Source organism: Oryctolagus cuniculus, chromosome 12, assembly GCF_964237555.1.
Source record: "Oryctolagus cuniculus chromosome 12, mOryCun1.1, whole genome shotgun sequence".
NCBI classification, from domain to species: domain Eukaryota; kingdom Metazoa; phylum Chordata; class Mammalia; order Lagomorpha; family Leporidae; genus Oryctolagus; species Oryctolagus cuniculus.
In genome coordinates this window covers 78,698,567-78,986,924 of record NC_091443.1, presented here as the reverse complement: position 1 = coordinate 78,986,924, position 288,358 = coordinate 78,698,567, and the positions used below count along the sequence as shown (strand labels likewise).

General features: G+C 40.2%; 1 protein-coding gene, 2 long non-coding RNA genes and 2 pseudogenes across 10 annotated transcripts in view; 4 read left to right on the top strand and 1 right to left on the bottom strand.

Moving 5' to 3' along the window:
• Positions 1-13,649: 13,649 nt before the first annotated feature.
• LOC108178372 (U6 snRNA-associated Sm-like protein LSm5 pseudogene) lies at positions 13,650-14,069 on the top strand (annotated as a pseudogene).
• A 38,836-nt stretch (positions 14,070-52,905) lies between these two features.
• Positions 52,906-78,780, bottom strand: LOC138844690 (uncharacterized). 3 transcript variants are annotated; one of them, XR_011380915.1, is made up of 4 exons: positions 78,321-78,778; positions 70,882-71,113; positions 70,256-70,384; positions 52,906-53,509 (listed from the first exon to the last, which is right to left on the bottom strand). It is a non-coding gene; the product is annotated as an uncharacterized lncRNA (long non-coding RNA). The 3 variants fall into 3 exon arrangements; XR_011380916.1 differs by lacking the exon at positions 52,906-53,509 and adding an exon at positions 64,557-64,791 and having other exon boundaries at positions 78,321-78,780; XR_011380914.1 differs by lacking the exon at positions 52,906-53,509 and having other exon boundaries at positions 64,557-70,384; positions 78,321-78,775.
• RFX7 (regulatory factor X7) lies at positions 77,800-226,698 on the top strand. 6 transcript variants are annotated; one of them, XM_070054229.1, is made up of 10 exons: positions 77,800-77,934; positions 79,429-79,594; positions 151,019-151,052; positions 177,729-177,811; positions 179,256-179,378; positions 211,221-211,337; positions 212,651-212,735; positions 213,340-213,547; positions 217,980-218,275; positions 220,547-226,698. In XM_070054229.1, exons 1-10 carry the CDS (start codon positions 77,811-77,813, stop codon positions 223,823-223,825), a joined length of 4,515 nt encoding a protein of 1,504 aa, XP_069910330.1. In that variant the 5' UTR covers positions 77,800-77,810; the 3' UTR covers positions 223,826-226,698. The 6 variants fall into 6 exon arrangements, with proteins under 6 accessions (XP_069910330.1, XP_069910329.1, XP_017203489.2 ...); XM_070054228.1 differs by having other exon boundaries at positions 211,221-211,341; positions 212,655-212,735; XM_070054231.1 differs by lacking the exon at positions 77,800-77,934 and adding an exon at positions 174,540-174,668 and having other exon boundaries at positions 79,494-79,594; positions 211,221-211,341; positions 212,655-212,735.
• Positions 79,494-144,162, top strand: LOC138844689 (nucleolysin TIAR pseudogene; annotated as a pseudogene).
• A 49,519-nt stretch (positions 226,699-276,217) lies between the features above and the next one.
• LOC127483693 (uncharacterized) overlaps positions 276,218-288,358 on the top strand; it is a 21,486-nt gene continuing 9,345 nt past the window's right edge. The window contains exons 1-2 of the long non-coding RNA XR_007910191.2: positions 276,218-278,696; positions 279,272-279,357. This is a non-coding gene — a long non-coding RNA (uncharacterized lncRNA). The remainder of the gene's footprint in view (positions 278,697-279,271; positions 279,358-288,358) is intronic.

The following is a 288,358-nucleotide window of genomic DNA, read 5'->3' as shown; positions in this document are numbered from 1 at the left end:
AGCTTTAGCTCTCTTCAGCCTTATGGATGTTCTAAGCAAATAGATGCTCCCAGCCTCACAAATCATGCTGGTGCTGTTTTGTCCTAGACCCCCCTACTTCACATTTAACACATCTACACTTCACACTGGGTGCATCCATCCTCATCTGACCACTGCCTTCAACACTGATTCTCCAGTTCCCCCTCACCTCAAAGGTCACATTTTCTTGGCTCTAACGCTGGCTCATACAAACTAAGCTTCTGCTTCTCCACCCTAGGAATTTATCTTAAGTCCAATTTGGACTGTGCTCATAGTTTCTGACTTTTTTACTTAGTACCGCCATGTTTCTGGGTTTTTGCTCAGACCCATTCAAGTCAGGCCTTTAGAAAGGGAAAGAGTTCAACGGGAAGAAAATGAAGTTTCAACTAAAAACTGAAAACAACATTCAAACCTGAGGAGCAGTAAAAGCAAATGTGAGAAACTTGAAAGGGCACCTTTCTGTTCTAGGAATATGAGCAGTGTGATGACTGAAATTATTGCATAATTTGTACTCTATGTTCTGGAATCTGTATCCAGAGCATCAGAAGTAGTTGGTATGTTGACAGTGGTGTGTGAATACCACTGATACAGCTGTGTCTGATACAGCTAAGATTCTTGATCTGTTGACCCAGTTAGTAAGAGTCTTCCACTTGAATATAATAAAAAGTATTTAAAAACACTTTGATATCTGAACCAGTTAGCAACAGTCGTATTAGCTAGAACTACGACTGACCCATACAAAGGATCAACAAGAACTTTTGAAAGGGCTTATTGTGGCCATCACAAAAAGTTTTTCCTGTCATTTGATCAAAGAAATTCTCAGATTTATAGCATTAACAAGATGATACAGCTTGGTGAAGTAAATTTTCATTTCATTGGTGAAACTTTCTCACTGAGCAGTGATTACTGGGATTTTTAAATACTTCTTTAAGCAATAAAATAATTTTATTTTATGTTTTATTACTGGGCAATATATAGACAGCGAAAGACCTTAATACAGCATATAGTTGGAGACCTTATGTTACTAGGATACAATAGTATAGAGCTCTTGAATCTCATTTGTTAAATAGCTTCTTAGTAACTGAATGCATTATTTATATGTAGTTGTGCTGATGGTTTTATAATGTATTGAGATAACATTAGTACAATAATAGCACAAAGAGGCAGCAGAGAATGGAGCTATATCAGAGTGAAATTTTTGTATACTATTAAAATTAAGTTAATATTAATCTGAACTTAATTGCTTAAGTCAAGGTGTTAATTGCAATCTCCAAAATAAGTCATTAAGAATGTTACTCGGGATCGGCATTGTGGTGTAGCAGGTAAAGCCATTGCTTGCAACACAGGCATCCCATGTAAGCACTGTTCTGCGTCCCAGCTGCTCCACTTCCAATCCAGCTCCCTACTAAGGCACCTGGGAAAGAAGCAGGAGATGGCTCAAGTCCTTGGGTCCCTGTATCCATGTGGGAGACCGGGAAGAAACTCCTAGCTCTTGGCTTCAGCTTTGCCAGTCCTGGCTATTGTGGCCATTTGGGGAAGTGAGCCAGTGGATGGAAGATCTCTCCCTCTTTGTTTCTCTCTCTATGGCTTTCAAATAAACATATAAATCTTTTTGAAAAAAAAAAAAGAATATTACTCAGGATCGGCACTGTGGCTGAGTGGGTAAAGCTGCCGCCTGCTGTACCAGCATCCCATATGGATGCTGGTCGAGTCCCAGCTGCTCCACTTCTGATCCAGCTCTCTGCTATGGCCTGGGAAGGCAGTGGAAGACAACCCAAGTCCTTGGGCCCCTGAATGCACATGGGAGACCTGGAGGAAGCTCATGGCTCCTGGCTTCGGATGAGCACAGCTCTGGGAGTTGCGGCCATTGGGGGAGTGAACCATTGGATAGAAGACCTCTCTCTCTCTCTGCCTCTGCTTCTCTGTAACTCTGCCTTTCAAATAAAATTTTAAAATCTTTTTAAAAAGAATATTACTCAAAAAAATCAAAAGAAACAAGGGTATTAAAATGTTATACTAGAAACTACTTAACACAAAAAGGAAATAATAAAGGAATAGAGAAACAACAAATAAGATATGTACAAACACGGAACATGGCAGGCAAAATCCTAATTCCTCAGTAAGCATATTAAATGTAAACTAAGCACTGATCAAATTTAGAACAAAACACTCCAATAAAAAGGCAGAGATTTAGAGAATGGCTAGTAAACACAATACAGCTATATGATACCTGCAGAAGAAACACTAGAGTCAGACACAAATATATTGACAGTAAAAAAGATGGTACACTAAACAAAAGACAGCTTGACTGGCTATACTGATATCAGATTAAGGAGGCTTTTTTTTTTTAAGTAGAGATTAGTGTTGTGGCCCAGCAGGCTAACCTGCCTCTTGGGATGCCTGTATATCATATCTGAGTGATAGTTTTGCGTCCCAGCCACTCTGCTTCTGACCCAGGTTCCTGCAAATGAAATCCTGGAAGCAGAAGAGGATTGCTCAAGTGCTCAGATCTCTGCCACCTGCCATGTGGGAGAGCCAGAGGGAGTTCAAGGCACCTTCTGGCCTGGCTGAGCCCAGGCTGTTGCAGGCATTTAGGGAGTAAAACAACAGATGGAAGATCTCTCTCTCTATCTCTCTTTCTCTCTCTCTCTCTGCCTTTCAGGAATATGAAAATAAATATTTCAAAAAATGTACTAGAGAAAAAAGTGGGCATCTGGCATCTTTTCATTACATTAGGAACACAAACAAAAAGATAAATTTAACAAAAACACAACAAGTATCAATACAAGCACCTAATAATAGACTCACAAAATAAATGAAACAAAAATTGAAGACAGAAATCAACACTCGACAATAGTAGTTGTAGATTTCAATAACACAACTTCAATACGATAGAACCAATAGTAAAAAGACAAAAAAAGATATAAAAGTGCTACAAACTAACTGGACCTAGCAGACATTTATGGAAGACTGTACACAAAACAACTGTATGCACACTCTTCTCAAGTGTACATGGAGTATTCTCCAGGAAACATCATTTGTTGAGCCATAAAATAAGGCTTAATAAATGTAAAAGAATTGAATAACCTAAAACATGTCCTTCAACAAAAATAGAACAGAATCAGAAATGAACAGCAGAAGAAAATCTGGAAAACTCTAATATGGAAATTGGAAACCACACTGGGAAATACTCAATCACAGCAGAAAACATGAGCAACATTGGAAAATACCTTGATATGAACCAAAATTAAAACACAACATACTAAAATTTATGGAAAACAACTAAAGCTCTATTTAGAAGTATGCACACAGTGGATAATATCTTTATTAAAAAGAAGAAAGACGGGCCAGCGCTACGGCTCAACAGGCTAATCCTCCGCCTGTGGCACTGGCACACCGGGTTCTAGTCCCAGTCAGGGCGCCAGATTCTGTCCTGGTTGCTCCTCTTCCAGTCCAGCTCTCTGCTATGGCCCGGGAGTGAGTGGAGGATGTCCCAGGTCCTTGGGCCCTGCACCCCATGGGAGACCAGGGAGAAGTGCCTGGCTGCTGGCATTGGATTGGCACATCGCGCTAGCCGCAACGTGCCGGCCATAGTGGCCAGTTGGGGGGTGAACCAACGGAGAAAGAAAGACCTTTCTCTCTCTCTCTCTCTCTCTCTCTCTCTTTCACTGTCTAACTCTGCCTGTCAAAAAAAAGAAAGAAAGACTTAAAATTGAAATCCAAATCATCTGCCTTAATAAGCAAAAAAAAAAAAAAAAAAAAAAAAAAAAAAAAAAAAAAAGGAAGAAGCTAAATTCAAAGCAACCAGAAACAGGGCAATAATAAAGAATATTGTGGAGAAATGAGTGAGGTTCCAAGATGGCAGAATAAGGAGGGGGCTCACTGATAGTCCAGGAAAAGATAGTTTAATAAAAGGAGATAGTGTAGTCTCAGGGAAGAGGTAGGGAAAAACAGCAGAAGAAACTCTTCTGAAATTAGAGGGACATGGTAGATCTACATGGAGGACATGGGCGCCCACAGCTCTAGATCCCATCTGCCAAGAGTCTGTACACCAGTGCTGGAAAGAGAAGTGAGACGAAACCGCAGTAGCCTGAGACACTGGCAGAAAAGTGGCAGGAAGAGCCTAGAGGGAACAAGACTTGAAGTCCCATGGGGGAAAGTACACCAGCCTAACTAGAGGAGAGAAAAAATAAAAGGGACAGTACGGACAGGATTCTTTCTCTTCACTCACCTTACAAAGGCATGTGAGCCAATAGAGCAGGTGCTATTTTGGACATACATAACAGCTGCATCAGCTTGGGGCTGCACTTGCCCTCAGCTGAGCAGAAAAACCTGACTCTGGTGGGGAGTAATAACAGGATACTAAGACCTAGTGAATGTGTGGAGGAGCTTCTGAACTGGGACTGTGAAAAAAAAAACTGAGGGTGTGTGGGAGAACTCACGGTGTGGCTGAGATGTGAGTAGTCTCAACGGGAGAAGCCACAAGCTTGGGTGGCACTGGCTACCCAGTGAGAGACATTGCAGGGGAATCTGAGCTTACACTAAGGATTATACAGATCCTTTGTGTGGTCCTTGGGACAGAGCAGACAAATATTATACCCACTGGGGCTAGTTCTCAGGCACTGATTGCCATCGAGGAGAGGAACTCAGCTGAGCGGAATAACTTCCATTCTTATTACAGAGAGAGAGAGAGAGAGAGAGAGAGAGAGAAAGAGAGAGAGATTTACCATGCCAAACCTAGGTGTCTCACATTAGGCACACCCTTAACCCTGAAGAACTGAACAGAGCTCTCTGGCCACACAAACCTCTAGACATTCACCAAAAACAGACAGTCCACTTAATCTAGAGTCATAGTATAATGAAAAAAGACACCACAGTGTAAAAAAAGAGAAGAAACCAAAGAATGTCTACACAATGCCAAACAACAAACGCAAAAACTGAGGAAACAAGAACAAGGAAGATGACATGATGCTCCCAAAAGAACATGACATTCCAATAAAAGATTATGAAGACAATGAGATAGAAGAAATGCAAGAAATGGAACTCAAAAAATTTATGATAAAAATATTTAGAAGTAATCAAAAACAAATGCATATACTACTGAAGTCCATGCAAGACATGCCAGAAAATCACTCTCATGAAAATTAAATCTTAAGGAGGAATTAAAATGAAATGCAGAAACTTGTAGAACATGAAATTGAGATATTGAAGAGAAATCAAAATGAAATGAAGAATTCAATAGAACAAATAAAAGACAAACTTGTGAGCCTTAAAAACAGAATCACTGAGGCAGAATACAGAATATCAGACTTAGAAGACAGAGCACAGAAAAGTATACAGTCAAACCAAAGAAAAAAAGAAGAAATTAGAAATCCAAAGAATATTGCTGGGAATCTACAGGATACTATTAAAAACCCCAAAATTCAGGTTCTATGAGTTCCTGCAGGCATGGAAAGAGAAAAAGGATTAGAAGGCCTTTTTAGTGAGATACTAGCAGAAAACTTCCTGGGTTTGGAGAAAGAAAGAGACATCCTAGTTCAGGAAGCACATAGAACCCCGAATAAACATGACCAAAAGAGATCCTCACCAAGACACATTTTAATCAAACTCACCACATTGAAACATAAAGAACAGATTCGAAAATGTGCAAGACAGAAACATCAGATTACTCTCAGAGGATCTCCAATTAGACTCATAGAAGACTTTTCATCAGAAACCCTACAGGCTAGGAGGGAATGGTGAGATATACCCCAAGTACTAAGAGAAAAAACTGCCATCCCATAATATTATATCCTGCAAAGCTCTCATTTGTGAATGAAGGTGAAATAAACCTTTAATAGCAAACAGAAACTGAAAGAAATCCCTGCAAAAGATGCTTAAAGATGTGTTACACACAGAACACAAAAACATGGCCATCAATACGAAAGAAAGTAAAGGAAGAAAATTTCTCAGTAAAAGATCACAGGAAGTACAAAGCATATATTGGAAATATCTTTGGAAAAATGGCAGGACAAAGTCATTACTTATCAATAGTAACATTGAATGGAAAGGGCCTCAGCTCTCCAGTTAAAAGGCATAGACTGGCTGAATGGATTAAAAAACAAAAACCATCTATTTGCTGCTTACAAGAAACACATCTTTACAACAAAGGTGTATGCAGACTGAAAGTGAAATGTTGGCAAAAGATATTCCATGCCAACAGAAACCAGAAAAGAGCTGGTGTAGCCATCTTAATATCAGACAAAATAAACTTTAACACAAAAACTGTTCAGAGAGACAAAGAGGTGCACTATATAACGATTAAGGGATCAATTCAACAGGAAGATGTAACTATTTAAAACATATATGCACCTAATCACAGGACACCAGTTTATTTAAACTGCATGTTAAGGAACTTAAAGGGAGACTTAGACTCCAATACAATAGTCTTGGTAGTCTTCAATACTCCACTTTCAGCAATGGACAAATCAACTAGACAGAAGATCAACAAGGAAACAGCAGATTTAATCAATACTATAGCCCAAATGGATCTAACAGATATCTACAGAACTTTTCATCCTACACTTGAAGAATACACATTCTTCTCAGCAGTAAATGGAAGTTACCCTAGGATAGACCAGAAACTAGGCCATAAAGCAAGTCTCAGCAAATGCAAAAGAATCGATATCATACATTGCATCTTCTCAGATCACAATGGAATGAAGTTGGAAATTAGCAACTCAGGAATCTCTAGAGCATATTCAAACACATGGATACTGAACATCATGCTCCTGAATGAACAGTGGATCATACAAGAAATCAAAAACTTTCTGGAAGTAAATGAGGATAACAACACAACATATCAAAACTTATGGGATACAGCAAAAACAGTGTAAAGAGGAAAGTTTATAGCAATAGGTGCCTACATCAAGAAATTGGAAAGGCACCAAATAAATGAGCTATGAATGCATTTCAAGAATCTAGAAAAACTTCAGCAAACCAGATCCAAAACTAGTAGGGGAAGAGAAATAATTAAAATTAGAGAAGAAAGCCACAGAATTGAAACAAAAAAAAATTACAAAAAATCAGCAAAAAGAAGAGGTGGTTGTTTGAAAAAGTAAACAAAATTGACACACCATCGGCCCAACTAACTAAAAAAGGAGAGGAAAGACCCAAATCAATGAAATCAGAGATGAAAAAGGGAATGTAACAGCAGACACCACAGGAATAAAAGGAGTCATCATAAATTACTACAAAGAGTTGTAGGCCAACGAACAGGGAAACCTATCAGAAATGGATAGATTCCTGGACACCGAAATTGAACCATGAAGTCATAGAAAACCTAAACAGACACATAACCAAGTCAGAAATTGAATCAGTACTAAAGGCCCTCACAACAAAAAAAGTCCAGGACTGGATGCATTCACTGCTAAATTCTACCAGACATTTAAAGAACTAACTCCAATTCTTCTCAAACTATTCAGAACAATTCAAAGAGAGGGAATCCTCCCAAATTCTTTCTATGAAGTCAGCATCACCTTAATTCCTAAACCTGAAAAAGATGCAGCAGAGATAGAGAATTACAGACCAATTTCCCTGATGAACATAGACACAAAAATCTTCAGCAAAATTCTGGCCAATAGAATGCAACAACACATCAGAAAGATCATCCACCCAGACCAAGTGGGATTTATCCCTGGTATGCAAGTATGGTTCAACATTCACAAGCCAATCAATGTGATACACCACATTAACACACTGCAGAAGAAAAACCATATGATTATCTCAATAGATGCAGAGAAAGAATTTGATAAAATACAACACCCTTTCATGATGAAAACTCTAAGCAAATTGGGTATAGAAGGAACATCCCTCAATATAATCAAAGCAATTTATGAAAACCCATGGCCAGCATCCTATTGAATGGAGAAAAGTTGGAAGCATTTCCACTGAGATCTGGTACCAGACAGGGATGCCCACTCTCACCACTGCTATTCAATATTGTACTGCAATCTTTATCCAGAGCCATTAGGCAAGAAAAAAAAATTAAAGGGATACAAATTTGGGAAGGAAGAAGTCGAACTGTCCCTCTTTGCAGATGATATGATTCTTTATGCAGGGGATCCAAAGAACTCTACTAAGAGACTATTGGAACTCATAGAAGAGTTTGGCAAAGTAGCAGGATATAAAATCAATGCACAAAAATCAACAGCCTTTGTATACACAGGCAATGCCACAGCTGAGAAAAAACTGCTAAGATCAATGCCATTCACAATAGCCACAAAATAATTAAATACCTTGGAATAAACTTAACCAAGGACATCAAAGATCTCTACGATTAGAATTTACAAAACCTTGGCCAGCACCGCAGCTCAATAGGGTAATCCTCTGCCTGGGTGCCGGCACACAGGGTTCTAGTCCTGGTTGGGGCGCCGGATTCTGTCCCAGTTGCTCTTCTACCAGTCTAGCTCTCTACTATGGCCCAGGAGTGCAGTGCAGGATGGACCAAGTCCTTGGGCCCTGGACTCGCATGGGAGACCAGGAGAAGCACCTGGCTCCTGGCTTCAGATCAGCGCGGTGCACCACTGCAGCGCACTGGCTGCAGTGGCCATTGGGGAGTGAATCAATGGAAAAGGAAGACCATCTCTCTGTCTTTCTCTCCCACTGTCCACTCTGCCTGTCAAAAAAAAAAAAGAATTACAAAACCTTAAAGAAAGAAATATTAGAGGATACCAAAAAATGGAAAAATTGTCCATGCTCATGGATTGGAAGAATCAGTATCATCAAAATGTCCAATCTCCCAAAAGCAATTTATAGATTCAATGTGATACCAATCAAAATACCAAAGACATCTTCTCAGATCTGGAAAAAATGATGCTGAAATTCATGTGGAGGCACAGGAGACCTCGAATAGCTAAAGCAATCTTGTACAACAAAAACAAAGCAAGAGGCATCACAATACCAGGTTTCAGGACATACTACAGGGCAGTTGTTATCAAAACAGCATGGTACTGGTACAGAAACAGATGGATAGACCAATGGAACAGAATTGAAACACCAGAAATCAATCCAAACATCTACAGCCAACTCATATTTGATCAAGGATCCAAAACCAATTCCTGGAGTAAGGACAGTCTATTCAATAAATGGTGCTGGGAAAATTGGATTTCCACATGCAGAAGCGTGAAGCAAGACCCCTACCTTACACCTTACACAAAAATCCACTCAACATGGATTAAAGATCTAAATCTATGACCCTACACCATCAAATTATTAGAGAACATCGGAGAAACCCTGAAAGATACAGGCACAGGCAAAGATTTCTTGGAAAGACCCCAGAGGCACAGGCAGTCAGAGCAAAATTAATAATCAGGATTGCATCAAATTGAGAAGTTTCTGTACTGCAAAAGAAACAGTCAGGAAAGTAAAGAGGCAACCAACAGAATGGGAGAAAATATTTGCAAATTATGCAGCCAATAAAGGATTAATAACCAGAATCTACAAAGAGATAAGAAACTCCAAAACAACAAAACAAACAACCCAGTTAAGAGATGGGCCAAAGACCTAAATAGACATTTTTCAAAAGAGGAAGTCCAAATGGTCAACAGGCACATAAAAAAATGTTCAGGATCACTAGCCATCAGAGAAATGCAAAGCAAAAACCACAATGAGGTTTCACCTTAACATGGTTAGAATGGCTTACATACTGAAATCTACCAACAACAGATGCTGGCGAGGATGTGGGGGAAAAGGCACACTAATCCACTGTTGGTGAGAATGCAAACTGGTAAAGCCACTATGTAAGACAGTTTGGAGATTCCTCAGAAACCTGAATATAGCCCTACCACATGACCCAGCCATCCCACTCCTTGGGATCTACCCCAAAGGAAATTTAATTGGCAAATAAAAGAGCTGTCTGCATCTCAATGTTTATTGCAGCTCAATTCACAATAGCTCAGACATGGAATCAATCTAAAACCCATCAGCAGAAGACTGGATAAAGAAATTGTGGGATACGTACTCTATAGAATACTATACAGCAGTAAAAACAATGAAATCCAGTCATTTGCAACAAAATGGAGGAATCTGGAAAACATCTTGCTGAGTGAAATAAGCCAATCCAAAAGGGACAAATATAATATGTTCTCCCTGATCAATGTCAACTGAGTACCTAAAAGGAAACCTGTTGAGGTGAAATGGACATGAGAAACAATGACTTGATCAGCCCTTGTCCTGACTGTCAAGGAACAACTTACTACTTTATTCCTTTTAGTATTTTTTGTTCTACTTAATACTATTGGTTGAACTCTTTAATTAACACACAATTATTCTTAGGTGTTTAAATTTAACTGAAAAGTGATCCCTGTTAAATATAAGAGTGGGAATAAGAGAGGGAGAAGATGTACAATTTGGCACATGCTCACTCTGACTTACCCCTAATGGTAGAGCTAGAAACATGCCAGGAGATTCCAATTCAATCTCATCAAGGTGGCATGTACCAATGCCATCTTGCTAGTCACAGTGATCAGTTTAAGTTCATAATTGATCATAATGATAGGAATAAGTGTCAAAGGAATCACATAAAAAAGACTAGTATCTGCTAATACTGATAGAATTAAAAAGGAGAGAATGATCTAACATGGGAAGCGGGATACATAGCAGACTCGTAAAATGGCAAATGCCCTAAGCAGCACTCTGGCCTCAGAATCAGCCCTTAAGGCATTTGGATCCAGCTAAAAAACCCGTGCATGGAAAGTCAAGACTCTGTGGCAAAAAAAAAAAAAAAAAAAGAAAGACCTAAATGAATGATGTCTATGAGTGAGATCCCAGCGGAAAGAACAGGCCATCAAAGAAGGAGGTACCTTTCTCTGAAGGGAGGAGAGAATTTCCACTTTGACTATGACCTTGTCTAAATAAGATCGGAGTTGGTGAACTCAAGAGGCTTCCATAGCCTTGGCAACTCATAACAAGAGCCTCGGGTGATTACTGACGTCATAAATAAGAGTGTCAATTGTTAAATCAACAACGAGAGTCACTGTGCACCTACTCCCCATGTAGGATCTCTGTCTTTAATGTGTTGTACTATGGGAATTAACAATAAAACTGCTACTCAAACAGTACTTTTTACTTTGTGTATCTGTGTGGGTGCAAACTGTTGAAATCTTTACTTAGTATATGCTAAGTTGATATTCTGTATTTAAAGATAATTAAAAATGAATCTTGATGAAGAATGGGATGGGAGAGGGAGTGGGAGATGGGAATGGTTGCGGGTGGGAGAGAGGTTATGGGGACAAAAGCTACTATAATCCAAAAGTTGTACTTTGGAAATTTATATTTATTAAATAAAAGTTGAAAGAAAAGAATACTGTGAATACAAGCTAAACAGAAAATCAGAATCCAGTAGAGAAAAACAGCAAAACAAGACATTGGTAAGATCAACAAAATCTCCAAACTGTTAGCTATAGTGCAAAATAAAGAGACAAAAATTATTAACATTAGGAATAATAAGGTGATGTCTCTCTACCTTACAGAAAATAAAAGGACTAGAAAGAAATGAAGAATTGTTTGCCAATAATTGCAGCTGCCTAGATGAAATGTCTATATCCTTAGAAATATAAATGATAAAAACTGACTCATGAATAAATAGAAAACCTGAATAGAACCATAACAAGTAAAGATATTTATTAGTTTTAAAAACTCCTTATGGGCCTGTGTTGTGGTATAGCAGGTAAAGCTGCCACTTGAGGTACCGACATTCCATATCAGCACCGGTTCCTGTCCCAGCTGCTCCACTTCTCGTGCAACTCCCTGCTAATGGCCTGGGAAAAACAGTGGAACATGGCCCAAGTGTTTGGGTCCCTGCCACCCACATGGGATACCTAGATGAAGCTCCTGAATGAGGTTTCATCCTGGTCTAGCTTTGGTCATTGTGGCCATCTGGGGAGTGAACCAGCAGAAGATTCTCTGACTTTAAAATAACTAAGTAATTTTTTTAAAATAATTCTCACAGAAAAAGCTCAGGACCAGATGCTTCATCAGTGAATTCCACTCAACTTTTAAAGAAGAATCAATATCAATTCTTCACAAACTCTTGTTTAAAAATAGAAGAGGAGGGAAATTTCCTTGTAATTCTACAGGTCCAGTATTAACCTCATGTGAAGTATTAACCTCATTTACAGACAGATATCAGAGAAGCAAACTACAGACCAATATTCGCTATGAATATAGATGTTAAAACCCTCAATAAAATACCACATAGGTGAAATCCAGCAATATAATAACAGGATTACACACCATGACCAAGACATATCTCAGGAATGCAAGATCAGATTAATATCCAAAAATCAAGTACTAATAAGTGTGTGTAATGAATGTAATTTATTTTAATCTGTTGATAGCACAAAAATAATGACACACAAAATCTGACATATTTAACATCCTTTCTTAATAAAAATACTCAATAAACTAGAATAACAAAAGAGAATTTCCTCAGTGACAAAGATCATCCATGAAAAGCTCACAGCTACCATCATACTTACTGGTGAAACTGTTAATACTGTTTTGATGGCAATATTCTTCAAAGATCTACAGATTAACAAAATTGATATAAAAGTCCCAGTTAGCTTTTTTGTGCAGAAATTTTTTTTAAATTTTTTTATTGCTTTATTTTTTGCCAGGCAGAGTTAGACAGTGAGAGAGAGAGAGAGAGAGAGAGAGAGAGAGAGAGACATAGAGAAAGGTCTTCCTTCCATTGGCTCACTCCCCTAATGGCCACCACAGCCGGCTCTGCACTGATCCGGAGCCAGGAGCCAGGTGCTTTCTCCCGGTCTCCCATGCAGGTGCAGGGCCCAAGCACTTGGGCCATCCTCCACTGCCCTCCGGGGCCACATCAGAGAACTAGACTGGAAGAGGAGCAACCAGGACTAGTACCCGGTGCCCCAACCAGTACTAGAACCCGGGGTGCCAGCGCCACAGATAGAGGATTAGCCAAGTGAGCCATGGCGCTGGCCTTGTGCAGAAATTACCAAAATTATCCTAAAATTCATATGGAAATATAAGAAATCCTGCATCATCAAAACACTCTCTAAAAAGAACAAAGTTGAAGGACTCGCATTTCCTGATTTCAAAATTTATCACAAAGCCATCAAAATGGTACAATATTGACATATGGATATATAGAAAGATCATGGTATAGAATTGAAAGCTTAGGAAAAAATTCTTCTATCTGAGATCAATTAATTTTGACAAGAGTGCAATACAACTCAATGGAAAAGGATAATCAATGAACAAATGGTGCTGGAACCACTGAATATATGCACACAAAAGAGTAAGTTTAGCTCCTCCCTCACACAATATACAAAAGTTAACTGAAAATAGATCATAGACCTAAATGTAAGAAATCAACCTATAAAAATATTGGGTGAAAATATAGGCATGAATCTTCATGCCTCTGAATTAGGCAATTATTTCTGTTATAGGATATAAAAAACACAAGAAACAAAAGTAAAAAGTAAACTAGATATCAACAAAATGAAAAGCTTTCGTCCTTCAAGGATACCATCAAAACTGAAAATACAATGCACAGAATGGGAGAAAATATTTGTAAATCAAATAGCTGATAAAGATCTAGTATCAAGAATATATTAAAAGAATTCATAATCCAACAATAAAAAAGAAATAACCCAATTAGTGAATGGGCAAAAGATCTAAATAGAAATTCCAGCATAGCCATGGTGGCTAATGCTACTACCAGCCCATCACAGCTGCTGCTGCTACAGCTTGTGGATAAATGTATAGGATCCAGAATTCACATTGTGATGAAGAGTGATAAGAAAATTGTTGGCACTCTTCTTCTTGGCTTCAATGACTTTGTCAATTTGGTATTGGAAATGTCACTGAATTTGAAATCACAGCAGAAGGAAAAAGGATCACTAAATTAGATCAGAGTTTGCTAAATGGAAATAATATAACAATGCTGGCCCCAGGAGGAGAAGGGCCTGATGTGTGAGCAGATTTCCTTGACTTACGCTAGATTCTGTGTTGTCTTCTGGTGGCAACAACACAGGTTTTTTTTTTTTTTTTACTTTTTAATGTTTAAATCCCATAAAGCTAAGTTTCCCATTAAAAGGAAATGCTTTGAAGATATATTGTATACCCATTTTATAAGTTAATCATTATTATTTTGGAAAAAGAAGAAAAGAGTTTGTTTTTTTGTAAACTAAAACAATAAAGATTTCTTTGGTTAAAAAAAAAAAAGATCTAAATAAAAATTTCTCCAAGGAAGACCAACAAATTTACAAAAAGCATATGGAAACATGTTCAATATTATTCATCAGCAAATCAAATCAAAAGAACATTAAGATACTATTTCACACCCAATAAGTAATCATAATAAAAATAATGAAAAATAATAAGTGTTGGCAAAAAAAGAGAAATTAAGAATTCAAATAAACTACTGGAAAAATGCAAATGATGCAGCTTTGTTGCAAAACAAGTTGGAAAGTTCCTCAAAAATTAAACATATTGAGGCCTGCATTGTGGCGCAGCAGGTTATGCTGCTGCTCCCTACGCCAGCATTGCATAGTAGAGTGCCAGTTCAAGTCCCAGCTGCTCCATTTCTAATCCAGCTTCCTGCTAATATGCCTAGGAAGGCAGCAAAACATATTCCAAGTATTTGGGCCCCTACCGTCCATGTGGCAGACCTGGGTAGATATACTGGCTCAGCCATCTGGGGAGTGAACAAGCAGCTGGAACATATCTCTCTCACTCTCTTGCTCTTGCTGTCTTGCTCTCCATCTCTCTGTCTCTCTGTCTGTCTCTCTCTGCTTTTCTCTCTCTTGGTCATTCTGCCTTTCAAATAAATAAATCTTAAAAAAATAATAGCTGAAAGAGAGGAGCTGAGTGATTACAAACACAAAGAATGAGTAGAATAGGTTTTTGCTTGTTTGTTTGTTCGTTTTGCAACAGTGTCTTGGCTTTCCATGCCTAAAATACTCTCATGGGCTCTTCAGCCAGATCTGAATGCCTTAAGGGCTGATTCTGAGGCCAGAGTGCTATTTAGGACATCTGCCATTCTATGAGTCTGCTGTGTATCCCGCTTCCCATGTTGGATCGTTCTCTCCCTTTTTTATTCTAAAAAAAAAAACCTACATGAAAGATCTCTGTGAGTGAGATCCCAGTGGAAAGAACAGGTCATCAAAGAAGGAGGTACCTTTCTCTGAAGGGAGGAGAGAACTTCCACTTTGACTATGGCCTTGTCTAAATAAGATTGAAGTCGGCGAACTCAAAAGGCCTCCATAGCCTTGGCAGCTCATGACAAGAGCCTAGGGTGATTACTGACACCATAAACAAGAGTGTCAATTTGTTAAATCAATAACAGGAGTCACTGTGCACTTACTCCTCATGTAGGATCTCTGTCCTAAATGTGCTGTACATTGTGATTTAATGCTATACCTAGTACTCAAACAGTATTTTATACTTTGTGTTTCTATGTGGGTGCAAACTGCTGAAATCTTTACTTAATATATACTAAATTGATCTTCTGTATATAAAGATAATTGAAAATGAATCTTGATGTGAATGGAAGGGGAGAGAGAGCAGGAAAGGGGAGGGTAGCGGGTGGGAGGGAAGTTATGGGGGGGAAAAGCCATTATAATTCATGAGCTGTACTTTGGAAATTTATATTCATTAAATAAAAGTTAAAAAAAAGAATGAGTAGGATAAGGCTTGGTTGTATGGCTTGATTGGTTTATGCTATTTTGAAATATTGTACTGTACCCCATAAAAACTTATAAGTATTGCATGTTAATAAAAAACTTTAAATAGAAAAAAATTAAATATAATCATCATTTTCACTCCTAGATATACACTGAAAAGAATTGAAAATTAAGTCCACAGAAACCCTTGTACACAAATGTTCATAGCAGTATTATATATAAAAATTAAAATTTCTTATCAACTAATAAACAGATAAATAAAATCCAATCCATTAAATGGAATATTACTAAGCTATACGACTAAATGAAGTACTGATACAAACTACAACATGGATGAACATTGAAAATATTAAGTTTAGGGGCCGGCGCTGTGGCGCAGCGGGTTAACGCCCTGGCCTGGAGCACCGGCATCCCACATGGGCGCTGGTTCTAGTCCTGGCTGCTCCTCTTCTGATCCAGCTCTCTGCGGTGGCCTGGGAAAGCAGTAGAAGATGGCCCAAGTCCTTGGGCCCCTGCACCTGCGTGGGAGACCCGGAAGGAGCTCCTGGTTCCTGGCTTTGGATCGGCGCAGCTCCGGCCGTTGCGGCCAATTGGGTAGTGAACCATCGGATGGAAGACCTTTCTCTCACTCTGCCTCTCTTCTCTCTGTGTAACTCTGGCTTTCAAATAAAATAAATCTTTAAAAAAAAAAAAAGAAAATATTAAGTTTAAAAGGCCAGACACAATAGGCTATATACAACCGCATTTATATGAAATGTCTAGAACAGACAAATCCATAGAGACAGAAAGTATATTGGTAGTTTCCAGGGACTTAGGAGAGGGAAGAATGGAGAGAATGAATGCTAATGAGTATGAGATTTACTCTTAGAGTGATGAAAATATCCTAAAGTTAGATAAGAGGTTTGATTATAAAACTCCTCAAATTAAAAAAAAAAAAAACTACACAAACCAATTAAAAACCATTGAACAGACTCTAAAAGGGTAAGTTTTATGGTATGTGATTTTGTTTTTCGAAAGGCAGTGAGACACACACAGATAGAATTTCCTTCTGATGGTTCACAGCCAAAAACCCGCACAACAGCAAGGGCTGGGCCAACACAAAAGTAGGAGCTGGAACTCAATCCAGGTCTCCACACAGGTGGCAGGGACTCAAATACTTGAGCCATCACCTATTGCCTCCCAGGTGTGCATTAGCAGGAAGCTGGAACAGCAAGCAGAGGTGGGACTTCAGACCAGGCACTCCAACATGGAATCTGGGCACCACAGGCTGGGTCTTATCACTGTGCCAAACACCTGCCCTTGCTATGTGATTTCTGTTTCAAAGCTGTTATTTTGAAAGTGTCTGGCATACAGTAGGCCTTTAAAAATATCGGTTGGCTTCATTGCCATCAGCCTAAATACAGATAACAGAGCTGAAGCTATTTCCTGACCAAGGCTTAACATCTTTTGTGCCATCAGCCCAGGCAGTGGCCAGGTGGGACCATTTTGGGAATTGCCAGTAGGGGAAATTGGACACAGCTGTCCAGGTCAGTGGGCTGGGACACAGAGCTAGGCAAAGAATGGGGAATGCAGAATCAGAGAATCGATACAGACTCTCACCAGGGAATGTTACAGACGATGAACTTGGGGAAAGGGCAGTGGATAAAGTTGAGACATGACTAATTTCATGTGATCTCAAGGCTCCTTAATTCAGGTCCTAGCTTCTTATGTCCCTGAGTTTCATTTGGCTGCCAGCCTGATTTCTTATAGAGCAGGGAAATTGTCCTACTTTAGTGTACTCAGACTATCTAGTCATTTGCCTGCCAGAAAACTGTATTTTGGATGAATGGTTATGTTACTGAGCATGGCCAGGAAGAACAACAAATGAAAGTTAAAATTCTAAAATACCCTACATGTGAGTGAAAATCTTCAAAGAGAATGCTGAAATTGCTTGTGCCATATTAGCAACAGATAAACCAGATGTAACCATTAGTAAAAATCAGTCTAACTTTCAATTATGATGCAATCATTTATACAGATAAAGACTTTATTCATTTAATCAATAATTATAAACAAATGCTTGGGGGAACAAAGCATTAAACTAAATGAAGAGTTGATTGATTGCTGGACACTGTGTTAAGGATGTTAGCAAAGGAGTTCCAGAAACATAAGCCCAGAAGAGAGCCTAATCTTAGGATTGGACAACAGTGACCTTTGAAAAGCAGTTTTGTTAGAGAGGTGAACCAGAGTGGAGAGGACTAAAGAGTGAGTGGGCAGTGGAAAAAGTGACAGCCATGTATTTGGGCTGCTTTTTCAAGTTCAGCAGTAAAAGAAAGGATAGATGAGACACCTTGAGAAAGCAGCAGGGCAAAAAGGTACAACGCATTTTTCTAATTGTATCATAAGGATCCAATGTAGATATTTTGAAATAATAAAGAAGCATAAAGAAAAAACTAGAATTGGGTATGTGTAGCACAGCAATTAGGATGCTTAGACTATACTGGAGTACCTTGGACTTGATTACCAACTATGGGCCCTGACAGCAACATCCTGCCACGGCAGACCCTTGGAGGCAGCAGTGATGAGTGGAGTAATTGTGTTCCTGCCAGCCACACGGAAAACTTGGATTGAGTTCTCAGCTCCTGACTTCTGCCCTGTCACCTCACCCCTTGCCACCCAGCCACTACAGGCATTCGGGAAGGGAACACACAGATGCAATCAATTCTCTCTCTCTCTTTTGAAGGAAGTGATTTATGAGCCTCAAAATGTATATATAAAGATATATACATTTTCTGCATAAGTGCACATCAAAGAAACCTGGATACTGAATTACTTAGAAACTAGTATGCCATTTATATTTGTAACCAATTAAAGTATATTTCTATTAAGGATAATGGAAGGAGGGGAGGTACAAAAATGACCCTTCTTTTAAGGGAGATGTTTATTTGAAGTAATAATGTGGGAGTAGCTAAAGCCACCAGACACTACTCAAATTATTTCCCTTATTAAATAACAAACTTTTGTTGACAGATGTGGCACAGTCATTAATGTAATTTTGAGATCATCTCAAACACTTTTTGGTAAAGGAGATGCAGCATAAATAAAATAAATAACAATTGTCATGACTATTACATGCAGATGACACAACAAGAAAGAAACCATTTGGAGGGGCATTAAAATGTCCAAAACGATCAGATCACTACGTTATTATTTGGGGGCATCCAGAGTATGCATGTTTTCATCATTCACGCCTTCATTCATTGAAAAGAATGCACCTCCTATGTACAAAGTATTATTCCTAGAGACTGTCAAAGGACTATAATGACAGCAATTGGCCTTAAGGCATGTATAGTCCAGACGGAGAAGGAAACAAAATATAACCAACTGCTGCCTTACATTGAGAAGTTTTGTGGGGAACTAAGCTTGCTGGGTAGAGTGTTAAGCATTAATTACGAAAAGAAACATTTGCTGTTACTGTCAAATTGCATTATTTTAATTTCAAGGTATCTATTTTTTTGCTTGCTGCTGTTGAGTAATGAATGAAAGTGTACATGAGAAACTATTCTGAAATGATGCAAAAGAGCATTTGTTTTTTAAAATATATTCGCGTTCCTGACATATCAGGACCCCAAAGATGCCCTAATTTTCAAAGACACTAGTTTTCATTTCATGGTTTTCCCCATTTTACCTGGATCCCCATAGCCTACAATGCAGAGGTATATTCTAAGCTAACATAATGCTTGGCCAGTTGTCCCTCAATGTTCCTTTTACAAATTTTCTACAGTATTTTTACATGATATAATCTACCTGTTCATTTCTTTCCTGAATTTCTTCAGTGGTTGTTATTTGATAGCTTATCCACATAACCCAATACAGATCTAAGAATCCTTATTTCAACAAGTTCTAAAATCTGCTATTCTTCGCAGACTCAGGATTTAACATCTTGGTTCAATACTTTAATATACCAAAGAGGTATGAAGTTCAACTTCATTTGTTCCCTTCAACCTAGGAGAACAACTCAAAGCAAAAACAAAAAGAACAAAAAAGAAAAAGTAATACAAATAGGAAGAAGAAACAGAATAATGGAACTCATTAGCTCCCTGATTTGAGATCTTTATAATATGGCTTCATTATTTTGACATGAATTCCCTTGATATCAGACTCACTCATATTCTAACTCAAAGGCAAAAGCATCCCAAAGACAAGCATAAATTACTTTTGAATTGCTTAATCTGTACTTCTTCCAATACCGACAATAGCACTGACATCACACTTTACACAGTGGAAAGTGATACCTTCAGCTAGCAATTAACTTTTTATAGAACTTTGAGGTACTGTAGCCCAAAGAGATAAAATACAGACATATTAATAATTCTTTTTTAATGTTACATTTAAAAATAACTTTAAAATTAGGTCATAATGAGTGATTCTTGAAAAATCCCAGCTAATTTTAAGGCCCTAGTTTGAAATAATGCTGATACACAATGGCTTCATCTTTAAAATTTGACAACCAAATTGATACTAATTAAAGCAACTTGAGCAATTTCCTAGGGCTCTAAAATAAAATGGAATTTGAAACTCAGTAACAAACTAGAATGATTGTCACAAAATTAGATAATTAGAAGATTTTAAAAGAAGCACATACATAATACAGTAGGCAGCAAATAGTTCCATAGGGTATTACACGGAATATAATTTATGTGAATTTTTAAAGAGATATAATACCTGGATGAATTTAGTAGTGTTGATGATTGTATGACCTTGGTCTTAGCATATACTGGGACCTGAATCCAGGTGGGATGGGAGGAGGAATGGATCCAGTTACAGAGTTGGGTCATGGAGTAATAAATTAATGTTCAAATGAAAAACTCACTACTGATTCAGACTGGCATTGAAATTTGGCCAATTCAAGTGGGGAGGGGTACGGAGGTAGAAAATACAAAATCAGAAGAGGTAGCAGCCTGGGATTTCAGCGGCGGAAGTGGAACAAACTCTTGGGATTGGAGAGCATAGGATCCAGCCCCCATCTTAGCCTCCCCAACCCCCACCAGAAAAGGCTGTTAGAATCCTTTTCACAGAGATTTGGTTAAATGCCACTGCCCAATGTGGAACTTGAATTCTGAAGAGCTAACTGGGGCAGAAACTCACTCAAATATTTAACGATAATCCAAACGAACAAGAAGGCCACCTTAGCTTTACGATGCATGAGAAGCTAGGGCTCTACCCCAGGCACATAAAACCCTGGTTTAAAGCAGTAGAATTAATCCCACACAAATGGCTCTGGTTTGAATCTGGTGCAAACGTAAAAGCGATGGCTGAAAGATGGAGAGGAACCAAGTGAGGCTAAGGGTCAGGTTGAGGGTGCCAATAGAGGGGCAGGGCCAGTGAAAGCAGAAACCAGTAGGCAGCCCAATCCTCAAGAAGGTACTAACAATACAGAAACAGTGGACTCAAAATAGAATGATTTCTACTTGGACACCAAGGAAGCTAAGTTCAGAGAAGTACAGTAAATGGTCCCCAGGCACTTGGTTAACAAGGTACAGAATGGTGTCCAGGCACTATATTTGTTCCACCAAGGCAGAGATGAAAGAGGTACAACTTACGTTGGAATAAAATATATACAATTTGTTACTAGTTAAGCAAAAAAAACGATATGTATTTACACAGATAGTTAAGCCACTTTAATACACAGCAAGATGAAGTGAAAGTACATGCTCACTACTACACTGTTCTAATGGTAACTTGCCCTTTCTCACTCAGCTATTATTGAAATCTTTAGATAACATCCACCCTTGTCAATCTCTGCCTTAGTCTCTTACTCCCCCAAGAGGAGCATGTATTGCCCAGTTCCTAAAGTAATCCTCTGTGAAACAAAATCTGTGTTTGCTATCGGCCTGTATTCAATTTCCCACTTACATTTCCTTTGAATGTTTGGGTCGCGCCCACACATTTCCCTGGGTTCGTTCCCTCTAAGCTACTCTCAACACCTGGCATCAACCAACACCTGATGGCAGGGAAAGCTACAAAATCAGGATAATGAAAAGCTAGATGACAATCACCAAAGACTCCTTTAGATAGTAAAGAAGTTGCTATGGATGCCAAACTTCTATTAACAAAGACTCTTTGAAAAGGAGCATGTTCACATGAAAAGCCCAGTGGCCAGAGATAAAAATAGTGCAGAAGATGTAAATATGCGTACCAGTTAAGAAGCCTGAAGTACTAATACATCACCAAGTTCCAAGTAAAATAATATCAGTTGTGAAAATAAACAAAAATGCATGCACTGGGCATTTGAAGGAAGGGGGATCAAGTTTAGGCGTGCTCCTCCTTAATGATGGAAAAGAGGAAAAGAAGCAGACTTCTCTAAAATTTGTATCTTGTTTATTTTAATTTTATTTGAAAAGCACAGAGACGGAGAGATCTTCCATCTGATATTTCACTTTCCAAACACTGGAAGTAGCCAGAGTGTGCTAGGTTGAAGCCAGGAGCCTGAAACTCTGTCCAGGTCTCCCACGTGGGTAGCAGGAATCCAAGTACTTGAGCATCATCTGATGTCTCCCTGGCTGTAGATTAGGTGGAGGCTGGATCAGAAGCAGAGGAGCCAGGACTTAAACAGGGACTCCAATATAGAATATGGTTGTCCCAAGGGGTGGCTTTACTGTTGTGCCAAATCCCTGCCTTGAAATCTCTTATATATTTTGAACCATATTCCTTTGTAGACAGGCTGGCTCTCATACCATAACTCATTTCTCTGTGTTTAAAAGAAAACATATCTCTGGCCGGCGCCGTGGCTCAACAGGCTAATCCTCTGCCTTGCGGCACCGGCACATCAGGTTCTAGTCCCGGTCGGGGCGCCGGATTCTGTCCCGGTTGCCCCTCTTCCAGGCCAGCTCTCTGCTATGGCCTGCGAAGGCAGTGGAGGATGGCCCAAGTGCTTGGGCCCTGCACCCGCATGGGAGACCAGGAGAAGCACCTGGCTCCTGCCTTAGGACCAGCGCAATGCGCCGGCCGTAGCGGCCATTGGAGGGTGAACCAACGGCAAAAGGAAGACCTTTCTCTCTGTCTCTCTCATTGTCCACTCTGCCTGTCAAAAAAAAAAAAAAAAAGTAAAATAAAATAAAAAAATAAAGAAAACATATCTCTGATTTGGACAATCACATTTAGGATTCCAAAGCCAGACCAATCAAGATCCTGGTCTCTCTATTCAGAGAATCCAATCTCAAATTATCTCTCAGGCCTTTGTTAGTCAAATTTAAATGTGACATAGTAGAACTTCCAGTTGCTATTATTGTATTACCTACCTAAACAGAAAAAATTTTCTTAGAGTTGGCATGTATATTCAGAAATCTATTTCTTTTCAAAAGATTCTGCAAAAAAAAAAATCAGAACTTAAGTTATCTGAACCTCTAACATTAATTTAAGATTGTGGTTGTCTTTATGTTTTTCACATGGAATCATTCAATCCCTAGAAATCTCATCTCCTTTAAAGCCGTATACTCTTTTTCAAAGAAGAGTTTCTTTTTTCCAGAAGTTTCACAACATTCTGTAATCAAATAACGGAAAATTCCAACCTGATCTTAATAATGTAGAAGGTCAGAGGTAGGAGAAACAAGAAAGAACATGGCTTTGTAGTGGATGATTAAATCATGTTTAGGTTATAACTTTGCCATGATTGAGGGTAGAAAAAGGAAACATTTCAAGAAAACAGCAAGGACTAGCGAAACACAAAATGTGTGCACAGCACAAGAGAACCAGTTTGTCTTGGTGGGCTTGGAGAATGAACTGAAAGATTTAAGTCTAGAATGAGAATGTGGAGGGTTTACAGGCCAAGATAAACATTAGAATATTACTCTGGAATTAAAGGGAAGGCCTAGATGGTGTTTAGAGAGTGAATCAATATAAGCTTTATTTTAAGAAGATGTGCGGTGACAATAAGTAGAACTATTGGAAGGAGGACTGGAGGCAGTGAGGACATTTCAAAGTCATCCTTGCATGACAGCATCAACAGGAAGCCCTTTTCAAAACATGGAGCATGTTTGGCAGTTCTCCAAAAAGTTAAAGAGAGCAACGCTATGACTCAGCAATTCCATTCCTAGGTATATACTCAAAAGAATGGAAAGCAGGTGCTCAAACCAAAACTTGTACAACCATGTTCATAACATCACTATCATGATAGCTAAAAGATGGAAATAATCCAAATGCCCACCTTATGAATAGATGAACAAAATACTATAAATCCATACAATGGAATGTTAGTTATCCGTTAAAAGGAAAGGAGTGATACACCAAGTGAAATAGGTCAGCTACCAAAGGACAAACACTTGTGTTGTATGATTCCATTTATTTGAAATATCCAGGGGCCAGCAGTGTGATGTAGCAGGTAAAGCTGCCACCTACAGTGCTGGCATCCCATATGGGCACCAGTTTGTGTCTCGGCTGCTCCACTCCTGATCCACTTCTCTGCTATGGCCTGGGAAAGCAGTAGAGGATGGCCCAAGTCCTTGGGCCCCTGTACATGCATGGGGTCACGGAAGAAGCTTCTGGCTCCTGGCTTCGGATTGGCACGGCTCCGGCTATTGTGGCCAGTTAGGGGAGTGAATCAGCAGATGAACGATATCTCTCTTTCTCTCTCTCTCTCTCTCTAACTCTCCTTCCCTCTGTGTGTGTAACTCTGACTTTCAAATAAATCAGTAAATCTTAAAAAAAAAGAAATATCCATACTAAGCAAATTCATAGGACAGAAAGCAGATTACTGGTTGCCAAAGACTAGGGGAAGTGGGTGATGGGGAGAAATGACTTAAGGGGTACGAAGTTTTTTAAAAAATGTGAAACTAGATAGTGGTGATATTGTCACACCATGTGTGTGACTGAATTATACACTTTTTTTTTTTTTTGGACAGGCAGAGTGGATAGAGAGAGAGAGAGAGAGAAACAGAGAGAAAGGTCTTCCTTTTGCCATTGGTTCACCCTCCAATGGCCACCACGGCTGGCACGCTGCGGCTGGCACACTGCGCTGATCCGAAGGCAGGAGCCAGGTCCTGGTCTCCCATGGGGTGCAGGGCCCAAGCACTTGGGCCATCCTCCACTGCACTCCCGGGCCACAGCAGAGAGCTGGCCTGGAAGAGGGGCAACTGGGACAGAATCCGGCGCCCCGACCGGGACTAGAACCCGGTGTGCCGGCGCCACTAGGTGGAGGATTAGCCTATTGAGCCACAGTGCCGGCCTAATTATACACTTTTAAATGGTTAAAATGGTCAGTTTAATGTTACTTGTACGCTATGGCCTAAATGTTTGTGTCCCCTCCCCTAAACTTTATACACTGAAACCTAATCTGCATTGTGATGCTATTTTTATACTGAGCCTTTGGGAGGTGATTAGGCCACGAGGTCTCCACACTTATAAATGGGATCAGTGCCCATGAGAGGCCTGAGGGATCTTGTTCATCTCTTCCACCATACAAGAATCCGAAGAAGGCACCACCCATGAAGCCGAGAGTCCTCACCCATCACTGAATCTGCTGGTGCCTTGATCTTAAACTTGACAGACTCCTGAGCTGTGAGCAACACATTTCTACTGTTTATAAATCATCCAGTCTAAGATAATTTATGATGGCAGCCTGAATGGACCGAGATAGTGTATTTTACCCTAAAACAAAACAAGAAATGCAAGGCTAGTTGCCAAGTGCTAATTGATTAGAAATGTTCAGGAGAAGATCATGATCAAGTGTGGTTAATCATGATACTAACAGTATCACTAATAGAAAGAAAGAAATTAATTAAATAACTTATTTAAAGGGAACCTATAAGGCAGTTTCTTCCTTTTGGCAAAAGGGAAGACACAGCAACCAATATTAGGTTTACTTTAGCTGCTTGTTTAATGTGGGTGGTTTAATTTGAAACCAAATAGTACATGATAAAGTAGAGCTAATGCCTATTGATAATCACGAGGAGGAGACATCTGCTTAATGTTTTGAGTACTGCCTTGCCCACTGTGAGGACACACTACACAGACCCCTTAGCAGAAGGACTTTTGCCCCAGCTGCTAGAAGTGCTGTCTATAGGTAGCTGTCCGCTGTGAGACCTTGTGGGTTCTGCCTCAGCTATAGAGAATGCTTATACCACGGTCATGCCCTTCCCAAAGCATCCCATAGCCAATGATTTGCTAACATCGGGTATAAATGCCCTGCCATTTGGGCTCAACACGGGAAAACTGGGACTGGCTATTTTCCTCTTTATGTTAGTTTTTCAATGCTTTGATTAACATGTAATATTTGTACACTAAAATGGAGCAGAGTGCAATGTTTCAACATATACCTACAATGTAAACTGATCAAATCAAACCATCAGCAACTGAACCTTTCCACCCTTCGCCCATGTTTGGTGCCTGCCAGCTCCTTTGCTCTGGATATATGCTACATGACTGTGAACTAGAATCATCCCACGGTGCTATGTAGCACTAGAACTCACTAATTCTAGATAACTGTGTTTTACTACATGCTATCCTGTCTGCCTTCCCCCTGCCCTTGCCAGCTTCCAGTAATCATTATTCTAATTTCAGATCAACATTTTATTTTAGTTTCTACATATGAGAGATAACATATGGTATTTCTCTTCCTGTGTCTGACTAATTTAACTTAACACAGTGATCTCCAGTTCTGTCCACTTTGCCGCAAATGTCAGGATTTCATTCTTTTCTGAAAATTTATTTTATTTTTAAAAAGATTTTATTTATTTATTTGAGAGGTAGAGTTACAGGCAGAGATAAGGAGAGAGAGAGAGAGAGAGAGAAAGAGAGAGAGAGGTCTTCCATCTGCTGGTTCACTCCCCAAATGGCCACAAGAGCTGGAGCCAGGAGCTTCTTCTGGGTCTCCTATGCAGGTGCATGGGCCCCGGCACTTGGGCCATCTTCTACAGCTTTCCCAGACCATAGCAGAGAGTTGGATCAGAAGAGCAGCAGCGGGACATGAACAGGCACCCATGTGGAATGCTGGTGCTGCAGGTAGAGGCTTAGCCTACTACACCACAGTACTGGCTCCAGGATTTCATTCTTTTTTAATGATTAAATAATATTCTGCTGTGTATATAAAACATCACTGTTTATTAATCTATCAATAGACATCTATGCTGATTTCATATTTCAGCTTTGTGAATAGTGCTGCAATGAACATGGGAGTACAGTTGACTCTTTGATAACAGATTTCACTTCCTTTGGATAAATAACCAGACGCAGATAACTGGGTGATATGGTAGACCTAGTTCTAGTTTTTTGAAAAATCTCCATTTCACTGTCAGTAATGGCTACAATAATTTACATTCCCACCAACAGTATGTAAGCGTTCTCTTTTCTCCACCTTCTCATAAGCATTTATTTTTGTGTCCTTTTTATAATGTCTATTCTACCTGGAATGAGAATTTCCTATTATAGCTTTGGTTTGCATTTCCTTGATGTGTAGGAATACTGAACATTTTTTTCATATATTTGATGGAATTTGTATTTCTTCTTTTGAGAAATGTCTATTCAGGTCCTTTGTCCATTTCTTAACTGAATTTTTTGTTTCTTATTGTTAAGGATTTTGAGTCCCCCAAATATTCTGGATGCTAATCATTTGTCAGACTTCATATTTTACAAATATTTTCTTCCATGCATCCAGTTGTCTCCTCACTCTGTTGACTGTTTGCTTCCTTTGCTGTGTGGAAGCTTCTTACTTTGATGTAATTCCTCTAGTCTTACTCATTTTGCATGTGATTTTGCAGTCATATCTAAAAAAATCATTGCATATACGCATATCTTGGAGAGTTTCCCCTGTTTTCTTCTAGTAGTTTCATATCTTTTTTTTTTTTTTTTTTGACAGGCAGAGTGGACAGTGAGAGAGAGAGACAGAGAGAAAGGTCTTCCTTTGCCGTTGGTTCACCCTCCAATGGCCGCTGCGGCCGGCGCACTGCGGCCGGCGCACTGCGCTGATCCGGTTGCAGGAGCCAGGAGCCAGGTGCTTTTCCTGGTCTCCCATCGGGTGCAGGGCCCAAGCACCTGGGCCATCCTCCACTGCACTCCCGGGCCACAGCAGAGAGCTGGCCTGGAAGAGGGGCAACCGGGACAGAATCTGGCGCCCCAACCGGGACTAGAACCCGGTGTGCCGGCGCCACTAGGTGGAGGATTAGCCTAGTGAGCCGCAGCGCCGGCCTAGTAGTTTCATATCTTACATATAGGCATTTGATCCATATTTAGTTGACTTTTGTGTAGAGTGAAAGAATTCAATATCCATCTTTTGCATATGGGTATCCACTTATCCTAACCTTATTTATTGAAGATACTGTCATTTATCCAGTATACAGTTTTATTGAGGATCAATTGGGTGTATATGCTTGGATTAATTTCTGGGGTCTCTATTCTGTTCTATTGGTCTGTGTGCCTGTTTTTTTTTGTCACTACCGTGCTTTTTTGGTTGACATAGCTCTATAGTGTGTCTTAAAATCAGGTATTGAAATGCTTCCAGTTTTGTGCTTTGGCTCAAGATTGCTGTGGCTATTCACAGACTCCTGTGCTTCCATACAAATTTTAAAACTGTTCATTTACTCTAGTTCTGTGAAAAATGTCATTGGTATTTGGATTTGCCCTGAACCTATAAAACACTTTGGGTAGGATGGACATTTTAAAAATATTAATTCTTCTAAACCGTGAACATGGCCTGTCTTTCCATTTTGTGTGTGTGTGCTCTTCAATTTTTTCATCACTATTTTGTAATTTCACTCTAGAGTACTTTCACATTCTTGGCTAAATTTAGTCCTTAGTTTTTGTGCACATTGTTAATGGGATTGCTTTTCAATTTCTTTTACAACAAGTTTGTTATCAGGGTATAAAAATGCTATTCAGATTTTTATGTTGATTTTTGTATCCTGTAACATTGACAAATTCATTTATCAAATCAAATAGTCTAGGGGCCAGCGCTGTGGTGTAGTGGGTGAGGCTGCTGCCTGAGGTGCCCTGCATCCCATATGGGTGCCAGTTCAGATCCTGGCTGCTCTATTTCCAATCAAGCTCTCTGCTATGGCCTGGGAAGGCAGTGGAGGATGACTCACATCCTTGGGCCCCTGCACCCACATGGGAGACCTGGAAGAGGCTCAGGGCTCCTGGCTTCAAATCCGCCCAGCTGTAGCCATTGCAACCATTTGGGGAGTGAACCAGTGGATGGAAGAGTGCTCTCTCTCTCTTTCTCTCTCTCTCTCTCTAACTCTGCCTTTCAAATAATAAATAAATAAATATTTTTAAAAATCTAATAGTCTTTTGGTGTAATCACTAGGTATTTTTTGAAAGATTTATTTATTCATTTGAAAGAGAGAGAAAGGGAGAGAGCACGTGCACGAGAGAAAGATCTTCCATCCACTGGTTCACTTCCCAAATGGCTGCAATGGCTGGGACTGGACCAGAATGAAGCCAGGAGCCAGGAGCCAGGAGCTTCCTCTGGGTCCCCCACATGGATGCAGGGGCCCAAGCACTTGGGCCATCTTCTGCTTCTTTCCCAGATGCAATAGCACAGAGCTAGATTGGGTGTGGAGCAGTTGGGACTCGAACCAGCACCCATATGGGATGCTGGTACTGCAGATGGTGGCATAACCCACTGTGCTACAGCACTGGCCCCTAGTCTCTAGGCATTTCTACACATAGAATCATGTCATCTGAAAACAGGTAATTTGACTTCCTTCTTTTTTATTTGTTATATACCTTTTCTTTCTCCTGTCCAATTGTTCTAAGATTTTCAATACAGTATTAGATACTGTATTGAATACAATATTGAATTAAAATATGTGAATACACACCCTTGTCTATTTCCAGACCTTTGAGGAAAAGCTTTCAGTCTTTTTCCACTCAGTATAACATCTGCAGTGGGTTGTTACAAATAGCTTGTATTATGTTGAGTTATGAACCTTCTCTATGTAATTTAATTAGCACTTAAGACATGAATGGACATTGAAACTTATAAAATGCTATGTATGCATTTATTGAGATGATATAATTTTACTTCATTTTGTTGATATGATGTATTGAATTTATTAATTTGCTGATGTTGAACCCTGCACCCTTTGAATAAATCCAAGGATGATCTTGTCAGGTGGGTTTTTTTTTTTTTTTACTCAGTTTGGGAGTATTTTGTTGAGAATGGCTGCTTCTATGTTAATCAAGAAGACAAGAAGATTGGTCTATAGTTTTCTTTCTTTCTTCTTTTTTTTTTTTTTTTTGATTGTGGTTTTGTCTGTTTTTGGTACCAGGTTAATCCTAGCCTCATAAAATGAGTTTGGAAAGGTTCCCTCTTTTCAACTTTTTGGAATAGTTAGACTTCTGAGATAACATCAGAAGAGCAAATATTTGACTCATCTAGGAGTCAAAGAAGGAAGATAGACAAAGGACTATAAAGATTGTTTAAATAAATAGTAACAGTTATCTTTCTAAATCTGGAGAAAGACAGAAATATCTAAGTACAAGGAGTCAATGGTCTTCAAATAAAATTCAACCCAAAAAGAAATATCATAATCAAATGATCAAAAATCAAAGCCAGGGACTAAATGGCTTTGTAGTTAAGATACTCACATCCCATACTGGAGTATACTGGGTTCAATTCCCAGCTCTGGCTCCTGAATCTAGCTTCCTGCCAAAGCAAATCCTGGGAGGCAACACTGATGGCTCAAGAAATTGGGTTACCTACTTGAGAGACCTGTATTGCAGTCCCAGCTCCTTGTCCAGCCCTGGCTATTACGGATATTTGGAGGCTAAGACAGGGAGTGGGAGCTCCTTTTTCTCTCTCCCTCTCTCTCTTCTCTGTCTTGCAATTAAGTAAGTAAAATAATTTAGGAAACCAAAGACAAAGGGAAGATTCTGACAACATCGAAAAGAAAAGAAGGGAGTTGCAATAAGGTTAGCAAATTCCTCAGCAGAAACATTATAGGCCAGGAAAGTAGAATACAAAAACATGTGAAAGTTAAAAGCTCATAGATAAAAGTAAGCATTCAATGAAGTTCAGAATACTTTAATGGTGATGTGTAAATCAGAAGTTAAAACATGAACGTATAAAAAAAAGCTAAAATAAAATTTTCAGGCACATGCAATATAAAAATGTAAATTGAGACATCAAAACATAAAATGAGGGATATGAAGGAAAAGTGTAGGGTTATTTTACGAAAAGTTAACTTGTTATCAGCTTTAAATAACCTGTTACAACTATAAGATGTTTTGTATAGGCCTCATGATAATCACGAAGCAGAAACCTATAGTAGATACACAAAAGATCAAAGTAAGGAATCAAAGCATGTAATTAGATAAAATCATCTAATGAAATCATCTAATAAAAAACGAAGAGATGATCAAGAGAGAAAGGAAGGAACAAAGGGTTTGCAAAACTACCAGAAGATGATTAACAAAATGCTACTAACAAGTCCTTGCCTATTAATAATTACCTTGTGGGGCCAGCGCTGTGGCGTAGCAGGTAAAACCACTGCCTACAGTGCCAATATCCCATGTGGATGCCAGTTCAAGACCCAGCTGTTCCATTTCCGATCCAGCTCTCTCCTAATGGCCTGGAAAAGCAGTAGAAGATGGCCAAGGTTGTTGGGCCCCTGCACCTGTGTGGGAGACCTGGAGGAAGATCCTGGCTCCTGGCTTCAGATCAGCACAGCTCCAGCCATTGCAGCTATTTGGGGAGTGAACAAGCGGATGGAAGACCTCTCTGTCTGTGTCTCTCCCTCTCTCTCGCTCTCACTCTCTGTATCTGCCTCTCTGTAAATCTGCCTTTCAAATAAATAAATGAATCTTGCAAAAAGTAATTACCTTGAATGTAAGTGGATGGAATTGTCCATTCAAAAGAGAGCAGCTGAATAGATTTTAAAAGCAAAGCAAAACAGGAGCCATATATATTCTGCTACAAGAGGCTCAACTCACCCCTAAGGACCCACACAGATTGAAAGTGAACATGCTGGCTGGTGCCGCGGCTCACTAGGCTAATCCTCCGCCTTGCGGCGCTGGCACACCGGGTTCTAGTCCCCGTTGGGGCGCCGGATTCTGTCCCGGTTGCCCCTCTTCCAGGCCAGCTCTCTGCTGTGGCCAGGGAGTGCAGTGGAGGATGGCCCAAGTGCTTGGGCCCTGCACCCCATGGGAGACCAGGAGAAGTACCTGGCTCCTGCCATCGGATCAGCGCGGTGCGCCAGCCGCGGCGGCCACTGGAGGGTGAACCAACGGCAAAGGAAGACCTTTCTCTCTGTCTCTCTCTCTCTCACTGTCCACTCTGCCTGTCAAAAAAAAAAAAGTGAACATGTTAATATATTAGAGTTCTTCAGAAACACCGAACCAAAGAGGGAGAGAGAGTAAGAGAAAGAATAGTAAGAGAGCGAGAGAGAAAGGGAGAAGGTGGAGGAGGACAGAGAATATTTATTAGGAGAATTGGCTCACATCATTCTGGAAGCTGAGACCTCCTGCAGTAAGGCTGCCTGCAAAATGAAGACTGCAAAATGCTGGTGCTGTGGCTCAATCCAAGTCCCAAAGCCTCAGGGAGGATGATGGTCTCATTCTCACTTTGCACCTGAGGACTACTGGTGCAAGTCCTAGAGTCAGTCCAAAGGCCTCAGAATCTGGAGTTCTAACACCCAAAGGCAAGCTAATGAAGGTGACTTTAGACACCTTTAGAAAAGAGAGCATATGAATTTGCTTTTCCTCTGCTTTGTTTCACATGGGCCCCCAGCCACCTGGATGATGTCCCCACATTAAGGGCAGACCTTCCCCACTCAATATACTCACATACGTACCAATATCCTCGGGAAACACCCTCACAGACATGTCCAGAAATAATGTTTCACCAGCCATATAGATATCCCTTAATCCAATCGAGTTAACATCTAAAATTAATCATTACAGGTGGTAAAAATTTTCCACACAAACAGGAATGAAAGGTGAGAAGGGAGAGCTGTATTTATATTGGATAAAATAGACCTTTTCAAAACCTGTAAAATGAGAACAAAAATGTCTTTATATAATGGTAAGGAAACCAATTCATCAAGAAAATATAATGAAACAATTAATTTCTTAAATATATGAAGCAAATATTAATAGATGCGAAAAAGAGATAGGTAGAAATACAAAAAATAGTAGAGAACCACAATATGCCACTCTCAACAATAGATAGATCACTCAGACAGGAAATTAACAAGGAATCACTGGACTTGAAATATATGTTTATATGCAATGGACCTAAAAGCCATATACAGAACATTCCATGTAAAAGCTACAGAATGCACATTCTTCTAAAATAAACATACATTTTCTAGGATAAATCATATGTTGTACCATACAAAAGTCTTAATAAATTTAAGAAAATTAAAATCATATAGAATATTTTTTCTGCCAAAATAGTGTGAAAACAAAAGTCAATAATAGGAAAAATTTTGGAAAACTCAAATGTATGGAAATTAAGCAACATGCTGCTAAACAACTAATGAATTAAAGAATAAGTTAAACTAAAAATTTAAAAATTCTTTAAGACAAAATATATTGGAAACACAACATGTCAAAACATATGAGATGGAACAAAAGAAGTTTCAAGAGTAAAATTTATAGCAATAAATGCCTACATCAAAAAAAAAAAAAAAAAAAACCAAGAAAAATGCCAGGGTTGTGATACAGTGGGTTAAACTGCCACCTCTAACACCGGTGAGCATCAGTTCAAATCCTGGCTGCTCCACTTCCAATCTAGCTCCCTGCTAATGTGCCTAAAAAAGAAGCAAAATGCCTTAAAACAAGAAATATTATAAATAGATACTCTAATGTTATACCTAAAGTAACCAGAAATTAAGAACAAACTAAGGCCAGCGCCATGGCTCACTAGGCTAATCCTCCACCTGTGGCGCCGGCACACCAGGTTCTAGTCCCGGATGGGGTGCCGGATTCTGTCCCGGTTGCTCTTCTTCCAGTCCAGCTCTCTGCTGTGGCCAGGGAGTGCAGTGGAGGATGGCCCAAGTGCTTGGGCCCTGCACCCGCATGGGAGAGCAGGAGAAGCACCTGGCTCCTGGCTTCGGATCAGCGCTGTGCGCCAGTTGTAGCGGCCATTTGGGGGGTGAACCAATGGAAGGAAGACCTTTCTCTCTGTCTCTCTCACTGTCTGCCTGTCCAAAAAAAAAAAAAAAAAAAAAAAAAAAAACATACACACTAAGCCCAGTGTAAGTACAAGAAAGGAAAATAACAGAGTAGAAATTAATGAATTATTTTTTAAAAGATATGCATGGCTGAAATACATGGCTGAAGCATGAAAAAACAAAATCTGAAAAGACTAATGTCAGTAAGGAGAGATTGAATCCGTAATAAGTCTCCTAACAAAGAAAATTCCAGGACTCGGTTAATTCTACCAAACATTTAAAGAAGAAACAACATAAATTTTCCTTAAGCTCTTAAAAAAATTAAAGAGATGGAAAAACTTTCAAACTCATTCTACAAAGGCCAGCACTTTCTTGGTACAAAGCCCGACAAGAACAATACAAGTTAAAAAAAAAAAAAAAGGCCAATATCCCTGATGATCATAGACAAAAAATCTTCAGCAAAATACTAATGAACTGTATTCAATAGCACATGAAACGGATAACTTTACCACTATCAACTAAAATTTATTCCTGAAATGTAGGATGGTTCAACATAAATAAATATATAAATTAATGTGATATGCCATGTTAACAGAATAAAGAACAAAAACCACAATTCATCTCAATAGATGCAGAAGAAGCATTTGACAAAGCTGAATATCCTTTCATTATAAAAACTCCCAACAAGTTGGTTACACAATGTACACCAACATAATAAAGGCTCTGTGTGACACACTCATAGCTAGCATCATAGTTGACCGTAGAGTAAAAAAGTTTTCCTTTGGGATCAAGGATAAAATGATGATGCCCAGTCTTGCCACTTTAATTCAGAATAGTACTGGAAGTACTAGCCAGAACAATTAAACAAGAGAAACAAATAAAGGGCATCCACATTAGAAAGGAAGAAGTTAGATTTTATCTGTTTGCAGATGGCATCTGTTATGTAGACAGAGCCCTAATCATTCCACTAAAACAACTGTTACAACTAACAAATGAATCCAATAAAGTTATAGGATACAAAATAAAAATAAAAATCCCCATAATTCCTATAAACAAGTAATGAATTATTTGAAAAATTAACTTAAGAAAATAACCCCATTTACAATTGTTTTAAAAATACTTGGGAATAAATTTTTTTTTTTTGTTTTTAAAGATTTATTTATTTATTTAAAAGGGAGAGTTAGAGACAGAGAAGGAGAGACACAGAGAGACAGAGACAGAGAGACAGAGAGAGAGAGGTCTTCCATCCGCTGGTTCACTCCCCAGATGGCCACAACAGCTGGAGCTGCGCTGATCCAAAGCCAGGAGCCAGGAGTTTCTTCCGGGTCTCCCACATGGGTGCAGGGGCCCAAGGACTTGGGCCATCTTCCACTGCTTTTTGGGAATAAATTAAACCCATGGGGTGAAAATCCTGTGCACTGAGAACTCTGAAACACTGATGAAAGAAACTGAAGACACAAATAAATGGAAAGTTATCCCATGTTCATGGTTTAGAAGAATTACTATTGTCAAAATAATACTACCCAAGGCGCTGGCGCTGTGGTGTAATAGGTAAAGCCGCCGCCTGCGGCAGTTTGAGTCCCGGCTGCTCCACTTCCAATCCAGCTCCCTGCTATGGCCAGGAAAGCAATAGAGGATGGCCCAATTGTTCAGGCCCCTGAGCCCATACTGGGGATCCAGAGGAAGCTCCTGGCTCCTGGGTTTGGTTCAGATCAGTGCAGCTCTGGCCATTGCAGCCATCTGGGGGATGAACCAGCGGATGGAGGACCTCTCTTTCTCTACTTCTGCTTCTCTGTAACTCTGTCTTTCAAATAAATAAATAAATCTTTTAAAAATAATAATACCCAAAATTATCTGCAGATTTAATGCATTCTGTATTTTAAAAATTCCAGTAACACTCCTCACCCCTAAAAACAATCCTGAAATTTGTGTAGAACCGTAAGAGACCCTGAACAGCTAAAGCAATCGTGAGGGGAACAAAAAAGTCAGAGGCACTGATTTGAAAATCTATTACAAAGTTTTATTAATCAAAACAGTATGGCACTAACATAAAAAACAGATATATAGGTAAGCAGAACAGAATAGAAAGCCCAGAAATAAAGCCAAGCATCTACAACCAAATAATTCTCAACAAAATGGCCAACACAGACCAAAGAGATGGTATCATCAAAAAACTGGTGCTGGGAAAACTGAATATCCACATGCAGAATAAATTACCCCCTTCCCATCTCACAGCATATAGAAACATCAACTGAAAGTGGATTAATAACTTTTGTGTAAGACCTGAAACTGTAAAACTACTAGAAGAAAGCAGAGGGGGAAAGCTGCATGACATTGGTCTTTGCAAAGGCTTTTGAATGTGACACCAAAAGCACAGATAATGAAAGCAAAAATAGATAAATGGGATTATCATGTTAAAGTCTCTATACAGAAATAGAAACAATCAGCATAGTTGAAGAGACAACCTATAGAACGAAAGACTGTATTTGCAAACCATTCATCTGATAAGGTGTTAATATTCAAAATATATAGGAACCTGAACAACTCAATAGCAAGAAAATAATCTGATTTTAAAAAACACTAAGGACCCGAGTAGACATTTTACAAAAGAAGACACACAAATGGCTAAAAGAGATATGATAAAATACTATATATCTCATAATCAGGAAAATGCAGATTAAAACCACAATGAGATGTTGCCTCACACCTGTCAGGATGGCCAGTATTCAAAGACAAAGGATAACAAGCATTGACAAAGCTGAGAAAAGGGAACTTTGACATACCAATGGTGGGAATGTAAATTAGTACAGCCATTATGGAAAACAGAATGAAGCTTCCCCAGAAAACTGAAAATAGAACTACCATACAACTCAGCAACACTACTACTAGGTATATATCCAAAGAATATGAAATCAGTGTGTTGAATAGATATCTACACTCCTATGTTCATTGAGTGTTATCCACCATTGCCACGATATGGAACCAACCTATGTGTCCATCAGTGAATAAATGCATAAAGAAATGGGTATTTATACAAGATGGAATCCTATACCATCTTTAAAATGATAGAAATCCTATCATTTGTCTCTGACCCAGGAATCTTGTATTTGTCAGCACCTCTGAAACTATGTTAACTTTTTAACATGCAAGTAATCAAATCTTAGATCCCATGGAAAGTTGCAAAATGAATAGTGGTAGACAGTTTCCACTCTAGCTAGGAATAGAATTCTTTTAAGAATTATAATAAAACATCCATCCAGTGTGAAGTTTAATTTTCTTTAACACAATCCTTCTATACAAAAGATTTCTATTCCACATTTCAATAAAGCTTTTACTGACTGCCAAATTAGGCACTGTGTTAAATGGACACAGAGCATCCTCTTTGATCTGGACTAAATTACAAAGCATTCTGACATTAAATACAATAAAGATCACTCTTCTTGAATTTATTTTCCTTATCACTGGCTTTCTCACGTGCCATAGGAAGGATAATATAGAGGTAATTATCTCTGCTGGCTCCACCTCAGCAAGATGTTAGCAGAATAGTCATAAATACACCAAATTTGAGGTTCCAGTAGAAAATGTAACTAGAACTTTCCAGGAAGCACTTGGAAGGAACTTGGGCAAGAAAGGAATGTTAGAACTAGAGATGAAGATGTGGTAATCTGAACATCTTTCACAAGCTTGGATAAGATACATCACTTATTTTATTTTTCTATATTTCAAATTACTTTCTGACCTTGAACCTCAATCCTACCAGGCTGATAGGAAATTGACCTCAGCCATTCTTGGGATTCTTTCCTCCCTGGATTTTGCTGTAATTTCAGAGTCACCCTGTGTCAGAACCAGGTGTGGGAGTCTATTTTTCTGCCCTTCAAACTGTCTGCTGATTTTATACCTCCATAGCACATGCAAATCTTTTTTAGACCACCTAGGTCCTATCTGCCTACTTGCTCCACAAGCCGTTTTTCTCTGGCTATTCTCCTTTGGCCTGCTGTCTTCCTGGTGGAACCACCTGATGTGCCAGTGTCTCAGCTCTGAACACCACAGAGCTCCTTTTCAGCTCCTACCCTTAGTCCAAGAGAATACCTTTTAATATCACAGTAGATCTTCCACCTCAATTTCTTTTGAAATCTGCCGTTTATACCTGGGAATTTTCTTTACATTTTTAATTTAAACTTCACTGTCAAGTGTCCCCAAGGGCTTATACTTCTGGAATGCAAAAGCCAAGAATTAGGGGTATTTCTACTTTTCATACTGCTCCTTACCTCCTCTGAGATGGTAACCACAGAACTACATGCTTGTGCAGGAAGGCAGGACTGGGACGTGCGGTCACAAAGACCCCATGAATTTGTATCTCAAAATAGTTTCAGACTATTCAAGAGTTAAATCCCAAACTGAATAAAGGTAAAATCATGAAAATTAATGAAGCTTTTTTTGCTCTAATACACCAAAATCCATTGATCTATCTAACATTTTATTTTTCACATTTCAAGTTGATCCATAAAATTTTACCTATTGATGGATTTCCATGTGATGTTTGGATACACATATACATTATATAATGCGCAAAGCAGGGGAAGTACATCTGTCTCCTTACATGTTTAGCGTTTGTTCGTGTTGAAAACATTCAAAATCCTTTCTTCTAGCTTTTTTGACTTACACATTATTTACAGTCACCCTACTGCACAATGAAAGAACAGAAGTTATTTCTCCTGTCTGGACATTAAATGGCACGCGACTTTTCAAACTGTTTCAACTCATGGCGATTTCATTTTATTCTCAACTGACAAGCACTAATTATCCCATTTTCTTTTTTAGTAATAATCACATGCTACTGCTGTGCTTTGAATATGATCTGGCCCCTGAACTCATGCAGGAGGCGAGTCCCCAAACTGTTAGGTTAATGGTACTGAGAGATGGAAACTTATTTTAGTATATGTGCTGCCGAAGTGAGCATGAAAGATGGAAACTTAATGCAGTTATGGTGTTTCGAGGTGGGGCCTTTGCAAAATGATTATATTGGATTAGATGACAGAAGTGGAGCCCCCGTGACTGAATCCTGGTGTTTTTATAAGGAGAGAGAGAAGGAAACCAGATACATAAATATAGACAGACATGTGTGCTCCCCGTCTCTTGTCCTGTGATGCTCTGTGCCAATGCAAGACTCTGCTGTCAGGAAAATAATCACCATAAAAGGCCCCTAGACAATGCATCTCTAGAACCATGAGCCAAAATAAACCCTTTTCTTTAGAAAGAAGCCTGCCTAAGGTACATGACTGTAGTAGTAAAAAACTGATTAATATAAATACCTTATATTCTTCATACAAATTATTTATGATGAATACATAATAGTTTCATAATTTGTTAGGGGATTTAATTTTGTGTCATGGTAGGCAATTTATTTGAACTGAAAACACCAAAAAATACTGAATAAAATATATGTTTCATTTCCTTAACGGCATCGAAGAACTGGTAAGATCGGAAGGAACTACTAAGCCAAAATACAAGGAACAGCTGAAACCCTAGAAAAAAGCCACGACACCAAAGCCTGTGTTAGCCTGAAAGTTTTTGTCATTCCTGAAAACTTGGATTTGCTTTTGACAAACCAAACAAACTGATGTCAAATCCCAAGTGAAAAGTGAATAGGGTATGAAAAAATTTTCTCAAACTTAATTGAAGCCCTAAATGTTACCCACTTCAGGTGCAGATAAAACAAGAAAATCTACTTAGAGAGACTGCATAGAACATTGCCTTGGTGTTGAAAAGGAAAAAAAAAAAAGGAGGAACTAAAATTTCCTGGAATAATTTGTGATCACACACTGTATCCCTACATGGATACACAGCAGATAGTATTTAGTGTGGTGCTCCAGAGAACCTCAAGCTAGGAACTTGTTTTGACGTGGTCCTAACTGAAGCCTGAGAGAAGCCAACACAAAGTCTCTCTGGAGGAGGTACTGTGATGGGCTGAGTAATATCCTACCACCAAAAAAGTGTTCATGTCCTAATCCCTAGTGCCTGCGAATAACCTACCTTACTTGGCAAAAGGGACATTGCAAGTGTGTTCAAATTACGAATATTGAGATGTGGTGATTATCCTGTATTATTCAGGTGGACCAAAGTATCCACAGGAGGCCTTCTGTGGAAGCGGCAGGAGAACCAGACACAGAAGGAGACGTGATGACGGAAGCACAGGTGGAGTGATACAAGAAGGGACTATGAGCCAAAGAAAGCTGGCAGCCTCCAAACACTGAAAAAGGCAGAGAAACAGATTCCCCCTTCAGTTTCCAGAAGGAACACAGTCCTGCCAACACCTTGACTGTAGATTTCAGAACAGTGACAGAATAAATTTGTATGATTTATGCTACTAAAATCATGACTTGTTATAGCAGCAATAGGCCTCAAAGAATCCACCCATTATAGGCCTCAAAGAATCCCCAGAAATAACTTTCACAATGAGCCATACATAGTTAAAATAGCAAGCACAGAAATACTCAAGGCACAAATTTAAAAGTCCTCTATGCCTAGTATGTTTAAAGAAATGCGAGATAAATTAAAATTTCCTGTTGAGAATAGGTATAAAATAGACCTGAAATAACCAACGAAAAACCTATAGAGACAAAAATGCATAATAAGCATAATTTTAACATACAACAGGATACATTTAGCAGCAGATTAGAACTAGCTGAAACCATAAATTAACTTAAAAAACTAGTTAGGAGAAATTATCCAGAAAGCAGATAGTTAGACGAAAAGACATAAAACATGAAAAAGAAGTTTAAAAAGCACAAAGATAGACAAGATCTAATAGGCACACACACACACATATACACACATACAAATATCATAATTCTAGGATAGTAAGCAGAGAATGGATAGACACAATATTTAAAGAAACAATAGTTAAGGATTCTCCAGAACTAATGAAAAACACCAATTAACAGATTCAAACAGAATGAGGTAGTATTTTTTTAAAAAAAGCAAATCACACAGACAAGTGTTTAGCTTAGTAGTTAAGAGGCCATTTAGAACATCCCACATGGGAGTGCCTTGATTTTAATTTCTGACTCCAGCTTACAACTAATGTGGTCCCTGAGAGGCAACAAGATGGTACAAGCACCTGGGTCCTTGCCAGACACATGGGAGACTAATGTAGTTCTAGGCTCCTGACTTGAGTCTGGCCCAGTTCTGGCCTTTGTGGGTATTTAGGGAGTGAACCAGTGGATAGGAGTTCTGTCTCTCAAATTAAAAAAAATAATAACAATCTAGGCATATCACTGTAAAAATACAAAACATCAAAGATAAAGTTTTGAAGGCAGCCAATTGTAAAATATCTTCAAAAGAACAACTGATAAACTTATAACTGATTTTTCAATAGTAACCGTGGAAGGCAGGAGACAGTAAAATATCTTCAATTGTTCCTAAAGGAAATAATTGACAACTCTGAACTCTGTACCAAGAGAAAACAATTTTGAGACTGAAAGCAAAGCAAAACCTTTCAGAAACACAAAAACCAAAAGAGTGCAACAAGCAGCTCTGCTCTAATGAAAATTCTAAAGAGCATCTTTCAGGCAAAAGGAATAAAGAATAAGAAAGGTGCATTTAAAAGGGTGACTCTAAATGAACAATGACTTACAAGAGAAATAAGTTCTCGTGAGATAAAGAAAATCGCAACACAGAATGAAAATACTGAACATGTGACAGGGCTTCAAAAGGTTCCTGGAAAGTATGCTTTAGCTTTATAAATTTCATTTTTTCCCTTTTTATGAAGTTTTTTTATGGAGCCAGTGCCACGGTGCAGTAGGTTAATCCTCCACCTGCGGCACCAGCATCCCATATGGGCGCTGGTTCTAGTCCCGACTGCTCCTCTTCCAATCCAGCTCTTTGCTTTGGACTGGGAAAGCAGTAGAAGATGGTCCAAGTGCTTGGGCCCCTGCACCCATGTGGGAGACCAGGAAGAAGCACCTGGCTCCTGGCTTCAGTTCGGAGCAGCTCCAGCCATTGCGGCCATTTGGGGAGTGAACCAAAAGAGGGAAGAACTTTCTCTCTCTCTTCCTCTCACTTTAACTCTGCCTCTCAAATAAATAAATCAAATATTTTCTTTAAAGATTTGATTTATTTATTTGAGAGGCAGAGTTACAAAGAGACAGAGAGAGAGAGACAAAGAAAGAGAGAGATCTTCCATCTACTGGTTCACTCCCCAAATGGCTACAATGGCAAGGGCTGGGCCAGGCTGAATCAAGGAGCCTATAACTCCATCCAGGTCTCCTACATGGGTGCCAGGCCCAAGCACCTGGACCATCTTCCACTGCTTTCCCAGGCACGTCAACAGGGAGCTGGATAGGAACTGGAGCAGCCAGGACTCAAAATTATTCATACGAGATGGTGGTGTCACAGGTACCAGCTTAACCCCGTTTGCCGCACACAGACCCTAACTCCATTTCTCCATTAATTTTTTTTTTTTTTTTGACAGGCAGAGTGGACAGTGAGAGAGAGAGATAGAGAGAAAGGTCTTCCTTTGCCGTTGGTTCACCCTCCAATGGCCGCCGCGGCCAGCGCACTGCGGCCGGCGCACCGCGCTGATCCGATGGCAGGAGCCAGGAGCCAGGTGCTTTTCCTGGTCTCCCATGGGGTGCAGGGCCCAAGCACCTGGGCCATCCTCCACTGCACTCCCGGGCCACAGCAGAGAGCTGGCCTGGAAGAGGGGCAACCGGGACAGAATCCGGTGCCCCAACTGGGACTAGAACCCGGTGTGCCGGCGCCGCTAGGCGGAGGATTAGCCTAGTGAGCCGCGGCGCCAGCCTCTCCATTAATTTTTTTAAAAGATTTATTTATTTACTTAAAAGTCAGAGTTAGATAGAGAGAGAAGAAGCAGAGACAGGTCCTCCACCCACTGGCTCACTCCCCAATTGGCTGCAATTTCTGGAGCTGCATTAATCCGAAGCCAGCAGCCAGGAGCTTCTTCCAGGTCTCCCACGAAGGGGCAAGGGCCCAAGGACTTGGACCATCTTTTACTGCTTTCCCAGGCCATAGCAAAGAGCTGGATCGGAAGTGAAGCAGCTGGGACTCGAACCAGCGCCCATATGGGATGTCGGCACTGCAGGCGGCAGCTTTACCTGATATGCCACAGTTTGGCCCCTCTCCATGAATATCTGAAGCCACCTAATATAAGTAAAAGTGAGGGAAGTGATCTTAATGTGTTGTAGGAAATTTGTATTATGCTGGAGGACAGTAAAGGTAGTAATTAACTTTACACTTTGATAAATTAGATGTAAATGCTTAAATACCCAGTGTCACCATTAAGAAAGGAGAAATTACAAAGAAGTGTGTTCCAAACTACAAAAGAAGTACATAAGATAATAAAAAGAATGTAAAAATATTCTTTAGGAGTTGATGTTTGGACTCATAGTTAAGACACCCACAGCCAATATTGTAGTGCCTGGGTTTGAGGTCTAGTTCTGGCTTCTGACTCCAGCTTCTTGCTAATACAGAACCTGGGACACAGTGGTGATGACTCAATTAACTGAATTTCTGCAATCCACATAGAAGGCCAAATTGATTTCCTGGATCCCATCTCTGGCTGGCCATTGTGGGCATTTGAGGAGTGAATAAGCAGATGGAAGTTCTCTGTTTCTCAGGTTAGAAAAAAAATTTTCAATAATTTTTTTAAATGTCAAAAGAAAGCAAGCTTGAATCAAAAGGAAGAAATAGAGAAAAAGTGGGTCAGATAGACATTATAAAATGAAATAATAGATTTAAACACCTGTATAGTGTAATTACATTTATCTGGATTCAACGCTATAGAGAAAAAACATAGATTCAAGCTGGGAAAAATAACAAAATTCTCAGGGCCAGTGTTGTGGCATCTTGGGTAAAGTCACTGCTTCCCACACCAGCATCCCACATGGACACTGGTTTGAGTCCTGGCTGCTCCACTTGAGATCCAGCTTCCTGCTGATGGCATGGGAAATCATCGGAGAATGAGCCAAATGCTTTGGCTCCTGCTACTCCTATGGGAGACCTGGAAGAATCTCCTGGCTCCTGGCTTTGGACCAGCCCAATTCCAACCATTGCTGCCATGTGTGGAGTGAAACAGCGGATGGAAGATCTCTCTCTCTCTCTCTCTAACTCTTTCAAATAAATAAATAAATAAATCTTTTAAAAACCTCCTATAACTATATAATGTTTACAGGAAACACACCTAAAATAATAAGAATAAAATAAAAGAATGGAAAAATGTGTAAGTTTCAGTAATAACCTAACCCCCTAAAAAGCTAGTGTGGCTGCAATATTACTATCAAACAAATAAATACAAAGGCAGAAGCACTATTAGAGACAAAGAGGATGATTTATTTATGAAAAAGCCAGGAAAACATAAGCACTTTAAATGTATATAACTCTAAGAACAGTCTTTTTTTTTTTTTGACAGGTAGAGTTACAGACAGTGAGAGACAAAGTTCTTCCTTCCATTGGTTCACTCCCCAAATGGCCGCTACGGCTGGAGCTACGCCAATCCGAAGCCAGGAGCCAGGAGCTTCCTCTCGGTCTCCCATGCGGGTGCATGGGCCCAAGTACTTGGGCCATCTTCTATTGCCCTCCCAGGCCATAGCAGAGAGCTGGACTAGAAGAGGAGCAGCCCGGACTAGAACCCAGTGCCCATATGGGATGCCAGTGCCGCAGGCGGAGGATCAACCTAGTGCGCCACCACACCGGCTCCTAAGAACAGTCTCAAAATGTGTAAAACAAATTTTGCTAAATCTACAAACATTGTGGGATGCTTTTAATATACTTTTCAAAAATTTATAACAGACCAAAAAAAAAAAGAGCAATGAGTATAAAAAAAGACTTGAATAAAACTAACAAGCTTGACCTAAATAAAGGAATACTGCAGAACACACATATTTTTTAGAGCACACATGGAACATTACAGAAAATTGGGCTATAAAGAAATCTTGACAAATTTAACATGATTATAATCAGATAGAAAATGTTCTCTTGCCAGAGGAAAAATTAAGCTGGAAAATCAGCAACAACAACCAAAAAGTGTGAAAACAGGGAGAGCAAGTGGGGTCGTCGCTTAACTTCCTGTGAGAGATTAGAACTTGTGAAATAAAAAGTCAAGCCAGCAGCAGTGAGGATGAGCGGAAAATAAGAAAGTTCTGTTTAGAAAGTGAAATAGGTACCAGAATGTTCATTCTTGAAACACAGCAGTCAGAGTAGCCTTCAGATGAAACTGGAAATACCGTAGCAGGCACCTATGGGGAGAAAATGGGTGTGGCTTGGCTGCAGGACCAGTCAAAATTCATATTTTTTCCATTTATTTCTTTATTGGACATAATAATAATTATATAACTTTATATAAATATAGTTTATATTCCTTTTGACTTAGTATTTTATAAAATGGGTACTTTTACATCTATCACATACTCCTGATAAAACGATAATGTAACTAATTCCATACAAATGATACCATATTTTACTTGGCCAGTCTTATATTGCTAGATTTTTTTTTTAAAGCATGATATTTTGGTGGGTAAAGCTTTCTTCATACCTAGGACGACTTCCTCAGTATAGGTTCAAGAAGAGTAATTACTAGAAAAAAGATATTCTATAATATAATATGTATTTTATCAATGCTTAATATTTTAGGGGACTTGACACATTAATAGAATGTCTTTTAAAATGTTTGTAATGATTTACATTTCCATTACCAATGAATGCAGGCACCTTAATACTAGCAATTTTTAAAAATCTGTTAAATTTATAAGTTAAAAATGGAAAGATGTTTTAATGTACGTTTTTCTGATTGTGAATAAGATTAGACATTCCCCAGGTATGTCTAAGACATGTGTTTTCTCTGTGTTTATTTCCTTTGTATATGAATTTAATTGTGATATCGTCCCTACTAGTTTATGTTTGTCTCTTAATTTTAATTGTGGTTTCTCTTTTAAAAATTTTACATATTTATTAGAAAAGCAGAGGGACAGGGAGAGAGAATCTTCCACCTAGTGGTTCACTCCCAAAATGCCTGCAACAGTTGGAGCTGGGACAGACCGAACACTCATTCTGGATCTCCCACATGGATAGCACAGATCCGAGCAGTTGGGCCAGCATCTACTGCCTTCCCAGGTGCATTAGCAGGGAGCTGGATTGGAAGTGGAGCAACAAGGACTCGAGCTGGCACTCAATATAGGACACCAGCATTGCAAGTGGTGACTTAACCCACTGCACCACAATGCTGGCCCCAATTGTGGTTTCTCTTCTCAAATGAGTAGTTTTGAATGTTTACATAGGTGAATACTTCCCTATTTGTTTTATTGCTTTTAAGCCATCTTCTTCCAAAATTTTGGTAAATATTCACTTTATTTTTCCTATGTTTTGACTTTTTTATATACTTAACTTCAACCATCTGAAATTTGTTTTGATGTTTGATGAGAGGTGAGAATCTACAGAATTTTTTTCAAACTGCTAAACAATCACTCCAACACAATTTATCAAATAATTCCCTTTCCCCATTGATTATAACATAGCTTTGCTTCCATTAGATTCATGTTATATTCATTTATTTCTGCATTCTCTTGTATCACTGATAGTCTCTCCCTGCCCCGGTTTTAAAAAGTTTAATATTAAAAGCCATAATATGCTTTTGACCAACTTGACTCTCACTGGGATTAAACATGACAATAGGTCTGATCTGATTTCATCATCATTTAAAAAAATCATCTATTATTTTTCACTTTGTGTTTCTGTGTGGGAGCAAACTGTTGAAATCCTTACTTAAGGTATACTAAGCTGATCTTCTGTATATTAAGATAATCGAAGGTGAATCTTGATGTGAATGGAAGGGGAGAGGGAGTGGGAAGGGGGAAGGTTGTGGGTGGGAGGGACGGTATGGGGGGGGAAGCCATTGTAACCCATGAGTCGTACTTTGGAAATTTATATTCATTAAATAAAAGATAAAAAAAGCCATAATATGCTTTTGTATCTAGAATTACCATTACTCACTAGATGATATTCAATAATATTTGGTGGAGGGTGGGGCTAGCATTGTGGTGCAGTGAGCTAAGCTGCTGCTTGCAACACCAGCGTCCATATCAGAGTGCTGATTCAAGCCCCAGCTGCCGTGCTTCTGATCCAGCTTCCTGCGAATGCACCTGTAAGGCAGTATATGTTGGCACCAGAGCTTGGGACCCTACCACACATGTGGGAACCCAAATGGAGTTCCTGTCTCCTCACTTCAGCCAGGCCCAATTCTGGCTGTTGCAACCATCTGGGGAGTAAACCAGCAGATGGAAGATCTCTCTCTCTCCCTCTTTCTTTGATGCTAACTAAATCTTTCAAATAAGTAAACCCCCTTTTTAAAAGAAAAGAAAATATCTTTGCTGTTTTTCTTCTAGAAATATCTCTAGTGAGGATTATTTGATGATTGCCTGTATTTTACAATACCAATACAAAAAACTTTAAATACTTACGACAATATAAGGTGGTCATGGAAATTATTCAAATGGTATTGAAGGATATAAAGTAAGAAGAACTATGTACCTTCAAACTCTCAATTCTTTCCCTTGGGCCCTACTGTTAACATTTTTATTGTATTCTTCCAGACTCTCTCTCTCTCTCTCTCTCTCTCTCTCTCTATATATATATATATATAAAACTATATATATATACACATATATACATACACACACATATATATAGATAATGTCTATTTCCACCCCCATTTATTTTAAACAATAATCATAATACATATTCAATTATCAGAGTTGTTTATTCCTTTCATTTTTCATAACAGTAGTTGATTCCTTATCCAGAAAGAATTTTTAAATAACTTGTGAAGTCCCAAAATATCCCACTGAATTCTTCTCATCATATCCTTCACAAACTAACAGCCATACAGAACAACCTTCACTCTTCGTAATCGACTCCCTCTTCTTGCTCCTAGGTCTTCCTTAAGGAATTCCCCACATCTACTTCAGTGCCCATCCCTCCCTTCTATCTCGCTGATACTTAACCAGATTAGAATTCCAGAAACATTTTTCTTGTATCTAGTGGCTAAATAAAATACAATTCTAATAGTTTTTGTAAATGCTAATAAAATTTCTTGATCTCTAAGAATGTAATTTGCCAGTGTTGTAATTTTGCAAATATTTGTGAGAGTTTATTTATGGTTCATATTTATTGCACTAACAGGAACTTTCTACACCATATTAAGTAATAATGGTAATAATGGACTCTCTAGTATTGAATCTACTGTTAATGAACATGGCTTTTGGGCTTTACTTTAAAGTATTACGTCTACTGGTGGTTTGAAATATTTACTCTTGGTGCTGGTGCTGTGGTGAAGTGGGTGAAGCTGCTGCCTGCAGTGCCAGCATCCCATATGGGCACTGGTTCAAATCCTAGCTGCTCCACTTCCCTGCTGATGTGCCTGGGAAAGCAGCAGAACATGGACCAAGTCCTTGGGTCCCTGTACCCACATGGGAGACCTGGAAGAAGTTCCAGGCTCCTGGCTTTGAATGGGCCCAGATCTAGCCCTTGTGGCCATTTAGGGAGTGAACCAGCAGATGGAAGACCTGTTTTTCTCTCTGCCTCTCTGTAACTCTGCCTTTCAAATAAATAAACCTTAGAAAAAGAAATATATATTCTCCATATAAAGGAAGTAACTGTTTACTAATATTCTTTTAGAGAATATAATTAGGAATTATTTGATTTTAGCAAATGCACTTTTAAAAGCTGTTGAGATGATTATGATATTTTATGTGACTTACATATATTGTATATCACCAAAAAAATAGTTCCTAACATTGAATTCTTGATTAATTCCTAGAATACAATCCCTTTGGTTATGATGAATTAAAAAATACACACTGTTTCTTTCTCACATTTTGTTTAAAAGGTTTACATGAATATTAATAAGAAGTGTTGCAAATATCTTCATTTTTATTTGAGATAAGTATAAGGAAAAATATCAACATTTTTTAAGGGTACACATTGTCTGCTAAGGTCAGAAACAGCTAATATTGTAAATGAAAACCAGTTGACATTGTGGTTAATGAAAACAGTATCTTGTGAATTTGATTAGCATGAACCCATATATCTCATCATTCCTGGGTGAACCAAGTTCTTCACCATTTGTATCTTAGGTGTGGATTACTACAGTAGGGTAGAGATCCAAAGTACAAAAGCCATGAAAACTGACTGTAAGTAGTCACCCAAACCAATTTTCACTACAAATCCTGCATAATCTAGCCTTTATTTGTAGCAACCACATTCATGTCATTTGGCTCATGTGATTTATTCCTTGTGCACAGATGTTATATCTATGATTACCCTCCTCTAATCTTTGCCTTTGGGCAATAGGTTCAAAAGATAGGAGGAGGGTTATCCCTCTGCTAAAATCACTTCTGCATATTTTTCAAGGCTTGCACAATGGGAGGGTTTAACAACAAAATAAGTAACATCCTTGTTTCCCTAACATTAAAGGCCCTTCCCACAAGACAGTTTAAATGGTCATCACAGAGCATGGAGAGGCAGCAGTGAGTCTGCAAACTGGCTCTCAGTCCTCATAGTCTTAACGTATTTCTTAATTTTCTGTATATAAATAATATTTTTGAGTAGTTTGCCTTACTGGGGTATAATTCTGCTAAGAGAAATTTCTGTATTTTGGAATAAAGCCAAAGGATGAGTGTGCACCCCCAAATGATTGTTTAGCAAACCCTGCCTAAGGACTGTTTAATTATTTAGATGGTTTTGTTTCAAAAATTCAAGCAATCCCCATCAAGATATTTTATAGGGAGCAGGTGTTTAAAAAGGTAATCTCAAATTCTTTTAAGGAAAATACTGAATGCTCCATAGTTCTTAGGCTAAGGAGACAATCTCTCAGTCCAAACCACGGGATTATGCCGCTGTGGCCTTCTGGGGAGTGAACCAGCAGATTGAAGACATCTCTCTGTCTCTCCCTCTCTCTGTCTGTAACTCTGTCTCTCAAATAAATTTAAAAAAAAAAGCCATGGACATGATATGAACTTTTACTCATTCATGAGCTCTTCTCCCTGGGGCTCACCAGGTATTCTCTAAAGGAGTGGAAATAAAGCAAGAGACATTGGAAACATCCATTGAAGATTATGGGCTCAGAAAGTGGTTGTGGTTAAGGTGTGGGAAAGCCACTATGATGGGCTTGATCCCTTGCTCCACGAAGAAGAAAACACTTTGGGTAGACATTTGGAGCAGAAGATAAGATGCTGTTTGGGATATCTGCATCCATAGTGTAGTGTTTGGGTTAGAACCCTGGCTCTACTTCCCTGAGAAACAGACTCAAGTGCTTTAGTCCCTGCCACCCATGTTCAAGATCTGGACTGAGTTCTGGGCTCCTGGTTTCAGCTTGGCCCATCCCTGTCTACTGGGGGAATTTGGGCAGTGAACCAGTGAATATAAAATCTCTCTCTCTCTCTCTCTGTCGTGTGTGTGTGTGTGTGTGTGTGTATGTGTGTCTGTGTCTGTGTTTGTGTGTGTCTGTGTGTGTCTGTCTTTCAAATAAATAAAATTTTTTAAAAGATGAAAGACTCAAGCTGGCGCCGCGGCTCACTAGTCTAATCCTCCCCCTTGCGGCGCCGGCACACCGGGTTCTAGTCCTGGTCGGGGTGCCGGATTCTGTCCCGGTTGCCCCTCTTCCAGGCCAGCTCTCTGCTGTGGCCAGGGAGTGCAGTGGAGGATGGCCCAAGTGCTTGGGCCCTGCACCCCATGGGAGACCAGGATAAGCACCTGGCTCCTGCCATCGGATCAGCGCGGTGCGCCGGCCGCAGCGCGCCAACCGCGGTGGCCATTGGAGGGTGAACCAACGGCAAAGGAAGACCTTTCTCTCTGTCTCTCTCTCTCTCACTGTCCACTCTGCCTGTCAAAAAAAAAAAAAAAAAAAAAAAAAAAAAGAAGATGAAAGACTTAACCATCCAGGGGGGAAACAGCAAATCATGTTACCCCTAGGATACAAGTAAACTGGGAGTAAGGAGAGGGAGGGAGGAAAAACTCCCAACCTCTGGAGGAGGAGCCAAAAACTCATCCTGGATCTATACCATTAGAGATATGTTCATTGCTGGTGGAGAGAAGGGATGACTGAGAAAACACAACCCTTACACACAGGGGCATGGGATCTTCTGAAGAATGGGCTAAACTAAAACAACAGAGAATTCCCCCGGCCTACGGACAGGGAACTCAAACACTAACTGCTTGCTGCTGATGCCATGGAGGGCGACCTTCTCTAAGGCTCAGAAAAACAGTGAAGGATTGAAACCTGAAGGTGGGCAGGAATGTTTTGAAAAACTGTCTGGAAAACTGACCCTCAACTTAAAGACAGGATAAACCAGAAGAATTTGAAAGCAGTGGTGCACTGAAGTCAAACATTGCAACAAGAAGTTAAGAAAACATGCTCCATTCTGGGGCCAGCACTGTGGCGTAGCGGGTAAAGCTGCCACCTGCAGTGCCAGCATCCCATATGGGTGCCAGTTCTAGTCCCGGCTGCTCCACTTCCAATCCAGCTCTCTGCTATGGGCTAGGAAAGCAGTAGAAGATGGCCCAAGTCCTTGGGCCCCTGCACCTGTGTGGGAGACCTGGAAGAAGCTCCTGGCTCCTGGCTTCAGATCAGCACAGCTCCCGCCATTGTGGCCAGTTGGGGAGTGAATCAGCAGATGGAGGACCTCTCTCTCTCTGTCTCTGCCTCTCCTCTCTCTGCATAACTCTGACTTTCAAATGAATAATAAAATCTTAAAAGAAAAAAGGAAACATGCTCTATCCTGACTCAACCCCCTCTCACAGAGAAACTAACAGTAGAATCAACAATAGGCCTGCCCAGTGCCAGACATAAATACCATTTTCACAAGTCTTACTGTTGTTCACATTGTCTGGAAATTAACAGAACATCAGGAGAGACAGGGAGCTTAAAATATCTATGATTAACACAGTTCTAGTGGGAAAAAATTGGCAGCATGGATGAAAAAGATATTTCAGCAGAGATAGAAATTATAAGAATTTGGGGGCTGGCACCTTGGCGCACTAGGTTAATCCTCTGCCTGCGGCACTGGCATCCCATATGGGTGCCCGGTTCTAGTCCCAGTTGCTCCTCTTCCAGTCCAGCTCTCTGCTGTGGCCTGGTATAGCAGTGGAGGATGGCCCAAGTCCTTGGCCCCTGTACCCGCATGGCAGACAGGGGAGAGGCACCTGGCTCCTGACTTCGGATTGGCGTGGTTCCAGCCGTTGCAGCCATTTGGAGATCAAACCAATGGAAGGAAGACCTTTCTCTCTGTCTCTCTCACTGTCTGTAAACTCTACCTGTCAAATAAATAAATAAATCTAAAAAAAGGAAAGCATAAGAATTTAATGGAAATACTAGAAATAAGAAAGTGGTAAGAAAGGTAAAGATTACTTTCAATGGACTCCAAACAGCAAAGGAAAGAATCATTGAGATTACATGTAAGACAACAGGGGCCACTGTTGTGCTATGGCTGGTTAAGCTGCCTCCTATAATGCCAGTTTTCTGTGTCAGAGCGCCATTTGGAGTCCTGCATGCGTGGCTTATGGCCTAACTCCTTGTTAATGGACCTGGAAGATGGCCCAAGGACATGGGCCCCTGCCATCCATGTGGGAGACCATCCTTGAGCTCCTGTCTTCTGGCTTCAGTCTGGCCCAGCCCAGTTGTTGCAGCCATTTGAAGAGTGAACCAGAAGATGGAAGACATATTTCTCTCTCTCCCTCTCCCTCTCTGTCATTCTTCCTTTTAAATACACAAAATAAATCTTTTTAAAAAGAATGTAGGAAAACAGAAACTATTCAAATTGAAAGACAAGAAGGAAAAACAATGAGGAAATGAAAACATCCAAGACCTGAGGAAAACGTCAATTGGTTTACCAGATGTGTAATAGTAGTTCCAGAAGGAGAAGGGTAGGGATAAAGAGAGGAAAAGGAAATCAAGAGGGAGTAGGACCAAAGAAATACTTGGAGAGCTAGTGGCTAATATTTTTCTAAAATAATGTAAGACATAAAACCACAGATCTGAGAAACTCAGAGAAGCCCAAGCAGGATAAAAAGAATAGCAAAAATAAAACCACCTGTATACATTATATTTTAATTGTTATAAAAGACCATCAACTGTTTAAAACAAAAAATATAAACATTGTACTTAAGGTTCATAGCACATGTAAATATGAAATATGCAAAAAAAAAACCAGAACAATAGATTGGAGGGAGGAACTGGGAGCATACCATCAAAAAGTTTGAACATTACAAATGAGGTGATATATTATTTTTTTAAGTGGGGGCTTTCTTTTCTTTCTTTTTTTATTTTTTTAAACGATTTATTTTATTTACTTGAAAGACAGAGTTACAGAAAGAGGTAAAGCCAGAAAGAGAGGTTTTCCATCCGCTGGTTCACTCCCAGATGGTTGCAGAGCTGCACCGATCTGAAGCCAGGAGCCAGGAGCTTCTTCCGGGTCTCCCACATGGTGCAGGGGCCCAAGGACTTGGGCCATCTTCTACTGCTTTCCCACGCCATAGTAGAGAGCTGGATCAGAAATGGAGCAACCAGGACTAGAACTGGCACCCATATGGAATGCAAGTGTAGCAGGCTGGGGCTTTAATCCACTGTGCCAGAGCATCGGCCCTGATTTATTATTTGTAAGCAGACTCTGATTAGCCAAGATGTATTAAGGTCAACCACTAAAAAAATTAAAAAGAAGTATAAATAAACCATAGGAGATATAAAATAGAATAACAAGAACTATTTGTTTAAATCAGAGAGCAAGCAGAAAAAAGAGGAAAAGGGAAATTAAACAAATAGCCAAACAACTAGCAAGATGGTAAATTTAAATACAATAATTTTTGTAATTTCATTTAATGTAAATTGTATAAACACACTAAACAAAAGATAAATATACTGTTATATATTTTGTTAACATCAAGGCCCACTGGGAATGTAAAGTGGTATAGCCAATATGAAAAAACGTTTAGAAGTTCCTCACAAAGTTAAAAATAGAGTTACCACATGATCCAGTTCTTCTGCCCCAAGCTATGTACCCAAGACAAGTAAAAACATATGTTCATAGAGAAAGTTGTACATGAATACTCATTGCAATGCTACTCATAACAGCAAGAAAGTGAAAACAACCCAGTGCCTATCACCTGATTAACACAGTATGTCCATACGATAGAAGGTTACTTGGCCATAAAAAGGAATGACATAGACGTGCTGAAACATACTACAACATGAGTGACACCTCAGAACATGCTAAGTGAAAGAGCACAGGCACAGTATGCTATTTATTGCATATTTCATTTATTTGAACTATCCAGAATAGGCAAATGCATAAGCCAAGAGAAGGTTTAGTGGCTTCCAGAGGGGTTGGAGGGAAGGGAAAACTGGGATCGACTGCTAGCAGATATGGCTTTTCTCTTTGGAGTGATGGACATGACCTGGGATTAATAGTTTTGATGACTGCACAATTCTATGAATAATCTAAAAACCACTAAATTATACATTTTAAAACATTTAAAATGGTGAGTTTTATATTAAATGAATTTTTATCAATTTCAATAAAAAGATCTCACTACATTCTGTGTACAGGTAATTTACTTTAAATGAAAGACATAAAAATATAAAGTAAATGGTAGAAAATCATATCCCATATAAAAACTAATAAAATGAAAGCTGGAGTGTGATTATTAGTATCAGAAAAGTGTGCTTCAGAACAAGAATATTTCCTGAGATAAAGAGGACAAGTATATAATGATAAAGGGATTGATTCACCAAGAACACTCAAAAAATCCTAAATATACATGTACCTAACAAAAAGTTTTCAGAATACAGGAAGAAAAAGTGATAGAATTTAGAAAGACACAGATCAATAAAATTACAGTTGGAGATATCAACACTTATCTCTTTGTAATTAACAAGGCAATTAGAATAAAACTCAATAAGAAATTAGAATGCCTGGCTTATATCAAAATTTTTGTTAATTGACATTCAGAAAATACTCCAAATACACAGTTGAATACTCATTCTTTTCAAGAAAAAAAATGTAAATTCACCAAGACAATTAATATTCTGTGCCATAAAATAAAAATAACATATTTAAAAACACCAAAATAATTCAAATTATCTTTTCAGGTCATAGAAAAATTAAAGTACAAACCAATATTTCTGGAAAAATTTGTAAATTTAAAATTTTTCCTCAGTGAGTCATATAATCAATGTGTCAAAAAAGAAAATAAAAGAAACCCAGAAATATTCAAAATTAAATGAAAGTGAGATACAGATAAAGCTGTACATAGTGGGAAATTTTTAGCATTAATGTTTATATTAGAAAAGTAAATAAATGATTTCGGGTTTTCTTTCTTTTTTAAAGGATTTATTTATTAACTTGAAAGTCAGAGTTGCCAAGTGAGAGAGACAGAGAGAGAGGGAGAGAGAACTTCCATTCGCTGGTTCACTCCCCAGATGGCCACAACAGCCAGGGCTAGGCCAGGCTGAAGCCAGGACCCAGGAGCTTCATCAGTGTCTCCCACATGGGTGCAGGGGTCCAAGCACTTGGGCCATCTTCCACTGCCTTCCCAGGCCATTAGCAAGGATCTGGATCAGAAGTGAAGCAGCCGGACCAAGACCTGGCACCCATATGGGATGCTAGTGTCACAAGTGGCTACATAACCCACTACAACACCATGCTCACCCCTCAGGTTTTCTTAAGACAGTTTAAAATTTATATGTAGGGGTCAGCACTGTGGCGAAGTAGGTAAAGCCACCACCTGCAGTTCCGGCATTCCATATGGGTGTCATTTCAACTCCCGGCTGCTCCACTTCCGGCCGGCGCCGCGGCTCACTAGGCTAATCCTCCGCCTTGTGGCACCAGCACACGAGGTTCTAGTCCGGTCGGGGCGCCGTTTTCTTTCCCGGGCCAGCTCTCTGCTGTGGCCAAGGAGTGCAGTGGAGGATGGTCCAAGTGCTTGGGTCCTGCACCCCATGGGAGACCAGGAGAAGCACCTGGCTCCTGCCATCGGATCAGCGCGGTGCGCTGGCTGCAGCGCGCCGGTTGCGGTGGCCATTGGAGGGTGAACGGCAAAGGAAGACCTTTCTCTCTGTCTCTCTCTCTCTCACTGTCCACTCTGCCTGTCAAAAAAAATTAAAAATATATATATATGTATATATGTTTATCATATGACACAGCCATCCAACTTCTGGGTATTTACCCACGAAAAATGAAAATGTATAGTCATACAAAAACCTGCACTTGAATACTTAGATCAAATCTATTCAAAATCACCAAAAACTGGTAACAAACCAATTGTACTATTCATCGCAGCTAACTAGCTGAAAAATGGCAAAGGTCTTTCAATTGGTGAAGGGATAAACAGATTAGTTCCTGTAATGATACATGACTCAATAATAAAAAAGAACAAATGATTAATACAGCACCATGAATGAACTAAAATGCACAGTGCAAAATAAATAAATAAATAAATAAAGCCTACCCGAACTGCTATGTACTGTATGATTCCACTTATATGACAATTTTTAAAAAGCTAAAACTAGAGAGACAGAAAACATACTGATGAATGTGGACATCCAGGTACACAGAGGACTGACTGCAAAGCAGCACAAGCAGATGTGGGGGGAATGAGGGAACTGTTCTATATCTTAACTGTGGTGGTGGTAGTGGTGGTGGTGGTAGTGGTTAAATAAATAGGTGTTTGTCAAAACTCTTAGAACTGACCGGCGCTGCGGCTCACTAGGCTAATCCTCTGCCTTGCGGCGCCAGCACACCAGGTTCTAGTCCCGGTCGGGGTGCCGGATTCTGTCCTGGTTGCCCCTCTTCCAGGCCAGCCCTCTGCTGTGGCCAGGGAGTGCAGTGGAGGATGGCCCAAGTCCTTGGGCCCTGCACCCCATGGGAGACCAGGAGAAGTACCTGGCTTCTGCCATCGGATCAGCGCAGTGCGCCGGCTGCAGCGGCCATTGGAGGGTGAACCAACAGCAAAAGGAAGACCTTTCTCTCTGTCTCTCTCTCTCACTGCCCACTCTGGCTGTAAAAAAAAAAAAAAAAAAAAAAAAAAAAAAAAACCTCTTAGAACTTTGAGGTAAAAATACTGTAAGAAAATTATATTTCAATGAGCCTGAATTTAAGGAAAACTAATAAAGGAAGTAACATGGAATAAAAAACTAATTCCAAGAAAGTTTGGAAAGAAGGAAAAAAACAAAAAAAATTTAAAAGATGAAAAGCTTAAATTATATGAGTAATTACATAAGTGCAAACGGATTCATCATTCCAATGAAAAGGCAAAGGCTTTCAGACTGGATCCCTTCTGGAGGGCCCACATTCCTTATTGGAGTGCCTGATTGGAGCTTTGGCTCCTCTTAAGTCCTGACTCCTCTGCTTCTGATACAGCTTCCTACAAATGCTCACCACGGGGCACAGCAGATGATGGCTCAGGTACTTGGTTCCCTATCACCTCTGTCAGAGACCTGAACTGAGTTTTGAACTGGGTTTGGCCTGGTCCAACCCTGGTTGTGTGGGCATTTAGGGGAGTTGTCCAGCAGATAGCCTATCTCTCTGTTTCTTTCTAAAAAAGGAAAACTAGCTTTTTCTCTCTTTCTTTCATTTGTTCTTTCTTTCTCTCTCTCTCTTTCTCTCTTTCTTTCTTTGAAATAAAATAAGATTTAAATAAAAAGTCATAAAAGCATATTAAGGCTTACTGTGCCCTTCTTTAAAAAAAGTTCATGGAAAAATGCATATTATGAAAAAATTATACACAAACTTCAAAATTTTTTGCACCAAAATAAATTTAGCCTTTAATTCCATTTTCCATAAAAATTCCTTTAAAATGTCTGTTTTATGTGAAAGACAGAGAGAAAGATAAACAGAGATCTCCCGTCCACTGATTCACTCTCCAAATGCCTTCATCTACCAGGGCTGTGCCAGACCAAAACCAGGAGCCAGGAACTCAATCTGAGTCTCCCAGTTACTTGAGCCATCACCTTCTGCCTCTTAGTGCACATTAGTAGGACACTGGAACCAAAAGTGAAGCTAGGACTGGAACCCAGGCACTCTGATACGGGATGCTGGCATTCCAAGTGGCATCTTAACCATTAAGCCAAATGTCTGCCTTCACAAACTTTTTGAGGCATCTGCATATTATCATACAAATGGTAACCTAAAGTATGTATGTGTGATTATTTATGTCACAAAAAGCAAAGTTCGAGAGAAGTATGAGAGATAAAAGATAGCATTTCACAAAGGTAAAAGGATCAATTCAATAGGAAGCTACAAACTTAAATTTCTATATCCAAAATAATATAGTTTCAAATTATATTAGGAAATATCAGTAGAAATAAAGTGAGAAGTAAAATACAATCATTGTTCCTCTTATTTGCCTGCTAACACACTATCTATAGTGTGTTAGACTCAAGAGAACAAGTAGATAACAAAAATCAAAAATTATATAGGATATTTGAACAAAATTATTAACCAATTTTTCCCTACTTAATACATATACAGAACACTATACCTAACCACTACAGTACAGTTCTTTACAAGTATACAAAACTTGTTTATCAAAACAGACTATATGCCAAGCATAAAACAAGACTAAACAAACTTCAAAAACCTGAAATCATCTAAGATGTATTCTCAGATCACAGGAGAATCATAGTAGAAATCAACTGATAGATGACTAGCAAAATCTGAAAATGGGAATGAAGCAAAGCTTTTCTAAGTAACATTGTTGTCAGGAAATCACAACAGAAATTAGATAACAAAAATGCAATGCAACAAAATGTATAGGATGTGGCTAAAGCACTATGTACTGGTTACTGACTTATTGGCTCTCCGTTCCAAATTCTTCTTGGTTCCTGCTCCATGAAAATAAGTTTTGGCCCTTTAAATATTTTTCCTTGCCAACTGGAAATTTGTCATTAGAGGGTACTGGAAATACTAGGCAGGAGGAAAAGGTTTTCGCTTCCTGGTTTCAGCGCGCTTGCTGGGCAAGCTCTCCAGGAAGCATGATGTTTCCCAGCACCAGGTTCCAGCAATGCCTGGTGGCCAGCAGCACCCAGCAGCCAGTAGCTTTCCCTGGCACCAACCCCAGGCAGTTCTGCAACCATGTGCCTCCAGTGAGGCATCTCTTCATGAATACCATTGCTGGCAGCCCAGAGGGTAGATTTCCAGGACATTTCACCAGAATGTCTCCAATAGCAACGTCTCTGCCAACCCCTGAGCCAGAGTAGGGCCCTCTACATGGTCTGGTTCTAGGCATGGGCAGTCTCTCTCCTGGGTACTTCTGCTCTAGAGGGAGTGGCTATTTCCTGTATCTACAAATCCTATATTCTTTAGAATTCTCTTTCCTTCTTGCTACATCATCCCTCATTACTCTGACACGCTGCTATAGGTAACAATTCTTTATATTGAAAAATGTAAGGATTAAATTACTGTGCGGGTTCTCTCTCCTAATTAGATGTATTGACTCACAGTGCTTTATGCACATATACCTGTATTAGAAAAAAACTAAAAATCAATTTTTAAGTTATCATCCCAAAAAGTTAGAAAAAAAACAGAGAAAAGAAGGAAATGAATAAAAATTGGGGAGGAAAGGCAACGTATGGAATACAAAGCTGACACAAAATAAATAACAGCAATGTCAAAAGCCTATTCTTTCAGAAGATCAGGAAATTTGATTCACTCCTAGCAAGACTGATTAAATGTAAAATATAAATTACTAATATTAGAATGAAAGAGAGATATTACTACAGAACCTACAGAGAAAGAATACAATATTATAAATAGTTTTAAATAAATAAATTTGATATCCTGCATAAAATGGATGACTTTCTTTAAAATAAGTGTCTCAATTGATACAAGAAAATCAAGGTTTCAATAGTTGTTAAATATTTTCATGTTATGATTTAAAATTTTCCCTCAAAGAAAATTTCAAACCTAGATGTCTTTACTGGTGAATTCTCTGAAATATTAAAGAAAATACGGCTGGCAATGTGGTGTACAGGTTAAGCTGCTGCCTGTGATGCCATAATCCCATATAGGCACCAATTTGAGCCCCAGCTACTTCACTTCTAATCCAGCTCCCTGTTAATGTGTCTGGGAAAGCAGTGGAAGATGATCCAAGTGCTTGGGCCAGTGCCAAACATGTAGAGGAAGTTCCAGGCTCCTGGCTTTGGCCTGGTCCAGCCCCAGCTGTGGGGCCATTTGGGGAGCAGAAGTTGTTTTTTTTTTTTTTTTTAAGATTTATTTATTTATTCAAAAGACAGAGTCACCAAGAGACAGAAAGAGAGAGAAAGAGAGAGGTCTTCCATCTGCTGGCTCAGTTCCCAAATGGCCACAATGGCCGGAGCTGAGCCTGGAGTTTCTTCGAGGTCTCCCACATGGTTGCAGGGGACCAAGGACTTGGGCCATCTTCTACTGCTTTTCCAGGCCATAGCAGAGGGCTGGATCCGAAGTGGAGCAACCGGGACTCTAACTGGTGCCCATATCGGATGCTGGCACTACAGGCAATGGCTTTACCTGCTACACCACAGCGCCGGCCCCAGAAGATCTTTTTGTCTCTCCCTGTAGCTCTGTAATTCTGCCTTTCAAATAAATAAAATAAAATCCTGAAAAAAACAGTACCAATCCTACACAAACTCTTTTAAGGAATAAGACAGGACACTTCCTTCTAATTATTGTATGAGACCAGCACAACCCTGGTACAAAAATAAGACAAGGATATTACAAGAAGAGAAATTTGCAGGCCAATACTTCTTATAAATGTAGGCATAAAATACAATGAAGTATTAGGTACTCAAATCTAGAAACTAATTAAAAGGACAACATAGTAATAAATTGGGTTATTCCAGGAATTTTTAAAGGTTGAATTAAATTCAGAAAGTTGGGGCAGGGATTGTGGTGTAGCATATTAAAGTCACTGCTTGGGATGCCCACTTGCATATCAAAGTGCCAGTTTGAATACCAGTTATTCCACTTAGAATCCAGCTTCTGGCTAAAGCACCATGGGAGGCAGCAGGTGATGGAGCAACTGCTTGGGCCCATCATCCAGGATGGAGTTCCAGGCTTCTGGCTTGAGCCTTGTCCTCGAGGAATGAACCAGAAAATAGAAGATAACCTACTCCCACCTGCTCCCACACCGTCATTCTGCCTTTCAAGTACATAAAAAGTTAACATTTCACCTCACTAACATAATACAAGTGAATAACATATCACCTCAACAGATACCAAAATACTTCCAACTAAATTAATCATTAATTCATGATTTAAAAAAAAAACTGTTAGCAAAGTAGGAATAAAAGAGAACTCCTTTAAATAATAGCATTTGTATATGAGCTTTTACTGCTAATAAATTTCATGGTTAAACATCAAGTGCTTTCTCCCTGTGTTCATAAAACATTCAAGTACATTTGTTTGTTTGTTTGACAGGCAGAGTGGACAGTGAGAGAGACAGAGAGAAAGGTCTTCCTTTTGCTGTTGGTTCACCCTCCAATGGCCGCCGCGGCCGGCGCGTTGCGCTGATCTGAAGGCAAGAGCCATGTGCTTCTCCTGGTCTCCCATGCGGGTGCAGGGCCCAAGCACTTGGGCCATCCTCCACTGCACTCCCGGGCTACAGCAGAGAGCTGGCCTGGAAGAGGGACAACCGGGAAAGAATCCGGCGCCCCGACCGGGACTAGAACCCGGTGTGCTGGCGCCGCTAGGCGGAGGATTAGCCTAGTGAGCCACAGCGCCGGCCACATTTGTTTTTATTATTTCTATTAGGCCATCTTCAAAATGTTCATGAAAAAAATTTTAAAGAAACTATGCATGGATTTCAATTTTTATTTACCAAAGTAAACTCAAACTAACTTGTTAGAGTATGTTTGAACAGGATATAGTTTGAGGTACTAAGAAGGATAAGAACCTTCTAACAGACCACCATAAAACCTGCTGAAATTGAAGCAAGAACAAACATCAGCATCAATGTAGCATAATTAGGGGTGAGTGTTGTGGCACAGAGGGTTAAGCCAACAGTTGGGATGCTGGCACCCTATAATGAGAGTACCAATTTCAGACTCAGCTACTCTGCTTCTGATCCAACTTCCTGCTAATTTATCTGTGAAGGCAGCAGAGGATGGCTCAAGTGCTTGGGTCCCTGCCACCCACATGGGAGACCTGGATGGAGTTCCTGGATCCTTGCTTTGGACTGACTCAGTCCTTCCCGCTACTGCTTTCAGGTCTCCCATGTGGGTGGCAGAGGCCCAAGCACTTTGGCCATCTTCTGCTGCTTTCCCAGGCACATTAGCAGGGAGCCAGATTGGAAGTGGAGCAGCCAGGACTCGAATAGGGGCCCATGTGGCTACCCCACTGTACTGGCCCTCAATAAAATATATTTTAAATAGGTGTCGAAAATATTTTCTCCTAATTTGCCAAACTTTAACTTTTCTTTTTCTTACAACATGGCATTTGGCTAGGATTCTCAAAGCCAAACTTGAGTGGGAAAGCTTCTAATACTTACCATTTGTTATTATGCTTATATAAGGACCTGACTTTCATGAAAATAAGGAAGTTTATTTTTACTTCTGGTTTCCTTTCTATTTGAAAATAGGTATCAAAATGTATCTTTAGCATCTGTTAAGATACTTACATCATTTTCTTTTAATTTGAACATACTGACTTCTATGGATATAGCCTGAGGCTTGAACCAGCCTTGGATACTTGGGCTATAAATCTCGGTTATGATATATTTTTAAAAAATATTTCTGTATTTATTAATTTTGCTAACATGATTTCTGATCTTTGTTTATAAATGAGTAAATGTTTTTATTTTATAGTTTTAATATTCAGGCCATGTCAGTAGAAATGTAAATGAATTAGAAAGCTTTATATATTTTTTAAAGATTTTATTTATTTATTTGACAGGCAGAGTTACAGACAGTGAGAGAGAGAGAGAGACAGAGAGAAAGGTTTTCCTTCCATTGATTCACCCCCCAAATGGCCAAAATGGCCGGAGCTGCGCCGATCCAAAACCAGGGGCCAGGTGCTTCTTCCTGGTCTCCCATGCGGGTGCAGGGGCCCAAGCACTTGGGCCATAGCAGAGAGCTGGACTGGAAGAGGAGCAGCCGGGATTAGAACCGGTGCCCATATAGGATGCCGGCGCCGCAGGCAGAGGATTAACCTAGAGCACCACGGCACAGGCCCAGAAAGTTATATTATCCCATACTTTGGATTGATTGATTGATTAATAGTATATGGATCATTTGTTATTTACTTGTAGAGTCACTTGTGTTTGGTGACTGCTATGGTCTGTTTGTGTCCCCCCACCATTCATACTTTGAAACCTAATCCCCAATATAACAGCATTAAGCAGCAGGGCCCTTGGGGAGGTGATTAAGTAATATGAATGGAGCTCTCATTAATGTGATCAGCACCCTTACAGAAGAGGCCCAAGGCAGCTTGTTCATCCCTTCCACCCTGAGGATGCAGCTAACAGGTGCCAACTATGAATCAGAGAGTCCTCACTAGACACAGAATATGCTGGAAATTTGATCTTGGAGTTCCTAGGCTCCAGATCGGTGAGCAATAAAATTTGTGTTGTTCATAAATTTCCCAGTCTAAGGTATTTTGTTAGAGCTGCTCAGCTGGACTAAGGTAGTGACCTTTTCTATGAGGACTTTAATGACATTTTCAGTCAGTGTGTTTCGTTTCTATCTTTTTATAAGGTTGATATTTCTTCTTTGATCACTTGCAGGGATTTATATTCTTTAGAAATATTAATTATTCAAATCTCAATTTTAAAAAATTATCTTAAATTTAGCATGCACTTTGAACTATCTGGAATCTACTCCCACATTTATAATTATATTTCCTTCTCATTTCTTTCAATTATAAATTTTCTTTTTTCCTTTATTATACTTATTTATTCTTATTTGACAGGCAGAAAGAAAGTCAGGGATAGAGAATAAGACAGATCTTTCATCTGCTGGTTCGTTCCCCACATGCTTGGAATAGCCTGGACTTGGCCAGTTCAAAACCAGGAGCCCAGAACTCCATTCAGGAAGCTAAGTACTAGAGCCATCACCTGCTGCCTCATAGCATATGTGTCAGTAGGAAATGGAAATCAGGAGCAGAACTAGGTACCCCAACAAGGGATGCAGGTATTCCTAGAAGCATCTTTATCACTGCACCAAACCCCTCCCCTCCTTTCTCATTCTATTGTTTTTTAAGATTTTATTTGAGAGGTAGAGTTAGAGACAGCAATATACGCTGCAACAACTGGAGCTGGGCCAATCTGAAGCCAGGAGCCAGGAGATTCTTCCAGGTCTCCTACGTGGGTTCAGGGGCCCAAGCACTTGGGTCATCTTCCACTTCTTTCTCAGGTCATAGCAGAGAGCTGGATTAGAAGAGAAGCCAGGACAGGAACCAGTGCCCACATAGGATGCTGGTAGTGCAGGTGGAGGCCTAGCCCACTACACCACAGCGCTGGCTGGCCCCACCTTCTCATTTCTAACACTCATAATATTATCTATCTATCTATCTATCTATCTATCTATCTATCTATCTATTTTTACTTTAGACTTTCCAGACTTAATGACATTGTTTTTGTTCTCTTCAAGGAATCAGCTTTTAAAATTGATCCCCTTCTCCTATTTCATTCATCCTCCTTTTTCTTCAGTAATTTCCTTCCTTCCACTTTCCTTATATATTTTTTTGATTCTCCCACTTGCTGCTTGATCTATACAGGATTTCTTTCTTTTTTTTTTTAAGATTTATTTTATTTGAAAGTCAGAGTTACACAGAGAGAAGAGAGAGAGAGGTCTTCCGTCCGATGGTTCACTCCCCAGATGGCCGTAACAGCCGTTGCTGCGCCGATCCAAAGCCAGGAGCCAGGAGTTTCTTCCGGGTCTCCCACATGGGTGCAGGGGCCCAAGGACTTGGGCCATCTTTTACTGCTTTCCCAGGCCATAGCAGAAAACTGGACTGGAAGAGGAGCAGCTGGGACTAGAACTGGCGCCCATATGGGATGCTGGCGCTTCAGGCCAGGGCATTAACCCACTACGTCACATCGCCGGCCCCCAATTTATTTCTACTCTGTATTTTCTTGTTTTCTAATACATATGTTCCCAGTTACACATTTTCTCTGAGTACATGTAGATTTTTATATTTGTATCATGTTATTCTTGCTGTAATGGTTAAATATACTGCCTCTGAATTCCACTATCTATGTTCAAATCCCAACTCTGTGCCCTTGGGCAGGTTATTTAACAAGCTTTGTGTTTCAGTTCCTCATCTGTGAAATGAGATGATAATGAAATCAGCCTTTTAAGATTATTGTGAAAATAAAAAGACAATTCAAGTAGATCCCTTAGCACATGGCTGGTTGTATAGTAATGTTCAATCATTTTTAGGTGTTGCCATTTCTAAACAATTGGTAACTTCATTTCAAATTTCTTTTTACCCTACTGAAAGGAGTGGTTCTTATTTACAAGTATTTAAAAATTTTATCTATTTGCTTTTTAATCCCAAATTTTATTGTAGTGTGATCAAAGAATGTGACCGGAAGGATTTCTTATCTAGAAATTTATTAACATTTTCTTTGTGTTTTAGCAGCTGGTTAATGTTTTATGTGTGTTTGAAGAAATTGTGCACTCACTCTTTATTGCGTACAAAGTCCTTTATTCAATCAAGCTTCTTTATTGTTTTATTCAAATCTTCTATTCCCTTCTTTTTTTCTGCTTAATTTGTCAATTTCTGAGATAGCTGTTAAAGTATTCCCAAAATAGCTCTTTAGTCTTCATTCCTATTTTTCCTTCTATCAGTTATTACTTTATATTATAAATATGACTTTGGTATTGTCAGATTTTTTAGAAGTTCATTATTAGTAGAGTTATGGATTGCATTTTTCATCACTATGAATATTCTTCATCTTGTCAAGTCCTTTTCACATTAAATTATTTTTTGTCTAACATTAATGCTACCACATTTATTATCTTTTCACCAGTACTTACCTGATGTATCTCTTTACATTCATTTTCAACCTTTTAGATGCATTTCTTCCAAATAACTTGTAGCTAGATATGTTGTTTTACCAGGTCTGAGATTTTCTTTATTGAACACATTTTACCCATTTGTCATGTATTATAGTTATTGATGGATTGATTTCTTTTCCCCAAGCTATCTTGCTGTACGTGTGCATGTAGGTGTGGTATACATTAAGAACTTCCCTCTTCTCTAGCCACCATTCCTTATCCTTGGTGTATTTATTTTGCAATCATCTTGAACAAGGGTTGGCCTGCTCCCTCCTTTTGTAAATAAAGTTTTATTGGAACATAGTCATGCCCATTCATTTATGTTTTACCTATGGCTGCTTTCATACTTCAAAAGCAGAGCTGAATAGGTGTGGAAAAGACTGCATGGACGCCCAGACTGAAAGTATTTACCATATTGCCTTTTACTGAAAAGGTTTGCCAACATCTAAGCTAGATTTTAATTTTGTTATTAATTTTAAATATGCGCCATAGTTGAACAACCACAAGTTAAACTAGTTTCCTAACTCTCCTCTGATTCTTGAATCCTATATTTTCATTTTCTTTGGATTATTTACATTGTTAAAGTTTACCAGTAGTTAGCATTTCAAAAAGAATTCTATTAGTGAAGCACAAATACTGAGGTTTGTACCTCAAAAATCATGTTAATGTCAAAGATCATTGCTTCATCTTCATAGGTAGAACAACATCCTGAATCTCACTGAGGATAACTTTTATATTCATAATACCTACAAGTATACATTTTACTTATAATCATTACATTTTTCTTAATTATAACATTTATAAAATAAATGTATACTTACCCTTTGTTAACTCTGCTTTATTATATATCATTTCTTCAGTTTACTGAGCTTGGTGCCTCCATAAACTTGTGTTACTCTTATATTTGATTATTCTTGAAGCCCTGTTAGCTCTCTGCTTGGGCCTCACATGTGCTGACAGGTGACGACAGAGGAAGGCAGGGCATACTGCTGGGCAGAATGGATTTTCAGAGGAGCCTCCCTGTCCTCCCTGGAGTCCATCGTTACCATCTGGGACCTGGGGGCTCACTACTTAATGTGTGCACACTGGAAGCAGGAAAAGGGCTGGCGACCAGCAGTCCAGCCACTCCAAACACAACATCTCAGTAATCACTCTAGGCCTTATCCTAGCAGCCTCTCTCCACTGAGCATGCTATCCACGGGTCTGGAGCCTCCCTGACATTCCCACTAACTCCTCAGAGTCTGCAGTCTGGTTTCCTCTGGTGTGGTTGCTCTTGTGTGTTTCCAGGTCTGATACCATCTCCTAAAAATTCCTGATACGTTGATGGTACTTTCTGTCCCTAGTTCTGTTACTAATCAGCCCTTACACATGTACATTTCTCTATTCCTCAGTTTCTTTTCTTCATTTCAAGATTTGGTAGAGGTACATTTCTTTCTTTTTTAAAAAGTGTATTTTATTTTTAACTTAATTTAAAATTTTTATTTATTTGTAGGTCAGAGAGACAAACAGAAAGAGAGGGGGAAAGATGTGCAGAGGTCTTCTATTTCCTAAATGCCCTACAACAGCCAAGGCTGGGCTAGGCTAGGAGTCTGGAACTCAATCCAAGTCACCCATGTGGGTGGTAATATCCCAAGTACTTAAGCCATCTCCTGCTGTCTCCCAAAGGGCACATTAACAGGAAGATTGAATTGGAAGTAGAGCCAGGACTAGAACCCTGGCAGTCTGATATGGGATTCAGTAGTCTCAAAGACGTTTCAGGGGCCAGCACTGTGGCATAGCAGGTTGAACCGCCTCTTGCTGTACCAGCATCCCACACATGGGTGCTGGTTCAAGTCCTGCTTGCTCCACTTCCAATCCAGCTTCCTGTTAACGTACCTGGGAAAGCAGTGAAAGATGGTCCAAGTATGGGGGCCCCTGTAACCATGTGGAAGGCCCAGAAGAAGCTCCTGGTTTCTGGATTCAGCCTGTCCCAGCCCTGGCCCTTGCAGCTATTTGGGAAGTGAACCAGTGGATAGAAGATACCTCTCTGTCTCCCCACTCCCTCTCTTTGTAACTCTGCCTTTCAAATAAATAAATCTTTAAAGAGAAACATTTTAACCACTGAGCCAAATGCCTGCCCCATGGTATTTTCTGCAGTCTGACATCTTGATTTAATTTTCATGCTCAGAATTTTCCAATTACCTCTTTCAAAACACCATTAAATATAATTTATGGGTGGTAGCCTATGATCTTGCCATTTTTATTTCAAAACATTTAAATAGATATTCAGAATCTTTGATAGAGAAAGCGAATTGAAGACCCACTCCAACAATACCTCTGAGGGGATTTGAAATAATAAAAATGACTATCATCAACTATGGTGGAAAGGGGCATATAGTCTTGAGTCACTTGGCTTTCAAAATAGGTTGTTGGGTAGTCTATTCAATTTTGTTTAAAGTGTTCATAGGGGCAGCAGATGTGGCTTGTAGAAGAGCTGTGAATTTTAACCACTTTTTCCATGTAATAATACTGGGCAGGAGTCATGACATCTGTGACATTTTCAGTAAGAAAAATTTGGCTTCCAAGTGCCTCCTGCTTTGGAATTCCACCCCATCCTGCCATACATTGATGCCTGCCTGCTGAGTAGTCTGTTCAGAGCACAACCAGAGCTCACTTATAGCACTGGGGAAGGGAACTCTTTCTAGAGCAGCTAGAAACCATAGGCCCCGCCCCTCCCTTCCCTGCATTATCTGGGCTTTGAAGTCTCTGACAGGAGTACCTGGTCTCCTTTGGCTTTCCTTAGGGACCTCAGGAAGGCTCTGTATTTGAAATTGCTTGAGTACTCTTTGAGATTTCCCAGCTGATTATGAACACCCACCCTCTTTTCTCCTTTTCAGTGCTGGGTTGACTTTTGGAGAGGTTTGATGTCAGGCTCCTCTGTACACCTCTAGAACTCTTTGAGACAGCCTTGGTTGAATCACTCAATTTTCTTTGCTTGCTGTAGGCAAAACTTCTTTTTATTTGCCATCCAATGGAATCTATCTCATTATCTGCTGTGACAAAATTTCAAATTAACAGTATTTTTTGCTAGGTTGTCTGGTTTTCATTATTGATTTAATTTACTTGGAAGCCAGAAAGACAAACAGAGAGATCTTCCATCTCTTGGTTCCCTCCCCAAGATGCCTGCAACACCCCAGGTTGGGCCAGGCCAAAGCCAGGAGCGGGGAATTCAATCTGGGACCTCCATCACCACTGCCTCCCAGGGTGCACATTAGCAGGAAGCTGAATTGAGAGAGGAATCCAGACTTGAACCCAGTCACCCAACATGGATTTCAGGCACCCCAAGCAGCATCTTAACCCTTCACCACACGCTCGCGGTGTTTTAATGTTCTTCCATGCTCTGGTCAGTGCACCTTTCAGTGCCCATGATCTCTGCTGTATCGTATTTTAAAGTGGTGGTCCCTAATAACTGGGCTGCTATCACTTTTAAGATTTCCAGCACTCTGGTTATTGTTAGAGCCCTAACCCTCTACTTAGTCCTCTACCGTCAACCTCCACAGAAATAGAAAGGAAGGGAAAGCCATGTGCACATGGCTCTATGTACAGAGCATTGTGCTTGGTATTTTCACCAACATTTATCATTCAACCCTAAGTACCACTGTTTGAGAGAGGTATTATTATCCCCATGTTTTCCAAATAGAAAACTGAGTCTCAGAAAGGTGAAGAACTTGCCTTAGATCCTCAGCGTGGCAAGTTGTAGAACTGGGGCTTGGATCATGGACCCTTAGCTCTGAGGCCCAGGAACCTCCCTGAGACTGCACCTCAAGCCTGAGCTGCCCAAGAGTGCAAGTCTGAATTCAGATGAGAAACTAGAGGCATAAGGCAGAGTGCAGCCGACTCTTCTCCTTAAAAGGAACAGGGCTGGCGGAGTACCTTGAAAACTGGAAAATCGTAGCACCAGATGTCAAGCTGAACAGACAAAATTGGCTGCTTGCAAAATCTTTATAGACATGAAGACATGAATTTTAAATATGAATTAAATAAGTTCTCAGTCCTGTACTATTATTGTGGATAAGTTCTCAAGCCTTCTTCTTAGCCCACTCTGTTTTTTTCTGGCAAGCTGTGTTTTATTCCTTGGCCGGGACAAAAGGAGTTTTTTCTACCTCAATAACTCAATTCAACAAGCATATATTGTTTGGCTACTTTATGGTAGGGGCCACTTCATATGTTGGAGATATAGAGAAGAATAAAATCCTACTTCCCAACCTTATTTGTAGTATACAGAAGTAGGAGTCTAGGATAGGGAGGGTAGACAATTACTACACAATAGGATAGTGTCTACCACATAAGGTTGTACAAACTATTCCAGAATCACAGAAAAAAGGCAGCTATAGTAGATAGGGGGAAGGGCAGGGCATACATAAGGAAAGACTTACTTCTTCCAGTCTGCAATTTTTGATAGGTGAGTGAGCCAGACCGTCAGGTGATCAGGATCGTAACTGCATATATAAGACTCTTTGAGAGGAAGAAAGATCCACACAAAACTAAGTAAGAGAAGCCTGCTCCTAGGGTGCAAGAAGATAAATCAATCATTAGAACTGCTTTGGAACCTCGATGAGCTTCTTGTTCACCAGTTTTCTTCAAGTTTATATGATGTCACCTGTAAGTCTGTTCTTGGGTTTCTCCTGGTGGTTATTCTGGGTTTCCCCAATGTGTGGCCAATAATCTGTCCTCCTTCATTTGTGCTCCTTGATCTAGTGCTCCATCAGAAAAAATCTATTCAATTCCATGCTCCATCAGAAAAATCTAGTCAAGTACTGTCAATCCTAGGCACTACTGCCCCCACCACTCCTAAGCAACTGTCTTATCTTCCATATGCTTCTTAGCTTTCCTCAAATTTCTGTTTACTTGTTGCTTCTGCTGGTTGCTCTAGTATAACAGTTTATGAGGTCTGCTTTCTCTTGTGTGTCTTTTAGCTACTGTCTTTATTGCCAAATGAACATTTCTCTGTATCAAGTTCATAATATCCAAGAAATGAATCAATTTGTTAACTAATACTAACCTCTCTCTTGGGTAAAGCTCTTAATATTCAGCCACTGTCAAGGCAGGAGCCTGGTTGTCTCCGTGTCAGATGCCAAGCCCTGTTCCAGCCAGGTGGCCAGGGTCACAGGAGATGAGCAAGGAGGCTCACATTAGTAGGGCCAGCCTTAGTTATATCCATATCTCTGGATATGGCAGACAACCTGAGGCTTGTCTGTTTCAGGAGCATTATTCCACAGACACAACTGGAGGCACTATAAGTGGAAAAAACAAACAAAAGTCCATATTAACATCAAACACAATACTACCCTGCTGTAACTTCAAGCCATGCTAAGGGATAAAACAACGAAGAGAAGTAGAAAGTTTCTGCAAATAAACACATTTATGTTGAACAAAGCACACAGAAAATGCATCTATCATAAGAAAGAAGATAGGTTGGCCAATGACATTGGATATGGCCTCTCCTGAGGTTCACATGAGCAGATCTTCCTCTTCTAAAATACACTAGCAGTGACATAAAGAGTATGCTGAGGGTGCTGGCTATTTTTGTCAAACTGCCTTTATGTTGACACATACCAAGTTATTCAATTAAATACCAATCTAGAAGTCACCATGAAGATATTATACAGATGTGGTTAACATCTACAGTTAACTTCAAGCAAAGGTGATAATCCTGAATACTCTGGATGAGTCTCATCCAATCAGGCGAAAAGCCTTAAGAGCTAAACTGAGATTTTTCCTAGGCAACAAGAAATTCCACCTGTGGATTACATCATCTACTCCTACCAAGAGTTTCTGGCCTACTGGCTTGCCCTACAGATTTCAGACTTACCAGTCCCACATGCCAATTCATATAAGTACACACACACACAACATACATACATGCATAAGTGCTATACAAAAAGCTCATGGGAAAATGGAACCAAAGGATAACTTTACTTTGGTGCAAAAAAATCTTTGGATTCCATGCATAAGATTTCCATAATATGCATTTTCCATTACCTTTGTGAAGACCCCTCAAAAATCTCCTACAGGTTGTCCCCTGTAGAGCCCTGCCTTGTACAGCAAGTATAGAAGCACAAGCTCTTCAGACTAGCTCCAGGAAACTTGGAATTTGGCATCCCATTTAACCTATATCATCAGCCATTCATTCATGTCAGGCTGGTCCCCTGTGTGTCTCTCCGTATGCATGCTCATTTTCCTGCTTCTGTTCACACTGCTTTTCCCTCTGACTTGTCTCCATTCTTCTATCTTCCTAAGTTCCTTCCCTTTACTCACACTCTAGCTCTAGCCCATGAAGTCACCTTTCATTATTTTAGCTCCTGCTGCTCCAATCTTTGTCTAAAATTCCTCAGCAGTTATAAACTCTTTTTTTTTAGTCTTACATAGCTCACCTAACACTGTTTTGTATATAACATCCACCATTAGTAAGTATAAATTTCCAAGTGTAAATTTGGGTATAGAAAGAAATCTCACATTAATTTATTTAAATCAAATTAAATTCACTCCAGACTTAAGGGACCCCAGGCTTCGTCCTGCTTGAGTGGAAGGAAATCCAATCTCAGTTATTATTGGGCTTTCCGTTCTTCATGGGATCGCATTGCAATCTGGTAGACTTAACACTGAACCTGGAAAATGGGGGTAGATGGACTTTGATATTCTCACTGTACAAGGCCATGTAGTCCTTAGAAGCCAGGCCACTCCTCTGCTTATAGGCCAAGATGGGTAAGGGGGTCCAGCTCTCTATGGACACCATTTGAGGTATTATCTACCTGGGACCTCTATGAAGCAAAGCTGATCTCCCCACTGCTAGAATCTTTGTCTTTTCTCCAGTTTAGCAGTTTCACTTGCCCACAATCCCTTCTTCCTTCTTTCTCTTTCCTTTTCCCCCTAAATGTGCTTCCCTATTCAAAGCAAAATTTCTTCAAGAAGCAAGGAACTTGGAAGGTATAGCTGAACAGAACTCCAGAGATAACACTAGCACTGCATTCTAAGGGGTCCTGTTCCAAAGGCTTCATTTACAATGAGAATGATGCCCCCTGGAGTTGTCTAGGGGGAGCTCCAATCAGACAACTTTGCCTAGTAACATAAACTCTCTTGAAGTCTGACTGGAATGGGCGGGCAAGGAAAACATAAGTACAAAAGCCAAATTAATAGGTTAATAAATTACCCTGTCACATGTTAATTTTTTTTAGTTGCTTGTATTTTTATTTCACTTAAAATATGTATGGGTTGGTATGTCTGGTGTTCAAATTAGATTATGAACTTCTTTTTGTATTTTTAAAGATTCATTTATTGAAAATCAGAGTGAGAGAGAGAGAGAGAGAGAGGGAGTGACAGAGGGAGAGAGAAAGATCTTGTATCAGTTGGCTCACTCCCCACATGGTCAAAATGGCCTGGGCTGGGCCAGACAGAAGCTAGGAACCAGAAACTTCATCTGGGTCTCCCACATGGGTACAGGGGCTCAAGCACTTGTGCCACCCTTCGCTGCTTTCCCACGTACATTAGCAGGGAGCTGGATTGGAAGTGGGGTAGCCCAACTCCAACCAAAACCCATATGGGATGCCAGAACCCCAGAAGGCAGATTAATCTACTATACCACAGCACTAGCCACTGAAAGTTTTTAAAATGAAAACAATATAATATTTATCACTTAATTTTAAATCTTTCTGGGGTTCCAAAATAATAATTTGTACATAGCAGGTACTTAAATGAGCCTTGAAATGAATGGAGGAATGAGAGAGCTTGTGAATTATTGGTTAAACTGCACCAATTCAGATCACACTGGCGCCGACTTCCTCATTGTAAGATTGGCTGTGGTGTCTTTTCATTGTCACTTATAGGGTTAGGTAAATATGCTTTTCCTTTACCTGCTTCTGTTCACAGCTCCTGCTGACCTAAATTTCTGAGATATCCAATTTCTACTTGGGATCTTTATGGCACCAAGTAAAGGCAAAAACTTCCTTTAAAATAAGACAGAATGTATTAACTTGAATGTTCTTTAATTTAAGGGAATTATAGCTCACAATATATGTAGAAAGAATGGAAGATTTTTAAGGAAATCAAAGCAGGATCTGGCATTCATTGTCATAGGTTTCACTTGAACAGCCAAGTACATTATGTGAACTTTATCCCATTAATCCCTAGAGATAAGTAAAGCGACCTGGAAGAATGGCTTGTATAGATAGGGTCACACAGCCAGGTGGTGACAGTGTTGTTAACAGCCTGTTGCCTTGCCCAATAATTGAACAGTCAGGCTATTTTGCCTTAACAGACCATTGTTTTAATGACATAATGGAATATTTGTGCTCTAACAGAACTTCTACATTTTCACATCATACTTTCATTAGTACTCCTGGTATTGAGAACATTTAGCCAAATTTGCCAATATTCCCTTAGTTTGAAACATTCCCCACCTCCAACTTCTCTCTTCTGTAATCTTGCTACTTCTTTTACTTCCCCTCTCTTCACTTCTTCCATATCCCTCTCTCTAATGCTATTAAAAGTAAGATTGGGGGCCAGTGCTGTGGTGTAGTGGGTACAGCCACCGCCTGCAGTGCCAGCATCCCATATGGGCACCAGTTTGAGTTCCGGCTGCTCCACTACCAATCCAGCTCTTTGCTATAGCCCGGGAAAGCAGTAGAGGATGGCCCAAGTGCTTGGGATCCTGCATCTGTGTGGGAGACCTGGAAAAAGCTCCAGGCTCATGGTTTTGTATCAGTGCAGTTCCATCTGTTGTGGCCATCTGAGGAGTGAACCAGAGGATGGAAACCTCTCTCTTTTTCTGCCTCTGCCCTTCTGTAACTCTGCCTTTCAAATAAATAAATCAATCTTAAAAAAGTAAGATTGAAAACTCAATCATATTACAGCATCAGTACACCTAGGATTATGTGCATTTTGAAAGACAACAGCTTAATTCAAAGAAATTAGCCATCACTTTGTGATATCAAGTAGGAGTATTTCAGGGGGAATATTAGAAAAGCCTTCTTTTTTCTTAAATAATAACATATGAGTGATTACATATTCTACTTTCATCTCCTAGACGGAACAGTTTGCCAAGGAAGAAGGCAGAGGATGAGGGGAATACTTTGCTTTTAGGGGGGGAAGGGAGGAAAAGGTAGAACTTTATCTTTTCCATCTCAACAAACCACCATAACTTGTGGTAATGAAACGTATTTGTGCACCTTCAGCACTTAACCAGCATTTACAAATGTTGAAACTTATGAGTATTCTAGGTTTCATTTTCTTTTGACAGAACAATCACAATTAAAAGCAGAGGGACATTTTGCAAATGTCTCCTATATTTCATTAAGGATCTGATCACAGAGCTAACACGTAGGGCTATGCACTCTTCTCTCATGAAACACGGCCCGTTTGTGGCTTCTCATCATACTGTTCCCTTAACCTGAAGTCATCTTCCTTCAGGGCTCTGGCTGTTGAACTCCTATTCCTTCCACAAGACTCAGTTCAAATGTTAGTCAACAGGCCCCTCTCCAAACAACTTTTTCATCCTGGGCAAATATTTCCCTCCATATGTCTCTACAGCTCCAGTGGACACACTTACATTTTAGAACTTACAATCTCACATAATTCATATAAGGCAACCAAAAAGTTCATGGAAAATGTGTATTGTGAAAAAAAAAACAATGCTTGGACTTTTAACTTCTTTTGCAGTTAAATAAACATCTTTTAATTTCATTTTTCCATTTCTATGAGCCCGTTGAAGACAGTATAACATACTGGGTTAAGAAAATTAAGGTTAGGTAACTACCGAATTCAACAAATATCTACCAACCATGGAGGAAACAGGAATTGCTTTCTGGGACTATGAGGTAAAGAGAACACAGTTCCTATTTTTCAGGTGCTCACACCCTGTCTTGGAGATTCTCTATATGTATGCAAAACTTCTTCATTTATATGCTATTTCTTACTATAACCCTCTGAGGTAGGTCATTATTTTCATTTTTATAGAGATGGAAACAGAAGATTTTAATTTCCAGGACTTCTGATTCTGAGATGAGAGTGTTTCTTTCCCAACCACACTAGTGTTCCTTAAAATTTTCCACTGGGAAAATTAACTTATACTCCCTAGGGCTGAGAAATACAAGCTCCAAATCTGGCCAGTTATCTTAAAAATACATGCTTCCTATAATGATTTACACTACCTCCCAGTGAGTCAAACTGAAGCTCTGAGAAAACAAGCCACGTTGATTCTGGGTGATTCTGGGTCCTCAGCACAGTGTTTACTGAGAGACGTTTACACACAATTTGAGGAGCACATGGCTACCCTCTTGCCCTTACAGAGGGTCTCTGGGTAAGGCCTGAGGCTCTACCCAAAATTCTGGGTAACGTCATCCATTTTTTTTTCTTCAGTTTTCTCAGTGGCATAATTTTATTCACAGCCTTCTCTGAAGACAGTAATAAAACACATTTCACAAGTGGGCAGTGGGGGCTGACCTCCCCCTACCCCCAGGACAGGCAATAAGGTCTCTTCAGCCTGATACTATCTGCTACTCTCTCATTACTGGGTGACCCAGGAATTCTCATGTCTTCTTCAGGGGCACGTTAGGTCCTAAAGGCCCAAAGGCCTCCACACACACCCCTCTCATCAGCACCGTCGGTAGAGGGCGGCTTAGGGTTGCAGTTCTGCTGAGCCCTCTAGTGGTTGCTGGGGGAAACATGGTTTTTTTATGCTAAAAACTCAAAGAGTTGCACTCAGGAAGCCAGCCCATGTAATACCAGGTAGGGGACTGTAGAGTCTTGGTTGTCAGCTGCGTTTTTCTAAGGACCTAAGCAGATCTCAGTCGGCTTCCTTCCATGAGTTTCCCACTCCCTATCGGCCCTTCCTAGGATGTGGCAACATAGGGCCACCATTCTCTCTTGGCAAGTTAAGAAAGTAGAACCTAGGAAGTTGGTAACTTTTTACTTCCTCCATCTTCCCCATGGATATAGAGCTCATAGATAAACATTCAAGGGTTTTCAATATAACCCAAGTTGTAGCATGGTTTGCAGGTTCTGAAATTAAACTTTCAGGATCAAATCCTGGCTCCTTGCACTAACTTCAGAATATTATCTAGCCTCTGATCTTGTTTTATCTGTAAGATGGGGAATAATAATCTGTACATATAATTTTGGGGAGGAATTACCATGATAATGTATGGCAAGTGCTAGGTGGACACACTGAACATGTTCAATGAATGGCAGCTACCTCTATGCTTCTTCAAAGCTTCTGTACAGTGCACACCATGTCTGTCAGTTTGGTCCAGAAAAATCCTGTCTTTACAGAGGGCACCTAAGTGAAATGAATCCCCTTAATAACCTATAGTTTACTAAAGTGGTTAAGCTAATAGTGACCTCAGGTTATGGAAAAGGGGGTTCATTTGTGTGATGCAATCAGTGCAATGGGTATTTAGAGTACAAAAGAATCCCAGAGTCCTGGATCCTCACAGAGGAGCTGTGTGTGATACACAGGTGTCCCTCTCCCACCCCATCCTCACCATGTGCAAGTATTCAGGGTAAGTCTGGGCTTGAAGTCTGTGAACCAGGCCCGAGGGCACCGTGCACAAAAGCAAGAGGGTTTCAGGCCAAGGCAGGGAACTGAGCACTCAAAGGCCAAGCCACTCATGCCAATCAGATTCACCATCCACTGGGAATCTAAAGGGTGACAGGGCCTCACAGCCCAAAGTCCATGCACAACAGGAAAGTGGCCAGGAAATCTGACAGGTAGAAACCTGATAGAAACTCTTCAAGCTGAAGGGCTCCTAACACCCACAGGCCCAGAGAAAGGTCAGCGTGAGCCGAGCAGCTGTTGCATCTGGTGCCAGGGCCTTGGCTGTTGTCTTCTACACCCAGGCGGCTTAGGCCTCCCTGACCAGCCCTACCTAGAACAGCCAATCCTTGTGCTCTTAAAGGGGACTGGCTCGTTTGTGGCAGAGGGCAAAGCTGTTCAGTATGAATGGAAAAGGGGGAGTGGTGCAGAGCCTGTGTGTGTGTGTGTGTGTCGGCGGGGAGGGAGGGGGTTTAACTGGCTCCAAAGGACGGAGCTGCTGGCTGAAGCCTAAGCCTCCATGTTGTTGTGAGTATTGCACGCGTTTCTCTCAGAGCCAGGCAGGGGCCTTGGCTGCCAGGGACCCTGACAAGCCGCGACTTGAGCCTATGCCTTGGAGCCTGGGTTGAATTGGGAGCCGTATAAAGGAGGAGGGAGGGCATTCCTGGAAAGGGGGTGGGGTGGGGAGGTGCAGGGGAACCGCATGAGCAAAGGCACGAAGGAAGAATGCATCTGCTGCGCGCTGAGGATGGCATGGAGACTGGCCTGATTGGAGCCCGGAGTTCTTGCAGGGGGATGAAGGGAGCTATGATTGGATAGCTAAAGTGGGGCCAGATTTGGAGGGCTTTGAATGCCCGACCGAGGAGCACTCAACCCAGCTCCCGTCTTGCGACTTCCGTTCAAGACCGAATTACCTCGAGGGTGGTGGATTCCAACGGGTCCTCAGCGCTGGGGGCTTCTGCAAAGTCAGCTTAGCCTCTTACCTGCCTTCATTTGCGGAGGCAGGAAGTCATCCTCCTGGTCGAGGGGAGGGGGGCTCACGTTGATGAATTTCACTTGACCCGCTTCCAAGATACGTTCTCCCCCCCACCCCACCCCCCAAAAAAAATCCCATTTCCACGCCAAATATCATTAAATGTGGTTTCTCCACCTCCTCTTCCTCCTCCTCCTCGCGCAAGTTCTCTTTCTCTCGCCGGCACCTCCCCCACGCTATCCCGGCCTCCGCCACCAGCTGGGCCGGTCCCCTCTCTGCCCCCGGCGGCGCGCGCTTCTCGGCCGCGCCGGCCCGCGCCCGCCCTCCGCACCCGTGTGCCCCCCTCCCAGCCCCCCGCGTCCGTAACCCGCACACCCTCGTCCACGCCCCCCCACCCCCCCTCCCCGGGCGGAGCGGTAGGTGTTGTGCCGTCTGCGCCGGGCCGCAGTGCGGCTGCGCGCACTGGGCTGCCTCCGGGGCTGGCAGGGCAGCAGCGGCCGCGGCGGCGGCGGCGGCGGCGGCGGCGGCGGGGCCGGGAGCGAGCGGCGGCGGCGGCGGCGGCGGCGTGGGGAGTGGCGTGGAGCAGAGCCTGGGGCTGCAGCGGCGCGGGGAACCCGGAGTAGAAAGCCCCGGGGCAAGGAAGGAAGGCTGGGCCGTGGAGTCCCTGATCAGCCGTTCTCGTTGGATTTTGGGGGCAACCTGCCCCCCGCACCTCGTCGTCAGACGCCCCCTCCTCAACCCCCCCCAGCCCCGGCCGCTGACGGGAGAAGGCGGCGGCGGCGGGGGGCTGAGGGGCGCCGCCATGCCTCTCCCGCGGTGAAGCGCCCGGCCGCTCGGTCTCCCCGGTGATGTCCCCCAGGCGGCAGGCGAAAGCGACTCACTCGAGCTCTGGGGTATAGGCCTAGCTTATCCAGCTTCCTTCCTCCTCCTCCTCCTCCTCCTCCTCCTCCTCCCCTCCCCCCCTCTCCCCCCTTCGTCCTCCCCTCCCCGTCTCTTCCCTCACCCTTCCCCGCGCCCCCATCTTCCCTCCCTCCCTCCCACCCCTCCAGCAGCGATGGCAGAGGAACAACAACAGCCGCCACCACAGCAGCCTGATGCCCATCAGCAGCTTCCCCCCAGCGCCCCCAACTCGGGGGTGGCTCTGCCAGCCCTTGTGCCCGGGCTGCCAGGGACAGAGGCCAGCGCGCTGCAACACAAGATCAAGAACTCCATCTGGTAAGAGGATCCTCCATCGCCGGGGTGAAAAAGCCCAGGCACATTGCTGCTGCAAAGGGGGTGGGGGGCGGCGGGCGGGGAGCGCAGCTCGAGGCTGATGCCTTCATTCAAAGTGGGTTTCCAGAGTCGAGTGCGTATTTGCAGGACCTCGGGAGGCGTGGGGACTTTGCAGCAGCCTCTGGTCTCCGTAGCGCCAAAATGCTTTAACCCCCTCCTCAAGTGGGAGTGCAGATACCCAAGTTATTTGTGTTTTTCGCATGGTGTAACAGGAATATTAAGGCGTATGGCATGATGGCAGCATGAATTTGGACCTGGGCATGTGAAATGTGTTTCCTCCTTTTGCAGTCATAGCGGGAGGAAGAAGTGTATTGTGAATTCTCACCAAACAGACATTGTGCGTAAGAATATTAATATGCAGCACAAAACCCAATGGGTCTCTTCCTTTCAGTTGGGTCGAGGCTGTTTCTGGATGTTTTTGCCTCCTTTATTCTACTGCTTTGCATTGGTTGTGAGGAAAGTGCTTCTTTGGTATAAAATATTTGAAGGTGGTGCTTTACACCATAGAGTGATTTTTTTAAATTTAAATGGGACGTGGGGGTCATAAATGTTTTGCCATTTCCTGTATTTTAAAAGAAGCAATATGTGAAATATTCTGTACTATTCTTGTACTTTCTTGTATGAGAATTTCCAGTATTTCAGCGTCAGATTTGAACTCTTCAAGACTGGTGGCAATCCTTTAATAATTAAATACAGCGAGTTAAGTCATCTTCTGTTAGAGCTGTGGCAAATATGCTTTGAACATGAACTTGCATTGTTTTGTAGGTTTCTCCATTAGCTGATATTTTTAATAAGTGTAGCACTATTTTTAAAATGGAAAGCAGTATCTGGGATTTGGTCTAAGAGCATGCTTTTAATAGAAGCTTAAAAATAGAATTAAATGTGAGTAAGAAAAAAAAGCCTTGATTTTAAAAATGCAATCTTGCAGGTCCATCAAATATGACTATCAGAATATCAAAATGCCTTACATTTATATTGAAATATAACAGAATGTATCATAAAGCAACTGACTTGGCATGTATAGTATTTACACATTTAAAAACGGTGACAGTTTTTAAATACAAAATTAAGATTTGTTAGACAGTAATTTTCATTATTTTCCTGGCATGCATCCATGTTGTCATGATGCTAATATGAAGTAGGTCAGTGCAGGCTTTAATAATTTCATTCCACATAGTAGTTGGTAGTTGGATATCTTGCTTTCAATTTTAATTTTAAAATGATGTTTAAATATTTTAAAGGAGAATTTTTTTTTTTGACATTGACAATAGTCATGTGGCAGTTTGAATAGATCAGATGTATGTGTGTGTGTATGTGTGTGTGTGTAAGAGAGATAGCAGTCTTTATTCTTGAATGGATACCCTTACCCCCTTTTACAGCTATAATTTAAAAAAAGAAACGATGCGTTTCCTGCTCACCATCTAGGTTCCCACACATCTAGAGTGTTTTTCCCTCTGTTAACCTGATGTAAGTTAGTGTCTCTGAAATAATCATTAAATTGAACTGAGCACCTTGGTTTTTACATTTATATGAGAGACATTCAAGTTAAAGGACTGAAATCTTTTCAGAAAGGCAAATTTTAAAAGTTGAATTAGTATGATAAGTTATATTTTAATATATTAAAGGTAAAAGAGTGAGTGGGACAGGCGCTTGAGAGAAGTGTTTGAATAATGATGATGTGGAGTGCTTTCTTTAGTAAATCATATGATTTAATTATTCTTTCATTAATAATTGACATTTACACATCCATTACAACTTAACTGCGCTAATATTTGACTTGAGGAAAAACTTCTGATGAGAGTACACTTAAGTTTTTTATACTTGTTCTGAAAAGCTAATGGGCAACAAGCAATCCCAAAATGTGCAATTTTATGTCTTTGTTTTAAAATTGTGGTAGCCTACTTCCTAAGATTTTATTTTCAACTCTGGAAAATCTGTTTGCAAAAATGCTTTCTTTATATTATGTTCGAAACTTCAGAATAAATATAAGTAAATCATATACATTAGTGGTTGTATTTATTATAGTCTCATACTCCTCCACAATACTGGCTTTACATTATACATCGTGACTATAAAAAGATATTTAAAAATGGAAACTACTTAACTTCCATTTTCTCATAAGTAGTATGCATGCATTAAATTTAAAACACTTTTAAGAGGTAAGATTGCAATTCCTTAGGTATGTCACCTCCCATTTTTTAGGCAGTGATATCTTCTGGCCATTATTTTATCACCTGTTAATGTTCTGAGAGTACAGTTTTTGTACTACTTGCTGTATCATCTTTTGGTACTATTGTTAATAAAAATTTTAAAATTAATTCAAAATAAATATGGCAATTAAAATTTTATCAAATGGATTTTACATTTAGGTTAATCATAGTTTCTAAATTACTGGGCTTGTAGATCACAAACAAGTCTGTACTTGTCCTCCCACTCTACAGATATAAATATAGTATGTGATGTAGGCCTTTAGCTGGACAATGAGTTATTTATTATTGCAGTTCATAATTAATTTATTCTGTTTATTAAATGAAAATGCTGTTTGATAAAAGTATTCCATTGTAATTTCAAGTATTAAATGAGTCTTTGAAAAAAAGATTAACTATTCAAAGTTGAAACCATAGGCCTTAATGAGATTAGAAACTTTTTTTTTTTAAGATTTATTTATTTACTTGAAAGGCAGAGTATCAGAGAGGCAGAGGGAGAGAGAGAGAGAGAGAGAGAAAGAGAGAGAGGTCTTCCATCTACTGGTTCACTACCCGGGTGGCCACAATGGCCAGAGCTGTGCCAATCTGAATCCAGGAGCTAGGAGCTTCTTCCAGGTCTCCCACGTGTGTGCAGGAGTCCAAGGACTTGGGCCATTTTGTATTGCTTTCCCAGGCCATAGCAGAGAGCTTGATTGGAAGTGGAGTAGCCGGGGCCGAGCTGGCGCCCATATGGGATGCCGACACTGCAAGCGGCTGCTTTACCCGCCATGCCACAGCACCAGCCCCAAAACTACTAACTAAGAGTTAGAAATGTAATGTATGTAAAAGGCAATTCTAGAAAATAAAGATACTGCTAATTGGATAGTGTTTTTGTAATGTTTGTATAATATGTGTATGAATGCCTTCAAGTGAAGTTCAGGTCAACAGACCTGTACATTTCTTGACCTTCCTCATCCTACTCCATAAACAAAAGGTCCATGTCACTGAAACTTGAAAAGAGATTTATTTGTAGAGGTCTTTTTTATATTATTTTTATTTATTTAATATACTTATATGAGAGAGTGCGCTCTCATCCGCTGGTTCATTGCCCAAATGCTGACAATAGTTGAGATTGGTGTGAGCTGAAGAGACTAGCTGGGCATTCAGTCCAGTTCTCCAATGTGGGAGGCAGAAATCCATTTACTTGGGCCGTCTTCACTGCCTTCATGATCTGCATCAGTGGGAGTCATCCGCCAGAGTCAGGTGTCTCACCCAGGTACTGTGATAGAGGAGGTAGGTATCTTAGCTGCTAGCCTGAACATCTGCCTCTAGAGGTGTGTTTTATTACTAAACATGCTGTCAGAATGTTATTTGTGTCTTCTAAACAATAGAGTTCTAAGACTTTTTTTTTTTTCATTTTAAAAAAAGGAAAACTAGTAACCCGTGTCTTTTTCTAAACAAAGTCTTGTACTGGTGATCTAAAACAAGGCTATGACCCAACCTAACTGTATACTTCTTCAACTTACGTTGTACCCCTTTTTGATTACTTAAAAAAGAATGCCAAAGCAAATTTTTCTGTTTCTCTTGTCTCCCAGTGTCTTCATAATTGAAAAAAAGAAAATTTATATTTAAACAAAAAAATTTGCCAAATGCTTTGCTTTTTCTATTTAAAGAAACTCTGATAGAATAAAATTGCTTTGGAAAAAATAGAATGGAAAAAAATTACATTTGGGATCTTTTCTACCTCTTTGTGATTGTTTTAAGAATAGATCATACTTACATGGATGGGAATGATTACTGTATTTTCAGTTAGGTTATAACATCGATAATAACTCTTCTTAAAAATTTAAAAGAAGCCCTGATGTTTTATTGAAGAAAATATTCTCATACTGTATTTACTTGAAAAGTTTAGGGATTCTTAGGTTTTTGAAATGTAACTCATATAAATCTTACAAAAACCAGTCCTTATGAGAAGCATCACTGTTGCACCCATTTTATGGAAAAAATAAACTGAATGACAGGGAAGCTATAGAATTCCTCTGATTCCAGACCCTGGAAGGCAGTGTTTGGGTCAGATTTCCTTATCTTTATTCGGTCTTGCAGGGTATACAAAATTCTGAATCTGGTACATTTGAGAGAATTATAATCGAAGCAGAATTTATATGGTCCATTTTGGTATTTTCTAAATTCAAATGTAAATCCAAGTTGAGTGGTGGTGTTTTACTTTCTAATTAAGATGACAGTAAACAGCTACATATTAAGTGATCAGTCTCTTGTTTCCAGTGGTGTTACTGTGAGCAAAATATGTTGAGCTATAAGGTTTACATAGTAATGCCATATTAGTCCCGATTTCTTTCTCCTGTCCTGTAACTCAGTAGTCTAGTTTTGTTCTTGGTTCTGGGTCAGGCATTTTATTAGCACTGTTTGAGGAATAGTTATTGTTCCTTCAACTGCAATGAAACACATTTACTACAAAGCTTATAACTTTAGAGTTTACTTTAGCCATAATTCCATTATCTTCCTTTTGGCTTTCAAAATAAAGACTGACCAGTACATCAGCTGACCTTCATATGTGTTTGACTAGTTGGTTGACATGCCACCAAACCAGCATTCTGCCTGTCTTTTATACTAAGTAAGCGAAAGACTGCTATGTAACAAGGCCAGCTGTGATGGTTGTGTCTCAGCCCTAAGTGGTTCTGGTTCTATAAAGAAGGCACCTCTTTGCTCTCCCATGATTTGAAAATGCTGAAATATCCTTCCATATTGTCCAGAAAGGCAAGTTAAGCAGTTCCAAGCCTGTTGATTTTCTGGTCTCATTTGGTTTAGGTAATGGATATGTATGCACATAAATAATAGATCAATTTGCTCCCTCTCTTGGATAGTGTCTTGAATGTTGGGTATGTACAGAACTGATTTGGTTTTCATCTCACTATTAGTTTTTGTGTTATTGAGGAAAATGAGCTTCCCAGTGGTAGAAAATTCAGAAGTATTTTACTTCTTATGAGAGCTCTTGAAAAAAATATGCTTTGATTAAAAACTCACATGAATTTACTTTGTTTATATTACAAAAGTAATGTTGCACACTAATATTGTACAAGTGAATATTAAAATAAGCACTGTCATTTATTGAAATTTGAACATGTTCAGTAAGAGCAGTTTGTAAGCACTCATCTGAATATCTGCTGTATACTTGTACAAAGTACTGTGCTAGAGACTGGCATTTAAGGAATGCTCATTCACTTGTTAATAATATTAACCTAAGCAAAAATGTGCAATAAAAGTTCTCTCTTATTCAGTTAGGGCACCAGAGAAAGAAATGACACATAGGAATGTCAAAGTATGAATTCTGGGAAAAGTAGGCCTTAATTTTCTCATGTACAAAATGAGAGGTTTATACTAGATGACCTTGCAGATTTCTTTAGCTTAAATTTATGTGGTCCTATTACTGAATATTAAGAACAATAATAAAATATATTATAAGCACAGTGAAATACTAACATAATTAACTTATCACAAGCATTTGGAGCATTTTCACTTGTCAGCTTATTGGGATTTATCAGTGTTTCCTTGGGTGTTAGCCCAGGAGGACTGTCTGAAGGTGTTACTTATTGTTTCCTTGTGCAAGGGTTCTGTTATGTGAGAGTAAGCCTACAAATATTTATTGACCTTGTATTACATTTAAAGTGTTCTGGGAGCTGATGTTTATTATGCAAAAATATGCAAGATTGCAGTAATCCAGGCTTTTGGGGCGTTTACTGGCTGCTAGTTGAGAGAGTGCAGCAAGGGGGTTATCTCTGTGATGCTTGTGTTCTGTTTTCCTTATAAAGAGATGGTAATATTTTTAAAAAGTTATTTATGTACTTGAGATAGAGGATATGAATGAGACAGGTAGATGGAGAGAGCTCCTGTCCTTTTTCCAAATACCTGCAGTGGCAGGGGCTGGGCCGGATTGAAGCCAGGAACTGGAAGCACGCTCCAGGTTTCCCATAGGTGTCAAGAACCCAGTTACTTGAGCCCTCACCTCTGCCTCCCAAGGTCTGCTTTAGCAGGAAATGAGTCAGGAGCTGGAGCTGGATTTTGGTTACAAGCACTGCTAAATGGAATATGAGCATCTTAACTGCTAGGCTCAGTGCCCTCCCTGAGGTGGTAATATTTTTACCCACATCACATAGGGACCTTTTCCTATAGTAATAATGTAATATTTTAAGGCAGTAGTGAATGTCCTAACATAAATGTGATTATGTAAATAAGAGGTTTATTCCTTTCAGAATAATGTTTAGTTTAGGGTTGAGTTTCAGGACTATTTCTCTTTTTCTAGGGTAGACATTTTAATAAATAATTGTGACAGAATGTCTTTTTTAGTTACAAAGAACCAAGACAGAAAGATGGCTACCCCACAGCTCTGACCAAAGTAGACCATTCTTGTCCTCTGTGTCCATTTCCACCACTCTGTATGTTAGTCTTTTAGTTGTTTTTCTTCTGCTTTCTGGAGGACTCTTAACAGTTGAGGTTAAAGGTGAACAGCATGGGCCAGTAGGAACAAGATTTCTACTGTTGTTGGCTGGATATTAAAATAAGGCCTTAATGCACTTGGTTGCTGAATGTGAGATTAAGATAGCCCTCAACCTTAATCCACATGAATTAAAACTTTAAAACATAATTTAATTTTCCTTTTTTTGAGACCATAAATGGGCATTTTCTATCTCTTATTTATAAAAATAAATAGAAACATAATGAGGTTCAGTTAATTATGTATAATACCTCTATCAGGCTTCTATTATAGTAGCTCCTATCTTCATTACAGAGAGTTGTGTGGGAGGCAAGGTTTTTTATTTCCTCATATCTGAGAACAAACTGAAAACATGCAGATATTCCTTGCTATTGAAATCTATTTTGGTTCTTAAGTTCAGAAAGTGAGAGGTCAGAGAATGACAGATTCCAATCTGTTGTATCTTGGGGTTTTGGAAGAAGAGTCCATATGGTGTAAAATATCATCTCCAAATAGCCCTACCATGAAGAAAAATTATTTCAATCTATTTGTTGTCTGTATTTGTATAGCAAGAGTTCAGAAAGCAAAGGATAGTAAGCTCATTCCAATACAAGATTAGCAAATTTATTTGAACTTGCATGCTAAGTCTCATTGATTAGTTGTGGCTGCCAAAGACATGGGAATAGGAAGTGGCAATGTGCACGCCCTGTGATTGCCTCCCTTTTCCTTTCTGAAACTAGTGATTTTTAGAATTTGATCTCTGTTATTAACAAAGTAGTAGAACAGTTGGTGCTCTTGGAAGGTAAGAGTTACTAGGGCTGTTGTGTTGCCATTGTTATAATGCCCAGTTTTAAGATACAAGTTAAGCATGGAGATCACTTGGGCTTGGGCTTGCCTTTCTGTTTTTCTGTGGCTTTCCAATTTTGAGCATTAGTACTGTCAGGTAGCTACAAGATGAGAATAGGGGTTACTGCATGACATTGGTTTGCAGCTTCCATTATCCCTTTTTTCTCCTTCCACATCTTATTTCTCTGCCTATGCCTTTGCTACTACCTTAACAATCTTTCTTATTTTTCTGCTGATAAGGTATTCGATTTTAATATCACTAAATATTATCTAATGGACCTTTCTTCAACTCCCTGGGAACAATGATCTGAGTGGTGTAATTTAATTTTTATATTAATTTAGATTGGCCTTATCTGAGATTAGTCCATATTAGTTTTTATTGGATTTAAGTGAACATATTCTCATTTTCTAGTTTGTAAATTTCATAGGATTTCAGAAACAGAATATCCCTGAACAAATTGCTGCTTAATCAATAATTTATAGTATGATAGTAAAATATGTTATTTGCATATTGGGAAACTAAAAAGTGGCCATTAGTTTTTGAGATCTATATGAAATTTTAAAATTTAATTGGTGGGGGCCAGCACTGTGTCACAGTAGGTTACTCCTCCACCTGCAGTGCTGACATTCCATATGGATGCCGGTTCTAGTCCTGGCTGCTCCTCTTCCAATCCAGCTCTCTGCTATGGCCTGGGAAAGCAGTAGAAGATGGCCCAAGTCCTTGGGCCCCTACAGTTGTGTGCGAGACCTGGAAGAAGCTCCTGGCTCCTGGCTCCTGACTCTGGATCAGCTCAGCTCTGGCCATTGCAGCCATCTGGAGAGTGAACCAGTGGATGGAAGACCTTTCTCTCTGGCTCTCCTTCTCACTGTCTGTAACTCTACCTCTCAAATAAATAAATAAATAAATAAATAAAATCTTTTTAAAAATTTAATTGGTGATGGAGTGGGGTTAAGCCTGTTGGTGAAGATGCTATTTAGGATGCCCACATCCCACATCAGCGCCTGGGTTTGACTCTTGACTCTTGCTCCAAATTCTAACTTCCTATTAATGCAGACCCTTGGAGGCAGCATGATGGCATAAGTAGTTGGATCTCTGCCAGTCCTGTGGGAGACCTAGATTGGCCTCCAGGATGCTGGCTTTAGCCACCCATTCTGACTGCTGTGGGCATTTCAGAAATGAAACAGTGGATGGGATATGTTTCTTGCCCTCTCCCTCTCTCATATGAACAAGTACAAATTTTAAATAAATTTAATCGGATAGGACTTGGAGTAAAGTTGGTGCTTCTGGGAACCCGGGAAAGGTATTCCAACAAGTTGCTTCAATTAATGAAAATGAATCACTTTCCAATTTGACTTCAGTCATTAGATCTATTAATAGCAATTTTGTATAAATAATCTAACCTAAAATTTAACAGTTTATTTAATGCATGATCCTTTTTCTGAAGCAGGAGCTTTTGTTAAGTAGCATGTAGGCAGATTCGACACACACAAATTTCCAAAAAGTAAGAAGGTCAAAGATAAATCCTGAATTTCTAGAATCAAATGGTCAGGGGAAACTGAATTCAATACACATTTATTTTAATATCTATTCCATGAAAGATAGTTAGCCAGACACTATCCCAACCTTTAAAACATTAACTTTTCTGTGGTAGATATAAGCATCATCAGTTGAATTTTGGCAAAAGAAAGGTTTTGTTAAACACAATAGGAGTGTAATTAATTATTAGTATAAACAAATACTGAGTTAGATGAGGGAGGGAGTCAGTGTGGAGAGCATAGTATTTTTATTAGCAAAATTCAGGATAGTCATCTTAAGGAAAAATCAAAGGATAGGCTATGAATCCAAACAAACCTAACAGTACGCTTACCTGGGACATCTTCAGAGTTTTTGTAGGAAATATGTTCAGAGTTCTTGATGACAATGAGGCTAGCCAATAATGTCGATAATTAGAGGAAAATAATTTGGGAAAAAAATTTGTGTGACCAAAGTGTGATATTTCCACAAGCCAGTCACAGTCCTCTCTAAATTTTTATTTATAAATATAGAAGAAAGAATATGAAATACCATGGAGAAGAAAAAAGATAGGAGGGGATGGAAACTTCATAGAGGACTAGAATACAGGTATCCCATATTATAACCTTTAACAGAATTTTTACAATAACTTCTCCTATGTATGGATACCTCATCTATCTCAATTTGCTTCCAAATTTCTAGTTATTATATTTATTTTGCTAGTAGATATCACTGTTCTATCAGTCTGGTGATATTGGTTTCAACTTTGATTTTTCTTTCTTGTGTCCCTGCCCATTGTTTTAACGAGTTGCTTAGTTTGCAGTGTATCTTAAATTTCTTCCTGTTCCATTGCCAGAATCCTAGTTAAGTGCTTCACCATTTTATTCCTGTTACAGCAGGAATGTAACTGCTCTTTGCCATTGACCTTTCCCCAAAACTGTGCTATGTATTGCTGTCCAAATAAGTCTTCCAAATCACCTTTTCTTTTTTAATGTAGTTCCCTTCTAAAAACCTACAATAGTTTCTTCCTGCACACTATGTTGTTTCTAAAGTTTTCTTTTAGGTTTCAAAGGCCTTTATAATCTAGCCTCATACAGTCAATCCTGGTCTGTTTCTTGCTGTTTATCAGCATTCAACATCTCCCGCAGTCTAGCAGCTGCCTCTCCGTTTGCCTTATCCAAGTGTTGTGTGGTCCTACTTATGTTCATGTTTTGTTCTGCTTTGTATCTTTCTGAAATCTCCACTTCCCTGTCTCCAAATCCCATGTAATTATGTCCTAAACATTTCTGAAGTCATAGCTCAAGTCGTTGTACTCTGAAATAGTCTTTATTTACTCTAGTTCTTATTGGCCGTTTCTTAACCCACTGTTATTTAGGGAATCGTGTACTGTTAAGCACTTAATCATTCTAAATTTTTTTCCTATGCTGTTCTAATCAATTCTTTGAAGTTAGGTACACCTTTTGTATCTTTTTTACTTCTTTTAGTAGTAAGTACTAGTGCATATCTTCTTTTGCTTTATTTCAAAACCTTCACAGAAACTAAATTTATTCTGGTGCAAAAATTTTTCAAAACTCATACATAGGGTAGTAGGTAAAGTCGCCGTCTGTGATGTTGTAGTGTAGCAGGTAAAGCTGCCGTATGCAGCACCTGCATCCCACAAGGGCACCAAGGAGTTTGAGTCCCAGCTGTTCTACTTCGGATTCGTCTTCCTGCTACTGTGCCTGGGAAAGCAGTGGAAGATGGCTGAGTGCTTGGGCCCCTGTACCCACATGGGACACTCGGATGAAGTTCCTGACTTCTGGCTTCAGCCTGACCCAGCCCCAGCCTTGCAACCATTTTGGGAGTGAACCAGTGGATAGAAGAGATCTCTGTCTCCCTGCCTCACCCTCACTCTCTCTCTGCCTCGCCCTCACCCTCTGTCTCGCCCTCACCCTCTGCCCCCGTAACTCTCCTTTCAAATAAATAAATCTTAAAAAAAAAAAAACTCACAGTTTTTTTGTAACATGTTTTCCATGAATGTTTTGAAATACCTTTGTATTAATATTTCTGTATTTGATTTATTTAATGTGGTAATTTTCTCCACAAGCAAGCTTTTAACTTATGGTACACTTTACAGAATAGAGGACTAAACTGATTTTATAATGGAAACTGGGCAACTTGTTAAACATGAGCATGGACACAAGAGAGAAAAATCAAAGATGAAACTAATATTACTAGACTGATGGAAAGAAGGAATAGTGGTATCTACTATCGAAATAAGTAGTATAATTGGAAATAGAATCATATCAATGATTTTTAAAATTACATTGATAAAGCCAAAGTAATCATTTAGTAAGAGTTTCAATTCAACTAATCTTGTATCTTTCACACACTCTCTCTCTATATATATATAATAATATGTGGCCGACGATGCGGCTCACTTGGCTAATCCTCCGCCTGCAACACCAGCACCCCGGGTTCTAGTCCCGGCTGGGGCGCCGGATTCTGTCCCGGTTGCTCCTCTTCCAGTCCAGCTCTCTGCTGTGGCCAGGGAGTGCAGTGGAGGATGGCCCAGGTGCTTGGGCCCTGCACCTCATGGGAGACCAGGAAAAGCACCTGGCTCCTGGCTCCTGCCATCGGATCAGCGCGGTGCGCCGGCCGCAGCGCGCCGGCTGCGGCAGCCATTGGAGGGTGAACCAACGGCAAAGGAAGACCTTTCTCTCTGTCTCTCTCTCTCACTGTCCACTCTGCCTGTCAAAAAAAAAAAAAAAAAAAAAGATGCTTTCCATTTAAAATGGTATTTTGTATTATGCCACTTTGTTTGTGAGAATAGTGGTTCTCAAATTATTGTTATATTAATAAATATTACCTAGGAACTTGTTAGAAATGTAAATTTTGAGGCTTAACCTCAGATTTATTATAGCAGAAATTCTGGGAATATAGTCAACAGCGTTTAGTTTAACTGTACGACAGGTGATTCTAATTCTCAAAATGATGATTGAAACCCCCTGGATGAGAGGATTCATCTTCTCATAAAAAATGTTAAACCAAAGTCCTGTGTAACAAAATTTTAGTATTCTCGGTCATTCTTGAGTACCCCAGGTTGAGTTAATAATTTCTTTATTTTAACTTCCATGCTATTTGAATATCATTCTGCTGTATCTTCATTTACACTGTAGTATAAATAAGTAACTTTTTTATTAAACAAATCTTTACACTCTGTTTATTCAATGGACTGATGGATAAAACAGAAGCACATAGTTCATAGTATCATTATACTTAGTCCTAACCAACAATTAAAGACACACACTTTGGTTAATCCTCCACCTTGTGGCGCCGGCATCCCATATGGGCACCGGGTTCTAGTCCCGGTTGCTCCTCTTCCAGTCCAGCTCTCTGCTGTGGCCCGCGAGAGCAGTGGAGAATGGCCCAAGTTCTTGGGCCCCTGCACCCGCATGGGAGACCAGGCAGAAGCACCTGGCTCCTGGCTTCGGTTCGGTGCAGTGCCGGCCATGACGGCCATTTGGGGAGTGAACCAACGGAAGGAAGACCTTTCTCTCTGTCTGTCTCTCTCACTGTCTGTCACTCTACCTGTCAAATAAAAAAAAAGACACACACTAACAAAATACCAGTGATGCATGTGAAAGAAAATATGAGATGTATAACCCAAGAACCAGTATAGTAACTATTTTGACTCTATAGGGCATGGAGTCTCTGTTACAACTACTTTATTTACTGTGCCATTGTATCAGGAAAGTAGCCATATAAATGAATGGATATGACTGGATTTGACACTTGGTAACCTATTGCCATACTAGGCAAATGAAGAATAAAGATTTCTCAATCTTCTCTCTCTTATTGACAAACAGTGGATGATGGTCATTCACCTGCTTGGTATTAATCATTCTGTAATTCTCCCATATGCAAATCCAAGATGATATGCATTGTTTATTAGAATGAAAATGTGAGACAGTTATTTTTCAGGGATAATTCCTAATTACCTTCCACTATTTTATAATAATTCCATGATATAATAATAATAGTCTATTGACTAGGCATCAAGCACTCAGAAGTTCTCATTCCTGTCATCAAAGCAAAAAAGAAACTGAACAAACTGAAAATTACCAATTGTTGTAGATTCCTTAGAAAATTGAAATCAAAGGGCAAAGTGCTACCCTAAAAAACAGAGAGATGGGCAATACAGATAATCCCAGTTTACCCAGAGGATGATTCTAAGTGTTGAAGCCAACTGCTGAAGCAAATATGGTTCAGAGCACTTTAAACTGGAAGCTAAGTACGAACTACCTGGAGAGTTAAAACTAAGTGAGGCCAGCCTCCATGGGGAGGGAGGTGTAGTTTTCTGAATTATGCTTCTGGGATCTAAATCAGGTTCTTTGTGTGAAAATCAGAGGAAAATACCCTTGTGCTTCCTGAGGAAGGAGGAAAAAAAGTTGCCATTTTGAAATACACTCCCAGCTCTGTTTTCTCTTTCACAAGGTTTGCCTGCAAAGGAAACTGTTTTACTAGAGTCTAACCTACGGGAGCTTTACCAAAGCCTTACTCTCCTGGAAACGGAAAATGGCCAACTCCAGTCCCTTCAGCCTTTGATGTAGAGGAAAGGAAGTACTCATCTCAGGCTCTCTAAAAGGCTGAGACCTCATCAAAGACTGTAGAACGTTTCCCCTCCCACTACACTTTTCTGCCACATGAGTGGGGATCCTGTCTAATCATAAGATATTGGGTGTAAAAGAATTGTAAGCTTCAGACCCTATTTAAGGCATCTCAAAGGATACTCAGATGAAACAGGGAGACAAAAACAGGGATACCTGGAAAAAAAGTCTTAGCCTCTGACACAATGGCTGTAACAAACAGTAAACACAGCCCAACACCTTACCAGATAAACAAAACCTCACAGGACGTTATACCTGAGGTTATACCTCAGTTCCTTGTCATACCTGGCTTTCAACAAAAAATTACAAGGCGTGCTAAAAGGCAAAAAAAAAAAAAAAAAAAAAAAAAAAAAAAAAAAAAAAAAAACAAACCAAAAAACAAAAAACCAGCCAAACTGCTACAATACAAAGAGGCAAATCAGGCATCAGAATCAGACTCAGATATCACAGATTTTTGGAAATAACAGACTGTGAATTTTAACTGGCGAATACCCTAGAGCTCTAAAGGAAAAGATGTATATTATGCAAAAACAGATGAGTAAGATAAACAGAAAAGTGGAGAGTTTAAGGAAAAATCCAGAGAAAAGGCTAGAAATGAAAAACACGGTAACAGAAATGAACAATGTTTTTGATGGGACTTAGCAGTATTCTAGGCATGAGTGAGGAAAGAACCAGTGAAAATGGAGATATGTCATTGGAAACTTTCAACACTGAAATGAAAAGAATGGGAAAGCTGGAATAGAGTATTTGAGATGTACAGGACAGTTAAACAGGTGCATATATAATAGGAATATCAGAAAAAGAAAAAAAGGAATGCAAGGAGTATTTGTAGTAATAGCTTGAGACTTTTTCAAAATTAATAACACTAAATGACAAAAAAAGTTCACTGAACACTAAGTGGTATAAATACAGAAAAGAAAAATCTACACCATCATATTTTGTTTATAGAAACTCAAAGAGAACATATGGTATTTGTCCCTTTGGGATTGGCTTATTTCACTCAGCATAATGTTTTCCAAATTCCTAACAGGGATCACTTTTCAGTTAAAATTTAAACACCTAAGAATAATTGTGTGTTAATTACAGAGTTCAACCAATGGTACTAGAACAAAAAAAATACTAAAATGGATAAAGTATTACATTGTACATCAACCATCAGGACAAGAGCTCACCCTGACTGTTGATGAACAACTTAATATGTTATCCCTCTTAGTATTTTTTGTTTGTTTGTTCTACTTAATACTTTTGGTTGAATACTGTAATCAATACACAATTATTCTTAAGTGCTGAAACTTAACTGAAAAGTGTTCGCTGTTAAATATAAGACTGGGAATAAGAGAGGGAAGAGATGTGCAATTCGGGACATGCTCAAGCTGACTTACCTCAAACGGTAGAGTTAGAAACATACCAGGGGATTCCAATTCAGTCCCATCAAGGTGGCATGTACCAATGCCATCTCACTAGTCCAAGTGATCAATTTCTGTTCACAATTGATCGTAATGATAGGACTAAGAACCAAAGGGATCACATAAACAAGACTAGTGTCTGCAAATACTAGCTGATAGAATAAAAAAGGGAAAGAACGATCCAACATGGGAAGTGAGATACACAGCAGACCTATAGAATGGCAGATGTCCTAAACAGCACTCTGGCCTCAGAATCAGCCCTTAAGGCATTCAGATCCGGCTGAAAAGCCCATGAGAGTATTTCAGGCATGGAAAGCCAAGACACTCTGGGGGGAAAAAAAAAACCTAAATGAAAGATCTCCGTGAGTGAGATCCCAGTGGAAAGAACAGGTCATCAAAGAAGGAGATACCTTTCTCTGAAGGGAGGAGAGAACTTCGACTTTGACCATGGCCTTATCTAAATATGATCGGAGTTGGTGAACTGGGGGCTTCCATAGCCTTGGCAGCTCATGACAAGAGCCTAGGGTGATTGCTGATGCCATAAACAAGAGTGTCAATTTGTTAAGTCAACAACAGGAGTCACTGTGCACTTATTCCTCATGTAGGATCTCTGTCCTTCGTGTGCTGTACATTGAAATTTAATGCTATAACTAGTACTCAAACAGTATTTTTCACTTTATGTTTCTGTGTGGGAGCAAACTGTTGAAATCTTTACTTAATGTATGCTAAACTGATCTTCTGTATATAAAGAGAATTGAAAATGAATCTTGATGTGAATGGAAGGGGAGAGGGAGTGGGAAAGGGGAGGGTTGTGGGTGGGAGGGACGTTATTGGGGGGGGGAGCCATTGTAATCCATAAGCTGTACTTTGGAAATTTATATTCACTAAATAAAAGTTAAAAAAAAAAAAAAAAAAAGAAACTCAAAGAGAAACATCTTAAAAGAAGCCAGTGGAAAGATGACTTTTCCTATAGAGGAATAAGGTAAGAAATACATCAGACTTCTCAGATACCAGCAAGCGAGAAAAGAGTGGGTTGAAATATTTAGTGTTACAAAAGTACACACAAATCTAGACTCCTGTATGCAGCAAAAAATATTCTTCAGACAAATAAGAATTGAGGGAATTTGTCCTGCCTTTCATGAAATATGAAAAGTTCTTCAGAGAGAAGAAAATAGTGTTGGGTCAAAAGTTCAGAGTAGAAGAAATAAATGAAGGTAAAACAAAATTTTATTTTCTTATGTAATTTATCTAATAGGTAACTTTGTTCAAATAATAATTGCAGTGTATTGTTAGCATAGCTTGAGTAACTGAAGTGAATGAGAGCAGTGTTAGAATAAGTAGGTCAGAAGAATTGGGATTGCTCTTAAGACACTTGCACTAACTGAAGCTGTGTATGTGTTACTTGAAATTGGACTTGGATTAGTCATATATGCATATTGCAGACTTTTGGAAACTACTGAAAAAATTAAAAGGGAACGTAATTGATAGACTTTAAGAGAGCAGAAAAATAGAATCTAAAATACTCAAAATCAGAGATGCAGAAATAGAGTAGAAGACAAATGGTGAAACAAAGAAAAAGTGCAACAAGTACTAACAGGTTACAAATATGGTACATATTAGTCCAGCAATATAAATAATCACTTCTTTAAATGTGAATGTTTTAGATAACATCAATTAAAAGACTGTCCATGGAGATTTAAAAAACCGACCCATTATAGGTATCTACAAGTATATCTTTTACAGACTTTGGTACTTGATTATTTAGTAACCAATTACTTTTAACAAACTTCATGAATGTGTTTTAACAGAGAATTTGAGAACATTTGCTATAAAAGTTGCAAGCAAATGGCAGGGTACTGAAATTACAAAGTTCAAGGAAAATGGCCACACTTTTGTGCTCAGTTTTGTGCATGAGACCATTTCCTCCACTTATAATTAATTTTACAAGTAATTATTGAGCACTTCTTATGTGGTTTATGATTTTTTATTAAATAATTTTGATGAGATAATTTATATCCCATGAAATTCACCTGTTTTAAGCATATGGTTAAAATGATGTTTAGCATATTCATTTTTTACATCACTGTGCACATAATTATCCTGATCTGATTTTAAAACATTTTGATTTTTGAAGCAGTTGAAAAGTGAATTATATTGACTGAGCTATAGTGATCTAGTTAATAAGTCTAGAGAGTCAGCGGCGTGGGAGCACTTGAGGTCCTATTGTTTTGCACATTTATGAAACTTAACAATAGGGCATGGATTTCTAGTACCTCGAAAGATGAAGTTGCACTTGGCTCTGTTTCTCAGCGACCTTTCCTTTCTCCTCTGTATATTACTTTTTTAAAATTACACACTCAGATAAGAGTAATACACTCTAGTGTTAGGACAGTGGGAGTGACTGTACTTCTCAATAATGTGTTATACGCCATATAAAGAACTGGAACAGAGGAGCCAGATAAAGATAAGGAAATAGAATGGCCATTTGCTTAGTTTGATGAATTTATGCTTTGTATATGTGTTGAAATATTAACAGAATACCCCATAAATATACACATGTATTACATGTTAATCGAACATTTTTAAAATAATTATTTTAAAATAGGAAATTTCTGCCAAGCATAAAATATATAAAATAGAGAAACTTTTATATATGAAAAAGGTTTAGGAGAGGGGGAGGGCCCTGCCCCCGCCCCCGCCCCCGCCCTCGCCCTCGCCCTGGCCCTGGCCCTGTGGCGGAGCGGCGGAGCCGGTAAACCGCTGCCTGCAGTCAGTGCCTTTTCAACTCCCAGCCACTCCACTTCCAATCCAGCTCTCTACTATGGTCTGGGAAAGCAGTAGAAGACCGCCCAGATCCTTGGGCCCCTTGCTCCCACACGGGAGACCTAGAAGAAGCTCCAGGCTCCTGGCTTTGGATCTGCCCAGCTCCAACCATTGGCAGCCAAGTGGAGAGTGAACCAGGGGATGGAAGACCTCTCTGTCTCTGCCTCTGTAGCTTTGCCCTTCAAATAAATAAATGAATCTTTACAAAAAAAAAAAAAAAAAAAAAAAAAGGTTGAGGGGGCGCCGGTGCTGTGGCACAGTGGGTAAAACTGCCACCTACAGTAGGGTTTTGCAGGTCTTGTAAGCACCACGATGTATGTTCTCATTGTGAGGGAAAGGCTGAGCAGAGGAGTGACAAGACCAACTGGTGCTTTAAAAGGCTTGCTGGCCTGCTGTGCTGAGAATAATGTGTGGACTACAGAGCAAGAGCACAAACAGGGAGACCAGACTGGACTGAGTGACTGATGCTGTACTGGGTGCATGTAGAAGATAATGGCAGTATATCAGAATATTCAGTGGTAGTCTTAAGGTTTTGCAGTTAACTTTGAATAATCTTATTTATACTTATCTCTACCTTCTAAGTACTATGTGACATATTAGGCTCTGATTGGAGGGATGTGTTTACATATTAGGTACAGTTTTATAGAGACTATTGCCAAATTTTAAAGATAGGGCTTCAGAGAGACTAAATGTTTATAATCCATCTACTGGAGTATTTTGAAGCATTAACAATTTGGAATAAACGAGTTAAGTAATTTAGTTAAAAGTGATAATTAGGAAATAAAAAATTTTACAAATCAGTCAATTATTTTAAATAACTAGCATAACACTAAGCTAAAACATTTTAACAGGAGAGGTACTATTTTAAAGAAGGTGCAAGCTAGCAGCTTTACTACTCCTGGTTTCCTCTTGCAGTGGAGTATTGTAAATCACTTTTGAAACCTCAAACCTATTTAAAGAATGACATTTAGTTATTGATCTTAATAGACCACTGTAATTAACCTTGTGCCTTTTTTTCTTCATCTACTGTCCTTTTGCCTGATCCACAGCCCCACCACTTCAGTGAATTTCTCCTGTTCTTCAGAGCTCACATCAACTAACTACAATTGGAGACCTTCATGAGCCCATTTAATTAAATCCTGCTTATTCCCTCCATCTCTGTTCTATTTTTTTACTTTGAAGATTCATTTATTTATTAGAAAGAGTTAGAGAGAGGTCAGGAGAGACAGAAAGACATCTTCCATTGCTGATTTCACTCTCCACATGGCCACAATGGCCAGAGCTGGATCAGACCAAAGACAGGAGCCAGGAACTCCATCTGGGTCTCCCATGTGGATAGCAGAGGCCCAAGCACTTGGGCCATCTTCCACTGCTTTTCCAGACACATACGCAGGGAGCTGGATCAGAAGTGGAGCAGGGTGGCAGGTGTTGTGGTCTAGCAGGTTAAGCTGCCAACTGTGACACTGGCATCCCATATGAGTGCTGGTTTGAATCCCAGCTGCTCTGCTTACATCCAGCTCCCTGCTAAAGGCCTGGGAAAAATAAAATGGCCCAAGTGTTTTGGCCCCCTGCCACCCACATGGGAGACCCGGATGAAGCTCCTGGCCCCTGGTTTCAGCCTGGCCCAGCGCTGGCCATTGTGGCCATCTGGGAAGTGAAGCAGCAGATGAAAGAGTCTCTCTATTTCTCTGTCTCTCTCTTTCTGTAACTCTGGTTTTCAAAATAAATAAACTTAAAAAGAGAGAGAGAAGTGGAGCAGCTGGGACTTGAACCATCGTTCATATAGGATGCCGACATCACAGTTAGTGGCTCACCCTGCTGCACCACAACACCAACCCACCAGTTCTGATCTTGTTACTGTGTATTACAACTGTAATAAAATAATAGTGTAATGGTATAGTTTCCTTTATTAGAGTGTCAGTACAGTAAGGTGAGTTGTCTCTCTCTTACATATAGCCATTCACAGTACAGAATGAATGGATGAGCTAACAGGGTAATTGCTTGACTGAGTTGGGGATCTGGTGTAATTTTCCTGCCATTCCTCTTCCCCCTCCCCATTCATATGCTGTTTTAAATTCTTCAGTAAGTATGATTGAAGTTTTAAGCCAAAACAGCAAATTTTGGTGTTTTTACCAGTACAAATGTGACATTTTCTGACTAAGTTGTATGCATTTTCAACAGCATGAAAGCATAGTTTATTGTATTTTTCTGTTTACAGATGATCCTTTTAAATGTATAATTTAGTGTTAATACAGGTAGCATTACCAAACTAAATTATAATAATATGTCACCTGATGATGGAATATGTTCTAAGAAACATGTCAGCAGATGATGTTCATTGTATGAACAACATAAACGTGTACTTTGAAAACTTTGACATCTACAGCATCACTAGGCAATCCAATTTTATGGGATCACCTTCATGTGTTGACCAAAATCTAATGGAGTGCATGACTGTATTAGAATTATACTAAGTGTGTGTAATCTCACATGTGGGCTTCTTTTGGGCTTAAAGTTTGAAACATTTTTCTAAAACACCTCTGTTTTTACTCCCTTTCTTCTTAGAAAGGTGGAGGGTGAACCAACGGCAAAGGAAGACCTTTCTCTATGTCTCTCTCTCTCTCACTGTCCACTCTGCCTGTCAAAAAATTAAAAAAAAAAAAAAAGTGGATTTTTGGCCGGCGCCGCAGCTCACTAGGCTAATCCTCCGCCTTGCGGCGCCGGCACACCAGGTTCTAGGCGCTGGATTCTGTCCCGGGTGCCCCTCTTCCAGGCCAGCTGTCTGCTGTGGCCAGGGAGTGCAGTGGAGGATGGTCCAGGTGCTTGAGCCCTGCACCCCATGGGAGACCAGGATAAGCACCTGGCTCCTGCCTTCGGATCAGTGCGGTGCACCGGCCGCAGCGGCCATTGAAGGGTGAACCAACGGCAAAAAGGAAGACCTTTCTCTCTGTCTTTCTCTCTCACTGTCCACTCTGCCTGTCGGAAGGAAGGAAGGAAGGAAGGAAGGAAGGAAGGAAGGAAGGAAGGAAGGAAGGAAGGAAGGAAGGAGGATTTTACTGGTATATATTGCTTACTTACATTGCTTTATTATAGGTATTTCAGTGCTGTTAATAAAATTCTGGGTTTTTTTTTCTGATTTCTCATTGGAGATGTAGGGAAAGAGATAAATTCAACTCTGGTAGCACTGCCACACTTAAACATTTTTTTATCCATTAGAAATTATGACATATTAATATAGTGTGTTGAAAACAAACTATGCAGGAAGTCTGGCATAGTGACAGAACATTTAACTATGATCCTTAAGGCTTTACTTCAAGAAGGGGGCAAAGGGGAATTTTCTTTCTTGAAGGTCATTTTCAAAAAAGTTCAAGACTAACTGAGCACTTGTTTTTTAAATTTACTTTTATGTTTAAGTAATAATGGAATATATTTATGGGATAAATAGAAAATAATATTTTATAATGTATATAAATAAAATATATAATAAATTAAAATGTGATATATACACATTGTGGAATGAACAGATCAGATGAATGAACATACCCCTCACTTCACATACTTATTTCCTTATGATTAGAACATTTTAAAACCCACTTACAATTTTGAAATATAAAATACATCATTATTAATTGTAGGCACCTTGCAGAACTTATTCCTACTAACTGAAACTTTATCTTTCTGATCACATTTTTACTTACAGGATAACTCAGTTTTTATTTATTATTTCTTGCTCCCAGAGATATTTTAGGGTTTTTAGAAGCAAAATAAAGAGAACTCCAAAGAGTCTTTCCTATATAAAACAGATCTGAAGAACCACCAAACAGACAGAAGGCTCCCTTTTGTCCTTGAGTGTCAGCCTCACCCCAGTGTTGGGTGCCACTTTTTCTGGTGCTGCCGTTTTGCTTTTATGCCCTTCCTCTGTGGAGGTTTCATACAGCATATGCACAGCTGTTTACACCTCTCATTCTGTTCATGATGATAAGGGAATTTCTGAGTTTACAGACTTGAGCACTAATGGGGTTCTACATCAGGAGCATAGTTTTGTTTTGTTAAATAGCAGGTCTTCACATTTTGCTTCAGTGTTTACATTTTTCTTTCTGTGTTACTTTCTTGCTCCACTTTGGCTTCTAGCCCTTTTAAGCTTTGGTTTTCTTTTTCAGTTTCTTTCATCATTTTCTTTTCCTTTTTTTCCCCTGCAGTTCTGCCTCTGAAATTGGGTTTCAGTCTTTGGCTCTTTGAAAATAGTGATGAGGGTTTCTCACCCAGCTGGTTCTGAGTTCCTGCAGAGGAAGTATAATATCTCCCTTCCCAAAGCGATTCCTGGTTTTAATCCTTCTCTAGTAGACATCCCTCTGGATAGCTAATGTACTGCTGTTGGGTATCTACACACATACTTCCTTTATAATTAATCACTATTTCCGCACCTCTTCTGTTCACTACCTAGGTAGACTCTGTGGCCTCCCAAATATGTGCATTGGTCTCATAATACATATACTTCTTACAACTTGTCAATTTAAATAGGGATCACTTTTTCATCTAGTCTGAAACAAGACATGAGATAATTTGCTGTAAATTGTGAAATAAATATTTCTCACAGTGCTCAAATTTATATGGTGCAAGTGTTTGTAGTGGAAAACTACAGAGCCTCCTACTTGGTCTCTTAACCTTTTGATGCTCTCTGAATTTTTTTTCTATTCACTTTTGTCCTCGTTGTTTTCTTGTTCTTATTTATTTCTCTTCCTCTTTTACCTTTTTTTTTTTTGCTCCCACCTTTCTCTATATATCATAAAAGGAAAAATACATAGTATATAATAGTTTCACATTATCTTTTTTTTTCTTATGTTTATAAGATTTGAGAAGTTAAGAGCTTTAGGTTTCTTTACTAGGCTGTTTCAAAATATAATCAGGTTGTTTAAGATTTGAGGGTCCGACATTGTGTCCCTTGTGGTGGGTTGACAGAGGCATGCCTTAGGGGCGCCGGTTTATGTCCCAGCTGCTTCACGTCTGAACCAGCTCCCTGCTAATGTGTCTGAGAAAGCATGGTTTTCTCCCCTTCTCCTTCTCCTCCCTCCCCATCTCCCTCTCCCTCTCCTTCTCTCCCTCTCTCTCTCCCTTAAAAAAAAAAAAAGAAAGAAAAAAAAAAAGAAAGAAAAAAAAAAAGATGAGGCTTTGATTAATAAAAAAAAGATTAGACAAACTCATTTATCAATGTACTGTAGAGGAGATGTGAGTCAGCTGCAGGTTTACAGAAGGTGTGTTGTCCTGGGCTGCTTATTTGCTTGCTGTAGAATTCAGATATAAGGCTTTCAAATCCCAGCCTATTGAACATACCTGTTGAGGGCAGAGAGGAATTAAGATAGGACTGTACGGGATCCTGACTCCTAAAATGAGCTGTGAAATGTTGTGAATTCTCTGTATTTTCAGTCTATTTGGATAGAAGTACATCTTGCTTTAAAGACTAGAGTAAGTCCTTTATACTTGTCTAAAATCAGTTTTCTAAGTCAGTTGGACTGTGTCATGCAGCACTGTCACTGAAGTATGAACAACTGAGAAGTTGCTCAGACAACTGTTCTCGTTGAAGACAATGACCTATAAGGAACTGTAACTGAAACCAAGCAAGAGAAATCCAGTGTTATAGGAAACTGTCTTGTGCTGTCAGTGGCCGCTGGTTTGTATAGCTGAGATTATGTATGTTTAATTTTTGTAGTGACTTAAAGAGGTAAGTGGGCTCTGAAATGAATATAACTTTTGTTTTGGATTGCAGTTGTTCATCTCTTGAGTTCAAAGTATAAAACTGTTACCATTCAGTACAATTTAATGATGAAATATTTTTTATTACTGCCATTCACATGCCTTTGTTTCTTTAGACTCATAATCTACTTATATTTCACTTGTGATACAAACAAATGATAAAGGAAGCATTATAAATTATCATCAGGATTATTTAAGAAATAGTATTAGCATGATTGGTTAGCAGTTTCAAGGAGGGATGGAATAAATTTAGATCCTCAACTCATAGCAGTCATCAGTAGTCATACTCATCAATTTCAGATGAATATATAGTTAAAGAGAGGGCGGAGTAGGATGATTTTTTTATAAAACTGGAACAAAACAGCAGTATTCTTCTGATAAAGTGCATGAGCTTTTTAAACTGTTGGGAGTAGAAGAAGACAGAAATAAAGCAACTTTTACTATTTAAAATGAAAAGGTTTAGGTATTTTTTTCACTTACACCTAATCTGAACACCATAAAATAGGAGTGTTATATAGCCTTTACAGTGTTTAAGGAGAATATGCTATTATATGAAAAAAGCAGTAGTAGGTTAAAAAATTCAGAGCATATGTATAATTTAATAGCCATAGTTATATACATATACACACCCCTAAGCTTAGAAAAAGAATGGAAAGAAATCATATCAAAATCTTAATTTTCAGTAATGTCAGGGAAATAGTGATAAGGATGGTTTCAGTTTTTTTTTTTTTTTTTGTATTTTAAGCCTTTCTGAAATGAGTAACTTACTTTAAAATATTTCTTTTGAAACTGCTTGCAGATTCAAGTCTGTCTACTTGTTTTTTACTTTCTAGCTTACCCTTCTTGACTTCCCAGCTTACTTTCCCCACCTTCCTTCCTCTTCCACAGGGTCAGAATTTTACAAAAGTGTGATATGAGTGCCTTCCATTTGTTCCGTTTTACCACATGGTCTCCCACATTTTGTTTGTATTGGATCCATTTTCATCATGTGTTTAATTGATTTGCAGAGCAGTGAAGGATATCCTTTGCCTGACAGTACTGGAGTAACTTGCAGTACTTGATGTTCTTCTAAAAGTGTCCTGTAGTCTTCCATCTCATTTCCTTGGCTTTGACTGTACCCTTTAGCAATAGTGCTTCCCTTTTCCCTCTATTGAGGGAGAACTTTCAGGGCCATCATAAAGTTACCCCAGTTTATCTTTTTTTTTTTTTTTTTTTGACAGGCAGAGTGGACAGTGAGAGAGAGAGAGAGAGAGAGAGAAAGGTCTTCCTTTTGCCGTTGGTTCACCCTCCAATGGCCGCCGCGGCTGGCGCGCTGCGGCTGGCGCACCGCGCTGATCCGATGGCAGGAGCCAGGAGCCAGGTGCTTCTCCTGGTCTCCCATGGGGTGCAGGGCCCAAGCACTTGGGCCATCCTCCACTGCACTCCTGGGCCACAGCAGACAGCTGGCCTGGAAGAGGGGCAACCGGGACAGAATCCGGTTCCCCGACGGGGACTAGAACCCGGTGTGCCGGCGCTGCAAGGTGGAGGATTAGCCTAGTGAGCCACGGCGCCAGCTCTTTTTTTTTTTTTTTAATATTTATTTATTTATTTGAAAGGCAGAGGCAAAGAGAGAGAGGTCTTCCATCTGTTGGTTCACTCCCCAAATGGCTGCAGCGGCTGAAGCTGGGCCAATCCAAAGCCAGGAGCCAGGAGCTTCTTCTGGGCCATAGCAGAGAGCTGGATTGGAAGTGGAGCAGTCAGGACTCGAACCGGTGCCTACATGGGTTGCTGGCACTGCAGGCAGTGGTTTTACCCGCTATGCCACAGCACTGGCCCCTACCTTCTACTTTACACTGATTTCTTGTTTAATATGTAATTGCTTGTTTGTTTTTTAAGAACATTTGCGGCAGACACTGTGGCACAGTGGGTGAAGCCACCACTTGGGACTCCTGCATCCCATATCCGGCACACCAGACCAGGTTCCAGCTCCTCCTTTAAAGATCCAGCTTCCTGCTAATGCACCTGGGAGGCAGCAGATGATGGCGCAAGTACTTGGGTTCCTGCCACCCACCTGGGAAACATAGGAGTTCCAGGCTTCTGACTTCAGTCTGTCCCAGCTCTGACTGTTGTAGGTATTTGAGGAGAGAACCAGATATCAATCTCTGCCTGTCTCGCTATCTCTGCCTTTTTTTTTTAAAAAAAAATTTATTTTATTTATTTGAAAGAGTTACAGAGAGAGGTATAGACCAGAGAGAGAGGTCTTTCATTTGCTGGTTCACTCAACAGCTGCTTTCTGAGGTATAGTAGTAGGGAGCTGAATTGGAACTGGAGCTGCTGGGACTAGAACCGGGACCCATATGGGATGCCTAGTGTTGCAGGCTGGGACTTTAACCTTCTACGTCACAGCACTGGCCCCTCTCTCTGCCTTTTAAGAAAATAAATAGGGGCCTGTGCTGTGGCATAACAGGTAAAGCCACCGTCTGCAGTGCTGGCATCCCATAGGCGCCGGGTCCAGTCTGGCTGCTCTACTTCCAATCCAGCTCCTGCTATGGCCTGGTAAAGCAGTGGAAGGTGGCCTAAGTTCTTGGGCCCTTGCACCCTTGTGGGAGACTCGGAAGAAGCTCCTGGCTCCTGGCTTCGGATCCGCGCAGCTCCTGCATTGCGGTCATCTAGGGAGTGAACCAGTGGATGGAATATTCCCTTTCTCTCTCTCTCTCTCTCTCTCTCTGTCTCTCTGTCTCTCTCTGCCTCTGCCTCTATATAACTTGCCTTTCAAATAAATAAATAAAAATCTTTAAAAAAAGTAATAATTTAAAAAAAATTAGCTTTCATCTAAAAAGCAAAATTATAGAAAAACAATTTATTTCTACCATAACACATTTTTTTTCTTTTGATTCCTTTATTTCTATAGGTAATTTTTTTTTTGTCTTATCTAAATCATGTTGTATATCTTTACTTAATAGTAATAGTCATTTTTCGGGGCCGGCGCTGTGGCGTACTAGGTTAATCCTCTGCCTGTGGCGCCGGAATTATATATGGGTGCCAGGTTCTAGTCCTGGCTGCTCCTTTTCCAGTCCAGCTCTCTGCTTTGGCCCGGGAGGGCAGTTGGAGGATGGCCCAAGTGCTTGGGCCTCGCACCCGCATGGGAGACCAGGAAGAAGCACCTGACTCCTGGCTTTGGATCTGCGTAGCTCCAGCCATAGCGGCCATTTGGGGAGTGAACCAACAGAAGGAAGACCTTTCTCTCTGTCTCTCTCTCTCACTGTCTGTAACTCTACCTGTCAAGTAAATAAATAAAAATCTAAAAAAAAAAATAGTAATAGTCATTTTTCGATGCAACAAACGTTAAATGCCTATCAGGAAGGTATATTTTGAGAACTCTGAAGTTATAGTAGTCAGCAAAATAGTCAAAAATGTCTTTCATAAAGTCTATATTATAAAAGAGGGATACTTAATATACATATATGTATATATATGACATATATATCATATATATATGATAAATTACCTGGAGAAAAAATAAAGAAGTTGAATAGAATCTGTGTATCAGTCAGAAAATTAGTATTTTAAATTGCTTGTTCAGGGAACTTTAACCAAGATAATATTTAAGTGAGAAAAGATATAAAACTGATTTAACCCTAATTTTTAAAAAGATTTCATATACATGTATGTGTACAAATATGTGAAAATAAGTGGAAGAAACCAGAAGCTAGCAGATATTCTTTGTGCAGTCTGTTCTTGGTTTAAAAATTTTTTCTTTTGCATTATTTATCCACTTTTTATTAAATATTTATTAATATTATCCTAAATATTTATATAAATATATAAATATATTTAATATATATTTAAATATATTGATTATTTATAATATATCCTAAATATTATCCTAAAATTTAATTTTGATATATCATAAGACCAGGTCCTATCTTAATAGATTGATAGATATTAAACTTACCTGTCCATAATCTATAATACTGGGTAAAATGAAGCAGCTTGATATTATTTAGCATTAGATGGCAAAGCATAGGGGTTGATTGCTTAGAGAAGGGAAACCCAAGAGATGAACTCACCCTGGCTATACAAATTGTTGTTTAGGGAAGTAAAGTCCTAACAGAAACCAGATGTCTGGTGAGATAGAGGAATCTGTGACTGGAGTGTATGCCTGCTGAAGTAGCTAGAATTTGTGAGGCTGGGTACCGGGAAGAGGTGAATTGTTTATAGGAGTCCTCCTTGGTCTTTACCTGTAATGAAGAACGCCAGATATGCAGGGCCTATCAGTCAAGAGGAAATTCTGGAGGCCGCCCATACTGACAGAATTTTCTTTCAGGCCAGTTGTAGAGACTTTGCTGAGCAACTTGGGCATCAATTGAAACCTGAAAATCTATGCCATAGAACCAGGGCTACTCTACCTATTGAGTAAGAGCAGTTCTAGACCATTTCTAGCAAAGTGAAAAGCTAATATTCATGTGTATCATATTGAGCTACCAGTAAATTCATTTGATACCCAAACAAAGCACGTTTTGAAGGAACTGAATATTGTTAACAACTTAGCACCTGCAGTGTCCACCTGTTAAAAAAAAATTACCAGAGAGGAAGCAAGAAAATGTCTATGAGAGAGAAAGCAGTAGAAGTGCAAAGGTGACAAAAATATGGAATTCGCAGATGAATATTTTAAATAGTCTTTGGTGAATATGCCTAAGAATTTAAAGAAAAACATGGGCATGATCCATGCAGAGGAAAGAAATCACAACAGAAGCAGAAATCTAAGTAATCGGAAAATGTAGAACAGAAAACTAAATATCCGAAATGAAAAGATTCACTGGATGTGTTAAATTGCAGATTGGAAGCTATAAAAGTTCAGTGAAATTAATTACAGAGAGGGAAAAGATGAATAAGGCTCATTTGAATGAGCCCATGTTGAGTTGAATATATGAGTGAATGAAGTCCTAGAAGGAGACAAGAGATTGGAGCAGGATAATAATTTGGGTATATGAGTATTGAAAGATTTGGATCCCCTTCTTCCTCCTGCTCCTCCTGGTTGGAACACAGTGTCTGGAGTAGGCTGGGATAAGACAGCCCAGGATCCGGATTCAGTGCCTTTTCCTCTGTCCCCAGCTGGTCCTTGGAGTCCCTCTTTACTCCCCCGTTTCCAACCCTGACCTCCTCCTTGTTCCGGGATCCCTCCATTGCACCCACCATGATGGATAATAATGGACAGCCCTGGACTCTACACATAGGTAACCTCTCTAAAGGTGTAACAGAAGTTCTTATACTTCAGCTGCTCAAATTGAACCCTGTAAAAACTATAAAATGATAACAGAGCACCATGATAGAAGGCTCAACTCTTGTGTTACATTTTCTGTTTTGCAGCTTATAAGCAATGACCCATATTGTTTTGTGGAATTTTAAAAACAGAGATGCAGCTGCTGCATTAGCTGTTAGGAATGGGAGAAAAATTTTGGGAAAGGTCAAAGTAAGCTGGGCACCAACACCAAGTAACCAGAGAAAAGATATCTCCAATCATTTGCACGTGTTTGTTGCATTTGAGTCCATAAATTACAATAGAAGATATTAAATCAGCATTTGCCCCCTTTGGTAAAATATCGGATGTCTGGGGTTAAAGACATGGCAGTGGGAAAATCCAAACACTGTGGTTTTGTGTCTTTTTATAATAAACTGGATACAGAAAATGCAGTTGTACATATGGGAGGTCAGTGGTTGGGTGGTAGTCAAATCAGAGCTAACTGGACCACATGTAAACCACCTGCAACTGAAAGCACACAAGAAAACAACACTAAGCAGTTGATATTTAAAGATGTAGTAAACCAGTCAAGTCCAAAAAACTGTGCTGTGTACTGTGGAGGAATTGCTTCTGGGTTAACAGATCAACTTAGGAGAAAGATGTTCTCCCCATTTGGGCAAATTATGAAAAAAAGTTTTTCTAGAGAAGGGCTATTCATTTGTCAGATTATCAGCCCATGAAAGTGCTGCCCATGCCATTGTTTCAGTGAATAGTACTATGATTGAAGGACGTGCAGTTAAATGTTATTGGGGTAAAGAATCTCCTGGTTTGACTAAAAACTTCCAACAGGTCAACTATAGCAGTAGGGCCATTGGAGCCACGTATGTGGAAACCTACAACAGTATGGACAGTATATGGCAAATAGGTGACAAGTACTGCCTTAAAGAGTATGTGGGCAATCATGGAATCAATAAGGAAGAGAAGATCAATCACCTTCTGCTGCTTGGATGGGTGGATTCAGTGCTCAGCCTCTCCAAAGAAAAGCTCCACCCTCTGTAGTACCTCCTCTTAACCAAGCTGGATATGGTATGGTAGGTTACCAGACACAGTGAACTGGGACTCTACGCAGAGTTGTAATTTATGATAGGCTTCAGTTTCCTGTGACACTGTGAAGACATCAAAGTAGACATTGGAAAATGAAAATATTTATTTTAAAAATAGAAATGCTTGGAACCTTTAGCACAGCTTTGCTTTGGTGAAGGACACATATCTTCTAGTTTTGCCTTTTAAGTTTTTGTTCATGATAGATATGAACATGGTTTTTCTCTGTGTACAAAAAAACTGAAATAAAGGCAATAAAGGCAATAAAGACAAAAAAGGGATTTGGGAATTGAAGAAAATCCACAGACCGCAGGAGTCAACAAACTCTGAGCACAATAAACAGAGTAAAAATCATACTAGCACATTACATTGCTGAAAATCAAAGAGAACATATTTTCTTCCCCCGTAATATTTGTTTATTTATTTATCTGAAAAGCAGAGACAGAGATAGAGAGGTCTTTTAATTGTTGGTGCGCTTCCCAAATGTCCGCAACAGCCAGGTCTGGGCCAAGCTGATGGTGCAAGTCAGGAACTCCATCTTGGTCTCCCACATAAGTAACGAGGGTCAAAGAACATAGGCCGTCTTCTTCTTTCCCAGGTACATTACCAGGAAGCTACATCAGAAGCAGAGTAGGCTGGACTTGAACTGTATGCTAATATGGGATGCCAGTGTCACAAGTAGCAGCTTAACGCTCTGCACAACACCACTTGTGCCAAGAAGAACTTTTTTTTTTTTTTTTTTTTTTTTTTTTTAGATTTATTTATGTGAAAGGCAGCGATACAGAGAGAGAAGAAGAGAAAGAGAGAGATCTTCCATCCACGGTTCACTGCCCAAATGGCCATACGGCTGGTGCTAGGCTAGGTGGAAGCCAGGAGCCAGGAGCTTCTTTTGGGTCTCCCACATGAGTGCAGGGACCCAAGCACTTGGGCCATCCTCTGCTGCTTTCCAAGGTGCATTAGCAGGAAGCTGGATTGGAAGTGGAGCAGCCAGGACTTGAACCGGTGCCAATATGGGATGTTGACACTGCAGGCGGAGGCTTAACCTTCTACACCACAGCACTGGCTCCAAGGGGAACATCTTCAAAACAGCTAAAGGGGATGTGGGGAAGGCACATTATATTATATATCAGGGAACAATAATAGGGTTAAACACTGGTTTCTCATCAGAGATAATGGAGGCTACAAGACAATGTAATTATCTTTTAGATTCTGAAAAAAAGGAAAATAACCAGGAATCCTAAATCCACCAAAAATATTTCTTTTTTATGTTGGCAATATAGACATTTACAGGTGAGATAAAACTAAGAATTCACTGCTATCAGACTTTAACTATAAATGATGCTAAAAACACTCCTTCAGGCTAAAGGAAATCTATTCCAGTCAGAAACTCAGATCAAAATGAAGGAATGACAGGGACCAGAACTGATCTTTCTGTAGATAAATATAAATGACATTAACCTCTTTTTCATGTTTTTTTTTTTTTTTTTTTTTTTTTTTTATAAAAGATAGTTTCTTGTTAAAAATGTTTACAGTGGGGAGCAGGTATTTAGCCTTGTGATTCAGACACCCATGGCCCACATCAGAGTACTTGGGTTCAATTCCTGACTTCAGCTTCCTGGTAACACAGAACCTGAGGAGGCCAGTGGCTGGTTTCTGTCACCCATGTGGGAGACCCACAGCTTGTGGCTGTGACCTGGCCCTGTCCTGGCTTTTGCAGGCAATTGGGGAGTGCATTGGTGGATAGGCGATCCCCCACTCTTCCCTGGCTTTTCAAATAAATAAAAATTTAAAAAATACTCTCAAAGAGTGGCCGGCTCTGTGGCGCAGTTGGTTAATCCTCCACCTGCAGTGCTGCCATCCCATATGGGCGCTGGGTTCTAGTTCCGGCTGCTCCTCTTCCAGTCCAGCTCTCTGCCGTGGCCTGGGAGTGCAGTGGAGGATGGCCCAAGTGCTTGGGCCCTGCACCCGCATGGGAGACCAGGAGGAAGCACCTGGCTCCTGGTTTCGGATCAGCCCAGCTCCGGCTGTTGCGGCTGTTTGGGAAGTGAACCAGCGGATGGAAGTTCTTTCTGTCTCTCTCTTTCATTGTCTGTAACTCTGCCTCTCAAATAAATAAAGTCTTTCAAAAAATACTCTCAAAGAAAAAACTGTGGTGAACATTAGAGAATCCTGAGAATTAGGTGGTAAGAAAAGTTTCCATATCAGAACTTGGAGATATAGCTAACTGACATTTATAGAAATATGTAACTTTACTTGCTTGTAGTGGGTGGGTGACAAATTAAAAATTGATGAGTCAAGCTTTCAATATAAGATGAAAATGAACAACAGAATTAACCCAACGGAAATAGAAGAGTAGAAATTGATTAAATGAAAAATTATGGTAGAATCAATAACATATGATTTGTTTTCTTTACAAATTCCTATTAAATGTTCAAGGCTCAGAAATGATAGATTAGGTAAAAAGTAGATGCAAATAATATTAAAAGTAAAAATGAGACGTAAGTATGGATACAGCAGAACTTAAGGGAACAGTATAAGCAACTGAATGCTAATAAATTTTAAAAATTGAAAGCAATGATTTAATTATAGTAATGCTTTACATTTCATTAATAGTAGAAAACCTTATTGCCCTTTATCCATTACAGGAATGGAATTGGTCCCTTCAAAACTGTGCAAAGAAGATATTGAATTCCAATAGTTTCCTAAGTTAAATCTACCAAGCATTCAGGCAACAAATGAACCCAGACTCAGAAATTAGAGTAGGTGAAATTTTCTGTGGTAGGTAAAAAAAAAATGTTTACAGACTCCTTTGATGATTTTCAAAACGAAGAGCCTGATGTCACTCCCTTGAGGATGGGCTGAACCTAACAATGCAGTTCTAACAGAAAAAAGCAGAAGTGATGGTATGGAACTTAGAATAGTTCATAAAAGATATGGCTCCTTTTTTATCATCCTGTTGGATTATTCCTTCTGGAAGAAGGCAGCTATGATACCATGAGGTCATTTAAGAAGCCTATAGAGGTTCCCGTGGTGAGCAGCTGAGGCTTCCTGCCAACAGTCAAGTGAGGGGGCCCTAATGGAAGTGGATACCACAGCCCCTGCTGACATAACAAACCTCATGAGAAACCCTTAGAACCCACCCAGTTCAACTACACCTGAGTTCCTGTCACACATAAACTTAGAAAACAAATGTTTGTTAGTTTAAATCACTGCTCTTTAGGATAATTTATTACCCAATAATAGATTACTAATGTATATACCCTCCTACCCACATTCAAATCCAATTTAATTCTGGCACACAGACAGAATATAAAAATGTGATTTTACTAACTTTCTGTTAAATGCAGGAACAGAAAATCCAAAGCAAAAACTCACAGATTGAAGCAGAAAATGCGTAAAAAGATAAAAATATCTTCTCCAGCCTGAGTCTATTACAGGAGTACTATCGCTCCCCTTCTTTGTGGAGGAACGACACAGGACCCTGCGTTGTTCTTTTGTCTGCTTGGCCCTTCCCGAGTTTGCTGCTGGTTCTTCCCGGGTTGGCTACCATCCTTCCACCTCTGTGGAAGGGCGGTTCCCCCTGCCACTCTCCCCACTTCCGCGGGGGAGCGGCACACCGCCGGCCGGCTCTCTCGGGGGCTGCATAGGTGTTCCTTCAGGGAGATGTTCCTGGTGCATGTTGTCTCTCTCCTCCTTTATAGTCCTCTTCCACCAATCCCAACTCTGCTACCCACACGCCGAGTACGCTGCTCTCCTCCAATCAGGAGCAGGATCAGCTCCTGCAGGTTACTGGTCGAACTGGAGGCAGCTGTGTAAAAGTTGTTTACTCCTCTCCCAGCGCCATATTGTGGGAGAGCAGATGCATAGAATAAGTCTTAATTCCAGTAACTTAGTCTAGTCCGAGTTGCTCCCCACAGAGTACAAAGTTGGCTTATTAGAAACTCTGTCCATATAATTTACTATGTTAACAGATGAGGGAAAATAAATTATTTGATTATCTGAATTGATGCAGGAAAATAGTTTAGTAAAATTCAGTTTCTCTTTATGATAACGCTTTTGGCACATCAAGAATAGAAGGTAACTTCCTTAATTTAGTGAAGGTTTAGCCATAAAGTAATATATACTTACTAGTGAAAAAGATTTTAAGCACCTGTTTAAAAATTAGAAACAAGAAATATACAAAATTCTTAGCATATTCAGAAGTAAAGAAACAGAATAAGCAAACTTATGAATAATTAGAAGGAACAAACAAATTTACCATGGGTTAATCTATATAATAAATTCTTTCTACTCTAAAATTGTTGACATTAAGATAGTCTAGTAAAGATAATTTGCATTTCTGCATACAAGAAAAAAATAGAAAATGTAATATAATCTTTTTCAGTAATGTAGATGTATGGAGATAAATCTAGTTTAGATGTGAAAGATTTTTATTATAGATTTAAAAAAGTTATTGAGAGATTTTAAACAATTCAGACCTAAATGAAGATATAGTCATAGAAATAAAGACAACAAAAAACATTTTTCCTTTCTTGCCAAACATGTCTACATAATATAATTTTAATCAAAGAAATATTTTTTAAAAGACCAGCCAATCTGATTTTAAGCTTTTTATGGGTGAGAAAATGGCCTAGAACAGCCAAGATGCTCCTCAAGGACAAGGTAAGAACATGCCCTATCAGATGCCAAGATCAGACAGTATTTTTGTTAGCTTAGGGGAACTCTGTCTTATAAAAAAAATTGTTATTTAATAAAAGATGCTGGGAGCATTGATTATACCAAAGAAATAAATGACCTATATTTTACCCCTTGATTCTTAGTCAACTCTAGGTGAATACTGTAAGAGAAATATTATAAAATGCAGAGTTTTTAAAGGACAAAGCACCCCCAGGTAGAAGAGGACACAGATGTACATATCAGGAAGGAATTAATCAATACATTTGATTATGTTTAAATTTTTAAATTAAACTTTTATTTTGAGGTCACTCTTGATTCACATGCAGTTGTAAGAAATAACATAGAGGGAGCTTGTGTATTGTTTACCCAGTGGAACCATCTTGCAAATCTGTAGTACAGTATCACAATCAAGATCTTGACCTTGATCAAAACCAAACATTTCTGTCACCACGAAGATTTCTTATGGTGTCCTTTTCAAGCCACACCCTTTTCCTTCTCATCCGTCACCCTCTCAACATTGGCAATAACTAATCTGTTTTCCATTTTAAAAAATTTAGTCATTTAAAGAATATTATATAGATTGGATCATAGAATACCTAATCTTCTGGAGATGGGCTTTTTGCACCCAGCATAATTCTCTGGGTGTTTGTGTTGTTCCAGTTAGCAGTAACTTATTCTTTTCTGTTGCTGAATTGTATTCTTTAATATGGACATACCACAGTTTAACCATTCATCCATTGTGAGATATCAGGTTAATTCCAGTTTTTGTTTCTTCTGAATAATGCTGCTGTAAACATTCATATACAGATTTTATTTTTTAAGATTTATATATTCATCTATTTGAAAGGCAAAAGCAACAGAGAGAGAGAGAGAGAGAGAGAGATGGAGAGAGAAATCTGTGTGCTGGTTCAGCCCCCAAATGGCTGCAGCAGACAGGGCTGGGCCTGACTGAAGCCAGGATCCAAGAACTCCATCCGGGTCCCCCACATGGGTGGCAGGGGCCCAAGCACTTGGACCATCCACTGCTTCCCCAGGGCCATCAGCAGCAATCTGGATTGGAAGCAGAGCAGCAGAGACTGGAACTGGAACTCCAATATAGGATGCCACTTCTCAAGTGGCAGCTTAATCCTCTGCACTACAACACCAACCCTTCCTTCATATATAGATTTTTCTGTCAGTGTAATTTTCATTCTCTGAAATAAATTCCCAAAGTGCAGTTGCTGGGTCATAGAATAGTTTTTTGAAATTGCAAAACTTTTACAGAGTATCTCTGCCATTTTATATTTCCACCAGTGATGTCTAAGCCATCTATTTTTTCTATATCCTTACTAGGATTAGATATTGACACTCTTTGATTGTAGCTGTTGCTACAGGTTTCTGCTGACATTGTGGCTTTTGCTTGCATTTTCCTAATGGCTAATGATGTTGCATATATTTTCATATGCTGTTTGTTATTTGTAGATAGCCTCTGGTGATATGTTTCTTGAATTTTTTGCATATATTTTGGCTGCAATTATTGCTTTTTGACTCTGAGTTTTTGAGAGTTCTTTATATATTCTAAATATTAGTCCTTTTTTGAGGGCCAAAAGGTCAGGCAGACAGGGACAGACAGTTCCTGTCACTGGTTTATTCTCCAGATGCCCAAAATATGCACTAAGAAGGCCAGAGCCAGGAACTCAATCCAGACCTAACAGGTAGCAGGGGCCAACTATGTGAGCCATCACCTGCTGCCTCCTAGAGTATGGGTTAGCAGGAAGCATGAATTGTGCCAGGACCCTATCCCTGGCACTCCAATATGGAATATGGGCATCTCAACCAGCAACTTACCCACTAGACCAAATTGCCTAACCTCTAATTTTGTCAGATCTCACCCTGATTCATGTAGGTTTTTTTTTTAACTACTTTAATAAACTTTGTTTTTAGAGAAGTTTTAGGATCACGGCAACATTGAGGGGAAGGTACAGGTATTTCCCATATACTCCCTGCACATGTCGGGGACTTACGCACTCCCCCATTATACCACAGTGGTACATTTATTGAAATTGATGAACCCACACTGACACATTTTGATCCCTAGTCCATAGATTGTATTAGGTTTTTTCTTTTACATTGTGTAGTTTTGGATAAATGTATATGAAAATAACATGTATCCACCATTATAGCAATTACAGCAGCTCCCTCACTACTTACAGAGCATGTGTTCCAAGACCCTCAGTGCATGCCTGAACCTGTAGGTAGTACTTAACTCTCCATATAAGCTTACCAATGTTTTTACCTACACATGCACATCAATGAAGTTTAATTTACTAAGTTAGACACAGTATGAGATTGACAACAATAACGATACTCATAAAATGGAACAATTATAACAGTAAGTGGTAATAAAAGTTATTTTAAAATTGTGATTTTTTTTTTTTTTTGACAGGCAGAGTTAGACAGTGAGAGTGAGAGAGACAGAGAGAAAGGTCTTCCTTTCTGTTGGTTCACCCCCCAAATGGCTATAATGGCCGGCGCGCTGCGCCGATCCAAAGCCAGGAGCCAGGTGCTTCCTCCTGGTCTCCCATGCAGGTGCAGGGCCCATCCACTTAGGCCATCCTCCACTGCCCTCCAGGGCCACAACAGAGAGCTGAACTGGAAGAGGAGCAACCGGGATAGAATCCGGCGCCCCAACCAGGACTAGAACCCCGGGTGCCGGCACCGCAGGCGGAGGATTAGCCTAGTGAGCTGCGGCGCCGGCCAAAATTGTGATTCTGAATTTTTCTTTTAATGTTTTCAGACTGTAATTGACCACAGGTAATTGAAATTGTGGAAAGGGAAACTATAGATCTGGGGAGATTAAATAGATTTACTCCTGCATTCTTTAGATTAATGTTAGCATAGCACATCTTTATTCATCTACATACTTTTTTAATTTTTTTGACAGGCAGAGTGGACAGTGAGAGAGATAGAGACAGAAAGAAAGGTCTTCCTTTACCGTTGGTTCACCCTCCAATGGCCGCCGCGGCTGGAGCACTGCGGCCTGCGCACCGCGCTGATCCGAAGCCAGGAGCCAGGTGCTTCTCCTGGTCTCCCATGGGGTGCAGGGCCCAAGGACTTGGGCCATCCTCCACTGCCCTCCCAGGTCACAGCAGAGAGCTGGCCTGGAAGAGGAGCAACCGGGACAGAATCCGGTGCCCCGACTGGGACTAGAACCCGGGGCGCTGGCGCTGCAGACAGAGGATTAGCCTAGTGAGCTGGGGTGCCGGCCTCATCTACATACTTTTAATCTGCCTGTTTTTAAAGTCTGTTTCTTATAGATGACAGTTTGTTTGGTCTTTTTTTCTTGATCTATTCTGACAAACTTTTATTTATTTTATTTTTTTAAAAGATTTATTTATTTATATGTAAGGCAGGGTGACAGAGACAGAGAGAGGAGGGACAGAGATCCACTGGTTCACTTCCCAAATGTCCACAATAGCTGGGGCTGGGCCTGACTGGAGCCAGGAGTCTAGAACTCCATCTGTGTCTCCCATGAAGGTGGCAGGGACCCAGGTACTTGGGCTTTCATCCACTGCTTCTCCAGGCACATTAGCAGGGAGCTGGAACATAAGCTGTGGGACTCAACTGGCAGTTAGATACGGATGCTGATATAAGAAGCAGCTTAGCGCTGTACCACAACGCTGGCCTCAGTGTCTGTCTTTTAACTGGTGCATTTAAACCACTGGTATTCAGCATGATTGATATAGTTAGATTATTATTTACCATATTTGTTATTGTCTTCCTCTTGTTGCCCTTATTCTTTTTTCTTACATTTTCCCCATTCTTTTTGGGTCTTATGTGATGTTAATTGAGCATTTTTTATGATTCCATTTTGTTTCCCTTATGGACATATTAGTTATACTTCTTTTTTTCCCCATTTGTGTTGGAGTTTGCAATATACACTTATAACTGTTCTAACTAACCTTACTTTCAAATACCTTTAAACTGCTGTGTGGGTTATATAAGTATTTTATAATAACAAAATAATCCTAATTGTCTTTAGTTCTTTCTGTTATTGTTCATTCATTTCACTCGTATGAGGGAACTCTAAAAAGTTCATCGGAGATAGAATTAAAGATAAACTTATTTTTATTTTAAAAATGAAATTTTGGGCCGGCGCCGCAGCTCAATAGGCTAATCCGCCTGTGGTGCCAGCGCGTTGGATTCTGTCCCGGTTGCTCCTTTTCCAGTCCAGCTCTCTGCAGTGGCCTGGGAGTGCAGTGGAGGATGGCCCAGGTCCTTGGGCCCTGCACCCCATGGGAGACCAGGAGAAGCACCTGGCTCCTGGGTTCGGATCAGGTGCACCGGCCGCAGTGTGCCAGCCACAGCGGCCATTGGAGGGTGAACCAATGGTAAAGGAAGACCTTTCTCTCTGTTTCTCTCACTGTCCACTCTGCCTTTCAAAGAAAAAATGAAATTTTGTATAGTTTTTTCATAACATACAGTTCCTAAGAACTTTTTAAAGCCCCCTCTAATAGAAGTGTACACACAGGAGGTTGTGTATATGTAAAGGCATGCATAATTGAATACATTGTCCTTTTATTTTTAGTAACTATTATCTGTTGAGTCAGTTAAAAATAAAGGAGGGGCCAACATTGTGGCGCAGTTGTTTAAGCCGCCTCCTGCAGTGCCAGGTTTGAGTCCTGGCTGTTCCGCTTCTGATCCAACTCCCTGTTGGTTTACCTGGGAGAGGAGCAGAGGATGCCCCAAGTGCTTGGGCCCTGTACCCACATGGGAGACCTGGAGAAAGCTCCTTGTTCCTGGCTTTGGTTCAGCCCAGCCCTAGACATTGTGACCCTGTGGGGAGTCAATCAGTGGATGGAAGATCACTCTCACTCTGTCTCTTCCTCTCTCTTCTCTCTCTCTGTAACTCTGCAACTCTGCCTTTCAAATAGATAAATCTTTAAAAACATATATAGGTGTCACAGAAATTTTAATTTTAATTTTATATTTGCATTTTTGTCTAGTGCTCTTTATATAGATCCAATTTCTGACTTTTATCCTTTTCCTTCCCTATGAAGAATTTTTCTGAACAGTTTTTGTAAGGCAGGTCTACTGGCAACAAAGTTCCTCTTTGTGTGTGTGTGTGTGGAAAAAAAAGTATTTCTCCTATGTTTTTGAAGGATACTTTTGCAGGTTTTTTTTTTCCCTTTTTTTTTTTTTTTTTTTCCTGACAGGCAGAGTGGACAGTGAGAGAGAGAGACAGAGAGAAAGGTCTTCCTTTTTTTCTGTTGGTTCACCCTCCAATGGCCGCCACAGCCGGCGTGCTGCAGCCAGCGCACCGCGCTAATCCGATGGCAGGAGCCAGGTACTTATTCTGGTCTCCCATGAGGTGCAGGACCCAAGCACCTGGGCCATCCTCCACTGCCTTCCCGGGCCACAGCAGAGAGCTGGCCTGGAAGAGGAGCAACCGGGACAGAATCCGGTGCCCCAACTGGGACTAGAACCCGGTGTGCCGGCGCCGCAAGGCGGGGGATTAGCCTAGTGAGCTGCGGCGCCGGCCTGCAGGTTTTTGTATTCTAGATTGATGAATTTTTTTCTCTCAATATTTTAAATTAATTCACTCCTGTTACATGGTTTCTGAGGTGTAGCCAGATGTAATTCTTATTTTTGCTTCTGCGTAGGTAAGGTATTTTTTCCCTTTGGCCTCATTTAGGATTTGTCTTTCTTTGATTTCCTATAGTTTGAGAATATGTACCTAGGTGGTTTGCTTGTTGCTTTATTTTGTTTTGGTTTGGCTTTTTATCATTTATCTTGGTGAATATTCTCTGAGCTTTCTGGGTCTGTGGTTTCAGGTCTGAAATTAATTGGGGGAAATTCTTTGTCATTTTTTAAAAATTTTTCTTTGCTGTCTTTCCAATTGTGTTGGAATTTATTTACATTACGTGTATATTACATACCTTTTGTAGTTGTCCCACAGTTCTTGGATAGTCTGCTTTGATTTTTTTGTTTTTTGTTTTTTGTTTGGTTTGGTTTGGTTTGGTTTTTTTTTTAGTCTATCTCTTTGCTCCTCAATTTTGCTCCTATTTAGATATCCTGAACCTCAGAACCTTTCCTTAGCTGTGTCCAGAGTACCAGTAAGGCCATCAGAGTCATGCTTCATTTCTATTACAGCATTTTTGATCTCTGCCATTTCTTTTTAGTTATTTTTTTAAAAGATTGATTGATTGATTGATTTGAAAGGCAGGGTTACAGAGAGAGATCTTCCATCCTCTGATTCACTCCCCAAATGGCCACAATGACCAGAGCTGGGCCAATCCAAAGCCAGGATCCAGGAGCGTTTTCCAGGTCTCCGATGTGGGTACAGAGGTCCAAGCACTTGGGCCATCTTCTACTGCTTTCTCAGGTGCATTAGCAGGGAACTGGATTGGAAGTGGAACGGTTGGGACTCAAACCATTGCCCACATGGTATACCGTCAACGCAGGCGGCAGCTTAACCCACTTCACCACAGTGCCAACTCCTCTTTTTAGTTCTTAAATTCTCATCCCTTTACTTAAATTGGCCATCTGTCTTTACAGGCTGTCTATTTTTTCATTGGACCCTTTAGCATCTTAATCATAGTCATTTTACATTTTGGTTCTGTTAATTCCAACCTCCCTGCCATATTGGAGTCTACTTTTAGTATTTGCTGTGTGCTCTTGAATCTGGACCTTGAATTTGACTTTCTTGTAGCTTTCTATTGGCAGTCAGCCACGATGTTCTGGGTAAAAAGAACTGTTGTAAATAGACCTTTAGTAATGTTGGTGGTAGGGCATAAGGGAAATGTTCTATAATTCTGTTACTAAGTTTGCCTTTTAGTGAGTCTGTTCCTCTGGACTGTAAGTGCTTCTCAGTTCCCTCAACACTGCCCCCCACCCACTTCTTTGGAATATAATGGCTAGAGTGGGTGGGTAGAATTGGGTATTTCCCTTTTCCCAGGTCTGTTAGGCTTTGGTAAAGCCTCAACAGGTTAGGCTCTGGTTAACTAGTTTCTCTTGAGAGTAGACCTTGTGAAGAACACTGTGCTTTGATGTATCGCAAAGTAGTTCCTTTTCCCCTTTCCCTACTTTATACATTGGGGAACTTTTCTAAAGTATTCACTGTGAAAACCTGGTAGAGCTACTAAAGGTAGATTTCAAAGAGGCATGGATGCTTCCAATTACTGGTTCCTGCTGGACTTAATGTCTCTTCCTTGTCCACACTGAACCTGAGCAAGTCCTCAGTTGTAGTTCAAGTTTCCCTTCCTTGGTAGTGGTTCTTGCAGAGAACCACTGTTCTGTTCTAGCAAGTGGCACTTCTCTGCACGTGACTGTCAGTCACTCCAATTTGGAGGACTGTGATTTGTCCCGTGATGGATCTAAGAAGACTTGGTGATTTTTCAGTTTGTTCAACTTTTCTCTTGCATGGCATTTAGTGGCAACTTTTAGTTTTCTTAAATGGTTTGCCAGAATTCAGAAGTCATAGCTTTTTTGAAAATCCTCTTAATATTCTTTTGCAAAACAGATGTATAATTTATCAATTTTTCCTTTTATAGATAATGCTTTTGATTTAAAGCCTAAGAAGTCTGCCTTGTCCTACATATGAAAGATTTTTTTTTCTTTTACCTATGAGTTCTGTGGCTTTGTCTTATTTAAGCCTGTGATCCATTTTGTGTTAATTTCTGTATATAGTATGAGATTAGCTTGAAGTTTATTTTTAAAATTTGTTTTAATTTTGGTGAAATACACAAAAAATTATCCGTTTAAAAATTTTTAAGAGCATAGTTAAGTGGCATTAAGTTAATTCACATAACTACGCGGATATCAACACTATCCATCTCCAGGATTCTTTTCATTTTGCAAAACTGAAACTGTACTCATTAAACGACACCTCATCCCCCTCCTTCCAGTCCTGTTCTATTTCCTGTCTGTGTGAATTTGACTACTGAAGATACTTTGTATGTGGATTGTATGTGTATATAAGTTTTAATCCATTCATTCATGGAAGACACTTGGGTTGCTTCTACCTTTTGCCTGTTATGAATAATGCTGCTATGAATATGGGTAAACACATACCTGTTCGAGTCCCTACTTTAATTCTTGGTAATTATCTGGAACTGGAACAGCTGGATTTTTTGGTAATTTTATTGTTAATGTTTTGAGGTGTCACCCTACTGTTTTCCTGTAGCATTTTACATCCCTACTAGCAGCAGGGATTCCATTTTCTCTGCATTCTTACCAGCACTTGTTGTTTTCTATCTTTCCATTTTATCTTGTTTTTAAATTTTATTTATTTGACAGGTAGAGTTATAGACAGTGAGAGAGAAAGACAGAAAGAAGAGTCTTCCTTCTGTTGGTTCACTCCCCAAATGGCCGCCATGGCTGGCGCTGCACCGATCCAAAGCCAGGAGCCAGGTGCTTCTTCCTGGTCTCCCATGTGGGTTCAGGGGCCCAAGCTCTTGGGCCATCCTCCTCTACCCTCCCAGGCCACAGCAGAGAACCGGACTGGAAGAGGAGCAACCAGGACTAGAACCCAGCGCCCATATGGGATGCTGGCGCCGCAGGTGGAGGAATAACCAAGTGAGCCATGGTGCCAGCCCCCTTTATCTTGTTTTTAAATAGTAGTCCTACTAATAGTTATGGGGTGATATCTCTGTTTTTCACCTAAGGAAGTTTGTTAATCAAACTTGTGTCAGTAATGAGAGCAAAGGGATAAATCACAAACTGGGAGAAGATGGTTGCAGTACAACTGAAAGATTAGTATTTGAAATATATAAAGCTATCCTACAGGGTTTTTTTTTTTTTAAGATTTATTTATTATTTAGTTGAAAGAGTTACAAAGAGAGAGAAAGAGAGGCAGAGGGAGAGAGAGAGAGCCTTCCATCCTCTGGTTCACTCCCCAGATAGCTGCAACAGCCAGAGCTGCGCGAATCCAGAGCCAGGAGTTGCTTCCAGGTCTCCCATGCAGGTGCAGGGGCACAAGGACTTGGGCCATCTTCTACTTCTTTCCTAGGCCACAGCAGAGAGCTGAATAGGAAGTGGAGCAGCCTCTATCAAACCAGCACTCAAAACCAGCATATGGGATGCTGGCACTGCAGACAGTGGCTTTACCCACTATGCCACAGTGTCGGCCCCAGTCCTAGAGGTTGCTAAACAAGCAGGGCCATCTGGGGAGTGAACCAGCAGATGGAAGACCTCTCTCTCTCTCTCTCTCTCTCTCTCTCTGTCTCTCTCTTTCTCTCTCTCTCTCTGCCTCCCCTTCCCTCTCTGTGTAACTCTGACTTTCAAATAAATAAATCTTTTTTTAAAAAAGAAGCAAATAGAAATCCAAGTGAAAAGTAAAACTACACATTTCATAGAAAAGATATAAGGTCAAAAAACTACTAAAAACTTGCTCAGACTTGCTAGTTCTCAGGGAAAGGCAAATTAAAACAACTTTTCATACTGACTAGAATTGGCAAAAGTTGAAAGTCTCCTGCTGCTGCTGGCAGTTAGAACTCTCTTTCCTAAAGACTGAAGTGTTAACTCTACTTGCAGCTTCATTTTGTGTTCTCTCTCCTTTGATTCTGTAGAAAGAACATCTAATCCAGACTAGGAATTTGGAGAGATCAGAGAATTTTTTTTTTTTTGGAGTATATATTTTGGGATACCTTCCACAAGCCATAGAAAAATCTCCCTCCTTAGAAGAAGTAACTGCTTTTTGTCTCTATCATCTTACTTGATACTATTTGAAGTATTTTAGGTCTCTTTTGGTTCTAGAAGATATGGTGTTGGGTTGTTACTGTTTTTTTGTTTTTGTTTTTTTTTGGTGGTGTTTTTGTGTATCTGTATATATATGTGTTTGTGTGGTTTTTCTCTTTTTTTTTTCTCTTTTTCTTTCTTTTTTTTTGACAGGCAGAGTGGACAGAGAGAGAGAGACAGAGAGAAAGGTCTTCCTTTTGCCGTTGGTTCACCCCCCCCCAATGGCCGCCGAAACAGAAAGGGAGAGACAGATCTTCCATCCTCTCGTTCATTCCACCAAATGCCCCATCAACCAGGTCTAGATCAGGCCTAGACCAGGCCAGAGCCAGACGTCTGGAACTCCATCCAGGTCTCCCAGTGGGTGGTAGAAACCCAAGTACTGCTGCCTCCCAGACACCTTAGCAGGAAGCTGGATTGAAAGCTCTGTAAAGCAGATACTCAAACCAGCACTCCAGTAGGGCAGGCATCTAGAATGGCAGCTTAATCTGCTTTGCCAAAGTACAGGCTTCTGTGGTTTTTCTTAGTTGTTTCTATGTATGTTACTCTTCTGACTGGCTGGTTTTTTTTGTTTGTTTGTTTGACAGGCAGAGTGGACAGTGAGAGAGAGAGACACAGAGAAAGGTCTTCCTTTTTTTCTGTTGGTTCACCCTCCAATGGCTGCTGTGGCTGGCGTGCTGCTGCCGGCGCACCGCGCTAATCCGAAGCCAGGAGCCAGGTGCTTCTCCTGGTCTCCCATGGGGTGCAGGACCCCCAAGGACTTGGGCCATCCTCCACTGCCTTCCCGGGCCACAGCAGAGAGCTGGCCTGGAAGAGGGGCAACCGGGACAGAATCCGGCGCCCTGACCGGGACTAGAACCCGGTGTGCCGGCGCCGCAAGGCGGAGGATTAGCCTAGTGAGCCGCTGGCGCCGGCCAAGGCTGTTTACTTCTTTTTTTTTTTTTTTTAACTTTTATTTAATGAATATAAATTTCCAAAGTACGACTTATGGATTCCAATGGCTTCCCCCCCATAATGTCCCTCCCACCCGCAACCCTCCCCTTTCCCACTCCCTCTCCCCTTCCATTCACATCAAGATTCATTTTCGATTCTCTTTATATACAGAAGATCAGTTTAGCATACATTAAGTAAAGATTTCAACAGTTTGCTCCCACACAGAAACATAAAGTGAAAAATAATAGATGATTTTTTAAATGATGATGAAGTCAGATCAGACCAATTGTCATGTTTAATCCCAGTGAGAGTCAAGTTGGGAGTTGATAATTTCTTCTTCTTCTTTTTTTTTTTTTTTTTACAGAAGATCAGTTTAGTATACATTAAGTAAAGATTTCAACAGTTTGCACCCCCATAGAAACACAAAGTGAAATATATTGTTTGAGTACTCGTTATAGCATTAAGTCTCAATGTACAGCACATTAAGGCTGTTTACTTCTTAAAACTTTATGTTGTCAGATTCACAAAACTCTTTCCATGCCTTGCTTCAGTCATAGCTAGCAGCTTTAGAGTTAAACAAGTTTGTGATCATCACTCCCATTTGATATTTCGGTGTGCAGGAGCATAAGACTAAAATAAATTCCCCCTATATTCATAGCCATTATTACTTGAATTTGAGTATGGGGATAGATAAAGCTCTATAGACAGATCATTTGCCTTTTGTTCTTGATTTAGTCAAAAAGGTATTTCTAAAAATTTAGTCCTTAGAGTTTATATTAGAATATTGTTGGGAATTAGACCCTCAGAGCTTTAGTCCAACAATAACCTTTTTCTCAAAGCCTTCACTAATAAGTTAGCATTGATTCTCTCTGGAGTTGTAGGAGCAGCATCTTACCTGTGTTTCTGTATTAGTATATCCCAACTTGGGGTACTAGTAATTAGTTTGGGAAATGCTGCATAGGATAGCTCTTTAACCCACTCTCAAATGAATATGGCACATGGTAAAATACAAAGGCCCTCTAGGAATCCTGTATTACAATGATAGAAGAATTTAATTCTTAAGATAATTAAAATCCCATTTTAAACAAAATTAAAGTCCTATCCAATCTTGTTTAACTCAGCAATTTCTAAATTTACTGGTACATTATCTACTTCTTACATGGGTTACCTATGTACATTGGGACAGTTTTCACAAGATGCATTTCAAGAATACTGGCAATATGTCACTAAAATGTACTAAGCCTGCAGTTCTTTTTCTGTTCCATATGGTCATATGGCTGGCTTCACAACTGTCTTATGTTCTGTCATAATCCCTTACTGAGTAAGACAACTGTAAAACACTTTATTATCTTTTTTTGTGCTTCTTGATTTTGAGAAAATAGGATATTAGCTTAGTACTTGAGGGGGACAGATACTGGGATAATGATCATTTTACTCTATTACTCCTAGAAAGCAATGATTCTGTGTCTATCATGAGTAATGGTAGTCTACCTAATAGACTGGGAATTTTATATATCTTTTAGGACTAAATCCCTGTAATTTAAAAAGAACACATGGTCCCTTTTTTCTCTGCATGCTTACCTCTGAAGCGGTCATCAGACTTTTCTTTCATTCTCTAGTCCACCAAGCATGTTGTGCCATAGACCTGTCCTGCCTAATACACTAGCTCTTACACATAGGTATTGAACACTTTGATAAGTGGTCTGATTGAGATATATTAAGTATAAAATGCAAGATTTCAAAGAAAAAAGGACTTAAATATCCCAATATTTTTATTGACTATGTATTAAAATATAACTTTTTTATATTTAACAATGAATTTAATACTTGGATATATAAATACTAAAAATATCTTCTTGAAAGTAATATCTGTTTTTACTTCTTTTTAATAACACAATTATGTAATTTAGGATTACCTGTGTGTCTTGTATTATACTTCTAATGGACAATGAGAATATAGGCACTTTTCCAGTGAACTGAGAGAGTGAACCTCTTTCATTATCCAGGTTTTAATAAAGCTTTTTGGCCTAAGAACAAATAGTCTTTGATCCCATACATCATTTTGAAGTCTCCCAAGAAGGAATTACTATCAGACATTCCTTCATGTAATCACACCTTAGACACGATTAGGGAGAAAGATGGAAAATCTAGACCTTTCTAACTATATAACTAATAAAATATTTACATATTTCTATTCATAACTGTTCTACCTTTAAAATATATATACATATATTTTAAATATATATATATATTGGTATCTTCCTAAGACATCATTTGAACACTGTGGAGATTAACTTAGAGTTCTTTGCTGTCTTTTGATGGCCTTCTAGCTAATGAATTGAAGTGTGTTTAGGTCAAACTTTCCACCATTGGTTCTCTTACTGTTTTGTAGGAGACATTTCTAGTATTAACAATCAAATGGTTTTTATGTTTTTGACATTTCATAATGAGAAGAATCTTGTGATTCGTGGGTTTAAGTGGAAGACAGTAGGACATTGAATTTAGTGACTCAATTTTAGATTAGATGTTGGAGCACTGAACCCTTCACTGCCCTAATAAATTGTTGAAAAGAATAATGTATCTTGTCTCATAAGTATACCCAAAGCAGATTTCAACTACTATTTTTTTTTTTTTTTTTTTTGGACAGGCAGAGTTAGACAGTGAGAGAGAGACAGAGAGAAAGAGAAAGGTCTTCCATCCGTTGGTTCACCCCCCAAATGGCTGCCATGGCCGGCACACTGCACCGATCCAAAGCCAGGAGCCAGGTGCTTCCTCCTGGTCTCCCACGCGGGTGCAGGGCCCAAGGACTTGGGCCATCCTCCACTGCACTCCCAGGCCACAGCAGAGAGCTGGCCTGGAAGAGGGGCAACCGGGACAGAATCCGGGGTGCCGGCGCCGCAGGCAGAGGATTAGCCTAGTGAGCCACGGCACCAGCCAACTACTGTTTCTCTGCCTGTCAAAAAAAAAATTAAAAAAAAAAATTTACTTATTTAAAAGGCAGAGCAACAAAGAGAGAGGGAGAGACAGAGAAAAAAATCTTCTGTCACATAGGTCACTCCCTGAATGCCCACCACAGGCAGGGCTAGTCCAGGCCAAAACCATGAGAAAGGAACTCCATTTTGGTCTCCCATGTGGGTGGCAGAAACCCACATATTTGGGCCATCATCTGGTGTCTTACCAGGTGTATTATCAAGAAACTGGATTGGAAGTGGACCCCAGGCACTCAGAAATAGATACCAGACATAAGCTTCCCAAGCAGTAGCTTAATCCACTGTACCACTCCGCTCATCTATGACATTGTTGCCGTTCCATTTTCTTATCTGTGAATGAAAGAATTAGAGTAGATTGGCCGGCGCCGCGGCTCACTAGGCTAATCCTCCACCTAGCGGCGCCGGCACACCGGGTTCTAGTCCCGGTCGGGGCGCCGGATTCTGTCCCGGTTGCCCCTCTTCCAGGCCAGCTCTCTGCTGTGGCCAGGGAGTGCAGTGGAGGATGGCCCAAGTGCTTGGGCCCTGCACCCCATGGGAGACCAGGAAAAGCACCTGGCTCCTGGCTCCTGCCATCGGATCAGCGCGGTGCGCCGGCCGCAGCGCGCCGGCCGCGGCGGCCATTGGAAGGTGAACCAACGGCAAAGGAAGACCTTTCTCTCTGTCTCTCTCTCTCACTGTCCACTCTGCCTGTCAAAAAAAAAAAAAAAAAAAAAAAAAGAATTAGAGTAGATTGAATTTATTAAGTACTTATACAAGCTTGTTATTGTAATATGGTGTATTACACCTTAGGGGGAAAAATGTTTCATCTAAGTTACCAACATATACAAGAGCACTTCAGAAAGTTCATGGAAGATTAAATTAAAACAACAGTTCATTTTGATGCAAAAATAATTTTGAAGTCTGTGTATATGAGGAATCTTCACAAAGTTTGTAAAAAAATTTGAATTATAAAAAAAAAATTGTGCATGGCTTTTAAAAGGTTTTACCCAGATAAACTTATCTTTTAATTCTAATTTTCTATGAACTCCTTGAACTGTCCTAATGGTTGCAGAATCAAATTCTTCCTTTCAAGGACCATATATTTTTCTTGGCTATGTACACTGTGGTGTTTACTACTATATAAATTTGTTTGAAGGTTTTTTTTTTTTACTACTTTAAAATATGTATTATCTGAGCAAATGCTTACTATTATGTTAGACCACACATTTGAATCCTGTTGACTCTTTAAGCTTTCATTATCATTCTGAAAATCTGTTTACATAGCAAAAAAATCTAGAGAAGTGTATAGATTGATACAAACAGCAGCAAAAATTGTTCAAAACACTGCCTCCTCAAAACACAGAATTTTTTTTAAAGATTTATTTGAAAGTCAGAGTTACATAGAGAGAAGGAAAGGCAGAGAGAGAGAGAGAGAGAGAGAGAGAGAGGTCTTCCATCCGCTGGTTCACTCCCCAGTTGGCTGCAACTGCTGGAGCTGTGCTGATCCGATGCCAGGAGCCAGGAGTTTCTTCTGGGTCTCTCATGAAGGTGCAGGGGCCCAAGGAGTTGGGCCACCTTCTACTGCTTTACCAGGCCACAGCAGAGAGCTGGACCGGAGGTGGAGCAGCTGGGACTTGAACCAGTGCCCATATGGGATGCTGGCACCACAGGTGGCAGCTTTACCTGCTATGCCATAGCACCAGTGCCAAAAACAGATTTTTACAACTGTTTAGAGTTAATTATTTATTAATATTCTGTGGTAAAATTCAGCATTTGAAGCAACGGCAGTCATAAAATGAAAGTTGCCCATACAGAAGAAAGAAAAATAACTCATTAGAAAGTTAAAAATCAGTTTCTATACTCTGAACTTTTGTATATTAATGTACTCTTTCAGTATCACTCCTTCTCTGCTAAATAAATATTAACAGTCACCCCATAGACACTGATTATGGTGGCTAAATCTGCATTTCTTAGATTTCTGTGTGGTCTTTGTTAAATTTGTTGCATCTTTTAAATCTATCTCAGAAGGTTTTGAGGTCTCAACTAGCATCTGTGTGGTTGCTGTACTTTCCTGTAAGATTTTGTTAATATACTTCTCCCTTTTGAAACTTCCATTGTAAAAATTTGAAATATATTTGAAAAAAAAAAGAACATACAGTGAGCCTTTATATCTTTATCATTCAACTTTAATAAATACTTTTACAGCTAACTTTATATAATCCTATTTATATAATTTATATTGTATGTATATATACATATATATAATTCATATTAACAGTATTTATTTTGAAGAGACTCTGAGATATAATCATTTTATCTGTATATAAATATAGCTATATGATTAACATGCCAAAATAATAATTGCTTAATATCAGCAAGCATACAGTCAGTGCTCAAATTTCTACAAGTTTCTCTTTTTGACATTTTTATAATTTACTTGAATCAATATCTTACATTTCTGTTGGTTGACATATATCTATAGGTTCCCTTCCTGAATTTTTCTTACTTTTTTTTTTTTTTTTTTAAGAAATTGGGTCATTTGTTCTATGGAGTTTCCCACAACCTGGATTTTTGTGATTTCATCCTCATAGTGGTATTTAGCATATTCCTTTACTTCCTAAAAATCGATAAATATTTCAGCAATAATTCTTTGTAGTTTTTGGTATGTACTTCCACCAGGAGGCCAGGACATTCTAATTCTTTTTTTTTTTTTTTTTTTTTTTTTTTTTTTTGACAGGCAGAGTTAGACAGTGAGAGAGAGAGAGACAGAGAGAAAGGTCTTCCTTCGCTTGGTTCACCCCCTAAATGGCTGCTACGGCTGGCGCGCTGCGCCGATGCAAAGCCAGGAGCCAGGTGCTTCCTCCTGGTCTCCCATGCGGGTGCAGGGCCCAAGCACTGCTTTCCCAGGACACAGCAGAGAGCTGGATCGGAAGAGGAGCAGCTGGGACTCAAATTGGCACCCATATGGGATGCCAGCGCTCTAGGCCAGGGCATTAACCCACTGCGCCACAGCGCTGGCCCCGTTTTCTGTATTTTGAACCAGTTCAGCACCAGCTTGGCCATATTCACGGCCTGAATAAGAGAAAACAGAATTAGTGACCAGTTGCACATCAATAGTATTTTACCTCCAGCTCTCTAGAATTCTGGAAAGCCCGCCTTTCTGCAGGCTCTACTCCATGAATCTGTTTTAATACTCTTTGACTTGTATGGTTCTGATACTTAGTTTGCACCCAGGACAATAATCTAAATACTCTCGCCCACAGTCTCATTCCTACTTTGCCTCTTTTTCTCTCCCTTCTCTTCTCTCCATCCCTCCTTTTGTTAAATACATATTTATAATTGCCCAGTGTGTATCATACAAAGTGCTGGCTCAGCATACAAGTTAACAAGACTCAGGGCTTATCTGTAAGACAAAGGGTAGAGTACCGGTACCTATAGCTATTTACATGAAAAAAAAAAAAACACAAAAATTCAGGAAAATTCAACCTCTAGATGTGAAAAGAAAACTTTGAGTAAAAAGTGTATTTATGACAATAAGGAACATAAACGAGGTATTGGGGGCGGGTAAAGCTTCTGTCTGCAGTGCCGGCATCCCATATGGATGCCAGTTCACGTCCCGACTGCTCCACTTCCAATCTAGCTCTCTGCTGTGGCCTGAGAAAACTTTAAAAGATGGCCCAACTCCTTGGGCCCCTGCACCCACATGGGAGACTCGGAGGAAGCTCCTGGCTCCTGGCTTCTGATCAATGCAGATCCAGCCATTGCGGCCAATTGGGGAGTGAACCAGTGGATGGAAGTCCTCTCTCTCTCTCTAACTCTCTCTCTCTCTTTCCTTGCCTCTCCTCTCTCTCTCTGGGTAGCTAACTTTCAATAAATAAATCTTTTTTAAAAAAGATATTGAAAGTACTTCTTGTGAGGAAAAAAATTGTCATTCACTGCATAACAACATTTTAGCCAGTGATGGACTGCATAAGATGGTCTCACAAGATGATAATGGAGCTGAAAAATTCCTCTCCTAAGTGGTATAACCATGCTAGTATCTTACCATAATGCATTATTCACATGTTTGGGATGATGCTGGTCTAAACCTAGTCCACTGCCAGTGTACACATGCAATTATGTATAGCAATACAGTTATGTATGATAGGTAGAACTTTACAATAGATGTCTTGGCTACTGGTTCATGTGTTTCCCATTCTTGTTACTGTCACTTTAGAGTGTACCCTTCTGCTTATATAAAAAGGTATACAGTACTCCATGTTACTCCAACAGCAGCCTCATACATCTTGTTTTGATTGAGTCTCTTGATTTTATTAAGAGGCCATGGAAGTGATTAGCCTATACCATCTATGTTTGTGTTGATCACATTCTTTGATGTTCACACAATGATGAAATCACTGAATGACACATTTGTTGAGAAACACTTTCATTAAGCATTCCATGGCTATATTAATAAATTGGATTAAATTAAAATAAAAGCTTTTTGTGCAATAATAAACACCATGAGAAAGAACAAACTGCAGATAAGGAGAAGTTATTTGTAACTCAAATAATTGCCAACAGTTTAATAACTAAAGTATGAAAAGGACCCCTGTAAGTAAATAAAATCATGATAAACAAGGCAAACAACCAAGAAAAATAAAGGGGAAAGGATATGAGTAAGCAATTCATAGTATACATGTAAAGATTCTCAACCTTACTAAATGAATATTAAAACAACAAAATATTTTACACCTGTCAGATTGTCAGAAAGTCTGTAACTGGCAGATTTTGCAGAGGGTAGAAATAATCATTCTCATACAAAATTGGTGGACTGTAAATTGACTAAAGCTACCTTGGAGGACAATATGACAATAATTAGAATGTTGAAGGTCAGCATACTCTGGCATATGTCTGTATTTCTGTCTCTGTGTCAGAAAAATTCATGCACTGTGTATAGCCAGATGTATGTGTCAGTTGTTTCTTGAAGTATTATGTGGTACGCTGTAGAGGTGAAAATACTAAAAGAGTCCATCTGTCAATGAGTAAGTAAAAGTACTATGTTCAAACAGTGGAGTATAAGTATGTTAGTTTGCTAGGGCTACTATAGTATCTGTGTCCAAATTTCCCCTTTTTATAAGGAAACAAGTCATATTGGATTAGAGCCTACCATAATGATTACATTTTAGGATGTTTTATACTTCTATAAAGATGCTATCACCAAATAAAGTCACAATCTCAGGTACTGAGTTAAGACTTCAACCTAAGAATTGGGGAGGTAAGGGAAGGGATACACAGTTTAGTTCATATTACTAAAAACATTAAATTTAAACAATATTAAATATTTAAAAATATTAAAAAAGCTGAAGAGGCTGGCATTACAACATTGGCATTCCATGTCAGTGTGAAGGTTCAAGTTATAGTTAATCAGCTTCTGATCTAGCTTCCTGCTGGTGCACCTGGGAAGGTAACAGAAGATGACCCAAATATTTGGGCTTCTGCTGCCCGTTTGGGAGAACAGGGTGGAATTCTTGGCTCCTGGCTTCGGCTTTGCCCAGCCCTGGTTGTTGCAGCCATTTTGGGAGTCAACCTGTGGATGGAAAATGTCTCTCTCTATCTCCCTGCCCTTCCACCTCCCTTCCCTTTCGTTCTCCGTCTCTCTCTCCCTGTCACTCTTCTCCCTTTACTTCTTATAGCTCTTTCAAATGAATAAATTTTTTAATCAACATTATTAAATTTTATTAACAAAACTCTGTACATTTTCTCTTAATACACGTGAAATACAATTAGGTAAAATAACATAGTCAAAGTTTACCATTTATACAAGTTTTTTTGTTTGTTTGTTTGTTTGTTTTTGACAGGTAGAGTGGACAGTGAGAGAGCCAGACAGAGAGAAAGGTCTTCCTTTGCCGTTGGTTCACCCTCCAATGGCCCCCACGGCCAGCGCACCACACTGATCCGATGGCAGGATCCTGGTCTCCCATGGGTTCATTTATACAAGTTTTTACAGAATAACAGCCATTGGTTAAATAAGCAAAATAAACCACATGGTTTTTAAAATTATTTACAAAAGATTTGACTTTCTTTAAAATTCCCCAGAACATATAAAAATAAATTAAAACTGGAATACATAAATTTGGGACATGCTCAAGCTGACTTGCCCCAAATGGTAGAGTTAGAAACATACCAGGGGATTCCAATTCAATCCCATCAAGGTGGCATGTACCAATGCCATCTCACTATTCCAAGTGATCAATTTCAGTTCACAATTGATGATAATGAAAGGACTAAGAGTCAAAGGGAGCACATAAACAAGTCTAGTACCTGCTAACACTAACCGATAGAATACATAAAGGGGAGAGTGATCCAACATGGGAAGTGAGATACTCAGCAGACTCATAGAATGGCAGATGTCCTAAATAGCACTCTGGCCTCAGAATCAGCCCTAAAGGCATTCCGATCTGGCTGAAAAGCCCATGACAGTATTTCAGGCATGGAAAGCCAAGACACTCTGGCAAAAGATCTCTGTGAGTGAGATCCCAGTGGAAAGAACAGGTCTTCAAAGAAGGAGGTACCTTTCTCTGAAGGGAAGAGAGAACCTCCACTTTGACTATGACCTTGTCTAAACAAGATAAGAGTCAGAGAACTCAGAGGGCTTCCATAGCCTTGGAAACTCATGACTGGAGCATAGGGAGATTACTGATGCCATAGACAGGAGTGTCAATTGGTAAAGTCAACAACAGGAGTCACTGTGCACTTACTCCTCATGTAGGATCTCTGTCCTTAATGTGCTGTGCATTGAGATTTAATGCTATAACGAGTACTCAAACAATATATTTCACTTTGTGTTTCTATGGGGGTGCAAACTGTTGAAATCTTTACTTAATGCATACTAAACTGATCCTCTGTAAAAAAAAAAAAAAAAAAAAAGAAATTATCAACTCCCAACTTGACTCTCACTGGGATTAAACATGACAATAGGTCTGATCTGATTTCATCATCATTTAAAAAAATCATCTATTATTTTTCACTTTATGTTTCTGTGTGGGAGCAAACTGTTGAAATCCTTACTTAATGTATACTAAACTGATCTTCTGTATATAAAGAGAATCGAAAATGAATCTTGATGTGAATGGAAGGGGAGAGGGAGTGGGAAAGGGGAGGGTTGTGGGTGGGAGGGACGGTATTGGGGGGAAGCCATTGTAATCCATAAGTCGTACTTTGGAAATTTATATTCATTGAATAAAAGTTAAAAAAAAACTGGAATACATAAAAATAGATAAATTTCTAATGCCTGTCAGTAAAAAACATTTAATAGAGGGACAGGGACATATACACCATAACTTCATGCCTATAAAGTAAATTAAACTGCAGTATATTGTTTATGGATATATATGACATTTGTAATAAAAATATACATTTATATGGGAATGATAAACAAGTACTGCATGTGACCACCACTGAGAAAGAACTGATGGCATGACATTGGTTAGTGTCCAGCAAGGGACCTTTTTAGTTTTATCTGTAAAGTTTTTTTCTTAAAGGACAAAAGAAAAGGGAAAACATTAAGATTTTTTCAAATGGTTGACAAGTCTATGAGTGTTACATTATTCCGTTATTCTTTGTAACTTTCCTATATATTTGGAACTTGGTAATATTAAAAAAAAAACAAAGAAAATATTAAATCAGTGAATGAAATAACACCATTAAGAAACTGAAACTTCAGTTTTATTAATGTCATTAATTAAATTGTAGGCAACAGTTACCTGGTGATTAAAGTTCATTCTTCTGATTGCAATTAGTTTTTTTTTTTTCGGTACAATAAAATAGGGGTTACAAAAAATTAAACTTTTATAACATACTGTGTCAGAAGCAAGGAGTTCACTTTCTGTGCCTAAAGAAGTTTGGGCTTTTAAAAGTAACTCATGTATAGAACTATGTGTTGTATCTGTTAAGGAACTTAAAATACCTGACTCAGTAAGCAGCATGTGAGCTGATTTTGTTTCCTGCAGTCTAGAGCAGTGGCTCCCAACCAGCAACACAGGAAATGTGCGGAGGCAGTTTTGGTTGCCAATGTCTAGGAAGCACTGCTGGCATTTGGTGAACACCATCAAGTGATGCCAAACATCCTGTAATGCATAGGACAAACCTGTAAAGAAAACAAGAGTACTGTCTAAAGTGTTGGTGCCTTATTGAGAAACACTGGTAGGTTAATTTGCGTTCAAAGTACAGTCATGCATCACTTAATAACCAGGACATGTTTTGGGAAATGTGTCAGGTGATTTAGTCATTGTAGGAATATCAACACAGTGTCCTTAGACAAAACAAGTGATATAACTTTACAGGACCACCCTTGTGCATGCAGTTTGCTGTTGACCAAACTGTCGTTATGTGGTATATAGTTACAGATTCCCCAAAAGTTCATAAATATAGCCAAGAATTGTGAACAGTAAGTATTCTAGAGGAGTTCAGGTTATAAAAAAGAAACAGATTTGGTACTTTGAATTTTTTTGTTGTTGTTCTCTTTGGGCAGTAGCAGTATCCAAATGGGATTTTCCTTAGTTTTATGACCCTAATGATCCAGTTTTTTTTTTTTTTAACTGAAGTAGGATTTATGTAAGATAGTAAATTAACTACTGAAAGTGTACTGTTTGGCATTTGATATATTTAGTGTTGTGGAACCATCACCTGTGTCTAGTTCTAAAACATTTTTATCATCTTAGAAGGAAAACACACATGCACTAAGCAGGCATTCCCCATTTTTCCTCCCCCCAAGTCCCTGCTTTGTATATAGTCTGCTTTATATCTAGCATGTAGCTATTTTGTATATTTCATAAGTATGGAATCATGTATGTGACTTTTCATTTCTGGCTGCTTAGCATATTTTTTAAATAAATACATTCTTGTGAATAATGCTGCTATGAACATTTATATGCAAGTTTTTGTGCATATATACCTAAGAGTAGAATTGTTGAATTGTTGAATCATGGTAATGCTGTTTCTACCTTTTTAAGGAAATGCCAAACTTTCTTCCAGAGCAGCTATGCAAGTTGAACATCCCTAACCCACAAATATGAAACTCAAAATGCTCTAGAATCTAAATTTTTTTAATGACGATACTCAAAATGTTTCAAATTTCAGAGCTTTTAAGATTTCAGATTTTAAGAGTATGAATTAACAACTGGTAAAGCCAATACAAATTTTGCAGCATCCAACAAAACTACAAAATCTGAAACACTTCTGTTTTCATGTGCTTCAGATAAGGTGTACTCAACTAGTACTTCACGTTCCTTGTGAGCAAGTATAAGATAAAAACATGTTTTACTGTAATGGGCTGTGAGCTCAGTCACAGATCCCTACAAAAGGGATCTAATGTCAGTGTATGTTTCAGGAATTGATTATTTCATAGGAGTGAAGGCTAAGCATTTGTTTAATTTGTCCTGGCAAGGCTACATTGTAAGAGCTTCTTAAAGTTGGTATACTTCAGACTTTGCTTGGGTGAGATCTAGCAGAAGAAATTTTAATCAAATATATAGGAAGTCACTCTGACTTCAGACTTGAGTACTCCAAATAAATGTAAAAACAGTATTGAATTTCAGGATGGAGGCCATGCTTGGTGTTGGAAGGGACAGTGGGAACCTCTTACAATGGTATAATCTGAGATACAAAATAGATTATAAACAATTTGTTGAAACTGGGGAAACAGATTCTGAAATGTTTCTAGCAAGCAAGGTATCAAAATGCTCTTTCAGACATTATTAATAATGTATTCTTTGGTTCATGACTGATTTATATATGGTATCATGGTAAAGTGTAAAGAAAAGGGAGACATGTGATTTTAAGTATTTGCATGAAATAAAGTAGGCTTAGGCTAAGTTTTTTATTTTTAAACACATGTTTCTTAAAATTTACTGTCTCCTCTGTGCTGCCCTGCTAAGTAAGAAAGCTTTACCCAGTTTCACTCTTTAGTTTCAGTTAGAACAAAATTTGTTTCTCAAGTATCTTTCTTGCTTAACTTTTTATGTGCTCTGCTTGCTGGTGTTTACCTTCCTCCCCCTTTGCTTTCCCCTTGCTCTAAGATTAAGATTTACTTCGTGAAATTCTGGTAATCTGACTTGCTATGCAAAATTTAACTTGAAAGATTGAGGAGATGAGTAGTTTGCATGCTCCATGAACACAGTAAACACCACAGCAAAATTATGATGCTTAATGATTTGTTGTTGATTGTGTCTTATATCAGAATGCCAGTTTGATACTGTTAACATTTTTATGAACTTTTTAAAAATCAATAAAACTGGGGCATGCGTTGTAGCACAATGTGTTAAGCCGTCACCTGGGATGCCACGTCCCGTATTGGAGTGTCAGTTCCCATTCAGGCTCCTCTGCTTCTAATTCAGCTTCCTGTTAATGCATCCTGGGAGGCGGGACATGATGGCTCAAGAACTTGAGTCCTTGTCACCCATGTGGGAGACAAGGTGGAATTCTTGCAGGCATTTTGGAGTGAACCGTGGATGGGAGATCTCCCTCTCTATATGTCTCCTTGCCTGTCAAATAAATAAATAAATAAACATTTATTATTTATTTATTTTTTTTTTTTTTTTGACAGGCAGAGTGGACAGTGAGAGAGACAGAGAGAAAGGTCTTCCTTTGCCGTTGGTTCACCCTCCAATGGCCGCCGCGGCCGGCGCGCTGCGGCCAGCGCACCGCGCTGATCCGATGGCAGGAGCCAGGAGCCAGGTGCTTTTCCTGGTCTCCCATGGGGTGCAGGGCCCAAGCACCTGGGCCATCCTCCACTGCACTCCCTGGCCACAGCAGAGGGCTGGCCTGGAAGAGGGGCAACCGGGACAGAATCCGGCGCCCCGACCGGGACTAGAACCCGGTGTGCCGGCGCCGCTAGGCGGAGGATTAGCCTAGTGAGCCGCGGCGCCGGCCAAATAAACATTTTTATAATAAATCAGTAAAACCAAAATTTTAATGCATTTTCACTATAATCAATTATGAACAATTTAGAAAGCATAAAATAATTAGAAATATATTAACATCATTTGGACAGTAATTATTTGCAGATACAATTAGTAAAGTTGTAGTCAGAAATAATAATGAAGAACATTTAAATTATGAAATATTAAAAAGCCAAATTGCTATCTTTTAAATTGCAAGCTCAAATATACATCAATGAATCATTATTGAATGGTAAACTACTTTTGTGCATATTTTGACAACTGCTAGAAAAATTTTCTTAACCTTAACTAGTTGCAGAAATGATTTTTTTTTTTTTACAGGCAGAGTGGACAGTGAGAGAGAGAGAAAGGTCTTCCTTTGCCATTGGTTCACCTTCCAATGGCCGCCGCGGCCGGCGCGCTGCGGCCGGCGCACCGCGCTGATCCGATGGCAGGAGCCAGGAGCCAGGTGCTTTTCCTGGTCTCCCATGGGGTGCAGGGCCCAAGCACCTGAGCCATCCTCCACTGCACTCCCTGGCCACAGCAGAGAGCTGGCCTGGAAGAGGGGCAACCGGGACAGAATCCGGTGCCCCGACCGGGACTAGAACCCGGTGTGCCGGCGCCGCTAGGCGGAGGATTAGCCTAATGAGCCGCGGCGCCGGCCTTGCAGAAATTATTTAAAAAAAAAGAGAGTTAATCTAACTATATTCCTCTGAGATCAATTCCACTTCTTGCTTGATAATTTTTTTTTAAGATTTTTTTTCTTTATTTATTTGAAAGTCAGAGTTACGCACAGAGAAGGAGAGGCAGAGAGAGACAGAGAAGTCTTCTATCCGCTGGTTCACTCCCCAGGTGGCTGCAACGGCCGGAGCTGTGCCGATCCGAAGCCAGGAGCAGGAGCTTCTTTTGAGTCTCCCACACAGGTACAGGAGCCCAAGGACTTGAGCCATCTTCCACTGCTTTCCCAAGACATAGCAGAGAGCTGGATTGGAAGTGGAGCAGCTGGGACTCGAACTAGTGCCCATATGTGATGTGGCACTGCAGGCGGTGGTTTTACCCACTATGCCACAGCGCTGGCCTCCTTGTTTGGTAATTTAGTGAATTTTAAAAATCAATTGATTTAAATTTTCATGTCTTTCATTTTTTATTTGTAATCAAAGTTTTCGTTTCTTTTAATTAATTAGTGAAAATGTTTTACAGTTCTTGCTGAGAAAAAACAGAGTTTTCAACCACTACCTCTTTGCCTGCCAAATAGAGTCAGGTGGAATAAATACCTCCTACTTTTGCTCCTTCATCTCCTTGCAGTGGCACCTATTGGCCTGCTGGCAAAGAAAGGAAGGGAACCCTACTCATGCATGCAGAAGGCCAGCTTCGTGGGTAGAGGGTAGAGAGTGGGTTTGGAAGGACAAACAGAAAATATCCAGCCCAATCATTTCAATTTTTCTAAAATCTCTCTTTCTGACTCTGAATGTTCTTTTAAAATACATTTACATGGTGTTTAGTTTTTATTTCTTAAATGCATTGTCTTCTCTTTGTGAAGATTACAAGGTTTTTTTGTTTGTTTGTTTTTGTTTTGTTTTTTCTTCTTGAATGGTCTTACTTCTTACTACTAGGGTTTTCACCCTCTTTTTTAAAGGGAGTTCATTCTTTCATATTAGAGATTCTTCCCTATTAAGAACCACTTTAAAAACAATCACGTGTATGGAAAGGAGTGGGCAGGAAGGAAACCGTCTGGAGAGTTCTGAAGCTGGAAGCAGCCATCAGAGTTGCCCCAAGTTGGGGCCAGGGCCTGCCTGACCTTTATACCTCTGTGTTGTCTGTCCCCTAGGACAAAGTGTGTCCACAGGACTGAAATTTTCTTCACTGTAGGCAATCACCATATTGATAGGAGTCAGACACTGAGAGCTTTCTGCTACACACACTCCCAGCATCTGGGACAGAGTCTTATTTCTTGCAAGAGAAATGGGACAGCACATTTCAATCTCCATGCATGCTCCTTCCCAGTCAGCCAGCTCCTTGTCCTGTTGAGAAACTACTTCTAATAATTTTTCTTTCACTATATAGATTTTTCCTTTTGTAGAACTTCATAAAAATGGAGTCCCACAAAACTTTTCTGAGTGGTTTATCTCAGTGTAATATCCATTAGATTTATCCATGCTCTTCCATATGTCAGAAGTTTGTACCTTTTTATGCTGAATACTGTTTCTTTGTGTGACTGTGCCACCAAGTGTTTATCCATTTTTATGTTGATGCTAGTTGGATTGATAGCACTTTTGACCTATTACGAATAAAGATGCTTTGAACATTGTTATTCCTGTGTGTTTGCTTTGTGGAAATACAGTTTTGTTTTTCTTGGATAGATTTATGTTTAGCTAAGCTTCTCCATGGTGGTTTTACCTTTCACACTGCTATGAATCCTTGCCAACATTTGGTGTTTTCAGTGTTTTTAATTTTAGCCATTTTATTGATATACTGAATAGTGTATCATTAGGATTTCATTTTGCATTTCTTTGGTGACTGATGATGTTGAATATGATTTCATGTATTTATTGGACTTTTGTGTATCCTTTCTTTGTGAAGTATCTTTACTTTATTTACTGAGTTACCTATCTTTACTGTTGAGTTGTAAAAGTCCTTTAATTTGGGATAAGCCTCTTGTTAGATATGTTTTACAAAGATTTTCTTTCAGTTAGTGGCTTATTTTCTTCACTTGATGTCTTTAAGCAGATAGGAGATGCTTTTCATTTTGATGAAATCTGATTTAATTTTAAATATTTATTTATTTAATTATTAGTTGCAAAATAGAGAGAGGAAGAGAGAGAAATCTTCTGTCTGCTGATTCCCTCCCCATATGGCCACAACAACTGGGACTAGGCCAGACTGAAGCCAGGAGCCAGGAATCCATCTGGGTCTCCCACATAGGTACCAGGGACTCAAGTACTTGAGCCATCATCTGTCACTTCCAGGCACATTACCAGGGAGCTGGGTTGAAAGCAGAATAGATGAGACTTGAACCAGCAGCACTCTGTTACGAGTAGCAGACATCACAGGCAGCAGCTTAACATACTGTGCCACAATGCCTGCCCGTAACTTCCTGCCCCTAGTTTGTTTATTTTTAAAAAAATGACTATTGCTTCTCTATCCTTAGAAATCTTTGTTGGCTCTCAAGTCATATATTCCTGTATAATTTCCTACAGATAACTTGATAGTTTAAAGTTTTACAGTTATGATCCAGATCAAATTCTTCTACAGGATGAGGTATGTTTATTTGTTTACAGATTTATCCACTTAGTCCATCAGCTTCTGTTGAAAGAATTTTCCTTTCTCCTTTGAATTGCTTTGGCTCCTCTGTTGCAAATCACTTGACAGTTGTCATTCATATCACTTCGTCACTGTATGTAATATTACTTTGCTTTGGGTGCTTTCATGATGTGCTTCTTTGTGTTTTCATCCTTTTGACTATGATATGTTTGTGTGTGTTTTCTTTTTATAACTGTCCTTCTTGGAGTTTGCTGAGCTTCACTGATCTCTGTATTTCATGAAAATTGGGGAACTTAGGCCATTTATTAAATATTTTTCTGTCTCATTTTTTTCTCTATTGCTCATAATGAGACTACTTCATATTGTACTACACATTTCTGAGGCTTTGTTTATTTTAAAAAGGTTTTTTTCCTTTTAGACTCAATAAACTTACTCATTTTCTAGTTCAGTGGCCCCTTTCCTCCATATTTTCTCCTGTTTTAAGGTCATCCAATGAATTTCTCAGTTCAGATATCTTTTAAATTCTATATTTTACATTTGGTTCTTTTCCATGGGTTCCATTTATCAGCTAAGATTCCCTCATGTGTACATTTATTATGATCATTCTACCTTTTCTACCAATACTGACATCTCCATCGTTCAGGGTTTGGTTTCTGTGATCTACCTTTTCTTATGATTCTAGGTCTTTTTTATCCTGTTTCTTTACTCTAGTAAATTTTATTTGTATAATAGGTGTTGTGGGTAATAAACGTTGTAGACTTTGGATTCTGTTGTCTTTTTGTGGTGAGTGTTGAATTTTTTACCTTACTAGACATCTAATTCAGTGTGGCTAGATTCAAACTCCAGCTTTTATCCCTTTTGTGACAGGTAGCAGCAAAAATCTTATCTGAGAGCTTTCCCCCTTCTAGCTTTTTTTGGGGGGGGTGGGGAGGCTGGGAACCATGGAGGCATTCCCCAACAAGGATCATCCAAATATTTGGGCATAGTTTATACAGAAATTTTGCAGTACCTTCTTTTCTGGGATTTCATTGTTTCCTTTCCAGCTGCCCTGACAACCCAAAACTTTGTTCTCCTTCAGCTGGCAAGACCATAGTTCTAGTTGATTGTTGCCATTTAGTTTGGTAAGTAGCACTCCTAGGTGACAGCCTTATAAAAATTTTGCTCAGTGCAGTTCCTTCATTTAACAATGATTTCCATCTAGTTATTGCTTGCTTTTGGTCAATCTCTTTTGCCTTTTTTTTTTTTTTTTTTTTTTTTGTCTAGAGTATATAATTGTTATGTGTGGCAGGGTCACCTCAACATCTGCATCAGAATATCAGAGTATAGTTTTATTCAAAGAAATCAAAACATTCGGGGAATATTTTAGGGAATTCCATCAAATGTAATTTTATAAATATGCTTTTGCAACAAAATGGATGCAATTGGAGACCATGATGTTTAGTGAAATAAACCAGTCCTAAAAAGACAAATGTGTTTTCCCTGATTCGTGGCAACTAATTCACAGAGTACAAAAAAAAATGTAATATATGAATGAAATTGGCATTTTGAGATTTGATTATTGTTTATAGCCCTTATCTATATACTTGAAGAACGGGTGTTTTTCTCTTACTACTTCTTTATTTAGTGGAGGATTAAGCTTGTGATTATAAAGTAAATTCAAAGTATGTCACTGTAACAATTAAAAGGAAAATAAGAAAGAAAGGATAAGGAAGGTGGTGGGATGCTAGGGTGAGAAGTATAATTATGCTCTTAACAACGTGTATATTTTAAATACATGAAATTTGTTCCCTTTATATAAAGTTTTAAAAAGAAAATAAATAAATAAAAATTTGAAGACTCATTAAAATGCTTTTATGGCAATAAAAAGGTGGTTTAGTGATATTAATATGAGACAAAATAGAGTTTAAGGCAAATGACATTACTGAAGATAAAGGACTGTAGATCATGATTTTTAAAAAAACCACTCTAGAAGAAAATATAAAACTCATAGCCCTACATAAACCCAGCAACATAATCTTGACATGAAAGCAGTAATTAACAATGCAAAAAGAAATTAATAAATGCCTAGTTATAGTTGAATATTTAACATAGCTCATAAAGTGGTAGACAAAGCAGAAAAGCAGGCAGTGGAAGATTTGAACACTATAATTTATACATTTCCTTATAGAAAGTATTATAGCAAATAAACTTGAAAGATGAACATAAAGAATTCATGGATTCTGTCTTGCAATTTTTTTTTTTACAGGCAGGGTTAGACAGTGAGAGAGAGAGACAGAGAGAAAGGTCTTCCTTCCGTTGGTTCACTCCCCAAATGGCCGCTACAGCCCACACGCTGTGCCAATCCGAGGCCAGAAGCCAGGTGCCTCTTCCTGGTCTCCCATGCAGGTGCAGGGCCCAAGCACTTGGGCCATCCTCCACTGCCTTCCCGGCCACAGCAGAGAGCTGGACTGGAAGAGGAGCAACTGGGACAGAATTCAGCGCCCCAACTGGGACTAGAACCCAGGGTGCTGGTGCCACAGGCAGAGGATTAGCCTAGTGAGCCATGGTGCCAGTCTCTGTCTTACATTTTTAAGATTTGTTTTTAACATTTCACCATATTCACTTCATGTGTACTTATTATATATAAGTATATATATGTACTTTTTATTAAAAAAAAGATTGTTTTAAAAAGTAAACTAGTGACTTTTGTCTCAAAGGAAATTTTATCATGAAAACCATATTCCTTGGTTGAAATGGAAAAAATGATTAGTAGTTTGTAGTTTGAAAAATAGAAAATATTCCTATATAAATACATGGGTACTTCAAAAACATTCTGGGAAATGGAATTAAAATATAAATTTATTTCACTGCCAATGAATTTGAAATCTGTGCATCACAAGGGGTCCTCAAAAAGTTCATGGGAAATACATACTATGAAAAAGCTATACATAGATTTAAACATTTTTGTACACCAAGACAAACACTTAATTCCATTTTTCATGAAATTTTTCAGTCACCATTGTATGGAACACTAAATTACAAATTATTTGCCATTAATTGATAAAAGACAATAAATAGCAGTATTTGTAGAGTGAAGTTAATAGAAGGAAAATTTTCAGTAATAGGAAGTTATGAACTTATTAAAAATGAAAGCTTGGGGCCAGCGCCACAGCTCACTAGGCTAATCCTCCGCCTGCGGCGCCAGCACCCCGAGTTCTAGTCCCAGTCGGAGCGCCAGATTCTGTCCTGGCTGCTCCTCTTCCAGTCCAGCTCTCTGCTGTGGCCCGGGAGTGCAGTGAAGGATGGCCCAAGTCCTTGGGTCCTGCACCCGCATGGGAGACCAGGAGAAGCACCGGGTTCCTGGCTTGGATCAGTGCGATGCGCCGGCCGCAGCAGCCATTGGAGGGTGAACTAACGGTAAAGGAAGACCTTTCTCTCTGTCTGTCTCTCTCTCACTGTCCACTCTGCCTGTCAAAAAAAAAAAGAAAAGAAAAGAAAAGAAAGCTTGGGAAAATGTGTTTTGTATTCAATCTTAAAGTAATAACATAAATACAAATAACATAGAAGAGAAAATAAATGAGATGCAAAGCAGAAGCAAATCAAAAAAACCTGGAGCTAGTTTTTGTTTGTTCATTTGTTTTTGCAAAAATAGGCCTCTTTGCCTAGTAGTGTTCTGAGTGCTGGGAATATGGCATTAAGCAAACTCTACCAACTTCTTGATCTGTAAGGCTCACATGTGGATGGGGAAGACAAACAGCTAAATACAAGTGGCACTAATTGCAATAAAGATAAATGAAACAGCATAAAAGAGATAAGAATAACAAGAAGTGTTATTTTAGATATGGTCAAGGAACGTCTCTGAGCAGATAGCATTTGAACCACAAGCATACAAAGTGAGGGAGCAAGCCAGGCAGATGTCATTTTGGAATGTTGCTCCTGGCAGAGAGAACAGAAGAGCAAAAACTCTATCATACCAAACTAGGATTAAAAGAGAAGTGCCTTAAAATAATACAACTAATTTACCAAAAAACATGTCACCAGCATTATTCTTGATTGCAAAATATATACACATAAACACTTTAACATGGAAACTAAACAATGATGTCTGCTGCCCATGCTACTCTTCATCATGCTGGAGTTTTTAACCAACATCATTAGAAGAGGAGGAAAGAGGTATAAAGATTGGAAAGGAGGAAAAACATTATTGTTAATCATAAATGAAGTGATTATCTGCAGAAGAATCTACATACTGTTAAAAAATTACTAAGAGTTGAGGAAGGTTGCTGGAGATAGGTCAGCATATAAAAAGAATAGTTTGCCTGTACATCAGCAGAAATCAATCAGAAAACATAATAGCCAAAAAAAGATACAGATTACCACAGAATCTATTTGAACTCTGCTCGTTCAGTTCCCTGCTGCTCCACTTCCGATCCAGCTCTCTGCTTTGGCCTGGGAAAGCAGCAGAAGATGGCCCAAGTGATTGGGCCCCTGCACCCACATGGGAGCCCCGGAAGAAGCTCGTAGCTCCTAGCTTTGGATCAGCACAGCTCCAGCCATTGCAGCCAACTGGGGAGTGAACCAGCAGATGGAGGACTTTCTCTCTCTCTCTCTCTCTCTCTCTCTGCCTCTCCTTCTCTCTCTGTGTAACTCTGATTTTCAAATAAATAAATAAGTCATTTTTAAAAAATTCTAGAACTTGGAATTTTAATGAGACAAAAGACATTTAAAATGTTAAATTCATATAATGAGGAATACTCTCCAGGATATATAACAAACTGCTATAATAAGAAATAGTCAACTCCACTTAAGAATAGGCTAAAGATACATGAATCAGCAACTTAAAAGGAGAAAACCCTGGTTTGTCCAATAAGCAGGGAAAAAGGTATACAACATTGTTAGTAATTGGGAAAATGACAGTTTTTTTAAAAAAGAAATAAAATTTCATATCCATTGGAATGGTAATTTTTTAATATGTTATATATATGTCATATATAAATGACATATATTGAAAGGTAATAGAAAAGTAAACTGTCATACTGCTGATGGAAGTATAAATGGACATAAGTACTATAGACAAGATATTGGTAATACATAGTAAAGTTGAAAATATGCATTCATACACCCCTGAAAATCAACTTACAGATTTCTACCTGAGAAATTTTTGCATATGTATACCAGGAACCATTTATGGCAGCATTGTTTATAGAATAATTTGAAACTACATAAGTATCTTTCGTAGAGGAATAGATGAGTACACTTGATAGTAAAATGAATGAACTTCATCAACATGGATGGAGAGCAAATGCTGCATATTACAGTGTAATGGCATTCATATAAACATTATAAAATTTCACAGAACTGTATATGTTGCTTAAACCTATTTATATGGCTAGTGCAAATGTTGAAATAACTAGTAAAAGTACACATCAGATTAATGATGGTTACCTTTCAATAGGTAAGTAATCGTATCAAACTGGACAGAAGAGCAAAGGGGACTTAAACTTCATCTAAATTGTTCTATTGTGTTTGTGTTACTTATGAAGTAAAATAGTCAAGAGGCTAGATTAACCTATTTCCAAGGTTCTAGTTCAGAACTGTTTATTTCACTTTATAATTATGTGCTTTAGAAAAGGCTGTTATTGACATGTATGTTTTACAGATTTACCAAACTGTTTGTGAAAGGTAGACAAAGCCATCCTCTTTAGATAATCCAATAGAGTAGTTACTAACAGAATGAGAATATATTGAGATCCCGGGTTAATAAAATAATTGCATTGGGGTGGATGTGTGCCACAGGGTCAGATCACCACTTGGGATGCCTACAACCTATGTCAGAGTGCCTTGTTTAAGCCCCAGCTCTACTTCCAGTTCAGCTTCCAGCTGGTACACACCCTGGGACGCAGCCGTTGCTTGGATCCCTCCCACACAAGTGGGAGACCCAAACTGAGTTCTGGGTCCTGGCTACAGCTTGGCTGCAGCCTGGCCCAGCCCCGGCTATCACAGGCATTTGGGGAATCAGTCAGCACAGGAGGGTCTTTGTTTTTCTGTTTCACCCCGTCTCTCTGCCTTTCAAAGAAAATAAAATAATTTAAGAAAAAAAAGCTTATGAGAGTATACATTTGCGAACTGCTTAAAAACAACAATAAAAATACATTTTCAGTTTCACTTTAATTTCTCATAAATGGTCCCAGTCTTTTCAAAGATTTTTTATTCATATGGGAACTGGACTTGGACTTTGCCATTTATTTATTCAACAGATTTTATTGAACACAACTAACAAAGCAGACAAAGGCTGCTCTCAGGGAGTTTGATAATCAAGGAAGATAGCCACTAAACAAATAAATTAATTAGAAATGTGTTATATCTGGTGATACATGCAATGATGAAAAACAAAGTAGAGTAAGTGCAATAGAGAATGATTGGAAGTTTCTATATGGGGAAGAAAAGGAAGAACTGTCTGTAAAAGATAACATAAAGCAAAGTCCTGAAAATGGTGAGGGGCGAGTTATTTAGGGGAGGAGTCTTAGAGGCTGACAGAAAAAGCCAGGGCAGGTCCCTGCTCCTAGCCTTAAGAGCTAGCATGGACTTCCTGGCCCACATGCTCCTCCACGTAGCTGGCTCCTGGGGTTCAGTATGAATCCAGGTTTCCCTCTCTCTTTTAGATAGGGCCCTCACTCTCCTATGCATTTCTCCCACTGAATAAAAAGCTTAAAACTTAAAAAAAAAAAAAATAACTAACGTGGAGGCCCATCTAGCTGGATCAGAATGAACTGAGTGTGAACCAGTAGGAGATGAGATCAGAAGGACATCAGAGGGCTTGATTATCCAGGGCCCTTGGCCTTGATAAAGACTTTGGAGCAAAGGACTAATGTGTCTTGTACAAAGAATCTACCTAGCTACTGTGTTGAGACTAGCCCGTAGGGTGTGGTGGTTGGTGGAAGCATAAAGATAAAAGCAGAGAAACTATTTATAAGCTTGTTAACTCTGCAGACAAGACAGGATGGTGGTTTAGGCCACGGGGGTGGGAGATGATTGGATTCTAAAAATATTACTTTTTGGCAATAATTCTTAATGTATAGATTACACTCTGATCTCAGGAAAGAACTCTTGATCTAATTGAGAAGAGAGAATATAGTACATGTTGATTGCCAACACATGATACTGTACAAGCATAGCTGTACAAGTGACCCCAAAAGAGTATTTTTAAACCTTTAAAAATCTTTTGTAGGATTATGGGAACAGGATTTCAGTCTCCTTTACCTAGAGGTATCTTTTACACTACTTAACTCTTTTTGGAGGTTGTTCTGAACTTTGCGCTATGTTTAATCCAGCCATACTTTGTTGGTTAAAAAGTGAAAATTGAGGAATATGAATACCGAATGTAAGATTTTGCTGTTAATGACTGCATTAGTTGAAAAGAGATCTTAATGGTGATTTTTACTTTGTAGCTTAGATATATAACTGTATATAAAGGCAAATAACCAGTTTTTGTCTACATTCATTTGGCTCTAGAACCTTTTATGGAAGATGACTTCGTTTGTAATATCTTTTAAAGATTATATATAAATTTATCTGAACACTTTGCATGATTTCTTTGCACTTGCCTTTTGGTGTTTTATATCAAAATGCGCATGACAGTTAAATTATTTTTTACAGGCTTCTATATTAACCCAAATATTAACAATGAACATATTCAGTAGTTCAGTTAAATTGATGTTTGGTGGCTTTATTTGTACTATTTATTTCTAAATAATTTTTTCCACCTTCCCAGTTTATTTTTGTATTAATTAATTTTTAGTGTTACTTTTGTGTCTAGGGATTCCTGTTACTGGGAGTATGTGTAGGTATCTCTCTGTGTATATGGTGGTAGAGAAGAGAGAGGGAGAATCTGCTTCATAAATATTTCATATTTAGAGCTACAGATCATTCTACATCATTATGTCTCTTAGATGCTAAACAAACATTGTCAAGAGTGGCAGGCATGGGCTAGCACTGTGGCACAGCAGGTTAAGCTGCAGCATGTAACACAGGCATCCCACATCAAAGCACTGATTCAAGTGCCAACTGCAGCGCTTTCGATCCAGCTCCCTGCTAATGCTCCTGAGAAAGCATCAAAAGATGGTCCAAGTACTCGGGTCCCTGCCACCCATGTGGGAGACCCAGATGGAGTTCCAGGCTCCTGGCTTTGGCCTGGCTCAGCCCTGGCCATTGAGTCCATTTGGGAGGATCTTCCTCTCCATGTGTCTCCCTCTCTTTATTTCACTCTGTTTTTAAAATAAATAAAATAAATCTTTAAAATTTTTAAAAGAGTAGCAGGCAAACAGTAAAAATAATAATTTATAATGAACTCTGCTTGTTTGTTTGAAAGGCAGAATGAGAGAAAGAAATCCTCCAATTGCTGATTTACTCCCCAAGTAGGTGCAACAGCCAGGTCTGAGTCAAGCCAAAGCCAGGAGCCAAGTTACTCCATCCTGTTCTCCCACATGGGTGGCAGGACCCCAAGTACTTCAGCTGCCTTCCCAAACACAGTAGCAGGAAGCTATATCAGAAGCAGAGCATCGCTCTGATATGGAATACTGATATTACAAGTGGCAGCCTAAATCACTTTCTTTTTTAAGTATAGTATTATATATGTACTTATGTACCATTAAAAACTTAATTGTTTATTCAGAGCATCTATAACAACAATAGGCTAAGTGTCTCAGTAAACTGAGAAAGTATTTGGTTTATGTTTCAGGATTGAATTTATTAGTGACTGGAAAATAGATTTTTGTGTTGCTTTGTGAAGGATGCAGTTTGAGATTGCAGTGCCTTAATATAAGGAGCTTTAATTTCTTTCAAAATAGGTAATACTAATTATAATAACTGTTTAAGGATATTTCAAATATTTAACAAGCTTTCTTTCTAACTAAACTTTCTTTTTCTTTTAGCAAAACTGTACAATCTAAAGTGGACTGCATTTTGGTAAGTAAACTAATTAATCTTAAAGTTCTTTTGCAATAAGGCATTAACACTATATAAAATAAATATATCATTCTTAAGTAAATACTCATTTTTAAATGTAACTCAACTTTAGTGAATAAAATTTGACATTTAAATTAAAATTTGACATAACCCTATGTATGAATTCATTATAAGGTACCTAGGTACTTATATTTCATTAATACTGAAATCACAATCTGAGGTAATTACATTTTTTAATTTGGTTGAACTTTACTCAAAATTGCTTAAACACACATTCCATTAAAGTTCATATTTACTTTTCTGTTCCAATAGACCTGTGTGAATTTGTTTAAGTAAAAATTTTTGAGAAATTCGGTGGATTTGTTGTGTTGTGGTAGTGGCTGCCAGTCTTTAAGAATTAAGACATGATAGCTTAAATTAGGTTGTACTCATAGAACTCTAAGAAAATTGTTTAAAGAAAAGCTTTTAACATGCTTGATGGGTTAGTTTTTGTTACCATAATCTGCTTTTCATGTTTGGGTTGCTAGCTTTTAAGATTGAAATACACAATAGCTTAAATTTAGATTGCATTTGTAGTTCTTTAGTACTTAACTTCAACATGTGAAGGAAGAAGTATGCAGCCACTGGGAGAGCTAGACTACTACTGACTTCTTTAGTAACATTTCTGTGATGGGATACCCCTCAGCTCTAGAACCTGCAGTAGCTCTGATCTGTTAGGTTCCTCAAAGTATCAGTCTGTGCCTTCAGAACTTTCTTATCCAATTTGGGGTCCTCCTTCTAAGGTGCACAAACTTTGTGGGGAGACGAGGATCTGCTTTAATGTCTGGTTCCGAAACAAATAGATCTTATTGGCTTGTTATAGTATTATTAGCTTTTTAGTCTCAAGTTAGGTGAATAGCTAGAAGTAATTCATAGAAGAGGTAATTTGTTGAATTCTCTTGTACTTTTCTAAGCTAATAGCTGAGAGAAGACTTTTTATGGGGCATTTTTGTCTTGGTTTCTTGTTTCTGTTTTGTTTTTTAGCCTCAAAGTAACCCTCTGAAGTAGGTAATCTTGTTAGCTCTCTTTCACAACAAAGAAACTGGTATCCTTATATTTTTTTAATTTTTCATGAGTACAAAATAAAAAAAGACATACTCCCTGCCTTCAAGAAATGCAGTCTGTTGTTCAGATGTCTTCAAGGGTATTCTTAAGATTTAGGGAAGTGGTGATTGGGGGTGAAGGGCATGACATTGTCCCTAATCCCAAAAAGCATTTCTAATCTCTCCCCACTCTGAAGGCATCTCATTGTTTATATGTCACTCAATTATTGTTCATATTTACTAAGTGCTGAACCCAGTTCTTGGCTCCAGCATACAATGGTAAAGAACGCAGATAGTTTTTCTATCTATCTAAGGTTATGTTTCCTTAGAAGGACTTGAGGAGGTAACTTTAGAGAATTATTCCTTTTTTTCTCATCCTTGAGAAGACAGAAGCAGAAGAGTGGTATTAAATATAAAATATTTATTAAATATTAATAAAATATGACACTTGTAAATACTAAATAAGATCAAAAAGATCTTTAAAGTCTTTGAAGAATTTTGAACTGTTTATATTTTAGTGTAAGGTTTTAAATAAATAAATATATATGTTAAAAAGTTTTAGTCCATTTTTTAAATACTGGTTTAGACCTTGCATGTACAATGACAACTAAGATCTCTACACCTCATGATCCATATATTTATTGGGTGAGGGAGACAATAAACAAGCAAATGAGTAAGAATAGTAACTTCAGATGATGATAAATGTCATTATAAAATTTTTAAAATCAAAAGGAGGCAAGTGATGGTGGCTGGAGTAATCTTAAAGGGGTAATCAGAAAAAGTCTGCTTGAGATGATGACATTAAAGCAGAGACCTGAAATAATAAGCAGCCAGCCTGCGTGTTCATCTGCCACTGATGTGTATTAGGCAGAGGGAACGGTGAGAACAAAACACTGAAGCAGGAATGAGTTTGGAATATTTGAAGGCTACAAGGCAGGGCTGGGGGCCAAGGGGAGCGAGATGGCAGCTGAGTAAGATGCTGCAGTGGCGCCGTGGCTCACTAGGCTAATCCTCCGCCTGCGGCGCCGGCACCTCGGGTTCTAGTCCCGGTCGGGGTGCCAGATTCTGTCCTGGTTGCCCCTCTTCCAGGCCAGCTCTCTGCGGTGGCCCAGGAGTGCAGTGGAGGATGGCCCAAGTGCTTGGGCCCTGCACCCCATGGGAGACCAGGAGAAGCACCTGGCTCCTGCCATCGGATCACGCGGTGCACCGGCCGCAGCGTGCCGGTCGCGGCGTGCCGGTCGCGGTGGCCATTGGAGGGTGAACCAACGGCAAAGGAAGATCTTCCTCTCTGTCTCTCTCTCTCACTGTCCACTCTGCCTGTCAAAAAAAAAAAAAAAAAAAAAAAAAAAGACACTTGATAAAATTCAGTATCCCTTCACAATAAAAATTGAACAGATTAGGTCGATTAGCAATGTACCTCAACATAATAAAGGCCATGTATAAAAGCCAATAGCTAACAATGGCTGGGGAAAGGCTGAAGGATTTTTTCTAAGATCTGGAATAAGGAACAGATGTCTTCTTTCACTACTGTTGCTAGTGAGAGCAATTAGGCAGGAGAAGGAAATAAAGGATATCTAAATTGGAAAGAAGGAAATCAAGCTGTCAGTGTTTGTAGATGACAAAATCTTATGTATAGAAAAGCTCAAAGACTCCACCAGTAAGCTGTAAGAATTAGTAAACAAATTCAGCAGAGTTGCAGGTTATAAAGTCAGTATGCAAAAGCCAGTAGTGTTGTTATACACAAATAGCAAGTCATCTGGAAGAGAAATCAAGTAAGTAATCCCACTTCCAATAGCTACAGAAAAAAATAAAATACCAGGGATAAATTCAACCAAAGAGGTGAAATGTTTCTGCAATGAAAACTACAGATCATTGGTGAAAGAAATTGAAGAGGACACAAAGAAATGAAAAGGCAGCTGATGTCCATAGTTGGAAGAGTCAATATTGTTAAAATTTGCATATGACCCAGAGTGATTTACAGATTCAATGCAATCCCTATCAAAACACCAATGACATTATTTTCAGAATTAGAAAAATCACTAATAAAATTTGTATAGAAATCACAAAAGGTATCAAATACCAAAGCAAACTTGAGCAAAAAGGAATAAAAAGCAAGAGACATTACACTGACTTAAATATTACAAAGCTGGCCAGCACCGCGGCTCACTAGGCTAATCCTCCGTCTTGCAGCGCCGGCACACCGGGTTCTAGTCCCGGTCGGGGCGCCGGATTCTGTCCCGGTTGCCCCTCTTCCAGGCCAGCTCTCTGCTGTGGCCCAGGAGGGCAGTGGAGGATGGCCCAAGTGCTTGGGCCCTGCACCCCATGGGAGACCAGGAGAAGCACCTGGCTCCTGGCTTCAGATTCGCGTGGTGTGCCGGCCACAGCGGCCATTGGAGGATGAACCAACGGCGAAAGGAAGACCTTTATCTCTGTCTCTCTCTCTTTCTCACTGTCTAACTCTGCCTGTAAAAAATAAAAAAAGAATATTACAAACCTATGGTATTGTATTGGCAAAAAAACAGACCCATACACCAATAGTGCAGGAAACCTTTCCATAAAGATTTTATCACATATATTCTTTTAGATCTTTTGAAGATTTAGCTTTATTCATTTAAAATTTTTAAATTATGGGCCATTTTTATTTAAATTTGACTTAAGGTGAACTTCAAGGGTTTTTATTTGTTTTGTTTCCATATAGATAGATATCCAGTTGTTCCAGCACTGTGAATTCTTTACTTCCACATTCACTTCCTGTGCCAGAAAGCTTTATGTACAGTCTTTTGTGGACTCTTTTTTTTCCCATCAAGTACGATGTCTATCCTTTTTGATACCACCACACTATCTCATCTGTTGTAGCTTTATGCATAGTTTTAACATTACCTAATGTAATTGGTTCAAATTATTTTTTACATTTATCTACAAATTTCATAATTATCTTGTTAATTTCAAATCTTAAAAAAGCAGTTCTAACATTTTGTTTATGATTACATGGAATATACAGACCAACTTGGGGTTAACTGACATTTTACTAATTAGGTCTTAATCTATGAGATTTATATATCTACATGTAGTTGAATATTCTATAATTTCTGTCAGTAATGTTTTCTAGTTTTCTGTGTATATGTTTTGTACATACTTTGTTAAAATTATGCCTATGCATTTAACTTAAAATATTTTTTGGATGTTATTATGAATAGCATGTAAAAGGCTTGCTTAACCAGTTGTTAAAACCAGTGTTTGACCGTTAATACTTTTCTTGACTTTGTACTTGCAGACTTACACATTCAAAAAGCAATTTTAGTAGATTTATGTAAAGTACTTGAGATTTTCTACCCACTCAATTATGTTATCTATGAATAAAGAAAATTTTAATTTTGTTTCAATTTATATGTCTATTTTTTTCTTAACTTATTCTAGGTGGAACCTAAAGGAAAGGTTAAATAGAAATGGTGAAAATGAATTTCCTTGTCTTGTTCACACTCTTAGGAGAAAAGTCATTCACTAACCATATAATAGGATATTAACTTTAGCACTGTAATGGATGCACTCAGGGTGAACGTGTTCTTTTCTGTTACTGTTTTCCTAAGAGGTTTTTCTTTTTTATTTAATAGTATTTACATATTAGTGGTTTTTTAAATTATTTATTTATTTTACTTGAAAGTCAGAGTTACAGAGAGAGAGGAGAGGAGAGAGATTGGTCTTCCATCCGCTGGTTCACTCCCCAGTTGGCTGCAACGGCCGGAGCTGCACCAATCCAAAGCCAAGAGCCAGGAGCTTCTTCCGGGTCTCCCATGCAGGTGCAGGGGCCCAAGGACTTGGGCCATCTTCTATTACTTTCCCAGGTCATAGCAGAGAGCTGGATAGGAAGTGGAGCAGCCTAGACTTGAACCAGTGCCCATATGGGTGGGATGCCGGCACTGCAGGCAGCATCTTTACCTGCTATACCACAGCACCAGCCCACATACTAGTTTTTATCAGATTATTTTAGTACATTTATTGATAGCTTTTATTTCTATATTATCACATCCACTGATCTGTATCTTTTCCATTGATCAACAGATGTTAATCTATTCTGCTATAAATGTCATTTTCTGTTTTATACCTTCCTTTTTTGTTCCAGAAACTCTACCTTTTATAGACTTTTTTTTTAAAAAATCAGTTTTTAAATTCCTTAGGATATTTATAATGCCCTGTTTTAAAATCCATGTTTCTTAATTACATTATCTCTGTCATGTCTGAGTCTTTTGTTTTCTGATTTCCATTGCAATCATAGGTCACGCTTTTTTCTTTACATGTTAGGAATTGTTGATTAAGTTTTAGACATGGTTCTTGGTTTTGATTTTGAGCATCTAAATTTGTTCTCTTCCATTAAATTGTATTCATATTTGTTGTGGTGGACAGCTAAATTTCTTGTAAATTAGTTTAATCCTTTTGAAACTTGTGTAAAAGCTTTGATAAGGCAAGTGACATCTATACTAGAGCTAGTTTAACTCTTACTAAGATGTTACCCCTCTAGTTTCAATACAGTCATATTTGTCTTAATGATTGGGATACATTCTGAGAAATGTGTGATTAGTAAGTTTCATTGTTGTGCATCGTCACAGACTGTACTTATACACACTGAGATGGCTACAGCACCACTTGGCCATATAATTTTGTAGAACAGTGTCATACATGCATACATACATGTAGAACAGTGTCATACATACATGATTGAAATGTCATCATGTAGCTCATTACTGTATTGTTTTTCTCAGGTATTCACTGAGATCTCTGAGCTGTGTGGTCAAAAATGGAGCATGTGTTAGCTATTTCTACAGTCCTGATAGTTTTTACCCAGCATCTATACATTCATAGTTTAGTTTACAGCAATAGATTCCAGATCTTCATAGAGATCTGCGCAAATTTTGAAGAGCTTTTTTTTCTTCTTTCCATGTGGAACATTGCATCCTCAAGCACCAATCTCTGTCCCTTTAGCTCAGCAGTACTGTCTTGCTCTGCTGGGTTGCTCCTCTAAGCACCACAGTATAGAAGTTATCTTCAGATGGCATCATCTCATGTTCTTTTCTCTCAGGTCTAACAGTTCTGTACTTTTTTGTTGACTAATTTCTAAAAATATTTGTTCTTTTTGTTTGATTTTTGTTTTTCATGTTTTGAGTTGGTGGAAGTGGAAGAGTTGCTCCTGGTATCCAATATTCCAACACGACCACATGCAGAACAACAATTAACAACTGTTTTAAGATATTGATAAAATATATAAGCCCTATCCTATACTCTTTTTTTCTAAGTCATATATTTTCCACTCTTCTCCACTAAAGCTATTTCAACTCTCTTTTCCTCAGACTACAAAACCCATCTCCTCTTCCCTCATGTCAGCAAATGATCTTGCCTTCTACTTGTTTGAGAAAAATAGGAAGTTACAGTGTAGGTTCTCCACCAAATTAACACTATTTCTTGACTCTAAGTTGGTAATTGTTCAATTCTAAACTGTTTTTGTCTTCATTCTGTTTCCTCCCAACAGAAGAGGTGTCCTGCCTGTCTGTGTAAAAGCTGTTCTCTCTCTGCCTAGACTATGGATCCGATCCATTTCCTCTCTCAGAATTCACTTCTTAGTTTATTCTCTTTCTCCTTTTCCTTTATTCTCTCATTTTCTACATGGTTACATGCTTAATTTTTTTTTCCATCTTTAAAAAAAATCCTTTCTAATATCGATCACCTTTGTCTAGCTGGTTTGTCTAGCTAGTCTGGTGAAAGTGTTGATTGAACTGTCTCATACCTCATCTTCAATTCAGTTTTCAGCCCTAGTAACAAGTCTTCTACTACTAACACTCCTGTGAAACTTGTATTTATCAAGGATACCTTGACTTCTTATTGTAAGTATAGTAGATAACCTCAGTCTTAATAAGCATCCCTCACACACCCCTTCCCTCCAGTTTGATGCATTCTCATTTTTTAATTCTTTACATGGTAAAGTATCCTGGTTTTCCAGTTATATCTTGGGCTGTTCCTTCTCACTTTCCTTCAGGGCCTGTATTCCTCAGCATTCTGTCTGTATTTGCCACTAATGATCTTATCTATTTTGAGGGTTCCAAACAATCCCAATATATTGATGACTCCTAGTTGCAGATTCCCAGCCTAAGCTCCAAATCCTTGTATCCAGCTATTTGTCAGTGACTCAGTTTAACTTGCATGTTCCATAGGCACTTTGCCAGAACCAAACTCCTTGTGTCATACTGTCGCTCCCCCTCTTCGTGGAGGAGCAACACTAAGCCCTGCCTAGGCTTCATATCCGAGTCACGGCACCATTATGTCGCTCCCCCTCTTCGTGGAGGAACGACACAGGACCCTGCGCTGTTCTTTCATCTGCTCGGCCCTCCCCGGGTTTGCTGCTGGTTCTTCCCGGGTTGGCTACTATCCCTTCCACCTCCGTGGAAGGGCAGTTCCCCCTGGCCACATTCCCCACTTCCGCAGGGGAGCGGCACACCGCCGGCCGGCTCTCTGGGGGCTGCACAGGTGTTCCCTTAGATGTTCCCCTCAGATGTTCCCGGTGCATGCCGTCTCTCTCCTCCTTTATAGTCCTCCTCTGCCAATCCCAACTCGGCTGCCCACACGCCGAGTACGCTGCTCTCCTCCAATCAGGAGCAAGTCCTACAGTTTATTGGTTGAACTGGAGGCAGCTGTGCAGAAGCTGTTTACTTCTCTCCCAGCGCCATATTGTGGGAGAGCAGATGCATAGAATAAGTCTTAATTCCAGTAACTCAGTCTAGTCCGGATTGCTCCCCACATCATACCCCAAACTCTGCACCTATTTGTGTTAGTTTATTCTTGCTGCTTTAATAAACTACAGTAAATTTAGTGGCTTAAACAATACAAATTTATTATTTTTGAGTTCTTTAGGTTAACAGTCTGACCTGGATCTCACTAGAATAATAAAATGATCAGCCGTCATGTATTCCTTTTGGAGACTTAAAAGAGAATTTGTTTCCTTGCCTGTCTACCTTCTAATAGCCACATCTACAAAACCAGCTCCTTGAGTCCTTCTTACACTGCATCACTCTGACACTTTTTTTTAATAGTAAAATCTCCCTCACTCAGAACACTTGAGTGTCCATTGGGTCTGTCCATGTAATTCAGTGTCATCCCACACATTGCAGGTCCTTAATTTAACCATTTATGCAAACTCGCTTTTGTTACATAAGGCAACACATTTACAGGTTCCAGAGAACTGGGACATGAACATTTAGGGGGAGCCATTATTTTACATAGGAGTGAATGGTAATCATTCATCTAACCTAAAAATCCACAAGTCAATCTTGACTCTTCTTCATCCTATCTTACAACTAGTCATTCACCAAGTCTCATGAATTTGGAATCTTGGTTTCCCTGTTTCTTCATCCCTGCAGCTACCAAACTGATCCAGATGATTATACTTCTTTGAATTACTACAGCTATTTTACTGTTTCTAGTTTCTTCATGGTCATTCTGTTCTCCACAATACCATCATAGTCATCTTTATACAGTTCTGTTTCACACCCTTGTTTAAAACTTTTCATGGTCACTCCATTGCTCTATCTTAAAACATGGAACACTACCCCCCACCACGCGCATGCGCCACCACCATCAAGGTCATCTCTCCATTCTGTCCATAGGCGATCAGTAAGCTGTAGTGGAATAGTGGTGGGGTAAAAGATTTACTCCGTTAATCTATAATAGCATGGTCCATCAGAACTTTCTATAGTAATAGAAATGTTCAATGCATGTGGTTTTTGAGCACTCCAAAAGTGACTAGGGGACTAAATTTAATTTTATGTAATTTTAGTTAATTTAAAGGTAAATAGCCATTTCTGGCTAGTGGAAACCATATTGGGCAGCACAGGTATAGAACTTGGTTCTCAGCTAGGGAAGATTTTTGCCTGTCCTCCCCCCGCCTCCTGCCTAGGGGACTTTAATCATATCTGGCGATGTTTTTGGTTTTCATACTTAGAAAGTACTACCAGCATTGAGTAGGTAGAGGCAAAACACTGTAAAACACAGGATGGCCCTCCATAACAGCTTTAAATGTCATTTAAATATTTAAATATTTAAATATTAAAATTTAAATATTTAAAATGTCAGAGTGTGAATATTGACAAACTCTGGGCTAGACTGCCCCTTCACTTTTTAATGTATTTACTTATATTTTAGGATTCACTCTAGATGTTACCCCTTCTAGGAAACCTGTGATTCCTCAGGTCTGCATTTAATACATCTTCTGTCCAGTAATGCCCTGTTCTTACCTTTATATCTATAATGTAGTCACTTCTGTCATAATTATAATTAACATTTTATTTGTTCTTGGCTTCTTAAGTGTAAGAATATGTTTGTTGGAATGTACCCAGAGGCACATGAACATAATCAATAATTGCTGAATATATGAATTAGAATAAATTAATCAGTTATTAAACATGTTATAATTTAAAATATAAGGAAGTATTGACAGCTCCAGTTTACACATTTTAGAGAATATGAACTTACTAAAATATTTGGAAGTATTTTGGGGGATTACTGATAGCTTTCCGGTAAGAAAAGAAAACTTGATTCATTCCTTTAGAAGGGATGTGACTTTTCCGTCATTCTCCCATTTATTCCTGCCCCACTAAGGTTAGATAGGGGCCGGCGCCACGGCTCACTAGGCTAACCCTCTACCTTGCGGCGCCGGCACACCGGGTTCTAGTCCCGGTCGGGGCGCCAGATTCTGTCCCAGTTGCCCCTCTTCCAGGCCAGCTCTCTGCTGTGGCCAGGGAGTGCAGTGGAGGATGGCCCAGGTCCTTGGGCCCTGCACTCCATGAGAGACCAGGGTAAGTACCTGGCTCCTGCCATTGGATCAGCACTGTCCACTCTGCCTGTCAAAAAATAAATAAATAAATAATAAAAAAGGTTAGATAGGCCCCTTTCTTCCAGACTCTCTTGGTAAGAGAGAACCAGCCTGGACTACAGCCACTGTCATCCTCAGAATCTTGAAACAAACTGGCATGCAAAGTTTTAAGCAGGTAAAGTTTGACAGACAGGTCACAGTCTACAGGGAGCTGGAGAGCAATATACAGTGTCTCAGAGCTGAGGCTACAGAATGAAACAATCCTGAATTTGAGTTGTTGCCATTGTTGTTTGACTTCACATAGCTTTAATGTAGCTTAGCTTCGTAAAAAAGGAGATGGTGGTAGTAACGCACTCTACCAAGTTGTCATGAATATTATTGAAATAAGTAGTGTAAATACAGTGAGTGCCTAGCATGTGGCAAGCACACACGGCAGCTGTAACTGAAGGTGTAATATGTGTAAACTGATAATGTGGAACTAATTGATTGAATTTTCATAAACTGTATATTTCTGGGCTACTAAACATTACCAAGGGTTACATTTTATATTCATTATCACAGAATTTAACTGTTTAAGAATGAATGTTCACCATATGGAACCACTGTGGGCAGAATATTTAATTCTTCAAATATAGGAAGAAGATGGAAAAGGTTGGGAATAACCTTGGCTAAAGCTATCCAAGAAGCTGAATGGTACATATTGTAGAGCAGATACCATTCTGAACACTCCATGCTCTTTTCCCTCTGGTCTTTGTTTATTTTCCTGACAACTGTGCCTTTTTTGGGTTTCTTCCCTTAAATAAGCCCTACTCCTTTTGGGCTCAGCTCAAAAGATACCTTTTTTCATAAAACTTTATCTATTAGGAATACATCAAGCAACAGATAGCAGAAAATGATTGGTGGCTTAAAGGAAAATCCGTGTCACCAAATAAGAAGTCCAAAGTTAGTCATGTAAGAGTTTTACAGTAACTAAGTAATGCCACCAGAGTCCTACCCTCTCTCTTACTTCTGCCATATCATCTTTTTTCTGTCTTGTCATACCCCTTTAGTCCAAATGAAAAGCAGGAAGAAGGGGGGGAGGACAAAAGAGCTTACTTGTAGGGAAGTTGTCTTCTTATTCATGACACCTACTTGCTTTTGGGAAACATATTTCAAGTACTTTAACCTCCAGAATCATATCATTTGGCTATTCCTATCTGCAAGAGAATCAAGAATATGCAGTATTTTGGTTTCAGCCTCTATGTCAGAAAAGGACAAAGAAGTTGATTATCAGTATACTCTTACATACCATGAACCCATTGAGCAATAATTTTATTTTCATGGAAAAGAGTTCATAATCCATGCAGTTTTTCCATCATATGTGTTTTCCATGAACTTTGCAAAGACCCTTCATATTCGTTATTTTGTTCCATGTTAAGGGTCCCTGCTTTTCATGCAGCCTTTGTATACTACTACTATCAAGGCTCTTGCCATATATGCTGTGCTAATCAGTAGCTTTATTTTCTTCTCCAAATATAAACTTTTTTGAAGTAAGGACTGGTTCTTCTGTATTTGTATCACTAGAATATAGCACAGTGTACAGTACATGGAAGACAGCAGTTACTTGGTGTTTATTCTCAAACAGTAATTATCAAAAAGTATGTGTAATTTGCATGTAACATCACCTGAACAGAGAGTTCCTTTGTATTTTGGTGGTGGTGGTATTTACTAAGTACTTAACATGTGCCAGGCTAAGTTTTTCATACATGCTTTATCATTCATACCTCATAATTTGCCCATGTGGCTAATGTTTTCATCCTCATTTTACAGAGGAAGAAACTGGCTCAGAGAAGCTAAGTAACTTACCCAAGATGTTAACACTTACTTATTGATAGAATCAGGCTTTTAATACAAATAGTCTGGCTTCAGAGTCCAGACTTTAAAAACTATGATGTACTATATTGTTCTTTATAAATTTCTCATATAAGTTTTACATGGAATTTTTTGAAATTCTACTGAATCTGAAATAAAAATTTTGAAGCTGGATTCATTGTTTTACTGAATTAGTAATTCTAAATGCAATCTGTTTTTTGCATGCAAATTGTTTGATTGCCATTTTTAAAATATAATAAGCTCACTAAAACAGAGTCGCTAAAATGTTACTTAATTGGTTATAATTTGAAAACTGTGGAAATACAGAATTGAGTTATAAAATTATATTTTTATTTTCGAAATTATAAAGAAATTATACCTGCTTCTTAGTAAAGAAATGAAAATATTTATAATAGCATAATTATGAATAAATTTTTTGTTAATGTTTTAATGCTTTTGCAATAAAAATATAATTGATTTTTACTTTAGTAAAAACACATATCTTTTTTTTAGTTTTTAGAATATCTAAAATGCACTAATTTATTTTTTCCTTTCTTTACCAGTTTGTTTTTAGTTTTCCCCTTTTACAGTTTTTTTAAATTTTTTTTTATTTAATGAATCCATTTTTTCATAGATACAACTTTAGGAATACACTGGTTCTTTCCCCCATACCCACCTTCCCCACCCCAGCTCCCATCCCATCTCCCTCTCCGTCTCCCATTTCCTTCTTCATTATGGTTCATTTTTAGTTTGACTTTATATACAGAGGACCAACTCCATGCTTAGCATAGACTTCAACAATTTGCACCAATGCACACATAATTTATAGAGTACAGTTTGGGATCAAAATTTACAGTTGATTCTCATAGTACAACTCATTAGGAACAGAGGTCCTATATGGGGAGTAAGTGCACAGTGACTTCTGTTGTTCCTTTAACAATTAACCCTCTTATTTTTTTTTTTAAGATTTATTTATTTTATTTTAAAGTCAGAGTTACAGAGAGAGAGGAGAGGCAGAGAGAGGGAGGGAGAGAGAGGTCCTCCATCCAATGGTTCACTCCCCAAATGACCTCAACGGCCAGAGCTGCGCCGATCCGAAGCCAGGAACCAGGAGCGTCTTCTGGGTCTCCCACGTGGGTGCAGGGGCCCAAGGACTTGGGCCATCCTCCACTGCCCTCCCGGGCCATAGCAGAGAGCTGGACTGGAAGTGGAGCAGCCAGGACTCTAACTGACGCCCACATGGGATGCTGGCGCTTCAGGCCAGGGCATTAACCCAGTGCGCCACAGTGCCAGTCCCTAACCCTCTTATTTGTGATGTCAGTGATCACCCAAGGCTCTTGCCATGGGCTGCCAAGGCTATGGAAGCCTTTTTTGACCATAGACTCCATCAGTATTTGGACAAGGCCATGAGCAAAGTGAATGTTCTCTCCTCCCCTCAGAAAAGAGCGTATCCTTCTTTGACCCTTTCTTTCCACTGAGGTCTCACAGGGATCTTCCATGTAGGATATTTTTTGCCACAGAGTCTTGGCTTTCCATGCCAGAAATGCTCTCACAGGCCTTTCAGCCAGACCAGGAAGCCTCAAGGGTTGATTCTGAGGTCAGAGTGTTATTTACAGCGAATGTCATTCTAGGAGTCTGCTGTGTGGACTGCTCCCCATATTGGACTTCCCTTTCTTTTTAATTCTATTATTATTACTAGGCACTTGATGTTATTTATATGATCACTTTTACACTTAAACCCATCTATATGTTGATTTTGACATTTAATATGATCATTTTAACAGTTAAGATGGCATTTAAACCACCAATTTTAATGGGTTTGGAGACCCATGACATGTTTTTAGGCTGTACCCTTAGAAGTAAGTCTGTATGGCTGTGTGCAGAACTATACTGCTTTACCGTTATAGACTACACCCTTCATCTCTTATTCCCCCTCTTATTTTTAACTGGGATCTTTTTCCAATTGACTTAAAATACATATGGTTAACTCTGTTACATGAGAAGTTCAGCATATAGTATGAAGAAGAGAAAAGAAAAAGGAAAGAAAAGAGCGAAAAAAAAAAAAAAAGTAAAAAGAATATACTAAATAAAAAGTAAAAATGATATACTGTCCCTCTACAGTCAGGTCAAGGACTATTCCAGTCATTGATTCTAGAAGTCAATTTTCTTCTATAACTTTCATTTTAGGAGCACTATTAATTCTCCCAAAACAGGGAGAGCATATGGTATTTGTCTCTGAGACTGGGTTATTTTACTAAGTATGAAGTTTTCCAGCTTGCTGCATTTTATTGCAAAAGACCAGATTTCATTCTTTTTTTACTGCTGTGTTGTATTCCATAGTGTACATATCCCACAATTTCTTTATCCAGTCTTCGGCTAATGGGCATTTAAGTTGATTCCATATCTTAGCTATTGTGAATTGAGCTACAATAAACATGGAGGTGCAAATAGCTGTTTTGTTTACTGAGTTCATTTCCCTTGGGTAAATTCCCAGGAGTGGGGTGGCTGGATCATATCGTAGGTCTATGTTCAGATTTTTGAGGTATCTCCAAACTGTTTTCCATAGTGGCTTTACCAGTTTACATTCCCACCAACAGTGGGTTAGGGTACCCTTTTCCCCACATCCTCTCCAGCATTTGTTGTTTGTTGATTTCTGTATTAGAGCCACTTTAACTGGGGTGAGGTGAAATCTCATTGTGGTTTTGATTTGCATTTACCTGATGGCTAGAGATCCTGAGCATTTTTTCATGTGTCTGTTGGCCATTTGAAAAATGCCTATTAAAAGTCCTTACAACCCATATATCTGAAACTGAATTTCTTATTTGAGTTGTAACACTTTAAGATCTATAATGTTATTGTACACTTTTAAAACTGATCAAATTATGTTTTCCATAATCAGTTCAAAGTCAAGGCAAAATCTTAACCCTGGATAAATGCAGCACCCAAGTGCTAGCTAGACACAGCAGGGTTTTGAAAGCTGCTTAGTCCGTATTACTTAGTCCCCTTATCTTATTTCAGTTAGCGGTAGCTAGGCCTAAAATGCAGGAGAAATAGTTAATATTTGTTGTACAGAAGGTTTAGTCTGCTAATCATCAACCACAGGAGTATAGGAGATAACATTTAATGTTCCCCAAAATATGGACTTGAAATAGTAATTCCATAAAATGATAAATGAGAGTACTTCAAAAAGTTCATGGCAAATGAAATTAAAAGATGTTTATTTTGGGACAAATAATTTTGAAAGCTGTGTATGACTTTTTCATAGTATGCAAAAATCTCCATATATGTTGTATGAAAAAAAGTTCTGTTTCATGTTTAATGAGCTCTGGATTGAGAGTTGCCTTAAAAGCTGTATTGGCTGCTGTATATCATGATTCTTAAGTATTCACTGTGTTCCAAAATTGTTTCCCTCTGAAGTCCTCTTCCATTTCTTGCTCATGAAAGTAGCACTCTGGGACATACTACCTGGATAAAGGTTGGTGAAGCCTGTAGGGCAAGTTTCTAGAATAGAAAGAACTTTTTTCTCATAGGTTACCTTTGAGACCTATCCATATTAACTGCCTTCTAGATGTGTGTGCCACCAGGAAGCAGTCTTTCCTCTAATGTCTGGTCCCCTAAATTGCCTAGTTGTGTTTTGGAGCTACTAGAATAAATAAAAGTTATATTTTGGTTCCCCTTAGCAAAGTCTGTTGTAAATATTAAAACAAATAACATTCAGCTTGCCCGGAACTCAGTTTAAAGCAAGAGAAAAAGATTTCTCTCTTGTGGATTATGTAATTCAACAGTAGCCCTAGTAAAAATGTAGTCATAAAAATAAACAACCTTTGTTTATTTTTTGCCTATCAATTGGACAGATAAATGGCTTAAAGCCAGGAATAAGAATGGCTGAGCATTTTAAGTCTATCTAAGTCTATATTTTATACTGTTCAGGAAGAATATACTGTTTACTTCTAGGGCTGTCTAACTGGCCAGTGTTAAGAGAAGACGAAGTATTAGAACTTTATATTGTGTTGTACTGTGTTATATCTTAGCACATGTAACTAGCCTTTTTGGTGACTTAGCATAGCTTAATCAAACATCTGCTTTAGAGCATGCCATGTTCAGCACCTAGAAGGTGAAGTAAACTCATCTGGTCTCTGACTGAACAGGTCTAATGAATTCCCTGCCAGATGAGTCTACAGACTTTTTGATTTAAGTCAGCTCTTCTTGGGTAGGGTTTAGTCCTGAGAATTGACCAAAAGTGGATCTTTAGGACTGTCATTAGGAGAGAGAACTGAAAATGATGTGGGGTTGCCAGAATCTCTGTTCCTTCTGGAAGGCTATAGAATGTCTCACTCCTAAAACTCTGACAGATGCCATCATTTACATAACTGACTAGTGAGGCTGGTTCCCTCTAGGGGATACCCCTCACTGAGGTCCTATTTAAGGGAGTATAAGAAAACTTGACACTGTGTTATTGTACCTTAGACTCTGAATACTGATTAAGTAATCCTTTAGGGACTCTGCTCTTTACCTTCCACCCCCACTGGCATGGAATTTGTCCTCCCTAGAAAAATGAAAAAAATTAACAGACTAAGTATGTCCCCCCAAATCTGTTCTACTTTAGTGGGCACCAAAGGCCCATAATATAAACCTTAAGGAACAACTTTCTGAGCACACATGAGTTGTCCATTACAAAATCTAAACCTAATAAGAGAATAACAGCAGAGATACTAACTACGCTTATAAACACACCAATTTACTGAAGCATAAGTTCATTAGAAACAGGCAAAATAAGGCAGTTCAGGCGTAAGAATTCTGTTCATTTGTCATGGTTATCTGTGTGGAATTCCGTACTACCTGAGTCTCACCAGGGTCATATTTGAAACATTGTAATAGAGAATATTTCCCTGCATATAACATGCCTTGTATAATTTCATCTTGTCTTGTAGCATCTTATTGTTATGAATTGCTCCATATATAAGTACTGTATATTCTAGAGATCTTGGATTTTAAAAAATGTGACTGTTCAGAGATGGACTGTATGGTAATAACAAAACAAAGCTAGTCCAGCAAAGCAAGCACCTTGGTACTTACGGCCCAGGAAGGAATCCGCTCTTTTTTTAAAAAAATATTTATTTATGTGAAAGAGTTACACAGAGAAAGAAGGAGAGGCAGAAAGAGAGAGAGAGAGAGAGAGAGAGAGAGAGAGGTTCTCCATCCGCTGGTTCACTCCTCAATTGACTGCAGTGGCTGGAGCTGCACAGACCCGGGCCAGGAGCCAGAAACTTCTTCCCTGGCCTTCCACGCGGGTGCAGGGGCCCAAGGAGTTGGGCCATCTTCTACTGCTTTCCCAGGCCACAGCAGAGAGTTGGATGGGAAGTGGAACAGCCAGGACACAAACTGACACCCAAATGGGATGCCAGCACTGCAGGCGGCAGCTTTACCCACTATGCCACAGCACCAGCCCCGGGAATCAGCTCTTGACTGTGAAGATAGTTCAGGGTGGTTAATCTGGAAGTTCACAGGCTAGGTCTTTACCACAAAGCTGTTTTCTTCGGCTCAGGGTGACGTTTTTAAAGTTTTGAATTGGTTCCCACACTTCATTACTGAGAGCACACACACACACAGAAACAATTAGGAGTATCTGGGTTCTCTTGAAAACTACACATTGAACCCTATTGCTACATGAGAGGTGGACCCTAAGTGACACCACTTTCAGATATAACATGCACTCTCCAGTCGCAGTCCACATCATAGATGTACTATGTATTTGTTTTTTTGTTGTTGTTGTTGGTTTTTTTTTTTTTTTTTAAATGTTCTATACTCCTTTGCATTACCTGTCTGGTATTTGAGGTTGTAACCTCTGTGTTGTATGGTGTGAGGGTCAGGTTTTTCCAAGAGCCATTTTTTAAATAGGGTTGGTAGAGCCATAATAGTATATATGAGTTATATGTAAGGATAGATAGAAGAAAGCCTCCATTTTTTTTCTATAGTAATGAGGACTCTTTATTGTCCATTCTTATCCTGGCTAGCCATTACAGCAGCCAGTTAATAGAAAGCAAAAGTAGAATGTAACAAAGAATGATTGCTCTTTTGTGAGTCTATTATAGGTCAGCCACTGTGCAAAATATTTTGCCTTCTCACTTTCCAATGAGATATTCGTTGGCCATTCTGTTTTAAATTGTGCCCCCTCCCAACACTTTTTCTTCATAGCATTTATTCTCATCATGTAAAATCTTGTACTTCTAAATTTTGTTTATTGTGTGTGTCCCTGTTACAAACATATAAAAAGCATAGTAAACACTCATCTTGGATGTATCAAAAATAATCTTTCTTAATTTTTAAAATTTTTCCATTCTCTCCCATGTTAATGTTTTAAAATCAGAAGCCTATTCTCTTAATGTGCTTACTGCTGAAGTGATTGAATGGGAACTAAAATCTGCCTGGGACATTAAGATATGGGATATCTGCTTCCTGAAATCCAAACTGATATTAGAATGGGGCCTTCAGAGAAAGATGACATACTCCTAGCAATTAATCACTCAAGAAGTAATTCTTAACCAGAGGCTCACCTTGTCTCCTGCCTCCAGAGTTGAATACTGTATCATTTAGGGAATAGGTGTGAGGTGTGTGGAATTGGAAAAGACTCCCCCTCTTCCCTTTGTTCCTTTATAGGAGAAAGTATGCTTTCTCACCCCACAGACTTGCCATAATGAATGCTCATGGCCAACATACTGACCCACACTTGAGTAAAACTAAAAATTCTCTTAATTAAAATATATCATGGCTTGAAAAAGGTTCATGGTTAGAAAAATCAGGTTTTTCTTGTGATATGGCCTTGGGGATACTGTTAGTAAAGACTTAACAGAGAATCTGACTTTTTCATCTGAATCTTCTGCTGAAGAAGAAATGGATAATTTCTAAAATCAGGAGCCTGTTTGTAGAGAATTTATTTGGGTGGGGAGAACTTGGCCAAAGGTCCAAATTTAAGCAGCAGGTTTTGTTTTGCTTTTGAATAGCACAAAATGAACTAATCTATGTAAGGCTGTGTCATTCAAAGGTTTTTGAACCTTTTACTCTTGACCTTCTTTTATATTAACCATTGAGTTATTTTAGTTTCCCATGATATGGGAGGAAAGTACAGTTATTAATGTTTTGTTTTTCTCCTGTTAGGGACTCAAATGAACAAATTGCCACTATGGCCCAAATCATGAGTTGTGGTAACTTTTCTCTTTTGTATGCATAAGGAATGTCCTCACCATTATCAGCTGGCTTTCAAAGCTGCTTTATTGTCTCACAAAGGAATAGGAAAAAATAAGATGGTTATCTCTTATTATTGCCTGGAAGAAACTTGGTTTTCATCAGTATGTTTATATGCAAAAATGGCATAATACACAACAGTGTGCTCTGATTCACAAATGAACTCACACAGTATTCTGAACATTGTTTCATTTCAAGTTGTTTCGAATATAGCAAAAAGTAAACTGTAGGGAAGAAGGAAATATTACCGGATACAGAAAGGAATTAAGAACTTTCATTCTCCCTGGGCTACATCTTACATGTTAAAGCTGTGGCTTTATAGTCTGGAAGAATCAGGTGGAAATCCAGTTTAGAAGTTTAATGGCAACTGGGTTGTCAGGTACCATCGCTTCTTTCCATGCTGGGAAACTTAAAAAACACAGTGACTAGAAACAACTAAGTCTTACTTATCCTTTTTAATACCTTCATCCCCAGCCCCCAAAACCATGTGCTCTTGTCCCATATCACACAGAAACATCAGTAAGAACCTTTGCCTCACCTGAATCATCCAGAGAGACGTTGCCTGATGGTCCCTTTTTGTAGAATTTAATTAGGGAAGAAGTGTTCTCCCTAGAGAAGGCTCTTATTTGGATCCAGTTTCAGAAGGACTCACATCTTTGGCTTGTGTACTCTTTACCTGTTTCAACCCTAGTACCTACTATATGAGTATTTTGGCAATACGCCACTGTCCTAGCAATTATTTGGTCTTTAGTGACTGGCACTTACATAACTATGATACTTCCTTCCTTGTCATTCATTATTTCAGTTTCAGTGATTCAGCTTAATTTTTTTTTATCATAAGTCCTAAAAATCCCTTGTAGTTTGAATTTTTTTATTGGATTGATTCTTTGATTTATTCTCATAACTTATGACTCAAATTTTTAATCAGGCAAATAAGTCAAAATACATTTTGAAGCACTTCTCAAAAAATCTCTCTAACTTCTCTCATAATTTCATGTTTTCCTAATTTCATGTATAGAACCTACCCAACATTTTACACAATCTACTCAGAATTATCTTACATATCTATTTTTCAAGTGTGAATTTGTGAGTGCTAATAATATGGTACGTCCCCTAAGGCTTCTTTAATGTCAGAATTGCTCCAGGCCTGATTATACTTTAGGCAAGTTCAAAGGGATTTTATTGTTTGTTTGTTTGTTTTAAGAAAGCCATCAATTCTCTCTAGGTTGTCCAGCAAGAATTAGAAAGAAAAAAAGTGAGAAGCAAATCTGGAGTCTTCCTGAGATCTGCTTGTCAGCCTTGATTCGCCTTTCCTTCAGTGACCCCTAGTAACTGATGGGTTTCAGGTCCATTCGGATCACATTGCTCATCTCAGAGCAGAGAATTCTGAACAGAAAATTAGACTGTTTTCATTTTATACCTATTTCAATAGGGTTATAAATAGAAAAGGAAATCCTCACAATAATACAGTCAAAATTACTCTCTTCATTTGACATATATGTTGTCTAGAAGTAGAAATAGAAAAACAGTTTCCTCTCCTGTTGTTTGTGGAAGATAGCCCTCCAACAACATGCCTGAGTCAGCCCCTGCAGTTCTCATAACAAGTCAGAAAGCTGGAAGTTAAGATTCTAAGCAAAAAGCATGGCAAACCAAGTCCTCATACCTTGACCTTTTTCTCTGTCTTCCTTGTTCAACCCTGTGGAACTGCTGAGGCCTAAGAGAATATAATATCAGGTATGTTGATTGTTTCTGTAAATTCAAAACGGCTACAGAATGAAGTTTCTACTTTCTCTTTTGGTGCTTTTGTCAGTGATGCTGGTGAAGAGAAGAGTTGTGTCAGTAACTGTGCTACTCAATCAGTGTCACCTGAGGGCAAAAAAATGAGGATTTTCTCAAGTTTTGTTTTGCAAGTTTACCAAATGGAGGGCAGACAAATTCAAGCATGATTGTACTATTTTCACTCCACAAATGATAAATTAACTGAACAGTTAAACTGGGGAATTTAGGCTTCTGGATTTTAAGCCAACTATTCTAAATAGAAAATTAAGTTAAAGCATACAAACCTGGCCAGTTCTTTGAAAGGTGTGTATAAGTCTCACCATGAGTTTCTGCTGTTCTGGAAATACAGATAATGATCCTCAGAAGTAATTTCATCATCAAGGATTTTCATAAAAGATCCTGAGTTATGGCTTTAATTGTTATGGTCTTTATAATCATCAGCTCTTCCCTATTTTGTGACCTTGGTTGCAGGCGTCAGGACGTGAATAAAACTCGAGAGAAAAGATTCTCAGAACGGGAAGCATGTCAGTACAGAGAAATTTTGCAAACAGCATAAGTCACTTTTTATTATTAACATTTAAGAAGTCATAGCTTAAGCCTGAGGCTTCTCTTTTTCAAGATAGCCCCCCAGGGGCCGGTGGCGTGGTGCAGAGGGTTAATCCTCCACCTTCGGTGTTGGCATCCCATATGGGCTCCGGTTCTAGTTCCGGCTGCTCCTCTTCCAATCCAGCTCTCTGCTATCGACTGGGAAAGCAGTAGAGGATGGCCAGCCCAGGAGCTTGGGCCCCTGCACCTATGTGGGAGACCAGGAAGAAGCACCTGGCTCCTGGCTTCCGATTGACTGACGCAGCTCCGGCCGTTGCAGCCATTTGGAGAGTGAACCAACAGAAGGAAGACCTTTCTCTCTGTCTCTCCCTCTCACTGTCTTAACTCTGCCTCTCAAATAATAGACATTTTCAACTGTATTCTGTGCCAGTAAATGGGAACATACTTCCTTACCATCTGCTTGAAGGTCTTTTAAGTTCTAGTGATAAGACATTCAAAATTCTACCTGTTCTCTACAGTCCATCTGGTCTGTATTGACAGTTCAGAAGCAGATGTTCTGAGCAGGCAATTAACTCAGTGTTTGAAAAGTAAAGTGTTGCTTCTGGTATTTCTTTATGACAGTTGGAATATTAAGTTTTTAATTTCTGACCTATTCTGCTCAGAATAATTTCTTTCTCTCTACTAGCATAACTGCTGTCAGAAATGTTTTCTAACCTCAATTGCATATTGATGGCTTGGAGAAGATACTAGCACCTTTTGTAACCACTAGCGGATTTAATATACAAACAGCACAGTAAATATCCCTAATTTCAAATGCACAACAGATAAGCACAAGTAGTTGGCTCTTCAAGTGTGATCTTTTTGACTAGCAGCCACAGAGTCATCTGGGAACTTGTCAGAAATCCAGGTTCCCAGGCTCCCACCCAGATCTATGCAATGAGAAATTCTGCAGGTAAAGCCAGTTAAGGAGACCATGTGATTCCAAGTAAACTGAAATTTGGAGGCACTATATTAAACTCAGATAGTAATATGAAAATATATGCAGTGTCATCATCAGTCAGAGAAATAAAACAATGTGAAATTTTTTCACAATAATACAATTAGCTAAAATTTGATACTTTTAATAAAGATAGGGAGAAATTGTTGCTGTTGGGAATATAAATTGGCATAACAGTTTTGGCTAGCAGCTTAAAATATGCAAGTGAGGCTAAACGTTTTATGACCAAATGTTTCTACTTTTCATTACATACCTTAAATTTTTTTTCACACAAGATACAGGATTAACAAATAAGGATTTTCATTGCATCACTATTTTAAGTAGTGAAGCTTTGCAATAGCTGTCAAGGAAATGAACAAACTGCTTTTGTTCTATCTAGTATTGTCTATGCTGTTAAAGAAATAAAGAGTATCTGAGGAAAATGTGATAAAAAGTTAGCCCCTATTTTGAAATGGTTTATAGTTTTAAATTTTAAAAAGTGAAGTAGGGTATTAAATATATTTAAAGGGTTTCCCATCTGGCCCTATTGTAGCTTTGAAGGGGGATTGAGATTGAGGATCTTCAGTGCAGTTGAAGGAGGGATATAACTCTAGTTAGACACTGGAGAACACCTTTTTATACAATTAATATAGACAAACTAATTATAAGCTGAACACTTTCCTGAGGAAATACTGTGGCTCACTCATCATAGAGGAACAAATAGTTGTATAGTAGAATCATCTGTATAAAGGTTATCAGTGTTGAGATTTTACCCAGTTTTTTTTTTAAGTGGAAGAGAACATGAAGGCTATTATTTGTTGTTGTTATTATTATTATTATTATTTCACTCGATCTTAGCCAAAAGGCCGAGAAGCGATTATTATTACTATTTATTAGAAAGCTTCCATCCCGTGGTTCAGTACCAGTTACTAACCAGGTCCTGGATCTGGGAATGTAATGTAGGTCTCCCATGTAGGTGGCAGGAACTCGATTACTTGAGCCAGAAGGCTGAATATTCTAAATGCTGCTTCTCACCCTCTTTACAGCGTATGTCACATGTTGATAAATGTAAATATACTCTTAGTTAATATCATTTGAAATTTTAAAGTAACTTAAATACTGTATTCTCAACCGAATCAAAAATTTTGTGTTTTCAGGGAGGAGCCCTTTTCCTGTTTCCACATTGTTGTCTGCTTATATAAAAGGGATCTTCAGTTTGTACTAGAGGAAAGAGGTCTAAATTTCTGCATTAATCAAGATGGGCCAGGCTATGCTGCTGTAACATAGTAAGCCTGAAATAACTAGAATCATTTATTCTCATTGTATAAGTTCCATTATATATATAGCAGAAATCATTGGAGGCTACTGTGCAGGTTCCCACATCAACAGGGACACTGACCTGTAGCCTAACACAGGCTTCCAAGGTGCCATAAACAGGAACAGTCGGAATATTTTATGAGACAATATGTGACTTTTTGTGTCTGGCTTCTTCTACTTGGTGTAATGTTTTTAGGATTCATCCATGTTGTAGCCTGTATTAAAAATTATTGTTTTTAAAAGTCTATATAGTTGGTCTTTTCTCTGGTGCTATAAAAACAGAGCACTACTGTCCTTCATTTCATAAATCCAGCCAAATATATTTATTTTTGACCACCAATGAATGTCAACATGGGGCAGAAAATTTTATTCTTGACACTTAAATATTCACAAAGCATATTCAGTAATCTAGTGATTAGCATACTTACCACATGACCACTAGGGTTTTCACTTAGACTGTTGAGTTTTGTCTTGGAAACCTGTGATTCATGGTGAATGAATGACAAGTATATCAAAAACCAGAAATCTTCATGATGAACCCAGCATTGCTGGACTAGAATGCCGTCATACACTCAGGTCATTTTGTTTGCATTTTCATCTTAGAATTTTAATGTTAGTTTCAGTGATATTCTCTGAATTATTTCTTCTCTATGTTAAAACCCATGTAGCAATAGTTACCTTTATAAATTTTAATTTAAGTGGTAAGAAATAAATATGGTGCTGAGTTTGATCTTTCTCAAACTAATTTTTTATATCCTCTCTCTCTTCAGTCTTTGCTTTCATACTTTATTCTAATTTGGAATTTCTTCTGAAATGTCTTCCCTATTCTGAAATTTCTTCTGCATTCCTTTCCTTAGTGTATATGAAATTTGAAAACTATAGATGCCAAGCTTTCTTCAGTATTATGAGTTTTTTTATTCTTAGACATTTAGACATTGAAAATGTTCTTTATTACATTTTCTCAGACTTTGCCATAATAGTACATATGCATGATTATTATAAGATAACCTTCCTGAATTTAGTATGATAGGCATTGTTGGGATTAACAGGGTGATGTGAATATTTGACAAAGAGCATTTTAGGAACCATATTGAGACAGTTTAAAGTCGGGGAGAGGTTGGATCAGGGAAACCAGCTCCAGCTACTTAGGCATTCTAGTAATTTAAGAATTATTATGAGTTTTTAAGAGCAAGTGATGTATTGTGTTGTATTGTTCAACCTTATATATTTGTGATATGATCATAGTTAGCTTATATCATTCATTTGTGGGACATGAGAGAAAACAAACTGAATAAGCAAATAAGTAAGTGAATTCTTTATTGTTGAAAGAAAGACAGCTTAGACTAATGTGTGGCAGTGAAAATAAAGAGACTAGAAGAATATGAGGCAGAGAGTTACAGGGCTAACTAAGGATTAATGTGGAATGCACCACAAAGAGCAGAATTAAGCAGAACGCGAAACTATAGGTTCTGGAAACTAGAGCACAGAAGATGATAGGTGACAGCTGAGAAGGGAATGTCTCCGGTGTGTTTGTTTTTACTCTTTGAGAGAGACTCTATAAAGGGATGTAATTGGTAAATCTATTGGAGCAAGACCTAATTGGAAAATACACATTGACAATGGAATTTTTAAAGTAGATGTGTGAGCTATTTGCATGTAACTGATAGGTTAAGTCATTCTGTGGATGAGTTCTAATATTAAACTTTTGTGAATGAATTCCAGCGAAAATAAGAATAGGCTGAATTGTATCCTTTTAAACATTTTCAAAAATTGAACCTAACTTTCACCTGAGCTTTTTGAAGTAAGAATAAACTCTGCCGCCAGGACTTCCAGTAATCTGTCCATGTTTTCCACTGCAGTGGAATTTTGCTTGAATTAGACTATCAAAATTTTACTACAAATATTTTTATTATAATAGGATTTATGACACATTAGAAGCTGTTATGTGGTACCCTCAGCAGGAGAAAAAATATCTACAAAGAGGAATGCAGAAATTATTTTAAAGGTTATGTTTGTAGAAAAAAATGATATATCTGCAAACAATAACAATAGAGACTATTACAGATAGCAGTCACTAAATAGCAGTCACTGTTCCAAGTCAAAAAAGTTATTATATCTGCATAGTCCTTAAAGAGCTGTTGGTTTTATTTCAGTATTTTTAACCTAAGTTCCATCCACAAGTAAGAGTTACATCATTGGTCGTATATCCCAGGTATCTGAGAACCAGAATAGGATCCTAGAAATCCTAGAAATCGTCTCATCCATTTTATAGCTCTAAGGAAATTTTGCCAGTGCTGTAGTAAGTTAACTTAATGATCAGGCTAATACTAATAAATGTTTCTCTTGACTCCTGGTACACTGCTTGTCCTACAATCCTTTAGGATCTTCCTTTGTTGGCCAGCGCCGCAGCTCACTTGGCTAATCCTCCACCTGCGGCGCCGGCACCCAGGGTTCTAGTCCCAGTTAGGGCACTGGATTCTGTCCCGGTTGCCCCTCTTCCAGTTCAGCTCTCTGCTGTGGCCCTGGAGGGCAGTGGAGGATGGCCCAAGTGCTTAGACCCTGCACCCGCATGGGAGACCAGGAGGAAGCACCTGGCTCCTGGCTTCGGATTGGCGCAGTGCGCCTGCCACAGCAGCCATTTGGGGGGGGTGAACCAACGGAAAGGAAGACCTTTCTGTCTCTCTCACTCTCACTGTCTAACTCTGCCTGTCCAAAAAAAAAAAGAGAGAGAGAGAGAGAGAGACCTTCCTTTGTGTTAGCATTGATCTCTGATTTCATTTCTCTCCATTGGAATTAATAGGGAAGTACCATTTTCTGGTAACTTGCTTTGTGCATGCACTGAATGTAGCAAACAACTTAATCGTATTATTTTAGTGATTAAAAACTACATTTCTTTATTTGACAGGTGGTTTATTTCATCTGGTTTGAATTATACAATCAATTTCTTTTAGGGAGATGTTAGTAAATTTTGTTGGGAAGAAAACAAGTGTTTTTAAAAATGATCTTCTCTTTTAATCCTTTGTAAACAGCAAGAAGTTGAGAAGTTTACAGACCTAGAGAAACTCTACCTCTACCTTCAGCTGCCTTCTGGTCTCAGCAATGGAGAGAAAAGGTATCTGTTCTTGTCATTGCTGCATTTATATTGTTTATAGGACATCCATAGGATGTTTGTATGTATGTGTTGTGGTTCTTACTGTTTTCTAATATTCTTAAGTTGTTACCATTTTATAATATTCCTAGAATCATTAGAAAACAAAATAGCTAAACAATAGATCATTTTAGTTTTTCATGATATTTATTTAGGTAAGTGCTTACCTGCAGTTTTTGCTAATTGATTGGTGTATTTGGGTAAATGCTGTACAATGCAATTTGGGTTATGTTTTATAGACATATGGATATGTGTATACATAATAACAGGTTGGAAAACTGAACAGAAAACCAAAGAATAGACAGTTAAGTATGTGAAGATTAAAGTACAAGAGTTTTATGATGCTATCAGGTAAGCGTATAACAGAATATATACCGGGAAAAAAGTGAAATTACTCAAATATAGAACATAACCTCATGATAAAAGTTGTTTTAAATATTTAGGGAATTACTTCATTTTATCGTTATTTAAAGCTCATCTAGAAAATGTAGAAAGAAGTTATTCATTCAGTCATTCCATTCTTAAGAGTTTCCTTACTCTTTTAAGTATTTCCCAAGATTCATTTCATTCAAGTAAGTTATCCTTAACATTCTATTATTTTAAAATTGTGCATAAAAAGAAATGGAATTAAAATTCTATTGTTTTACCCTTCTTCGTTACCCTTGACCAAATTTTATCTCTATTTTAATTATTTTATATCCTCAAAACTTTCTCAATATCTTCCTTAGAATTAAATAAATAGGTAGCTGAAATGTGTTAAAGTCAGCAGTGCAGCTTCCTTCATGCTCTCTGGAGATCAGTTTATAAATGACACATGTATGTAATGAAATGTTAGGATATTTAGCGGACATGTTAGCTTGGGGCAAGGGTCCTGATTGCAAGAAGAATTGTAATGGGAGGAGTTATACCTTCAAAATCTCTATGATGTGAACTCTGTTCTGGAGATAGGACGCTTCATTGAGATTTCAGGATAGTTACTTCTGTGTAATATATAGAATCAAATGCTTTTTTTCATGATTTTTGTTCCAAATATATGATAATTTGCCAAGTATAAACAAATGAATAGGCAAGTAATAAATAGATATCTATGTAGAGGTTATTTTGGCCAAAACCATTATCTTTTGTTGTTAATGCACCATCACCTATGCCACTTAAGAAGTCCTGGGGAGAGTTGGAAGAGGGCAGTAACTTCAGCTGGACACTAGCTGTAGAAAATGGCTCCTAACCATAGGTTGACAATTTGTATATAGATTTCTGGGCATCTACTATTGTATGTCCTAAGTTTAATCTGCTCATTTATACTGTGTTTGCATGCAGGTTTTTTTAGTGGAATATTTAAGCTTGGCTCGAAAATTATCAATGAGTTTCTGTCTACTTTAGCTAAGACATGTTTTTATTTTATGATTAGTGATCAGAATGCCATGTCATCTAGTCGGGCACAGCAAATGCATGCCTTTTCCTGGATTCGGAATACCCTAGAGGAACATCCTGAGACTTCACTGCCCAAACAGGAAGTCTATGATGAGTACAAGTAAGTATTATTTGTATAAGACATGCTTATATATCAAAGAGGTTAAGTACTATCCTTGGCCACAATGATATGTTTTATCATTGGTGAGTGTCAAGCTGATATGTGGGAGCTACATTTAGAAATCCTAAGATTCCTTCCAGTTTTAAGTTCTGTGGTAGCATATGTAAAACAAGAGCAGAATTATTGAATAAAAGAAGTTTTCTTGAAGGGGCCATCAAAGAAGGATGTACTTTGCTCTGAAGGAAGGAGAGAACTTCCACTTTGCCTATGGCCTTGCCTAAATCTGATGGAGAGTGTGGACTCAGAAGGTTTCTATAGCCTTGGCAGCTTAAGGCAAGAGCTTCAGATGATCACTGATGTCATACATAAGTGTTAATTTTTAAATTAACAATAGGAGTCACTGTGCACTTACTCCCCATGCAGTACCTCTGTCCTAAATAAATTGTACTATGAGATTTAACTGTAAAACTTGTTCTTAAATAATTTTTTATATTTTGTGTATGTGTATGTGCAAATAGTTGCAAGCTTTACTTACTATAGAGTTGGTCTTCTGTGTATAAAGTTAACTGAAAATAAATCTTAATGGAAGAGAATGGGACTGGGAAGGAGAGAGAGAGAATGAAATGAGGAGGGAGTGAGGATGGGCGGGTAGGTATGGTAAGAAGAAACACTGTATTCCTAAAGATGTACTTATGAAATTTATACTCATTAAATAAAAGGTTTCTTAAAAAAAAGTATTCTTAGCTTGATATATATCAAGCTCAGAAGCTTCTGCACTGCAAATGAAGCACTCAGCAAAGTGAAGAGGCAGCTGACAGAATGGGAGAAAATATTTGCAAACTATACATCTGGTAAAGGACTAATATCCAGAGTATATAAGGAGCTCAAGGAACTCAGCAACAACAAAACAAACAAGCCAGTTAAGAAATGGGCTGAGGATATGAAAAGGTATTTTTCAAAGGATGAAATACAAATGGCCAACAGACAGATGAAAAGATGCTCAGGATCACTAACCATCAAGGAAATGCAACCAAAACTACAATAAGATTTTACCTCATCCCAGTTAGAATGGCTGTTCATCCAAAAATCAAAAATTAATAAATGCTGGTGATGATGTAGAGAAAAAGATACCCTAATGCATTGTTGGTGGAAATGTCAATTAGTGCAACCATTAGGGAAGACAGTATGGGGATTCCTCAAGAATCTGAAAATAGGTCTATCATATGACCCAGCTATTAAACTCCTGGGAATTTACCCAAAAGAAATGAAATCAGCATATGAAAAGTCATCTATATCCCCGTACTTATAGCAGCTCAATTCACAATAGCTGAGATATGGAATCAATCCAGATGTCCTTCAACTGATGGCTAGATAAAGAAAATGTGGTATATATAAGATGATGGGATACTACTCTGCCATTAAAAAAGAGTGAAATCTGGTCTTGTGCAATCCGGTGTAGGCAAGTGGAGACCATTACACTTAGTGAAATAAATCAGTCTCAAAAAGACAAATATCATATGTTTTCTTTGATTTGTTATAACTACTGTGTAGAGTACAAAAAAATGTATGAGTAAAATTGACATCTTAAAATTTATACTCTTTGAGTTTATAGCCCTTGTCCATACTCGTGAGGAACAGTGGTCTTTCTACTTACTACTTGTTGAATTCTTTATTTAGTGGATGATTAAGAAAGTAAATTAACAGTATGTTATCAGAAAAATTAAAAATAAAATAAAGGAGGAAGGAGGATAGAAGAGTGAGAAGTTATTATGTTCTTAAAATTGTGTATATAAAATACATGAAGTCTGTTCCCTTTATATAAATCAATAAATAAGTTTTCTAGAGTCCATCATCATGACAGAAGGGATGTCTGAGAATAGAAGGACAGTTATCTAGGATTTCCCAATAAAAGGATTTTGGTAAAATTATTAAGGTTATAGGAAAGATATATATGGGGTGAGAGGGACAGTGAAGGACTATAAGTCAATGCATGTGGAAAATCTAAACATGCTTTTTATTTGAACTTTTGCAAGTGTCTTTTCATGACTCCCAAACCTAATCCTCTAATACCAACCAAAATAAAGGAGTTCAATGACTTGCACATATTAGACACTCAAATAAGTTTGATTATATAGATAATTTATTCCTATGTAAGAAATGAAATTATGGAAACTAATGGACTGTCCTGGATAGAGTAAGAAAGATTAATAGGTACTAAATCTAGTCTTGTTTAACATTTTTATAATTCTTGTGGAAGGGAAAATTTATTGAAAAAGAATAAATAAAATCAAGAATTTCTGATTATTTAAATCCCAGTCCAACAGCATTCATATTGTACTTACACAATTTAGGAGAAAACTATTGAATAAATGCTGTCATTAGCCAATGTAAGATAATGTAAAAGAATTACACTTATGAAAAGATTTTGCTATTTTTGCTATTTAAAAGGAAAACTTTCTAACCTCATTCAAAACTCTTACTACCTCATCAAAAGAACTATAATGGAGTTGGAGAGAAACCTAAAGAAAAATATCTGAAATAATAAAGTGAATAAAGTTAAAGTGAAGGACTTAGATTTTATTATCTATGCCGCTGCTCAATAGGCTAATCCTCCACCTGCGGCACTGGCACCCTAGGCTCTAGTTCCAGTTGGGGCGCCGGATTCTGTCCCAGTTGCTCTTCTTCCAGTCCAGCTCTCTGCTGTGGCCTCCAGTGGAGGATGGCCCAAGTCCTTGGGCCCTGCACCCACATGGGAGACCATGAGGAAGCACCTGACTCCTGGCTTCAGATCAGCACAGCACCGGCCATGGCGGCCATTTGGGGGTGAACCAACAGAAGGAAGACCTTTCTCTCTCTCTCTTTTCTCTCTCTCTCTCTCTCTCTCTCTGCCTGTCCAAAAAAAAAAAAAAAAAAGAAAAGAAAGAAAGAAAAAAAGAAAGTTACAAACTAAGAATGCTATGGTCCCTATCATTCATCCATCCTACAACAGTCTACTAAGTATCTTCTGTGTGCTAGACTCTGGTAAGTTCTGATGATATAATAAGGCAAACACAATCCCTACACTCATCAAGAATGTGTATATTTATAGTAAGCATGAATTCTTCTTTAAATTCATATTAATTAAGATAGAGTTTGCCCTCTGAAATTTCAAAGAAACAAATTAGAATTCAATAAATATCAGGCAAACGTAATATGTTGTGAATACATTGAGAAGAGAATAGATCATGTCATTAAACTTGTGTGCCCTACGTGTTATAGCCACTCTGTCAGTTGGCTTACTCACGACATGAGTCAGTTGAGGATCTGTGAAGTTTGATTTAGCTCTCAAATTCTAAGTTTGTCTGAAGTATAAAATGTTGAGAACCTAAGTTTGTCTGAAGTAGAAAAAGTTGAGTTACCTAAATAGTTTCCCAAAAGGTAAATTGGGCAAATAAATGTATGACATTTCCATTATAGAAATGTAAGGGAACCCAGCATATTTATGTTTTTTTTGAAGTGGTGTTCTTCCATTACACAACTGTTTGCATCACGTTGGTGACAGCAGTCTATTTGCAGAGTGTGATGCTGGCCCAAGAAAAGAATCCTTTCTGAACGTTTCGTGCCTTGACCAAGGCATGGTTATATTTTTCTACAACATTTTTCTTAAGTTCTCCTTGAAATCTTTTCCTGAGGTTCCCATAAATCGTTATTATTTTTTCCCTTTGAAAAATGAAAGGCTTCCCCTAAACAAGAGACTGAAAATACCACTTTGGAGGAAGTAGTGAGAGCTCTTATTTTGAACAATTAATTTATAAATCAGTATAGGTAACACAGATTAGAAAAAGGGAGTGATTTAGAGATACTGGAGTTTAGAAAGAATTAGTTTATAGGAAAATTATTGATAATAGAATATCAAGAAAGAAATAACAGTTTTGCTGATGGAATTGAAAAGAGGTTAACTTCTAATTAATGTAGTCCTATGCACAAAGTATCTGAATCTGGATATTTTAGTTCATAAAAATATTTTACAAACAGTATGCCTATTAACTGTTTTATTCCCTACAGTGCCTACACATGGTAGATACTAATTTAAAACTATGAACAATTAGAACAGAATCAGATCCCTGACATTAATGATAAAATTTGAGTATTGTAGAAGACTCCAGAAGTCTTCTGGTATGCTCCCCATTTTATAGCTAAGAACACGAAACCCAGAGAAGTTAATTGACTCTCCCAGTGTCACAAAACTAGTTAAAGGCAAATCCAAGGCTGAAACTCAGATTTCTTGAGTAATTCATAAAAGGTGAAGAAGTGAACATATTCAGTTTGAGTGATGTCAAACTGAGTTAGTAGAAAACAATGGGCCAGTAGTTAGAAATATTACTTATATTATTTGGTTAGAACTTGTACTTAGTATCGGACTTGCCCCAAATGGTGGAGTTAGAAATGTGCCAAGGGATTCCAATACAATCCCATCAAGGTGGCATGTACCATCTCACTAGTCCAAGTGATCAATTTCAGTTCATTGATCACACTGATAGGTCTAAGAATCAAAGGGATCACACAAACAAGACTAGTGTCTGCTAATACTGACTGATAGAATCAAAAAGGGAGAGAACGATCCAACAAGGGAAGCGGGATACACAGCAGACTCATAGAATGGCAGATGTCCTGAACAACACTCTGGCCTCAGAATCAGCCCTAAGGCATTCGGATATGGCTGAAGAGCCCATGAGAGTATTTTAGGCATGGAAAGCCAAGACACTCTGGCAAAAAAATGAAAATAAAAAAAAATAAGAGGACCTAAATGAAAGATCTCCGTGAGTGAGATCCCAGTAGAAAGAATGGGCCATCAAAGAAGGAGGTACCTTTCTCTGAAGGGAGGAGAGAACCTCCACTTTGACTATGACCTTGTCTAAATAAGATCGAAGTCGGCAAACTCAAAAGGCTTCCATAGCCTTGGCAACTCATGACTAGAGCCTAGGGAGATTACTGACGCCATAAACAAGAGTGTCAAATTGTTAAGTCAACAACAGGAGTCACTGTGTACTTACTTCTCATGTAGGATCTCTGTCCTTAATGTGTTGTCCAATGTGAATTAATGCTATAACTAGTACTGAAACAGTATTTTACACTTTATTTCTGTGTGGGTGCAAACTGATGAAATCTTTACTTAATATATATAAAATCAATCAACTGTATATAAAGATAATTGAAAGTGAATCTTGATGTGAATGGAATGGGAGAGGGAGCAGGAGATGGGAGGGGTGAGGGTGGAAGGGAAGTTATTGGGGGGGAAAGCCATTGTAATCCATAAACTGTACTTTGGAAAATTATATTTACGAAATAAAAGTTTAAAAAAATAACTTGTACTTAGTGAGGATAAATTAGCTGCTCAAAGTATGAGTTAGTTTACATACAATTAGTATACATATACATGCACACAAATAATATGGATATTTTAAGAGATACGTGGCAGTATTTTAAAAGATACATGGCAATATTTTTTAAAAAGAAAATAAGAATTAACAGAAGAGATTTCTTTTTGACACAATATAACACTTGCTGTCAATAAAGATTCTTAGAGCAGTTTTTAAAGAATCATGTCTTTTCTTGGAGGCCATTTTAGACAGCTCATTTTTTAATGTAGAATAGTTTCCTGAATAAAATCTTTAAATGGCCAATTTTAAATTGATTTTCTAAATAGTCACAGAAAAGATGTTATTGATATTAAATATACCTGTATTTGAAGCTAGTCCTATTGTATATATACCTTTTTATAATGCATTGCAGTAATGTTGAAATGTTCTTATATGAAAATCAATCCCTTTAATGATCATTAAAATCAAAATCCCTCTGGGGGCAAATCATGAAGATGCAATCTTAGTAATGACTAGCTTTTTTTTAACTGTCTTTTCATGCTACATTAAGATATCAGTAGAACTAAAAAGGCTTTAAGGGGCTTGGTATGCAATGAAAGCTTAGTTTACAAGCCATTATGAGCTTTTATTTATTTATTAAGTCATTAATTCTGATATGCACATATGTTTATGAAAATGGTTATTAATATGTTTGCATTATTTATCTAATTACAGAAGTAGTGTGTATTCATCATGAAAGTTTTGGCAGATAGCTATAAATGTATAAGGAAGAAAAGTGGTAGTAGTGATTTCATTATCTGAAAACAACCACTTTGGTTTATTTTCTTTTAGGTATTCTAATGTCTTTTTTTTCTTGTATATATTTTTATTATTGCTTAACCAAATTTGGCCCATTGTTCATACAGTTCTTGGGGTGGCAGGTGGCAATTGCAAATAACAATGCAGTGAAAATCTTTTGACTATATATAATTTAGTGTAGGCTATCAGAATTGGGATCACTGGCTAAACATTATATAATTATTTCTTCCTTATCCACTAAATACATGTCTTACCGTATCCATTCTCTTTTGAGAGGTTAAGAGTTACAGATGGAGAGAGAGAGAGAGACAGAGAGAAAGGTCTTCCATCTGCTGATTCACTCCCCAAATGGCCGCAGTGGCCACAGTGGGGCCAACCTGAAGCCAGGAGCTGGGAGCTTCTTCTGGGTCTTCAAGTGGGTACAAGGGCCCAAGTACTTGGGTGATCTTCCACTGCCTTTCCCAGGCCATAGCAAAGATCTGGATCGGAACAGGAGCAGGTGGACACGGGCCAGTGCCCATATGGGATGCTGGTGCTGCTAGCAGAGGGTTAACCCACTATGCCGCAGCGCCAGCCCCCATTCTTATCTTTTATACATCTGTTTCTTAATGATTATGAACTTTTATGTATTAAGGATATTAATGTTAAAATATAAATGGTTTTCTAAGACTGCTGTTGATTTTTGTTCATTTTTCATTAGTCTAATCTGTCCGTTTTCTTTATAGCTTGTGACATTGCTATTACGTTTAGAAAGAACTTTCCCATGCCACTAACTGAACATTCACCTGAATTTTTCCTAGGTATTTTTATTCCATTTTTCATATATAACCCTTTAGTCCATATGCTATTTATTTTGGTAAATACCATTAAAGAGTCACTAACTTTAGTTTTTTCTGAGTGTTAACTAATTATCTCAGTCCTTTTATTGAGTACTTTTTCTCTCCTAACATTAATCTGTAAGGTATTAACATTACCTTACATATTAATAATTAACATCTCTTAATATTAATCTGTAAGTCTTCTGAACTCAATTTTCTTTTTTTTATATTCTCTGTTCTTTGCCAGTGACATACCATACAAATATTTTATCTGTTGAATGTTGTAAGTCTTTGGTAGGAGCCGTCTTTCTTTTTTTAATCCTTCTTTTTTACATTTTTTCATGTTTTTATTTTCTCACCAACTTTTTCATATAAAGTTGTGAATCACTTTTCTAATTTTAAAAGAAACCCCAAAAGGAATTTGATTCAAAGTACGTTAACTGTGAAAATTTATTTTAGAAAAGTTTACTTTAGGCTAAAAGCATGCTTCTTAATTTAGAAGTTTTACTTTTTTCCTTCAATTAAGTCCACTTATTTTTCTTGCTAAGTTTATTTGGTAATCATTTACTGTGTTATTTATTTTAAGAAAAATGTATTTTCCTGGCCGGCACCGCGGCTCACTAGGCTAATCCTCCGCCTAGCAGCGCCGGCACACAGGGTTCTAGTCCTGGTCGAGGCGCCGGATTCTGTCCCGGTTGCCCCTCTTCCAGGCCAGCCCTCTGCTGTGGCCCGGAAGTGCAGTGGAGGATGGCCCAGGTGCTTGGGCCCTGCACCCCATGGGAGACCAGGAGAAGCACCTGGCTCCTGCCATCGGATCAGCGCGGTGCGCCGGCCGCAGCGCGCCGGCCGCGGCGGCCATTGGAGGGTGAACCAACGGCAAAGGAAGACCTTTCTCTCTGTCTCTCTCTCTCTCACTGTCCACTCTGCCTGTCAAAAAGAAAAAAAAAAAGAAAAAAAAAAGAAAAATGTATTTTCCAATTGCTTCATTTTGGTTTATAGGAACCCCATAGATTTCTATTGTATATTTTGTATTTAATGAATTTTATTTAGTCCTTCATTTCCATGTGTTACCTTTAATTTTTCTGGATCATTTATCCTGTGTATCTTCTTCATTTTTTTATTTTCTTATTCTATTTAGTAGACTTTGCTTCCAATTTCACATGTAGCAACTATAGTCATCATTTCCTGTTACAGTAAACCCCCTAATATTAGGAACATACCATTTATCCTTGACCAAGACTTTATTTTCCTTTTTATGAGAAATAAGTATTGAACTTAATTAATAGCTTTTTCGTATCTGTTGAGATTATTTTGTAGTGCTCCTTCTTTGAACTGTGGATTTGTTGTATTTTACCTGATATACATTCTTTTACTCCTAGAATGAATGTCCTCCCCATGTCAAGATGTGTAATCTTGTAGTGTACCACATTCAGTTCTATTTTCAAGTATATTATTTAGGATCTTTGCATCCCTATTCCTAAGTGAATTTGGTCTGTAACTTTCTTTTCTGTGCTATGTTCATCAGGTTTTGATATCATAGTTAGGCCAGCTACATAAAATGAATTGGAACTCTTTCCCTAATTTATCTGTGCTCGGAACACTGTATGTAGCATGGGACTTAGCAGGTGCTCTTGAAAGTTTTAAAAAACTTAACTGTAAAACCATCTAGGCCTAGAGCCTTTTTTGGGAGGTAATTGTTTGACAGTTGCTTGTGCTTTATTGGTTTTTTCTTATGTCAATTGGGATAATTTGTTTTTCCTAGACTTCATTAATTTTCATATGTATTAACATTGGAATTAAATTTAAAAAATTGGATTATATATACTATTTTTTTGGATATTTATATTGTCATCCCTTTTTTTTAAGCATTTCACTTAGCAATAGCTTACTTTTATTGCTTGTATAAGGAACAAACAGATTGATATATCAGTTTTATTCTTTTTTCATTTATTAGGTATATTATTTTTGTTCCTTCTGATATCCTTATTTTTCCACTCTTGTTGGAATGCTTTATTTTCATTTATTCATCTTTAATACATGAACATCCATATCTATGAATTTGCTATAATTATAGTTTTGACTATCCCAGCATGAATTGTTACAATTTCCATTATTTTGAAATTTTATGAAATTACAGTTTTTATTTCTTTTTTGACCCAAGCTAGTTAGAATTGGTTTGAATTTTTATTTTTATTATTTTTTTTTACTTTTCATCTGCTTGAGAGTTTCTTTCACTTTGGTTTGTTTTGTTTTACACTTCCTTACCAATTTATAGTTTTATAGTCAGAGAATGTGACTTAATTATTGATTTTTTTTTGTATTGAAGTTTTTTTAAAAAGATTTATCTACTTACCTAAAAGTCAGAATTATACAGAGAGAGTAGGAGAAGCAGAGAGAGAGAGAGGTCATCCATCCTCTGGTTCACTCCCCAATTGGCCACAATGGACGGAGCGGTACCAATCTAAGCCAGGAGCCAGGAGCCTCCCCTGGATCTCCCAGGTGGGTGTTGGGGCCCAAGGACTTCGGCCATCCTCCACTGCTTTCCCAGTCCACAGCAGAGAGCTGGATTGGAGCAGATTTTATATTGGTATAATATATATTTTTATGTTATTTTACTCATGAAATGTTTACTAGTTAAAGCTCCTAAAACAAATTTAAAACAAAATCACTTGAATCTCTTATTTCTACCATCAAGGTTCTCGTAAGGGTTTACCTTACACTGATTAATACAACAGAAATCACAAATTTTGGTAGTAAGCATGAAAGTATCACAAACACATAATAATTAAAAGTGTAGCAGCCAGGACTCGAACCAGTGCCCACATGGGATGCCGGCACTGCAGGCAATGGCTTTACCCACTACGCCACTGTGCCGGCCCTATGTATTGAAATTTTAATCCAACTGATTATCAGTTTTTATAAATATTTCTTTTCTTTCTTTTTTTTTTTTTTTTTGGAGTGAGAATCCTTTAATAACTATATTCATTTCCAGAGAACAATAAATACAGGAAATGCAAGCAGTATATATAACAGTAATATTTTCTTTAGATACAGAAAGCAGTAACTTTTTTACAACTTAAAGACCAAACACTTTGTTTTGAAAATGGCACTGGGAAAAGCCACACAGTGGAAGAAAAGTACTAGCAAAATGAAAAGTGACTCATTCTCAACCCTAAACACTGAGGTCCCCACTCCAGGTGCTCCGCCACAGATAAGGGGGCTGAGAGGCAGCGCTCAGCTCCGTGCAGCAGTGGTCTGAGGCTGCTCTGACTGAAGCTGTTTGCCGAGATCTTCCCAGTTGTGCACATGAGCTTCTGCGCGGCCAGCAGAGCATTGTAGCGGACCTGTTGGTCTTCGTGATGCATGTGGTTCATCACCAGCTGCTTCCCACCAAGCTGTTCAATAACCCGTTTGCCCCATGGAAAATGCCGCACATATTCTCCAACATCGTGAAGATATTCCATTAATACCTACTAATTCCGCTGTCTTAGGTTTTTCAAATCCTGCGAGCTCTACAAAAAAATTAAAAATTGAGTTTTGCTTTGTAGATTTCAGGGCTATTTGATTCTTAAAAAGTTTCATGATTTTATATCCTGATAGTTTTTACCTATTTTCAAAAAAATGCTTGTGCCATATTTAAGGTATTTTGTCTTGAATTCTATTTTGATATCAATATTTGTGAGCCATCCTAAATTTCTTTCTGGTAAATACTCATACATATCAGTCCCTTTCTTTTTATCATCTCTGTGACCCTGGGTTGGGGTGGTATGTCTGAAGTTTTCATCTAAAATTGTCTCTGGTCTTGGAATCTGACCGATGGAAGAAAGTGGTGGAATGATGCAGTATAGAAACTCAGGTGTTTAGAGACACACAGGAAGAGACAGCAACAACCACAGCTCCTGCTGCTTTTCCCCATATATGATAGAGGATCCAGGTGGTAATTTGAAATGGGTGTATTAGTAAGTAACACATGGCCTATTTTGGCAGTCTTCAAGATCTCTTTGCTTTTATTTTCCTAGACTCATCAGCATTCAGATTATAAGCCTGACAACTTTGGCTGCAGTATTTACTGGTACACAAGTAGTTTCTCCGAGTCCTTTTATTTAAAGGAATATGAATGTTTTAGTTCTTATAGTTTATTTTTAATTATTATGTGTTTGTGATACTTTCATGCTTACTACCAAAATTTGTGATTTCTGTTGTATTAAACAGTGTAAGGTAAACCCTTAGAACCTTGAAGGTAGAAATAGAGATTCAAGTGATTTTGTTTTATATTTGTTTTAGGAGCTTTAACTAGTAAACATTTCCTGAGTAAAATAACATAAAAATATATATTATACCAATATAAAATCTAGCACATGTGCGTAAATTACAAAGTCCTTATATGTAAAATATATTGTTTCATGTTCTAACACCTGTGTAACAGGTGGATACAGAGATTATCACTGCTTTAAATTTATGTGTGACATCGTCTTTATGGCTCAGAGAAGCCAGTAGCCTCAGTCAAATATGATACGTTTTTCTAATTTCAAGGCTGGGCTTCTTTTGTGTTCATCTATCACCTCCAGAAATTTATTCCAAGTGCCACCTTTTTTAAAATTAAAATTTTTTAAATTTTTAATTTTAAAATTAAAAGTTTTAGAGTAGCATTTATCAAGCTTTAATTATAATTTAAATATATTAAACTGAGAAGAAGTAAATTAGAGAATAAAAGTGATAGGTTCAGTATTAACTAATTTTTTGTTCATTTTTGACAAGAAAAAGTGGATATCAAATATTTTGTAAGATATAAGTTGGTTTGGGGCTGGCGTTGTAATGTAGTGGGTAAATCTGCCACCTATGACACCAGTATCCCATATGGGCACCAATTCAGGTCCCAGCTGCTCCACTTCTGATCCAGTTCCCTGGTAATAGCCTGGGAAAAGCAGCAGAGGATGGCTCATGTGCTTGGGGCCCCCACACCAATGTGGGATACCGGAAGAAGCTCCTGGCTGCTGGCTTCATGCTGGTCCAGCCCCACCTGTTGTGGCCATCTGGAGAGTGAACCAGCAGATAGAAGAATCTCTCACTATCTCTCTTTCTCTCTTTCCCCCGCTCCCTCTCTCTGTAACTTTGCCTTTCAAATAAATAAATCCATAAAAAAAAAAAAAGATGTAAGTTGGTTTAAGATATTATCACTTAAATTTACGTTAATATTAGTAATGTCTGAGTTGTTGCCCTAAATAAACTATCATTTACTACTTTTCAGGTAAGAACTTGTTTTCTAACTTCGTTGGTCTGGTCTATCGTAGAATTCCTTATCTTCATTTTCTTCCTTCTCTATGTTTACAGTGACTTTACTTTCTAGGGTGTAGTTGATAATCATTTTTTTCCCAAAACACCTGCACTTCAACATGAACCTAAATTTGTGACGTCTCGTTTATTTATCAGTGAAAATTTTGTTCCTCTTCTCTATGTTTCTGACCATTTCCATTTTCCACAGATTTCTCATTTATCTTCCCCTTCTTAGCTCTTTAAAGAGCAACAGTAGAGCAGTGGATACATAGAGCTGGAGGAGTGAATATTATAACAGGAAACGAACTGATCCTTCAACTTGACAGATTTGTAGAGAAGGTTGACTGACTTGTCCGAAGTTACTTTACTGTCCTAAACATACATTGCAGTAATAACTGGATCTAGAAACCATGTCTCCTCCTATAAAATCAGAGAGTTCTCCAATGCATTAACCCATTAAAACTTCAGATCCTGGAAACCAGGTTATTTCCTTATGTTGAGACATTGAGTTATCAATTCAGCACTGCTCTCAGTGCTTTTTTTTAAATATTTATTTTGAAAGTCAGAGTTACAGAGAGAGAGAAGGAGAGGCAGAGAGAGAAAGAGGTCTTCCATCTGCTGGTTCACTCCCCAATTGGTTGCAACTGCGCCGATCCAAAGCCAGGAGCCAGGAGCCTCTTCCGGGTCTCCCACATGGGTGCAGGAGCCCAAGGACTTGAGCCATCTTCTACTGCTTTCCCAGGCCATAGCAGAGAGCTGGATCAGAAGTGGAGCAGCTGGGACTAGAACTGGCGCCCATATGGGATGCCAGCACTGCAGGCGGCAGCTTTACCTGCTATGCCACAGCGCCGGCCCCTGTTGGTGCTTTTTTTTCCTAATATAACATGATATATGGCAATCTATAGACACTCAACACTTTTGTTTTAACTAAAGCAGATAAGATTTTTCTATTGCCGTTCCTAAGGACAAAAAGATCATGGCAGAAATTAGTAGTGCTTTGTTGGTTGAGTAATAAAGTGAGTTTCTGAGGATAGCCATTCATTTGGCATTATTAAAATGCCACTTTGGACTGCTACATCTCAAATGGAATGCCTGGCATTGAGTTCCAGCTCCCTCTCCTGTCCAGCTTCCTTCTAATGCACACACTCTGGGAGGCAGCAAGTAATGGCTCAGTGGTTGTGTCTGCCACCATATCGGGGAGACCCAGATTATGTTCCAGGATACTGCTCTGGCCTGGCTCAGCCTGTGCCAGATGAAAGATACTTCCCCCTCTCCCTCTCCCTCCCTTATCCTCTCTCCCTCTTCTCTCTCTGCATTGCTCCTTCCCTCTCTCTCTCTCCCCACCTTTCTAATAATTTTTTTAAATAAAATGCACCATTAGCTTCCCAAGTATTACCATTACATATCACAGTGCTTACTCTCAAATAGAACAGTTAATAAATACGGCACAAAGAGTTACCAGCTCATCTTGGTAGAGTGAGGGCAGCCCTAACAGAAGAACTGATTCAACTTAATATGAAAACACAGGGAGGCTGGTGTCGTGCAGCAGTTAAGCCACTGCTTGCAACACTGTGATCCCATATGGGAGTGCCAATTCATGTCCTGGTTTCTCCACTTCTGATCCAGATTCCTGCTGATGCACCTGGGAAGGCAGGAGATGATGGCCTGAGTAATTGGGCCTCTGACATCCATGGGAGACCTCGATGGAATTCTAGGCTCCTGGCTTCATCCCTATCCCAGCCATGACTGTTGGGACCAGTTGGGAAGTGAAGCAATATGGGAGACCTCTGTTTGTCTGTCTCTCCCTCTTCCTCTCTCTCACTCTTATCTTTCAAATAAAATTTTTTTTAAATACTAAGTAGAAATTTACCAAATAGACTAGGGATTCAGACAGGCTTGCAGATGGAGGCTGTAATACAAGTGCATGGAAACTTGTGATCACAGAATTTGGGGAAAACATCAAAGACTAGGCCAAGAAGATGAGACTCCATCCTGTGTATAGGCCACAGAGAGTCTCTGAAAACTGATGCAATCAAAAAGTGAGAAATGCTAAGATAAAGAAAGAGGAGAGAACTGGTACTTAGGAGTTAGGCAAAGGAACAGGAGATCTCCAAAAATGAGGAATTTAAAAGAGAAACCAAAAAGCATGATAAATTATGATCTGAGAAGAGAGTTCACTTCAGTCTCTTGTGCCTCAGACAGCTCAAGTAAAGGAAGATAAGAAAAAGTCTGTTTGTTGTCAGTTAGTGGGCCCTTGGGATCTATTGTCAGAACAGTTTCCCTGTTGTACTGGGGGATGAAGTCTGACTGCAGAGTGCTGAAGGACAAATAGGTGGTAAGTGAAGACCTGGAGTACACCAGATTTTAAAGGGGTGGATGAAGATAAATTGGTAAAATGTAGAGGGCTAAGATAGTGAAATTAGATTCTTTTTAAGCCTCATACATTGGGATTAAGTGATTTTAACAAAAAGAAAGAATTTTTCTTTCAGCACCTCTATGATACCATCAATAACCAAGACCCATTCTAAATCCTCACTCCACTACCCATAATTCTTATCCTGTTTTCCTCGTTTGCATCTGGAATGAGCTACTGTAGCCTTTGGAAGAAAGGTGGCTATGAGAGTTCATGTACATTAAGAGATAGATTAAAAAATCAAAAATCATTGGCTTATGCTAGTTATTTGGAATTATACTGACTTTTTTTTGTAAACCACAATTTAAAGGTATCATTTGCTTCCTCTTCCCACTCAGATAATTTTAACTTTGCAATAAGCATTGCTTATAACAAAATCACAATAATTTTTTTACTAATTTCAACTGTAGTAAAATACCTACAATTCACCATTTTTAAGTATACAGTTCTGTATCATATTTTAGCATCATTGCCTCCATATATCCATGGAACTCTTTGTATCTTGTAAAACAAAACTGTACTAATTGAACAGTAACTCCCCATCAAGGTTCTGCCCACAGCCATTGGCAGTCACCAGTCTACCTTCTGTGTCAATGAATTTTATAGCCCAGGAACCTCATGTAAGCAGAATCATACAGTATGTGTTCTTTGGTGACTGATTTATTTTACTCAACATAGTGTTTTCAGTGTTCATCCATGTGTCAGAATTTCCTTTTGTTTTAAGGTTAAATAGTATGCAGTCACACATTTTGTTCATCTGTTCTTCCACTGACTTGAGTTGCTTCTACCATTTGGCTGTTGCAAATAATGCTGCTATGAATATGGGTATACCCGTATCTGTTTGTGTCCCTGCATTCAATTCCTTTAAATAAATAACCAAGAGGAATTGCTGGCTCATGTGGTAATTTTGTTTTCAATTTTTACAGAAAGTACCATACTGTTTCTCATAGTGGCTTCACCATTTTACATTCCCAAAAAATTGTGTACGATGATTCTAATTTCTCCACATCCTGGCTTATTATTTTTGTGTTTTGGATGGTAGCCATCCTGTTGTATGAGTTGGTGTTCATTGTAGTTTGGGTGTGCATTATGGTTTGTTTTGTATTGAGTATCTTTTCATGTGCTTATTAGTCTTATGGGTACCATCTTTGGAGAAACGTCTCTTAAGTAAATGTATGATCCATAACCTTTCTAGTTACTATCCTACTTCTTGCCTTCTCTTCATTGCTAAGTTTTATGTAAACATGGTATATATTTACTGATTGAATTCAGTTTGCATTCAGGCAGGCATCGTAGCATAATGGGTTAAGCCACTGCCTGCAACACTAGATCCCTGTGGGCACTGGTTCATGTCCTGGCTACTCTGCTTCTATTCCAATTCCCTGCTAATTTGCCTGGAAAAGTAGCAGAAGATGGCCCAAATCCTTGGGCCCCTGCACCCATGTGGGAGACCCGGATGAAGCTTCTGGATCCTGGCTTTGGCCTGGTCTAGCCTCGGCTGTTAAGGCCATTTGGGGAGTGAGCCAGCAGGTGCAAGATGCTTCTCTCTCCCTGTAACACTACCTTTCAAATAAATAAAATAAGTATTTTTAAAAAGTTTGCATTCATTTCAACATATTTATTGAATTCAATATTTATTGAATAAATAAATAATTATTTCCAAGGGATCAAACTATAACTACAAAGCAGTGTCTGGCCAGGGAAGTTTTCAGTCTAGTTGGTTTTTCTTGTCTGAACTACCCATTTCCTTTTTAAGTTGCCCAGTTACTTGTCAGAAGCTAGTGTTTTTGAGTGTTGTGTTTTTTAAGATCTACTCCTTTATTTGAAAGGCAGAGTGACAGACAGATTCTACACTGGTCCACTTCCCAAATGGCTCCAACAGCCTAGACTGAGCCAGGCCAAATCTAGGAACCAATAACTCCAACCAGTACTCCCAAATGGGTGGCAGGGACCCAAGCAGCTGAGCAGTCATCCACCTCCTCCCAGCAGGGACTAGGTAGAAAGTGGTGCTGCTGAGACTCATACTGGCACTCCAATATAGAATGTGAGCAAGTAGTGACCCAACTCACTGTACCACAGCACCCACCCTGGAAGCTGTTTTTCTTCAGCTTCTACCTAAGGTGTCTTCCACAAGCTGTTTTCCACCAGTTCTGTCTTGTATCTGTGTCTCTGTTCTGGTCAGCAATTAATGTGAATCCTTTTTTAAAAATCCTTTTTTAACTTGAGTTTGTTCTCCCACCCTCAAAAAATAATATATCCACATTGTTAAAAATGTCAATAGCAAAGCAAAGTTTTCATAAGGCAAAAACTGCTCCCCATTTGCCAGTCTCAGTGTCTAGAGGTTACTTTTAATTATTTGTCCTGGAGAGCATTAACATGTTTCCAACATGGTGTCTGTTTATTTGAAAGGCAGAGAGCATCAGAAAGGAGGGGCGGGGAGATCGGTCTTCCATCAACTTGTTCATTTCCCAAATGGCTGGCACAGCCAGATCTGGGCCAGGCCAAAGCCAGGGGCCTGGAACTCCATCCAAGTCTCCCATGTGAGTGGCAGGGGCCCAAGCACTTGGCCCATCCTCCCTTGACTTCCCAGGCACATTAGCAGGGAGCTGGATCAGAAGCAGAAGCAGAAAACCCAGGACTCAAACTGGCACTCTGAAAGAGGACACTGAAGTCGCAGGCAGCTGCTTAACCTGCTATGCCACAACGCTGACCCCTGCATAGTATCTCATAATCTAAATGTGCCTTAGTGGTTTTCTTTTTTAAATCTGCTATTCATGGACAGTTAGGTAGTTCATGATTTCTTTACCATTAAAATAATACTGCCTTGGGATGGGCATTTGGAGCAGCAGTTAAGACACCCACTCCCAACTACAGAGTTTTATCAAGTTTTAATTTAATTTCTGAATGCTTAATACATTTATATGATTATAAATCAAAAATTATTAAAGACACAGAGAAGAAATTCAGGATCTTCAGCCAGCCATTTTCAGTCCTCATAGGTGACTACCACTCTCTGTTTATTTTATGTCATTCCAGTAGTATTTTCCAAACTGAATACAGAAGCACTGTTATATATTCTTGTTTTCTCTTTCTTCACACAAATGGTAAAACATTATCTGTATAGTTTTGTACTTTGTTCATCCAGCAATATAACCTGAGGCCCTTTAACCACAGAATATAAATAACTGCTTATTATAAATGGCTGCATCTTAATTTATAATATGAATCATTTATATATACATATACATGGTAGTTGATGCATACATAGGTTGTTTTAGCCTTTTGATAATGCCAGCAATGATGCTGTGAGTAAACACACACACACACGCACACGTCAGTGTCTCAGTAAGGTAAGTTTCAGTGTTTGTAATATGTGCAGAACTCCTGCATCTGCAGTTTGGATTGAACTTGACTAAAATGTAGAAACATGAATTCTTTATTTTTTTTTTTTCATTTCTCACATTGTCACTTCTCCAAAGTTTTTATTGTTATAATTGGTTTGTTGTGTTTTGATTTTTTTAAGATTTATTTATTTATTTGAAAGTCAGAGTTACACAAATAGAGAGAGAAAGAGAGAGAGAGAGAGAGAGGTCTTCCATCTGCTGGTTCACTCCCCAGTTAGCTGCAATGGCCAGAGCTGCGCCGATCCGAAGCTGGGAGCCAGGAGGTTCTTCCAGGTCTCCCACACAGGTGCAGAGGCCCAAGGACTTACACCATTTTCTACTGCTTTCCCAGGCCATAGCAGAGAGCTGGATTCGAAGTGGAGCAACCAGGACTCAAACCAGCGCCCATATGGGATGCCAGCACTGCAGGTGGCAGCTTTACCCACTATGCCACAGCGCCAGCCCCTTGATTTTTTAAGAAACAGAGAATTCCCACTTACTGGTTAACTCTGCAAATGCCCACATGGCTGGGGTTTGAGCAGGACCAGAGCCAGGAATTGGAAATTGAATCCAGGTTTCACATGTGGGTTACTTGAGTAGGGAGTTACTTGAGCCATCATGGCTGCCTCCCATGATACACAATGGCAGAAAACTAAAATCAGTAACCAGAGCCAGGAATTGAACCCAAGCACTCCAATGTGGCATGTGGGTGCCTTAACCACTAGGTTCCACACTATTCTCTGCTTTATTTTTTTAATCTTTATGTTGGAGATTTTCTTCATGTTTGTGATGATCTTTTTTGCTCTGTTCATTTTTTTTTTATTTTTTATTTAGTAAATATAAATTTCCAAAGTACACTTAATGGATTACAATGGCTCCCCCCATAATTTCCCTCCCTCCCACTCACACCCCTCCCATCTCCCGCTCCCTCTCCCATTCCATTCACATCAAGATTCATTTTCAATTATCTTTATATACAGAAGATCGATTTAGTATATATTAAGTAAAGATTTCATCAGTTTGCACCCACACAGAAATAAAGTGTAAAATACTGTTTCAGTACTAGTTATAGCATTAATTCACATTAGACAACACATTAAGGACAGATCCCACATGAGAAGTAAGTACACAGTGACTCCTGTTGTTGACTTAACAACTTGACACTCTTGTTTATGGCATCAGTAATTTCCCTAGGCTCTAGTTACGAGTTGCCAAGGCTATGGAAGCCTTTTGAGTTTGCTGAAATCGATCTTACTCCAACAGGGTCATAGTCAAAGTGGAAGTTCTCTCCTCTCTTCAGAGAAAGGTACCTCCTTCTTTGATGGCCCTGTTCTTTGCACTGGGATCTCACTCACAGTGATCTTTCATTTAGGTTTGTTTGTTTGTTTTTTGTTTTTTTGTTTTTTTTTTTTTTTTGTTTTTGTTTTTTGCCAGAGTGTCTTGGCTTTCCACGCCTAAAATACTCTCATGGGCTCTTCAGCCATATCTGAATGCCTTAAGGGCTGATTAAGAGGCCAGAGTGTTGTTTAGGACATCTGCCATTCTATGAGTCTGCTGTGTATCTCGCTTCCCATGTTGGATTGTTCTCTCCCTTTTTGATTCTATCAGTTAGTATTAGCAGACACTAGTCTTGTTTGTGTGATCCCTTTGACTCTTAGACCTATCAGTGTGATCAATTGTGAACAGAAATTGATCACTGGGACTAGTGAGATGGCATTGGTATATGCCACCTTGATGGGATTGTATTGGGATCCCCTGGCACATTTCTAACTCCACCATTTGGGGCAAGTCCGATTGTTGCTCTGTTCATATTTAAATGTGGCAAACAAAAAAATCTTGGAATCTCCAAGTTATCCAGAACTTATCTACTGTTGTGCTTTACTTTTACATGATCACACTTTATATTGGGAGATTTCTAAATACCAGTGTGTTTTCCTAGCAGTCAGAACATCATCTGAATATCTGCTGAGAGATATACACCAGCTGCTGTAGTAGTTCTGGACCTTGGACAGGGTTTGTTAAGAGACTTCTGACAAATCTGCATTCTAGTTTTATTGCTTCTTCCCAACCAACTACTACCTAATCTGGCTTTTTTCACTACACTGTTGCAGTCTGCTGCTGCCCACCTCCTTTTAAATTGCTCTAGGGGGTTAAGGCTAGTTCTCTTTGTGGAAGAATCATACTTAACTGCTGTTACTGTGCACCTTGGGTTATTCCTTATATTGATTGACTTTAAAAAAAAATTAGGGCCAGTGCTATGATTTAGCAGGTTAAGCTGACACCTGCAACACTGGCATCCCATATAGCTGCCCATACTAGACCACACTTCCAATCCATCTCCCTGCTAATATGCCTGGGAAAGTAGAGAAAGATAGCCCAAGTATTTAGACCCCTGCACTCATATGGAAGATCTGGATGAAGCTCTAGGCTTCATGGCACAGCCTTGGCTGTTAAAGCCATTTGGGGAGTGACCCTGCGGATGGAATATCTCTCTCTCTGTGTCCCTTCCTCTCTCTTTCTAACTCTGCCTTTCAAATAAATAAAAAATAAATCTTAAAAAGAAACAAAAAAATTTTTAAATATATGGTATGTTTGTCACATTCTGCCAAAATCCTTCTTTATAGGCTTTTGGCTTTGAACTCAACATGTGCTCATATGTAGAACTATCTCTATAATTTTCATTATAACTGTGACTATAGTTTCTTTTTAACTGTCTCTATAGTTTTCTTCTTCCAGATTAATCTTAAAATCCCTGTAAGAATCTAATATCTGATACACACTTAAATCATTGAAATTAATTCGCTGACAGCCTAAGTCAGAGTAACTTTTAAATCTCTGAGACTTTTGTCTATAGGGGCAACATAGTAAAGTTGTCAACTTCCTCACCTCTTGTTCTCTCGCAAGTTCTCCATATTCTCTCATCACTAAAATTATTTAAGCAGAGATCAATACATTTTTAATAAGTCAGTGATTTGAGGCCGGCACCGCGGCTCACTAGGCTAATCCTCCGCCTAGCGGCGCCGGCACACCGGGTTCTAGTCCTGGTCGGGGCGCCAGATTCTGTCCCGGTTGCCCCTCTTCCAGGCCAGCTCTCTGCTGTGGCCCGGGAAGGCAGTGGAGGATGGCCCAAGTTCTTGGGCCCTGCACCCGCATGGGAGACCAGGAGAAGCACCTGGCTCCTGCTTTCGGATCAGCGCGGTGCGCCGGCCGCAGCGCACCGGCCGCAGCGCACTGGCCGCGACGGCCATTGGAGGGTGAACCAACGGCAAAGGAAGACCTTTCTCTCTGTCTCTCTCTCACTGTCCACTCTGCCTGTCAAAAAAAAAAAAAAAAAAAAAAAGTTAGTGATTTGGGGAAAACAATACAGTAAAACAAAAATGTACTTAATAAGATATTAAAAATAAAATATATGCTTCAGAATAATCTCGTTAACTTTATTAGTGATTTTGTTTTTATGCATTACATTCTCTCCTATATCCCTTTGAAAGAAATTAGTTAACCAAAAAATCTAGATACAGGGGCTGGTACTGTGGCCTAGAGGGTAAAGCTACCACCTGCAGTGCCAGTATACCATATAGACACTAGTTTGAGTCCCAGCTGCTCCACTTTCAATCCAGCTCCCTGCTAATGCACCTGGGAAAGCAGCAGAGGATGGCCCAAATATTTGGGCCCCTGCACACACGTGGAAGACCTGGATGAAGCTCCTGTCTCCTGGCTTCACACCTACCCAGCTCTAACCATTGTGGCCATTTGGGGAGTGAACCAGCAGATGGAAGATTCATTCGTTCTCTCTCTCTCTCTCTCTCTCTCTAACTTTCCCTTTCAAATAAATAAATATTTTTTTAAATCTAGATATAAAACTTCATATCCTAGCATCTGAAAATTTTTGAATTACCTCCTTTATTTTCGTTCTTCTTTTCCCCCTTTGGCTGTCTGCTATCTATTAGCAGTGGTGCTATTGAATTTCTAAATACTTGGTTGAAATTTGAGTTATGTGTCTTGGTTTAATACTGCAATTAAATGAGTTTATAGCAAGTCTCTTCATACCCAGCTCTTAGAAGCTCTTTTGGCATGTTAGTAGCCAGGATAGAGATGAAGAGGGTTTAACTGTTAATGTACCCGTCCTCTCTTTCCAGGGGTTGATATATAGGAGTGGGCATTCCGGCACAGTGGGTTAAGCTGTTGCTTGATAAGCCTGCCTCCCATATCAGAGTACCTGGGATTAGGACTCACCTCCACTTCTGATCCAGCTTCCTGCTAATGTTGCTGGAAGGCAGCTGATGATGGCCCAAGTACTTGGGTTCCTGCTACCCAAGTGGGAGACCTGGATAAAATTCCTGGCTCTTAGCTTCAGCCAGGTCTGGCCCTGACTGATACAGCCTTTGGGAGAGTGAACTGGTAGATGGAAGAGATCGCTCTCCTTGCCCCAACCCTCTATCTCTTCCCCTTCTCACTGTCATGTTGCCTTTCAAATAAATGGACATTTGATTTGGAAAAAAAAAAAAAAAAAAAAAAAAAACAGCTCATAGATATCCTGGAAAGGAGAGAGAAATTTTACAAATGTCACTTCAAAGTAGTTTCTCCTAGCTTAGACTAAAACTTAGAATTACCCTAGAAGCTTTCACACACACACACACACACCACAAATCATTGTCTGTCTCCTACCATCAGAATATTCTGATTTAATTCATGTGCAAGCATCTGAGCATTGGAAATTTTAAAAGCTCACCAAGTATTCCTGATGTAAAGCCAAATTTGATACCGACTGCTTTAGAGTACTGCCATTCAGTTGAGGGTGGCTTTTTTGCCTCCCTCCCCCCAGGGGACATTTAGCTATGCCTGAAGACATAACCGTGGTATGTGCTATAGGTATCTAATGTGTGGAAGCTGCTTAACATCCTACAAAATTCAGGGCAGCCCTATACAATAAAAAGTTGCCCAGCCCAAAGTATCAGTAGTGTTGCCATGGAGAAACCCTGCCTTACAGAATGTGTAGCTGGTTTAACCTTACAGTGAACTTCTTATTTCTGAGATTTGAGCTATGTTTAACGTAGAAAAATTCAAACAGATGTTCTGTATCCTCAAGTAAACCTAGGACTTTTTACGATGGAAGAAATATACATCTAGACTAGAAGAAAATAGATCTATTCTGTCACTTGCATTTGGTAATAGTGGTAACACTGATATTTTAAATCCCTAAAACTGTGAATGTCCTTCTTTGTTTTTTTCTTGCTGTTTATTTGTGTGTAATTGGTGTACTAGCAGTAAAGAAGTACTTGTATAGTAATGTACTAGATCCTCTTTTATAAAGCTGGTTAATGAAATTAGCTATTAGTTGTCACAAAATGATAATCAAGAATCTTTATTTTTATCATTATATGTGTTAGATGGTCCCTTTTATCAGGTAACTGTTTTGATGGCTGGACATCAATTAGTTTGAAAACTATGCAAATTACACAACATCTAATTAATATATTAGTGTCTGAATTTTTGTCTTTTGATGCCTGGCTTTAGAAAATTTAATGATAAGAAATGCTGTGGTACATTACAACAGTTTATGAATATGCAATTGTTTTCTGTGTGTGTTTAAATGACTTTCTTCTTGTAAAGAGAAAGAAAGGTATTTACACGGTCAAACTCACTATTATTTTGATGGCTCACCCTTATTCGACTGTCTGACTTGGAGGCTGTCCTCCTTGCCCCATTGTATGCTATATCCCTAGTGTGGTTTTACAGTTAAGATAAAACTAATCTAAGGAACTAGCTAGCATTTTGACTGTCATATTTGCCTTAAAGACTGTATATATTATTATGTTCAGAATGAAGAGTAAAGCATTTTCTAACTTTTCAGAAGGCTTTAACAAGGCAATGTGCCTCTTTTTGTTTTCATTTTTTACTGAATCTTTTTGCTAAAGAATGAGAAATTAAAATGAAGATAAATAAATACATATTTAAAGAAGTTTAGGGGGACCAGCAGTGTGGCATAGTAGGTTAATCCTCCATCTGCAGCACTGGCTTCCCATATGGGCGCTGGTTCTAGTGCTGGCTGCTCCTCTTTCCAGCTCTCTGCTATGGCCTGGGACAGCAGTACAAGATGGCCCAAGTCCTTGGGCCCCTGCACCCATGTGGGAGACCGGGAAGAAGCTCCTGGCTCCTGGCTCCTGGCATTGGATCGGCCCAGCTCCGGCCGTTGTGGCCATTTGGGGAGTGAACCAGAAGAAGGAAGACCTTTCTCCCTGTCTCTCCCTCTCACTGTCTATAACTCTACCTCTCAAATAAGTAAATAAAATCTTAAAAAATAAAAAGAAGAAGAAGAAGAAGTTCAGGGCCCGGTGTTGTGGCATGGTAGAGTAAGCCTCCGCATGTAGCTACAGCATCCCATATGGGCACCAGTTTGAATCACTGCTGCTCCTCTTTCCATCCAGTGCTCTCCTATGGTCTGGGAAAGCAGTAGAGGATGGGCCAAGTGCTTGGGCCCCTGCACCTCTGTCGATGATCTGGAAGAAGCCCTGGCTCCTGGCTTCCGATAGGCACAGCTCCGCCATTGTGGCCATTTGGGGAGTGAACCAACAGATGGAAGACACCTCTCTCTCTCTCTCTCTCTTTCTCTTTCTCTCTTTTTGCATCTCTCTCTCTCTTTCTCCCTCTCTCTGTCTGTAACTCTGCCTCTCAAATAAATAAATAAAATCTTCAATAAAAAAAAAAAAAGTTCGAACAGCAGGGTAGTGCCATGGACCATGTAAGAGAAGAGACAGTTTGCAGGAGCTGTTTCACAAAGTGAAGCATGCCAGCAGTAAATAATCTATAGAACAAAATCCTAATGCTTCTAAATTGACAGGAAAACCATATAAACATTTTTAATCAGGAAACTTCATTGTAGACAAATATAAGTGTATTTAAGAAAATAAGCTCTATTACACGGATAAAGAATTTTTAGCTACCATTTACAATAAACAGCTTATGGAATTCTTTATAAATTATATCCTGAGAAGGGAGGCAATATGATGCATCATAGCCTAAATGATAAACTACAATGAGCATCTGAAAAACAACAGAACTAAAAAGTCTCAATTTTGTACAAAAGCGTGATGCTGCCAGGTAGCATAGCCTGAACTTTTTTTTTTTTTTTTTTTTTTTGGACAGGCAGAGTGGACAGTGAGAGAGAGAGACAGGGAGAAAGATCTTCCTTTGCCATTGGTTCAGCCCCCAATGGCCGCTGTGACCAGCGCAATGCGGCCAGCATGCTGCGCTGATCTGAAGCCAGGAGCCAAGATTCCCTCCTGGTGTCCCATGCGGGTGCAGGGCCCAAGCACTTGGGCCATCCTCCACTGCCTTCCCGGGCCACAGCAGAGAGCTGGCCTGGAAGAGGGGCAACCAGGACAGAATCCGGCGCCCCGACTGGGACTAGAACCCCGTGTGCTGGTGCCACAGGCGGAGGATTAGCCTAGTGAGCCGCGGCGCCAGCCAACGTCCTGAACTTTGACAAGCAGACCTTGGAAGGCTTTTCTGAGTTCCTAGTTTTAGAAATATCATCACTTTTTTACATCTTTTCACTTTCTAGTCATTGCCATTATCATCTACCCTGAAGGATCAGTTTGGCAATTTCCCCTCCAACTTCCTATTATAAAAAAAAAAAAAAATTCAAACAGAACAGACATCTTGAAAGAATAATCTTCGCAGCCATTTGAGGAATGAACGAGTGGATGGAAGCCCTCCTTCTCTGTGTCTGTAACTCTAACTCTCAAGTAAATAAATAAATATTAAAAACAATTTAAGAACATATATGCAGGGTCGGCACAGTGGCATAGTGGGTAAAGCTGCTGCTTGCAGTGCCAGCATCCCATATGGGCGCCAGTTCGAATCCCGGCTGCTCTTCTTTCAATCCAGATCTCTGGTATGGCCTGGGAAAGCAGTATAAGATGGCCCAAGTCCTTGGGCTCCTGCATCTGCATGGGGGACCTAGATGAGGCTCCTGGCTCCTGGCTTCAGTTTGGTCCAGCTCCGGCCGTTGTGGCCATTTGAGAAGTAAACCAGTAGATGGAAGACCTCTCTGTCTCTCTCTCTCTTTGTAACTCTGCCTTTCAAATAAATAAACCTTACAAAAAAAAAAAGACCATATACGCTTCACCTAGGTTCACCAGTATTTTTCCTGTGCTTTTTGAGAAAAAGTTTATGTATATCATAATAACTCTAAGAATAAGAACAATCGCTTTTGTAACCATAAAACCTTGATCACGCCTAACAAAATTGACAAATTTTCAAATTCATATAATAGCTGATTTGGAGCTGTGTTTAACATAGAAAAAAACTGTTATCATTTTTAGAGACTGCATAGGTGTTAATAATTTGAGGACAGAGAAGCATTACTAGGGTGCAAACATTGGTTCCAGCCACATCCCAGCAAGTGAGTCACTTCTTGTCCCCAGTCTTGAAACCTGAGATCCAGATCCATGCAGCAGGAAGAATAACCATTTACTACATCTCATAGGTTAATACAGTTATTAACAGTCAAAACCATAATATTCTGTTGTGTTTCTTTTATTCATGAGATATGTCGCGTTATAAAATTTACAATTTTAGAGTTGTGTATTTTTTAATATATTTACAAAACTGCACCAGTCACTGCCTACTCCAGAATATTTACATTACCTCCTCAAAATCCCATATCCATTAGCAGTCACTGTCTGCTATCAGGGAACAATATGAAAAAGACAAATTTCTTTATGGTTAAGTTCAGAAACTTGCAAAGTGCTTTCTCTCCAGAGTGTCAGCATCTGATTACTCTCTTTAAAAAAAAAAAAAAGATTTTACTTATTTATTTGAGAGGTAGAGTTATGGACAGTGAGAGGGAAAGACTGGTCTTCCATCTGCTGGCTCACTCCGCAGGCTGTAGCAGAGAGTTGGATTGGAAGTGGAGCAGCCGGGTCTCATACCGGCACCCAAATGGGATGCTGGCACTGCAGGCAGCAGCTTTACCCGCTATGCCACAGCACCAGCCCGCTGCTCCACTTCCGATCCAGCTCTCTGCTATGGCCTGGGAAAGCAGTAGAAGATGGCCCAAGTCCTCGGGCCCCTGCACCCATGTGGGAGATCCGGAATAAGCTCCTGGCTCCTGGCTTCGAATCGGCCAAGCTGTGGCCATTGCAGCCATTTGGGGAGTGAACCAGAGGATAGAAGACTAACTCTCTCTCCCCCGCCCCCATTCTTCCTCCCTCCCTGTAACTCTGCCTTTCAAATAAATAAAAATTCTTTAAACAGAAAAATAAAAACATGTTTTAAATAAAGTGCAAGAGGGGAAAACAAATGATCTCATTTTAAAAATGACATTAGAGTGTTATCCTGTGAACAGTCTCTGTTCTTCACTCTCTTCTGAATCTCACATAAATATAATCTGACACTGAGTTAGGTGTTAACTGATACCATATCTTACTCAGTCAACCTTCAATTAATGTTATGAGGCAGGAAAATGAGATGTAAACCAACCAAGATTTCCACGTGGACTGGAATGTCCTATGATTGGTTACACACAGATATTTTACAAAGTTTGTGGGAAAATGGAGTTTAAAGGATAAGTTTATTTTTGGTGCAAAAAAATGTTTGAAATTCATGCATACTTGTTTTCATACAACCGTTTCCCATTTTCCATGAACTTTTTTTTTTATTCGAAAGGCAGAGTTATGGGGGGATGGAGAGAGAGAGATACCTTCATCCACTGTTTCACTCCCCAAATGGCCACAACAGCCAGGGCTGAGCCAGGCCGAAGCCGGCAGTCAGCAGCCAGGAACTTCATGTGGGTCTCCCTTGTGAATGCAGGGGCACAGGGACTTGGCCATCTTGCGCTGCTTTCCCAGGCACATTAGTAGGGAGCTGGATCAGAAGTGCAGCAGCTGGGACTCCCAACTGGCACCTATATGGGTTGCCAGCATGGCAGGCAACAACTTAACTTACCCACTACACCACCCTAGCCCCTCCATGAAGTTTGCAAAGATCTGTTGTATTGCACCAGTTTCAAAATTTTGAGTGAATACCCCATAAGTACTTAGAATCATGGCCTACCTAGATCTTCTCTGTTTGGAAAGGGCACTAATAATAGAATTCTTTGAAAATAAGAACTGCTGGGCCGGCGCCGCGGCTCACTAGGCTAATCCTCCGCCTAGCGGCGCCGGCACACCGGGTTCTAGTCCCGGTCGGGGCGCCGGATTCTGTCCCGGTTGCCCCTCTTCCAGGCCAGCCCTCTGCTGTGGCCAGGGAGTGCAGTGGAGGATGGCCCAGGTGCTTGGGCCCTGCACCCCATGGGAGACCAGGAAAAGCACCTGGCTCCTGGCTCCTGCCATCGGATCAGCGCGGTGTGCCGGCCGCAGCGCGCCGGCCGTGGCGGCCATTGGAGGGTGAACCAACGGCAAAAGGAAGACCTTTCTCTCTGTCTCTCCCTCTCACTGTCCACTCTGCCTGTCAAAAAAAAAAAAAAAAAAAAAAAAAAAAAGAAAATAAGAACTGCTAAAAATTGGATCAGCCACCTCACAATGAAGGGCTTTTCCCATCAAGGAAATTGACCACTTTGTGGTAGCCTCTCATGCAGGAATATTACCGTTGCTACATCTGGCGGGAAATCCAACTGCACAACTTCTAAAGTTATTTCCATTATTAAGATTTCACAAAATTCAAGAAACTAAGGACTGACTCTGGGTATTGGTATTGTTTAAATGGAAGCTTTCTGTATTTTTTTTATTTATTTTTTTTTTTTTTTAATTTTTTTGACAGGCAGAGTGGACAGTGAGAGAGAGAGAGACAGAGAGAAAGGTCTTCCTTTGCAGTTGGTTCAGCCCCCAATGGCCGCCGTGGCCGGCGCGCTGCGGCCTGCGCACTGCGCTGATCCGATGGCAGGAACCAGGAGCCAGGTGCTTCTCCTGGTCTCCCATGGGGTGCAGGGCCCAAGCACTTGGGCCGTCCTCCACTGCACTCCCTGGGCACAGCAGAGAGCTGGCCTGGAAGAGGGGCAACCGGGACAGAATCCGGCACCCCGACCGGGACTAGAACCTGGTGTGCCGGCGCCGCAAGGTGGAGGATTAGCCTAGTGAGCCGCGGCACCGGCCTAGCTTTCTGTATTTTTGACGTGTGAGGTGCCGAAGTATTAAATGTTGAATCATAAGCAGCCTTCTCTTCTTCCAACATTGCCTACCATTTAGGAGGAATAATTTGAGCTACTTCTATGTCCACAAATACTTTTAATATTTACCCACTAAAGAGTATTCCGAAGGTGATGTTGTAGAAAAATCTTCATCTTTCAAAGGCTAGAATAAGTATAAATCAAAAGCCAGACAGAATTGGATGATCATTTTGGGTAGTCATCATTCAAGATAAACTATTTGAAATCAGATCTTGTGTTGTTCATATTGCTGCTTAATGTTGTTATTAATTTTCATGGCAAATCTTCCTCCCACCCCTAAGAAAATGTTAGTGTAATAATACATTGAAAACAACATAAGAATCTAAATCATGGAGGGCAAATGCCCTCGTTCTCATTTGAGTTCAATTTTTTAGGCACAAGTGCCAATGCTGTTACAGGAGGCAGCAGATAATGTTTCTTTTTTTGCTTTTTGTTGGTCTTTTGATGTGTTTCTTTAAAGCTTGTTTTAAATATGGCAGATAAGTGGGCTTAATGTGACTCTTAAGCCTTTTTCCTGATGCTGACAATATAGTGGTGAACCAGATAGCTAAGGCCATGACCCAATTCAACTTACAGTGAAATGGAAGATACAAAAAAGTAAATTATTACATAATTATGAATCAGGAGAGAAAGAGGACAGAGTACACTGGTAGAAAATAGAGAGAGGGTGACAAGAAGGCACTGCTTTAGATAGGGTAGAGACCCTTTCAAAGTCATAATTTAAGCTGAGCCTTGAAGGCTAAGTAATGTTCCAAGTAGAGAAAACAACATGTGTCAAGTTGTAAGGTGCCAATAAGTCTAATTTCATTCACTTTTGTTTATTTACTGGAATAAACCATAAAGATGACTAGTTTTGCTTGCTACTGAAATTATATATTGATTGCAGTTTATTTCCATTGTTAGCACCAAAAAATAGTCCACCCTTAACCTTTATACCTTCCGTCGATGACTGAACCAATCAAAGTATTGCATTTAATCTCCATTTAAATACAAGGCTGCTTACACATCCCATATAGGAAATTTTCAATGCATGTTTATTTCACTTTCCTTCTCCCCACGCTCTAGTGTTGTTGAATGTTTGCTGACAACTCCTCCCACCACAAACCCCAGGGATATGTAGGATTTGTTGTAGGGATAGGGAGGAGACATCCAAGACATTGTCTCTATTCCCATTCTTTCTGTATTAAGGCTCCCAGGAGTCTCCACTCCTCCTCACTCTGTCTCAGTTTGACTACTTGAGCTCAGGTCACTTCAGGAATGTTGCCAGGATATTCAGCAGTCTAAGAGAAACCAAGTCTTTGGTACCATTTCACCCCGCCCACCATGCCTCCCACTCATTTTTGTTTCTTTCTGGGTCCTAAGCCCCTCTGTTAGGCTCTCTACTACATGATTTCTTTATCAAGACGCTGCCCTCGTTGATGCTGAATGGGAGGTGAAGTAGGGAAATATGGAATTCCTTTGACTTCCTCTTGTTTGGCATTTCCTGGGTAGTGGTTCTCCTAACATTTAAGAAATGCCTTGGCAGCCAAAGCAAGGTGTGGTTTTGGTCAGCTGCTTAACTGGTAGAGGATTGGCATTCTGCCCATGACTGGCAGCTCTAGAGAAAACAGAACACCTGATTTCAGTAGTAGCGAAGTGTGACTTATGTCTCTGATCCCATATGAAGTTACCTGCCTTACAAAGCAATTCATTTCCTGGCAGGAACAGGTGTAATGGTGTGAGCGGGGAGGGCATCGGGCCTTCAAAGCTTCTCTCTGTGCCTTTGTTTTTTCCATCTTTAGTGAAACTTGAGTGTGTTGGTATAGATGAGCCCCAAAGTCTTAGTTCTAACATACCATGTTTCTGAATTTTCAGTCCTCTTAGTAGTGTTGTCTCTAATGCCAACATGCATGATGTTTATATTGGAAATCATTTCAGTATGTGAGCCTGATACATACATGGAAACAGACCCTACTAGTCAAGCTGGATGGGTACATTCAGCTCGAAGTACAGGTTGAATTGTAGCTGAAAACTTGGTACCAACGTTGTATCTTACTGCAAGTTTCTTTTTTTTGTTTTTGTTTTTGTTTTTGTTTTTTGACAGGCAGAGTGGATAGTGAGAGAGAGAGAGACAGAGAAAGGTCTTCCTTTTGCCATTGGTTCACCCTCCAATGGCCGCCGCGGCCAGCGCGCTGTGGCCGGCGCACAGCACTGATCCGAAGGCAGGAGCCAGGTGCTTCTCCTGGTCTCCCATGGGGTGCAGGGCCCAAGCACGTGGGCCATCCTCCACTGCACTCCCTGGCCACAGCAGAGAGCTGGCCTGGAAGAGGGGCAACCGGGACAGAATCCGGCGGCTCGACCGGGACTAGAACCCGGTGTTCCGGCGCCGCTAGGTGGAGGATTAGCCTAGTGAGCTGCAGCGCTGGCCACTACAAGTTTCTTAAAAGCGATTCTGTATACTCTGAAGGTGAAACCAGCTAAACTTAAGTTAATGCATGTCTCCAAAGAGTGATAGTTATATAAATTATGATGAAGGACTTAAGATTTGCTGCTTTACTTTGTCAGAGGGATCAAATCACGTTGAAGTAACACATTGCTATGTAATTTTGAATTCTGTGACTCTCTAAATTGCTCCCTCCTTCTTTTTCAGGAGCTATTGTGACAATCTTGGTTACCATCCATTAAGTGCTGCTGACTTTGGAAAGATCATGAAAAACGTCTTTCCAAACATGAAGGCACGTCGTTTGGGCACAAGAGGCAAATCTAAATATCCTTTACCGAAATGGTTTTAATAGTCTCTTTGGGTTCTCACTTATTGTAGAACCATCTGTTGTTGTAGTTCAACTGGCAGCTATATTTAGAAATAAATTTAGATCAACAGATATAAACAACTCAAATGTTACTTAGTAGAATGATTACAGATATTATTTTCCCAGCTATTTATCAAACTGCAAAAGAAAGCAAATAATGATTCATTTCTATATTAGGGTTGTGATAGATTCTTACCTGGTTCTGTTGCTGTGAAATATTAATGGTCTGATCTCCATTGCTTTAACAATAAGAATTATTAAATCATACTAAAATTTCACCAATTATAAATTGTATCAAAGTAGAGAAAAAAATGTTAGCTTATTCTGTTCTCTTACCTTTAATTTAGAAACATGGGCATCATTTTGGCCAAAAAAATATATATATACATCATTCAGAAGCATTTCCTAAACGTTTCTTATGAAGCTTGCATTGAAAGATTAATGTTCACCTTAAAGTATTTTTCAGCCAGCTATTTAAAGTGAGTATTAAAATTAAAGCAAGGGCACAGAAAATGTCCTTCATGTGATGAGGAAATGCTTAATGAGCAAACAAAGTAAAGAAGTGAAAATTAAAGTTCTTCCTACTCTTGGAAGAAATTGTGAAATAGAGGGTCTCTGTTAGTAGAAGCACATTTGCTTTCTCCCTGCTCAGCTCTTGGCCTTTTCCAAAGCATAAAATTGGCTACTGTGCAGGAGATGAGAGAAAGGGGGAAGGGGGGAGGCTGCTTTTCTAAAATGGTTCCAGGTGTGTTCTACCCAGTTGTTGCATGACGTGTCCTTGATTCCTGAATACAAACAGAAATGTCGTGATGTGTCTTTGGCATGTTGTAGGCGATAATCCTGTGTGTTTCAGTGGAAAAAGAGAAACGAAAAGGTTAAAACCCTTGTGACACTCTTAAGGGTTGTTTTTGTCCCAGTGCCCTGGGCTAAAGTTTCCCTTCCCTGTGCCAGGTTTCCATCTGGCTATTCCTTTCCTTCTGACCTGTTTGTTACTGGCACAGCATATTAGGAACATTTATTCATAAAATTTATAACAGATGAGAATCATTGCATTTAAGACAGTAATATTTAACATTCCACAAGGACTGTTCCAGTTTAAAAAGAATGAAAGTGTCCAGAGCTCCTAATATTAAGGTTTTTCTTACTGAAGAATTCAGAAAGTGGATGTTATGCTGATTGTATTCTCATTTCATATATGGTTATTTCTCAGGTGCTATCTACATAATCAGTTCATTTAACTTCAAGTACTTTGACCTTAACTATTTATTACATATTGCTACAGTGGACTGAGAAAAAAAGCTTTTGTTCACATGCCAACACTGCCCAACCTTGACTTTCACAAAACTGGAGATGGGGTAAGAAGTACACCTTTTACTTTTAACAACTAGAATAGTACCTTTATATCAGCATTGAAATTCATCCTGCAAAGTATCATTTAGATAAAACCAGGAGCAAGAAACTGTGCCTTTACTAAGTAAATGAGCAAAAAAAACCCACAGTGCCTGAAAAGTATTAGCATGTGTCACCACATTAACATGAAATTTGGGAGAACAAAGACCTAGCATTACTGATTTGTAGATATGTCCATGGTGTATAAGAAAAAAGTCATAGGAGAATATCTACAGCATATATATTTTTCAGAAGAAAAAAATGTGATAACTGGCATAGTTTGTTTTATTGCTATTAGAAAAGGCTTTTAGATTCAAAACATCTATTGATCTTCATCTGTGGTTAATACTCATTTTAAAAGTTTTTCATAATGCGCTGATTGCTATATACTGGAGGGTAGGAGTTTCTTACTTGCAAAGGAGTTGTTGTCTGCCAACAGGTTACCTCATTGTGCTTTCATACAACAGATTTAGATTTTATCTCCTAATTAAGAGTGCGTATCTGGTATATGCTTCGATTTAATGTCTCTGAATTGTCTTTAGAAGTTCACTCGTCTTTTTCCTTGTCTAGTTGGAAGGAGCTGAGCCTTCTGGGCAGCTTCAGAACATTGACGAGGAAGTTCTGTCTTCCGCTTGCCGCCTTGTGTGTGAGTGGGCCCAGAAAGTGTTAAGCCAGCCATTTGACACAGTCTTGGAATTAGCCCGCTTCCTTGTCAAAAGTCACTATATAGGCACCAAGTCAATGGCAGCTCTAACTGTGATGGCAGCAGCACCAGCAGGTATGAAATTATTGCTTATATGCTAAAACTAACTGAGGTATTACTCTGTTTACCATTGGTCACAAAAGAAGTATTTGACCAAAGAGCTTCATCCTTTTAGTATTTCTGTAAGTTCACTCTTACTCCACTGCACACTAAATTTTTTTTTAAGATTGATTTATTTATTTGAAAGTCAGAGTTACACAGAGAGAAGGAGAGGCAGAGAGAGGAAGAGGTCTTCCATCCGCTGGTTCACTCCCCAATTGGCCACAATGGCCGGATCTATGCCGGTCTGAAGCCAGGAGCCAAGAGCTTCTTCAGGGTCTCCCACATGGGTTCAGGGGCCCAAGGACTTGGACCATCTTCTACTGCTTTCCCAGGCCATGGCAGAGAGCTGGATCGAAAGAGAAGCAGCCAGGACTCAAACTGGCTCCCATATGGGATGCCGGCACTGCAGGCAGCAGCTTTACGTGCTCCACCACAGCGCCGGCCCCTTCACACTAAATTTTAATGAGTTTCTTGAACCAACAAAATAAAAATAATCCTTTGATTATAAAGTCTAATATTATATTTTTATAGGTTGGTCCATTGGAATATAAAACTATTTCGATGTAGGCCTTTGGCACAGTAGTTAAGACACTGCTTGGGACTACCTCATCCCATGTCAGAGTACCTGGGTTCAAGTTTACCTCCACTTCCAGTTCCAGCTTCCCACTAATGCACACCCTGGGAGCAGCAATAATGGCTCAAGTACTTGGGTCACTGCCACCCACGTGGGACACGTAGATGGAGTTCCAGGGTCCTGGCTCCCACCTGGCCTGGCCCTGGCTATTTCAGGCATTTGGGAAGTGCACCAGTGGATGGAACATCCCCCTCTGCTTCTCTGTCGGTGTGTCTCTCTACCTTTCAAATAAATAAAAAATTTAAAAAACCAGAACTTTAAAAAAAATAGAAATTAAATGATTTGAATTCTCCAGCAGATGTTTTATTAATTTTCCTATTACTATTTTTTAAATTTAAAGCATATATGTATCTAAATTAACTACTAGAATTAAGATCATGCTAAATTTGAAATTCAATGCTACTCTTTCTCTACCTCTCCAATAGATGAAAGTAAATTTAAAGCCAGGTAGGGGGAGCGGGGAAGGTGCAGGCATAGCAGTTGAGATGCCCACATCTCATCTCAGAACACCTGAGTTCAAGTCCTGAGCTCCACTGCCAAGTCTAGCTTCCTGCTGATACACACCCTGGGAGGCAGCAGGTGATGGTTCAAGTAATTGGGTCCCTGCCACCCACCTAAGAGACTTGGGTTGAGTTCCCGGCTCCCAGGATTTGGGGAGTTAGCCAGTGAATGGTAATATTTTCTTGATTAGATTTAGTTGTAGATATAGATATATAGGTAGATCTCTGTGTCTCAAATAAATAAAATTTACATTAGACTCCTATTCCAGAAACTAATGCTCATAAATAAAATGATCATTGTGCACCATGATAGATAAATTTGTCTCACAAACTTCTTTTGAGACATTACTGTAAAATAAGGAGGAATATTAACATGAAATAATATTGATGGAATAAATGTACCCTCCCAAGTGAATAGCTGTGTGTGTCAGTTCTGATGAAATTTTTAATGTCTTTTTAAGTCATACTTCATAAACCTAAAGGGTGAAGAAATTGCTTTCTAACTCTAGAAAGTTAACATCTCTATGAAAGAACACATCCTACCATGAAACTTGTTTTCCAAGGCCTTTTTATTAAATATTTTTAAATATACAATAGATGTATCCTAGCCAGAATTGTAGTCTCTTAATTCACTTCTTTTTTTTAGTATCGTAACTTGTACATTTTAATATTAGTTTTCTTTAGCTTTACGTTTATCAGAAGCTTTAAGCATCTCTTTGTGTGTACGTGACCCACCCTCTCTCATTTTATGGTCAGTAGAAAATCCATTTTAACACAGTCTCCACAAGAGCTAGTCATAATTTTTCCTGGGTACATGTAAGCTGTGTGACCTAAATCTGTTCATTTCTTCTTACCAATAAGCAGGCAAATGCTTGGCCTGAAGTAGCTAACTAGGTGACTCACATATGTTACTTATCTGATTCCCCCAGCAGGCCAAAAAGATAGGTGATACTTATCCCCAGTTTGCAGCTCAAGAAACAGGGAGGGTAAGGAACTTTTCCATGAGTAAATAAGTACCAGAGGGGCCGGCGCCGTGACGCAGTAGGTTAATCCTCCGTCTGCAGTGCCGGCATCCCATATGGGTGCTGGGTTCTAGTCCTGGTTGCTCCTCTTCCAGTCCAGCTCTCTGCTGTGGCTTGGGAAAGCAGTAGAAGATGGCCCAAGTGCTTGGGCCCCTGCACCCGCATGGGAGACTGGGAGGAAGCACCTGGCTCCTGGCTTCGGATCGCCACAGCTCCAGCCGATGCGGCCATCTGGGGAGTGAACCAACAGAAGGAAGACCTTTCTCTCTGTCTCTCCCTCTCACTGTCTATAACTCTACCCCTCAAATAAATAAATAAAATCTTTAAAAAAATAAGTACCAGAGCCAGGGTTTGAATCCTGATTTCCCTGTTTACTGCAAAGCACAGGTTGACTGAGTTATACCTTACTGTCTTCTTACCTTCTGGCAAAATGAGGCATTAGAAGACATGGACCCTTGACATTCTGTTTCCTCTGCCCATACTGAGAGTGAGCAGAGTTCTTGGATGCAAGGTTGAAGACCCAGGAGGAGGCATCACGGGGAAAAAAAACAAGACTCTCTCTGTAATATTTCCTACATTGTTCACAAGTCTCACTGAAAGAAATCTTGAATGAATAATGAATCAATTTTTAAAGGGTAAAAAAAAGTGTGGGGTTTTTTAAAGTATTAAAAATTACATAAACAGATACTTCAAAAAATTTGTGAAAAATGAAGTAAAAGATGAGTTTACTTTGATGCAAAAAATTTGAAATCCAGGCAGTTTTTTTGTAATATGCATTTTTCATGAACTTATGTAAAACCCCTCATACGTAAATAGGTGTTTTTCTCTGTTTTTAAAGCAACCAGCCTGGGAGGCTAAATGCTTTACCAGTTGTAAGATGACTCAAAGCATTTTTTTAATCACTCCTTTAATTTTGTTCTCAGCCATTAATATTATTTTTTAAAATATCCTTGGTAGTAGATTAATTTTCATCCTTTGAAGGTGAATTTTATTTTTTTATAAATATAGTGTCCATATTAAGAACAGGTTGTGTTACAAATGTCCTTTTGTAAGTCAGCTGCTTGGAACCCGTTCCCGTCTAGAAATCCTGGCAGGAGGGATAAGACAGCCACGCTGTGAGCCGCGGGCGGAGGCTCTCCAGGGTGCAGGTGCTGAGAGGCTGAGCTCAGGGGTGGCAGCTAAGAGGGAAGAGTACAATTTGGGCTGGATTTCCAAAGAAAAAGTGGTACCTAAGTGATCGAAAGGGGTCAGAAAGGTGAAGGATTATTAAGGAGAGAGTGTGTGGGAGAGACTTAGGAGTCTTCTTGTTCTCTCCCTGCCCGCCCCGTCCCCAGGTTGTGGCTATGGACTAGACTGATGGAGAGCAGCAGGGGCAAGGAAGAGCAGGGCTTCCCAGCAGGACTGTGCTGTCCTCCCCTCTCCTCTCTCTCCTGCCTTTGCTGACCACAGCTTGCTCTCGCATGCTCTCAGTGCCGCAACCTAAGTGTGAAAAGAACTTTTGAAAAAGATAAATTTTTATTACTCAATCAGATTTTTTCCAATTTATGTCTTGCTCATTTTATCATTTTTTGCCCACTGGCTTTGTTTTTATTTATTTATTATTATGACAAAAGAAAACTTGATGTAGTAATACAATAAATTCCCACTACTGTTTTAGTTTTCTTAATTGCACTTTTTCAGAAGATGTTGACCTTAAGAATTTCTGCTTCTTAATTTCTTCTGTGTCATACTGGAACAACCAGCAATTAAAATAGTAGTACCTATTTTTATGAATTACTAGTAGGATCCAAAACAATTTCCCCATATAAATTTTCTTCTAAGATGTGGAGTGGTGTCAGCAGATATTTATTAAATGCCTCTGTGGACTGAATATTGAAATCATGAAAATGCTTAAGTTTCAGATTAGAGAAGAGGGCAAAAAAATACTGATGTGATAAATATTGTCTTGGTGTTTACCTTAGCTCTTGCACATTCATGTTGTGGCTTACTCTCTTCAGAATTATCTGTTAGTGTTACTGTAACTGAAACTCACCTGAGTTAAACCATATTTTACAGTGTCAATACCATATTGATAAAGGTTTATAAATTGGAAGTCTAATCCTTGTTTTTATCAAAGAAATCACAAATGATAATTTTCTGGTTTGGTTGCACTGCCCAGTAGATGGCCACATATTCAAAGAAATTGAATTTTAACTACCTTCTATAAAAGGCGAGTACTTACTTTAGCATTCCTTTCTGTTTATTTGCAGGAATTAAAGGAATTCCCCAGCCTTCTGCATTTATACCTACAGCTGAAAGTAATTCCTTTCAGCCTCAAGTGAAGACTTTGCCATCTCCTATTGATGCTAAACAGCAACTGCAACGGAAAATCCAGAAGAAGCAGCAAGAACAGAAATTACAGTCCCCTTTGCCAGGAGAATCCTCAGCAAAAAAATCAGAAGGCTCTACAGCCAATGGCGTGGCTAATCTTCCCAATGGAAATCCTGCAATCCTGTCTCCTCAACCTATTGGTATCGTTGTGGCAGCTGTCCCTAGTCCCATTCCGGTAATATCATTAAATAACATTTGGCCTTACTGGGTTGGTGGGAAATCAGTGGTTTAGTTAAGACTCAGGTGAGGGGTGGGTGTTTGGCCTAGCAGTTAAGATGTGAATTGAGATTCCCACATCTGCTATGGGAATGCCTGGGTTCAAGTCCTGGGTCTGCTGTCTACTCCAGATTCTTGTTAATGTGCACTCAGAGAGACAGCAGGTGATGGCTGAATTACTTAGGCCCTGTCACCCATGTGGGAGACCCAGACTGAGTTCTCAGCTTCCAGCATTGGCCTGTCCAGCCCTGGCCATTGCAGGCACTTGGAGAGTGAACTAGCTCCCTGTGTGTGTGTGTGTGTGTGTGTGTATCTCATTTTTTCTGCGTCTCAAATATACAAAGTAGTTAATTAATTTTAAAAAGTGGAAGGTAAGAAGGAGATAAGTTTAAGTTGTAGATATATTCATAACTTGGGACCAGCGTGTAGAGCCGTGAGCTAGGCTGCTGCCTGGGATTCTGGCATCCCATATCAGAGTGCCAGTTGAAGTCCCAGCTGCTCTGCTTCCAGTCCAGCTCTCTCGTGATGCACCTGAGAAAATAGCAGGCGATGGCCCAAGTATTTGGGCCCCTGCAACTCCCATGGGAGACCCAGACTGAACTACGGGCTCTGGACTTCAGCTTGGACCAGCCCCAGCCATTGCAGCCATTTGAGGGGTGAACCAGTGGATGGAAGATCTCTCTCTGTTCCTCTCTCTCTCCCTCCCTCCCTCCCCCCATTTCTCTCTTTCCCTGCCTCCCTCCTTCCCTCTCTCTTTCTCTCTGCTTTCTATCTCTCCCTTCCTCCCTCCCTCCTTCCCACTCTGCCTTTCAAATAAAATAAATCTTAAAAAAAAAAAAAAAAACCACTCATAAACTGACACTTGTCTTTGGTGCACTTCAATCATTTATCTTTCACTCTAGATAGATATTGTTATCACAAAGTGAGCCATGAGATTAACTTAATGAAAAAGTAAAGATCTAAGACCTACAAAGTATGCGTATAATCAGTCAGAGCTTTATGTAACAATGAGTCACTTTCAGATTGTTTGTCCCTGGACGAGTGACATGCAAACTTTTTGTAGTTTAAACATTTTTCCTTTTAACATTCAGATGGGACAGAATTGTGATATGTATTTATAATACTTTAACATAGGCTCTCTCTGTGACATGCTAGATATAGGAATAGGAACTTGGACAAGTCCCTTTGTGACTCCAAGTTTATTTCCTTATCTGTAATAGTTTCCTATCTCACAGCTGAGGATATAATGAAGGACTTTTAAATGAGAGTGCATCATGCTGAAATAAAGTACTGTATGGTAATATTGAGAATATTATTAAGGAGATATTTCATCTTGTGTTTCTTGTTCTTATCATTCTCATATCACTCAAATCATTAAAACATGAATACTAGGAACCACTCTGTTCACTGTAGAGCAAACTTGGGTAGACAGTTCAGGACCTTTTTCAAAGGTTTAGTTACTAAAGTCCAAGGTAGAAGAATTGTGTTTTTTTTTTTTTTAAAGATTGATTGATTTGAAAGACAAAGTTACAGAGAGAGAGAGAAAGACACAGAGAAAAAGAGATCTTCATCTGCTAATGCACTCCCAAAAGACTGCCGTGGCTGGGGCTGGGCCGGGCCAAAGCCAGAAACCAGGAACTCCATTCAGGTCTCTCACAGAGGGTGGCAGGGGCTCAGGCACTTGAACCATCTGCTGCTGCTTTTCCAGGCACATTAGCAGAGAGCTGGAGTGGAAGTGGAGCAGCCAGAACTTGAACTGGTCCTCATGTGATGCCAGCACTACAGGTGGCGGATTAACCTGCTGCACCACAACACCAGCCCCCAAGGAGGGGGGGCTGATATGATAGTATCTGATATGACAGTATCTCCTTCGAGCCATCTTCTTGACATAGCTTCTTTAAGATCTTTTCCTATAACTTCCTTAAATCATTTCAGTAAGTGTTCATCCCAGGTATAAAGTTTTTAGTCTCATTTACAGAAAAGCATCTAATGATGTTCTCATGTGTTACTGTATTTTGTACCACATTGTATCATGGTTGCATTTATTAAAATATCTATCTGGTTATATAGAACCTCCTCTAGAATAACTCTTCCAACATAGGAATCGTCTTTATTTTTCTCTTTAACAGTAACATTTAATAAATGCCTCACTATCACAGAGACAAACAAGCTACTGTGTATGTCCTACACTTGTTTAGTCTGGTGTTTTTTGTTTTCCCTCTTTTGACAGGTCCAGCGGACCAGGCAGTTGGTAACTTCACCGAGTCCAGTGAGTTCATCTGATGGCAAAGTTCTTCCCCTCAACGTGCAGGTGGTCACTCAGCACATGCAGTCTGTGAAGCAGGCACCAAAGACTCCGCAGAACGTTCCAGCCAGTCCTGGGGGGGATCGTTCTGCCCGGCACCGCTATCCTCAGATTTTACCCAAACCAGCCAACACCAGTGCGCTCACCATCCGCTCTCCAACCACTGTCCTCTTTACCAGTAGCCCCATCAAGACTGCTGTTGTGCCCGCTTCACACATGAGTTCTCTAAATGTGGTGAAAATGACAACAATATCCCTCACGCCCAGCAACAGTAATGCCCCTCTTAAACATTCTGCCTCAGTCAACAGTGCTACAGGAACGACTGAAGACTCCAGGAGCGTCCCACAGATCAAGAGTGGTTCTGTTGTTTCTCTTCAGTCTCCGGGCTCTAGGACCAGCAGCACTGGGGGAACTTCCACTGTGGAAGTCAAAATGGAACCCGAAACATCAGCAGATGAGCATCCTGTGCAGTGCCAAGAGAACTCCGACGGGGCTAGGGCTCCCCAAGCAACACCTAGTGCCCTTACAGGGCAGAAAAGTAATACAGAGGGAGCAGCGCAAAAACCTTCCAGTGAAGGCCCCGTGGACATCAAAGCAACTAAGGTCTGTGACCAGAGGACCAAATGTAAAAGTCGCTGTAATGAGATTCTGCCAGGCACTTCAACAGGCAATAATCAAAGCACTGTCACTCTCCCAGTTACCACTCAGAACTTAACTTTCACCAGCACCAGCTCACCATCTAATGGTGACTCAATAAATAAAGACCCTAAATTATGCACTAAAAGTCCACGGAAACGACTGTCTTCTACATTACAAGAGTCCCAGGTGCCTCCTGTAAAGAAACCAATTGTGGAACAGCTTTCTGCAGTTGTCATAGAAGGTCAGAAACCAGGCAGTGTTAAGAAGGACCAAAAGGTTCCACATTCAGGGAAAACAGAAAGTTCAACAGCAGGTGCTCAGATTCCTAGCAAAGTATCAATAACTGTCAATTCACACATAGTGGAAAATCAACCCTTGAATTCTTCTGCCCTTATTATCAGTGATTCAGCTTTGGAACAGCAGACAACACCATCATCATCTCCAGACATAAAAGTAAAACTTGAAAGGAGTGTCTTTCTCTTGGACACAGATTCTAAACCAGATGGCAGCTTTAATCCAAATGAGTGGCAACAGGTCACTAAGGATTCTGAGTTCATATCTGCCAGCTGTGAGCAACAGCAAGATATCAGTGTTATGACAATTCCTGAGCACTCTGATATCAATGACTTAGAGAAGTCCGTTTGGGAGTTAGAAGGAATTCCACAGGACACATACAGCCAGCAGCTACACACCCAGATGCAAGAATCTTCTTTGAATCAAATACAAGCACATTCTTCAGATCAGTTACCTCTTCAGTCCGAACTGAAGGAGTTCGAGCCTTCTGTTTCCCAGACAAATGAGAGCTACTTTCCTTTTGATGATGAACTTACACAAGATAGTATTGTGGAAGAGCTGGTGCTTATGGAGCAGCAAATGTCAATGAACAATTCGCATTCTTATGGTAACTGTTTGGGAATGACCCTTCAGAACCAGTCAGTAACTCCAGGAGCTCCCATGTCATCTCATACCTCTAGCACCCACTTCTATCATTCAATCCATAGCAACGGCACACCAATCCACACACCCACACCAACTCCTACACCAACCCCAACCCCAACCCCAACCCCAACTCCCACATCCGAAATGATTGCTGGATCTCAGAGTCTGTCTCGGGAGAGCCCTTGCTCCAGGCTAGCCCAGACGACACCTGTGGATAGTGCTTTAGGAAGTAGCCGACACACACCCATTGGTACTCCACATTCTAACTGCAGCAGTAGCGTCCCTCCCAGCCCTGTTGAATGCAGGAATCCATTTGCATTCACCCCAATAAGCTCCAGTATGGCCTATCATGATGCCAGCATTGTCTCAAGTAGTCCTGTGAAACCAATGCAAAGACCCATGGCCACACACCCTGACAAAACCAAGCTTGAATGGATGAATAATGGGTATAGTGGGGTTGGTAATTCATCAGTTTCTGGCCATGGCATTCTCCCAAGCTATCAGGAACTCGTGGAAGACCGTTTCAGGAAACCTCATGCTTTTGCTGTGCCTGGGCAGTCTTACCAGTCTCAGTCCCGACACCATGACACTCATTTTGGTCGTTTGACTCCTGTCTCTCCTGTGCAGCATCAAGGTGCCACTGTAAATAACACCAACAAACAGGAGGGTTTTGCCGTCCCTGCCCCTCTTGATAATAAAGGAACTAATTCATCCGCCAGCAGCAACTTCAGGTGCCGGAGTGTGAGCCCCGCTGTCCATCGCCAACGTAATCTTAGTGGAAGCACCCTCTACCCAGTGTCTAATATCCCACGGTCCAATGTGACCCCCTTTGGAAGTCCGGTAACCCCCGAAGTTAACGTTTTCACAAATGTTCACGCAGACACATGTGCCAACAACATAGCTCAAAGAAGTCAGTCAGTTCCATTAACAGTCATGATGCAGACAGCTTTCCCAAATGCTCTTCAGAAGCAAACAAACAGTAAAAAAATAACCAATGTGTTGTTGAGTAAACTTGATTCTGACAATGATGATGCAGTGAGAGGTTTGGGAATGAACAATCTGCCCTCCAATTACACGGCGAGGATGAATCTCACTCAGATCCTGGAAACTTCCACTGTTTTTCCTAGTGCCAATCCACAGAATATGATCGACTCCAGCACTTCTGTTTATGAATTTCAAACACCATCTTACCTCACCAAAAGTGATAGCACCGATCAGATCAGTTTTTCTCCTGGAGATAATCAAGCACAATCTGAAATTGGAGAGCAACAATTAGATTTCACTAGCACTGTTAAAGACCTGCTGAGTGGAGACAGCTTGCAAAGCAACCAGCAGCTGGTGGGTCAGGTGGCGTCTGATCTCACTAACGCTGCCTCTGATTTCTCTAGTGACATTAGGTTGTCTTCTGAGCTCTCAGGCAGCATCAATGATTTGAACACTTTAGACCCAAATCTACTGTTTGATCCAGGTCGTCAGCAGGGACAAGATGATGAAGCTACACTGGAAGAATTAAAGAACGACCCATTATTTCAACAAATCTGCAGTGAATCCATGAACTCCATGACTTCATCAGGTTTTGAGTGGATAGAAAGCAAGGACCATCCTACTGTTGAAATGTTGGGTTAAATTGTGTTTTATAATATGTAGCACACTGTATCTAAAGACATATGTATTGTATTTGTCTTAATGGAAGTGCCTCCCGCAGCAGAAACACTTACTATTAATTGTGACATTTTAAAAGCGTTTGCTGCAGAAGTGGTTTCTTCTTCAGTAGGAAATGGTTAGACTTGCCTCAGTTCTTAACAAGTTTCTGAAGACAGTAGGCTGTAGAAGAGCAAGTATTAGGTTTTTAAATTTTATAATGTTCCCCATTTAATCACATTGTTTGCTAGTAAAGAATTGACTAGCCAGCTTTTACAAGAGCAGTCTAGATCTTTATTTTGTATAAGTTCATTTTAATTCATCAGTTAATCTACACAGGATTCTGAAGAAACCATCAGTTTTAGGTATAGCTATTTTGTTGTTGGCATTATCTTTTAGATAAGAAATCATAGCGAAGATGAACTGTAGACGAGAAGGTCTTCCTTGACACAGGGATAATATTCAGGTTATTATAAATATTTAGGCTTGAAGCATAGAGCTACTGTAGGATGGAGAATCTCTGTAGGACTTTCTGAGGCTTCAGTACCATTTATACCCACAATGAAGGGCTTAACTAGGAGAGAAAATGGAAAATTAAGTATTAAGGAAAGCAAAAGCTGCACTAAAATTTTTAAGAGGAAAAACTAGTAGCCATTTATACTTGTGACCTTGCATTAGTCTTATTTTAAAATGTTGATTTTAGTATGGAGCTAGCAAACAGAGATGCACAGGCACACACATACACACACACATGCACACACACAAGTCATTATTAACTCTAGAATGTAATTTAATGGAATAAATACAAGTATGTTAGAAAAATGTTTCATATTTTATTATTTACTAGTTGAGATAGGGATCTTAGAAGGAAAAACATTTTAATTTCAACAAAATGGTTGAATGTACATATTAAAATTCTATTTAAGATTTATTTTGAGGTTTTTCATTATAAATATTCTTTAGTAACCAGTTTTTTCCTCCTCCATTTAGTGACTGACTCCTTCACTCCTGCTGAATATAGGAATGCAGTTTGATCATGGGATCCATTTGAAAAACAAATAAGCAAGGAGATAACAAACTGAATGAGAAACGTTTTACCACCTAAGGTCTGAAGCCACATATCTTTATATATCTGATAAAACAAAGGGGATATCAGTAGTACTTGAAGAAGAGGAGCATTTTATTACATGCTTAATTTATTTATTGTGATAACCACAATTGCAAAAGAAGCAAAGCACTCAGGATTTGTTTTAAAATGTTTCTCTCTATGGCTCCCATTTTGTTTTATGGATAATATTTATGAATTTCACATTGACACAAATCTGCTCACTAGTTGACAGCTCCATTTAAGTGTGTTTCAAGATAACTTTCAAAGAGGTTTTTTAATTGCCAGTAAGTTTTTAAAGCTAACATTAACCCGTTTGCTTTGCTACCTTGAACCTAGCTAGGCTTTTTATTTTTGACCTTCATTAGAAAGCCAATCAGAAAACTACAATCAATGAATATTTAACAAATGTGATGAAAGGTTTAATTTAATAAGTTTTCATTGTTCAATAAATTTGCAAGCTAGGGTATTAACATATTTTGATAAATAACTGGTGCTAGCATTGGCTCAGAGGTTTATATATTGGTATGTCCTAGTTATTGGCATTTGTGTGTGTTTGCTGTTATCTTGATTTAATGATCTGTTAGATTTTTTTTCCTTGATGCTAGTATTTCTTCACTGTACATTGAGACACAGCACTACTGCACACCAAAGTATGCAATACCCAAAGGAAACTGTGTGATTTCTTTTAACAAATGATGGGAGCCTTTCTATATGAGATACTCTGAAAAGGAGATTTTGAGGCCATTCTAATCCCTTGTTTACATTATTAGCTTCCTACTAATATAAAAATAATGGAAATCTTTTTTGATAAAAATACTAAGACTGGAGGATTTTTAACCCCCTGTACAGTATCGCAGCAAACTCTTTAAATTTGATTGAATTCGTCCAGCAAACTTTCTGGGGTTCTATATTGCACTAAATTTGTTGAACCTGTGGTAGGCACATCTCTTAGGATAAATGCAACCAATACAGTCCACAGATTAAACTTTTTAAATGTGTTTCATTATGAAAAGACAAAATGTCATCAAAGTGACAGATAAAATTGTCTTATGTAGCAATGTGCATTGATCTCAATGAGATATTTCTATTTCTTATTCTCTTACATGAGAATATTACAGCAGGAAGAATTAAGTTTAGTTTGCTTCACCATGTTAATACATGATCACAAAATGTGCATGAGTGTTATTGACTTATCTTGTACAGTACTAGGTATTCCTGTAACCACTTTTTTTTTCTTGGCTGTATTGAAACTGGTTCACTGTTAACCAGGCAAGCATAGTTATTCACAAGTTATTTACTTTTTTATGTTTACTAATTCTGCTTAGTTATTGTTGAATATGTTCTTTTCTGAGATTATTTTCATTGTTTTGATGTTTAAAACATTTTGCATACTGTTTATCATGATAAGACTTCATGAAGTAAATAATTTTGCATATAATTGCAATAAGCACTGACTTTTGAACTGAAAAGAAGGAAAGTGTTTTTTGTGCAGTGCATCTGAGGTTCAAATAATAGTCTTGTACTACAATGTGCTTTACTACATCATAAATGACAAAAACAAGCCCTGTTTCATGTTTTCATTTAGTGCAAAAAAGTCAGACTTCCCCCAGTGTTCTGTTGTCTGTTGTACCTGCTGAAACTACAGTAGTTGAATATCGCGGTAGCATTTCAGTTCTCTTTTTTTATTGAAAGTGCTCAAAAATTGTTTTTTAAATGTTTTCAAAAACAATTAAAAACATTTTATATTAAACTGACTGGATCTTAAGGTGATTTGTGGGATGTATTTTATTTAGACAATGTGTTGTTTTCTAGATAGACCCAATGCTGTTGTGTGATCTCATAACGTTTGAGGAAGTGGATAAAAATCAGCACAAGGCAGAATGGTGCTCTGCCAGTGATCCCAACAAATACACAAATATTTCATGCATTGGAACCCTGCTGTTCACTTGATATCTGTTGCCAATGAATGGTACATGGCATAGAGCTTTATGTTGTCTTTAAAAAAAAGGGGGTACCTTCTCTTTTGTTCTTTCACATAAGGTGAGCTTTAAAATGTTAGCCTATGGAGTGCCTACATAGAGGTATCCCTGGATTTTGAACAGAAAAATAATAGAAAGGGGGACAATGTGAACGCACAGCTTTGTTCAAAACCAATATAAATATTTCCATTAACTAGAAATACAGAATGCTAACTATATTGAACTGAAGCCAGAACCTAGGATGCGAGTCCAGGAAGCAGGCAGAAACAGCCAGAAATATCAGCTCTTGCGAAGGAATGAAACCAGTGTCTGGGATAGATTTCCTCACTCTTGATACTGAGAAACAGCAGCAGATAGTGCCTGGCATTGTAACTTATACTGTGGGCATGTCCCTGCTCATCTGTGTGTTCAGATAGTTTTTGATCTGTGATAGCCCTGCCATCACCACAGGACTAGAGCCCTGATTTTGGACAATTGGTAGAAGCAGTTACAAGAGCAAAGAAAGAAGAGAGTGCAGATTGGGAAGGAAGAAGTCAAAGAGCAGGAAGACTCACACAGGCTGAGCCTGCAAACCAAAATTCCAGAGCACTTACGTAAAATGAAACCAAGAAATACTATCAGTGACCACTCAAGATAAAAGAAACTACCTGGAGGTTACTTTGATGGTTCCTCATGCAAGGGAGAAGTGGGGGGTGGGGAACGTACTGCAGAACGCCTGAAATGTTTTTGGTTGCAAGTAGTGGAAAACCTGACACTGACTTAAACCATAAGAACGCTTAATTTTATCTTTTTTTTAAATTTTTTTTGACAGGCAGATTTAGACAGAGAGAGAGAGAGAGAGAGAGAGAAAGGTCTTCATTCCGTTGGTTCACCCCCCAAGTGGCCGCTACGGCTGGCACACTGCGCCAATCCGAAGCCAGGAGCCAGGTGCTTCCTCCTGGTCTCCCATGCGTGTGCAGGGCCCAAGCACTTGGGCCATCCTCCACTGCCTTCCCGGGCCACAGCAGAGAGCTGGACTGGAAGAGGAGCAACCGGGACAGGATCCAGTGCCCCAACCAGGACTAGAACCCAGGGTGCCGGCACCACAGGCGGAGGATTAGCCTAGTGAGCCACAGCGCCAGCCCTTAATTTTATCTTGATAGGAATTTTGGATATAGGAGGTTCAAGGGCTCATTCAGAAGCTTATTGTTCATAAGGACCAGTTTATGGTTTTCTTTGTTTCTGTTCCACCATTGTCAGCCTTGCTTTTGTGGGTCTATTACCTCAAGGTCACAATATGGCTTCCACAGTTCAAATAGACACTTACACATCACAAGCAGGATAGTAAAGGCAGTCCTTATTGCTTTTTATCACACACACACACACACACACACACACACAAAATCTCTCCTAGCGTCTGCTATTAGACACTCCACATAAAGACTCTCAGTCTCATTGGTCAAAGTCAAGTCAAAGGCCCACCCTAATGCAAACTACTTAGATTGTTAAATACATACTTCATGCCTAGGGAAGAGACCCATTTCTTGATGCATGTGATTATCCATCTACAAAGAGTTCTGTAACCAAGGGAAGATACCACAGGCTTCCTGGTGCAGATGACTGCAGAAACTCCACAGCTGGGTAAGATGAATAATCACCTGTAAGTGTCTTACAGTCTTAGGAAAACCTAGTTACATGTTGGATGTTGTCAGAGGTAATACATAATAGACTAGCTACATGGAAGAAAAGAGGTAAGGATGTGTACTTGGAGGAGCCAAGAACAGGACAAAACAGGTCTTAGGATGACACTCAGAAGTGTAGGTTTATTGGGATAGACCGTTAACTGGTATTCTCTTTCCAACCTGAAAAATGAGTATTATTGAATATTGGATATCATAAATGCCAATTGCCTCAGCTCTTATTTCTATAATAGGTTGGGTTTTTTTTATTTTTGTTTGTGAAGTAGATTGATTTTGACATGAAGTGCTATAAATGAATTTTTAGATAATAAAATTACAAATTTGTGGATAGGATAGCTTATCAATATTATATAAGTTGAAATGTTTTAAATCTGATTGGCAGAGCCAAGATGGCAGCAGAATGAGAAGCACTGGTGACCACTCCACACAGAGGCACCAGCGTGAACAGCTGCACTCAGACCAAGTCACCGTCACAAGAGCTATGGATACCAGGTGAGAGACAACTGCCTCATCGTGTAATAAGTAGTTACGTTGAAGAAATCAAGAAAGAAAGAGTGTCCTGTGTCACCCTCCTGTGCTCCAAGGATGTAGAATGGGAGACACCTCTTGCTTAGGAGAGGGAGAACAAACTAAATCCCAGTGCCAGGCCCGCTGGGGGAAAATTCAATCAGAACCAGCCCCTTACCTGGGAAGTGAATATTTGGAGCTTCCACAGTCAAACTTCCACCTCCCCAAACCACTGTTAGAAAAATATGCTCCAGCCACATGAGGGGACCAGGAGATGGAGCTCAGGACCATGCCTCAGAGTTCAGAGCCAGGCTTGATGCACAGATACCCAACACCTGATAAAGCCCAAAGGACTCCACCACCCAGCAGGTGCTCACAGACTGAGTCTCTAGATTTGCCCAGCATCCAGAAGGCACCTGCACTCCAGTGGATCAGACTCATTTTGACTTCTGCCATTACCAGCCTCAGGTGGAACTGATGGGCAACCCCAAAGCTTTGTGGGGCCCAAGGACTGTGGGAGCCAGATGTGACCAGCCCAGGGCTAATCTGAGTGGCCAAGTGGTTGTCTTTACTACCCTCCTCCAACCTTGAATGGACAGCAGGAGACCAAGGGACTGTCTTTGAAATCAGTGCTGAACTGGTGAAGCCCAACACTGGGCACATCCTAACCGTTTCCATCTATAGGCCAGTACCAGTGCACCATCTCTAGACTTGTCCCAACATCAGGCAGAGATCTGTGCCCTAGATAACAGACTTGTAGTATGTAACACCATCAGCCTCTCACAGATGTGTTGTGCAACCTCAAGATTGCACAGGACCTGATAACCAAGACCCAGGGATCACCCAACTAGGGCCTTTCTGAGGAGCTGAGGAGCTGCATTTTCACCTCTCCTACTACCTTGGGCAGACAGCAAGGAGTCACAGAACTATTTTGGAACTCGGTGCCAGGCTGATAAAACTCACCATTAGGCATATTCTAATGACCCCTGTTCCCAGGCCAGTGCCTGCAGGTAGAGCCTCTGGTCCTGCTTCAATGCCCGGTGAAGTTTTGTAGTCTGGCTGAGCACGTCTGTACCCAAGCCAGCATCCCCAGTGGCTGATAGGAGGATCTTGGAGTAGTGAGTCCACCCCTGCAGCAGAACATAGCTCACATCAGCAGCAGACTGCGTGGACTTATATGGACAGCCACAAACGAGGTTGTCCTGTGACAAGCATTAGAAACTCCCAGGGTGCCATGACCTCGCCTAAAGATCAAAATAAGGTGCCAGAAACCAACCTTCTAGGAATTGAAATTTCCAAATGCTTGAATGAAGACTTCCAAATAGCTCTTTTGAAGAAGCTCAACAAAATTCAATAGAATACAGAGAAATGATTCAATATTCTAAGACTTGCTCAAGAAATCCTTCAACTGAAAAATATACTAGGTAAAATTTAAAATGCAGTAGAGAGCATCTGTAGCAGAATAAATCAAACAGAAGAATCAATGAGCTGGAAGACACGCAGTTGGAGGAGAAAAAAGAATCAAGAGGAATGGAGAAGGTTTACAGGAATTATGGGATAGCATGAAAAGAGTAAATATTTGAATTATGGGGATCCAAGAGCTTGAGAATTTCAAAAACGTAGAAAACATATTCAGAGGTATACTGACAGAAAACTTCTCAAACCTAGGGAAAGATATAACTGTTCATGTACAGGAAGGTCAAATGTCTCCAGTCAGATTCAGCCCAACCAATTCTACTGCAAGACATGTTACAGTGAAGCTCTCTGAAGTTAATAGAGGATATTCAAAACTGCAAGAGAAAAGATGCAAGTAACCTATAAAGGGGTCCCAGTTCCCTGGACTGCAGACTTCTCAGCAGAAACCTTACAGACCAGGAGGGAGTGAGATGAGACAAGAAAACATCTCCAGCCAAGAATACCACATCCAGCAGAGCTGTCTTTCACATAGGGAGAGAAGCACATCAACAGCTGAGAACATTCATCACCGCCAGACCTGTGTTAGAGGAAGTGTTAAAGGAAGTTCTTCAAACTGAAATTAAGAAGGCTCACTGGTAAGAATGAGTATGTAAATAAATTCAGTATGCTGGAATACTGTAAACATGGTGTGTGCAAATCATGTGTATCTTTACTGTGAAGGCTAAAAAATAATACACTAAAGTATTCAGAAACAAACAATATGGAACTGGGTCAAATGTAATAACAAAAATTGAAAATGTAGAGAAGAATGGAGCACAAATGTGAAGTGCTTTATTAAGGTTTCTTATATATTTGGTTTTTGTCATAACATTTTTATAATTCATATTAAGCTGTCATTTCAAGGTTGCTTGTTAGAGACAAAAGAATGGGCTGGCATTGTGGTGCAGGGGATGAAGCCACTGCTTGCAATGCCAGAATCCCCTATCAGTGTGCCAGTTTGAGTCCCTGTTCCTCTTCCTATTCAGCTTCCTGAGAATGTGCATGGGAAGGCAGCAGAAGATGGCCCAAGTACTTGAGCACCTGCCACCCATGTGTGAGACCAGGATGGAGTTTCCAGCTGTTGGCTTCAGCAGTCACTGGGGGAACGAGCCAGCAGATGGAAGATCTCTCTCTAACTCTATGTCTCTTTTTCTGTTCCTCTTTCCCTCTGCTTTTCAAATAACTAAATAAATAATTAATAAGTCAAAAAGAGCCATTAGACATGTTATGTAGGCTTCAAGTTAACCACTAAACAAAACCTAAACACAGTTACGAAGAATAATCAAAGAATCAAAGTACACCACTACAGGGGGCTGGCGTTATGGTGCAGTGGGTTAAGCTGCTGCCTGTGGTGCCGGCATCCCATATGGGTGCTAGTTCGAGTTTCAGCTGCTCTGCTTCTGATCCAGCTCCCTGCAAATGTTCCTGTGAAAGCAGTGGAAGATGGCCCAATTATTTGGGCCCCTGCACCCACTTGAGAGACCCAAATGAAGCTCCTGGTTCCTGGCTTTGCCTGCCTCAGCCCTGGCCATTGGAGCCATTCAGAAAGTGGGCCAGCAAATGGAGGATCTGTCTCTCCCTCTCTCTCTGTAATTCTGCCTTTCAAAGAAATAAATCTTCTGTTAAAAAAAATTATACCACTATAGAGAGTAACTTAAATGAAGATTGTAACTTAGAAATAAGGGGATTATAATGAAAACACGAAACAAGTATCAGAATGGCAGTAATAAGACCTTATCTATCAACGATTACCTTAAATGTCAATGGAATAAATTCTCCAGTTAAAAGACATGAGTGGGGCCGGCGCCGCGGCTCACTGGGCTAATCCTCCGCCTTGCGGCGCCGGCACACCGGGTTCTGGTCCCGGTCGGGGCGCCGGATTCTGTCCTGGTTGCCCCTCTTCCAGGCCAGCTCTCTGCTGTGGCCAGGGAGTGCAGTGGAGGATGGCCCAAGTGCTTGGGCCCTGCACCCCATGGGAGACCAGGATAAGTGCCTGGCTCCTGCCATCGGATCAGCGCGGTACGCCGGCCACAGCGCGCCAACCGCGGCGGCCATTGGAGAGTGAGCCAGCGGCAAGGGAAGACCTTTCTCTCTCTCTCTCTCACTGTCCACTCTGCCTGTCCAAAAAAATTAAAAAATAAAAAAAAGACATGAGTGGATGAATGGATTTAAAAACAGGACTCAACTATGTGCTGCTTCAAGAAACTCACTTCACCTCTAAAGACACACTTGGACTGAAAGTGAAAGGATATAACAAGATATTCCATGCAAATAAAATCCAAAAGAAAACAGGAGTAGCCATAGTTCTAGCAGATAAACTATATTTTAAATCAAAAGCAGTAAAAGGAGATCTGGAAAGGCATTGTGTAATAAAGGGTACAATCCAGGAAGAAGAACTAACAGTCGTAAATATATAGGCACCCAATATTGATACACCCAAGTACATAAAGCAAATATTAATAGACCTAAAGAGGGAGATAGACTCCAATACAATAATAGTAGGAAAATTTAACACCCCACTTTTAGAATTGGGCACATCATCCAGACATAAAATCAGCAAAGAAACAGTAGAGTTTAAAAAAGTTTTTAAAGATTTATTTATCTGAGAGGCAGAGTTACACATAGAGGGAGAGACAGAGAGAGATCTTCCATCTGCTGGTTCACTCCCCAAATGGCCACAACAGCTAGAGCTGACCAATCCAAAGCCAGGAGCCGGGAGCTTCTTCTGGGTATCCCACGCAGATGCATGGGCCCGAGTACTTGGACCATCTTCCACTGTTTTCACAGGCCATTAGCAGGGAGTTGGTCAGAACTGGAGCAGCCAGGACTTAAACCAGTGCTGATATGGGATGCCAGCACCGCTGGTGGAAGCTTAACCTTCTATGCCGCAGCACTGGCCCCACAGAGTGGGGGCCCCTCAATTAGATGGATCCAATAGACATCTACAGAAACATCTGTCCAGCAGCTGCAGAATACAGATATTTCTCAATAGCACATGAAACATGTTCCAGGATAATTTATATGGTAAGTTACAAAATGAGTCTCAACGAATTTAAAAGAGTATAAATCATACCAACTATCTTTTCTGACTACAATGCAGTAAAACTAGAAATAAGTAAGAAAAATGTAAACAATGCAAATACATAGAAATTAAATAACTTACTTCTGAACAACCACTGAATCAAGAAAAAATCAAGGAGGAAACAACAATTTTCTTGAAACTGGAAACAACATATCAAAATCTATGGGATACAGCAAAAGCAGTAGTAACAGGAAATTATATTACAATTAATGCCTGCACCAAAAAAAAAAAAAAAACTCAAATAAACAACTTATCACTGAACATCAAGGCACAAGAAAAACAAAAAGAAATAAAATCCAAAATTGGTAGAAGGAAAGAATGAATAAAACTCAGAACATAAATAAAAGACATAGAGACTCAAAAAAAAAAATGAAACTGGCAACTTGTTCTTTGAAACGATAAACAAAATTTATAAGCCTTTAGTTAAACTAACCAAGAAAAAAGAAGTTTCAAATACATAGAATTAGAGATGAAAATGGAGACATCTCCACAGATACTGCCTAAATATTGTTAAAGATGACTATGAACAATATGGCAAAAAATTGACAACCTAGAAGAAATGAACAAATTCTTAGACACATACACCTTATCTGGAATAAATCATGAGGAAATAGAATACCTAAACAGACTAATAACTAGTAGCACCATTGAATCAGTAATTTAAAAAAAAAAAAAAAAAAAAAGCTGTCATCAAAGAAAAACCCAGGACCAGATGGTATCACTGCTGAATTCTACCAAATATTTACAGAAAAATTAGCAGAATTCCTCCCTTTTTTAAACAACTCATTTATTTATTTCAAAGAGTTACAGAGAGAGAGGGAGGGAGAGACAGAGAAAGAGATCCTCCAACCACTGGTTCACTACCCAAGTAATTGCAACAACTGGGACTGGGTTAGGCAGGAGCCAGGAGCTTCTTCCAGGTCTCCCATGGGTGCAGGGGCCCAAGAACTTGAGCCATCCTCTGCTGCTTTCCCAGGCACATTAGCAGGGAGCTGGATCAGAAGTGGAGCAGCCAGGACTCAAACCGGTATCCATATAGGATGCCAACACTGCAGGCAGTGGCTCTACCGCGCCACAACACTGGCTCCAGCAGCAATTATTCTTCAATTGTTTTTAAAATTAGAATTCTTCCTCATTCCATGAGTCCTGCTCTACCTTGATACCAAAACCATGCAAGGACACAATCAAAGAAGAAAGCTATAGGCCAATATCCTTGAGGAACATAGATACAAGAATCCTCAAAATAATACTCGTAAATCTAATCCTGCAGTACATTAAAAAGATCATTTACCATGCAAGGATCCAAGCTTCTGGGAACACTAAATATGCAAGGTGAATTCATCCCAGAGATGCAAGGATGATTCAACATATGCAAATCAGTGTGATACACCACATCAACAAAATGAAAGACAAAAATCATATTTTCAAATCAGTAGATGCAGAAATGGTATTTGATAATATTAAGCATATGTATGATAAAAATCTCTTCCAAAATTAGATACAGAGGGAATATACCTCAACATAATAAAGGCAAAATTACAGGCTACAAAAGTCATTGTACAAAAATCAATAGCATTATTATATATCAGTAATGAATCAGCGAACCATCTGAAAAAGAAATCAAGAGGGGCTGGCGCTGTGGCACAGCGAGTTAAGCTGCCTCCTGTGATGCTGGCATCCCATCTGGGTGTTGGTTTGACTATCAGCTTCCTTACTTCTGATCCAGCTACCTGCTAATGCTCCTGCGAAAGCAGCAGAGGGTAGCCCAGGTTTCTTGGCAACTGTCACCTCTGTGGAAGACATGGAAGAAGCACCTGGCCCTTGGCTTTAGCCTGCCCCAGCCCCAGCCATTGTGGCCATTTGGGGAGTGAACCAGTGGATGGAGAGCCTCTCTGTTTCCTTCCTCTCCCCTGTAACTCTGCCTTTAAAATAAATAAAATAAATCTTTAATAAAATAAGGAACTCAAGAAGGCAATCCCATTCCAATATCTACAAAAAGTAAAATAACTGGGAAAAAATGCAGCCAAGGGGTGAACGATTCCTGTGATTAAAATTATAAATCATTGATGAAAAAATTGATGAGGACACAGACACACACAAGGGAAAGACTTCCCATCTTCCCATGTTCCTGAATCAGAAAAATTAGTATCATTAAAATGAATATAGTAGCTAAATAATTTATAGATTCAGTGTAATCCCTATCAAAATCCCAATGACATTTTCCCCAGAATTAGAAAAAAAATCACTAAAATTTGTATGGAACCACAAAAGACCCTAAATAACCAAGGCAATCTTGAGCAAATAGAACAAACCAGTAACAGTATGCTTCCTGATTTTAAAATATATTACAAAGCTACAATAATTTAAAAAAGCACTGTTTTGGCATAGAAGCATATCTGTCAATCAATGGAACAAAATAGATACTCTATAGAAATAAATCCACACATCCGCAGCCAACTTATCTTTGACAAAGTTTCCAAGAACATGCTTTAGAAAAAGGATAGTCATTTAAATAAATGGTTCTGGGAAAACTGGATATACTCATGCAAAAGAGTGACACCAGATCTCTATCTCTCACAATGAACAAAAATGGATTAAAGACCTGATATGAGGCCTGAAACTGCTTCAGGACATTGGAATGGAAAGGATTTTCTGGATCGGACCCCAAAAGCACAGGACATAAAATGTGGACAAATGTAATTTCATCAAACTACGGAGCTTTTGCACAACAGAAAATACAATCAACAGAGCAGAAAGAAGAGACAACCAACAGAATGGAAGAAAATATTTGCAGGCTGTGCATCAGACAAGGAGCTGACATCCAGAATATATAAAGAATTCAAACAACACAATAGCAAAATATATACTCAGTTTACAAATGGACAGTAGGGGCCAGCATTGTCGCAAAGTGGGTTAGTCTTAAGCCTCTCCCTGAAACACAGCATCCCATATGAACTCAGGTTCAAATCTTGGCTGCTCCACTTTCCATACAGCTTTCTGCTAATGTACCTGGGAAAGCAGCAGAAGATGGTCTGAGTGTTTGGATCCCTGCCACCCTGTGGGAGGCCAGGATGAAGTGTCTGGATCCTGGCTTCAGCCTGGCCCAGCCTCAATAATCGTGGCCATTTGGGAGTGAACTGACAGGTGGAAGATAGCTCTCTCTCCTCTCTCTCTCTCTGTCCCTGTCTATCTCTTCCTGGTGCTCTGCCTTTCGAATAAACAAATCTTTTTTAGAAAACAGACATTTCTCCAAGGACTCAAAGGCATTCAAATGGCCAACAGGCACATGAAAAAAATTAGTAAACGTGGTATCACTTAGCTCTTTTTGACTATCATCAAAAAGGCAAAAGGTACAAGTGTCTGTGAGGATGAGAAGGAAGGGGAACCTTTGCACACAGCCATTATGGAAAATATTATGGAGGTTCCTCGAAAAGCTAAAATAGAACTATATGATTCAGCAGTCCCACATCTGCATACATATCCAAGGGATATTAAATTAATCTGTTAAAGAGACATCTGCACTCCAAAATTTACTGCAGCAATCACGATGAAATGGAAACAGCACAAGTGTACGTAAACTGATGGATGGATAAAGAAAATGTGGTACATTTACACAATGGAATATCGGTCAGCCAAGAATGAAATCTTGTCATTTGCAACAACATGGAACTGGAAATCACGTTATGTGAAATATACCAAACACAGAAAGAAAATTATCACAAGATCTCACTCGTGTAGAGTCTTAAAAAAAATGATGATCCTGTAGAAGTTAAAAATATAATTTCTGTTACCAGAGGCTAGGGAGGTAAGTGGAGAGGGAGGGATTGAAACTGTTTATTGACAAGAACTAGGTTATAAGTAAGAAGTTCCAGGGTTCTATTGAACAACACAACGAAGACAGAAAGAAGATAGAAAATGTACTGCATATTTCCCTATTTAAAAACCTAGAAGATAGGATTTGGGGATGTTTTCACCACAGAAATGTTAAATATTTGAAAGGATTAATATATTTATCCTGATTGGACATTATACAATGTACTCATGTAATGAAATATCACATAGTATCCCATAAATATTTACAATTTTTATATGTCTTAAATTTATTTAACAAAAATATGTGTGCCAACCCTGGAGCTATAATTTTCTCATAGGGGAAGATGTGAAAAAAGAGACCATACTTTTCAAGATAGATTTTATCTCTGAAGTGGGTAATTCTTGGATAAAGGAATTTTAAAATATGAGAACAGTATTATTATCATATATGGAATTTTTTTTGCAATAGATCCTATGTTAAGTAGTTTGTAGGTATGCACATATATTATTTCCTGATTGTAACAGTTCTGAAAGAATTTTATTTTTCAGGTGAGAACATTTTTGTTCAAAGATTATCTGGTAGAAGTAATAGCTCGTAGGGACCGGCGCTGTGGCACAGCATGTTAAAGCCCTGGCCTGATGCAGCTCTCTGTTATGGCCTGGAAAAGCAGTGGAAGATGGCCCAAGTGCTTGGGCACCTGCACCCGTGTGGGAGACCCGGAGGAAGTTCCTGGCTCCTGGCTTCGGATCGGTGCAGCTCTGGCAGTTGTGGCCATCTGAGGAGTGAACCAGGGGATGGAAGACCTCTCTCTATGTCTCTACCTCTCTCTGTAACTCTGTCTTTCAAATAAATAAAATAAATCTTTTAAAAGAAGAAGAAGAAGAAGAAGTAACAGCTTATAACAGAAAGAGCCAGCATTCTCTTAATTCCAAAGCCCATTTCTTAACTATCAGATGACTGTTCACACAATACTTACTGCAGTAGCTTGATCTTTGACATTTTTATTCTGGTTTAAAATTTAGAATTAAGTTTGATTTTAGTGGGGGGCAGGGAGTCTTTTTAATTTCCAATCCTTATGAGGGATCATCAGAGGGGCCAGCACTTTGGCGGAGTAGGCTAAGCCTCCGTCTGCAGTGGAAAGAAGGCCAGTGCAGTTAGATCACAAAAATCAAGAAAAAGAATAGTACAACAATTTGAGTACCATAGAAAATATCTACAGTGGATATTCTTGGTGCCTGTCCACAGTCCAACCACAATCCGTTTCCAGAACCTCTCTTCTCATAGATTTCTATTTTGTTCTGATAGCCGTCCTTATCCTGCCCAGCCTTTGAGACTAAAGTAAGCTAACTTCATCCCCAGCTCACCAAGTAAAGACTAGGTAAAGTAAGCTAAGCAGGTCACCCCAACCCTGCCCAGCAATTGGTTCAGGAATAGGAATGTACCCCAGTTTGGGGATTACTGAAAGATTTTAGGAAAGTCCTTTCTTGTATGTGAGTAATGCTAGCAGAAACTCAAGTTCACCCATCCAAATGAAATATAGGAAACTTGTTGTCAGCCATTTTGTGACAGAGAGGGAAGATAGCCTCATGGTGGCAGGGGCCCAAGTACTTCACCCATCTTCTGCTGTTTTCCCAGGCCCATTAGCAAGGTGCTGGATCAGAAGCAGAGCAGCACTCCAGTATGGGTTTCCAGCATCGTGGGTGGTGGCTTAACTCACTATGCTCCAATACTGTCCCCTAAGTCACTTTTTAAATGTCATTACAATATAAAACCTAGGGACCATGCAGAGATTTAAACTATCTGAGATGCTGGAATACCATATAAACAGCGGTTGGAGTTCTGGCAGTTCCATTCTGATCCAGCTCCCTGTTAATGCACCTGGGAAGGCAACAGAAGATGACCCAAATGCTTGGACCCCTGCCACCCACATAGGAGACTCAGCTCGAGTTCCAGGCTCCTGGCTTGGCCTGACCCAGTCCTTGCCATTGTGGCCATTTTGGGAGTGAACCAATAGATAGATATCTCTCTGTCTCTCTGTCTCTGTCTCTCTCTTTCTCTCTCTCCTCTGACTTTCAAATAAAGGAATAAATCTTTTTTTTAAAAAAAAGAAGAAAACCCAGTATCTTCTTGAACAAACAATAAAGTACCTAAAATATGTCAATCTCCTTGGCAGGTGCTAGAGAAGACACCTGCTATTTGAATCCTTGCAATGAAATGGGGAAGATGCAGAATGAATGGGAGTGCAGGATGTGACATCACTGTAGGAGTGCTGTTTCCCACTAGTAGAGGGATCTTCAAAATGTTCATGGAAAAGGTATATTATGGAAAGAACAATGTGTGGATTTCAATATGTTTTGGCCCAAAAATAGACTTATCGCCTAATTCCATCTTGCTATGAATTTTTTGAAGTACCTTCTCATGTATTCTCCTCTTTTTCCTTACTGTGAAAATCCTTCATTTGTATCTGGGCACACAGCCATCTGAATCAAAGACTACATACACCAGCTCGTCTTGTACTTAAATGGAGCCACTTACCACATACTGAACCAAAAGAATGTAATTGAAAAGGTTTGTGTGCTACTTCTTTGAAGTGTTCCTGTTTTTCTTCTGTGCTGACAGAATGCAGATGTGATGGCTAGACCTCAAGCAGCTCCCTTGGACTGTGTGGTAAAGCCGCATGTGGAAGATAATGGAATACCAAGACAGAAGGAGTCTGTACCCTGTTTTACATGAGAGCCTCGTAAGTTTCTTTATGATTTCAATCATAGTTACTTTGATTTTTCTGTGATTCAATGTGAATCCAAATCCTAACCAACATAACCATCAGAAGGTGATAAGCAGGGATGGAGAATGTTAGGTTGGCATGGGGGTCAGTAAACCATCATGGATCCCTCTAGGAACGGCAAAATGCATCTCTTTATCATTGGAATTAGTGAATCAGGAGAGGATTTTAGAACATGTTGATTGGAACACAGCTTTTGAATATTCTTTCATAGCTGTGAAGGGCAGAAAAAAAAAAGATTAGGTAGGGTCTAAGCTGCCCAAACTACTTAAAAAAAGACTCTGGATCAAATTGAAAGTCAAGAGAGTAGTCTAGTCTTTGGTCTCCGACCTGGGCGTACGGCTCCACTCTGCTAATTACAGCCATGACCCTGGGAAAGAGCCTTTTCTAGTGGTGTGCCACGTAGTTCTGGCCAGCTGTTATTTCTGCCAGCAGCTTGAAGAAAGGGACAAAGAGTCTCCTGTGGCAAATGTGCAGTGGCTTGCTGTTTCGCTCCAGCCTCTTCCCAGTGTGCAGAAGCTGGAAAGCCAAACATTATCTTGACTTCCTCACAGCATGCATGCTAGATACAAATTACACTCCACCAGCTTCATTCTTAAAAGATTGGAGGATGACAATGAAGCAGAGCCATTTTCCCCTCCCTTTAGAGTGACCTTTGCTTGCCAGCAAGCTTGCAGAGTCCAGGTTTTTCAGCAGCCGGATTCGAGTCCATTCTTGTGATTCTTAGGGATCAAGGGTCCGTGTTCCAGCGCCAAGTCATTTTTTTTGTGAATATCAAGAGGCTGTCCAGTGGTGCGACTGATGGCAGGAGCAGTACCCGCGACTTCCCAATCTGCTTCGCGAGCGCTAGAGTGACTGCAGGGATGAATATGTAGGTGATTTCTCCTGATGGCCGGCTTTATCACGTCTTTCCAGGAGTGACTTCCAGAGATACAGTCTCAAACCTGGTCTTCCGCTTCTTTTTCAGCACCTGATTCCCTTTTCTGCGTAAAACTACCTAGAATCAAACATTTCCTACACTTCACTCTGACTCATAACAGGTAACCTGTAGGCCAGGGCTTGAGAACATCTGAGATGCAGACCGCATTCTGCCATGCTTTCTGCCTTCTTGCACTTTAAGAAACAGTGATCCCTAACCTGGTTACCTCCCACACTCTTGTGTGAAATTCACTGAGAACTGACAAGGCTTTGTAAATCCTAAGTTTAAGCTGTAATGGTTATTAAATGTCTGTCTAAAAGGATATTTATCTAAGAGGGAAGAAAATTTGGGTTTTTGTTTTTTAGCATTTAAATGTTGTGGGTTGTTTTTTGTTTTTGTTTGTTTGTTTGTTTTTGTTTTTTGTTTTGTTGTTGTTTTTTTGACAGGCAGAGTTAAACAGTGAGAGAGAGAGAGACAGAGAGAAAGGTCTTCCTTTTTCTTTTTCTGTTGGTTCACCCCCCAAGTGCCCACTGCGGCTGGCGCGCTGTGCCGATTCAAAGCCAGGAGCCAGGTGCTTCTCCTGGTCTCCCATGCGGGTGCAGGGCCCAAGCACTTTGGCCATCCTCCACTGCACTCCTGGGCCACAGCAGAGAGCTGGACTGGAAGAGGAGCAACTGGGACAGAATCTGGCACCCCAACCGGAACTAGAACCCAGGGTGCCGGTGCCGCAGGCGGAGGATTAGCCTAGTGAGCCGCGGTGCCAGCCTTAAGTGTTGTGTTTTATTTAAAGTCCCCTTCCACACACACCTGTCAGAAGATAAAATATGACTGAGTTTTCTGGCAAAGAGCTGACCTCTAAGATGATGGACATCAACAGTAAATAATCGTTAGTAAAAAATGAACTGCTAGTTAATTTAGACCAAGCTCTAAGCATGTTTGCTTAACTGATCTCAGCATAGATAACTTGAATTTTGAGACCTCTTGTGTTTGGATTTCATGTGTTTGAAAAGCACACAGGTGAAGTTTTCTAAGACAAATCCACCCATAGTCAATATGATCTCTTGAACTATTTAATGCTTCGCAATCTGATCTCTCTAGCATAACAAGTCTGAACTTGCTAATTCAAAACTGGTAAATGCGGTTCCTGTTTCTTTGGTTTCTATGGAGTTTTATTCTGCTCATTTCCTACCTCTCAGATCCCTCATTCTAAGACTCTTTCCGGGACTACCCGCCTCTGCCTATTATTTAAATACAGAAGTCCTTTGACATTCTGTCATTGCCTTTTCTCTTCTTATCCTACTTTCTCCTGCATCATTTGAAAAGCTGCTATACTTAATGGCTCTACTTGATGGCTTCCAAATGTAATTTTTTTAAAAGATTTATTTTATTTACTTGAAAGACCAATTACAGAGAAATGTAGAGCCAGAGAGAGAGAGAGAGGTCTTCCATCTACTAGTTCACTCCTCACATGGCTGCAACAGCCAGAGCTGAGCTGATCCGAAGCCAGGAGCCAGGAGCTTTATCTGGGTCTCCCACATGCATGCAGGGGCCCAAAAACTTGAGCCATCTTCTACCACTTTCCCAAGCCATAGCAGAGAGCTGGTTTTGAAACGGAGCAGCCAGTACTTGAACCAATGCCCACATGGGATGCCGGCACTGCAGGTCAGGGCTTTAATCCACTGTGCCACAGCGCCAACCCCTCAAATGTAAATTTTAAGATTTGGCATCTGTATGACATCCAGTCTCAAATCTATATGCTCTAAACTTAAATTCATTCACCTTTCCTCCAACCTTTTTCTCTTCCCATGAACTGTTAATGTTATCACTGTAGTCCTCAAGAAGGCTGTTGGACACAGAATGCACGTGATGCTGTACCCCTCAAGGATTTAACTATTGAAAAGTAAATAATTAAAAATAGATTTGTCCTCTTGTTAAAAGAACAAAAGGAAGAAGGAGGAGGATGAGGGGGAGAGGGAGTAGAGGAGGAGGAGAAAGTTCTCCTGCCCTTCACCCTCACCCCAACATCACATTTGCTTCCAAGTCCTAAACCGTTGAGATCTGCATCTATGTGTTCTTTCTTTTCGCTCCTGACCTTGCCTTGGTTTGCAGACTCATTTCTCACTTGAATGACCTATCACTTCTCTAATAATTTCTATAGAATGTCACTAGAGCATTCCTTGATTCAAAAGCCTTTGATATTCAGATGTCAATAGTCTTCTTATATCTAAGCAACAGCTAGTTGGAATATATAATGCAGGAGGTCATTTTTATGCTAATAACATAAAAGATTAAATATCCAGACATGAATCTAATGAAAAACACAAAACTTAGAAAGAAAACATTTTAAAACTCTTTTACTGAGAGGTTCAGTGTAGACCAGAGCGAATAGAACAAGAAAACATGTACTTAGATGCTGCTCTGGTTTTGATGTTAGTTTAAGTTCATATATTAAAGGGTCCTTAGTATCATATTAATGGCTAGTGGACTAATGTTAATAGTTAATTAAGTGTGGAGACTTAATCCAGTTATGATATTTAGGAGGTGGCCTAGTGGGAAGTCCTTAGATCACTGGGGATGTGCCCTTGAAGGTAGTTCTCACCAGAGGATTGATTATAAAAGCCAAAGACCAGCCTAGATGCTCTCTGCTTCCTGGCTCACCATGGAACCTGCCTCACCTTACATTCTGCAGTCTACTGCCCTATTCAGATGCCAGACCAATCTTGGACTGTGAACCTCCAAAACTCTGAGCCAAAATATATTTCCTTCCTCTCTAAGTAACTTATTTTAAGTATTTAAATGTAGTAACAAAAAGATGACAAATACATATGAGAAGACTTGACATCATAAAGATATCAATCTTTTCTAAATGAATTGATAAACAACATGATCCCAACAAAAATTTCAGTAATTTTCTTTTTTCTAGGGTTAGACAAGTTGCATATACATTTAAAATGACAACACAATTAAAGCCAAAAAATCATCAAGAAAAAAGAAGCGGGCTATAAGGGGCTAGCCCAACAAGATGTTAACATAGTATAGAATCACATACCAAAAATACCCTATTAGTAATGTGAGACAACACACACACACACAAAAAAAAAAAATCAGGGAAGAGATATGGCAGCCAAAATCACATAGAAAGGTAGACCAGAGCAACTGAACAAGAAAATGTGTACCTATGTGGATATTAGTTTGAGTGTCCCTCCAAGTCTCATGTTTTAAAGTAGTGATAACATTGATGGAAAGTGTGGGCAGCGGGGAGATGCCAAAACCCGGCAGGAAAATCATCTGGACAGAAAACTCACAGAAGAAATGGTCCTTCCACTCAAAAAACTGTTCAACTCCGTTGTGGGTTCAGCAGGTGAAGACACTGCTTGGGATGTCCACTTCCCATACTGGAGTGCCTGGTTTGAGTCCCAGCTGCTCTCCACTTCCAATCTGTCTTCCTGTGAATACACCTAGCAGGCAGCACATGATACCCAAATGCTTGGGTTCCTGCTCCCACATGGGAAACCCAGATGGAGTTGCTGGCTCCTGGCTCAGCCTAACTCAGCCCCTGCTGTTTCAGGCATTTGGTGAATAAACCAACAAATAGAAGAAGATGTGTGTGTGTGTGTGTGTGTGTGTGTCCGTCCTTCTCTCTGTCACTCTGCCTTTCAAATTTTTAAAAAACTGCTCAACTTCACTCATAATAAGAAAGATACAAATTACAACTACTGAAAAATACTACTTCTCACCTGGTTGGCAACAATCTAAGCTTGCCAATTTCTTAGATGTTGTGGATCACAGGCATTCAAAATTGTTTCCTTGCACATTTCCTAAGGAATCTACTAGAAACAAATATTAGGTATTCAAATAATTAGAAAGATAGCCTGATGACTGGCAATTAGTGTTAAATTCCTATTGTAAAATCTAAGAATGTGTGAGGTTTAAAATAGAGTATACTATGTATTGGATTTGTGCTCTGAAAAGGTAGGTCAAATACAACTATAGGAGGAGAACAGAATACATGCAAACAATTTAAAGTTTTTCAATAACATTCAGTATTGGTAGAATGGGTGATTTTGCTGAGTCTATTATGTGTGTAATAATGAACAATGCAAACTTCTTGTGTGATATTCTAGTTCTATCATTCTTAGGTTTCTGAGGACCTTGATCCTCAGAATGAAGGAGATACCAGTTTAAGACAGAAGATGTGAAGTTAAAAACCCTACAGTGCTGGCCTGGAATTGGAAGTATGAGTATGAGCTCATGAAAATCGTGTCATATGATACAAAGAAAGCTTTCGAACATTACCAAGTTCATGTCAAAACGGTTCAAGAACCAACCTGAAGAAGCTGCCACTTGCCAAAGTTAGGACAATCTAAACTTAAAAAGATAATAACTTTGATAAATTGAAACAATTAACACATGCTTAAATACATGGGCATTATTGAACCTAAATAAATTAGTCAATCACCTTTAAGGAAGGAAGGTCACCAACTCATTATTTCTAAAATTGGTAAATATGGAAAAAACAAATCTAATATTGAGCTGGTTTGCTCTTTATAACCTGTACCACTGGATAACCAAATAATAGATGCAGGGGAACTGCTCTATATTCTACCTAACAAATGAGGAAGGAGTGATAAAACTGGAGCATCATCATTTTGCAGCCCCTAATGAGTTGACTTGAACTTGTTAAGAGGCATTAACAGCTACTAATGTTACAAAAAGAAAGACAAGTTGACATTATGTGCCTCCTGACAACAGAACACAACCCATAATGAAGAGGTCTTACCAAAATCAAACTCAATCCAATCAACTCTTTATACCCAATTACCAATTCACAAAAAATACACAGACTAATCAATGTAAACTATGTCAATATAGACCATCAATTAAATCAAGAACCTAGGAAACTCTACAGAATAAACAATCCAGTTTTTTTAACAAATAAATTTCAAGGGAGTAAAAAAAGCAATAGAAGGGAAACCTGCAGAATAAAATAAACGTTTTACAAAGTCATATTAATGTTCATATGAACTAAGCAAATGAAACCAAACTATAGTGTTTGTGGATGCACACTAGGGTGATAAAATCATGAAGAAATGCAAGAAATAGGAATAAAAGAAGGCCAGTGCCATGGCTCACTTGGCTAACCCTCTGCCTGCAGCGCTGGCACCCCAGGTTCTAGTCCTGGTCAGGGCACCGGATTCTGTCCCGGTTTCTCCTCTTCCAGGCCAGCTCTCTGCTGTGGCCCGGGAGTGCAGTGGAGGATGGCCCAGGCCCTTGGGCCCTGCACCCGCATGGGAGACCAGGAGGAAGCACCTGGCTCCTGGCTTTGGATTGGCATAGCACGCCAGCTGCAGTGCTCCAGCTGTAGCAGCCATTTGGTGGGTGAACCAACGGAAAAGGAAGACCTTTATCTCTGTCTCTCTCTCTCACTGTCTAATTCTGCCTGTCCAAAAAAAAAAAAAAAAAAGGAATAAAAGAATAGACAGGCATACAGAGGATTTCTAGGATGGCTGCCTAAGTTCTGTTTCCTCATCTGGGTGGTAGTTACAAAGATATTTGCCTACAATAACTTAGTAAGGAATTAGCTATTTGATGTGGCTTTCTGTAACTGTTATATTTTTGCAGTTTTAAAAAATGATTTAAAAAAAAAAGTGGTAACCTGAAAATTGGCAATTATAAGGAAATTTGCCTTACCAAATCAATTTAGGACAACTGAATAGTTTACTTGACATGGAGAAATGTTTCTATAATGAGAAATTCCAAATAAGTGTGGAGAAAATGATAAAATTAGAAAAATAAAAATCACCACTTTGTCATCCCCAATGGAATAGATGGTCAAAGCAAAGATCATCAATGCATGAAACCAACAGGCAGTAAGTTGATTGAAAATTTTATACTAGAAGGAAGGCGCCATCACCATTTGAACCTACTGATTAATCTTAGTATTACTATTAATTAATTTGGGGCAAGTAGACATTAAGTGATTTTTATTTAAAAAATACAGGAGATAAAGAGAAAATTTAAATAACACCATACGGAGGCAACCAAATCAATCGAGATTTGGAAACATTCTAAAGGACAACTGACATAGCTCCCTCAACAAGTCAATGGCATAAAGGGAAAAAGTAGGGTGAAGGGGACTGTCGGGATTAAAGTAGATTTTTTTCTTTTTTGACAGGCAGAGTTAGACAGTGAGAGAGAGAGAGACAGAGAGAAAGGTCTTCCTTTTTCTGTTGGTTCACCCACCAAGTGGCCGCTATGGCCAGCGCTTTGCGGCCTGCGTGCTGTGCTGATCCAAAGCCAGGAGCCAGGTGCTTCCGCCTGGTCTCCCATGCGGGTTCAGGGCCCAAGCACTTTGGCCATCCTCCACTGCACTCCCGGGCCAAAGAGAAAGCTGGACTGGAAGAGGAGCAACCGGGACAGAATCCGGCACCCCAACTGGGACTAGAACCTGGGGTGCCGGTGCCGCAGGCGGAGGATTAGCCTAGTGAGCCGTGGTGCTGGCCAGGATTAAAATAGATTTAAGAGTTATAAAAGCCATATGCCATGGTAGACCTGATTGAGAACATGATTTAAACAATTCAACTTAAAAAGACAATTTTGAGGTAATTAGGAAAATTGGAAAATAGACTAGCTATCAATCAATACCAAGGAATCTTAAGGTATGATGGCATTTGATATTTTGTTTATATGAAAAAAGTCCATAATTTTAAGAGATGCATACTGAAATATATAGAAGTGAATATACAAGATATCCAACATTTACCCCTTTTTTAAGTTTTATTTATTTTTTTATTTATCTGAAAGACAGATTTGCGGGGCGTGGGAGAATAGAAAGAGGGAGAGAGAGAGAGAGAGAGAGATCTTCCATCCGCTGGTTCACTGCCCAAATGGCTGCAATGGCCAAAGCCAGGAGCCAAGAGCTTCTTCCGGATCTCCCACATGGATACAGGAACCCAAGCACTTGGGCCATCCTCCACTGCTTTCCCAGTACCCCAGCAGGGAGCTGGATCAGAAATGGAGCAGCCGGGTCTCAAACCAGTGCCCATATGGGATGCTGGTGCCACAGGCTGGGGTTTTAACCTGCTGTGCCACAGTACCATCCCCCAACATTTATTCTTAAATATTTTAGCAAAGAGAGAAAAATAAAGAGGAAGAAATGTCTACTAAAATCTTGATAATTGTTTAATCTGATTATGGGTTTATAGGATTCATTGGGGTTTTGCTTTTTGTTTTGTTGCCTCAGTATGTATTTGAACATTTCTCATTAAAAATAGTGTTTTTTATGATTTTTTTTTCCTTCTCTACCATAAGAATTTAAAAGGCATAACTCAAAACGCAGGCTTCTTTGGAAAGTATTCCTGGTATAGCATGGGCACGTTTTTCAAGTCGTGAGCGGAGACGAGGACAGGCGTGATTTCCCTAGAGGAAAGCCAAGATGCTATTCCCAAAGAAGGGGCGTCAAAACCAGGCAAACAAACAAATTAGATAGTTGGGGCCGGCGCTGTGGTGCAGTAGGTTAATCCTCCTACTCCTCCTCCTGCAGTGCCAGCATCCCATATGAGCACCAGTTCTAGTCCTGGCTGCTCCACTTCCAACCCAGCTCTCTGCTATGGCCTGGGAAAGCAGTAGAAGATGGCCCAAGTCCTTGGGCCCCTGCACCCATGTGGGAGACCCAGAAGAAACTCCTGGCTCCTGCCTTCGGATCAGTGCAGCTCCAGCAGCTGCAGGCATTTGGGGAGTGAACCAGCGAATGGAAGACTTTCTGTCTCTCCCTCTCACTGTAACTCTCTCTCTTTCTCAAATAAATAAATAACTGTAACTCTCTCTCTTTCTCAAATAAATAAATAAAATCTTTAAAAAAAAGAAAAGAAAAATTTGATAGCTACCACAGTTCCCACACACAACTTGTTGAACCTCTTGCAGAATGTTCCTAGCCAAACAAAACCACTTACTCTTTCTAGAACAGGCACTCATTCTCATGCCTCTAAGTCTTTCTCAGACTTGCCTTGTGTGTGAGTGTCCGAATCTCCTGCTCAGTCAAAAGCTTGTTAAAGGTCCCTTTCACTGTATGGATCAAAACACAAAGCCCAATGTGTTGGTTACAGCAAGGGCACAATCCTTGTTTGCTAAATGGAATGAGTGCTAATGACTTTCAGAGAGATTTTCTCAAGAAGGCACAAAGTATTAAGCCAATAAATTGTCATCCTTCAAATAACATCTATTATTTCTCTCTCTCTCTCTCTCTCTCCCCCACTCCCCCCTCCTCACCTATTTAAAGAAATTGAGTATCAGTTTAGTTTGAGGACTAGATATGAGATCCAAATTGTCTATAGCAAAGATGCTTAGCAATCTGTAGGGTGAGACTGGGATGTGCTTGCGTCTTGGAATACGTTCTTTTCTTTGCCAACCACAGCAGATGGCCACTCTTACTGCTTGTAAAAGAGATTTCACTGATTTGACAATAGCCTTATGGTCTTTCTGTTAGAATGCCAAATATTTGTGTTAAAGTAATCTTTGATTAAGCTAATATTTTGTTGTGTGTGATTCTATAAATGGGAACATCCTCAACTTGGACTGCATTTGTAGTATTTTATGTTTTTATTTTTAGTTTGGCAACTGGAGCTTACTGAAGTCTTTGTGAAATTATGCTGTGCGAATGTATTTTTAAATGTTTTAATGAGCGCTTGTTAAAAGGAAGTCTTGAGGTCGGGCTGTTTGCATTCACTAATCCAAAGTGCTTCTCTCTTGTCTGGATGAGATGGTCTTACCTGGGGAAGGTGGGCTTCCCCTCAGGAAAGAGCAGGGGACTAACAAGCACCGGGCATCAGTACACACAGACCCTTGACTGATCACAGAATTCAAGATGGGCCTGAGGCACTGAACTACCTCCTCCCACTTGCTGATGATCTCTTCCCACCCACAGGCAGGGGACCAGGCTCTCAAGGCTTTCACTACAAGCCCTCCCTTTATTTGCCCCTCTGCAATAGTCTACAGGTTTTCATCTCAACACTTACTGACGCCTGGACCTGCAGGGAAGTGCGAACATCCCCTGTGTCTTCACCTGGGAAATGGGGTTTGGAAAGGTGAAGAAAGGAAGAAGCCAAGATCAGGGCTCAGGCTGCGTGGCTCGTGGCGCAGTGCTTTTTCCACTGTTGAGAGCCTCCCTGAGAACTGCAGCGCAGCGGAAGAAGGTTAGACTGGGTCAGTTAGACTGGATCAGTTAGAGGTCACGGCCGGCCCTCGGAAGCACCCTAAAGTGATGGCACCTTTCTTTCCGGGGATCTCCTCCCTCCACGCACCTCTATTTCTCCTTCTTTTCTTTCTTTTAAGGATTTGGTGTTTGTTTAATTTTTCCTCCTTTAATTTGATTTTCTTTAAAGACTATGTTTTTTGGAGCAGTTTTAAGTTCACAGCAAAATCAAAAAATATGGAGATTTTTCTTAGCCTCCCAGACTTCCCCATTATCAATATGACTTCCAGAGCAGCACAGTTGTTATAACTGATTACTCACACCAGCCTATCACAAGCACCCACAGTCCAAAGTTCGCACTGGGGTTCACTCTTGGTGCTGTACATTCTAGGGGTTTAGAAAATGTATAATGACTTGTATCCACCATCGCAGTATTATGCAGAGTGTTTGCACCGCCTTAAAAATTCTCTGTGCTCTGCCCGTTCATCCCTCCCTTAACTCCCCACCAGTCCCTGGCATCTTTCTGTCTTCATAGTTTTGCCTTTTCCAGAATGTCATATGGTTGGAAACATACAGTATACAACCTTTTCAGACTGGTTTATTTTACTTAATAATAGGCATTGAGGGTTCCTCCATGTCTTCTCATGACTTGGCAGCTGATTCATTTTAGCACTAATTAATGTTCCATTCTGTGGAAGTACCAAAGTTCATCCATTCACCTACTGACAGACATCTTGGCTGCTTCCAAGTTCTGGCAATTGTGGCTAAAACTGCTATGAATATTTATGTACAGGTTTTTGTGTGGACATAATTTTTTAGCTCCTTTGAGTGAATACAAGAAGTCTGGTTGCTGGGTCATATGCTAAAAGGATGTTTAGTTTTCTAAGAAAAAGCCAAAGTGGCTTCCAAAGTGGCTGTACCATTTTGCATTCCCACCAGTGATGAATGAGAATTCTTGTCGCTTCACAACCTCACAAGCATTTGGTGTTGTTGTTGTTCTAGATTTGGCCATTCTGATAGGTACATAAAGATATCCCATTGTTCATGAGATTTGCATTTCTCTGATGCATATCTGATGCATATTCATATGCTTATTTGTGATCTGTGGATAAAGGCGTTTGGCTCATATTTTAATCAGGTTGTTTGTGTTCTTGTTGGTTTTAAGAGTTTGGGGTATATTTTATGTAACAGGCCTTTATCAGGTTTATCTTTTGCAAATATTTTCTCCTAGTCTGTGGCTAATCTTTTCATTCCCTTGAAAGTGTCTTGCAGAACCAAAAGTTTTTATTTTAATGGAGTCCATCGTACTAGTTCTTTAATGTATCACACCTTTGGTGTGGGGAGCAATCCGGACTAGACTAAGTTACTCGAATTAGGACTTATTCTATGCATCTGCTCTCCTCTGTGGGGAGCAGCTCGGACTAGACTAAGTTACTGGAATTAAGACTTATTCTATGCATCTGCTCTCCTACAATATGGCGCTGGGAGAGGAGAAAACAGCTTCTACCCAGCTGCCTCCAGTTCAACCAATAAACTGTAGGACTTGCTCCTGATTGGAGAGCAGCGTACTCGGCGTGTGGGCAGCCGAGTTGGGATTGGCGGAGGAGGACTATAAAGGAGGAGAGAGACGGCATGCACGGGGAACATCTATGGGGAACATCTAAGGGAACCCGTGCAGCCCCCGAGAGAACCGGCCGGCGGTGTGCCGCTCCCCTGCGGAAGTGGGGAATGTGGCCAGGGGGAACTGCCCTTCCACGGAGGTGGAAGGGACAGTAGCCAACCCGGGAAGAACCAGCAGCAAACCCGGGGAGGGCCGAGCAGACGAAAGAACAGCGCAGGGTCCTGTGTCGTTCCTTCACGAAGAGGGGGAGCGACATAATGGTGCCGTGACTCGGATAGGAAACCTAGCTCGGATAGGAAACCTAGGACGGATAGGAAACTTAGGAGGGAAGAAACGGGAAGAACTGGGAAAATACCGGAGAGAGAGATTAGCAAACAGCCTAGGGAAAAGCCGGACGAAAAGGGTGCCGGAAGAAGCTGTTGAAAGCCTAGGCATAGACTCAGATACGGACTACGGGGGGAAGCTGGGAGAAATCTCTAAGGTCGAAAGCGAAAGTGAAAGCTAGAACAAACAGACTCGGACGCGGACTGTGGGGAGAGGCCAGGAGAAATGAGGGAGGAATATCGTTGGAGGAAAGCTTGGGGAAACATACCGGGTAGAGAAAAATGTTAGGGAAATTGAAGCCGCGGGGGGCAGGCCAAGGCGGAAACGAAAGCCACTTTGGGGTTCTCAAGTTAGCCCGGGAATAGGGGGCGAAAAGTTGAAACCAGAAGCTGAGACGCAAGCCAGGTTGGGATCCGTCTGATTAGCCCGGGGAGCAAAGGACGGGAAGCCAAACCGTGGGGCGGAGACGTACGCTGGGTTGAATTCGCCAGGCTAGCCCGGGGAACTTGGATTGAATGCTAGTGGTGGAGACGCAAGCTACTCTGTGTTACTCGCGGAAGCCGCCGCGTGCAGAGAGAGCACGGGGCGTGAATAGATAGGGAACGCTGGCGTAGGCCGTGGTTTAGACGCGAAAGGGTTAAGCGTGGAGACCGCGGAGCGCGCGAAGCCGAGCCGCGCAAAGCCGGGAAGCTGCGCAGATGAGAGAGGCGCGCGGGCTGAAGCGGCGCAGAGCCGGGAACCCGCCGGCGGGGCGAGGTGCCGGAAAGCCGCAGGGATAAGAGAAACAGAAGTTTTAGAAGTAAAGTGAGAAAAATAGGAATGCTGGAAGATAGAAGTAAAATGGGAGAAATAGGAATGCCCGGAGATAGAGAAATAGAGAAATAAAAAGGCCTCCCTACAACACTGCAATGTGAGAGCTTGGATTCGGTCTGCCTAATCAAGTGAGGCGATGAGCACCTGCGGGCAGCTAGCAGCTTATGCGCCGCAGGTCACCGAAGACAGGCACGAATTAACATCAGTAAGGCTTCCCCACAACACAACAATATTAAGCTTGGATTCGGTCTGCCTGATTTAAGGCGGTAAGCGCCAGCAAAGCTCGACCAGAGTATGAGCTGCAGGTCACCGAAGATAGGCACGAACCAACACTAATAAGTCTCCCCCACAAAAAGGCAATGAGAAGGCTTGGATTCGGTTTGCCTGATAGGTCTTGTAAGTCCCCTGCAGGCAGAGCAGAGCATGCGCTGCAGGGCACCGAACACAGGCACGCATCAGCGCCTAAAAACCTCCTCACAATGGCGAAGAGAGGACCCGGATTCGGTTTTCCTGATTGATAGGACTTGTAAGAGCCTGTGGCAACTCTAGCAAGTAGAGCAGAGTGTGTGCTGCGGGACACCGAAGACAGGCGCGTATCAACGCCAAAAAAATAAAAAGAAAGGGGGATCTGTGGGGAGCAATCCGGACTAGACTAAATTACTCGAATTAGGACTTATTCTATGCATCTGCTCTCCTCTGTGGGGAGCAGCTCGGACTAGACTAAGTTACTGGAATTAAGACTTATTCTATGCATCTGCTCTCCTACAATATGGCGCTGGGAGAGGAGAAAACAGCTTCTACCCAGCTGCCTCCAGTTCAACCAATAAACTGTAGGACTTGCTCCTGATTGGAGAGCAGCGTACTCGGCGTGTGGGCAGCCGAGTTGGGATTGGCGGAGGAGGACTATAAAGGAGGAGAGAGACGGCATGCACGGGGAACATCTATGGGGAACATCTAAGGGAACCCGTGCAGCCCCCGAGAGAACCGGCCGGCGGTGTGCCGCTCCCCTGCGGAAGTGGGGAATGTGGCCAGGGGGAACTGCCCTTCCACGGAGGTGGAAGGGACAGTAGCCAACCCGGGAAGAACCAGCAGCAAACCCGGGGAGGGCCGAGCAGACGAAAGAACAGCGCAGGGTCCTGTGTCGTTCCTTCACGAAGAGGGGGAGCGACACTTTGGTATTACATCTAAAACATTATCACCAAACCTACAGTATCTAAACTTTCTCCTATGCTATAATCTAGGGTTTTTGCATTTCACATAGAGGCCTGTGATGCACTTTGAATTATTATTTTTGAAGAGGGTAGGGTCTGTATTTAGATCCTTTTATTATTATTATTATTTGACAGGTAGAGTTACAGACAGTGAGAGAGAGACAGAGAGAAAGGTCTTCCTTCCATTGGTTTACTCCCCAAATGGCTGCAATGGCCGGAGCTACGCCAATCTGAAGCCAGGAGCCAGGTGCTTCCTCCTGGTCTCCCATGCGTGTGCAGGGGCCCAAGCACTTGGACCATCCTCCACTGCTTTCCCAGGCCATAGTAGAGAGCTGGACTGGAAGAGGAGCAGCCGGGACTAGAACTGGCGCCCATATGGAATGACGGCACTACAGGAGGAGGATTAACCTAGTGTGCCACGGTGCCGGCCCCTAGAGCCATCTTTTTTAATATGGTTGTCCAGTTGTTCCAGCACCATTTGTTGGAGAGACTATCATTTCTCCATTGCATTGCCTTTGTTCATATGTCAAAGATCCATTGGCTATCTCTGTAAGTCTCTTTCTGGGATCTCTGTCTTGTTCCACTGATGTGCTTGATCTGTCCTCAATCCCACATTATCTTGATTACTGTAGCTTTATTGTAGTCTTCAGATAGTACAGTGTCAGTCTTCCAACTTTGTCTTTCTTCCTCAGTTTTGTGTTGGTTTTACAATCTTTTGCCTCTGCATACATATAAATTTTAGTTTATCACTTTGTCAATAGCCACAAAATAACTTGTTGAGATTCTGTTTGCTATTGCAATGAGTCTATGAATCAAGCTGGAAATATTTGACATCTTGACAATACTGAGTCTTCCTAACTATGAACATGGAATATCTCTTCATTTATTTAGTTATTTGATTTCTATCAGGTTTTTTTTTTTTTTACAGATTTATTTATTTATTTGAAAGGCAGTGTTACAGAGAAGCAAAGGCAGAGAGAAAGAAAGGTCTTCCATCCACTGGTTCACTCTCCAAATGGCCACAACGGTGGGAGCTGGGCAGATCCAAAGCAAGGAGCCTAGAGCTTCTTATTGGTCTCCCACGTGAATGCAGGGACCCAAGGACTTGGGCCATCTCCTACTGCTTTTCCAGGCCATAGTAGAAAGCTGGATCAGAAGAGGAGCAGCCGGGGCATAAACCAGTGCCCATATGGGATGCTGGCACTGCAGGCAGTGGCCTTACCTACTACACCACAATGTTGGCTTCTATCATCAGAGTTTTATAGTTTTCTTCTTATGGATCTTGTGTATATTTTGTTAGATTAATATTTAAGCATTTAAATTTTGGAGAGTGCTAATATTTTCATTGTTGTGTTATGTTTACAATTTCAAATTCCATTTGTTCATTGTTGCCATATAGGAAAGAAGCTGATTTTTGTATATTAATCTTAAATTCTACATATATAGATATGTAGAATTTATACATATATATGTATATATACATATATATAGTATATTAATTCTTAAATTCTATTATTATTGGTTATTAGTTCCAGGAGATTGTCCACTTAAATGATTATGTCATCTGTCAACAAAGAGTTTATTTCTTCCCTCCCAATCTATATATATTTTATTTACTTTTCTAGTCTTATTGCATTTGCTAGGACTTACAATGTTGAAAAGGAATGGCTTCTTCCTGATCTTAGTGGGGAAGATTCAAGATTCTCACTGTCAAATATGTTTGTTATACAATGCCTTGCATATCTTAGATAAATTCTACTTGGTATGTAATTTGTTTTATACATTGTTGGATTCAATGTGCCAATATTTTCTTGAGGATTTTTGCATGTATGTTCACAAGCAGTATTGGTCTTTAGTTGTTTTTTTTGTTTTTGTTTTTGTTTTTTGTTTTTGACAGGCAGAGTGGACAGTGAGAGAGAGAGACAGAGAGAAAGGTCTTCCTTTGCCGTTGGTTCACCCTCCAATGGCCGCTGCGGCCGGCGCGCTGCAGCCGGCGCGCTGCAGCCGGCGCACTGCGCTGATCCGATGGCAGGAGCCAGGAGCCAGGTGCTTCTCCTGGTCTCCCATAGGGTGCAGGGCCCAAGCACCTGGGCCATCCTCCACTGCACTCCCTGGCCACAGCAGAGAGCTGGCCTGGAAGAGGGGCAACCGGGACAGAATCCGGCGCCCCAACTGGGACTAGAACCCGGTGTGCCAGCGCCGCTAGGCGGAGGATTAGCCTAGTGAGCCACGGCGCCGGCCGGTCTTTAGTTTTTTAATAACGTTATTTCTGGTTTGGGTATTATTATAATGTTGATTTCATTGATTGATTGTTGATGCTCTCTGCTTCATTCTTCTGAAAGAGATTGTAAAGAATTCATATGCTTTCATACTTAAATGTTTGGTGCAGCTCACCAATAAGCTCGTCTAGGCCTCTTGCTTTCTATTTTGGAAGGTTGCTAATTATTAAGTAACTCAAAATTACTTTTTTACAGCTTTGAGTTATTCAGATTGACTATCTCCTCAAGTGTGGGTCTTGGCAGATTGCATCCTTTAAGGAACTGTCCCTGAATTATCAAGTTTGTGAACACAGAGTTGTTCATAATACTTGTTTGTTATCTTTTTAATGGCTGTGAACTCTATAGTAACGTCCTTGTTCTCCTTTATGGTAATAGCAATTGTACCTTCTCTTTGTTTTCCTTAGTTAGCCTGGTAGAGGCTTGCCAACTTTACTGATTTTTTCAAGGAATCAGTTTTTGGGTTTGCTGATTTTCCCTACTGATTTCCTGTATCCAATTTCATTAATTTCTACTCTAATATTTATTATTTTTTATGCTCATTTTGCATTTAATTTGCTCTTCTTTTTCTAGTTTTCTAAGATGGAAACTTAAATGTTTAATTTTAAATCCTACTTTTTCTCTAACAGTTGCATTCAATGCTGTAAATTTCCCTCTAAGAACTGCTTTTGCTGAGTCTCACAAATTTCAATGAGGTCTGCTCTCATTTTCACATTTAGCTCAAAGTACTGTTTAATATCTCATTTTCTCTTTTGGCCCATGTATTATTTAAAAGTATGCTATTTGTCTCTATGCATTTTGAGATTTTCTGGCTATCATGATTTTGGTTGCTAGTTTAATTCTATTGAGATCTGAGAGCAGATAATATATGATTACCTTCAATTATTTTGAATATGTGAAGTGTGTTTTATGGCTCAGAATGTAGTCTGCCTTGATTTATGATTGTATGAGCTTGAGAAGAATGTTTGCTCTGCTATTATTAGCAGAACTCTAGGTGTCCATTATATCCAGTTGAATGATGATATTGAGTTCAACTGTTCCTTACTGATTCTTTGTTTGCTATCTATCTACTTTTGATAGAAGTATGTTGAAGAATCCAGATATAATAATGGTTCACTTATTTCTTCCTGAAGTTCTATCAGTTTTGCCTCATATAATTTAATGCTCTGTTATTAGGACGTACACCTTAAAATTGCTGTGTCTTCTTGGTTCATAGTGTAGATTAGCTCTGTTGTTTCTTTGTTGATTTTTTTGTCTAGTTCACTGATGAAAGTGGGGTGTTGAAGTTTCCTGATACTATTGTATTTGAGTGTATGTCTCCCTTTAGCTCCATTAACATTTGTTTTAAATAGCCACTTGCCCTGGCATTGAGTGCATATACATTTACTATAGTCGAATCTTCCCATTGAATTGATCCCTTAATCATTACATAGTGACCTTCTTTGTCTTATTTTTAAGAGTTTTTGTGGTAAAGTCTATTTTGTCTAATGTTAGCATGGCTGCACCTGCTCATTTTTGCTTTCTGATAGCATGGAATATTGTTTTTCATCCTTTCACATCAGTCAGTATGTATCTTTGTTGGTGAGGTTTGCTTCTTGTAAGTAGCAAATAGATGGGTCTTATTTTTTAATCCATTCCACCAGTCTGAATCTTTTAATTTGAGAATTTAGGCGATTCACATTCAAGGTTATTACTAATAAGTAACAACTTGGTCCTACCATTGTTCCATAAATATTCCTATTGTTTGGTTTGAATTTCCTTTGAACTTTTACAAGGAGATTTTCTGCTTTCCAAGAACTTTAATTTAAATATTCCAGGAATATTTTAAGTGAGATCTATTATAGATTAGATGCAAAAATAAACCTCAGGCCGGCGCCACGGCTCAATAAGCTAATCCTCCACCTAGCGGCGCTGGCACACCTGGTTCTAGCCCCTGTCGGGGCGCCGGATTCTTTCCCAGTTGCCCCTCTTCCAGGCCAGCTCTCTGCTGTGCCCAGGGAGTGCAGTGGAGGATGGCCCAAGTGCTTGGGCCCTGCACCCCATGGGAGACCAGGATAAGTACCTGGCTCCTGCCTTCAGATCAGCGCAGTGCGCCGGCCGTGGCGGCCATTGGAGGGTGAACCAACGGCAAAGGAAGACCTTTCTCTCTGTCTCTCTCACTGTCCACTCTGCCTGTCAAAAAAAATATATATAAAAATAAACCTCATTTTATCAGCCAATGTAGATAATGCAAAAGAAGTTTCTAAGTGAGCTTTAAAAATGTCTACCTTCCACCACATGAAGATAGAAATATCTTCCTAAGAGTAGTAGGGAAAGTGATATTAATAAATTAGTTCATCATTGTAAAAAATTTCACAATCTTGCTATGCTTTTCAGTTACTTCATAATGTACATGTTCTTTTTAAACTTTTTATTTAAAAAACTTTTAAAGCTTTATTTATTTTCATTTATTCGAAAGGCAAAAAGGTACAGAGAGAGAAACAGATATAGAGACAGAGAGACAGACAGAGACAGAGAGAGAGATTCCATGTACTGGTTCACTTCCCAAGTGACTGCATGAGCCAGGACTGGGCCAGGCTGAAGCCAGGAGCACAGAAATCAATCTTGGTCATCCATGTGGTTGGCAGGAACCCAAGTACTTGAGCCATCATCTACTGCCTGCCTGGGTGCACATTAGCAGGAAGCTGGAACTAGAAGCAGAGCTGGGACTTGAACCCAGGCCCTCTGATAAAGAATGCCAGTCTAACCACTGCACCAGATGCTCACCCCTATGTTTTTGAACTCCTTATTATGGTAATTTCAAGCAAATATAAAAGTGAAGAAAACAGTGCAATGAACCTTAACTCCATTTAAATAATTATAAATTCAAAGCAATGTAATTTCTTCTGTATTGCGACCCATTTTTCCCTGTTCTTCACACTATTTTAGAGCAAACCCTAAGCATTTCTTTTCATTATCTCAACAAACTATATCAATGTTAAGACCAGATTGTTAGAAAAATTTCTTTAATCACTTCTTTTTTTTTTTTTTTTTTTTTTTTTTTTTTTTTTTTGACAGGCAGAGTTAGACAGTGAAAGAGACAGAGAGAACGGTCTTCCTTCCGTTGGTTCATGGCTGCTGCGGCCCGTGCACTGCACTGATCTGAAGTCAGGAGCCAGGTGCTTCCTCCTGGTCTCCCATGCGTGTGCAGGGGCCCAAACACTTGGGCCATCCTCCACTGCCTTCCTGGGCCACAGCAGAGAGCTGGACTGGAAGAGGAGCAACCGGGACAGAACCAGCGCCCCAACCAGGACTAGAACATGGAGTACTGGCGCTGCAGGCAGAGGATTAGCCTAGTGAGCCGCGGTGCCGGCCAATCAGTTCTGGTTTTAGCACTCAGTAGTTGTTAAAAACTTTGAGATAGTTTCTGTAAAAATAAGCAAAATTACTTAGAAATTCCTTTCCTTGAGATTTAGTTAAATTTATTCATCTATTTGTTCACTCATATTATATTCAAAAATATTTATTAAGTGCTTACTGTTTGCAGGACCTATTTCGGCTCTTGAGAATAAGCCTGTGAGTAAACAGACAGATTGATATTATATTTAAGTAGGAAGAAGAAAAATTAAATTAGAGGGTTGGGTATTGTGTCACAGTGAGTTAAACCACAGCTTGGAAACCCACATCCCCAGCCAGAGTGCTGGTTCAAGTTTTCCCAGCTGTTAACTTCAGCTCCAGCTAATGGGCCTACGAGGCAGCAGATGATGATGGCTCAAGTACTTGGACTCCTGCTACCCACATCAGAGTTTGGGACTCCTGGCTTTGACAGACCCAGTCCAGCCATGGCTCTTGCAGGCATTTAGGGAGTGAACCAGTGGATGAAAGAGCTCTCTGTTCTCTAACACTCTGTCTCTCTGTCTCCCTGTGTGTGTGTGTGTGTGTGTGTGTGTGTGTGATTCTGCCTTCCATGTAAATTAATCTCATTATTAAAAAAATTTAAAAATTCATGATCAAGATAATTTCAAATGGCAAGAAACCAAGTAATGTGATAGGAATGGGAGGGGTGGGCACTGTGATATTTCAGCTGGTAACTGAAGATTATACAAGAAACAATGACTGAAGACTAGGGTTCAAGGGATCCGGGTAGAGAAAATCAAAATCAAAGACTCTAAGGCAAGGAAGAGGTTTTGTGTCTGGGAACAATATATAACACTACAATATAAATTCAGCACAGTGAACAAGGGAGAAATTGATGAGACATAATGTTGGAAGAGTGGGATGACCCTGAATAAAATATGCCTTCCAGAATTTGTGTCCTTGGGGTCCCCTCTCACACTGATCTGGACTTCATCCCAGGACTTGCTTTGGGCAATACAACATTAGTGAGCATAGAAGGAGATTCAATAAGCACATATGCATTGGGGTATGTCCTGTTAGAAACTAGCTACCCTGCAGAAGAGTGAGTCAGGTTGGGCCATTGAAGGAAAGGAAGCCACATGGAGACAAATCCCAGAAAAAAAAAGTCCGTCTTGAACAGTGCAGCCCCAGCCCGGCTCCAAGATGAATATAGGCACATTGTTGCCATCAGTGCACAAAACCATGAGAACTGATAACTCACTGGTGGGTTTAGCCCCTACAGTTCATCTTTTTTTCCTAACTTAGAAATTAGTGTCTGGAATTGGGGGGGGGCTGCTGTGACATAAAACCTAAAACAGGTGATTAGAAAAAAGATTTATTTATTTATTTGAGAGACAGCGTTACAGAGAGAGGGAGAGACATAGAGCAAAAGGTCCTCCAGGGCCGGCGCCGCGGCTCACTAGGCTAATCCTCCGCCTAGCGGCGCCGGCACACCGGGTTCTAGTCCCGGTCGGGGCGCCGGATTCTGTCCCGGTTGCCCCTCTTCCAGGCCAGCTCTCTGCTGTGGCCAGGGAGTGCAGTGGAGGATGGCCCAGGTGCTTGGGCCCTGCACCCCATGGGAGACCAGGAAAAGCACCTGGCTCCTGGCTCCTGCCATCGGATCAGCGCGGTGCGCCGGCCGCAGCGCGCCGGCCGCAGCGGCCATTGGAGGGTGAACCAACGGCAAAGGAAGACCTTTCTCTCTGTCTCTCTCTCTCACTGTCCACTCTGCCTGTCAAAAAATAAAAAAAATAAAAAAAAAAATAAAAAAAAAAAAAAGGTCCTCCATCCGCTGGTTCACTCCCCAAATGGCCACAATGGTCAGATCTGGGCTGATCCAAAGCCAGGAGCAGGGAGCTTCTTCCTGGTCCCATGTGGGTGCAGGGGCCCAAGGATTTGGGCCATCTTCCACTGCTTACCTAGGCCATTAGCAGGAAGCTGGATTGGAAGTGGAGCAGCCAGGACTGGAACCGATACTCATATAGGATGCCGGCACTACAGGCAGAGCCTTAACCTACCACACCACAGTGCCAGCCCCGTAAAACAGGAGATTTGAGACTGAACCATGGGGAAAGCTTGAACAAATGGCAAGACAGTGAGGAAATTGTGGGAAACTGCTCATCTGTGTTTTCAGCTAGTGAAACAATTAGTGAAGCTGATGACTACAATAACATAAGATAAAGAATGCACATAATGAACCTATGGATCTGGCCAAAGGATATTCCAACTAGAATGCCGAATGGGACTAATTTTCTCCTTTAATTTTAGCTACCTGTTGGCCGGTACCGCAGCTCAATAGGCTAATCCTCCGCCTGCGGCGCCGGCACCCTGGGTTCTTGTCCTGGTCAGGGTGCCAGATTCTGTCCCGGTTGCCCCTCTTCCAGGCCAGCTCTCTGCTGTGGCCCGGGAGGGCAGTGGAGGATGGCCCAAGTGCTTGGGCCCTGCACCCCATGGGAGACCAGGAGAAGCCCTGGCTCCTGGCTTCGGATCAGCACAGTGCGCTGGCCTAAGCGGCCATTGAGGGGTGAACCAACGGAAAAAGGAAAACCTTTCTCTCTGTCTCTCTCTCTCTCACTGTCCACTCTGCCTGTCAAAAAAATATAAATAAATAAATAAAAATTTTACCTACCTGTGATAAAATGTAGGGAGGAGAGAAGAACTAAAAAACAAGTGATGTCAGTTTCTAGCAGAATTTAGAGAAAGTATTTCCAACCTAGGGTTTGCTGGGCTGGAAAATAAAACTCTCTTTCTCAGACTCTCCTACCCCAGGTGTTTGCAGAGTAAGAAATGGTCTCAGGAAGCTGCCAGCAAAATGTCACCTTAGCCTACAAGACCACATTGAGGCTGCAGCCACCAGATCTGTCTTCAGAACCTCACAGCCAGAGCAGAGGGTCCTGTTAGAAGAGATGCATGGGCTGGCGCCGCGGCTCACTAGGCTAATCCTCCGCCTTGCAGCGCCGGCACACCGGGTTCTAGTCTCTGTCGGGGCGCCGGATTCTGTCCCAGTTGCCCCTCTTCCAGGCCAGCTCTCTGCTGTGGCCCGGGAAGGCAGTGGAGGATGGCCCAAGTGCTTGGGCCCTGCATCCCATGGGAGACCAGGATAAGTACCTGGCTCCTGCCTTCGGATCAGTGCAGTGCACCGGCCGCAGCGGCCATTGAAGGGTGAACCAACGGCAAAAGGAAGACCTTTCTCTCTGTCTCTCTGTCTCTCTCTCTCACTATCCACTCTGCCTGTCAAAAAAAAAAAAAAAGAAAAAAAAAAGAAAAAGAAAGAAAGAAGAAGAAGAGATGCATGGATATAGGTGTAACTTTCAGCTAATGCAGTCGATTAGAATATAATCAGCAGAAAACCTTTCAACAGAGTTGTGTACAATTACACTAAAGGAACAAAGACAATTCATAAAGAAGAGACACCTCTGGCATCCCCAAATTCCCATGAGCAAGACACAAATGGAGAAATTACCCAGCAGCAAAGATGAACCATTTCTCATGGTTCGGAGGACAGCACCGACAGCCATGAACCGTGGGTAGCAGAAACAGACCCTAATGGTGGGAGCAGAGGACAGGATACATGTGCCCAGCTGCATTCAGAATTGTTAAGGAGGGGTTCCTGCTGTGTTCTGGCTTTTCCTGCCCTCAGCAATGGGACTGTCTTGAACAGTTACCTCATCCTGATGTCGCCATGTGTGTGGGGTAGGAGGAGGGCATTTGTGGCAGCAGCTAAGTTGGATTCTAGTTCACAGGCATCCACATTAAGAAAAGCTGCACTCAAGCAACCTCATTCACATCCAGACCTGATACACATGAAATTCGCAACACTGGGGGCAGGCATTTGGCCAAGTGCTGAAGTCGCTGGTCAAGATATCCATGTGCCACATCCAAGTTCCTGAGTTCTATGCCCTCCTCCAGCTCCCAATTCCAGGTTCTTGCTGCTGGAGACCCAGGGAGGCAGTGATAATGGCTCAGTGTAGTTAAGTTCCTGCCTCCCAAATGGGGGACCCTGGTTGAGTTCCTAGCTGCCGGCTGCAGCCTGACCCAGCCCCAGGTCACTGCAGGCATTTGGGGAATGAAGGGCTTGCTCTCTCCCTCTGTCTTTCTCTCTACCTCGGTCTCTCTCTGTCCCTCTATCTCTCAAATAAATAAATATATTTTTAAAAATTTCCTGAACCCTGAACGGCTGTCATATTGGATGAGATAGTGGGGGTTCTTGGGAGGGGCTGAGTATGATTTCCATGTGAGAGCAATACGAATAGCTGATGGTCAGAGGATGGATTCTAGTGGATTAAAGAAGAACGCAAAACCTTTCCTGTTCCCCTCACCAAGACATGAAGTCCCTGTCCACTCCCATTGAGTCTGGGCTGGCTTCATGACTTGTTTTGACAAAGAATGCAGCAGAACTGACAGTGCCAATTCTGGGTCCATATTAAAAAAAAAAAAAAAAAAGCAGGCAGCTTCCACGTTTGCCCTCTTGGAGCTCTGTGTCACCCTGGAAAGAGGCCCAGATGGACAGATAACCTAGAAAAAGATGCCAAGCCCCAGATATTCCAGCTACCACAGTGAGAAGACAGACATGCGTATAAATCTTGAATTCTCAGCTGCAGGTACTGAAATCCAACTTAGTCCAGCAAATATAATATTAAATCTGGCAAACATAAATTACAGAACTGTGATTAAATATGTCTGTTGTTTTTAAACCATTAAATGTTGAGATAGCTAGTTACAAAGTGATGAAGAAATAAAGCAAACATGTGATGGATTAAAGACAGCTGCAAATTCTCGGGAGCTCTATGTAGCAAAAGGTAGAAGCTCTCTCTCCTTGCGTTGAATCTGGGCTGGCCTTGTGACTTGATTTTGGCTATTCTATTACTTGTCAGGCTCTGAGCAATGGCTGAACAGTTCCTGTCTTGGGTTTGCCTGAGCTTGCTCCTGTGGCTGTTTCAGCCGGAGGGCTGGCTGGACTGGAAGGCCCAAATGGCTTCAGTCACAGGTCTGGCAGTTGGCACAGCTGTCAGCTGAAGCATCTTGTTTCTCTTCCACATGTCCTCTTGTCTTTGGTAGCCTGGAACAGTTTCCTTACATGGTGGTCTTAGGGCAGCAATCCCAGATACAAAAGTCGAGATTTGCAAGGCTCCATAAAACTGAGTCTCACTGCCACCACCGTCAAAGCAAGTCAGCCAACCAGCCCAGATTCAAGAGATTGAGAACTACAGAAAAAAAATCAAGTGGTTTCTCCATTTGGGTAGAGCTACAAAATATTGTGGCTATGTTTTTCAACCCGTCACCAGCAGGCACAGTGTATCACAAGAATTGTAGTTGAATGTCAGGCAATTTTTATTCAAGAATGTACATGCTAGATAAAGCAGAACTGAGATGATCATGTAATCAAACATATGACATTTAAAGGTTAGTCTCAGGGGCCAGCGCTGTGGCATAGCTGATAAAGCTTGCTGTGCCAGCATCCTATATGGGCGCTGGTTCAAGTCCCGGCTGTTCCACTTCTGATCCAGCTCTCCGCTGTGGCCTAGGAAAGCAGTAGGAGATCGCCCAGGTACTTGGGCCCCTGCATCCTCTTGGGAGACCTGGAAGAAGCTCCTGGCTCCTGGCTCCTGGCTCTTGGCTTCAGATCAGCCCAGCTCCAGCAGTTGTGGCCGTCTGAGGAGTGAAGCAGCAGATGGAAGATCTCTCTCTTTCTTTCTGCCTCTGTCTCTCTGTAAGTCTGCCTTTCAAATTAATAAATAAATCTTAAAAAAAGAGATTAATCTTATTTGAGCATTATATCATTGCATTCTAGCCATAATGTTAAAACTATTTTAATTTTCATTTTTTTGGGTTTTATTGGTTTTTTTGGAAGCCAATGTTATAAGAAAGAATCAAACGCTAAAGCAATGTTGCAAAGTGTTTGATGAGTTACCAAATATTTCCTGTATTTCAAAGCAGAACATATGTTTCATCCCACATGTTTCTGTCACTAGAGTAGACAACATTGCTGGTAAGAGCTGTTGGCCTCTGAAATGCTGTTAAACCTAAGGGATGGGGCCGGCGCCATGGCGCACTAGGTTAATTTCCACCTGCAGTGCCAGCGTCCCATATGGGCGCCGGTTCTAGTCCCGGTTGCTCCTCTTCCAATCCAGCTCTCTGCTATGGCCCAGGAGTGCAGTGGAGGATGGCCCAAGTGCTTGGGCCCCTGCACCCACGTGGGAGACCAGGAGGAAGTACCTGGCTCCTGGCTTCAGATCGGCACAGTTCCGGCCATTGCGGCCATTTGGGGAGTGAACCAATGGAAGAAAGACCTTTCTCTCTGTCTCTCTCTCTCATTGTCTGTAACTCTACCTGTCAAATAAATAAATAAATAAATATTTTTTAAAAATAAATAAACCTAAGGGATGGAAGGTTAGGAGAAAGTGGAGCAAGAAAGGAACCAATGCTTAAAGTTCTCTTATATGAGTCCCCTAATTAGTGGGTGGATAGTTCCAGAGTTAGCAGCCATCTTGCTGTAAAACTTCTGCAAAAGCATATAATTCATAGGGATAATCTTAACTTTTCTGTTGTTGTCCTTGAGAGAGTATTAGTTAGAATTACACTATGTTATTGTTAAATTAGATATTTCTCCCAAACCCATGCCTATTACTGAATCCCAAAGTTGTAAGTTGATGGTATTGAGGGGCAGGAACTAAATCCAATTATGGGGTCTAGGAGCCAGTCCTCAGGTTATGGACACATGCCAGCAGACGCCATGAGAGGACTGATTGTATAAGGTGAGTTGGGTCTAGCCACTCTCTCTGCTTCCTGCTTTGCCACATGATCCTTCCTACATACATACCCTGCCGGTGCCAGGCTCCAGCCTCATCAGATGGCCAAACCAGCGGGGCCTATGACATCTTGGGCTGTGGACTTCCCAATCTGTGAGTCAGATGAACCTCCTTCCTTTCATAAGTAGCTTCTTCCAAGTGTTTGTTACAGAGATGAAAGATTGACTAACCCACACTGAGAACCAGATATCATCAAGAATCTTTTAGTTCTTAAATTCCACAAATACAAATTTGCTGATCTAGAAGAGCCTGAGAATATCTGTATGCCTCTATGGATCACAAGTCAATAGCAAGAAACACTTGTTTAAGTTTAATATAAAAGTAAACTTAAAACAAATCTTAAAGATTCTGTTGTCATGTAGTGAAATTTCTTGGACAAAAGTGCTTGCTAAAAAATACTCTAAGAACAACTTATGGCTCTTTGAAGTAATACAGTGAATTCATAAAATAAACTAACAGTGAAGCACTCTGTGTTTCAATGAGGTCCCTTTTTTTTTTTTTTTAAGTTTTGGCATCATTTCCAGTTTTATATCACAAATTGCATGCAGTTTTTCAGTTTTACCACTAGATGGAGGATGCATCTTCTCCACAATGCAAGACAGCACTCAATAAGAGTGCCTACTTTATGCAGAACACAGTGTTCAAATCTGCCGATAATCAAATATGGGATGCAGATAATTCTGCATGTCCTTAAGGTCTTGTGGGGATAGGTCAAAAAGTCAAGAATCTGTATTTCAAGGCAGAACATCAGAGTCAAAATATAGACAAGATGGTCCATGGAAACTCAAAAGAAAAAGTGACTCCAAAAAGCCATTAGACCTTTGGAAGGAGTGGTGTTTGCATTTTGAAGTTCATGTGATATTTCGACAGGTGGAGGTTACTGCACAAACACACAAGAGAGGCAGAAAAGCATGCGAGCACAGTTTGACTGGAACAGATAAGGTTTCATACATAGCACAGGGCTGTGTTTTTAAGTTCATTATAGTTATAGTTAACTAGAGATTAACAGGGCTATATTTTTAAGTTCCTCATACATATAGCTAACTATAGATGATAGTTAGACCTAACTAATGATGAGACAGCCCCTGGAGGTTTCTTTGAGGCACCAGTGAATGAAGCAGGCCCTCCTCTTCCGTGTTCTCTCTTTTAGACAGGGTTGGACTCTGTGCTCTGCACAGCCACAGCCCTCTTACCTAGGAGAATGACGAGACAGGAATTTCTTGAGGGCAGAGTTTTTGCTTTGTTCGAGTGTTTGTTTTTGAGTGTATGCTGCTCCGAAATAAGTTGCCTATAAGATAGCTTGGGAGCCCAGAGAAATGGGAAGATGTTGGAACAGTTTGATGCAGGAGATGAGGAAAGAATGCTTGAAGTTGGTGGTGGCAATGATATTTTCAAGGGCTTGAAGATGTGACAAAATAAATGGGTATGGGCACCGGCATTGTGATGTAGTGGGTAAAGCTTCCACCTGCAGTGCTGGCATCCCCTATGGGCTCCAGTTCAAATCTTAGCTGCTCCACTTCTGATCTAGCTCCCTGCTAATGTACCTGGGAAAGCAGCAGAAGATGGCCCAAGTGCTGGGGCACCTACACACAGGTGGGAGACTTGGAAGAAGCTCCTGGCTCCTGGCTTCAGCTTGGCCTAGTCCTGGCCATTCCGGCCACTTGAGAAGTGAACCAGCAGATGGAAGACCTTTCTTTCTGTCTCTCCCTCTCTCTCTCTCTCTCTCTCTCTATATATATATATATATATATATATATATATATAAAACTCTGTCTTTCAAATAAATAAAAATAAATGTTTAAATAAATGGGTATGAAGTAGTATAAGTGAAAGATAGAAAATAAACCCAAATTCACATAAACAAGATTAGTGTCTGAAAATACTAACCGATAGAACAAAAAAGGGAGAGAATGATCCAACATGGGAAGCGGGATATACAGCAGACTCATAGAATGGCAGATGTCCTAAACAGCACTCTGGCCTCAGAATCAGCCCTTAAGGCATGCGGATCCGGCTGAAAAGCCCATGAGAGTATTTCAGGCATGGAAAGCCAAGACACTCTGGCAAAAAACAAACAAACAAACAAACAAACAAACAAACCACCTAAATGAAAGATCTCCATTAGTGAGATCCCGGTGAAAAGAACAGGTCATCAAAGAAGGAGGTACCTTTCTCTGAAGGGAGGACAGAATTTCCACTTTGACTATGACCTTGTCTAAATATGATCAGAGTTGGTGAACTCAGAAGGCTTCCATAGCTTTGGCAACTCATGACAAGAGCCTAGGGTGATTACTGATGCCATAAACAAGAGTGTCAATTTGTTAAGTCAACAACAGGAGTCACTGTGCACTTACTCCTCATGTAGGATCTCTGTCCTTAATGTGCTGTACATTGAGATTTAATGCTATAACTAGTACTCAAACAGTATTTTTCACTTTGTGTTTCTATGTGGGTGCAAACTGTTGAAATCTTTACTTAATGTATGCTAAACTGGTCTTCTGTATATAAAGAGAATTGAAAATGAATCTTGATGTGAATGGAAGGGGAGAGGGAGCAGGAAAGGGGAGGGTTGTGAGTGGGAGGGAAGTTATGGGGGGGAAAGCCATTGTAATTCATAAGCTGTACTTTGGAAATTTATATGCATTAAATAAAAGTTTAAAAAAAGAAAATAAACCCAAATTAATTTTTTTATTTATTCTCTGATTATAAGATATATTCATGTTATTATTGTTTTGGCTATTTTTTAAAAAATTGGCCTACCATTTGTGATTTGAATGAGATATGGTTTCCAAATTCATGCATATAGTTAAGTCTCCAAGTTGTAAGTTGATGGTACTGAGTATGGATTCCATACAAAAGAGAATATTTAAAAGGCAATACCACATTATGAAGGTAACTCTAAAACATCCATCTGCAAATTTTATTGAATTGAGGCAGCGTTATTGGAGTGTATAATGTAGATTTCTCCAGTGTAACATGTCCAATCAGGACAGAGATTACACACTGGTGACTTGGACGCCTATACAGATCCAGACATTTTTTTTTTTAATTCGTATGGTTTTAAACATGAATGGATATTACTTTACAAGTCATGAGATTTTTACATGCAATCTGGATTTTTGTTTTCTCTTCAAAACTTGAATGATCACCCAATAAAGAGCTGCCATTCCCATGCACCACCAGCGGGGGCTGGGTGGAGAAGGCCCCATGAGAAAACGCACGTGCTCTCCGACTCCCACAGTGCTGCTGCCCCCATTGTGCCATGCAGGAGGTGCGTTCTCGTGTATGTTTCCTGTCTGGCCCCACAGATGTTTGATCTGTACGACCTCCATGTCCACGCGATTGGATTTTTTAACTAGTCATTACCAATCCAAACCATTAGTGTTTCTGTTCTACAACTCTTGACTGCATGCACATGTTGATCTGTGTGTGCTCTATTGTGTTACCGTTGAACACATGCCTGTCTACCATCACTTTGCTAAGCCAAGGGGGCTGTGTGACTTGCTACTGAGTGGAGTGCAATCTACTACAAATAAGAAGAGACAGAGTGGAGAACAGAAGAAAGATTATGTGATTATCGGAACATGTGAGAACTCTGGCCCATGCATGTATTGAGAGCGTGGTCAGGACAGCAGAAATATCTGTTCCACAAGCACTACAGTGAATGCTATGCTGTGATGCCTTGGTAGTGAGACTTTTAAAAATTACCTATTTTATGGGGCCGGCGCTGTGGGCAGTGGGTTAAAGTCCTGGCCTGAAGCACTGGCATCCCATATGGGCACCGGTTCAAGTCCCGGCTGCTCCTCTTCTGACCCAGCTCTCTGCAGTGGCCTGGGAAAGCAATACAAGATGGTCCAAGTCCTTGGGCCCCTGTGCCCATGTGGGAGACCCGTAAGAAGCACCTGGCTCCTGGCTTCAAATTGGCTCAGCTCTGGCCATTGCAGCCATCTGGGGAGTGAACCAGCAGATGGAAGACCTCTCTCTCTGTCTCTACCTCTCTCTGTAACTCTGTCTTTCAAATAAATAAAAATAAGTCTTTTAAAAATTATCTATTTTATTTATTTGAAAGGCAGAGTTAGAGGAAGAGAGAGAAGGAGACTTTATATCCACTGATTTATTCCTCAAATGGCCACAACAGCCAGGGCTGGGCTAAGCTGAAAACAAGAGTCTGGAACTCCATCCAGGTCTCCCACGGGGATGGAAAAGGCCAAAGACTTGGGCCACCAACTGCCACTTTTCCAGAAGCAATTTCAGAGAGCCGATCAGAAGTGGAGCAGCTGGGACTAGAACCAGGTCTCATATGGGATGCCAGTATCGCAGGCAGGGGCTTAACCTGCTGCACCAAAATGCTGGCCCCAGTAGTGAGATTTTTTGAAATATGTGAATGCGCTTTTTATTTTTTGTACCTCTTTGATCATGACATTCCCCCTAATTTGGCCTCCATTGCCTTAAGAAGAGTTTGGATTCTTTCTTTTCTTTTTTTTTTCCTCATATATGTTATTTTTTTTTATGTTTGTTAATTTTTTAATAGAAGGTGGACATTATGGTACAACTGATTAAGCCATCAACTGGAACATCTGCATCACATGTCAGAGAGTCTGGGATCAGGTGTTTTCAACACTTCTGATCCAGCTTCCTACTAACCCTGGCGGCAGCAGATTTTGATTTAAATACTCGGGTCATTGCCACTTATGCAGCACACCTAGTTGGAATGCTGGCTCCTGGCATCAGCTGGGAGCCAGCTGTGGATGTTGCGGTCATCTGAGGATTAAATTAGCAGATGGAAGGCCTCTGTTTTCCTCTCTGCCGTGCCCTCTGTCATTCTGTTTTAAAATAAATTAATTAAATAAATTTTTACAAATTAAGATATTGCATTTCAAAAAACAATTGGCATAGATAAGTCATGTGAAGAATGTTGAAAACTTATACATTAATGTTCAAAATAATTTATGCAGATATATTCACATATATGATTATATGAAGGGTTTCCTATGTTTCTTATCTTTCTTTTTTAACTTTTATTTAATGAATATAAATTTCCAAAGTACAGCTTATGGATTACAATGCCTTCCCCCCGATAACGTCCCTCCAACCCACAACCCTCCCCTTTCCCACTCCCTCTCCCCTTCCATTCACATCAAGATTCATTTTCGTTTCTCTTTATATACAGAAGATCAGTTTAGCATACATTAAGTAAAGATTTCAACAGTTTGCTCCCACACAGAAACATAAAGTGAAAAATACTGTTTGAGTACTAGTTATAGCATTAAATCTCAATGTACAGCACACTAAGGACAAAGATCCTACATGAGGAGTAAGTGCACAGTGACTCCTGTTGTTGACTTAACAAATTGACACTCTTGTTTATGGCCTCAGTAATCACCCTAGGCTCTTGTCATGAGCTGCCAAGGCTATGGAAGCCCCCTGAGTTCACTGACTCTGATCATATTTAGACAAGGCCATGGTCAAAGTGGAAGTTCTCTCCTCCCTTCAGAGAAAGGTACCTCCTTCTTTGATGACCCATTCTTTCCACTGGGATCTCACTCACGGAGATCTTTCATTTAGTTTTTTTTTTTTTTTTTTTTTTTTTTTTGCCAGAGTGTCTTGGCTTTCCATGCCTGAAATACTCTCATGGGCTTTTCAGCCGGATCCGCATGCCTTAAGGGCTGATTCTGAGGCCAGAGTGCTGTTTAGGACATCTGCCATTCTATGAGTCTGCTGTGTATCTCACTTCCCATGTTGGATCATTCTCTCCCTTTTTGATTCTATCAGCTAGTATTTGCAGGCACTATTCTTGTTTATGTGATCCCTTTGGTTCTTAGTCCTATCATTATGATCAATTGTGAACAGACATTGATCACTGGGACTAGTGAGATGGCATTGGTACGTGCCACCTTGATGGGATTGAATTGGAATCCCCTGGTATGTTTCTAACTCTACCGTTTGAGGTAAGTCAGCTTGAGCATGTCCCGAATTGCACATCTCTTCCCTCTCTTATTCCCACTCTTATATTTAACAGCGATCACTTTTCAGTTAAGTTTCAGCACTTAAGAAGAATTGTGCATTGATTACAGTATTCAACCAAAAGTATTAAGTAGAACAAACAAAAAAAATACTAAGAGGGATAACATATCAAGTTGCTCATCAACAGTCAGGGTGAGGGCTGATCAAGTCACCGTTTCTCATAGTGTTCATTTCACTTTAACAGGTTTCCTTTTTGGTGCTCAGTTAGTTGTCACCTATCAAGGAGAACAAGTGGTATTTGTCCCTTTGGGATTGGCTTATTTCACTTAGCATAATGTTTTCCAAATTCCTAACAGGGATCACATTTCAGTTAAAATTTAAACACCTAAGAAGAATTGTGTGTTAATTACAGAGTTCAACCAATGGTACTAGTAAAAAAAAAATACTAAAATGGATAAAGTATTACATTGTACATCCACCGTCAGGACAAGGCAGGCAGAGTGGACAGTGAGAGAGACAGAGAGAAAGGTCTTCCTTTTCTGTTGGTTCACCATCCAATGGCCGCCGCGGCCGGTGCACCACACTGATCCGATGGCAGGAGCCAGGTATTTATCCTGGTCTCCCATGCGGGTGCAGGGCCCAAGCACTTGGGCCATCCTCCACTGCACTCCCTGGCCACAGCAGAGAGCTGGCCTGGAAGAGGGGCAACCAGGACAGAATCCGGCGCCCCGACCGGGACTAGAACTCAGTGTGCCCGCGCCGCAAGGCGGAGGATTAGCCTATTGAGCCGCGGCGCCAGCCGAGTTTGGATTCTTACAGCAAGAATGCAGAGTCACTGTCTGTCTCTTGAAGCCCATTTCAGGAGCAAGAGTCTTAAGGGTCAGACACATCATCAGTCAGGGCTCGTTATGGATTGCACAGGCCCTCCACACTCAGGGACACAATTAAACCCCAAAGTCTTACCTTGACAGACGATGGATTAACATTAATGTCTGATGGATCAGGGTGGAAAGTTTATCTAACTGGCCCTTGGAAGGCGGTTCTCCTGAGCTGGTTACTTAAACCAAGTTCGGCCTCTCCTCCACCTCTCCTCCCTGCACACCAGGCGCTTATCCCCTCACGCCCGTTCCACTGTTGCCAGGCTCTGCCAGGGGAACAAGGCTGCCTGATCTTGAACTTTTTGAACCTCCAAAATGTACAATAAAATAAACCTTTTCCTCCCTCAAAAAAGCTCCTTGCAGCTTTTCTAGTTAGGGTAACCGAAAGCTGATGATACAGGGACTAACCAGGAAAAGAGAGGCCTGGAAGAGCTGAGCAAGATGGGAAAATGAAAATAAATCATTGCATACACAGGAAATGGAGGAGGTGAGAAACCTAAGAATGGAGGAAGTCGCCCAGAGATTTAAGTCCATCGGCCAGACTGGAAAAACTGGGGAGGAGAAGCTGGATCCACAGCAGGATAGAGTAGTCCTGCCAGAGGCACCACCAGAGTGGAGGCAAGTACCCTCCCCAGTCCTGCCCCTTTCTTGCTAGGTCTCCCAGGGGCGGAACCCAGCCGGAGCCAGCTGCCACAGGATCTGCAAGCATCAGGGCCCCAAGCCTGAGAGCAGAGCAAGGATGGGACGATTCCCATCGGAGAACCCACAGGCTCAGGACGTGCACGCCAAAGACAAGGGCCAGAAGTAGGGCTTTGTTTCGTCTTTATGAAATAATCTCTACATATCCCGATCCAAAGCATGGAAGGCTAAGTTTAGTGTTTTTAATATAAACCTTGGGGCTTAGGACGTGAGCTCATGGCAATTTCCTGTCACACAAAAAAGCAATAAAACCCCTTCCTGGTTTGGGCGGAGGGGCGTGGAGTGAAGGCGGGAGGGGTGGCACTCCCAGCTCCCAGAAGGGGGTCTCCTGGGGTGAGTGCCTCAGGCGTGAGGGCAGGGCGTTTGAAGGCCCCGCGCCAGCAGGGGATGGCAGTGTAGCAGCAGTGGGTGGCGTGCGGTGGCAAAGCAGAGAAGCAGGTTGGACTGTGTTTGCCGTGGGGTTTCCAGACTTGTCTGGATCTCCTGGGGCAGGTCCATAGGCCACCTGCCTCGATGCGGGATGCACAGTTGCAGAGAAACCCCGCACCACAGAGGGCTGGGCTCCAGTTGAGGAAGCTGCACGTCTGGAGTGGGAGCCGTCCATAGGAGGGGACGGCAGGACCTGGGGCCAGCGGCAGAGCGGCTGTGTATGCCACCTGCTACCAGCGCTCTTTGTGGCTGACTTTCACCACAAAGAAGTTCATCTTTTTTATATGATCCTATATGGGCGAGAGTGCATGGGTTTTGGTCCCAGCTCTGCTCCCTGTTATCACACACCCTGGGAGGCAGCCGGGACGGCTCAGGTGCTTGGGTCCTTGCCACCCACTGGGGAGACTCACTGCTTCTTAAATTAATTAATTAAAATCAAATTTTGGCTCAAAGTTCCCAAGCATCGTCCAAAGTTCAAAATGTGTTTCTTCTTCTAAACTACTTGGGATTCCCATCTGCACTAATGTAGATGTTCCCCCTTTCCAAGGCCTGTGTTGAATCCGGTCACTCCTTAAGCAAGCCGCCTACATGTACCCAGGCGGACTTGTTCTGTAAATAAAACTTTCATACCCTTTCATCAGTCGCTCTCCTTCCTTCTCCTGCCGACTCCACACCTTAGGAAGCCTCAACTACAATGCAGACAGAGCGACCTTTGATGAGAGATGAGAGACAGGGCCCCCAAGCCGAGTCGTGGGGTATTATCACATGGCCCATATCCTAGCCTGTGTGTATAACACTCCCTCATAATGTTTATGCGCAGTGTACTGGTGGCCTTCAGTCGTAAGTTCAAGCCTCCGTCTTTTCTTAAAAACTCAGAGAGTAGGGGTAACCCAAGTCTCCTGCCCTGGCTGTTATGTACAGACTCCTTGGCAGGCTGAGAAAGAGCTGTAGGCACCTCCTGAGCCAAGGTCCGCCCAGGCTGACGTGGTCCTCCCCTTTTTTTCCTTTCTGTGCAGCTCTCCAAAGTCAGCCTCCGCTTCTGCATCACCACCAATGGCTTCTCTTGCCAGTTAGCCTCCACCCTTCTGGCCTGAGTTGCTTTTGTTTTAAGATTTATTTATTTATTTGAAAGTCAGAGTAAACAGAGAGAGGAGAGGCAGTGAGAGAGAGAGAGGTCTTCCATCCGCTGGTTCACTCCCCAGTTGGCCATATCGGCTGGAACTGTGCCGATCCAAACCAGGAGCCAGGAGCTTCTTCTGAGTCTTCCACATGGTTGCATGGGCCTAAGGACTTGGGTCATCTTCCACTGATTTCCCAGGGCACAGCACAAAGCTGGATCAGGAGTGAAGCAGCCGAGACTTGAACTGGCGCCCATATGGGATGTCGGCACTGCAGGCAGCAGCTTTACCCGCTACACCACAGTGTCAGTCCCCTGAGTTGAGTTCTTTATGATTTTGCTATCTTTTTTTTTTTTTTTTTTTTTTTTTGACAGGCAGAGTGGATAGTGAGGAGAGAAAGGTCTTCCTTTTGCCGTTGGTTCACCCTCCAATGGCCGCCACGGCTGGAGCCAGGTGCTTCTCCTGGTCTACCATGCGGGTGCAGGGCCCAAGCACTTGGGCCATCCTCCACTGCACTCCCGGGCCACAGCAGAGAGCTGGCCTGGAAGAGGGGCAACCGGGACAGAATCCAGCGCCCCGACCGGGACTAGAACCCGGTGTGCCGGCGCTGCTAGGTGGAGGATTAGCCTATTGAGCCGCAGCGCCGGCTGTGGAATTTCTTAAACCAGAGTCCAAGAAAGAAGCTCTCCATAGAGCCCTCCACGCTATCTTCTCTTCTGCTGCCAGCTTTCCTGTGTCCGCCTCCAGCTGACACAGCCGCTACCTGTGCATCCTGTGCTCTCCCAACCTAAGGCTTACTCTCCAGTCTTTCAGACCTCACCCAAGAATCAGGAGATCAACAGGGCTCCTTCATCTGCCAAAAATATCACAGCACCATTTCTGCTCCGCCCAGGTACCCAGGCAGAGGGCAGTGTGGGAAGGGGGATATAGGCTCCTTCTGCTCCAGTTAGCGAGTCAGGCTCCATGCAATGCACCTCCCGCCACTGCCCGTTTGACCATCAGGGACCTGGGAGCAGCTCCAACCCAGCCCCTGCAGCTCTCCTGCTCTCTCTTCCCTTCTCTGATCTCTGCCTCCCAGCCCAGTTTCTTAGGTTTTTCTGCCCAGAAGGGAGACTGGGCACTGGCCGGGAGTCATAGTCCATATTGTTCCCTGCCGTTGGTTACTTTTTATAAAGCCTAAACTCTGATCCTCCAATTTGGTTTAAGCTTTGGAACCAAGCCCTCTTTGAATTAAAAACAAAACCACTTTCCTGTCAAAGGCTTAATTCATGCAAATCTAAAATGCCGTGATTTCAGACTGTTTTGCCAGGTGTGAATTTTAAAAATCCATTCCACCTTTCAGTTAAATGATTTCTTTGTAGGCAACATCAGCCCTCACCAAATAGTGAATGCTGTTACCCAGTGGCTAGAGAACTACAGAAGAATCCCAGGTTAAAAATCTACAAATGCTATCCTAGCACACTTCTAAAAAATGAGACATTGTTTTACTTTGAAATTATTGTTGATGGCTTGGTTTTGTTTATATCCTTTATGCTGCTTCAAGAGCGCTGTCACAGGGCAGGTGTTGTGGCACAGTGGGTTAAGCCACCACGTGGGGTACACCCACATCCCATGTCATGGGACCTGGTTGGAGCAAGTCCACACTTCTGATCCAGCTTCCTAATGCTGCATCCTGGGAGGCAGTAGATGATGGTTCCAGTGCTTGGGGCCTTGCCACCCATGACCTGGATGGATCTGGCACCTGGCTTCCGCAGGGCCCCGCCTTGGCTGTTGTGGGCATTTGAGGAGTGAACCACCACATGAAAGCTCACTCGCTCTCTTGCTCTGCCCTTCAAGTGGATGAAAATAAATAAGCATTTTTTAAAAAAGAATACAGTCATAATTTTACTACAAATATGTGATGAACCACTTAGGTACTGTCATGTTTTATAAAACCACCGTGGAAATTTGGATTTTAAAAGAGACATTGTTTAGAGGTTTTTTCAAAATTTTTGGACTTAGAGATTTCCTCATGGCATCTGGTATTTCTTGTGATTTATAGTCTGGTTCTCAGTAGAAAGAATCTCTACTTAAACTGGGAGATCATTTCTACAAGAAAGGAAAGGAATGGATTAGTCACGGAATTCAAACTTTTTTGGGTAAATTTACAAAGAAGGGGAATGAAATTTAAGACTTTTCTTACATAGCTTCTTGTTTCTTTGGATCCCCACTTTGGTTATAATATTGAGTTCAGAGAAAGAGATTCTGAGAAGAAGTATCAGTTTTTTTACTCAAAGGAATCATTAAATATAGTCATTTCCCCTTATCCACTGCTTTGATTCCTGAAGTTTTACTTACTTACCTGTGGGTTAACTATGATCCAAAAATATTGAATAGGAAATTCCCAAGATAAATCATTCCTGAGTTTGGACTGCATGAGTAGTGTGATGAGATCTTGTGCTGACCCAGCCCGCGTGCCCAGGAAGTGAATCACGCCCTTGTCCAGCATAGGCACCATGTATGCACTACCCACCTGTCAGCCACTCTTCAACAGCTGTGTCACTTAGACTGGCTCTCCCTGGACTGCAGGGCTTGTGTTCAAGTAACCCTTATCCTACTTAGTAACGGCTCTGAAGCACAAGAGTTAGCGATGCTGGGAATGTATTACAGTATGTTGTAATTATTCTATTTCATTATAATTGTTAATCTCTTGCAATGTATAAATTAAACTTATATTGGATTCAGCGCTATCTATGGTTTCAGGAACCCAGTGGAGACCTTAGAACCTCCATGGAGAAGGAGGATTACTGTAATCTCTATGACCCTGTACTGAATAACCAGCTTGGTAAGCCCTGATCCGTGCCTTTGAGGCTACAGATTGTTTTCCACTTAGTATTTATGACTTGTCTTGATTTCTGCATGGAGTGTGACCTAATATTGATGAAGAGGTAATGTGTTTTTTAAATACTCTTTAAAGATTCTTTTGGGCCGGTGCCGCGGCTCACTAGGCTAATCCTCCGCCTTGCGGCGCCGGCACACCGGGTTCTAGTCCCAGTCGGGGCGCTGGATTCTGTCCCGGTTGCCCCTCTTCCAGGCCAGCTCTCTGCTGTGGCCAGTGAGTGTAGTGGAGGATGGCCCAAGTGCTTGGGCCCTGCACCCGCATGGGAGACCAGGAGAAGTACCTGGCTCCTGCCATCAGATCGGCGCGGTGCGCCGGCCGCAGCGCGCCGGCTGCGGCAGCCATTGGAGGGTGAACCAACGGCAAAGGAAAACCTTTCTCTCTGTCTCTCTCTCTCACTGTCCACTCTGCCTGTCAAAAAAAATAAATAAAAAATAAAAAAAAAGAGTCTTTTGACCCTGTACAGTTCATGAGGAAATGCTGTATTTATTAAAGGCTTACAAAGATGTTTTTGTTTGCAGTGCATCCCACAGTTTTCACGTTATCTCCTCAGACTACAGCTCTACAGCATGCTTCAGGCATGACACATTTGCTTTCAAATTTCCAGGTAGGTAACAGCATTTACAGCAAAGATATCCAGGCTAATTGAGAGAGTGACGCATCTGCAGGAAGATGGCCCTCCCACTTCCCTTCTCTGGAAGCCAATGTCTTCATGCGATTTCCTTCCTGGAAATCTCTGTTTTCATTACAGAGTTAGCTCCTGTATGGGAAGTATCCTTACAGAGGGCGAGCTGGTTCCTTTTTGTAGGGAACAGGGTTATTTTATCTGTATACTTCATGACACTAAGATATGGACATCCTAAATTATTAATTGAAAAGAAATAATCTAATTACCACTAACTGCATATCCTGTGACTTCCTTTGAAGAAATACCAGTACAGGGTTTTTAAGGGCTTGTATAATCGTTAAAGCAGAGAACAAACAGCAATACCCTGCTCCTCTCATCTTGTTCTGCCTCCTTGGACATAATTATTTCAAATTGTTTCATGTTTCTTCTAGAAATTACTCTCCTATTTCTAAACAGTATGCAAATGTTGCCCTCTATTCATCAATTTTACAAATTAAACTACCTGTTTCTGTGGCAGAAGAGGATTTTCACTCCTTCACTTTCTCCTAACCTATCTTTCTAATACAGCTTTTTCACAAATTCTTGTTAATCCCACCTTCAGGGGTTTTCATTACTGCCCCTATATATCCAGGTGGATGTTGAAGCAGTGTGCTTGTCCTTCGTTTGTCTTCAGTCTGGACCAGGAGACCAGCTGGTTTTTTCTTAAGAAATTTCCAAAGCCAGTGTCCAGAGGCATTGTTTTCTGAGCCTGTCATCTCTCCATCTCCTGCCTGTGATTAGAAGCCTGGTTATTGCTATTCTGAAACACATAGGGGAAGGGGGAGGGGTTTTGCCTTTCAGAACACAGCAATTCCCTTGTTTTAAATCTGTCATCTCATCCTGGCTCTCCCCAATCCCTCCAAAGCATCCTCTCTGCTGCTAGTGTTAGGGACGGATGGGGCCTGACCAATGGGAGTATATCTGGCTGGCAACCTGGAAGTCTAGTTGTTCACATGGACTTTCAGGCAGTTCCCCGACCTTTGCCCACCCCAACACCTCATTCCTGCCATCTGAGATTCCTGGCACCTCCAATTTCTCAACATTCCCAGACCTCTGAGAAGCAAATCAGTTCAATTCCCATCAATATCCCCCTTTACACACCTTGTCAATCCTAAAACTGAGTCTACTTGATGATGCTTGCCATGTATAGGGTGGGGAGAGGTAGGAAGGATATGGATTTATCTTCAAACAACCCCTAATCAAAACATCAACTGTATTGGGTTCCTTGGATATATGTGGTTATAAGTCATACTTCCCATTTAATTAGAACACAGAGTTCCGCCTATCCTCCATTAGGTAGGCATGATGTGTTTTGTTTAAACAGAAGTTAACTCTGAAGCCAGAAGCCAGGAATTCCATCCAGAGCTCCCATGTAGGTGGCAGGGACTCAAGTACTTGGGCCATCTTCTACTGCTCATTAGCATTAGCAGGAGGCACATTAGCAGAATCTGTGTCAAAAGTGGAGCAGCTGAGACTTGAACTGGTGCTCTGGTACAGGATGCCCGTGTTGCAAGTGGCAGATTGCCCTACCATAACAGGGGCCTTACCTGAAAAAGGGAGAGCCTACCTCCTAGTATTGTGTGAAGACTATAAGATCAAAACCCTTCAATGAGGTCCTAGTACAATCTAGCTGTTAGCAATTCTGATTATCACCTCACATCTAAGAAAAGGAACTAGAGGATAGGGGTTGGGTGGGTGTCGAATTAGCTGAAGCTGATGCCCTAAGTCAGACAGCCCAGGGTCTCTCCCTTCTGGTTCTCAATTGTGCTGTGTTTCAGTTCAGGAAATTCCAGTACCGCATCAGCTGAATGAGATAACTAGCCCATTGTCTGACACTGTGCTAGCATGTGACACTCTCACTGGCCCACTGTTCCAACATGAGTGACACGTGTGAGCCATAGCCACTCTGCAGAGGGAACAAAGTGTTTCATCAAGGTACAAGAAGTGCCCTCTTCTCACCTTGAACTTGAAAATCATGTGGGTTTTATTTTCTAAGTGTTAGCTCAACAGTGGACTCCAAGTTGCCCGTGCTGGTGGAAGGCGGGTCACCCATGGCCACGAGGAATGATTGCTGGAGAAATCCCTTAGACTTTGTGACTTCTGTGATTAAGGGTTTTGTCTCTGAGACTTAGTGTTTAAACGTTCTGGAAATAAAATCCAAAACAAGACTTGCTAGAAGGCTGACCTCAGAGATACCAGAAAGTGTACAGCATTCTCTGAGCTGGGATGCACACGGCCTCTGAGTGGGGGAGCCTCCAGCCTCGTGTGCTGTCTCACACCTTCCTGGGGGTAAGGAAGACAGATAACCACTCCTGATGGCTGGGCCTCTGAAGGGGCTTCTACCTCTTTCTCATTCTGAGGACTAAATGACAAAACTGACACAGAAATGATTTGATCACATGGAGTTTAAATTGTTCTTTCAAGTGCACGAATAATATAGTTTCTGCAGTACGTAGAAATCAGCTCTTTGGGAAATTGTCCTTGTGTGAACCTGTTGATGAGAGTGATTAACAAAACAAAGCAGTGCTGAGAAAGGAGGAATAGGAAGGAAGGCAGGGAAAGAGAGAAAGAAGACTTTTTTTAATGGAGTGAATATGGAGCTGGCACAGTGGCACAGTGGGTTAAAGCCCCAGCCTGCAGTGCCGGCATCGCATATGGGTGCTGGTTCGAGTCCCAGCTGCTCTACTTCTGATCCAGCTCTCTGCTGTAGCCTGGGAAAGCAGAAGATGACCCAAAGTCCTTGGGTCCCTGTATCCATGTGGAAGACCAACAAGAAGCTCCTGGCTTCTGGCTTTGGATCAGCTCAGCTCTGGCTGCCCAGAAAGCTGTGAGAACCGAAAATTACCCACACTGGAGAACTCGGACGAAACAGTAGTGAGCTCCGGCAGAGAAACTGGTAAAGGTAAGGAAATGTCAATTGGGTAGGAAGGAAGATGAGAACCAAGTAGACGGCAGACTTCAGAGAATGGAGGAAAGGTGAGTACTGCCTCTGGGTAGCTATGGTGAGTCTGGACTAGAAGGGAGGTGAACCAAGTTGGTAGGGACAGTGGCAAGGGGCATGGATGGGAGAATGGGAGACCATCCAGCTTCCCTGGGTCAAGGGACATAGACTCTGCTGCCGGCAACAAAAGGGCTGGAAGCTGTTTCCCAACATATGGAGCAGTGGCATTGTCTTAAAAGTAATCCAAGAAAGTGTGTCCGCTCATAGAGACTGAGGGCTCTGTTCTCAACTTGGGCAGGCACAAGACAACAGCCCACAGTAACTTTCACTTACTTATGTTTTAAATTTCTTTATTTATTTTGAAACTCAGAGTAACAGAGAGAGAGAGAGAATCTTCTATCTTGTGATTCATTTCCCAAATGGCCACAAGAACTAGGACTGGGCCGATCTGAAGCCAGGAGCCAGGAGCTGCTTCTGGGTCTCCCACTTGGGTGCAGGGGCCCAAGCACTTGGGCCATCTTCCTCTGCTTTCACAGGCCATTAGCAGAGAGCTGGATTGGAAGAGGAGTGGCTGGGACATGAACCAGCACCCACATATAATGCCAGCACCGCAGGCAGGGCTTAACTACCATGCCACAGTGCTGGCCCCCAGATAACATTTTTTAAAAAATTACTGTGGGAGGCTGGCATTGTGGCATAGTGGGTTAAGCCACCACACCCCATATGGGTGCTGGTTCGTGTCCTGGCTGCTCATTTGCCAATCCAGCTCTCTGCTAATGGCCTGGGAAAGCACCAGAGGATGGCCTAAATGCTTGGGCCCCTACACCCAAGTGGGAGAAGCTCCTGACTCCTGGTTTTGGCCTGGCCTAGTCCTGGTTCTTGTGGCCATTTGGGGAGCGAACCAGAGGATGGAATAACTATCTCTCTGTCTCTCCTTCTCTTTGTAACTCTGTCTCTCAAATAAATAAATATTTAAAAAAAATTTTTAAATAGAATCATCTGACCAGTATTGCTAGGTATGGGCTCACACATTTTGGTAAGTATATGGTTGGGGCAGAGAGATGAGTTCACCCCAAAGGTAGGATAGTCAGAGCTGCTTCCCAGGAAGACTTGGCATAGTAAGACTTTTTTTTTTTTTTTTGAGACTATCTTTTCTACACAGTAAAAGTTCTGGACTTTGGTGAATGTTTGAAGCTGAACAGGGACTCTTGCCACCTAAATTTTTTTATTTTAAAAGATTTATTTATTTATTTGAACGGCAGAGTTTCAGAGAGGCAGAGGCAGAGAAAAGTCTTCCATTTGCTAGTTCATTCCCCAAATGGCCACAAAACAACCAGGACTGGGCCAGGCCAAAGCCAGGCGCTTCTTCTGGGTCTCCCACATGGGTGCAGGGGCCCAAAGACTTGGGCCATCTTCTACTACTTTCCCAGGCCATAGCAGAGAGCTGGATTGCAAGTGGAGCAGCCAGGACTCAAACTGGTACCCATATATGATGTCAGTACTGCAGGCAGTAGCTTTACCTGCTACGACACAGCTCCAGCCCCACTTGAACTTCTATAACACTGCTACCCCTGTACCCAGAGGATTGGGTGCCAAGACTAATACTCATTCATTACTGACAGTCAATTGAGTAATTACCTACAGAAAGGCAAAGAATGTTGGATGTCCTCTTGCAGGCTTAGTTCTTCCAGATTTATTTGCCCCACCCAATGATAGTGAAATCGGCAGCATGGAGAGTCGGGGTAATGCCCAGTGGCCAAGTGGCCCTGGATCAAAGATTCGAGGGTGATAGATTCTTCCGTGCTGACCTCTGATTGTTGAGAACACCACAGCTGTGCCTTGAAGCCCAGCTAAAGACTTCTGTTGAGGCAAGAGCCACATCTGTCAATACTGGTAGTTAACACAACACAGCTACAGCTTCCCAGAATGCCTGTCTCTTTGGCTCAGCCCTCAGAATGGCCGTGAAGATGACTGACACTGAATCATGGGTCACCCTTCTGCCAAAGACCGCCAGAAATGCCCTCGCAGTTGAACAGCTGGGTTTGTTTCTCCTAGCAACAGGAGATGCTACAGACCATGGTCTGTGGGTCGGTAGCCACGGGTGTTTGAAAACTTGACTGTAGGAATGGGCTCTTGTTAGGTGATTTTGGAAGAGTTTAAGGAAGTGGGGCTTGGCTCTGGACGGGAGGCTCTCAGAAAGCAGGGTTGATTCTACACCCAGGTGTTGATTTAATCCGTTTACTGCTACTAAAGCAAAACACCTGAGGCTGAGTACATTCTAAAGAGGCTTACATTAGGGGGCTCAGCCTTATGACAACCTGCTGTGCTCTTGCAAAAACCAGCTCACCCCACGAGTTCTGCTTTAATCCCTTCTTCAAGTGGAGCCCCCATGACCTAGCTACCTCACACCATGTCCCACCTCTTGTGGGTTCCACCATCTCAACACCCACACACTGAGGACCGAGCTTCCTGCACATGAACCATTGGGGGACCCACCCAAACCATAGCCAAACCAGAACAGGTGTTTTAATGGCTCTTAGTTGGAATGAGGGGAGGTTAGAATGAAGTTGAAATTGGTGTGGAAGCAGCTGTTGGTCATATTAGTGGGATGGGGTGAATGGTTGTTTTTGTGGTTATAGCGATGTTGACACCTGGTGTGTGTTCAGATGTGATTGTAGAGTGGCTGCATTTTGATCCTGGCCTTGTCTGATGTCGTTCTGTGAAACGACTGATGTTCAACCAGGAGTACGCCAAAGCCTGGCCGTGAGTTCGAGGGCAGACCCCTTTCTGGTGCTTCCATCTGCGGGGAGATGCAACATTCTGAAAGGGCACACGAGGCAGTATGAGGGCAGGATTGGAGCTGGGGGGAATGGAGAGGACTGTGCCGAGGGAAGGGATGGCAGGAGGCCACGGGCGGGCTGCTTGGGAATATGCTGGGAGCCCATTTCCATAAGCGAAGTCAGTCAGTATCTGAGATCGCAAATGAAGCAGGTGATGAAGAGATGATGGGAAAATTGGGGAAGAAATGAATTCTGCGGCAGGTTTCCTGGAAACCAGGCTTCTTTGTGTAGCTGAATGGAAGCCATCACTTCAACAGTTTGTCCCTTTGATGCGGAGACAGGGACGTGCTTTGTGTCCCAATTTTGACATCCCAAAAGTGTGGACTGAAAGCCACTGAATGCTTCTAAAATGCAATTTCTATTAACCGATGGCAAATGTTCATCTTTACTAATGAGCACATTTATTGCAAACTAGTTGTATCCCTCAGACTGCAAGGTGAAACTGATAGGTAGTGTCTAGGGCAGGATTGTCGTATTTAGAGAAAACATATTAGCAATATCTCTGTCTAGAGAGACACACATAGAAATAGATATAGATGGATGCACCATAAATTTGAATTTTAGATAAATATTGAAATACAATATGAGAGTATGGAAAACAGTTCATGAAAAAAAGTGAAATTAAAAGATAGATGCAGGGGTGGGAGTTGGGCCAAGCAGTTAACATGCCCACGTCCCATATCAGAGGGCTTGCATTTTGTTTCCAGCTCTGGTTCCTGACTTCCTGCTAATGCAGATGCTGGGAGGCAGCTGTGAAAACTCAAGAAACTGGGTTCCTGCCACCCTACATGGCAGAACTGGATTGAGTTCCTGGCTCCTGACTTAATCCAAGTCATGGAAGGCATCTGGGTAGAGAACCAGCAGATAAGAGCACTCGCTTGCTTTCTCTCTCTCCCTCCCTCCATCTCTCTGTCTTTGTCTCCCAAATATGTTTAAAAAATAAGTTTATTTTGATGTTAAAAATGGAAATCCATGCAAAATTTTTCATAATAATCATTTTCTGTGAACTTCTTGAATACCTCTCATACTTGGGAATATTTATGTTAGGAGAAAATATGTGATTTATCTGAAACACAAATTTGTCCTATATTGTGCCTGGCAGCCCTAACCTAGGAAGGTTTAAACCAAAAAATAATTTACCTTGGAGTAGAGATGGTGTTAGGCTGTGAACTGAGAGTCTTGTCCAAGTGGCAGGAGTCTTCCTGGAGCAGGGACATGCCAGTCGCTCTCCTGACAGGGCAATGCTACCTTGGGACATAGGAATTTTTAAGTTCAGTAAAGCTCATTAAGGAAAAAGGAATTTGTCCTAATGGTTAAGATCCTGTCCATGTCACCCACATCCATTTTCAGAAGGAGGGCCTGGGTAGGAGTCCCAGGTCCAACACCAATTCTAGCTTCCTGCCAATGTGCACTTTGGGAGGCAGCAAGTGACTGCTCAAGTAGTTGGGCCCTGCCACCAGCTTGGGAAACCTGGATTGAGTTTCTGGCTTCTGGCTCTGACCTGGCCCAGCCCAGGCTATTGAAGACATTTGAGAAGTGAGCTAGTGGATGGGAGACTTTTTCTTTCTCTCTCTCTCTCTCCCTCTCTCAAATACATAAATATATTTTTAAAGCTAGCTAAGATTTTCAGCATTATTACTTATGCTGTTGTGATATATTCAGAAATTCCTATTAAGATATCATTCTGATTTTTTTCTTAGTTTAGCTTCAAGTACCTTTTGAAGAATTCAAGTGTTCATAGTGCTAAGGCATTAACTTAACACAGTCCCAACTAGATCTAATAAAACATTACAGTAAAGGTAGAATTGAGTAGAAGAAGCAATGTATCACATTCTGGGTGGAAAATAATTAACACCTTGTGGCACAGTGGGTTAAGGCACTGTTTGTGACACAGTATCCTATGTTGGAGTGCCAATTTAAGCCCCACTACTCCACTTCTGCTCCAGCTTCCTGCTAAAACAGCTGGGAGAGCAGCAGATCATGGTCCAAGTACTTGGGTTCTTGCCACCTGCATGGGAGACCTTGATAGAGTATCAGACTCCTGGGTTCAGCCTGGGCAAGCCCTGCATTTGTGGCTATTTGAGGAGTGAATTAGTGGATGGAAGATCTCCCTCTCTCTTTTACTCTGCCTTTCAGATAAATGAAAATAAAATAATTATCATGGTAAATAACACAATGCAGGGATATTTTAAAAAGTTCATAGCAAAGCGATTTAAGGAGCTAGCTCTGTGGTGCAGTAGGCTAAGCCTCCGCCTACAATGCAGGCATCCCATAGGGGCGCTGGTTCAAGTCCCAGCTGCTCCTCTTCTTTTTTTTTTTTTTTTTTAATTTTTGACAGGCAGAGTGGACAGTGAGAGAGAGAGAGACAGAGAGAGAAAGGTCTTCCTTTGCCGTTGGTTCACCCTCCAATGGCCACCGCTGCAGCCGGCGCACCGCGCTGATCCGATGGCAGGAGCCAGGATCCAGGTGCTTTTCCTGGTCTCCCATGGGGTGTAGGGCCCAAGCACCTGGGCCATCCTCCACTGCACTCCCTGGCCATAGCAGAGAGCTGGCCTGGAAGAGGGGCAACCGGGACAGAATCCGGCGCCCCCACCGGGACTAGAACCCGGTGTTCCGGCGCCGCAAGGTGGAGGATTAGCCTATTGAGCCACGGCGCCAGCCAGCTCCTCTTCTGATCCAGCTCTCTGCTGTGGCCTGGAAAAGCAGTGGAAGATGGCCCAAATGCTTGGGCCCCTGCACCCACATAGGAGACCTAGAAAAAGCTCCTAGCTACTGGCTTCGGATTGGCCCAGCTGGGGAATGAACCAGTAGATGGAAGACCTCTCTCTCTCTCTCTCTCTCTCTCTCTCTAATAAAAAAAGGAAGAAAATTGTAAACCACTTAAAGAAAAATAGGAGTAGGTATTTGGTGTAGCTATTAAAGATGTTGTGTGGGACACCTGAAACCCATATCGTGTCTGGATTGGGTTCCCTACTCTGCTGTAAAAAACAGCTTCTTGCTAACACACACCCTGGGAGGAGGAGTTTATGGCAGAAGTAATGGGCCCCTGCCCACCTACATGGGAGACCTCCATTAAATTCCCAGCTCCTGGTTTTGGCCTGGCCCACCACTGGCTATAATGGGCACTTGGGGAGTGAACCAATGGTTGGGAGCTTGTGTT

What these genes read in the sequence shown, in the direction of transcription:
- RFX7 (XM_070054229.1), top strand. Translation starts at nt 77,811, where the DNA reads ATGAATGGAAAAGGGGGAGTGGTGCAGAGCCTGTGTGTGTGTGTGTGT. An exon ending in GAAGTCTATGATGAGTACAA is followed by an intron (nt 179,379 to 211,220) that starts GTAAGTATTATT and finishes CTTCTTTTTCAG; the next exon opens with GAGCTATTGTGACAATCTTG. An exon ending in GATGGCAGCAGCACCAGCAG is followed by an intron (nt 213,548 to 217,979) that starts GTATGAAATTAT and finishes GTTTATTTGCAG; the next exon opens with GAATTAAAGGAATTCCCCAG.